The following is a 288,358-nucleotide window of genomic DNA, read 5'->3' as shown; positions in this document are numbered from 1 at the left end:
CGACTGCAAGAGCAGCCCTTGCTTCCACTGATGCTCTTCTTCAGACTAAGATTTCTAAACACTGGCCCGGCCTTGGTACGTAGACAGTGTTCCACTTGCATTGACAATAAAATTGTAAAAATATTGGTTTAATTCATTGTTGTCCCCATATGGCTTGGCAAATCGTCTGTTTGTTTTGATACTAAGGTAGTACAGATGCATGTCCTATGTGAATTTACATCTAGGGAAACATAACTTTGTTCCTTGAATGTAAGCATGATGACTAAGCAACGCGATGCATAATAATGTATTTTGGTTTTCTTGTGATATCTGCCTTAGGAAGTGTACAGTTTGGAGTATGTATCCCAAATCAAACACTTATGAAACCTTGTTATTCTGTGAATGGATCATTTCCTAATTTATTATACATCATCTAGCAAATAAGGCAGAGACTTTATAGAACATATACATTAACCTACTGAAAAAATGTGCATGCGAATGTTATTCCCATTTGTCTTCTAAAAGGCAATTAATGTCTTTGTTCCTCTTGTAGCAGGTAGCCTTCTGGGATGTAAAAATAATTAATATCTTAGAAGCATTATCTCATGGAATCTCATGTTTATTTTATTTAAGGTGAAGCATTTCTAAAAGAGGTTAAAAAAAATCAGGCTAAGATTTGTGTTCCCTGGAGATAATTCAGGTGCTTTAACAGTATCTGTATTTCTTCCTGAGGATGGGTTGGTACCGCTGCCATGTGCACTGACAGTGATTTTAGACAACAATATCAGTATGTCACAATTTGTTGCATTAGTGCAGGTTTTCCCCATTTCCTTCTAAATTCCTTAAAATGTTTCCTGGATAGTGTGCTCTCAAATAGCTAGGCTTTTCCAAGTGCTGAAGCTACATACTAGAGAACGCCATCAAGTAATCTTATTCTTCTTGTTGTCTTCAAAAAGAGGGGGCTTGTTCCACTTTTAATGCACAATAAATAGTAAATAGGTAACAATATTCCAACCCATATGTTCTTCTGTACAGGTCTCTGGTTGCACTTAACTCCCATCTGCTACTACCGTTTGTAATTCAGTTGAAAATACTGTACTGGAAAGAAAAAGTGTTATGTACCGCAGTTGTGTGGTATGGAGAGAAAAGTGAGTACGCTCTCCTCTTTTGTGTGTATAAAAAGGGCATAAGATTTTACTGACAAACTAGAAATGTAAAATTTTGCTTGAGAACAAAAATATTAATCTGTATCTATCTGAAAGGTCATTTTTAGAGCTCTCTTCCCTTGGATGTACCTTATGGATATACCACAGAGTTTCGGGCATAAGAGGGTAGAATCATAGAATCACAGAATCATTAAGGTTGGAAAAGACCCTTAAGGTCATCGAGTCCAACCGCCAACCTATCACTGCCAAGTCCACCACTAAACCATATCCTCAAGCACCACATCCACCCTTCTTTTAAATACCTCCAGGGATGGAGACTCCACCCACCTCCCTGGGCAGCCTGTTCCAATGTTTGACAACCCTTTCAGTGAAGAAGTTTTTCCTAATATCCTTTCACCATCTGACCTGTGAAATCGCAGCCAGTGCTTTTCTTGACATCATCCACTGTCAGTCCTTCCCATATTTCCACAAGGGTCAATCCCTTCTTGTGGAATATCCAACCTAAACTTCCCCTGGCACAGCTTGAGGCCATTTCCTCTCGTCCTATCACTTGTTACTAGGGAGAAGAGACCCACCCCCGCCTCGCTACAACCTCCTTTCAGGTAGTTGTAGAGTGCGATAAGGTCTCTCCTCAGCCTCCTCTTCTCCAGGCTAAACAACCCCAATTCCCTCAGCCGCTCCTCATAAGAATTGTTCTCCAGACCCTGCACCAACTTTGTTGCACTTCTCTGGACACGCTCCAGCACCTCGATGTCCTTCTTGTACTGAGGGGCCCAAAACTGAACACAGCACTCAAGGTATGGCCTCACCAGTGCCGAGTACAGGGGCACGATCCCCTCCCTGCTCCTGCTGGCCACACTATTCCTGACACAAGCCAGGATGCTGTTGGCGTTCTTGGCCACCTGGGCACACTGCCAGCTCATGTCCAGCTGGCTGTCAACCAACACCCCCAGGTCCTTTTCCTCCAGGCAGCTCTCCAGCCACTCCTCCCCAAGCCTGTAGTGTTGCATGGGGTTGTTGTGACCCAAGTGCAGGACCCAGCACTTGGCCTTGTTGAATCTCATACCATTGGCTCTGGCCCATCAATCCAGCCTGTCCAGGTCCCTCTGTAGGGCCTTCCTGCCCTTCAGCAGATTGATACTTCCAACCAGCTTGGTGTCATCTGCAAATTTACTGAGGGTGCACTCAGTCCCCTCATCTAGATCATCAATGAAGATATTGAACAGGACCAGCCCCAACACTGAGCCCTGGGGAGCACCACTCGTGACTGGCCGCCAACTGGATTTGACTCTATTCACCACAACCCTTTTGGCCTGGCCATCCAGCCAGTTTTTAACCCAGCGCAGAGTGCACTTGTCCAAGCCGTGAGCAGCCAGCTTCTCCAGGAGAATGCTGTGGGAGACAGTGTCAAAGGCCTTACTCAAGTCCAAGTAGACAATGTCCACAGCCTTCCCCTCATCCACTAAGCGGGTCACCTTATCATAAACCCATTCATAAACCCATGCTGGCTGAGCATAATCCCCTGGTTGTCCCACATGTGCCGTGTAATGGCATTCAAGATGATCTGCTCTGTTACCTTTCCTGGCACCGAGGTCAGGCTGACAGGCCTGTAGTTCCCCAGATCCTCCTTCTGACCCTTCTTGTAGAGGGGCATCACATTCGCTGTGATCTCCCTGATCTTGCTGAGATCATCTGGGACCTCCCCGGTTGACCAGGACTGCTGATAAATGATGGACGGTGGCTTGGTGAGCTCCTCTGCCAGCTCCCTCAGTATCCTAGGGTGGATCCCATCCGGCCCCATGGACTTGTGAACATCCAGGTGAAGGAGCAGGTCGGTGACTGCCACCTCTTCAACAACTGGGACTTCATTCTGCATACTATCTCCATCTCCCAGCACAGGGGCCTGACAACCCCAAGGATGACCAGTCTGACTATTAAAGACTGAGGCAAAGAAAGCATTAAGTACCTCAGCCTTCTCCTCACCTTTCCTGGCAAGGTTACCTTCCGCATCCAACAAAGGAGGGAGGTTCTCCCTGGCCCTCCTTTTGTCACTGATGTATTTATAAAAACATTTTTTGTTATCTTTAACGGTGGCAGCCAGTTGAAGTTCCAGCTGGGCCTTCCTAATCTTTTCCCTGCATAACCTCACAACATCCTTGTAGTCCTCCTGAGTCACCTGCCCCTTCTTCCAAAGGCAGTAAGCTCTCCTTTTTTTCTTGAGTTCCAGCCAAAGCTCCCCATTCAGCCAAGCCAGTCTTCTCCCCGACCTGCTCGACTTGTGGCACATGGGGACAGCCTGTTCCTGCGCCTTTGAGACTTCCTTCTTTAATAACATCCAGCCTTCCTGGACTCCTTTGCCCTGCAGGACTGCCTCCCAAGGGACTCTGTTAACCAGACTCCTAAACAATCCAAAGTCTGCCCTTTTGAAGTTCAGGGTAGGTATGTGTTGTGGTTGGAAAAGCACAGCCACTTAGCTGCTATGTACTTGCCCCGCTGAACAAATACTCTGCCTCCAGCAAAATGAGAGTAGCGTGCCCCAGGCAATGTAAAGCCAGCTATTAGATTTCAGTGTAGCTTAGAAGTTGTCTCAATACAATTCATACTTCTGTTTTAAACAAGAGAGGAATAAGAAAGGAACTACTTGGGGCAATTTAAGCCTGGCTGTAAAACTGCCAAATTAATTTTGTATCTGACATATTACTTGTAAAGTATCTGATTTATTCTGTCAACAGACTAAGTTCTATTCTAATGCAAATGAAAATCAAATTAAGTTAGCCAAACACCAGAATCCTTCTGTGTCTCTTCTTCTGCCTCTTTTATGCCACTTTCTAGGGATGACTGTTGCAGGCTTAGTAAAGGATTTGATTTTGGTGAACGTTACTGTTGTAAAATAAGAACCCTTATTCATCCACAGCTTGAAAAAAATCTCACAGGCTAAAAGCCATTAGTATAGATAATTCCAAATCACACCTGAGTATGTGAGGCGTTCTCTGTGATCTGCCGTCCTTCCCTGCAACCCCTTTTATGACCTTAATTGTAAACAATTAGATCAAAAAAATGAGGGAGAAGTCTTTCCTACAGAGCCATCTGCTGAAGTGGTGCTGAAGTTGCCCCATCTAGCACATACAAATGCCTGAGAGCATCTCTAGTGTGAAAGATGAATCTCGTGGGCTCTTTTTACTGGAGTTTGGTAACCTTTTGCTGGACCCAGGTGGTTTGGTGCAGGCACTGGTGCTCTTGCTCCCATTCTCTCAGAAAGCCCTCAACACCCCTTGTCACTCTTTCTCCACACCTCCTTTTTCTTGCTGGGCATATTTCTACTTATTCCTTCATTCAGATGCTCTGATTTTTCATTCTAGTGGGATCTCTTCTTTATCCCTTTTCCAGTGTTTGTTCATAGGTAGACATACACAATCTCTAGGCACTACCTCCTGTCCTATGAACTTTCACAAAAATAGGTGGCATGAATCCTGCAACCAGTACCATGGAACTCACAATTTATAGAAAGTTTATGCTTAGAGAGCAGGAATTGAAGGAATTAATCTGTTAACAACAAATACAAGCATTGAAAGTAATAGTCCTTGTACAGGTTCAGCAAAGATGTTTACTATTTTGCAAATGAACTCTTAGATAAACATTTCAAATGCTTATTTTAAGCTTAGTTTTGGGGACTATAAAGATAAGGTTTAAAGGTTTCTTAAAACAGAACATTGTGCAATAGTGCAACGCAGTTGAGATGGAGGCATGCAGATAAAATAATGCAAACTGTTCTGAAAGAAACATCCTCCTGAAGTGGTGTTCCAGGCATCTTGTCCTCAGCTGGTCTGCAGCCTGGCTGCCGGGGTCCCTCCTGTAGAAATGAGGGACGTGGGGAAAAGGCAAAGGAAATGGGGGAAGAAAGTGTGCCTAGTTTTCATTTGAACCGAATTCAGGGTCTGGTACCTTGGAAGCGCTTTTGGTTCCCACGTCCTAGATACATTAGACATAGCTTCAAAATGGCAAAGATAGGCAATTATAGCCTTCATGGTGCTGTTTTTACCTAAATGTAATATTCCTATTTACAGGGAAAACAGACTCCGTCATCTCAGAAATGAGATCTCCAAATGTCTTTTCAAACCATCATATTTAAATAGATGACCTTAATTTAAGGACTTTGCATGGTTTGTTTTTTTTTTTTAATTGTGAGGGCTGGGGGGCAAATGTACATAATTTTTCTGATCAGATGCAAGTGATGAAATATAAATAATGGTTGCGTGTTTTATGGCAGATGCCTGATCCAGGTCCCTTTCCAGATCTACTCCCAAAATTGTCTGTGTCCATCATGCATAAAAAATAGTATTTCAAAATGTCTACTATACCACTGTTGTTCACAAAAAAAAAGCCTGCTATTTCCAGTAATGTGCAGTTTTTCCTACATGTTTTCTCAGAGGTTCAAGTGAAATATAAGTATTCCCAGTATACTGCAAAGCAATGTATTCTCAGAACTGCTGCAGATTTGGGGGGACAGGGTAGGGGAAGAATTAAGAATATAGTATTGAATGGTGAAAAATGTAGAGAAATATATCGTAGCAAAATGTGAACTATTTCCAAAAAGAATAGAGGTAATGACTTAAGTCACAAGTGTTTTCATATCCACTTACTTGTTTCAACCGTATAAACCTCTGGCAGAAACTGATCTGTTCGGTGCTCCTACAGTGCCCAGTGTAAAAGTTACTCTGAGCTCCAAGGCCTAAACATAGCAAAAATTAAGATCAGAATTAATAATGTTTTTCTCTGAATCCACAGTGATGTCAGATGCCTGTTTTTTGTGTAAAAAAAATGTTTAGCAGCAGAACAAAACACTTTACAGTTTGGACTCCCAGAAAAAAATTATCTTAAGGATCCCTCAGAATATTTAAGAGATACAGTATTGGAATATATGCAAAAAGAAGTTACTGTTGACACCCATTTTGAGTGATGCTAATTATAGCTATGAAAATACTTATAGCATGATCTGTAAATGATATTAAAAAATCCACCCAAGAAGTGGACATGTGGAATCATACGTGAAACTATATCTGCAAATGTACAACTCTCAGTGCCAAAGATAAAACCTTTATATATATCTTACGCATGTAAGCTTAGGCTGGAGACTGTAATATGTAGGCTGCCAAATGATGTAAAGCACTGTCTGCTGTATACCTTGGGAACAAAGCAAAATGGATGTGCTGAAGTTGTAAGAATAGCAATAGCCATAAGGACAGAAAGTGATAAATACATGGGGCAAATATCTCCTGAAATGCATAGTTTCTGCTGAAAACGAGCTCATCCCAGAATGCACTGTGGTATCCTGAAACAGGTTTTGTTTTATTGTTTTTAAGCGATCCCTCCTTGTTTTCTATGACTGAATTAAGTGCACTGTTTATCTGAAGTATTTTGAATAGATTTAGACTGAAGAAAGTTTAGGACAACCTATTGGTGATTTTTTTTCCTTTGGCAGATCTGTGATAGAGAGCTTGAGTATATAAAGAAACAAGAGCCAATCTAGATTTGAAAGATAAACATCTAAAAAGCCAAAGATGTGCAAAAGAGAAAACAGAAACAAAATGATCATATGGTGATTTAACTATTCCCCTAACCTGTTTATTTTAGGTCCTTGAGAAGTTATTAGAATTACTTTGGAAGCTCTAGAGGAAAGAGGGTGTTGGTTCCTGCCTTCATGCCCATACAAATATATTCAGATATAGAAATTAAATTAAGTTCTAACAAAGCTATAGGTCCAAATGGTGTATATTCAGGATGTAATTATTTCTCAATGATGGATCCAGGTAAAAGGGAAATGACGTGCATGTTCAGCAGAAGAGGATTCTGAGAGTTTGATTTAGAGCGGGAAATGGGTGGAAGGGGCTGGATTCAGTCTGCTGAACTGTGAGGTGTTATAACTTGTTAGCTGTTGGGATGCTGGACAAAACACCTCATTAAGAAAGTTTTATTTTATCACATGTAAATGAGATTTGTGTGTGCTGGAAATCTTCGTTGTAGGTAGCCTTTATATGTTGCTCAAATAATAAACTACTCGTTGATAGGTTTGGTCCATTTTCAGTCTCTGAAACCACAAAATTGCCTGAAGTCTTAATCTCTAAATATTCTCAATAAGCTTTCCCAACTTTCTAACTGGCTAAGGCTCTTATTTAGGACTGTTTTTGATTAAGGACTAGCACGAGGTACAGAACAGCACTCTGAACACCCTCGTCTGTACCTGCTCTGAACTATTCTCTGAATTCCCTGTCTGTCTCTGAGCTGAGTGTGATACAGGATTTTGCCTGAGATGCTGGACACTGCTGTAGTATACTTCTGCCACAATGACGCTGACCTATTTTAATTGCTTGCTTTTCAGAGTATGACGTTGAAATCCACCATAATCAAACTGAATTTGTAAGACCTGCTGTAAGATTTCACAGCTAGAGGTTTTTTTGCCAGAAATGCTTTCTCTGAATTATGCTCAGGGAATGGATTTTCAGGTAGCTTTTTTTTTGTGGTATGTCTGCTTAAAAATTCAGCTTCACATATTCTGTATGTGGAAGGATCTGAGGCAATTGCAACAGCGCAGAGATGGATAGATATAGACCAAGAAAATCTATAACTATTAAGAGTGAAAGGATCAAAAAAGTATCTATATTTTTCGTATATAGTTCCTGTAAACTTCAATTCTACTTTACTCTGGAAGTAAAAAAAGCTGTGGAAAATAAAAGATTGGGATACATTTTGTAGAAGAGACAGGTGAATCTTGCTGGCTTCACCATCCTTGTAGTTGTCCCTATTTCCTGTTCCCACAATTACCCATTCTATACAGGACAACAGAAGCTCATCCAGTCAAGCTGCCAAAACAGTTCTGTGTTACTCCTGTGATCAGTCATGTACTCAAATTGCTGAGTACTTAAGTCCCAGTTGAAATAAGTAACTTGATTAAAAAAAAAATGTTCAGCTTAACCTAGATATTTGCATTAAATTTTAAGTACTTGCAAATATATTAGTTGAACACAAGACGACAGCAAATTTAAATACTTTGCTCAGCTTTACATGTCAAACAATGAGGACTGAGATGCACATTGTTTAAATGCTTTTTGCCAAGTCCTGATCAAAACTCTCCTGTGAAAATAAAGATTTTACTTATTGGACAGAAGGAGACCAGTTTCCTCTAAATATCCTATAACCACCTTAAGCTACTAACAGGCTCTAAAGTGATATGAAGGGTATTGCTCAGGGTTTCTATAAACTTAAAAGAAGGAGGGGGAAAAGAAGTCCCAAACCAAGCCACCCGGCCAAGTCTCTGTCTCCTTTTGGAATACCTTCTCATCTGAGCTCCAAAGTCTGTCTTGAACACTGAATGCTCTTAACTTAAGAGTAGCTGAAGCAGTTGGCAGGCAAACTGAGAGGAGTTAAGCAGTCCTCCATCTCTAATTACATATTTAATTTGGTAAATATATAAGCTGTGAGAATGTCCAAATATTGATTACAGTCTGTGGGAACTGGCTGTTTTCTTTAGACGAAATGAGACCCTTTGATATGCACCTCTATTAAACATTGGAGAGTGTTAGGCTGCTATATCCAAGCTTCATACACAGCTTAGTAACACATTTTCCTCCAAAAAATTGGAAATTACTTAATTATGGCATATAAAATAAGCAAAAAAACCCTGAGTTTTGAGCAAAGATTTTTTTCAAAATGCCAAAAGTTTTTTAGTACTAGGTGCTTCAAAGTGTTCATGGTTTGATTTTCTGTAGGGAAAAGTAGCTATTAAAATTTTGTGTCTACTGTTATAATAAATAACCCAGAGTTGAAATTTCAATTTTTAGAAGAGCAAAAGAATAGATTATATTAACTATAGGAAAATAAATCTTTACTTCCTGAGGAAAGAAACAGATTGTGTCTCCTAATGACTTTGCGTTTGTTCAAGTAATTTTCTGGTCATTTCAGAATGGATCTGAATTGTATCAACACTTATTATTACTAATATCTGGACTATACTAAACAAAACAGAACTACACAAATGCTCATGAACAGTTGATACTATGGAGGGATGGAGTATGTGCATACAACCATTCCCCCCACCCCCCCCCCCCCCCCCCCCAAAAAGAAAAAAAGTATTTAAGAATGTATCAAAACATTCGGACCAAAATGAGCCGGATCCTCCTTAATTTCCTGTTGTTTTCTTCTAGACAAGCCAAGCTGAAAAGAGACACTGATTTAATTTGGTAAGGAATAGGTTGTCTGTCTGATGCCTTGTTTTCTGCTTGCTCATGTCTTGCCAACAATTATCTTGTCAAAAGGTAACGTAGGCAACAGAGAAGCAGATAGAAAACTTCTGATAGAGGTAAACTTTTTTATTGCAATAAAACTTGATCTAAAAACAATAAAATTTTATTATTTAAAGAACTTATCTGCTTGTTTTCCTGTAAGACAGATACTGCCTTTACAATTGACATTTTCTGGACCTGAATCTCTTCACGTTAATGCAGATTATGGCAGAAAACAGATTTAGACCTGAAATTCAGACTAATTAGAGAAACATGGTATAGAGCTGGGTCTGTGCTGTTTTCCATTGCTGTTTGTTGAAAATGATGTAGCTGGAATACTCCTGCACTCAAAGTGTCCTCGTGGGACCTGGGACATTGGGACTTTGTAGCTGGGAGCAACCTGGGACATTACGCGCTGCTGGCTTCTGTGCCAATGCAGCAATATCTACAGGAAGGAGCAATCTCTTTTTACTCTTCCAATGATTAGTATAATCAACTTCAAACTCTGAGCAATTGTTCTCCACCTGTTTTAGCTTTAAAGGTTTCTGTTTCTTGCTGAGATCAAAGAAAGCTCTAGTGTCCAAAAGATGATCTATTTCTTTCTAAAAATAGCAGTTGAAAATATCACCTCTCTCTCCAATTCTTGACTTGTTTTTATCCTTAAATCACTGCTGGTACTTCTGGTGCATATGTGGCTATTTGCAGGCTCTGCCCAGTGAAAACCTGAACATTTTAAATGGACATGTCCTAAATCATGACATCTGGGTAATATATATACACACACATATATATCACATATAAAGGCTATAAATATACATTTGGATCAATGAGAAACCTAAAAATCCATTTAGACATTGGATTTCTTGCTACAATGACATATCTGACTTGGCACTTCTACCTATTGGACAAGCTTAGGGGAGAAAAGGGATCCTTTTGTTATAGTTGTGGCTTGAAATGTTATAGGATCATCAAAGTGGGAGTGAGGAAGGATGGGCAGTCTGGTGGTGCTGAGAATCTGGTCCTCCATTGGCTTTAGAGCTGCAGAATAACTTTTGATGGCAGTTTATGGCAAGCTTTAAGGACTTACAAAAAGATGTACGTCAGCTCTCAGCAGTGTGCTGGTTTGTTTGGGGTAGAATTTTGGCTTGAAGCTGTTTTCTGTACTTGGATGCAGTTAAAGGTAAAGATTCAGGTTAAAAGGCAGAATGAGATTGAATTTACTGCTTGGATTTTTTTGTCAGGAAGACTTGGAAACTGATTATGCATTTAATAATGCAGAAGCACATGATGGCTGAAACATAATTTTCTTTCTTTACTTTTGTAGTTCTTTTGTAAAGGTTACAATGTTATCTTTTGGAGCAAGTTCAGACACTTGGAGTTTTTTACATTTACTTTAACAGTAAATATTGAAAGTATGGTAATGTTATTTGCCTTAAATTTGGTGGGGGGAAGGCAGAACCCTGGTGTTTACTAATAGAAAGAAAAACTTTTACTAACAGATACAAACTTCTAATATTGTAATGTGTGCAGATTTAAAAAAAGTATTGTACCTTCTAAAGGAGACATTAACAGGGTCATAATCAAAATACTTTCTTCTCCTTTATGAAGCTCTGATTTTGCTGAGTTATCATGGCATCAAAACTCATTTGCTACTGTGTAATGTAGTTATGAGGCTGTTAAAGAAAATGTTTTTTAATTATTCTTATAAACCTACTGTATTGGCTTTTTGTAGTAATTCCAGAAAATTATTTTCCCTTTTGCAGAATTGGAGTTTTGGACTAAAATTACAGAGTAATTAAACCAGGTCTGTGCAGAAAATCTGTCCCAGTTTCTTCAGAGGGGGAACCGAATTGTGACCTCCAGTTCCAATTACACTGAATCACTTTTGAATGTGTGATGTTCTCCAATAACACTTTTGATTAATAACTTGATACATGCCAATTTACCAGGGCCATAACCATCTCTGTTCTCTATATTTTTGGCAATATCTAGTGTAATGTGACCCTGTCCCACAATTCTGAACTCCAAATTGTGGTTGTAATTAAAATACACTAATAATATAAACTATTTGTTAAAATTAATCTGAAATTAATTGTGACTAATGAAGGACCCTAAGGCAATCACAGTGCTATTCATAACAGCTCGTGAGTTGAAAGAGCAGCAAAACGTCGTTATAGAAATGTTTAAACTTTTCTGCCTAGGCTTTCCTCACTGTGAGGGTGGTGAGGCACTGGAACAGGCTCCCCAGAGAAGTTGTGGATGCCTCATCCCTGGAAGTGTTCAAGGCCAGGCTGGATGGGGCTTTGAGCAACCTGGTCCAGTGGAAGGTGTCCCTGCCCATGGCAGGGGGGTTGGAACTAGATGACCTTTAAGGTCCCTTCCAACCCAAACCAGCCTATGATTCCATCATAAATATTCACAAAAGTTTGGAAATGGTTTCTGTCACCTCATTGCCATGGTGATCAAATCTGTGCACAATGTAACATGAGTCAGTGCGAAGCAGAAACCCAACCATACTTTCAGCTGCTGTATTTGTTTACATTTATATACGCAGGACGATGTAAAGGCAGGTGGTGGAGGAGTAGGCACACGCTGGAGGAAGAAAATATTGAGATAAATATAACCTTTTGTTCTTATTCCAAATTATGGAAATGCAGGGTATGGGAATGCTTGGGGCTGTCTGCTGCCAGAATGAAGATGCTCAACACTTTATATTGGTTGGTATAGAAGTCTCTGTGGGAGTACTAACACCAAGGATGTTATTGCATTGTTTCAAGAAATCATGAGGCTCTGAACTTAAGGATCAAAAATTGATAATAAGGTTTTTATTCCATACATCTATTTTTAATTTTGATGGTGTTCTCTTTGTCTAAAATTTGGCTTCTGCTTGAATTTTTATCTGTGTGGTTTTTTTTCCCTGTGATTATTAGTTTTGAAAATTTGCATGAAAAGACTTTGAAATACTTAATAGAGGCTATGGTATTTATAGCGTAGGAGAGAAAGGTTAGTTTAACTGGGCAGTGTTCCTATCTAATCTGGGTTTATCTGTCTTTTCAGCCTCACACATTTCTGAGATATCAGGTTGTTAAATAAGGATCATATTCTCCAGATTAATTTTTTTTTCTCCTTTGCATGCTCCTCATTTTGTTGCAGAGAGTGGGAACTGTTGAATCAAATGAAGGAACAATGGAAAATACATTGCCTGTAAAACCTTAAGCTTAGGGGGAAGCCAGTGGGTCTACAAAAGGTTGGGTTCTCTAGTATCCGCTGTCAGATTGCTGCCTCCTCCCCTTCACACTATTTACTTGCCACAAGGCACAACAGTTCTCTGTTGGTTTTTTTTTTCTGTTGTCTTCTGTACTTTTAAAGATATTAAATCAGCTGAATTGCACAAAATTTAAGTTTTTAATATTTTTAGCACTTTCTCCAATGTGGGATTTCATAAAAAGTGTATGCCCTTTAGCATCAGGTGAAAAAACTTTGAGAATTAAATCAAAATAATGTGTCCCATCTTTTGTCTGTTGCATTAGAGGTGTTTGGACAAACGGCAATTGTAGCTGTTTTCTTCCTCTATCTCCTTTTAGCATTTATGAAAATGCAGGCTGCTTCGTGAGCTTATGTTACAGCTGCTTTTGGAGGGACCTTCCAGCTCTGTTTCTAGACTGCAGCTCCCAGGACATTTGAAATTTTGGATGCTTATGTGGATTATTTCTTTCTGTATTTCCCCACTGGCGATATATAGCGCTGTGTAAAACTGATGGTGATGCCCAAAACGTAATGCAAAGAAGAAATGAAGAGGAAAAAGCTGTGAAACTGATGTGAGCTGATGTAAGCTGCCAAGGAAATGACAAAGGGATAAAAAGGAGGAGTAATTTTTTCTGACAAAAAAGACAAATAAAAGGTAGAGGGCTGTGCAAGGACCTTTTGCACTCTCTCCTGGATCTGCTTTGTCCTTATGCTCGTAGTGAGATCTCCCCAGGCAGTGTTTGTGAAGGATATTTTTTGTGAAAAGCCAGTTTAAGAAATGAAGCAGTGGGGGAACGTGGAATTACCATGAATTATTTCTCTCGTGCCCTGATCAGCTTCTGTTTCCCTCTCTGGTAATCCTGCCAGTTGCAGAGCAAGGCAAACAATTCTAATTTGAAGATGTTGATATATTCCTCCCCCCCCCCCCCACCGTTGAGATTTACATTATATGTAATGATTTAGAGGGCTCTAGTCAGGCAAGTTTACCTTTACAGACAGTATGATAGTAACCATGTGCCATTGCCAGCCACCTCCAATTCTACCTTATTCTGTAAAACTCATTAGCAGCAGCATGTTTTGCAACATGCAGGGAATACCACAAATATAGTGACAATTAATGAGAAAAAATATGCTAGTTTTTAATTATCTATCCTGAGATATTAGTTGCATGCTTCTTCTTACTCCCACTTCTAGTCCTTTGTAACAAAGGCTTTGCTGGATAATGCAACTATAGCTAGGTAGGAAAGCTGATGTTTTCTGTGGATAAATGTGGTACTATTTAAAAATCAAGGATATAAATTAAATAATACTCAAATACTAATTAGGAATATTTGAAGCTGACTGAGCTCATGAACTTTACTGGAACCTACTGTTTTCTGACTGCTTTTTATAAAGCAAGGGTAAGCGTGACTAGAGGTGGTCTCCTATTTATAAAGAGTAGGCTCTTTGATTCTCCTGATTCTGCAGAGCACTGTATGACTGATCCAGCCGTGTTGGATTACTTTGACTCTACTGACATCCCCACCTAGCCTTCATGTTCAGTTCAAAGCTAAGGCACGTTACAGCCTCTAGCAGTCTAATCGGATTTAAGGTTTCAGTAGAACTTAAACATTTGGTAATTTTGGCCTTTCATAATTTACTGCATTTTTTAAAGTTGGTTTTCATTTTTGGTGGGTGGGGTTTTTTTTTGGTTGTTTTTTTTTTTCTTTTTCTCAAACATCACCTGTTTTGTGGCTTTTATTGTTTAATTCTAAAAAAAGTTAATTTAGCAATTGACTAATCAGCTAACTCTGTATTTTCTTTTCTGCTACTAAGTGTTTACCAGGATACCTTACACTGTCTTCACGTGTGATTTCTGAAACATTTCGGAGCGGTACCAGCATGCATATACAGCACTGGCATCAACCTACTTGCTAAATCATCTGACAACCAAGATGTGCAACTACCTAGGTGTATTTATACAGCTGTTGTAACAGTTCACTGGACATTTTTGCAGCGTGTAACGTGGCATGAGCCACTGAAGGACTTGCATGCTATTTGAAGCGATCCTTTACGAACCTTGTGTGCTGTATTTGTAATTTTTGCTATAAAATCATACTCTAGGTAGATCATCCACACAGTGTGATTGTGATTAGACTGAAAATAATTATTCAGGTAGTTATTGATCATCACTGAGGTATTGATTGCTCCTCCTCATAGAGCTATCATGATTCACTGCGAGGTCTTCAGCTTTCCGCCACTAATTATTTTGGTTTATAGATCCTTTCACGCAGTTGTATGTAAAAAGCTAAAAGCAGAAATACTACCTTATATTTATATTCAGAGTGATCTGTTGCTGACAGTCATTGTAATACAGTTCAGGAAAACAGTATCTCACAGAGCTAGAGGGTAATCGCCTGGAAAGCTGGATTTGAACTTCTTGTATGTGGAGTGCTGAGGTTTCAGCATGACAGCTCAGGATGCAGTAGAGAAATGCATAATATCACAAAAGAAGAAATAATTAAGATAATGTAAAATAGAAAAGAGGAAGCCAGGAAGAAGTGATAAGAGGTGGTAGGAACCAAAGCACTGCATTTATGGTAGGAATAAATTTAAGAGCGACTCAGAGACTATGAAGCTTAATTAAGGCTATTAGACCAGTGTTAAGGGAGCTGTAGCGGGATGGACAGCTGCCTGCTGATGGAAGAAGTCAGGAACTGAAAAAACTTCAGAAAATCAGAATGAAGAAACTACTTCCCATTGCTGAAGAACTAAGCTAAAAATGTCAACGGGTTGGAATTACAAGTAAATAGCAAATTAACTCTCTGCTCTTTTTTTTTTTTTCTGTAGGTTCTGAATAAGAGCCACTCTGTTCCTCCATTTTTTTAATAATTTCTTTGAACTGAAACAATTTCTGTGTGCAAGTGAGAACTAATTCTTCACATATGTTGGACAGAAAATTGGAAATACATAACAGGTGAACCAGAAAATGCCACATTTTTTTCAGCCTATTTCATTTCAACGTTTCAGTGATGTGCAGTCCTTAGAAAAATTTGATCTAAAAGTGTTACTATGCTTTTTTAGAAAAAAAAAAAAAAAATCGCTGAATTTATTAAAGCTATTTAAAAGTATGGGTATAATACACAAATCCTCATTTCTGATCACTAAAGGTCATTTTTTCTGTAGGCGTTTCTTTCTCATGTACTGCAAGTATGTTACACAGCTATATCAGCCAGAACTTAAAACCATAGGCATTTAAATAGTGTAAAGAGAAAAACATCATGAAAAGTAAGCTGCTTAATAATAGGAAGAATCTGGTAAAAATGAATCAGTCTAGTCTAAAGAGCTTAAATTTGCCACTTATTATTTGCGTGTGCATAATGTAATGGTGTTGCACTGGAAGTAAAATGGAGAAGTTGTGGAGTAGTCCAGCATATTCTAATGGCATTTAATTCCTATATATTTCACAACGTGGAATGCAAAACCCTCCTGGTAGATTGTGAGCTCTGATTGTACACGGATGATGTGCTATAGGAGAAAATTGTTATTGTCAATGAGACGTCTACAGAACATATGTAAAAAGTATTTAGCAAAATTGCAGATAGCAGAGAAAACAGTAAACAAATTGTCTTCCTGGTGTTGCTTTAGATTAATGCAGTGAAAGGGTGAAGAGGCTATGCAAATGTAGGATCAAAACTCGGTGCCAAGTTTTCATCCCTGAAGAACAGTAGCTTTTCTAATCAAGGAGGCTTCTCTAGCCATTGTTTTTTAACCTGTTTGGAATGGTCTGTGCTTTATCCTGAAAGATATCCTGCAGATGTCTAAACAGGAAGGGTCCCAGATTCTGGGAGAAAGCCCTGTTCTGCATTTTCTTCTTTAAGGCATTCCTGGCAGAATTCAGGCTCCTCGGCAGTTTGAAATTAGCTCATCCCCAACTGAATTACCATTGCTGCAATGGTATTTGTTGTAGGATAAGATGATAATCTTGCTATCTCTACATCATTGGTACAGATGAGGCCTATTTTTTCACAGGTCCATATAGACGCTTAGTTCCTATTAATGACAGTGATGGGTCCTGAAGTGTCACAAAGTTCCCCGTAATGTCTGTTTTGAGCTTAAGCTTGTAAAAATGCAGCTGGAATAGTGCTGGAGAGTAAACAACATGCAAGTCGTACATAATAATTTTTGATTTATATGCTGCACTGAGCCAAAACAAAGGCATTCAGAAAGTTTTCACCCACGGTTACTCCTACAATAATAACTGCAGGTTGACATCCCCCAAGCCAGTAATGAAGAGGTAATGACTGTATTGGGAAGTTTTTGTTGTTGCTTTAAATGAATGAGACGGGGGGCAAAAAAAAGGAAGAAAGTACGAACTGTTATAATTATAGGGCTAAATTCAACTCTAGGTTTATACTGGTGTATACTCATGCTAGATTCATTTTGCTACTGGGGGTGAGTTTGGAGTTGCAGTGGTGTAAGTGCTGACTTGTATTGTGTGTACTGTGTTAAAATGCTCCCACACATCCTAAAAAGCACTGTGGAGTCCATGAAAATTAGCATCCTTAGGGAACTTCCTCCCTGTTCTCATAATTTCACTGCTTCATTTATTCACTAAATTACTATTTTGCCATACAGCTGGGGTAGATACTTGAGGGGCAGCAGATCTGTATGCTTTGCTGTTCTCCCTGCAGCTGGACCGTCTGCTCTACCCACCCACTCCATCCTATACCAATAACTCTTCTGGCAATGATAGCCAGGAGTCACAAGCTTTCTTAAAAAAAAAGATACCTTTAAGGTTTATGTGGCGCTTTTTTTTTTTTTTTTTTTTTTAAATCTGGGCTTTTAATTCTACATCTGTTAGGTATTGCTAAAACCCATTATAATATAATAATATCTGAGGTAAAATAGAAAAAGGAACAGTAGGATTTCTTTTAAAGGATGCTTTTAATACTGCTTTTACTGCAGATGCTTTCTGTCTCACAGCTAGGTGCAAATGATGACTAGTCTGATGAGATTTATATAAAGGCAGTGACTTCTGTGATGAGGGCAGAAATTTTAATTATAGAGAAATGCATACTGCTTTACTCATGGCTTTGTTAGAAATTCCCATTCTTTTTCTTTTATAAATATAAATGCCTTTTATATATTGTGCAGTATTTGGAAATAAAACTTCTTCCATAATAGAAATGAATGTTATGAAAAAAAAAAAGTTACCAAGATCCTGAAAATTTTGTATGACCCATCTTGCTTCATTTAGTTCTCAGGGCTCCAGCCAAATAGGTCACCAAGCACTTCCTCTGGAAGATTGATTCGCTGACCGCAAAATTTCACTGTCAAGAATAATTCTTGCTGTTTAGCCTGCATTTTCACTGTCAGGAACATTTCTTGATGTTCAGTCTATATTTGACCTGAAGTTCCTTGTATATTCTTGAGGGACTTTTCTTACACAAGCTTAGCTAAATCCTACTCCTTGGTAGGTTGTCTTTAGTTCTTATTTTCTTTTACCATTGGTAGGTCCTGTTTCTAGTTAACTGACATGACTTTTTTTTATTAGTCTCTTAAAGAATTATTTGTTCTTGGAGGGAGGCTGTATGAAACATGGAGCATAACTAATTTGTGTATGTGTATATATATATAAATATTGCAAGTGAAAATATAAGTATATATTTTAAGTGAATCAGTAAGACATGGTAGGAGGCTTTTTGGGATGAGATTCTTCCAGGGTCAGTCCCAACACAGCAAGTGTATTAAAGTTTTATGAGTAGTTTGTATGTCCTGAAACTTTTGGGGTTTTTTTTCCCCCTCTTCTCACCAGCAATAAAGATGTAGCCCTGGCCACTGGTTTTGGTGCACTATCTCTTGGAAAATGTAACTAGGCATTGCTTTTTAAATGCTTCCTATCTGGACAAATAATGGCTTATAATTGTTCAGTAAATATGTTGGTTAATAACTATAACACTTCACTGAAATATTCCCTGCAGTCAGCTCGGTCCAGTTGAGGTGCTTATTGATCTATACCCTATTCTTCTGGTGTACCCTTTGTTGGGTTAAAAACTGGCTGGATGGCCAGGCCAAAAGGGTTGTGGTGAATGGAGTCAAATCCAGTTGGTGGCTGGTCATAAGTGGTGTTCCCCAGGGCTCAGTGTTGGGCTGTTTCTGTTTAATATCTTTATCAATGAGCTGGATGAGGGGATTGAGTGCACCCTCAGTAAGTTTGCAGATGACACCAAATTGGGGAGGAATGTTGATCTGCTAGAGGGTAGGAAGGCTCTACAGAGGGACCTGGACAGGCTGGATTGATGGGCCGAGGCCAACTGTATGGGGTTTAATAAGGCCAAGTGCCGGGTCCTTGTGACTTGGGTCACAACAACCCCGTGCAACGCTACAGGCTTGGGGAGGAGTGGCTGGAGAGCTGCCTGGAGGAAAAGGACCTGGGGGTGTTGGTTGACAGCCAGCTGGACATGAGCCGGCAGTGTGCTCAGGCGTCCAAGAAGGCCAACAGCATCCTGGCTTGTGTCAGGAATAGTGTGGCCAGCAGGAGCAGGGAGGGGATCGTGCCCCTGTACTCAGCACTGGTGAGGCCACACCTTGAGTGCTGTGTTCAGTTTTGGGCCCCTCAGTACAAGAAGGACATCGAGGTGCTGGAGCGTGTCCAGAGAAGTGCAACAAAGTTGGTGCAGGGTCTGGAGAACAATTCTTATGAGGAGCGGCTGAGGGAATTGGGGTTGTTTAGCCTGGAGAAGAGGAGGCTGAGGGGAGACCTTATCGCTCTCTACAACTACCTGAAAGGACGTTGTAGCGAGGCGGGGGTTGGTCTCTTCTCCCTAGTAACAAGTGACAGGACAAGAGGAAACGGCCTCAAGCTGTGCCAGAGGAGGCTATAGACTGGATATTAGGGAATATTACTTCACTGAAAGGGTTGTTGGGGATTACCAGGCTGCCCAGGGAAGTAGTTGAGTCACCATCCCTGGTAGTATTTAAAATCTATTTGGATGTGGTGTTTAGAGACATGGTTTAGTGGTGGACTGGCAGCGTTAGGTTTATATTTGGACTCAATGATTTTAAGAGTATCTCCAACTTATACCATTCTGTAATTCTTTCTCTTTCATCTTGCTGCAAGTCTTTTCTTCTGTCTCTTACTACTGGGATTCATCAGTTTTAGTTTACATCTGCATTTGCTGATGACTCTGAAATACAAGCTCCTTCTTGAAAGTTTTAAAGTTTCCACAGGCTTTGCTGGGTAGGATCAGAACTTGTACTCACAGGATCCTAAGGTTTCTGTCCCTCTTCCTGCAAAGCGTTTACTCGCATAATTAATTAAAACAGCCTAGCGTATGTTTCCATAAGCCACTACTCCAGCAATGTGGAAGGACCGAAATGTAACAAAGTATTTTGTTTTTATTTTTTATTGGTGGTGGAGTTTTTTGGTTGGTTTTGGTTTTTGGTTGGTTTGTTGTTGTTGTTGGGTTGTGTGGTTTGAGTGTTGTGTTTTTGTGGGTTTTGTTAGTTTTTTGGTTTTTTTTAAATTAAGACAAGTGACTTGCTGTCTTTGTGATTAAGACCATTGCAAATTATATGCAGCATTAGGATGAGACAATCTACCCTATGGTCTGTTTAAATTTTAGTGCCACTTTTTGGCTTATTTTTTTCACAGGTAGAAAAATAGCTACAAAGCAGCAAAAATAGCATTTAGTAAAAGTGGAAACTTAAACAGATAAGAGACAAAGCTGCAAGTTAACGTGTGTGGAGATGTTAGGAAGATGCCTAGAGTACGTCTGGGATGTTCAGCGCTTGTATCTGTACATGAGCAAGTGATTGTTGCTCCAGCTGTTTGTATTTGCCTAACCTTCAATTATCAAATAAAATCCAGAACAAAATACAATTTCTGTCTGAGACAAATATGACTAGGATCCCCAGAAAGACTCTAAAGGTCAGATCACCTGTTTTGAAATATTGCTCCCCAGTATCTACAAAGTCTTAGTGACATTAAACAGTACAATGTGTAGTTTGCTAGAAGGTTCTCTAGTGTTATATATTTGAAGCACAAGCTGTAACCTAGAAATAAATAAATATTCTGTGCTGAAAGACTTTCAACTCTGACCAGTATTTGTGGAATAAAACTAATGTGGAAACTGTTATTAGTTTGGCAGGAGGTGAAGTCCAAATGTCTGATGCTCCTGGCACTTCATCTGCTGGTCTGGTCAGATAGTGGCTCTCTCACCGAGTCCAGGCACTGTTGCTGAAACTGACTTCCACACCTATTTATTTTGAAAAGAAAAATGGTGATTGCTTTATGCATAAGTGGACAAACATTTGCATTTTATAATTGTTTACACAGAGATTATGAAAACTGAATTACACCAAGACGCTTTTCTTCCTTTGAAAGGGGGTAGAATTTTAATTAGCCTTATTTCTTATTTAGGAAATATGACACTATAGGAGGCTTGCTGTTGTTATATTTTTTCTTTTATAGTGAGTTTTACTAGGAGGCTTCTTAACCAATATTGAAATCTTATCTTGGGCATCTACTTAGATTGAATTAGAAGGCAATTTAATTTAAAAAGTAGACAAAAAGGCAAGTGGGTCTAAAAACATTAATTGGAAAACATCTTTTACTAGGGATCTGTATGTGAGAAAGAGAAAGATAGTAATTTTAATGTTTACCAAATTCGCACAGCTAACTTCACACACAGGGTTATAATGCATACGTCTACTAAAAAACCCCAAAACCAACAACAAAAATACCCAAAACAAGCAAACAAACAAAATGTGTAAAGATTGTACTGGGATATATATGATCACTAGGATGGAAAATGCAGGTTCAGCGAAACCATTGGTGGTGATAGGCAAAGCTTTTCAAATGTGCAAATGATAGTCAGTTAATTTCTGTGGGGGCAGGGGGAAGGTAGTTCTGGAAATCAGTGGAAATTGGGCATGTAACCTCCAGGGGTGCCTTTGTCATTTTCCTTCCTAGAGTTAATCAGTAAATGGGAAGATGTAAGGGAGAGATGGGGTGAATGTCTATGTAAGCAACTACAGGCGCACACAGATAAAACTCTCACATTCTGGTCAGCAAGAGCAACAAACAAACAGTGGAAGAGCGATTCCAGATAGCAAGCAAAGTTTTGTGCATAAAAGAAAACTCTGAGGGGAATTAAGGATGAAATGAGAGATGTTTCTGTGAGTGACTGCTTCCATATTACCACAATAAGATTATGTTTAGTTTCTCAGGAGATACATTTCTATGATTAAATTTCACTCCTGAACTACCCTGGATTCAGCCCATGATTGAGTCACCTTGAATCCAATGATCATTTAAATGAGAAAAATCATATTCAACATTAAAATAATAATTTTTATTCCATGTAACTCATTTATAACATGCCTCTCTGTTAACACACTGCTACCAGAAACAATTTCAAACTGTTCGAAAATATATAGGAGTTCAAGTGTAAATGAGATTTTACTACTTTCACTTAACTATGCAAAAAGTTGAGTACTTATAATCTAAACATATTTGTTTAGGAGGTTTTCTGTAATGCAGAGTGAATCTGAGAGCCAAAATGTTAATGTCAATGTACTGTGTTAAAGGGAACATTTAATTGCCTCTATTGGTTACACTTATATTGCTTTTTAGTGGCTTGATCATTCAATAATGCACAATTTTACCTCTGAGTGGTTTAGTATAGCCTGGGGGGAAGCCACGTTCCATATATTTACAGGATTTCTCATAGGTAGAAAACATAGAACAATCTCTTGTTGGGCGCTGAAGATCAGCAAGGTACAGAATCAGCCTTGTTGAGGTCAGATCCTGGCCCCTGTTACCTTCGAAGGAACCTCTGGTTTAAACTGAAAAACTTCCATTAAATTAAACTGGCAAAGCAGAACAGCCTCCTGCTGTTGATCTCATGCTTGCAGAATGACACATTGGGTTGTCACTGTAGCAGAGTTAGGATCACACTTCATAAGATTAAATTCCTTGTTTTTATTTTCTGGTTCGTTTATATCTCTCAGCCTAATTGAGTTATGGTCTAAGCTTAGACCTCTAGCTTAGCCATAAAAAAAACCCGCAAACAAACAAAAAAACAACCCAAGAAAACCCAACAAAACCAAACCAAACCAAACCAAAACCCAACAAGCCTTTGAAATCTTCAGTCTTATCAAACTCTTATCACTGGCGTGAGCAGCTTGAAACACAATTAACCTGTTACCAGTATCAGGTTTTATTTATCCTCGCGCTCAAACCATTGATGTTATTGATCTGGTTTAGGGCTAATCGCTCCACTGTGTAATCTAGGAAGTTGTTACATTATTTCTTTCCATGGCACTGATGTGTTTCAAATGGTAGATTAGGACCAGTAGAGTACAAACGCTAATAATTCCTGTGGTAAGATTGCGTACCAGGGAGATAAGGGCATTTCATTGCTGAATGTGAAGTAACAAGTCACTATGACTGTGTTCTGCCTCTTCCTGGCCACGTAGGAAATATTTGTGTTTCCACCCCTTATATTAAGTTAAAAAGGGATGGTAGAAAGGTTTGTCTTAATGGTATTTCAAAACCATTAAATATTTTACTTTACAGCTGTGAGGTTAAGCAGAAGTTAAATAGAGAGATTTGAGCCCTTCATACTTTGCAAGACTACAGGAAAGATATTTAATCTTTTTTTGCAGGCAAAGTACAATGTCCTGTGGCACCTTTTGAGAGACTGATTATCTTTGAGTATTCAGTAGGCAAAAGACCTAATGAAAAACTTTTGAATCTTGAAATCAGTAGGTCTGTGTTGATTTTTTTGCTGGATGGAAACCAGATCCCTGCAAAAGAAAGCCTGAGAAATAGCTATTTGTGCAGGGTGCTTCCTGAAAACATGTTGTATAGGCAAGGACTTTTTCTCCATCAAAATTAAGCATTCATCTTGTGTTGAAGATTGGCCTTTTGTAATTACACGTTTTTCATATCTGATGCTAATGATCAAATACTCTGTCTCACATCCTCTATCTAAGGGGTATGTCTAAGGTAATAGACACAGGAGAACATGGTCATATATGCAAACTGCAGCACTAACAGAGGTAAATTTAAGTATATAACTCGAGATATTCACTACAGTTTTATGTGGTAAAAACCAAGGTAGATTATTGAGTTGTCAGTGGGGAACTGTGAATGGAGGTGGTATGACCTGAAACAGGGTCGTAGCAAAGTCTGAGATTTCAGTATTTTTTATATAAATACACAGAGCGACAGGTCTGCTTCTGAGAGTAATGATGGTAATCTTATGGATCTGTCTTAGGCACTATAAAAGAGATGCATGATGATTATGAGGAGGCAATAGCTGGTATTCAACACAGGTTTTTTAGCATTTGACACTCCATTATTTTAAGAGATGGAAAAGTAGCCATTGAGGTGTATTCCTGCTTAATCAACAACAAAATTAGTTTTCATGCACAAGCCATGAGAAAAGGATTGCTGCATTGTTTACAGGTGATTCAGTGGCCAAATAAAAAAAGCGGGGTTTATTTTGCCTGCAATAGTATTAATCTTATTCATCACTATTGGTAAAACTGCAGTCTTAACACAAAAATAATTGCTACTGTTTTATTTGGAATAAATTATTTTAGTCAAGCATTATCTCCTTAACTTTTATTCGTGACTGTAGACTTGCTGGTGTTGAGACATGCTGGGCATATATACAGACTTAAGGTGATTGTGTGTTAGTCTTTTCCGTATAGTTCTGTACTGGGGAAAAACTCATAAGATTGATAGATTTTTGTCTTACTGGCTATATTTGGTGTTGTACAGTTTAATGGCAGCAAAGTTTCCAATGTTCTACTGAACCCTGCCACAATTCATTATGAAGTGTTTATCTTTGAACTTGAGCATTTAGAAAAAGATTCCATTGCGCTGTAGAAGAGAAACTTTGTCTATATTAAAATGTGTGGCCATTTAATTTAAGGAATGCTTTAAAATAAATTACTGTTGAACTAGTGCAAAATGACCATAATAAAGGTGAGCAAAAAACCAGAAGATACAGAATTTTAACTGCCAATTATGTTTCAGTTTTCCAATAGAAGGTTAATTATTTTTAATACAATTATTAAAACACAACAGGATGGGAACAGAATAAAGAACAGGTCAAAGAACTTTTACATCAGTTAATGCTGTCAGTTAAACAGGATCTCCTGAATTTTACTGTAGGGTATTTCAGAATTAACTAAAGCAATGGCTGTGCTTAAAATTGGGTAGCGTTTCAGAGAACTAGAGAAGGTCCAAAAGAAGTGTGATTTCTAAAGTCAGACGGAATGCAGTGTGTTTAAGGAAACAGTAACCAGGCAGTCCAATTACAAAATGTAAAGATGATGCTGTAAAATTAAATAATCCATATGTTCATATGTAGAAACTGAGAATAAGCTGCAGATATGGTGGACTGTGAAGAACAAATCATACCTCTTCATTGCTCATAACATGCTTAAATGAAAATGAAGTGAGGTTAGGGCAAAGTAGCAGATGTAGTAACATTTTGGTAAAGATTTGTACATAGCCCTCTATAGCATTTGCAAAAACAAGCGATAAGCACATAGTCTTAGTAAAATTGTTGTGAAATGTACCCATTCTATACAAGAGACAGACACCCCCTTCTCCACTCCCCCCATAAAAATAGATATCAGTATTTTCCTGTGATTTTTGGGAGGATTTTTTTCCTCTGAGTTCAGTACTGGAAGCAATTCTGTATCTTATAGAGTAGTGAATTTTGTAGTCAAGATGTCTGACTATACTTGTATTCTACTTTAAGGTTTTGTAGTATACAAAAACTGGTACTTCATTGATTGTGGGTAACTACATTTGCAGATCAGATGCATATGGTGGGACATCTGCAAATCCAAAAGCTGGTATGTCCTATAGTAGAAATGTTCTGCCTTAAAACTTCTTCCTCCTTTTGCTTTGCTTTTGTTGTATGAAGATTCCTCAAAACAAATTAGGATAGGCAAAGTAATGACGAAACTGGCATAATACACATCCCTTCAGGTTTTTTTTTTGTTTGTTTGTTTTTTGGTTTTTGTTTTGTTTTGTTTTTGAGAAGCTTCCATGCTCCTGGGGTTAGGAACTCTTTCGCTTGCAATCTGTAATTTTCCTGTTCTCTGCAGTGGTAGAGGATTAAAGACCAATTAGGTTTCAATCTGAACACCAATCCAAGTTTTGGACAGCTTTATATTTTTCAGATTTATATCTGAATAAAAGCACAGTTCGTTGTTCCAGCAAACTTTACATTTAATATATTTTATTGTGTCCCCACACAAGAGATGATTGCTGTGCTTCTTGTTTTTAAAATGAATGTTAAAGAGGTATTTATGAAACATGGACCTATAATATTGTCTCAAGCTGAACCTTTAGAATTGAAGGACTGTTTGTAAGGGATTTATGAGTAGCAAAGAAAATTCTTAAAAGTTAATTTTCAGCATATTGTATTTATACTGGTTTTCTGAAGACTGGGTTCTGATTGTGATATTGCATATAATTACGTCACTTTTTGACATTATATAATATAAACTTTTTTGGAGCAAAATGGTGATGAGTAAGACAAGATGCCACTTATTTTTAATTGCTTTAAATCAAAGCTTGTAGGCTGCCATGGAGTGGGTGGGGAGGTGCGCGCTGCATTTCTCAAGCAGGGAATGCTGTTTGAAGCAATTACCTAAACTGCTTAGAGACAGTCAAAGAAATCTTCCATATTTAAAGCACTTTCTATTAGACATGAGACATGAATATCTCTATGTGGACAAGAGATAAGCTGCTTTAAAATGGGTTTCAAGCATGTTTTGAAAAAGCATGAGGCCCCTGGAATTCACATCTTGAATTCCAACTTGGATGCAGCATTTGCAAAGTTCCTCAGCAGCAACGGTGAATTTCAGCAGGGATATGGCTGTTGTTTATAGTTCTGAATTCTATTTTTCCTCCTCATTGCCTCATTGTTTTAGTGATGTTTCTAGTTTAATATAGTTGTTTGTTTGTTTGGGGGTTTTATTTTTTTTTTTCTTTTTCTTTTTTTTTTCCTGAAGAGCTCAGTGACTTCATTGACCTGCAGGCATATCCCCTGGCTAGGGACCTCAAGAAAACTGATGGGAATGCTTGTTCTGATGGCAAAAAGAGTACTTTGCATCTTAGCTTTCTAATTTTAGATAATGGTTATTATTATAACACCCTGTAATTGTACTGATTTGATTCTGCTGTGCCTTGGAGTGTTATGCCTTTGGGAAGGCGGGAAATTGGGGAATGATGACTGAGACTCATTGCTTAAATAATTTTCTGCTTGCAGGAAGGAGCAGTTTGCCAGGGACAGCTTGTTGCCTTGAAAGGCATAGCCTGACCTATGAATTTTAACATTCGTATGCTGTAGTTCCAGGAGAAAATTCCCTTACCTGTGTCCTGGGCAGGCAGCTGGATGTATCTCCATATAGGCGGAAAGCATCTCTGAACGCAGTCTTAGCAGGAGGAGAACCTTAGTCTGCTCAAATTTGCCTGTAGGATTAGTCTACCAGGATAAGTGTCCTTCCCATGAGGTTATGTTTATAATGGGGGCACCACATCATATCTGTGCAACTGGAAATGTAAGTTAGAGACAACTGTGCTACTCAGCTAAACTCAGCAGATGCATTTTTTCTTTTAGACTAACTTTTTTTACCATGATTTTTTTTTCCTCCTTAGAAAAGATGAGCTTTATGTTCTCAGGAAGAACAGATTTCTGTAAATACAAAATAGCTTAATAAAGTTCCAGTATATAATAAGAATATATTTTTTAAAGGCTATACCAGGCCACTCACAAAGTTTCCTAGCTGTTTATCTCTTCCAGTCTTCAGTGATGTAGGATTCGAAGTGAGATAAAAATATTTACTTTTGAATGTTTCGGTGCTGTTTAATAAAGTGAAGTTTTGGTAATTAAGCTATGATGTCAGAAACTAGATATGCATCAGGAAATCCTATTAATCTCTAAAAATGCAAATTATCTTTTTAGTACCACTTTCAGTATACTGATATCAATTTAATAGTATTACATAGTAATTGCCAAGGTTGTTCTCTCCTGTGTAAGGAAAGCAGAAAATTGTATTGATTATAATTATTACTTCCATTGTACAGATGAGAAAGCTGAAACACAAAGAAAAAACTAAATTCCATGAATTTGCATGATACAATGTGTTCCGAGAAGCATTAAAATCAATAGCCGTTGCTCCTGAAATCAGCCCATCACAGCATACACAGTGCACAATCCATAAACTGGTATTTGCATAGATTTGCGTATGAATAAAGTAAGTTTTATATTCAACAGTTACTGACAAGGTGATATTAAATAGTCTTGCCCTTAAGATGTCTGACAACAGTAGAACTTCAGTTCTTTTAGTGATATTCATATAGTGTTGTAAAATTATATTAGAAAACATTAAAATTAAAGGCATGGTTTCCAAAGATGTTTTGGAACATAGCTTCGGTCATGCTTTGGTTTAGAGGTGGAGGTGGGAGAGGTTATTCTCAGCAGATAACTTTGAGAAAATTCTTGCGTATTGAATTAGAAGAGGGTAGCTAAAATTAAAAGTCATCAGAGTAGCTTCAACTATAACCTGATTCTGAACCCTTTCCTAGGAAGGAACTCATTGCTTTCTGTTGTCTTGAGAAGGGAACGTAGACTGGGAGAACTAAGCTGAAGTTCATGTTTCTGCGTACTCTTTTATTTGCGGAAGTTTCTTTGATGTCATTAAAGTATACACATTACAGTAATTTTAATACAACCTTCTAAATTCCTCCTGTCACACAGACATAGAAGGCCTGAATTCCTGATTTTCTCTGACTTCTTTATGCTGTTGGAGCAGCATAAAGTGACTGTAGCAGGCAAAACTGCTGATGGGGGAATCTAGCTCTTGGCATAAGGCTGGCAAAACATCTTTATATTTTGCCATGGCAGTCCTCATTATTCTGTCATTTTAGGAATAGGAAGGAAGAATCAGTCACTGGGATGGAGAAGCCAGGACAGAATATTGAAGCAGATATTGTCAGAGATAAGGAGATTGCAGATGTGAGACCTAAATTTGTATTGGTGGGAAGCCAGGGCACAACATGCTCCATCTGGTCCTGACTGCATGTGACCCAAGCAGCAGCAAACTCTATATTAAGTGGAATTTACCCTCTAGGGCAGGAAATCCCCAGCTCAGTAGAGGAGAATGATTAAAGGAACAAGGCTAGGAAAAAAAAAAGATGTTGCGAATAAAGCAATAATTGTCAGAGGTTGTTGATGAATCACTGACAGAACGTTGATGTGTCATTAATGAAATAAATGTAATTAGTGTAATTTTTTAAGCAAAGATGAATGTCTTTTTCACCCATTCCCTGGATGAGAAATGAAATACGCTGAAGGGACGTGAGTGTTACACTTGGGGTACACAATGAAAGTTTGGGTTATGATCCCTCACACTGCAGTAGGAAGCAGCAGAAAGCTGAAAGCAGTGGCAATCATGCTTGTAGGAAATGACCTTTCCTAGGCAGAAACAGGGTTCTCAAAAGTTTGTCAAGTCTTGTCAGATGTATACATATCTCTGTAGGAAGGTCTGCTGCTGCATGGGATAAGTTCTGGTTTCTGTCTGCTTCCAGCAAGAGCTTCCTTGTCTTATGTGTTTGGCAAAAAATTTCTAAAAGTAGATTGTCGTCTTGAATGCTGTTCAGCTTCCTTTCTTCCAGGCTGCTTTTGATAGAATTAAAACATGTTACATTTAAAACCTCTCCAGATTGCATTTTTCTTGTTTTTCCTGAAAGCCCAGACACCTACTGTCCATTGGTAGAGAGCGAGCCGAATTAAAGTCTGTTTGTGAGAAACAGAAATGTATGCCATATTTCACAAAATGTTGTGAATGTCCTAATATTTTGCACTGTAGGAGCTTGGCTGGCTGGCTGTAATACCTCACAGAAATGTGCATTTCCTCTCCTTGAAAAACAGACTGCCTCACTAGAATAAAAGGAAAGTTTATGATGAGAATGTAAAATGCTTCTGTTTATCCTAATATATAGCTCAATAAAGACTCAAAAAGCAGTAAAAGGAAGTTAACGGGAAAAACCTTGCTGTTGCTTTTAGTGGCAGAAAAATGTCAAGATCCTGCCAATTTCAAGATCATGTGATGCCTCTTAATTGATTTGGACAGCTATGCGCTACAGGAGGATGTCAATAGATCGTTTTAGATGTATGTAATCAATAGTTGCTTGAAATAAGAAGAGTTAGGTCTCAAGAATGGCTTTATGCTGCTCAGAGGAAGACTGGAAATGAAATATATTTTATCGCTGGAGTATTAGAGAGTTTACAGGGGTACAGGTTAAAAATAACAACAGCATTGAAGAAACATTCATGTGTTTAAAAAATAGAAGTGTCTGTAAAAAAACCAGCTGCTAGGTGATGAAGGAGACAAAAGTACTACTGTTTCAGAAAGAGGACTTGAAGACTGAATTAATGTGATTTCTGGTTATTGCCACAAACACAGCTCCTGACTAAATCTACAAGTTTCACCTCTGCCCTGTGATAAATGCAATGAATTCCTTTGAGTTATGCTGAATGATAAATCTTCTGGATCGCAATTAGCAGTAAGTCCTGAAATAAAGTCTAATCTAAGATGTTGCAATAGTTCACTGTAATTGATTACATTATTGATAGTGTAAACACAATTTCCTCTGCTTTATAACAGAAAACTTAATAACTGGAAAAATAGTCCAGTAGACCTGGCATGCTAATACCGTTCAGTCCACTGCTGTGAGCGTGGTAGTGGTGATCCAGTTGTATCTCAGCAATGACATAGATGTTCTTGTGATTGTACATTTCTCAGCTTCAATTCTGTGGTCTTTTGGCTCTTTCCATTCTTTTCAGCAGTGTGGCAACTTCTTGGAAAATTCTTGATTAAGGTGGAGAAGGGACATAAGATTCAGAAAATTTTTATCCTTTTTAATATGTCTTTGATCTCCTTGAGGTTTTCTTCTCATTTGGAGCATCGGTCATGAGAGAATCACAGAACGTTGACCTTTGCCTGGGTCCAACAGGAAACCTTGATGTCTGAAATGAGACTGGGTAGGATGTAACCATGTGAGTCTGAAGAATTTTATTTCATATCAGAGGAATGTTTCAGTTTGTTACTGTTCTTGTTGCATAGGCGCTTTACTATTTTACTGTAACACTCACAGGAGTCGGGAGTTATTCCTTCCTGTATCTTCACATTCTCTCTGAAAGCCCAAACACAGGTGGGATCGGGAAATTTAGGTGGCCTTTGATGAAAGAGCTCAATTTGGACAGCAATCTCGGAACATGCCACCTGCATGAGGGATCCCCATCTTGTCTAGTCATAGGTATTTCATGGTGGCCATGTACTTTTGGAGTGGGGGACCTGACTTCTGCTCCTATTTCAGTTCTAAGAATTATAACCTGCATCTCCCAAGAGATTTTTTTCTGAAGATCCAGAATTACTAAATACTAGATTACTAAATTACTTTGTAATGCAAGTATTTTTCTTCCCTTTTATTTAAACTTTTAAAATGTCGTTTCTAAAATTGAGCTTTCACTGGGTCACTGCTATTTTTCAGTAATTCTAGACTTCTAGGGATTAGCTAGTAATTGAAGCTGGAGACCCATACCAGGGGCTAAGCTCATCAGCCCAGTGCATATATATCTTATTCAACACAGTAATTGATACACATTTATCAGATTAGCCTAGTGGCCTAGGTGGGAGGGGGGAGTGGAACTTTTGATATTTTTTATACTTTCATATACACTAATTTCATACTTCTTATTTTAATTATAAAATATCTTGAGCCTTTTCTTAACTTTAGACTATCTTTAAATGCTACCTGACATTTTCTGTAAACCAAGATATATAAAGTTGAATAAAACAAGCATGAACATGACTGCATAATAGGTTATTAAATTTGCAAGAAGGCAATAGGTATTTAAATTAAGGAGACATAAAAAATCTGCATACAAAAATGTTTAGCGTAAAGACTACAACATCTAACAAGATGAGACAAGCAAGAACTCATCAACAGAGGGTGCCTCTAATTGAGGTGGCACAGTAAGGGAGACAAAGAAAACTGACTTTTCAACTTCAGTTGGTTTTTTTAGGGAATGAAATTTGTCAAGAAACCTAGGAGAAATCTTATTCCACTGTTTACTGCCATATCATCAAGGTAACAGAACAAAATGTGTTAAAAGAAAAAGGCATCAAAGAAATTCTGTAAAAAGAAATAGCAGTCTGGGATAGATGGAAATGCTCCCTCTGAGTCACATCAAGCCTTAGAGCAGAATAATACTCTCTTATGTGTTATCTTCATTAGCAACTATTCTGTATCCTATTTAACAAGTATTTCTGTGAGTGGCAGAACGCATGACGCTTGATTTTCTCCAGTGCCATCTGTCGTGTGGAAACTCTAATAATGGCTGAATCTGTTCCGTAAACACTTTTTCAGTGGGAGTATTAATCTGTCTCCTTGGTTGTTTCATGTCACTTCTGACAAACCTAGGAGATCAATATCTTTGGTACTTCTACCCTGGTGTCAAATAGCACCGACCTTGCCCTAAGCATGGATGAGAATGGTCAGTGTTTGGAGAATCGCAGGGCAGAGAATGGTGGATAAGGGCAATTTATAAGTTCTGTTTCCTTAGGAAGGAAGGAATGCTAAACTGGGATTAGAAAAGAAAACTTCTTTAATAGGTTTGCACTGTTTTCTAGGAATATTGTATTTGTGAACAATTAATAATGCTAAATGACTAAGCTGCATTCAGGATGCCCAGTTTGATCCTAACTAGCTGACCACAGTTCTGCATATTGCAGCACCTTGTCTGTCATTAGTAACAAGTGCTTACACTCACAGAAAATGTGGTTAGGCATCTGTATGTCGTCTTTTCACAGATTGACTTTCAGCCTTTACCCAGAAAGTGCCCCTGCTGAGTGCCTGATTTGGTTGTCACATATAGCAATGTAATTCCATTAACTCAGCTGCAATGGCGTTAATCCTCATTTACGTGAGCATCAGTGACAAGAGAAGGCAGCCCTCTGTACTCCATCTGAAAAAAATATAATTACTCTGTGCATATAGAGATTGATCAGATCCTCCTGGAGTTGAGGGAAAGCCTCCTACTGATTTCGGAAGTCTTTGGGCCCTTATTAGACACTTCTATTTCATTTTGAGGTACAAATAAGTAGTCTTAAGAGTGGTGATCAAGCAATACTGTTCCTGTGGAGAAGATGAATTAGCCAGTGAAGAGAAATGAAAGCTTATATGAGAGGTACCGTAATCTAAAGGATAAACCAGTGTTTTCTTAACAGCGGTAGTTACTTCAGTAGAATGCACTTTTATCACCAAATAACAAACCCTATTTAAATCTCTGCTCGAAGTTGGCTGTCACTAAAATACTGGTAATGCTTTGAGCAGGTAGAAAAACATTGTCATTAGGGTCAAGGATCAGAGCCTTCTCTTTGGTAGGGAAATCTCCATCATGTGAATATGTCTCCATTATGATAAAATAAGGAAGTAAACTACAAGGAGGTCATTGACTGTAAGAAGCAATTTTCCAGCTCTTATTGCTTCTGATACTCTACAGTGTAATTCACAAACAAAAGCATAAATCAACAGCAACCTTTTCCAGCAGGTTAGCAGAGAATGGGGAGAGATCAAGCCACATAACACAGGACATTAAATTGCCATGACCAATTTCCTGTAATCTTTCTTAAAAGAAAGCAGAACATTTCTTCTTTATAATTACAACGATATTTTGTCAAATCCTGTGTATTTTAGAAGTGTTTCAGAGCATCCAATGTAATAAGTCTTTCTGCTGTAAAAAATATGAACAAGCAAACAAACAAATGCAAGCATTCATATATATTCCCCTGCCATGCTAGTGAATTTTCCTATCACATGCATGACCGCTCCCTGTTCTGGCACTTACTTTATCACAACATTTATAAAGGCTTCTAGGCCATGAACAAGTAGTTTCAAGACAAGTATGTGGAGGCTGCCGTGTCTCATAAATACAATCCATTTTCTTTTGTTTCTTGATAGTATATACTCAGCTATAACAATTCTGCAAACTCAGCTATTGGGAGCATTTATAAATTGTATGGGTTTATGTTTCCCAGCATCTCTCATAGTGAAAATTGTCTCAATATTTCAATACTTCTTCACTGAGTAGTGCTTTTACAATCCTTAAAGGCACGTTGTTTACAATTAAGCTAAATATAATAGTAGAATCATGACCCTCTGAATTTACATTTTAACTTTGAAAAATTATTAGCTTAGTTTCAGGTTTTTTTAATGTGTTGGAACTATACCAGGATGTTGGTGGTCTGAGCTGCATGCACAGCTACCTTCCTTACTGCTATCCCCCTCACAGACGTCACAGTTTGTAGGTCATGCATACTTTTGTAATGATACCTGCAGTGGCTGAAGAACTGAAATTTAGAATGGGGGCAAATGTGGTGAGCATTAAAGATTTTTAATAGTTAATAATAAAAGAGAAAAAAAATTATGCCTAGGACATGAGCCAGAGATCAGGATTTTCAGTTGCTACTCAATACTGCCATTGACTGAAAGTGATTATTACTTTGGGTTTTGCTATTTGGTTAACTAGTTTGGTAAGGTTGTGCTTTCACTGTGAGGTGGAAATGTGAAGTATTGTGGTGCTACCATAGCAATTCAGTGGCTGAAGTTGAAGCTAGCTTGTTATTATAAACTTGATGTTTTGGGGATTTATGTTTTTAATAATTCCTTCTCCCTATCATTCCCATCCATGCTTAACTTCAGTAGAAATTGTCTGGTATCCCCTCCTATATGCAACCATCTTATAAAAGGTAGGTATTTTCAGAGAAGTCCATATTTCTAAATAGACTTGCTGTTTCCTTTTCAAATTATATGGTGTCTTCAGTTTCTTATATTTAGAAAGTGGCTCTTACCTACAAATTCAGTCCATAATTTGCTGCAGTTAGGAAATGCTGAGAAGAACCGACTATTGAAACAAAGGTTTTCTTTGATATCTCCTTAAAATACAGTAGATTGCTCTAAGTCTGTCAGTTGGCAACATCTTGCTGCTAATGTGAGTGATGAGATTTGTTCTGTTTTGGTGGAGCTTCCCAGATAATTAGGGAATATTAATTTTTTTTATGATGGTGTGTGTATGTGTACATGTAACTTTAAAATTAATAAATAAACCTTGCTGTAAAAATGTTAGAAATAGAAATTCCTATTTGAGAAACTATCCGTACAGGAAAAATTAAAATCACAGAATCACAGACTGGTAGGAGTTGGAAGGGACCTCTGGAGATCATCTCGTCCAACCTCCTGCTTGAGCAGGCACACCCAGAGCAGGGGGTACAGGAACGCATCCAGGTGGGTTTTGACTGTCTCCAGGGAAGGAGACTCCAAAACCTCCCTGGGCAGCCTGTGCCACTGCTCTGGCACCCTCACAGGAAAGAAGTTTTTTCTCATGTTGAAGTGGAGCTGCCTGTGTTCCTACTTGTGCCCATTGCCCCTTGTCCTGTCATTGGGCACTATTGAAAAGAACCTAGTCCCATCATCCTGACACCCACCTTTAGATATTTATAGGTATTGATGAAATCCCCCCTCAGTCTTCTCAAGGCTAAACAAACCTGTCTGTCAGCCTTTCCTCATATGGGAGATGCTCCAGTCCCCTGATCATCTTGGTAGCTCTCTGCTGGACTTGTTTAAGGAGGTCCACATCCTTAAACTGGGGGAATCCAGAACTGGACACAGTACTCCAAATGTGGCCTCACTAGGGCTGAGTAGAGGGGGAGGATAACCTCTCTCGACCTGCTGGCCACACTCCTTTTAATGCAGCCCAGGATACCATTGGCCTTCTTGGGCACAAGGGCACAGTGCTGGCTCAGGGTCAGCTTGCTGTCCACCAGCGCTCCCAGGTCCTTCTCAACAGAGCTGCTTTCCAGTAGTTCAGCCCCCAACCTGTACTGGTGCATGGGTCTGTTCCTCCCCAGGTGCAGGACCTTGCACTTGCTCTTGTTGAATTTCATGAGGTTCCCTTCAGCCCAGCTCTCCAGCCTGTCCAGGTCTTGTTGGATGGCAGCACAGCCTTCTGGTGTATCAGCCACTCCTCCCAGCTTGGTATCATCAGTGACCTTGCTGAGGTTACACTCTTTACCACCATCCAGGTCATTGATGAATATGTTGAACAGGACTGGACTCAGTACAGACCCCTGGGGAACACCACTAGTGACAGGCCTCCATCCGGACTCTGCTCCATTAATCATGACCCTCTGAGTTCTGCCATTCAGCCAGTTCCCAATCCACCTCACTGTCCTCTCATCTATCCCATGCTTCCTAAGCTTGTCTGTGGGGATGCTATGGGAGACAGTGTCGAATGCCTTACTGAAGTCAAGATAAACAACATCCACTGCTTTCCCTTCGTCGACCCAGCCAGTCACGCCATCATAGAAGGTTCTCAGGTTGGTCAAGCATGATCTCACTTTGGTGAATCCATGTTGACTACTTCTGATAACCTTCTTTTCTCCTACATGCCTGGAGATGACCTCGAGGATGAACTGTCCCATCACCTTTCCAGGGACAGAAGTGAGACTGACTGGCCTATAGTTCCCCAGGTCCTCCTTCGTGCCCTTTTTGAAGACTGGAGTGACATTTCCTCTCCTCTAGTCCTCGGGCACCTCTCCTGTCCCCCATGACCTTTCAAAGATGAGGGAGAGTGGCTTAGCAAGAACATCTGCCAGCACTCGTGAGTGCATCCCATCAGGGCCCATGGATCTGTGGGGATCCAGTTTGCCTAGGTGATCTCTGACCCAATCCTCCTCAACCAAGGGAAAGTCCTTTCTCCAGATTTTCTCTCTCTTCTCTGGGGGCTGGGACGCCTGAGGGCCAGCCTTAGCAGTGAAGACTGAGGCAAAGGCAGCATTCAGTAACTCTGCCTTCTCTGCATCCTGCGTCACCAGGGCCCCTTCCTTGTTCAGCAGTGGGCCCACTGTGCCCCCAGGCTTCCTTTTACTGCTGATGTATTTGAAGAAGCCCTTCTTGTTATCCTTGACAACCCTTGCTAGAGTTAGTTTAGAAATTAAATTGCAGGAAATAACTAATAGTAGCCAAATACTGTGAGCAATTTTGTTGTTTGACTAGAATATGAAAATTGCAGAAAAATCTCGCAGAAACCTGGTTCTTTGATCTTTGTGATATACTTCTGTAAGATAAAGGTTGCAAACCAGAAACTTTCAGAGAATAAATAATCATTTTTCTTTTTATCTAAAGAAAACTTATATTGTCATCTCTCTAATCTCTGGATAAAATCTTTGTAAATAATAGGTGATGAAACCAAAACCAGCAAAAATTAACATTCAGGCAAAACCCTATAAATGGAAGATGATGTCTAACAGCTTTTTTCCTGTAAATATGTTGATTTTAAATGTAATTATAGAAATAATCTTTATTTTACATATGTTTTATCTCACGTGTTATCTCTGTGCATTTTAAATATCTTTTGTTATGATATTCACACCTTCTTAAAACTGCATTTTACATGATACTTCATGATACTGTTCCACTGCTTTATAAAGGGGTGAAAAAAATGCATACTAGTGTCAAAATGCCTCTGGTTGTCTGCCAAACCTCTATGCCTAATCGCTGCTTTTGTTTTGGTCAGTGAGGTGCGCCTTACCGATTTAAAAGTTGTATTTCTTAAATAGTTTTGAAATTGTATTTCCTTGTGTATAAACAGAAGGACATTTCCAGCAGGACCCCTGTTTTCAGATAAGAATCCCTTCTTATAAATTATCCCAAGTCTGCATATTAATGAGGCCATTTATATGGAAATAGATGCACTACTATTCTTTTGCTGGTTCTCCAGCAATTCATGAACTGCATTTTGCATTACAAGAAGTGCTTCATGAATCAGATGAAAAGCAAAATTGAGACACTGATAATTTCCAACTTCCTTTGATAAATACTATTCCAAACATGAATGTGGTGAAAGAGCCAAGAGGGGAAAGACAGAGGAGGTGCCAGTGATAATAATGTCAGGGGAATCAAATGCTATTGCAGATAATGGTCTACTCTTCGTTGGGTGATAAATACAGAAGGACAGCAGAGACACTTACCAAAAGATAAACAAGGAGCCCAAAGGTGTTTATTTTCATAGAAGGAGATGCCTTTTATCTGTGGTTGATGATGATGTATTAGTGGCTTTTATCAATTAAAATCAATAGTGTCTCCAGTACATTAGCAGAGCAGGTACTTAACTAACTAAGAAGGCTACTTGTTCTAGGCTCCTTAGATAATGAAGATTTCTGAGAGTTGTGCAACATACTGATTCATAAAAATATAGTTGACTTAGAATTTCTTCTCAAGCAACTCCTAGCAACTTTCTAAGTAAATGCAAGTAACTTCAGGCAGAAGTAGCAAGTATTTCAGGTGTGTTATCTCCAGTGAATAGCAATAATTGCAACAAAGTAATGGTTGAATTTTATGGTAGAGTTTTAAGTTATATGAATTAATTTTGATCTTCACCAGGTAGTGAGTGAAGGCTAGAATTTGGGTATGGATGCTCTAGAGTGATAAATCTGTAAATTTGTAATTTGAAACTAATTTCTAATAAAGGAGCTACTGAACTCCTAGGAATTTGTGACGCTATACTCTCACATACTGAATATCATAACTGATTTTAGTAATTTTTTTTCCATCACAGACTGAAAATTATTAGTCATATGCAACATTTCATATAGCAAAAGAATGCTCTTTCATATATATATGCACCCCTTTCTGCATGTAAGTGACAGCATTTGTAATTTTATCTTGAATTTCAGAATATTGCTTTTGGTCCTTAAAACAACTATTCTTTTAGTCTTGTAAATTATTAAAAATTTCCTCATAATTGGAAGGAACATATATAGAAAGCAAGTCTGTGAGAATAAAAAGAAATAAGTATAAAGATAATTTTTAAACCTCAATGTTATAAAGGAGAATGGATTTTTTTTTTTTTCCTGGGGACTGAATTGCACCACATTATAGCTCAGTTTAGTATTATAAGATTTTTTTCCCAGATATTTTCTTATTTTTAGGTGAATAAGGATTGCGGGAGGGAAAAACAGGAAACTAAAGATAAGGGTGGATGAATATTTCTTGATTTTTATTAGCGATATTACTAATTTGTCTTATTTAAAAATTATTGGATTGGTTACCTTAGCTGCCTATGGTGGAACAATAAATTTACCATATCCTAGGAAACTTGCTGTTCTGCTCTCCTTTGTAATTAAGAACATTTAAAGATATAGAAAGGATCCAGTGTCACTTTCTTTCTAAGGTCAGAAGTTAGGTTTTGGAGCTGCTGGTGGGTAGGTGAATGAGGTTTTTTTATTTTCCTTTTTCCAGAAATGAAGACTATTGTTTAGGATATTATATATTTTTCTTGGCCAGTGAAGGAGCTGCTTGAACTCTCACATCAAATATTCTAGGAAAACAAAGTGAATCACAGATTGGATGGGCAAGAGAGAGGGGAAGAAAGAAGAGGGAAAGGTATTCTGGTCCTTCACCAGTAAAGCTAACACTGCATTTATCCTATGGAGCTGCCTAGCTCCAGGGAGGAGAAGGCATGCCATGTGTTTCTTCATGCTACTTGTTTGTGTACAGAGAGCTGTCAAAGGTATTCATCTTGAATTTCATCCACCTGGTTATTATGGCATCAGGATGAAATATTGGGCATTGGTTTTCCTTCTAAAAAAATAGGAGAAGGAAAAAGAAAAGGCAAGAAAAGAAATGAAATAAAAGTGAAGATTTTTCTTACTATGTCAACTCTGTCTTTTCTTCATGTCTCCCATTTCTTCCCAAGAAAATGCAATTTGGTATGGACTATATAGAAAAGATGCTTTAAAGAGCCTTCACAAATTGGCAGTGCATTTACTTATACACATTTCAGCCTGACTCATTACATATCATCATGAGGCTCCCCAGGCTATGCATAAAAAGAAGAGCAGGCATAAATCAAACTAGATGCAACTGTTCCCTTTCTTCACTGATTTTTTTCAGCCTTTTTTTAGTCATACACATAGGGAACATATATTTTTCCTTATTAATCACTGAGGGAATACCATTCCTTATCTTATCATCACACTTTCTATCCAGTAATAATGGCAATAATGATAATCCTCATTACATATATATTTTAAAGTAGGATATAATTCTGTGGAAATACAAGTACATTACTTTTGCTGTTGTTCATCTAATCTCTTGAGAATTTGTTTTCCATTTTAGTGAGTAGTTGATCTTAAACTTTTCTGCCAACTTCTAAGATGGAAAGTTTCTACTAAATAACTCTTACATGGTTTATCCCTCTGATTTTCATTCCATTTGAAAAAAAAATCCTGTCTTTAATGTGTGTGACCTAAATGTATCTTTTCTTTTCTTTGGGGACAGAAAATCCAGAATAAATTAATTTTTACTATTCTATTGAAATCAGAATTGAATTCAAAGTTTTCTGAGCAGTTTTTTGCAACATGTATCTTTAGTAATTTTTACAAATTCCCTGTGGGTGGTATTCTTTCTGGCTCATTTTAGGCTAGTTTTCTGAAACAATCTGCCTAGACTCTACATTCAGTGAAGTGAGAAAGGTTTCCCTGGAGGATGATGCATAGTACCTAAATGGGGGTTCTGCTACGAATTTCTCTTTGGAGAAACAGGACTATATCCCTTGTCAATACAAGAACATGACTCAGTTCCCTATTGGAAATAAATGACTGTCATTAGTGAGCGTGAATACTTTTTTTTCCTCCAGAATTTTCCTTTTAGTGCTTTTTTTTTTTTTGGGGGGGGGGGTGGGGGAGATTCTTGGGGGTGGTTTGGTTTTGTATTTTTTTAATTTTTTTTTTTCTTAAATGAAGATGCTGACCATCTGAGTATTCAAAATATATTGCAGAAGGTCTCTGCCAGTGCAAGCTAAGATCTTGGGACTCCCTCCCTCAAGCTCCGTATATTTCACCATATATCTGCCAGTATGCTTTCAAGGGGCCGAAAAAGCAAGGGTAGACTGTGCCTAGGAAAGATTTGAGAAGCAGAGTAGTTTTTGGAAAGTGACAAAGTAAATAGTGGGGATATGTGAAAGAAGTTTCTAGGAAGGGCGTAAAAGGGAACCCTGAGCTCTGGGCTTGATAGACCAGTGTGCTGGTTTTGGCTGGGATAGGGTTAATTCTCTTCACTGTAGCTGGTATAGCGCCGTGGCATATTGATGCTTTAGTCATTAAGTAGCGGGGTGCTAAGTAGCGCCTATAGTAGTTGGGGACCTTCCCAACTTCCCATGCTTTGCCACGTGGGCGAGGGGGCGGGGCCGCAGCCAAGGCAGCTGACTCAAACTGGCCAATGGGACATTCCGTACCATGTGACGCCATGACCAGCATATTATCTGGAGCAGCTGGCGTGCAGGGGGGCGGTTGCGGCTCAGGGGCTGGCGTCATCGGGTTGGTGAACTCAATGGATGATTTTATGGACATTTTACAGGGAAGGTCCATAGACTAAGGCAATGATGTCTGTGTATTTTGTCAAAGCATGGGAAGGGGGTGGTGGTGATTGGTGAGGTTGTGTTGGATAATATAGTACCTGGCATAGTGTAAATGGTATGGAATGAGGGGTAGAGAATGTGCTGGTTTTGGCTGGGATACAGTTAATTCCCTTCACTGTTTCTGGTATAGTGCTGATGGCACACTGATGCTTTAGTTGCTGTTAAGTAGCAGCTCTGTCACTAAATAGTGCCTGTAATAGTCAGGGACCTTTCCAGCTTCCCGTGCTCTGCCACGTGGGCAGGGGGCCAGGAGGGATGGGACCACAGCCAAGACAGCTGACCCTGGGATGCATCCCATACCATGTGATGCCATGACCAGTACATTAATGGGGACGGTTGGCACGCAGGGGTTGTTGCGGCTTGGGGACTGGTGGCGTTGGGCTGGTGGGCGGTGAGCGGCTGCGTCATGTGCAGTTTGTTTTGGGTGTTCTTCTGCAATGTTGATCAATCTCAGTGTGGAAGAAAGTAAAGATTTGGTGACATGGGAAAATGACAGGCAGGGCTGAGGGGAAGGTAAGGTCCTTCTTCAGATCTGCTGGTTTATGAGTTGAGCACAGGAGTAGAGGATTTTGTTAAAACATAATGCAGTTAGCATTCAGGTTTATAATTCAAAAAGAATTACACAAGAGAAGCGGGCAACAACAGTATATAACACCCCTTCCCCAAAATCATTGTAGTTGTCTTTTGATAAAAGAAAGATTATTATTTTCTGAATAGATTTCTCTCAGGACTTGTCTTTCTTAAGGCATGTTTGTTCAACAGCTTAAAGATTATGCCAGAATGTGGCCAGCATAAATTTTAGATGTCAAAGGAGGTGAGAATTGAATCTAACTGATGTTCAGGTTGGTAAAGATAATCCAAAATTGTAACTATTAATTTAAAATGTTCTTCACCCAATGCATCCTTAGCCTGTATAGATGAGCAGGATTGTTTTCTTGTTTCCAAAAAATGTTACACAAAGTGTTCTTTTTGACACTGTTTGTGGTGGCACTTAGTAAACTTTTCAAATCTAAATGGTCAGTTCTGTTCTTAAAACTGTTTTACAATTTTTCCATAATTTTTTTTAAAAGGTAAAAATAACTTAGCATCTATTTCCAAATGGAGTGCAGCATTTGTTTAAAATCTTTGGGTCAAAAATAGTTAGTTTTATATGTGTATATATATAAAAAAATCTGTACATTGCTACATCTAGCACTTTTAAGTAAAGCCAGAATATATAAATTACAACTCTAGCAATTAAAAACATTACAGCACAATATAAAATACTAGCAGATGATCAAAACCGATAATTGTTAGGATTTTCATCTTCCAACCAGTAAAAATCACCTGCTTAGGTAATGGTAAAAAGAGATTTTGTCTTCAGTTTTATACAATCACTTCATTTTTTTCCTCCTCTGATGGCATTATTTTTTTTAAAAAATATATTTTAAATGAAGCTGGAATAATGGATAACATCACCTATTTTGGTTGTCCTGCACTGTTAGATAACCTAAAAAATTTTGGACGGTGGTACAAAAATCAGGCTTTTGCTTTTGATCACAACTTTCCTAGCTATTAAGACAGATTGTTTCTTTTTGTAGTTCTGTAGTATACTGGGTATCTCTTTGGTGTCGCCTTTGAAAGAATAAATGCAGTCCAAAAGGAATTACTGCCAGGAGGGAGAGTGCTTCTCTCAACAGCTTCCTATGCAGTCAGCTGGAGGAAAGATGCTGATCCTGATACTACTTCAGCTCATAGAGGTTCAGTGAGCTACAACTGAGTTTCAAAGGCACATGAATTTTCAGAGAATAAAGGCCAAAGGAATAGATTTCTGCATCTCAGCATGGTGAGTTGAAGATTGTACAGTAAACCTTGCATGAGAATTATTTCCTTAACAATTCCAGTTTGACTTCCAGGCTACCTGTTGATTCAGGTCACCCTTCTTGGCAACGCATCTTCTAATTTTTCAGCACTATTCCCTTGGCTGAACAGGGTGGAGCCTGCATCTATAATAAATCTGTATAATTGATATAATATTCTTAGACTGTTCTATATTATAAGGGCATATTTTTATTCCTTTTTATGATTATATGTATAGATAAAAATATGACTTAAAAGGAAAAAATAATGTACTGTTCCTCAATTAAGAATTGGTCTGAAAATATTTTCTGTTATGCCTGATTCCTTGTTTCTGTGCCCAGTGTGTTACAAAGCATTTTCCTGCTATGTCACTCAGCATGCTTCAAGGAACGATAACTTACAGCTGGTTTTATTAATTACATAAACATAAACCTACCAGAGGTGAGCTTGGATTCTGGAACCCAAGTATCAGCATATTGATGCTTAACCACATTTCTGGTTTCCTAGTGGCATAATGAAAGCCACATCTTCTACACGTGGAAGGTAGCAATATCCAAACAAGAAGGTGTAGACCTAAATGGAGGAATTCTAGCTGAATCTCTTGCTATTGTATTTTGTATGCTGGGACCACAGTAGATAAGAAAATGAGCAGTAACAGAATTTTCCAGCACTACTGTTCCACTTCAAACCTAGGAATATTTACAGTTGTGTTGCATTTGCCTTAAACCCAGCAGATCACTTTAGAGACAGTGATTGCTTTTGAATACATTGCTACACCACTGTCTCTTTTTCTAGACGATGCAAAGCCTATAGGAAGGGAGTGAATCCAGCCAGGGAGTGTCTTGGGAAATAAGTGCGGCTTTCACTTACTGATTTTAAGGTGCTCAATCTTTTTATATCTAGGTCCTTCTAGTAAGGACCTGGTATATTTGCATCCTTTTGTTGTTAGAAGAAATACGAATAAACAGACATTATAAAGAATCAAACCTATCTAGGTGGGGGTTCAGACCAGTTTTGCTGGAGGAGGCTTTCTGGAAACCCATGACACTCACTGGAGAGGTCTGCCACAGCATCCAGTTCTTGCCTTATGTTAGGTTACATCCCACCAGTTTTAGTTATCTTCTCTATTGTTTACTGTATACCTCACTGCTGCTCTCACTGGAAAATCTGTGAGGTCTTAACCATAAAGGATATATTATATCCTTTATGTTCAGTTTAAAACAAAGCACAACACCCCACCCAAATACTTCGAAGTTTAATGTTTTCAATAATAATTTAACATACTTCTAATCATAAAAAAGCTGTTTCTGGAGATAAGCATTAATGTGAGAAATCATTAGATTATTCTTAAATGAAGTCAGATCCTATTAATCTATTGATCTTACATTTAATAAACTTCCAGCTACAAAGTACGTGTGAACTTATGCTACTTGTGTTGAAGCTGTAAACATGATAATGGTATTGCAATTACTAATTACTAAGAAATGATTTGCATTATATATGTTGCTCTCCACTAAATGACTAGCACGAAACTATTGCTATAATTCTACCCTTTTCTCAGCGTTAAGTAATGCCAAGTGCTTTTAACTTCAGGAGATCAATTCATCAGTTTCAGCAATTCAAACTGACCAGTATTTAAATCTTCACCTGTACCTGTAACTTGCTTTGTGCTAGGTACTGTACAGATTTAACCTTCTAGTGCTCTAAATTTTCTTTGAAAACCTGTAGCCTAGTCATCTAAGGAAGTTATTCAGCTGACATTAAATATATGATTTTTTTTCCCCCAAGACTAGGTACTAAATCTTTTTGTTGTCTTGCCAATATCTTTGAAGGAAACCGCTCCTTACAGATGCTTATGTCTCATCTTCCTGTAAATACTGGCATTAACAAAGTCATGTAATACTATTCCTTTCTACTCTTTAAAAGCCAATGAGGTAGTATATTTCCTCACTGTGTGGTCCGCTGTGGTGCAATGCAGAAGAAATAGTTGACACTTCACTAACCTTGCAATGCTAAACTGTGATCTCTATTGATCAGTATCCACTGCAGCTGTCAGTCCAAAGGAGAAGGTATTTCTTGATTTTTGTACCTGTACAAGGAAGGGGAGAATTCTCCGGGTCTTTTGTGTCTCTTTAGACCCATTTCTCATCGGTGAGAATGACTGTTGGCCACCAAATGTGCAACAAAGTGCCAGAGGAAACAATGCTGATTCTTTATAATGTTAAGAGATGGTAGATTTGGCAAGACTTTAAAGACAAGCATGAAGTGCATTACATGACTGACTGGCATAAGGAAAAGCTTACTCTTGTTATTTGGTCCTCAGTCTGCTTTGTGCAAATAAGTCTTCGTTCAGCAATATGGAGACCTATTTCATGCCATAATGTAAGCGCTCACAAGAAACTCTACTTGTTGCCCAGCACAGGAGTGTAGAACGTCCTATGTGTTCTAATCAAATGCCAGGGCAAGAAAAGAGAGTGGGTTAGGGTTTCAGTTTATTTATTTTCTTTCTTCAGTTCTTTTACTACTTCCTGGGATGGGTGAGATGTGTTTATTGTAAATATTTTTGGGAAATTGGCACCAAATTCAGTTTGCTAACATTACAGGTAAAGCAGAGTATTGTGCTTGAATATGTGAAGAAAATGGAGTTTTAATTACATTTGCTTTCATGGCTATTGAATTTAGCTTTTAGAAACAGCCTATTATTGCTCCACGTAATAGTGCCTGGAAGTAATTTACTGTTTTCTTTCCATCAGTAACTGCTGCACAGCTGACTGGAAGTGAAAAATTCAGGTTTTTATTAATGTGTGTTCAAATTCCAAAGAGCTGTATTGCAAGCATGTCCATCTTTTCCTTCATTAAAAAAATTCTCTTTGAAGATGACACTGGGAATGGTATCTATGTAAGGAAATCATGTCTGCAGACAAAGAATTACATCTGAGTTGCATCACCTGATAAGAAATCTATGATTTTCTCAAAATTTGTACTTCAGAGAATTTCTGAGAGTGAATCGTGTAGGTTGGGGATCTCTCAATCCAACATATCTTGATGTTGGACTAGGTGATTCAAGTCCAAAAGTATTCTTCAGCTGGGTTTAGTCTAAAAAGAGTGCAATTAAGATTAACTATTCTTTAACTTTTTTGTCTTCTGAAACTTTCTCATTCAGTCAAATAGCAAAAACAATGTTATATGAATAAAACCATTGTCAAGAAATTATAGACAAATAAGTGAATGGTTTAAATTAAATAAAGGTTGAAAAATAGTACTAATTCTAGTTATTTGCCAAAAATAAAAAATAACAAACGCCAGAATAGTCGAATTATCAGCTTAAAAACTTGCTGTGTTTGTCCATACTTATAATAAAGAAGTGGATACGAAATAAAATTAAACAAAAAAGCCCAGGCATGCATCAAGGGAAACTAGAGATACATGTTCCAGAAGCTTTTACTAGGACAGACCCCCACTGCAACAAGATGGTTTTTTTTCTTTAATTGAATTCCTCTTCCAATCTGGTTGGTGTTTTGAACTGCTATTTAAAAGACTCGTCTCCAGGGAAACAAGATCTATGTGGGACCAAAAGACTCTGACTGACAAATTAAAGTGTGGTTGTAGTCACAAAAAGTGACTCTGGAAAAAATGACATTGTGGCCTTCCATATTTTTCTTTCTCTGGGACTTCCAGATCAACTTGGCTTAGCTGACAAGTCAATCAATGACTTTCTAAGTGTCAGTGTTTCAGCTCAGTGTGGGAACTGAAAATCAAGCTGTGGTATTTCTTCCTCGTTTTGCGTTGCTAGTGATGCTGGCCATCATACCTGAGACGGTGTTAGTACTTATGATAAGCAAGGCAAAATCCTGTTCAGTTTCCTTATTTTTTAACAGAGAAATGATACCTGCTTGTTTGTAGGCTCTATATAGTTTAGGCCAGTCTTTGTCTACCTTCCCTAATTTATACTGATCCTTGATTAGTATTGTGCAGTTTTCCTCTTCCGGGACTATAATTTTATTAAAGGTTCAAACTTAGAACAGGTCAAGTATGTAACATCTTTCTTGACAGATAATTGAGCTACTTTGAACAGTTTTTTCACCATTTGCTGCTTTTTCACCCCTTTTTCCTTCTTCCCTGTTATTAAGGCAGTGGGTGACTAGAAATGGAACAGACAATAAGGTGGAGAGCAGGAATCTGCAGAGAAACCTGTGCAGGTGGTTATCTAGAAGATACAGAAATGTCATCTGAGAATAAGCACTGTCAAGGAGCTGTTTGAGTAAGCCAGAAAGAAAACTTGCTTAGAATGGGTTTGAGGCTGAAATTTGTTACAGATCCAGAGAAGGGACATCCCATAGGTTAGCAGAGCGGCTTGTGGCATAAGGTCAAAGACTGAAGTAGAATAATTAATGTGTTACGGTACAGGTTCTTCCTCATAAGCCCTAATGGTCTTACTGATGCAATACCTGACTGCTTTCCAGAACTACATTAAAGCTCCTGGTCCAGGTGGCAGCCAGGAGGCTGGATGTGCCCACAGGATGCTTCCCTCCAGCTTGAAACCCCATGCTTGGAGCAGGTAAGGGGCATGACTACCTAGGCAATACTTGTGTTTGGAAAGGACAAATGCTTCTGCAGCAAAAGCAAAGTTCTTGGAATAGAGCTTATCTGGAAAAAATGCACAGTGTTAGAGGAGTGTTTCTGCTATATGTGTGCATGTGTTTAGGAGCTCACGTATGAGATTGTCTCTTATTTTTTCAGGGAGACCTGTCAATAGTGTTTCAGAAAGGTTTAGGCCACATACCTCACATTTGGGTTGGAATGGTACAATGGCATGAGATTAGTGAAGGTCAAGTGGGAGCTTTTTCCTCCATCTTGAATCAGTTGAAAATTTATTGAAAATGCACTGTGTCCTGGAAAGGTGAACTTCACCTTTATGGTTAAAGAGGGGGCAGAACTGCTTCTGCATGACCTTTGCTGTAGAGCTCAACTGGATATTTTATCCATACTGACCTCAGCTCAGTAAGTGTCCTGGACCAGAGGATAAAGATACAGAGTTGATAGTAAACTAGTCTTGATTTTCAAAGAAAGAAATTTAAAAAGTGCTGGGAGGCTTACTCTCCATATTGCGAGCAGATGAAATGTAGTTTTGTGTGATAGCTGAGTTTTCTTCCCTCCTTGTGCATAGTGGGGATGGTTGATTCTCTTCACCGAATGCCTATGCAGTGACAGTTGCCATCTGGAAAATATGAGTTTAACACGAGCACTCTTTTTAATGCTTGAGTTGGATTAAACTTAGTTGTGCTTCACCATTTCAAGGCAGAAAGTGTATTTTTTGATAAAATTCAATAGGCTTTCTTTGTTCCAATGAAACCAGTAGTGTCCTACTAATCACAGAAATCTTGTTTCTCTTTTTAGTTGTTCTGCAATCTAGTAAAACAAAACCACTTTTAGTATTATTTTTCAATCAACCATTGTCAGACATTTTCTATTTTAAATTTCTTTATGTAAGTATATCATTATTCCAAAATGATCCTTCCTGCAGATGGGTGTCGCACTAAGTTTTCCTCTAATTATTACTTTTGACATCACTACTTTATTGAATTAGCTGTTTCCAATTTAATTATATTTGCTTCATTGTCTAGGTCACCTTCTAAACAAATTCATATCAGTATGAAATTGCTGGTATTAATGAATTGGATTGTGTTCTATTCTCATGAAAATAATTTCTTGGTTTTTGCTCACATTTGGGAAAACTGAATTAATATTGTTGGAAGTGTTCAGAAATTTGTTATTAGTTGTAGCAAAAATTTATATAAATAATCTTTGCTTGTTTGGCTTACAAAAATATATGGAGTACAGTATTCTAATTAAGTAATTCTTTGTTTAGTTACTGTTCATTCCAGAAAGTGAAAAGATGAAGTTTTTTGGTTTGTTTTGTTTTGGGGTGTTTTTTTTTTTTTTGGTTTTTTTTTTGTTTTTTTTTTTTTGTTGTTTTTTTTTTCTTTTTTAAATTTCTGAGAGATGCAATATATGTGAGGGCTTCATAGAAACAAACAAAAACATTGGTCTTTACTCTGAAGAGCATAAGGTATTAAGCACTTTTCCAGTATGTGCTTAAGTCCCCAAGCAATCCTATTGGACTTGGATGAAAGTAATTACAATCACAGTTGTTTTAGGATTAGGTTTTAAACTCAAATTTGGCACAGCAAATCATGGCCATAAATAAATGAACTCAAATGTAGAAGGATAGGTTCAATAATAGAACAGATATAACTGTAACAACAAAATAAATGATAACTGTATTTAGACCACGTTGCTACTTCAGGCTCCTTATAAACATCTTTACGGTCCCATTATCCTTTCTAGTTGATACTTGTTTTTAATAGGATTGTATGGAGGATATTAACAACTGTTGCATTAACAAAACCAATGCGAAGCTGTTCACCTACTATTACTCCTAGTAGTTCTTCTACTAAATGTTTTTTGTTTGTTTGTTTCCCATAGTAGATGCCACATCAGCAGGGCTTTGGTCCAGATGAAGTATAGGTTTGTATTAATATCAGTTTATTAGCCTATGTGAGTTTGCATAAACACCATTATTTATATCTGACTGTTTTTCTTTCAACAAATTTCATTGTAATATTCTTATAGTCTGTGTTAAAGTTTTAAAGGTTTGGGTTTTTAAATGGCATAAACATATATAAATGCACTTATATGTATGCATATATATATAAAATACCTGTTTTCACAGTTTAGAGGTCAAGAAAGCACTGGCTTTCAGCCTAGCTGCCTAATTTATCAGCCAGATAAAGTTGAAAAAAAATCTTTTATATAAGGCTGAGCCATGAAAGACAGCCAAGCCAATGAGGAAGAGATGTCACATTAGTGAGCTGCTTCTGCATGTTTTTCTCCAGTTCAGGAGGTTTCTTTAAACACCATTTCTGTATATTTATGAGGTATAAAATCTTCTCTATCGCATGTAATGTCCCTTAGCTCTATGCAGGTGCATGTTCAATACATCTGCAAAATGACAACCCATTAATAACCAAAATGAGTGGCAGAGTCTGACTGTCCTCCCCTGTGGCTGAATTTCAGAGTTTTGACTCCCCATCCTGTAGGCTTTCTTCCACTGCTTACTGTGTTTATTCATCTACTGGGAGAGTGTGAGCAAGGCCTAACTCTGCTTTAAGAGGCTCGGCCAAATCAATATCCTGACACCTGGAGCGTTCACTCCTGTACCAGCATTCCCACGGATGAGTGCTTTTGTGAAAGCAAACATAACGCTGGTTCTAGGTCACTGGACATGTAGCAAACAAATCTGATCCAGGCTGGGTTTTCTGGACATGTTGTTCATCCCCGTGAGATACGGAATAATCTGTTTGTATTATGCTGACCTTCAGTTGAAGGGGGTAAGTGCTTACTCTCATTTATCTCAAGTTATACTTAGCCTGGCAAGAAACGTTCATATGTACCAATGTTTAATTGCCAATTCTATTAAAAAAATACCTTGGGACTCATGCGCACATTATTGCCCATTTGATCTTTGGTATTTGTTGCATATCCAGTGAGCTAGGGAAACACTTCTTATGGAGCTGTAAATCTATCTAGTGAGCTAGGAAAGCACTTGTTTCTTATGGAGCCATTCTCCACGTCAAAGGTGTGAATCTGAGATGATAGAATTAGGAGATCAGCAATATTTCTTGTGCTCAGCTTGAAAAAAGAGGTGTTGGGAAAACCTCAATGTGTTTTGCAGGAAACTTTGACATTTCATAAACAATAACAACCATGTCTTTGAAAAATGTCTTTTCTGAATTCATGGGAAAGGGGTGGAAATGTCTTCTAAGAGGAAGAAAATGAAAATGTAAAAAAGAGCATTTAGTTTACATTGACACAATTCAACCATAATAATCTACAGTATGCTGTTAGGTTATGTTATGCCAAATCATATTTTAAGGAATAAAGCCTTTTAAGTAAAGATAGTTTTATTATCTCATTCTCTTAGTTATGCTTGTTTCTCTGTAGGTGAAGGTTATACTCAAACTGACGATAAAGTATTTTTGTTCCAGTCAGCAACTGCTGAGCTTCGAGGGAACAAATTCATTTTGGAAACTGTGTGTTAATGTGTTTCTAAAAGGAACATTGTACAGATCGTCTGTTTTGTGGGACATCTAAAAATATTGTGTTATGAATTAGAAGAGAACCAAATTTCCAAATGTCAAAATCTCATGTAGACCAGAAATTCCCCATGTCAAGCAGATCTGTTCAATATGTATCTTCTGACTTCTGCAGCCAAAGAGCCTTTATCACAATCCTGAGTCCTCACGCAAACTACTCAGCAGCAGCAGCAGCAGCAGGCAGGAGTTGACGAAGTAAGGGACAGGAGTGATCATGCACTCAAAAACCACAATAGTGACATCCGCAGACACTTCTGAATGTAAAAAAGCTGATGTAGTTTCTGCTTGATATACAGCCTCTGTTCTTCATGATAACTAGTGTAACCAGAAAGACAGAAAATCCACCTGAAACAGCATCTGACCTCACAAGCTGAGTGTGGAGGTTACTGTGGGAAGTAGTCTTGGGCCAGCCGCAGAGCTGGGAGTAAACTAAACATGCAGAGCCTGAGATAGTTTCTTTTCTTTCTCTATCTTTACTTTGAGAGCACCAAAATGTTTTAGTAAAAGGTAGAAAATAAAGGAAAAAAACACACAACAGATAATTTAACAGAAAGCCTGGTAAAATACTGGGTATGGAAAATTGAAAGAATATAATAAGGTGCTTTGGACAAGCATAGGAGGTCAGCACAACCAACCCCACTTAAGATTATCACCAGTAAATAAGCTGTTTTGTGTGGGATTCCCTTATATTTGTTTGGATAAATGCTTTAATTGCACTGGCAAAAATTTTTAATAAAAACACAACCTTGACTAGGTGCCTAATGTTTCCAGTCTTACAAAGAGATTTAATAAATGAAGCCCTGCAACTTTTATTTAGTGTCTTCAGGTGGTAAATTAACTACAAGAGGGATTCCCTATTGTTCCTGGAAAGCAGTAAAAGCAGAGGAAGGATTAAAAGCAAAACACTAATTTAAATCTGAGCGTAAGGGATAGAGAGTTCAAAGAAAGCCTGTCCTCGGTGCACAATAATATTCACAGGAAGGCAGAACATTATAGAAAATAAATTTAAATATAGAATATATATGAACAAATTAATTTATAAAGTATAGCTAAGTGCAATGTACTTTGAATGATGGAAATTAATCTAGTGATTTTCTGGTAGAAACTGTCATAGAGTCCCAAATAACATAGTTTCATTGCTTTACTTTTAAAACTTTCTTTGCAGCTGAAACTAAGAATAAAGTTTAGGTTTCTTATGGTTGCTGGTCTGACTACCAGATCATCAACTAACGCAAAGAGCTGCCTGCCCAGTGAAGTTAGTGCTGGCTGGTAGTTAAAGCAATAGAATAATTGTTTTGTTTTGTTTTCTATGATGCATGCTGGATGAGAGCAAAGAGAAAGAAATTCCCTTTGCTCTGCCTTACATTCATTTTTTCACCTGCCTTTTGTTCTTGACAGATGTGTGAAAAAGAGCTTGCAGGACAGGATCAACAGCTACACAAGGTCTGGCTGGGCAACGGTCAGGTAAAGAAGGAAGGATTGCCAGCAGCACACAATAGGGAAAACGTGGAGGGTAAAGGCTGTGTAAAAACATTTTCAAAGTGCGTGGGAGATTATCACAGGGACTGCTGAGGTCTGGTATCCTATGGTTTGTAGCTGAGTCCTCATCACAGTGGCAACAGCATGTGCACTCCTTCAGGGGCATTTCCATGCACCTCAAATGCCTGTGAATGGCCCTGGGGGTCCCTCTGAATGGACCCCTCTTGTGGGTTCTTGCAGGGGAGCTTATTGCAGAGCCTTTCCCTTAGTAGGAACCAGTCATGGTGCATCTCTGCTCTACTCGGACACATTGTCATGAAATTTAGAGGAGTTCTGTGTTTCTGTCAAATATGGCTGCGTTGCCCAGTGTATTTGGTTCAATGTAAGGAACATGGCAACACAAACATCAATTCCTGGGGAAGCCAAATTGAAAAATAACGTGACAGACAAATAACGTGACAGAGGAGGAGAGTACAGATGGGATTAAAGGGCTGGGGGAAGACAAAAATACCAAAGTTACAGAAAGAGAGACAATGCCAAGGCCTGGGAGAGTTGGACCATCTGGTTCTGTTGCAGTGTCTCTATGCAATTGTCTCCTCTCTTTGTCAGCGTGAGGCATAACATGAAGGCTTTGGTGTAAAACAGATTATGAAGTAGCCTGCATTAAGAAAAGCTTGTTTTATTCACTGATTTGCAAAAGTTCTCTCTTAGCAGTACAGGCTGTGACAACGATTTGCTTTATGCAGATTTTTCACTGCAGCAGTAGCTGTTTGCAACCCCTTCTGCCTGTTTATAAGGTGATATGTCATGTATAAACTGTGAATCTCCAGAGCAAAGCAGTGCCTGCTCTGCTTTTTACACATCTGAAGCTAACTGGCATTACAATAAATGACACAGCTGACCACTTCTCCCAAGATGTGTGATTCAGGAAAGCTGAGCCAAAGGTTGCTCCCAGGGACCAGGGTGGTTCAGAGAGTTCGTAACAGAATACAAAGCCTTTCACTCCTGGGTTGCCTGTCTTGGTCCAAAATGACAGAGAGAGTTATGTTTGAATAGCCTCTGTGCTAAAAATGAGTTGTTTTGCTCCAGTCTGCAGTACAGCTGATGCATCATAGCCGTAGCTGCAGGAAAACTAATGATCCTGTGTTCATGCCACATAAACCACCCCTAGCGACTTCTTTAGTTTCCACCAGGTCATGATGGACATGGCTTGGCACCTGTAGGTAGGAGTTTGCAATGCCATTACTTCTTCTGGAGCTTCTGGGGAATAAAGAGCAACCGTAAGTCTCGGTCAATCTGGCACCTTTCAAAGGGCACTAAATTGACTTGGAAGGGATGGTGAGAGTAGCATTCGGGAAGAATATAATAAACCCAAAATGATCTTGATGCTCTGGAACTGGAGTTTCAACATTTACAACAGAACGAATGTTTTACTTGAATACAAATTTCAAGCAAAACAACCATGGGGAGAATTTTACATTCAGCAAGCTGCTGCCGAGCTGATAGGAGAGGGGAGTGCATACACAGAGCTGGGTGCAAGTTTTGTATTTAATCAAATGGGAAGCCTGCATGAAGGTTATGCCGTCTCTGTAAGAAGCCCCGAATTTTTTAGCATTTGACATGTAACATTGTAAGTAGGAGAATGGTTAAATGACAGCCACAATAACATGTTATATTGTTCATAGCAGTCAGGTGTCAGCAAAATGGATTGATTTCTATTAGAGAGCACTAAAGGAGTATTGAATTCAATTGAGTGAAGTAAATTGCTGTGATATCTCTCTGAAGTTTCTTGCATTTTCCTGTAGTGGTACCTGAGAGAAGTAAAAACATATGTGTAAATACAGATATTAAAGAATTAGCAGAGTACAGATACTGAAAAATTCCAGTTTAGGAAGTCCTGTGGGAGCCATACGCTTGTTTGCTGTTTCCAGCCCTTCTGGACAGGATGCAGATTTCTACACCTATGATTAAAATAGTATTTTCAAAAATGCTCAAGGAAAGATGCAGCTGCCGCAGAGAATGCAATTCTGTGTTGGATTAACTTTAAACTTTAAAGTTGGATTAACTTTAACCGTGTCAAGGCATTAAAAACAAAGTGAATTCCTTTAGCCTAGGTTAGCAAGGTTAATGTAAATCTAATATATTTTTTAGTGCTACTAATGTGAATTTGCTTTAATAGAATAGGAAAAAATATCTTGGTCCTCTTACCCAAGACTTCTAAAATAGTAAGGCCTACATTATCTTGAGGATGGGAGCTGTGCAGAAAACATGAAGACAATTCCTTTCCCTGTAAGAATAGTTTGTTGCTATCATCAAATTCTGCTGCTGACCCAGACCCAGATGAGCTCTTCTTGCTTTGGTATTTAGTTCATACATGTTTAAAAAATCTGCCGAATTGGCAGTGAAGGTTTCTGTTCAGATTTTGAGATAATGAATTAGTACCCTTTCAGTTTAAATCTAAGCAGTCACCTAAAAAAGATCCCTCCAAGTCATGCAGGCAGCTTATTTTGTATGCAAAAGTTAAGTGATATCAGAAATTTTAAGTATCTTTCTAAACACATGCACTCAATCCTCAAACTTACATGTCTTATAGACAAAATAACAAAATCTCCAGTATGCACTCTGGCACTCCAGGAACCTGATTTGGCTTATTCTGGTGTAACTTACTCTTATCAAAAGTTGACTTTTTTCCATGCCGTCTCTATTGCTATACTAAGGTAATCATTAAGCATTAAAACAAATTGTCCTACAGCTACTTTCAGTGGGAACTACTACTGGTATAGTCTCAATTCACACTAGTAGGATGCTCACAAAAGGCTAGACTTGAATGCAAAGTTGCAATCTGTCAGAATTCAATGACTTGTTGGAAACACACCCCCAAGAATATTATGCAATCGATGGTGATAGTGCACAAGATCTGAACTTCACCTGCAATAGGTTTGATCTTGAAATCAACAGCAGAGAACTGTCTGCAGGCATCCACTGGTGGACACCAAGGATCAGAATACAAAATGTTAGCCTTGTATAATCTCCTTGATTATATTACAGGAGTGAGGGACTGCAGGATACTATAACTTCTGCCACAGCTGCACAAAAAAGCACACCAGAACCCTGCAGAGAAGTACAAATAATGAAAATTATTGGTTTTGCATCTCGGGGTGAGCAGTAAGTTTGCTTTGGCTGATGCGTAGTTGAGGTAATTACAGACCAAAATAACAGCAATGAGATATGTCAAAAGTTGAAATCAGTGCTTGCTATGGGAACTATTGGGTATGTTTTGACCCACAGACAGATACACAGACCTTCCAAGTTGGGCTAGGTACCCACAGCGTATTCAGTTTTACCTACTGGACACAGCTACTTACCTTGAGCTAGTGCTCGTATTGGGGTGGTTTTCAATCCTTTTCTTATTGGGAAGCAAAACATTAATTTCTGTTGATGGTCTAGGCATTGCTAGGTAAACAAGTACTTTTTATTTGTGCCCTTTTTCTGCTCCTGTTTCAGATGTGTGACAGCTGAGATATTTTTATTGCTGGTTCCTATTTCTGAATACTGCTGGTGTGGAAGATCAAAGATGAACTGTATCTTGAATTTGCTTCTCTTATTGGTTTCAGCCATTTGAATGTGCTGCAATTGGCCAAATTACCAATATTTGTTATACTGTGTTATCTGTGATCTTGTATGTTTCCTGAATAGAAGAAGTGGTCATTATATTTTGTGATTCTTATTATGCTTTTTCAGAAGAGTACCTTACTTAACTTGGGTTGAGATATTTCTGATTTACATTATGAAAAAAGGAGAGATTGAGAGAGAGAGAAAAAGCAGGCCATGCTGTTGTAAGGATGATATCTGTATCAGATGATAGTGGTCCACAAAGCAAACTGGATAGATAGAAGATATTAAATCAGAGGAACCAATATCTCAATTTTATTTCTTCTGAACTTTGAAGCTTTCTTTTGTCACAGTTATGAGGAAGAAACACTGTATACTTACAGAAGAGTGGTTTGTATATCATGAACACAAATGTAGTTTGAGATTTTTATTTTTTTCCTCAAAATAACAGTGAGGGGCCTTACAGATTCATCTTTAAAATCTCAGAAGTCAAGTTATATGCATCCTAAATAGAAGAAAATTACAGAAACAGTAGTGTCATGATTTTGTGGCCTGTTCCTGAATCAACTCCAAACTGAAACTGCAGATGCCAAAAGAAACCTGTTAGTGTGAATATTAACACTACAACTGAGACACTCAAATAAGTAACCAATAAATTGTCAAAGAAAGAGCTGAACATAACAACAGTGAAATTGAAACAGTCATTAATACTGAAAAGCTAAAGTGGGATAAAAGGGGCTATGAGCATTCTGGTGCAGCTACCCATACAGCCTACAACAGTTTTTTAATTAAGAAACCATTAGCGGTCTAAATGCTGGGTAGTGTTATTCTAACTCCCACATCATGCCAGTTAAAACATCATTATGTTTGATGCATTATGAGGTAAATCAGAGATAAACTGCTCAGGTCTAAGAAGATAAATTTATCTTTTTTGCTTTTATATAATTTCTGGGGTGGAGGGAAATTTTCACTACCAGTGTTTAATGGGAACACTGTGTTCTTGCCTGGCTTTCTAGTTCATGGGGGTTTGGACTGAAACTTGGGTTTGGTTCTGGGTTCTGCCATAGGCCTACTGAGTGGGCTTGTCAGTAGTTTTTTCTCCTCCAATCAATATAAGTATTTTATGTGTGGAAAAGAAAAAAATTGTGATTACTATATAAAGTACTTGGAGTATTAGAGGTTAAAAATGTTGTTATTCAGATAGATCTATATATATACACACACACGCACACACATATGTTATCATCAAAATCATCGAGCTTCACACTTCGACAAAGTGTCCATCTGTTTTCTACTTCTTTCAACAAGATACTCTTATTTATTAACATAAGAGGAAATGGAAGCAATTGCAGTGCTAGTTTTAGCTTAAAAAGTTAAACTGATTTCAAGTGTTCTATAGAATGCTATCAGTCGAAATATTGAGGGAGTTTAATATGTGTATATACCAACAGGATATCCACTGTGATTAGATATTACAGAAGAGTTGGAAAAAAACGCTAACAGAAATTAAGCGTGGATCTAGAAATCTGTAAGTCCCAAAGGTACAGATCAATAATAAATTAATATCAAAACCATGCATAAGAATAGTTCTCAAAATTGGCTAATGTACCAAAATGATCTTAAAGGGCAAACCAAGTGGTTCAAGTAGAAAGCAAGAGGAAAATGGGGCTTAGACTTCATAAATCATAGAATAGTTTGGGTTGGAAGGGACCTTTAAAGGTGTTTCCTTGTTGGCTGCTATTAGTTGACTAGTTGACTTTGACAACTGTATTTTGTAACGTACTGCACGCATTTTAATATAATAAATGAAACCATTGTTCATTGTGGTAAGCCTTTGGAGTGGCTTTGGATGGGAAAGGATGACAACATTTCAGTAGTCTTGAGCTTGAGATTTACTTCTTCATTTAACTTCTATATTAATTAGGTCATTTTACTAACTAGCCTTTTATGTGACAGATGATTCCTAAAGTAAATGCAACAACAGTCATGCACACTTGGAAATACTTTTTCAGAAGATCTGCGGATATTGCAGTTTGGGGTTTCAGGAATTATCAATTAGCTGATTAATATGTACATATTAATGTTCAAAATGGTAACAGCCTGTGGTATTGAGATGTCTAGAGTTCGCTCTGTTAACACTTGGTCTTTTGAGCTGGAGAATTGTCTAAAAGGAACCTATCTTAGCACATTGTCAATAAGTATGTATGAGATTTTATATATTACTTGAAATAATACATCTAACATGTAATAGTCAATAGTTAAGGGAAGCAGAAGAGACTATAATTGATTCTAAGGAAATACATATAACTGGGCCCAGAATTACTATAAAAGAAAAGCCAAAAATATGAATTTGTTATTGCTTTTTTCTGTATGCCAAAAAAGTGTTTAAAAAACTCTGTGGCTTCAGAGAGTGAAAACCTGGAGCCATTGAAGTCAATGGGAGCATTGTTAAATTCAATACAACCACGATTTTACCCCGTGTTCAGGCACTAGAAGTTTAGCATGCAGCAGGGAATGAAGGCATTTTGCTCTTGATTTATGAAATACACCTTGCTGTGTCAGATTACTGGATTATTGCTGGTTTATATTAAAAAAGACAGGGTCAGATCTTTCTGCTGAAAACCCCCTGACTGCTGCCATTTGATCTAAACTGAATCTCTATCCATTATTAGCAACATAGGATTTATGGAAGGGATCCGAGCAGTTACGATTCCATGTGAAGAGCATCAATATGAGAACAGACGTGACATTGCAGCAGTGATAAAGTTTAAGTCTGTAACTGCTGATACCCAGAAAAAAGGTGAGTGCATCAAGGAAGAAAGGAGATCCCATCCTTTTTTTCTTTTGTACTCTTTTCCTCAGCATCCACTGGCCACTGTTGGAGATACAGAAGTAGTTTAAGAAAAAATGCTTAGACACTGTGTGTCAGTTCTCATCAGTATAAGCTTTTGAGACCAATATTCCCACTTCTTCCTCTTTCGGTTAAAAATATGGAGCAAAAGCAAACCTGTACATCATGAACAATGCTGTCTTCCTGAACGAGGGGGATAGATAGCCCTGTTCTCAATACACATGATATGGGGAAGCTGTGGAAGTTTACAGGCTGGCAAGATAATGATGTCGCTAAAATGATCCATTTAAGACCAAGACAAGCTGGAGGAAGGACTGGTGATTGATCACTTATTTCTAATCTTGGAATAATTCTCTAAAACACAGGTCTATGTCGGCCAAGTAAGGGTCAATCAGCGCTCTTCTAGCACTTGTATATATATGTGCACATTTGACGTGATGTAATTTGAGGCACATCCTATATCTGTGATCCCTAGCATATATTTTATTTAAACCATTCGACTCCCAACCCAGTGTCCCTGCTTTTCTGACCTATTGCTTGAAAACCTGCAGTTCCTCTCCAAATTAAGTGGCAAGAGCAGCTAAATTTGAGGCAAGCCTGGGCTTGCTGAGTATGCCTCCTGCTCAAGGCTGCAGTGTTTTTTGTAGATTTTAGATATCAGCACAGACTGCTTCCCAGATATTTTCCACTTGCCATTATTCTCAACTTCAGGAGCACTTACCTGCCATTACAAGGCACCTGCTCTAGCCTTAAGACAAAATTGAAAGGGAGAAAGGAAGCAGTGAAAGGCTGTGTTGCTAATATATAAATATAATTTATTGCTTTGAGTAAAGTGTCCCACAAATAACAACAGGGGAAACAATGGACTCCTGTTTCAGTTATGGAATGAGAGATTTATTATTAACTAATGGAAAGTAACAATGCAAATAGGATTGTCTGTATTGTCAGGGTTCATCAGAGTCAACATGAAACCCAAGTGAATTTGGTGCTTGGAAGGGGAGCGCAGGTAGGCAGAGTAAGGCAGAGTATACTTTAAGTTATAGATACAGTGAGTTCAGTCCCTGCTCTGCTGTGTGGCCGGAGGCTACCCTTCATGTTTTCAAAGATTGCATTGGATATGGGGTGGAAGGACTATCTCTGTGTTTGTAAGAGAGGGGGAAAATGAAGTTTGGGATAAGCCTAATGCAGTTTGTTAGCTTGAAATTCTGTCTTCCATTATAAACTCTAAAGTTTGCATTTCTGTTATTTAACCTAAACTTTGATAGAAGAAATACCTTTTTTTTTTTTTCCCCTTTCAGTAGAATTATTAAGATTTTAAGAGCCTACTGACAGAAATGATATAAATATGGAAATATTCTTATGAACTAAACATATGTTATATCTAAAATTAGTAAAAAATTCATTGAGCTCCTTACTGCTTCCGTTGGAAGTATCAGCTTATTTTGGTCCAGACAAAAATTTAACTTAAGAAATTAAGTTAAATCAACATCTCTAAAGTACCAGGTGTCTTATTCACCTATTTTCTTTAAGATAAGCATTGAAATTGCAAATGGATCAGAAGCCAGTTATTATAGTAAATTCTGACTTAATAAACAGATGCTGAAGGGTTTAAATAAATTATGGGATATTCTCTGCTATGGAGCAAAACTGAAATTATGAAAATGCACAGCAGTCCCAGACATTTGTACACACTCCTGAAGTTGCAGTATTTCTGATTATTTTCAAAATAATAAATAACAGTGAAGATCTTTTCTAATGGGGAAGGAAAGTCATGAATTGCAGAGAATACTAAAAAGTTCCTTGTATGTTAATACTAGAATACTAGTATGTTGTTTATGACCCTTTATATTTTTAATAGATTCTTATGAGATTTATTATTCTACAATTTTTTATAAAGGTATTTTTAGTTTGTTTATACAAAAATTCAGATTCCTCAAGTTTGAAAGATTTCCTCCTCCCTCCCCCTTCTACAGATAGCATTGTCTCCTATACTCAGAAATACTGTCTAGGAGAAGTCTTGTGTTATTGTATTACAGATGTAGAACATGAGGTAGGAAATAAAAAAGATATGGAACAAAAATTTGAACGCCAATGTGTTAAATTTGCATCAATGTATTTGTGAACAATTCTGTACAGGATTTGCCCAGAACTAGTTGTCCTGGGTTGTTTCATCATTCTACAAAGTCTGATAAGACTCAATACTGATGTAACTTCTTGGAACAGTTCCTTACTCTAAGTTTACAGAACGTTTCATCCTCAGTGCCTATCTCAGTGTGACAGACTATATTTTGCATCACAATGGTTTTCTGAATGTAAAAAAGGGCTGACTAATTTATCTGACAAAGCCACTTTGCTTGATGTATGAATTCAAACCTATTCAACAGGCTCAGCTGAAGCTGGTATCTTGAGAAATGAAGAGACACAATCTATAATCTCACTGGTTTTGCACATATTAAAGGTCTGTATGTTGTAGATGATAAGTTTGTACCTAGAAATAGGTATGCAAGATGAAGGATACCCCAGATTTGTTGAAATAGATTCTGAAAGTGACTGAGAGGAAGGCTGTTCTTGAATTGCAAAGTTGCTCCAGACTCCAAGCAACACTGATTAAAAAAATAATAATGAAATAGAGTACTAATGGAAAACCATGAAGTTTGGGAGGCACACAAGATGACACATGCACAAACTTGTAAGCTTATGGAGTCCTTCATCTGTGGTTACTAATATGGTGCTGTGGACCGCTTTCTTGGCAGTATTTTTGTGGGATTTTTTCCCCGCTCGCTGTTCCCTCCTTACTCTCATTTTGAGGATCTTAACAACGTTCACAAATCCTTTTATTCAAGAGTTAAAAGAGAAAGACTATTAAATTCCATGAAAGTCACTGCAGAATCTCTTCCTAGACATAAGTCCTAAAAAAGTCTTTTGGCTTTTTAGTAACCTCACAACTGGACCCACTTAACTTAGTTCATTGGAAGCAAAAAAAAAAAAAAAGACACCAAAAAAACCCCAAAACAACATTACCTGGCCTGTTCTGGGACATGAGTTACTGAGTTTCATTCTGTTGTGATGCATTAAGAAGGGTTCACTGTCAAAATTATTGACAGAAACCCATCATTTAAAAAAAAAATCAATGGCTTTATCCACTGTAGCAAAAATCCCACGCAAGATGAGTCTTGATCTACCTTGCATCAAGCACTTATCAGTGTTGTAGTAGATATATAAACTCGTGATAGCTGATCTAATAGTGGAAGGGAATTAAATAGCTGTAACAACACAGATGAGGAGTCCTAGCCATGTGAAAAGAATTTCAAAGCAGATTGTCCTTGATCACTTGCTTGTACAACACTTAAAGAAAGATTACTCCATAATAACAATTTTCCTATAGATCTTATTTAAAATACAGGGGGGAAGTCCAAGCAAATCCCACATAATTTAGAAAACCAGCCGATGAGTGATTTGGTAATACAAACAAAATTGCAACTGGTAAAAGAATCTAATTAAACGGAGTAAGTGTAAAGATTTTTTGTATTTAAAAAAAGTGGCAGTATTTTTTTTCATTTTTGCCTCTGAGTTTCAAAAATAGGTGTCTTACTGTGGAACACATTACAGATAGATTTTGCGGTGTCACCTGTGGCTTGCTAAAGTGAACCAACATAATAAGTAAGCATCAAAAACATCACATGTAAAATCGGAACAAAAGATTTCTCTGTGACAATTCAAGTCCCAAAATAATAGGGGTTTTACCACAATAAAAGTATATATGGTTATTCCTTTTTAAGGTAAAGTTAATTTTCAATTAACTATTTTATAGAGATAAATGGAATACAGACACTGAAACCCCCTATGTTTCCTCTTAAAGGGAACTTTTCTGCTAAGCTTAAATGTGCTCAGATAATTGTGAGCAGATGAAAATATTCTACATGTATAGTCCCAATTTTGTGATGTTTACAAAGTCTACACAGTCATATGACATCATAATGCTATATATGTCCATACACAGTTGCCACTCGCTATGGAAGAGAGGAAGGAAAATGTTAACATTACTCTTTCTGGGCAGATTTTATCCATGAAAGTGGTGGAATGAAAATGCAAGACATTTCAAAAAGTACTATATATATAAAGGGTGGGACACTAAAAGCAAAGTATTTTTTCTCTGTCTTGGAAAGAAAAATTTAAGATACACAGTAACTGTTTATCCTCTCTGTTTGCATTTTCCCCTCATTCTTAGTAAAGGTAATAAAAATAATAAAAGCTTAAAAATGGGGGGCAACTCTTTAAAGTTATCCTTCCCTGGTGGCTCCTTACCTCTAATTTCTGTGTTCTGAACTTGCCTAATTAAATTCTGGGAAGGTTATATTATTACACATAGTCATCAAAGATTGTTAGCTAAATGATACTGTAATTTATATATCGTAGGCGGTTTAGGGACATGAATGGGAAATTAAAACAAAATATGACTATATAGCTTTTATTTGTATGCAAATTTCTGCTCTTCTGCATGCATATACTAGAATACCTAACCAAGTCTATAACAAAAAAATTGAAGTAATTAATGTCAAAAAGTTATAGAAAGGAACAAGAAGTGATCTTGCCTTTATGGAATTTTATGTAGAAGTTGACAGAATGTGGTCCTTTATAAATCACTACTTTTGCAAGTAAGAACATCTTTTACCAGGTTTGTGTATATATGTATGTACGTATTTTTTAATTGGGTGCTGTTATTCCCCCAATACACATAAAAATCAAAGACCATTTTTCATTCTTTCAAAATTGTTTTTCACATGCAACTTTTCCTATCCTGAACCAAAGTAAAAATGCAGATTAAATTGTGAATTTAGTACAAATTATGAATTTTGAATACAATTTTTCTATTCTAATACCACCCAGATAATGCGTCTTTGTACTTCTTAAAGAACAGCTATAGTTTGAGACTTAAATAGCCTGAAAAGACCATACCTGTCCTTTGGACCTAAAAGTCCAAAGAACTTTAAAGAAGATGTTATTTAAAATTCCAAATTAAAACTTGGATTTCTGTGCACTATCTTGTGAACAATTCCTTACAGTACTTAACACAAATACTTAGTGCATATCACAGAAATAACTAAAACTGACATATTGAGCACATATTAAATCAGTTTGTAACAATTCTAAAAAAATCTGTTACAGCCAAGTAGAAGCATGGAGCATTAGATTAATGTGGATAGGGTTATTAAATAAAGCTATGAGTTAATGTATATTTCTGACTATTAAGAACTTGGCTAGCTTATATAAAAAAAGATGCATTAGATAAGCTTGAAAGATGTCTTTAAAAATTCCTTTTTTAACATAGGGTTTTAAATTAATCCAACTTTAGCAAACATCTTTCTCTTTATTGACGTATCTTTAAAATAATAGTGGAGTGGTTTTGTCCCAAAGTTAGTTAAGGAAGAAAAGCTGCTGCTTCCAAAATCTTTGTTACTCAAATACAGTCAAGAGCTCTTAGAAGGTTATGCCTTTTAATGCAGAGAATCTGTAATGGGTTGCTAGCATTAGCCAGACTCCGATGATATAAAAAGATTCCTCTAAAACAATTTGTAATCCTACTTAGAAATAGGGTTTAGGGAAAAAAAAAAAAAGTCATTTAGGCTTGGATTGCAGCCACAGGAACTTTCTATATTCTCTTTAGAAAGCCCAGGAAAGCCGTGTGTTGTGTGGGCTTAGGGTGGGTGATCTGCTGAACTAATAAGATGGGTATTTTTTTCCAAGTGGTAGGGTGGTTGTGGTCTTGGAAACATTGGCACAATAAGTTAGCACTAACTAGATAAAATTACTCTTCTTAAAGAATTATGTATGTAAGTTGTATTTGAGTTTCCCTGAAAAGTGAATATTTGAAATGGCATGTATGATGTTTGCAGAATTGCCTGCTAAAAAATTTAGACTTCATAGGTAGAAAGCATAACTTTCATAAAAATGTGTCTCTTGATCCTGCCAGCAGTTCAAAATGGGTTATAGATTCTCATATATATGAAACACACTAGTGGAAGTGATTTAGCTTTTTTGTTTGATTTGTTACTAGTAATGGAAATTGTCCTCTTCCTCTTCTTCCTTACGAAGTTGGAGAAGACTTTTAATTTATTATAATTTCTGTCTTAATATTCATGGAAGTCCAGGGCAAAAACTGGTCATTTTTATGCTACTGGGTTAATTATGTGCCAAGTGCTGTGTAAGTACAAAAGGGATAACAGAATGGCATCTGAAGTAAAATGCCAGCAGAGGTACTGCTTTAATCATATAGGGTTTTAGTCAGTTATTCCAGGTGCACAATGCTATCTGTGCATATAAAACTTATTTCATTGGGAAATCTATGTGACACATAAGGTGTATGAAAATCCCTAAACTTAGTATAACAAAACACAGCACGTAATTCCTTTGCTATGTAGGTATGAAAATCTTCACAATCTTAATAAATATGTATATTTTATTGGCCTATGAATGTCTAAAAATCTTATTTTAAGCCTTCATCTACTTCTTTTAACATCAAGATAAAATACTGATTAAATTGCAATACCTAATTGCTGCCTTAGTTATTTGCAAAGTCCTTTTCAAATAGATTAAAATAAAATATGGTCCAGAAATTTATTTAATTTTAAGATTCCATGGCCCTTTTAGAAATAAGCAATATATGATTTAGTGCAATTATTGTATCTATTTGCCTGTAAGCATTTTATTCCAAATTAAACCTGATGGTTATTTCCCCTACTGCTTCAGAAAGCCAGAAAAATATGTACTACTCTATTTTATTGACTTTTTTGTTATCCCATCTGGCTTTCAAGCTCCCTGAAGCACTAATAAAGGTCAAGGTGTTTTAGAGTGAAATGTAATCCCTTCACCTGGAGTACAATACCTGCTAGTACAATAATAACAGAAAATATCAGTTTCTTTCTAGTGAATATTAGATTGCTTCATAACTGAAGATCAGAGCTGAAAAATAGAAATGCCTCGTTGAATGGATTCTGGTACTTGAGATTCTAGTGGCTGGTACCTGATGGCTAAAGCTTGTTGTTATTTTACTTGTTTAGAAATGCAGTGGTCATAGCAATAGTTAAATATTGACAGTAAAAGTAAAAATCGTTAAACATCTTTCTGATATGGTCCAACTCTAGCACAAGGGGCAAAAAACTACCTCTGGTATAATACACAACAGATATAGTATAAATGAAAGATGAGTATTTGTGAATCTCCTAACTTTAAGCTTGTATAAGCATTCAGTGAGTTGGCTCAAGTGTCAGAATAGGAATATTTTTACGTTAATGGCTGGCTGGAGCAAAGGAACGTTACCATCTCCTTTAATGGATTCATTCTCACAGTTCTTCCCAGCAAGCCAGGTTGCAACTCTGCAGTGCAGATTGCTGTTCTGCAGTTACCCGTGTTTAAGAAAACAGATTTCTGTAGAATACCTCTACCTACTCAGTTGTCTTTCAAATTTATAGTAATGAATATGACTTCAATTTCTTTTTTAAAAAAACTTGCAGTCACAGATGAGTTAAGGTTCTTTAAAGCAGATGTTTTTTTACTTGTTTTATATTTTCACTGGATTTTGCTGGTAATGAAGACACCCTAAAATTTAGAATGTTACTGCATCAGGGTTCACATTTTTCCTGTTTTAGTTCACTGCTTCCACTGGCTGCAGTTGAATCACAGCGCAATAATGCTCTCCCATCAGGAGAGGCATATATGTATAAGTAAAGGGGGAATAAAAGGAAAATAAATTTTGCTCAAATGGTACTTATTTAGGGGAAAAAAAAAGAATAAAATAGAAGAAATCTACCTCATGTTAGAACTCAAATTCTGTCATGGCTAGAGAATAAAATATCTTATTTTGATGCTTACCTACTCTGTGTTGTGCTTTCCTGTACAGTGTTCATCACTATTGGTCTTACCTACATTTTATAATTGTGGTGTTCCTTTTAGGTATGAAATGATATCTCCATCAGAGAGAGGGAATACTTTGCCCGTGTTAGGAAATGCATGTAGTAAAGAGAAAGAACTGATGAACTTCAGAATGAAATAAGATTCTGAGGCCTCGTCTCTCCAGATGCTGTACAGGAGGCTAAGCATACTTTGCTTGCTGGCTACAAGCTCATATCTTAGCAAAACCTTAGTCAAATCTTCAGACTTCTGAAGTTGTAGAATAGGCAGATGCTGTTATATTTCTTTAGGAAGAATTTTTCAGTCTTTATATGAAAGGCTGATACTGTAGATTCCTGAAGTTACACAGAATTACACAACAGTTATAACTATATTTATATTACACTGAGCTACTACTTTGTCACTTGTAAGAAAATATGAAAAAAAAACCAGGAAATAGGCTTTTTTTGAATGTTATGATTATGAGAAATGTCATTCTGTTCTTTCTCATGTGCTTCTTTTCTTTGTGGCATTTATTATGTACGTACTAGGAATGTGAGACGAGTTGTATCGTGTCAGACCAAAGATCCATTTAGCTCATTACCCTGTTTCTAGCACTCTCCAGTAATGGATGCTAGAGGAGAGATACAGGCTTGAGACAAGCAGTGGTGTTCCATCACAGGTACCTCTACACTCTGGCCTACAGCAAGTCATGGCTCAAAGATTTCCTGCGCTAATGGTGGTGTCTTTAAAATTTAATAGCCTTTAATAGGAAGTATATGCCTAACTATTTTGTGTATCCTGGTGCTCACGGTTGTTATGATAAGCGGCTTCCCAATAGTATAAGCTCCTGTATGATTATATGCTGTAGAAATTCAGACCCAGATTGACCTTGCTTCACTGGGGTTTAATTCAGGTCTTTCAGAGGATGAAAAGTAAACTGTATCGTGCTGAGAAGTTACAGCAAGTGGAATTTGCATCGTTTGCTGCCTTTTGTTGATTTTCAGCACCTTGCCATGTTCTGTTCCTGCCCTGCCCCCCACCTCCTTATTTACTTCATTTGCTTTCCTATTCTCCTGCCTGTTTTTTTGAAATCAGGACAGTATTTTAGGAAGCGCCTGCATCTTTGGATGTTTATCTTTGTATCTTCTTACTTTAAGTCATGAAATTATTCCCTGGCACCTCATCTTGATGATGTCTCTTGTTCCGGGGAAGGCTGTGAAAAATGAAGTCCTTATATCAACGCTGCATTCTTATGAAACTGGCGGGTAGGCTCTTAATAGCTTTTAAAATACTGACCATATTGTATGCAGCCTTTGCTTTTACCTTCAGAACTGGAGAACTGCTGGCAAGAAATATATTTCTGATTTACTGTTTTTAATAGAGGAAAAAGTTACGAAGAAGTTTTCAGAGGGTAAAGCAGTTGCAAAAAAGCTACTGCTTCAGAAGCGTGGGTGCTTATCTATACTAATTTGATAGAGAAATAGAGGTGTAAATCTGAAAGGATCGGCATTTGCTCCAGCTCTGTATTGCCCATTTCCATCCAACCCAGAAATTCCACTTATACGTCTTCCTGGGGCAAATTTTCTATCCTAAGCACACTCACATAATATAATGAACTCTACACTAAACTTATATGATACTTCTAATGAGATATAATTTTGATATCTTGTGTAAAATTAAATGCCACCTTTGTTTTATAGATGACTACATCTGTATGTTTGCGCCTATATTCTCAAAACTAAAAACATAGAAAATAATTTTATAAAAGATCTTTTCACAAACATGCTAATAAAAAAGCTAAAGCTAACTACCATCAAACTTATCTGAGCATAAACTTTGAGCTTTTAGTCAGATCAAATATATATTTTAACTCCTGAAGAAATTTAGATTTGGATTACTCTGACCATTCTTGCAGAAATACAATACTGATTTTCCATTACTTAATTGCCTGTGTTTTTGTCGACACAAATACTCCAGTTCTTAATGTTTTGATGGAATTGCATGAAATGTGCAAATCTTCTATACACCGTAGGACAAGACAATGCAGGGTTCATCGCTGAGCTTAGCGGAAGAAGAATCTCATTCATTATGTGCTTCTGTCTTGGTCTTGACAATTTTCAGAAGAATCTAGTTTAATTTTTTACTTTTCTTGATGCTGTTTCAGTAGTAATGGTCTAATTTCAGTATTCTGAAGGTTTAGGGTTTATTTTTCAAGCAAGCTGGAACTTGCAGCTCCTATTAGACACACGACACAATTCCCACGTTGAAATGCTTCACTCTGGGGCCAGGGGGGAGAAGGGGAGGAGGTATACCAGATTTTTCTGTGGAGGGCAGAAAGCTTTTCAAAAAGTTTCATCAAGGAACCCAAATAACTAGTTAGATATATTTATATTGACATGTTTGGGGGCTTAATAACTAAATATAATCATCTCTATTTTAGATGACAAAATGAATATCCTACTGCCCTTGCTCACCACATTACCTAATTAGGTTGAGTGTCTGATTTACGTGACATAGGTGAGCAGAACCTGCCTACTGAAGAAAGTTGCATTATAAATCTTGAGGCTCTATAAATAACAATAAAAAGGTGAAACAGAGTTTCACCACAAAATAAGTTTTATTTATTTTGTCTCAAAATGGGGGCGTGTGGTGTGGGGGGGTGTGTGTGCTTGTTTTTTAAGGAAAAGGTTTATGGTTAAGTGGAACCAAAATAGCAATAAGTTGTGATTTGTTAATATTTTTTTCAATATTGCTTTCCCAAAGGAAGATTTAAATGCCAGGTCCTACATGCTTCTTAAGCATATCTTCTAGAGTAAAAATTGCATGCCATGGAGGAATTTTAGCTTTTCAGAAGCTGTTGGAGTGGCCCCTGTAGTTGTCCAGAAAAATCCACCCACCTTCCTTTTCCCCAGAAGACAACCATATTTGACTCTGTGCATTATTGGGTAATATTATAGGAAATTTGTACGTTTTATAAAGAGACAGGAAAACCTGTGATGAAAAACATTTTTAAAAATCTCCTCCCTGAATTTTACACTATTACTTGAATATCTCCACACAGGCTGATCTATAAAATAAAGAAAGAATAAGAATAGGGATTTCGTAATGTTTTCAGAGGGCAGCTTTGGTATGCTGATACTACTGTGGCTTTGACTGTAGTTTCACTGAAAATGTCCATTCAGTCTGTCATTCGTCCTAAAGCAAATGGCAGTGCTAAAACGGGAGGGAGGAGAGCCACAGGAGTGTGGTGTTGGCATGGAATCAGCTGCCCCTGATAAAATACAGGAGATTTGTGTATTGCTCACAAGGATGAAAAACCCATCTTTTTTAGAGTGAAAATTCTGACTGTGAATATGATGCAGGTATATCTTTATTTATCCAGGATAGAGAAAATTCTTAAATAGTATCCTAAACAACACACAGCATTGTAGAAAACATCTCAATCCTAATAATAGCTTTAAAATGCCCCTATTAATCCCAAAATTGCAAATAGCTTCTATGAGATCTTATCATAAAGCTATCAAAAAAGCTGGTGAGACAGCCAAGCAGATATGCTTTAAAGTGTCAAAATCTTATTATGATGAGAAGCTCCTAAAACAAGCTCTGTGTGGCTGCTCACACCCTCTTACCCACCTCTCTTCATTGATTACACCTGTGTCTGGAGGTCACTGGCATCTGATGTAGATTGGAGCCACCTTGCAATAGTTCTCATGTACCCTGGCAACAGCACAGGCTGCTCCATGATTGACTACAAAAGTAGTATTTTAGTGCTGCTTGGGATCTAACAGGTCTTCACTGCTGCTTTGGATCTTAGCCATCATTTTCAGCTTGTACTTGTGATCTGGTTACACTGCCTGCTGTTGCATTGGTGGAGAGCTTCTGTAAGTATGCATGGAGCAGGTTCAGTAACTGGAATTAAATTATTGTTTTAATTTTTACTTATTTAAAGGGAATAAAAACAAAATAACCACCTTCTTTTTGCAGGGACAGGATTGTCTGGTGCCAGGGCTGTGGACTTCTTGTGTTATGTTTCACATAAGATATGGGGAACTTTACCAGTTCCTTGCTGCTAGTGCCCATCTTACCAACTGCTGGAGCTGCTTGTAATGTGCAAGGCTCTCTTGAATGATTCAGAACAGGTAGGCCATGTCTCTTCTTGCAAAGTCTCTTGTATAATCTCAGTTTCCTTGATTTACGTGTTGGCTGACTGTAACATGGGGTGGGTTGGTTGATTTACAGAGCAGATACAAGGAAAGATGGTTTTGCTCCAACTTTTCCTCCCTGGAAAGCAGAGCTGTAACTAGCTTGAGCCATTTGTCTCTGAATGCAGACCTGAATTCAGTGTAGCATCACTGACACAATGTTCTTATCTGCTGATTGAAAAGCTAATAAAAATACCTGAATAAAACCTGCATCCACTCAGCATTCGGAATCTCTCTGCCTAGTAATGGAGGTTACAGCTACCTTTTGTAGTTTGGCCTGATGGTAGAGTACTTGTGCAAAACATGGCTTACTCGGGTACTGGTTTCTTGGTAGCCTGAGTGTGTCTGACTCTACAGCTATTCCTTCTGGTGCTGTTTCTTTGGCCTATAGAGCAGTATCTGATGGAAGTGCCCTCCATCCATCTTGTTGAATATATGTACTCTAAGGAATTCAAGATCTGTGAGGCTAAAGAATGACCAAGCAAGAAAGTGTCTGTTTTGTGGTTTAACTGATAGAAAAAATACTCCTCAAAGAAAGGTAGAACTTTTGGGATATTTCTCTTGTTAATATGGTTTTATTCCACTGGGTGTGATACTGTAAGTTGGCAAATATAATAACCCTCTACAACTCAATTTGTAGTTTTAGAAAGCAGTCATTCTTTATTGCAGTGCCAGGTGCACAGGGGATCGCTCCACCTAGTGTGTGCCCCGAGTTGCTCTACTACAGGGGTTATATGCAGTCAAAATATGTATATTAATTATATTTCTAGGAAATTATTATCATATTCATACTATTCTTGGAACTCAATATATGCAAAAGTCCTTAACACATGCACATTCATGTTCATTGGTGGTCTTCCAGGGTCCTCTGGTGGTTGTCAATAGTCTTCCTCACCATGTCCGCTGGTTGAACTCAGTCTCTGGCCATGCTCAGTTCATTTTTGGCTTGGTAATACAATTTTTAGTGATACTAAACTAGCTTATTCTAGCACATCCTCTGTAATTATTCTACTCAAAGATACAGTGTCTCCAGGCTCCCTTCTATCTAATCATATATAGCAAGTTCTAAGACTATCTTATTCGTAAAGTATTCCAAGCATTTCAGAGCTTAGCTATGTTGCTCCAGTTATAGGGGGCCATATGTTATTTTGAAGCCAGCATCAGTTATCAGGTGGAATGGTTTAAAGGACATCAGGTTACACATCTTTTAGGGTTATTAAGATCTTTTTTCTCAAATAAAGTTAAAATATTGAACTTATGAATCATTATGATCTTCAGCCTTGTCTCCCAAAATATTGTTCAAGGAGTGAATTCCAATGGTAGTCTTGGATTTATTTGGGCGAATGACATACTCGGCACTGTAGCCACTATGAGAGCACAGGTTTAAGTACTAGGTGCTTCTCAGATGAGATACCTGTGATGATGTGAATATCTCTGTTGGATATGGCAGCATTTGCTTCCTAAATAAATGTGTCTTGGGCGATGTGGCATAAGCTTTAACCTCTTCTGCTTCAGTGTACAAGCAGTAAAATAGTAATAGCAGCTTTTAATAGCTTTTAGTAGCTTTCCAAGGAACAAATGAAATGCTTAACTCTGTGATTAGATTAGGACAGAGTGAGAGATATGCAATTTATTAATTACGTCATTATCTTGATATGTTTGATATTAAACCATCTTGTTTGAAAAAAATATTTTTATTAATGCATAGATTCAAACAACTTAGAAACAGAAACAATATTCTCCCTCTGAGAATATTATTCTCACTGTCATTTTTCTCTCATTGTAAGAATAACGGGAAATATTTTTAGACAAAGAAAGCAGAGAAAATATAGGTTTACATTCCAGAAAGCATTTTGAGAAAGACCGTAGTCTTTTCAGATCTAAGTATTCAATATTATTGTTGTGATTTCAATGCTATACCTTGAGTTTATCTGTTTCTAACTCATCCCAGAGGACTTTGTCTCATTCAGTGAACAGAACTGGTGTTTCTGAGGTTGACATAATTTTTGTTCTCACTAACTTTAGTTTGTATACATCTGCCTTCCCTAATTATGTATGGAAAGTGAGTTTTAATATTTAAATATTTTAATATACAAATGTCAACATCACTACTTCAAAAAAATTTAGGAAATAATGAATAAAGTAATAGCTGTAGCAGAACCTCCAAAAAGGCTAGAGGTGCCAACATTAAACTCTCAGGGTGTCTTTAATTCTTCCATGCGATTGTGCATAGGTATTTGAAATAGCCAGATCAAATTCTCTGTTATGGAATCAGGTAATGCAATTAATATTATCCACAAATTGCTCTTATATCTGGGAAACTATCTGTAAAAGCATTTTTGCTGCAGTGTATCATTTAATGTTTAAAATTTTATGAAATGAAAGTATAGGGCTTTCAGAGTATACCTATAAAAGGTACGTGTTGATGTCAGGACAGAACCTAACAGGTGGTTCTGTCTCAATGCAGAAATAGGAGTGCAGTTAAAAGGACTCAGAATTTCCTTACCTTTTATAATTTTAAATGAAGGAAACTATAATTATGCTTGCAGTTCATGCCTTTGTATTTCTTGATTCTTTGAGGGTCACATCAAGAGAAAAGAGGGAATACGAGTATCCTGTTGTCTTCATAAATATGCCAAAGGAAAGATTAACCTGAAATGATATTTTACAGTCGTAAGAATCTGAAATAACTGTAAATAAAGTCGTACCTCTCCCTGAAAATGTCAGTGAAAGATAATCTATCAGGTAGTGTTTTTTTAGGATAATAATTGGTGTTTGATAGCTTAATGAAGGAAAAGAAAATGGCATAGTTGAGCGACTGGCATCCTCCATCTTATTTTACTTGGTGGATAGAACTGGTGGCAAAAGAGCAATTTCCAAGTCGTCTGTGTGACACCTAATCGTGCCATCCTGTGGCTGGGGTGTTTTCTAGGAGAAAAGGCTGTGTTGCAGGCTGCAACGGTGGGCTGGGCTTTCCTTCTCTCTCTCAGTAAAGATCTGCTCCGCTCACCTAAAGGGACTGTGGCTGTTCAGCATAACGCTGCCCTGTGCCTTGCAGACTCGTTATCCTAATGGGGACTCCTAGGGCAATATCTGAGCACTGGAAATATTGCCCTGACTTATCACAAGAATAATGAGGAGTATAAGGTAGATTTGGGGTTCCTTTTAAGATACTGGATCATTTCAGGTTCAGTGGCTTTGAGAAATAACTCATCCAAAATATCTCTTCATCAGGTCTACAGCAAGGTGTCTGGATACTACTGTAATGATTGTGTAGATTGGGAGCTTCTTTTTATCACATGCTAGGAATGAACCAGCCCGTTGCAGTCATTTGCGCATATTAAGTAACTGGAGCCACGTACACCGCGGTATCGCTCTTCCTTTCAGCGGTCATGTTGTGCTGAAATTTAGAAAAGTGTTTAAATGAAGTATCTGCTTCCAAATACTCCTACTGCTGATTACGCCCTATTCCAGATAGGGCCAAGATGTAAACTGCAATTCAAAATTGTGTCTAAGCCTGTAGTGAACCAGAATAAATTCCCATAAGGCATGGGAATTGCGAGCTAGGTGTGTTAGCCTCCTCAGTCTTCTCTTACTGCAGAATCTTACTTGCTACAAATTGCTGTAGAGTTTTGATAATTGATGTTGAGTTATACCTGAGAGGACAGGGCAATTCTTTGCTAAAATATGCTAATTTTCTAAAAGCCTCTGTTTGAGTATAACTATTTCAATAATAAAGTATTTCTTGTCATAGAGAGAAGATGGTTAATGAATATTTTCCCTTTTTCAGCTGCTTGACTCTCGTCCCTTGATTTTCCTTGTAGTGATGCTCTTTAGCTTTCTGACCATATGGTAGCTGTATGTAGACTTTGGTTTTATTCTACTGGTTTTGGTTGGTTTTTTTCCTGCAGAGACAGTTGGGAAATATATGCTAATAGTGTTGGGCTGAGCCTTGGTGTTCACAGGCTGTTGTCCTTATGTTTGCAGTTAGACCCCTGGGATAAGGGAGCAATGGGGGAGTGAGCCACTGCCCAGGGCATATTCTCTGCAGATGGGTTTTACACCTAGTTTAAGTCTAGCTTAAAGGCAAGAGAGTAGTTGAGTAAGTAAGGAACAACCAGCTATTGCAGTAGTAAATTTTCAGACGAGGTGGCTTAGTAGATCTGTCCTGAGTCAAGGCAGTGCTGCCAGCTGAGTGCCAGTTGTGGAGGACCTCCGTGGTCTGAACAGAAATATGACTCTGAAGCCCAGATCTAATGAGTTCAGTGGAACCGGGAAGCGGTGGTTTAAGTAGGAGACATACTTGTGTCCTTGTTTGAACACCAAAGAGAACAGCAAAGCTGAAGCCACTAGAGACAATTGGGTGAAAAAGCACAGGAGACAGGGAAGTGCAATGTAGTCACACAAGGATGGTTGACCTATTTCAGGGCAAAGATAAAATAATCTGGCAATAAGAAGGAGGGATGTGTCTGAGTGGTGTATTCCTTCTGTGTGGAAAGCTGTGCAGGTAGCAAGGGTAGACCAGTGACACTGCTGTTCACAGATGACAGAGGAGCAAATTCAGGGGCATAGTAAATTATGAGAATAAGAGGTGGTGCGATCACCCCTGTGCGTTGTTAAGGGCTGAACTTTGGGAGAAGCACAACAGTTCTATGACTTTCCCATTCTACCAAAACAGGGTAATTTTTGTTGGTGTGGGCTTTTTTTTGTTTATTTTGTTGCAATGAATTTATGAAGTGCTCTGAGGGATTTGATCCAGTAAGGCATGGCACCAGGAACAAAATTTGTGCTGAGGAGTCAGCTGTGGTTTAGATCTAGCAAAAACACTCCTATCCTTTGCAGCTTTTGCTACTGAGCATCATTAAGACACCCCTGACAAAGTACCAAAACACCCTTAAAATATGTAGGTTTGTCACACGTTTTGGAAGAAGCCAAGATGGTGGCAAAACTTTTGAAGTACTTAACAGTTTTAAGTCTCCAAAAGTTCATAAGAAATGTTACAAGGATGGGACTTCCAATGAACCTCTCAGTGTCTTCTGCTTCAAGTTGTGCTATAAACACCTCAAGCTATCCTCTGGAATGTTTTGTCTCCCATAGCTCCAGTCCCCATCAGAGCTGAAATACAGAAGTGTTCATGTGGTAATGCATGACAACTCAATGTACATATTTGACAAACACCACAACCTTTTTGAAAGTCTTTTAAATTAAAAACTATAAAATCAATTTAAAAAATGAAGAATTATCTGTGTTATTTTCCACAGCTGAACCTTTAGTACAATTTTTTTTTAAATATATGAGCTAAAACCTGGCAAGTTTACTCTGTTATCTAAGTGAATTCAAATATTTGTCTGTTTAATGATGTGTGGCTTTTGTCCTTTAAAACATAACTTCTATTTATAATTACAATTTATAACTTTTTTTTTAAAGGAAAAAATGTAGAATTACTTCTGGACTGCTTTTCTTGCGTTGAGTGAAGAAAAATTACTTTTACACACAAAAATCTGCTAATACTTTGCATATTTTTTATCCAGTTAATTATTTACTGATCATGCATATTGCATAAAAATATTATAAGCAGAAATTGTAAAGGAAAATGTCATTGGGACAGAATGCAAGATGGTAGGTGGTGTAAAAATGAAATAATTAGAGGTTATCAAGTTCTATTTTTAATAAAATGACTTTACTTTGTAATTTCTGGAAGGTTTAATGGTTCAATGATCTTTCTACTTTTAATGCAGAAGCTCATAGTTGTATTATGGAGTATAAGAAGGTTTTTATAGAGGTCAGCTGATAAGAATAAAAGCAGCACATTAATTTTCTTAGGAAAATTTATTATTCATAATAAAATGATGGGGTATTTTCCTCCTCAATTTTTAAAGCCACAATACCTATGGTTTATGATATAAAACCAAATTTGGGGTTTTTTTTAGACAGGTATAAATTGAAATTAATTTTGTTTATTGCACTTTATTGTGGTATATTTTTATCAGATAACTCCTTAAAAGTCTGACTAGAATATTTATAGACCTGCTTTTTACAAGCTAAAAAGTATTTTTAAAAGTTTCATATACCATTATTTCCTGCAAAGCCAAATGAAGTCTGATAATCCTGACTTACCTGCACTAGAGTGATTTGCACAAGAACACCAGTTGATCTTTTATCTCTGCTTTTTCTCATAGGAACTCAAAAAAGAAGTCAATGCAAATACGACAGCAATGTTAAAACGCTGTAGAAATCTCTTGTGCTTGCTTAGTGAGATTTGAAGATTTAATATGTCTAGGTATATGACTTTTCCCCCTTGTTGAGATAACACAACATAAGCTGGCACAGGGTTTGATCGTGTGTTTGTATATACCTGTCACTTGAGGCAGTGTTTTTCAGTTTGTTTGGGTTGTTTTTGTGGTATTGCTTTAGTTAAAAGTCTCATGTAAATGAAATTGAACTATTAATAACGAATATCGGATTTTTTTTTCCCTAGGCAAAAAGATCCCATCCGGCTTATTCTGATTATTGCTTCTGTCATGAAGAGCAACTTAATTTTATTTTATTATGGCAAATATCTAAGACTATATTTGAGTTCACATTTGTTAACAACGCTGTGTATACATAATTTCGCAAGAAATGTTCTCTTACAGAACTATTTCTATTTTACTTCTTTAGTTCTATGAGCCATACATCTTACTTTTTAAAAAAACTTCTGTTTTGAGTCAAATTCCCTGTTAAGCAGATAGGGAACATTCCTTCTCAGGTGTTCACCCTCCACTGCTGCACCTGAAAGCCTCCAAGAAATGCTGTAAGTGAAGTGACCAATCTGCTTGGTCTCGTGCTTTCTCCTAACTTGTTCAGTGTGTCACTGTGTAGCATCAGTGCCCAAGAGAAATCGTAGTGACTTCCAGAGCATGCATGCTGCTTGAAGTGGGGCCTAGGGGATTTAGACCCATGCAGGGTCTAGTTCTTTCTGTTATTTCCTTTCCCTGAAGCGGGACCCATGCTGTAGATACAACTGCTGATAGGGCATTGTCACTTCCTTCCATGGCACTTATCTTTTTAGTTACAATGTTTCACTAGACCATAGCTGCCCTTAGAAACCAGAATTGTGGAAAGAGAAATCAACTATTGGGCACACAGAAGCCGTCCTCTAGTGAATACTGAATAGTAGATCAGACTTGGCTTTCATTGTTACATGGGCTGCTGAGTTACCTATGAAACTTTTTGGAATGTGTGACCTTATTCCTGGAAGCGAGGAATGACAGCAGCAATAATTACTGCAGGACCAAGGTGGGTAGGTTGCTTAGAGGAGGTGCATAAGCATAAAATAAGCAGTGAACAGGACAAAAATCTATAAAGTGAGTGATTTCATCAGTGTGAGGAGAGGTGCCCTTCAAAATACTACAGCCGATACATTTCTTGAAGTCTGTTTGTCTTCTAACTAACCCTGCTTTGCTTTACTTTCCCTTGAGTTTAGCCAGCTGTTCTTCTTTTTGGCACTAATTTTGGCTGGATGTTCTGATGCCTAGTAACTTTACCATTTCAAATATTCGTCCATGTACCACTTAATGTTTCATCTCATGCTGTGAAAAAAGCTTTCAGAATGGCTTCCTACAGGTGTTGAATAATTTAGATGAAAAATGAAACTTGCTGAATGCCACAATCAGTTTTAAGTATATAGAAGAGTTGCTGGTAAGAATGACCTTTTCAGAGAAGGACTTTTCAGGGAGTTTCTCTTCATCCATGGAGCTTGTTAGAGACTTCATTATCCCTTTAAAATTAAAAATAAAGATTAAGAATATCGTACTGATGCAGTAGCAATAAGCCTTTATAAAGATTGATAACGTTATTAATAAAAATAATGAGCACTTGATCATCAAAATTAAGAAATCTTTTAAAACAGTTACTTTGGACACCAACACAACTAAGTTTCTAAAGTTGTCCTGATGTCCATCATCTCAGAATCTGGTAACTCCAGTAAATAAAACTGTATATATGCTGTAGGAAAAACTATAGTATTGGTGTCAGCATTTCTCCTTAGACTGTGTGTTTCAGCAGGTTTATGATATATAATGGAATAAATTCACTGGGTTAGGTATGGTTTCTCTGTTCTGATTATTAAAATATGGGTTTCAATGGGATAAATGATCTGCTTAAACACAGTTTATAATGTATGATATGGCCATTTTATTGTTATGTTTTAAAATGTTTAACTGAATGAAACTTGAAAACAGCCTTCATTAAAAAAAATATTCAGGCACATGAATATAAGTCCAAAACCTGACATAATTGCTTCTGTTACTTTGGTTTGGAAAGGATGGATGTCACTCACCTGTTTAACTACATATATACATAATGTTCCTGATACATTGTAGTTGTTTTGGTGGGAGTTTGGTTTTTTTTAATCCCACCTATCTATATTTAGAAAGCAGATTTATAATTCCTTCAGAGCTGTGCAAGACAACAATCCTCATTTTAACAGTGTCTACTTTTAACTCACTTTTGTATAAAGCTTGCTGCTGTGTTCTCCACTTAGAGAATAAAACAGAAATGAATCTGAAAGAGAAGCTATTCATTGTGAACGTGTCAGCTTCCATAGTATCTTATGGATTTTAAAGAGGTATTTTAAGCTACATTATAAAACAAATAATACCCTTCTAAAAGAGAGCAAAGGGAAAAAATATTCTTTAAATAGTGCTGTGTTGTCATGAGATGTGCTTACTCTCAGACAAATCCACTTACTTTTAATAACACCCATGTTTTTATAATATGCTCCCTTCATGAAATTTCTCTGCAGTTGGTGAAGCTCTGCTGAGGTGAAAAGGTCTGTGCTGATGGATGGGATTGTGAAGTCAGAGCCACTTTTACCAAATTTGTCTGCTAGATCCCCACTGAATACATATGATGCGATGAAAGGGGCACCTGGAAAATCCCCTGCTCCTTTTTCTTTGTTGAAATGTAGGTAGAGCATCCATCTTATGGAGATCCAAGTCATGTTTCCAGCTCAGCCTTTAAACTGTTGAATGGGTCACTTTCCTGCTTGGATGACAGCTTTTCTGGTGGCTAGAATAGGGGAAAAATGTCACTGATGATGTCCCTTGTAAATGCTTTGAGGTCTAGGGATGAAAATCAGAAGGGATAGGTGTTGAGACATCCTTCTGTGTGTACAGGTACTGTAACAGCGTCCCATATGGGGGTGGAAATACAAGTTTTGGTGTTCGCCAGCATACATGGAAAGGGAATACCCTTAACTGGAAAGCTCTTTTTAATCTGAGGTAGCAGCCTACATGGAGACAGATGTGACAGGGAGTGTTTACACTACCACAGCCACATAGTGACTTCAGGGAACGAACAGCCTTACCTCTCCCAAAGCTGGAATACAGCCATATGGTTGTCTAGTGAAAGCATGAACCATCAGTGAGGGGAAATGAGCTTGCTTTAAAAGGCGTGTTAAATTAAAGGTGTTGTGAAATCAGTAAACTGACCCTTGAGTCTGGGAAAGGGAAAAGGAAAGCAGAAGTGTGTGTTGCCTTGGTAGCAAGAAGGAAGTTACTGTGACTGTAGGTGTAATTCTTAGTGTTTAAAGTTTTCCTCTCTGCTTTTTCTTTTTGTCTTGAAGGTTTCATTTTAATGCCTTTTGAGTTAGGACTAAATATGAGCAAATTGTCACACCTGGAGTCAAGTGCTTTTGGTGAAAGTCGATCTGAAGGGTGGGTAGGAGCAGCCTCAGCTGAGGACACTGTTGAAGCAGGTGGCTGTGTGCTAAATATTTGTTAGGCCATATTAATAACATCTTATCTTCATCTATCGGTATAAGGGATGTCTAAATTCCTTCTCTGGCTTAATTTTCCTGGGTGACCTTATTTTATAGATGACTTGTGACGAACAGTTAAGGTTTGTCTTGTAGCTGTGCTCCTGTCCTGGCAGATGGTCCACAGTGTTCAGGGATAGAAGTGCCAGCAATGCTGGGAAGGGTTCTTCACTTACACACCACAATGCATGCACAAATCTCATTTGCTGGAGTTGTTCTGGGTTATTAATTGGATAATTAATCTGGTTTTTTCCCCTCTGTCTTGCAACCAGAGCTTTTTACAATGAAGAATTGTGTTATCCTGTAGCTCAGGCCTGAGCAGGCTGTTTGTTACTGCTGAAGCAGATTAGTACCTTCAGCCAAAACAAAACCTAAATTTTCTCTCTGCTGAAGCTACACATGGTAGTAATATTTCCAAGAGCAATGTGGGAGTTACACTGCAGACCTGTAGGTGGTTAGGGCGAGGAAGGAAGATAAGCTGTTGAAAAGGAGCAAGAATGTAGTTTTTATTACAATTTTTTAAAATTTTAGATGTCTTCAGTATTGGCAATTGCATGATTAACATGGATGCAGTCCTACAATCCATTTGTGAACTATAGTGGTAACATTGGCCGGTGATAATCTGTAGAGGGTGGCTTAATCTGAATCAATGAGATTCTTTGAGACACCTTCCCCCCTCCACCCCCCTGCCTCCATGCTTCCTAGACATACAGACATTTGAACATTTTCCTTGTGAGTTTTAGGCAATGAATCCTCTCCTGCCAGGGACTGCTCTTGCTCAAAATCATAGAAGCCTGGTGGAAGCATTAATGGGGCTGTGGTACATTTGAGCTCCTGATGAGGTCCAGCTGGCTCACGGGGGTGAGCTGCCAAGTGTTGGTACGAGTTTGGCGCTTGGGTGTCGTTAAGTTAGACTGGGAAGAACAGCCGTCAAATCTGGAAAAAGTCCTTGGCACTCCCAGCTCAGAAGGTACATCTGCTGCTCCCTTTGACTGTAGTGCAGCATGTGGACATTCTCCTTGTGGATGCTCAGGTGTGGTGTTGGCCAGCAGTGCTTGTTTCCATTTGTATCTGGCTGGAAGGACAGACTCCTTTCCTTCCCGCATGGAGCCTGTTGTAGTTATGGGGTGCTCGTGTTGGCATTAAACCCTGCTATTGTGATATGGCATATGGGTCAGAGGGTTTGCACTGAAGGCATGTGGCTTGGGAATTAATTCCAACAGTGGATCCCTTTCTTGAAATCAAGATTTATCTATCCTAAGTAAGATCTGAAATCTGGATGGTGTCTGACCACCCTGCATGACCATTTGAGAAGTCAAAGGATTCCTGGTGTTTCTTGTTGCAGATACTTACCCTCCAGCAGTTTCTCTTCTTTCACCGCTCACTCACTGTGCTAAAGCCCAGTCCCTCTTCACCCTGACCTTCCTTGGGAGCATGGAGCTATGGCTCTGGAGACCTCCATGTGGCTGCATGATGGGAAGTTCTTTTTCCCCTCTTAAATGGCCAAACTCAATCTGGTATGAAAGAGGTGTTGTCAAATAAATTCAGACAAATATTGAAAGATGGTGGGTTTATCCGTGTGCCTGTTATTTTTATTGCTGCCTTTACTATAATAGATGAAGCAAGCAACTAAAGAATTTACCATTTGTATTCTAGCTGTAAGACTTCAGCTGTGAAAGATCTAATAGAAATGTTACAATGCAATTGAAAAAAGATTCAGTTCTCCTAAAATTCTTATTAGAGACAGTTGCATCTCTAAAGTGTCTGTCTGAACTGCTGCTTAATATCATACAAATCAAGTAACATTATGAGAATGACAGTAATATCGTGGGAGGGACTATAGGCCCAAGTTGTTAGCATACAGTATTAGAAAGACTAATCTGATTAGATTTTAATATAAAATAAATTGCAAATGCAATTTATTAAGATTCTGTTCCTGGGCTGATACTGTTCATCTCTAGCAACCTTCCTAACTGATCTTTATGCACAGCTTTATTTAATCAACAACATGGCCAACTGGAATAAAAGAAGCATTAATGGAAAAGTGTCTGTGACTGTAACTGTATATCCCTGAATAGTATTTTCATGGATTAATTTACTTATTTTTTCTGCTTAGATCTCATGCTCTTGAACTTGTGAATACAGTTTTCACAGCACGTCTGATCTTTGAGTCATCAATGCCAGTAACAAAGCATCACCTTGAGCTAGGAAAATGCAAATCAAGTAGAAAGGCATCAGCTGGTCCTGATCTGTCCATGCTGCGGCATACATTGTCCCACATTAATGGTTTTATAGAGGTGGTGCTTTTTAGAAACAGCTTTTCTGCCAAAACCACGGAAACTCCAGAAGTATGACAACAATAATCTCACTAAAAAGAACTTCCCAAGTGATTCTCATCTTGCTGTGATTTCCATGTTTAGAGTCTTGGGTTATTAGTATCCTGTGATCCTTTTGACTGAGATTCCTGCCATCTACACAAATTCTAAGCTTAATGGAAGCTTGGTGAAATATAAGTTTTAAGACAGGCGAAATCCAGAAACTGTCAACACAGTGCATGGGTAAAGCCCAAACACAGCTGACATGCCCACACTGGTATCCTGCTTCTTGCATTGACAAGTGTGGGTTCCTTCATAACTTGTAGGGCCACATAACCAGATTCTTTGGCAATTCCTGCTTACACTGATCAATGCAATGGAAAATGTTACCATGTTAACAACATTGACATAACTGGTAAAAATGAACTGAACAGAACTTCTTTTCTTAGCTGCATTTAGAAAGACTTTGACTTGGGAAGAAGCAGAGTTCAGACCTTATCTGTTAGGGGAATTTCCAAGCAATTCTGACTATTTGAATAATGTACAGAGGAAAATTGGTAGGAATGGCTGGATTCAGAGAGTACCAGTCATAGCTAAATCTAATTATAAATATTGAAATTCTGTTTCAACACCAGTAAATTAGTTTAGCCAGTAAAGCTAAAATCTATCAATACATGTTTTTTGAAAAACCACAGTATTTTTGAAGGTTTTTATTGGGTAATATCCTTTTTTTTATCATGATCTTAGTGTTTTTTCCAGATGCCCATTTTGTCAGCTCCATCACACCCTGTTTATTTTAACTTATCTTTCAGGTTAAATCTACCACATCAGCTGCAGAGATCAAAAATCTTGGTGCCTGAAGCCAGTTATGAATGCCACTGCAGCAAGTCTGTCACCACTGCTTATTCAGGCTGGGGGGAGGGAAAGCTTACTTGAGATGTGCATCCCAGACAGGCTAATTCGTTATTTTGGTTAAGTCATGGTAGTTCTTTTTTTATCTTTAAACTGTTTAATTTTTAATTATAAATATATACAGTAGGCAACATCTCATTTGAGTAGAAAAACCACATAAGTGTGTGTATTTTCATTTCACTAAAAAAAAAGTATTTATGAAGTACAGCAGTTGAATATCAATGTGCAGATCTGTCACATTTTTCATGAACTGTAGGTGACAACTTACATTCAAGACAAAACAAAAGCCCCTGGCTAGTTTTGTTATCCATCTGTATTGAAAGTTCAGATCTGCAGAATTCTTCAAGCCTGTTACAGAGCTTATATGAAATAATGTTAAATGTATAACAGCTACTGAAGTTACCTTCTTGATGTGACTGGGAGACACATTGGTTTTTTTTATCTACCACTGGATCATCTATATCTGATTCAAAAATAGTTTATGCCTGTAAAATTTCATGTGAATATACATTCCTTCTGTTATTCAAGTGCATTTCATCTGGGGTGGTGGAAGGCAGCAGAACTGGGACTGCCAGCAATCACATCTATTTTACTTTGCTCAAATTGGAAAATAAGAAAAGAAATCTCTGAGAAACTGAACAATTTTGAAGAAACCTCAATATTGTCTTTAAGCGCAGTTTTGGTTGATGACTTCATACCTTTCTGTTTTTCTTCTGCTTTTTTTGATGGAAATGACTTAGAATGAATGTTGACTGGCATAAAAATGTGTGCTGCTTTAATACCAGAAGCACCTGGTTTTGCCTGGTGCTTAACACCTTATTTTTAAATAAATAGATCTCCAAACAACAAAAAAATGTCCATGATATACCACGTTTACTTGCAGTTTACAGACCAGCTTGACTTGCTAACTTGATATCTGACTTTCTTCCTAAAACTAGCCATCCATATTTTGAGTACAGCTATAAATGTTTGCCAGTGCAGCACTTTTAAGATACTAATATCTATGTTTGTCAGTTTACCATTTATGTTCCAGTTTATTTGGCTTATGCAAGATAAGGAACTGACAATGTAAATTATTTTATTATATTAGCACCCAGTGACAGTCATAATACAAACACGCAGTAGCTGGTGCAGCATTTATCAGAGTTAAGTTCTGCTTGATAGGATGGAAACCTACATTCTTTTCTTTGAGAAATAAAAAGCTGCTCTGACATACTAAAGCAATCAGTTGAACAGCCATATATAAATGGTCTAGACCACTTTCCTATCCCTCTTCCCACCTAAATAGAAGTGCTTACATTGTTAGTCAACACATGAAACTACCCATGATTTTGATAATTTGTTTAAAAACTCACTACTGGATCTGTAATTTTATGGCTAGATTCTTGGATTTATCATGCTCTGCATTTTTTTCATCCTTCAGTTGTAATAATAACCATTTCTATTTGTCCTGTATTTCCATTATTTCACTTGCTTTTTTTTTTTCCTGAGATCATCATCTTGATCCTATTGAAATGTGAAGCAAATTACTTGTCTTGTTTTCATAACGTGATTTATCCTATGCCTAACAGGTAGAAAAAGTTTCTTCTTTCTTTGATGTCTGTCTCACAGAAATCTTCAGCTGAAGAGCCATTTTTTCCACCCCTTTTTTATTTCTTTACACCTTCCAGCTCAGTGTGACTCTGTGCATTTGTCTGTTATCCCTGCGAGGCATGACTTATGTGACTTGCATCTCAGTTCTGGTGACTAATGCTTTCTATTACTAGCTGTTTCTTATTTATCCCTTATTTCTTTCTTGACACAGTTGTTAATTCACTTCTGTCTGAAATGTCTTCCCATACTATAAACTAAGCTGTTTCCAGAAACTGAGGGATGGGAACTCCAGACAGGGCCTTCATGTTTACCTCTTCTACTACTTGAATTCCCAAGACTGTTTGCCTCTATAAACTAAGATAACTAGTTAAGGTGCTACTTTCCTTTTAATGTAACCTCTCAAGCCTTAGTTATGTTTGAAGTGTGTGTGGTACAACTGCCCCACAGGTAGGATGTGTCCCCCTGCACTGACAGAAGATGCTGCCTCCTACCCCGCTTCATGCTGCAACTCTGTCCGCCGCCAGCTGAAGTTTGGAAGCTGTATGTCTGGTTTCAGTTGCGATGCAGCAAATTGAATCAGTTTCAGTAGATCTAATTAGTTCACATGAGATACTGTATCATATGGTTATATTTTTCCTTGTTCCAGCCTGATAAGACCCCATGTGGATTTTATTGGCTTGGTGTTCAGGGCACTCTCTGCACCACTTCTTAATAAACAGAAATATTTAAAGATTAAGTACAGCTATTTAGATTCCTGTCAGTATTTCATTTTTACTGTGTGTCTAACTGAGACATGTATTACGTCTGTTAGTGGAAACAGGTGGTGAATTTGTCTGAGGGATCAGTGCAGATCCATCCAACGCAGCCTGTCACTATAGCAGAACAGCAGCATTGACAATGAGATGTGAACGCTTGAATAAGAATAGGTGGTCCGTGTGGAAGGATCAGTAAAATACTGATTTTAATTAGTCCTACTAATTTCTTAAACAAGTGTGCAACCTTTTCCATTAAAAAGTGTATAGCTTTTCAAACTACTCGTTATATAATCTGTATAAGACCAGACTGCATTGATCATTCTGAGCCTAAAATTTATCTGCAGGCTGCAGGTCATGTGAACTAATGGTTTAAAAGCAAACAAGGTGTTGAGAACTACAGAAAAAGAGAATTCTGAAGATAAGATCTGCAAAATTAAGAAAAGAAAACAATTTTTCCGAAGTCAATTAACTATAAATTATGAAGTGTGTTTTCAAGAAATGCTGTTACTGTATTTGGTGATGCTGAGGTTATTGAAAGCCATAGTAATGAAAACAAGCAGCCAGTGATGCACTGAAACCAATCAATCAAGCTAGGCTGCATTAAAATTCAGCATAAACAGCCCACATAGCTTTTAAGTATGGTGTATTCAAAAGGCTCTTCTCTGTGGATGACGATGATGATAAACAGATGTGGGTCATTACTGGAGAGCTGAAGAAGTAATGGTCCAGCTTTAAATTTACAGTTCAGCTCAGCTATTATAGAGAAACCAATAACAACCCTTCACCCCTGCTAAAGCCAGAAGTGTAATGTGAAATCCTGATAGGGATAAAAGTAGGAATGTATTGAAGTTGGCTGGCAGGTTTAGCTTTGTCCTGCCCTAGATGCACTAGTTTGGTAGTTTAGACTGTTCACATATTATTGTTGAACATAGTATTGGAAATTCATCAGCCTTCTTGCATTCAAAATTAATATATACTTTTCGAGGGTTGATTATACTATGGCCCAAAACAATTAATGTGGGAAGTAAATATGGAGAAGTTTATTAATAAGCTTGAATGAATCCTCCTCCCTTTCCCTCCCCTCCCCTTTTAAATTATTTTGGTCAATTCCTCAGCTATATTCATGTATTAATCAGAATACCTAAAGAATTCATTATTGTAAAAGACCATTTAGACTGTGTGAAAAACATAACACTCCATCAATTTTGCTGTTAAATTACACAGAGGTACCCCAGCTACTGTAAGGTTCTATTTTTTGCTAGTGTTCTTGATTCACTGATGTCTCTAAGTTATTTTGTGAATAGGAAAAGGGATATTGTAATCTGAGAAATTCCACTCACTATATTTGTTTACAGTCCACCACATTAGACAAAATGTTTTCCATCTAAAAATGACCCAAGATAATTAGGGACCGAGACAGCTTTATTTTTTCCAGGAAATAAAAGTTTAGTATTTTTTAGTATTATATCATGAAAACAATCTCTTCTATCTGCATAGCCGTATTCTTCTGTGTAGGTACAATTTATGTGTTATTTATTTTTCAAAGTTTGCAAATATCAAACAGTGTCCTTGAGGTATTTGGCTTCTTTTCTGACTTAGTGGAGATAAAAAGAGATATTTGTCGCTTGACATGACACATTCAAAAACCTTTGGAAGTATATTGACTGAGGTTGCTTTGCAAAATAGCTTGATAACTCTTCCTTTGAAAGCATAGCAAGAAGTAGATATTATCAAGTTGTTCAGTGGAATAACGCATAAATAAAATATGTTTAAAATGGAATCACAGAATCATGGAATAGTCTGGGTTGGAAGGGACCTTTAACGGTCATCCAGTCCAACCCCCCTGCAGTGAGCGGGGACACGGTCAATGAGATCAGGTTGCTCAGAGTCCCGTCCAACCTGACTTTTGAATGTTTCCAGGGATGGGGCATCTGTCTGGGCAACCTGCTCCAGTGTTTCACCACCCTCATTGTAACAAATTTCTTCCTTATATTTAGTCTGAATATATCATCTTCTAGTTTAAAACCATTACCCTTTCTTATCACAACAGACATTGCTAAGAAGTCCCTCTCTATCTTTCTTATAAGCCCCCTTTTAAGTACTGAAGGTCTGCAAAATGGTCTCCCTGGAGCCTTCTCCAACTCTCTCAGGCTGTCCTCATAGGAGAGGTGCTCCAGGCCCCCAGTCATTTTCATGGCCCTCCTCTGGATCTGCTCCAGAAGGTTCATATCTTTCCTGGGCAGAGGGCTCCAGGTGGGATCTCACCAGAGCGGAGTAGAGGGACAGAATCATCTCCCTTGACCTGTTGGCCATGCTGCTTTTGATGCAGCCCAGGATATGGTTAGGGGTGTGAGCACACATTGCCAGTGCATATCCAGCTTTTCATTCACCAGTACCCCCAATTCCTCTGCAGGGCTGCTGTCACTCCCTTCATCCCTCCACCTGTATTGATACTAGGGGTGACCCTGACCCAGGCGCAGGACCTTGCACTTGGCCACATTCAACCTCATGAGGTTCACATGGGCTCGCTTCTTAAGCTTGTCCAGGTCTTTCTGGATGGCACCCTGTCCCTCAGGTGTGTTAACTGCACTGTTCAGGTTGGTGTCATCTGCAAACTTGCTGAGGGCGCACTTGATCCCACTATGTCATTGGTGAATATACTAACAGAATAAGCCTGTAGGTGTCTTCATAAAGAAAGAACTGTAACTATTTGGGAAAGGTATGTGGTAACATTATTGTTGCTCAAAAGGAAAGACTGAAACTATTATTTCTGTTGAACCTCATTTCTGTTTTTGTTTTTCCCCTGCCAGGATGTTGATAATTCTAATTTATTTCTGTACTCTGGAGCATACTTCTTTAGCCCCCAAGACAGCAGGTGAAGCTGTTTCCTGCAGGATGAACTATTACTTTAAAACATTCTTTCCCTCTTGTCACTCACGTATTGCTTTCTGCAGAGGTATGTGAATGTACTAGGGAAGAATTAGGCAATCTTTCATCATTTACAAGCAACACAATGCTACTCTCTGCTGTAAGTGCTGGGCAGAGAACTGACAGCTTTGAATTGGAGTACTACCTGGGGAGACCCTGGGCCCTCCTCGTGGTTATTAAAACAGGGATATCAAATGCAATGCTCAGTTTTCTGACGATGTGGGGTTTGGGGATACTGGGTTTAGACCAGCAGTTGTGGGGCAGTAGCTGGTGATCTTCCAGGCTGATGAAGTGAAGTCCCAGAGTTATGGTGCTTAGAGCAGTCCTAATGTATAGACCTGAGCAGGTGGATGCAGCCTGAATATTTTATGCATTTACCAATATTGATGGGTATTGCTTGTCTTGGAGTGCAAAATCGGCACTTCTACAAGAAAAATTTGTAAGCAGGTGGTGTTCATGACTGAGCCATTTAGAAGGGATTGTTGTCTTAGTGGAAGGGCAGACTTTTTTTTCTTTTCTTTCATTTTCCCTGTCTATGGTGGGGTGGGTTTTTTTGGGTTGGTTCCCCCCCTTAATGCTCTTGGCCCCAAGGGAACTTGGGACATGAAGGCAGCTCCTATGTGTTGAGGAGGATTTATTTTTCCTATTCACCATTACCATAACTTCCTTCTGCCGAAGCCAATGACAAAGTCCCTGCAGTTATTTCCATGCTGAACATCATTCACTTGTGCCCCACTGCCACCTATGTCTTCCAAGCAAGAAAAAACCCAAAACAACCCATGTTTCTCCTCAGGATGTTTTACTGCCCATTTTTCTTCTGGTTTATTTCTTTTAATGTTCCTACTTTAAACCTTTACTGGCTGAGCGGTATGACCTCAGTTTTTCAGTGAATTTAAACAACGTGCTCCCATTAGATTTTGTGACAGTAATTTGAATTTTTATTTTATAGTGTAGATAATCTAAATGTTAAAGGTGGTTTTTTTAAAGTAGGAATGTAGAAGTCATCAAACTGAAGCTTTCTCCTTAATAAGAAGGTCTGCCTAAGTGCAAAACCAGATATATATATATGAATGCAAGAAGTCTGAAGTCTGATATAGAGGATGTCAAAGTGATTAAAGTAATCTTGCAAGTTATTAGCAAAATCATGGTTACAAATAAAACATTTTAATACTAATTTGACCTACTTAAGTCTTGCATTAAAAAAAAAAGCTACACAATTCAAAAATAGGCAAGATATTTCTGCTTATGCAACGTTTCTCTGCCTTCCCACTTTAAGCTTTTATTTTTCACCAAAACTCTATCATAAAGAAATAAGGCAATTCAGATGATCACTCACTGTTTTTTTTCTGATTTTTTGCAAAGCACAGAGGATAGACACCCTCTTCTGTTAGTATCAGAAACTGTTAGGTGTATTTGGTGTAGCAAAGCAAGCATTTAAATTCTAGTTGAATGCTGAAAAACATTACAAATTCTGTTCTCATGGATAATGTGAAAACTGCTGTCACTCTCTTAGCTTCATGTGGTCCATAATATTGGAATTGTTGCCTCCAAGAGTACTTTTCCCTGTTTCTGCTCACATTTTCATTTTAAATTCCTGATTATGAAAGGCCCTGGAGACATGCATGGAGTATACCACTGTGGATAAATGTCTCAAAACCATGGGAAACAACGACAAAAAAGGATTGACTAAAAAAACTAGCCAGTGATTTTTGCATGGATGTGTAGGAAAAAGAATGTGGGCATATGACTATGGGAAAGAAACACAAAATCTTGTACTACTGCAACCCTTCTGTTGTCTGTTCTCTGTTAAAAATTAACCCTGCTTGTTAGCAGAGACAGAGAAGTTCTAGAGAAAACCCTCTGACAGATATACTGCCCAAAACCCAATTGCTTCCCACGGTGGAAGTATAACATTGGATGATGTACACAACACTTCACTCTGCCAAATAGCTCCAGAAACAACTGGAGAAGTTGCAAAGTGTGCAGAAGCAGCTTTTCAGTAAGGAAAAGTGAGGAGTAATGTAGGGAGTGTGAAGAGGTGCTACCATAAACTGTGGGAATAGCTGGATTGTAAAGCAATAATCATCTGCCTATATCATATTTTAAAATACAAAATACTTAGTCTCAATAGAGTGCAATATCATATATAAATATGAAACTTTTCCTGGCTTAATGTTTAATTTCATAGGGTGCTGTGATACAATGAACTAGAGCTTTCACATATGGAAATGCAATGATATTTAACTCTGCGGGGGTGGGACAGGTGAACAAATAACGGGCACTTAATGTTTTGGGGATGGGGTTTAAATATCTTTGTAAATGGATAATAATTATTTTGGGTATTTTTAGTACCAAAATAATTTGGCGGGGGTTTCATTGAGTGTGAAATTTCATTAAGTTATTGAATGGAATATTTCACAATAAGGAATTACTTCCTTTCTTGACTGTGCAATGTGCTCTGACCAGTGCATTAATATAAAACCATCACAGGTAAGCTGCATGCTGTTGGAACTACTCCCATTATCCCCATAACAATGGCATGTAATAATACTGTCCCTTTATATCAGGATTCAAAACACTGAATAAGCTATGAGAAAATAACTCAAGTATAATTTCTTTTGGTCCAGAAAAAAAGGAGAAGGATACCCAGAAAACAAAGTGAGAAGAATGATACCTGTCATTACAGGTGCAACTGAATTTGTATCAGTGTAGGTTGATGCTAGATTTTTTCCCCCCTTGTAATCCAACAGAGGAAGAAACTGGGAAGTGCTAAGTACTGTACCACAGATGCCTGGCAAATCAACGAGAGCTAGCAGTCTTACTGGTTATAAAACTGCTTTAGCCACAGTAGCTTTAACTCTTAGTAGTCTGCCCTGAGCATTCAACCTACTTTCTGAAACAGAAGATAGGGAAATACTTCAGTAAAGTTGTCATGATCTCAGCACCACCACTACAGCTCCAGAGAACCCAATGCCTTTTTGGGGGAAAAACCCCATTCCCCCTGAAGGAACAGATGCTGAAAAAGGTGCAAGGTGCCCTCTACTCTCCAGGATGCTTCTCATAAGCAGCAGTGGGGGAGCGGGACCCTGTCTTGTAGGCTCAGATTTGGCTGCATTTTCAGACCTCTGTGTGCAAGGCTGCATTGTGCTGTGGGTCTTTTTATATCTGGACTTTGCCCTCTGTTTAATTTTATAGTGATAATATTGAGTAAACTACAGTGTCTCTCTTCTCTTCTGCTTCAGCTGCCACTTGAACAACTCGCCCCAAATTGCTTGGAAATTAGTATTGTGGTAGCGCAGCAAACAGGAATGGAGAGAGAGTTCTGGACAGCAGCAAGACTGGGGTGTTCTGGGGTCCAGTATCTCTGTGCCATCATTTGAGGGTCAAGTAATGACCCAGAAGTGTACTATGGAATAATCTTTATATTCCAAACTCTTGTGCAGCAACCTAGAACCAAAGATATTAATAGTGGAAACAAATATTATTCATCATGAATTAATATTATTCATCATAAAAATCTTATTTACATTATTGGGGGGAAAAAAAACCCATGCAACAATATTTAGCTTCAGGTAAGGGTCAGAAGAAAACCATTCTCCAAATCTTTTTTCCTTTGTACCTGTTATTACACCTATCTTACCTCTAAAGCAGTTCATCAGGCTTAGTGGCATTAAAGTGTTACATGAAAGAGCAAAGATTATTGGAAAAGCTCACTGACTAAAGTAAAAACCATCTTTTAATTCCTTTTCCTTCCCTTTCTCTCTGAAGCCAGCCAAAAAAATGTTTATACAAGTTCTATATATCCATTATATATATGTATGTGTATATATATATGCACATTATATATACACATACCAAAATCTATATATGTATGGTATGTTTTGGGCTTTTCTTAACACTTCTGTACAAATTTCATCACTACGACGTGTTGTTTTTTTTCAGAGGGAACAAACAGTAAGTGAAGAGTAAGGCCACTAAGGCGAATATTAACATTGTCTTCTGGTAGCTGTTGATGTAGGCAGCTGTCAAGAACATGCCAGGATGGCTAAAACCTTGGAAGGCTTGTGGGCTGTTTGCCTACCCTGGTTAATGCTCTAGGCTGCAGGCAGGGTTGAGTGTATGCCACTCACTTGCAGAGTAACTTTGCGAATGGCAAGGAGTGCCAACTCCTGAGCCGCTAAGCTCCTGGACTGTGCCCTGCCTTGGGCGTCGCTAGTGGTATACTGAAAACCCAATGCTCTGTTAGAAGCATATGGAGCTGCTGAGTGTGTTTGGGCAGCGGTGCTCTTGAAGCAGTCCCTCACCATTAATGAAACCACCTAGATCTTTGTATTGACTTGCTGAGGAATGGTACCCAGCAATGAAACAACCCAAATATGCCAGGAGTTGAAACCTGTTGAAAATAGCAGTGTTTGTTAGCCCTGCAGATCTTGACTAAAATCCTCAAATCTGGAAACTAAGGCTGAGAATGAACAAAAAATGACCTGTTGTATATAGAGACATAAGAAGATATTGAAAGACAAGGAACAAGTGCTGCAATTTATGATTTTTCCCACATATACGTTTGCCAAAGTACTAAAATTTTTGAAGTAGATACATGCATCCCAGACAATGAATTGGCTTAACGATTTTGTTGCTGAAATATCTCGAGTTTACAGCATGAGGTAATTATGTTTGGGTCTCTAGGGAAATGGATTTATAGTAATGTGGGAAAGAGAAAGTTAATTTGATTATTGGGCAGAAAATACAGAGACTTTTACTAACACAGAAGAAAGTCACTGGCTTCTTGGCAATGTCTTAGACTAGAAAACTGGAAGAAATGGAAATCTTAGACCGAAAGACAAATTCTGAAAATACCTATTAATAATATAATTTTAATGATTTGCTAGCATATCCTAAAATGTTCTTACAAGTTTTATACATCCATAAAACATACACATGAAGAAAGTTGAGTAATCCATAGAGTTACTTGTTATATTATTTTTCCTTTTTTAAAGTCTATAGGCACAGGCAGGTTTCTGTCAATGGGAATAACATGAGGGCAAGAGGTCCAAGTAATTTAGCATCCTAAAATTGGAGGACATGCATTGTCTAGCCCTTATGCTAGTGTCATGTGAGATTACCCCATTCCTAGACAATTCCAGATAGATGGCTATCTTCTCAATTTTAGAAATCTAATAGAAGTGATTATTCCATAACCTCAGAGTAACCTTTTCCAGGGTATGCCTACTCTACCAGATGCAGAGGTGTTCCTGTTATACAGCACACATTTTCTTCGCTGTAGGGATGCAGCTATTATTTTCTGGCATTCTGTGAATTAAAAAATTGCAAACATTTAGATATTCTCTTTCTTGCTCATATCTTACACATTTGGTGCGCCAGTGTCTCGTATTCATTGTTGGCCATAACAAAGTTGCCATGGGAATATAGATCTGAAAAATTTAGCACTTTTCTTTAGTGATAAGAGTATCTGGATGTTAACGTTTCTGTTCTTATCTTACTCTATGAAATGTAAATTCCTATGGTGTTTAGCTCAATTTAAAAATGGGATAGCTGTTATTTACAGCTATCATTGCTTGTCTCTGGCCAGGAAATGCTTCAAAGTTTTTAATTGATTAAATATTTTACAGTCTGATCACTTAACATGGGTTAAATATGGCATCAGTCAAGAAAATTTTAGGATGTGTGTTTTCGATAAAAGCATTAAGGTTTTGTTCTACATCATCTTAAGTCTAACTGCTGTTTTAACTTAGCTTGAGAGTTTACGTTTAAAACAGCTCTACTTTCATTGTAAATTGCTTTCCTAAAAACACTTCATGTCTTTTCATTTTTCCACATTGTACCAGTCCTTGTTTTTCTTCCTGGAGTTAATGACAAGGCTCATTTGTAGAAGATATTAATAAAAAGGCAGCATCTGTCTTCTCCCAGACTTCTGGAGCATTTGTGCTGGCAGCGTTCCAGTTGTCTTAGGGCAGTCAGTTGTTTAGGCTGCTGAAGACTGCCCAGACCATCATGACAATCTGCACTCTACTCTTCTTTTTCAGTGTAATATTAAAGATTTATAAAATAGGTATTATAAAAAGAGTAACTAATGACTTTGAAGATGAGGGAGCAAAAAATCTTGGATCTTAAGACAGAACAATAGTAAACTGTGACATTGTCTGTTACACAGAGAACTCTTGAGAAAGGGCAGAAAAAGGGGGAATATTTAATTCTTGAGCCTGTTTGAAATCAGAACTTTTCGAAAACATCTTTTTTGGTGAACAGGTGAAATACAGGGAAGTATTCAGGGAGCAAAGACATTTTGTTCCCTTGTACTATTTCTTAAACCTACACTGGCATCTGTGATAGAGAACTGGGTTGTGGGGGTTTTTTTCCCTATATGCAAATCTCACTTTAAAAAAATAATAATTAGTTTAAATAAAACTGTATTAAAAAAGTGAGGAGCATTTTTGCTACTGAGGGCTAAAGAAATCTTTCAGGAACCTTTGGCATGTCATTAACAAACTCTTCCGTGTCATGTGATAATGAGAGGAAAAAGCCCCTCAGCTGCAGGGAATATTGAGCAGGATAGAGAGGCGAGACACGGACAGCCAACAGTCCAACACTGCTGCCTGAAAGCAAAACTGCCAACACCATTAGCTTCCACAGGGCAGCCCGAAAAGATGGCTGTACTTGTTAATGTTCTCTGGATTTCACTATAATCTGGAGCAAGGTGGCATGGACAAACCTTTGGGAGTAGTTTCCCACTTCAGTCCACAAATACAATTTCTTTCTGCTTACATGGCTTGCTCTGAAGGCTTGAGCTTCAGGATCTCAAGAATAAAACCTCAGTGGTGCAGGCTGTCATTTGGCTGTGACCAGTACTGAAGCTAAATTGCTTTAATTAAAGGCTACTCCAGACTAAGCTGCCAGTAGTATTCATTATTGTAAGATTAAAGTTTGTTTATTAGGTTGTTATTGATGGAATTAAGCTGACTGACTGGGACCAATTCAGAACTGAAAGAATTTAAATAACTGTCATACAAAGAATGAAACTATTTACTGGTAATATCAAAAACCGTATGGATTGAGGCAGTAAGATCATGCCAATTTAACTAAAAGCGGACAGCAAAGATCTATTGCAACAGTCAAACTTTTAATCTGGTCTAACAGCCCCCCTGGATGGATAGCTGTTGTCTCTAAGGTCAACTGTGGCCACAGAAGGCTCCAAAATCTTAACAGCTCTACTAGTGCATTGGGGATCATTTTGGGATCAGCTGTGGCATGCACCCCTCGAGCCAGTTCCCTTGCACCGGAGTCTTTTTGTTGGTCATGGTGGAGGATGTTTTGGAATCCAGCAAGGTGCTGAAGCCAATGCCAAACTTTAAGACTGTGTGCGCCAGCTTGAGGCCCAAACGGGCTCGGTGGGGATGCAGGAGATGCTTGGGTGCCTCAGATGGAGGGTGCCATAGGACACAAGGGAGATGCCAGGAGCATGAGATCTGGGCTCAGCACGAGGGCCACGCCAACCAGAACAACTTCAATTGGCCTGTCGTGCGGCCTGCTCTCTGTTCCTGTTCCTCACCCTGCCATCTGAGGAGACAGAAAATTAGAAACCAGGCTGTTGTTTTTGTATTGTTCTTCTCTACTCTTCAGACGAGACTCTCGCTGTCTACCTGCAGATGATCTAAAATTAAAATGTCATATTCCACACATTTTTGAAGCCACCTGGCTGTGTGACAGGGAGGGTGGAAGGCGGGACTGGGGCGCAGATGAGGGGATGAGTTGTGTGAAGGGCTGTTTTCTGACTGAGCCTCAGTTGGAATATTTACCTCTCCGGGCGTGGGGATGCCTTATGCTTACAAAGATTTCCAAAAAGCCTTTGCTTGTTCTGAGTTGCACCAACTTTGGTTAGCAGGCCTTCTGATATCCTTTAGAAAGATAAAATGAAAGAAATCTCCCTAAGAAGTATATTTTCTTTTTGCTGTTCATGGCAATTAATGTGAGTGGCTTGTCACAATGCATTTCTAATTAATTTTAGCAAAGGGAGCTCTGATAGCCTTGTATATTTACTAAACTTCATATTAAGATATTATTTAAGGGATTGCAGGCTAAGGTTTGAACACAGAGCTTGAGCTCCAACCTAGGCATTTTGTGAGTCACCAAAAGCCACAGTTCTTCCTCAGCATGAGTCATCCTAATGATAGATTTGGAGCCAGTGGAGCTTAGTGCCTTAATCCCCCCTGCCACCAAACCTGCTTCTCCTCTCTAGACCTCGCTAAAGGTCTACCTGGCCTCTGGTTGCTCTGAGGGCTACTGAGAGCCTCAGCCATGCCTGGAAGAAAACAAGGAGAGGTCACAGTGTGTAACATATTTCCAGCTCCCAGGTGATGTGGCTGGAGGGGGGAAAAAAATGGGTATTTTAGTGCTTTCCATTTCAGAATGGGGACTGGGTGAACAGTAGTCATGCTGAAACCCACACCGATCCACTAAAATTACCTTTTGTCTTTTTAAGAGAGGGAGAAGAAACATTTTGCTCCCCCTTTCTTCAAGCTCTTTGTATACTTATGGTACTACTTTATATTGCCCTTAGTAAAGAAAATAAACCTGTTACTGCTTATGAGAAGGGTGTTATTTGAATGCTGTCCTTGCTGTCACAGATCTGTTATTATTTTTCCTCTTCCCTGAACTGTAACGTCTTCTACAAATTCAAATGATGTTGAAAAGCAAGAAAACATCTTAAAATTGTGTTTTGATAATTATATCATAGGAAACCCCATGTATGCCAAGTTTTAAAAAAATAGGAGTTAACAGGTAAGCCTTTCTAAGCTTAACTGAGAGACAGAAAAAGGAGGAATGCATTAATTAGCACTGTCTCCTGTAGTTTTAGTATGCTAATGGTCAAGATATACTATAACTCTAAAAGAGCTGATTCATTCTTCCACTTTCATTCTCAGGATGCACTAACAGCTGCAGAATATGATGCAAGTGTTGGCTGCTGCCTGTCCTGGGTTCAGACTGCCTGTAGGGAGCTGTTAGGATGGTGCTGACTTTAATCCAGTAAGCAGCGACAGAAAAGGAAGAGCAAAAAATTTTGGTTTCTGAGGGTGTGCATGGGCATACAGACAAAATCCTTGGGATGGAGAGAATTTGGTCTAAGAAGGAATTTCAGGTGGTTGATTTTTTTTTTTTTCTTTAACCTAAGCGTAGCTTGATTTGTGATGTTTTAAATCACTTAGCCTCTTCTCCTTAGCTCCTTACCACTAGTAAGTGGTGATGGATACTTCTTTCCTCCTATGTTATCCATATAACATTTGAGGTTCTTTTCTGCTGACAGGCGACAATAGGATAAAAAAAGTGGGAAAACATTATTAGATGTATACAAGTTATGTTTGTCTGAGGAAAAATGAACGCTGTGTTTTTTGTTCTGAAGCAGCTAATACCACTTTGTTTTCAAGATTTGTGAGAGACAGGAGGAGAACAGGTTGTACGTTCATGGCACACAGATACAGCTCAATTGGAGAGAAAGCACACTTACATCTGCTGGCTGTAAAAGTTTACAGCTGATTTGTTATGATCCATTCACTAAGCAGAAGAAAAAACTGTTACGTTCAACATGAAATATAGTATATGTGCTTTTGATGCAAATAAAAAGCAGAAGCTATTGATCATTACTAAAAACCCCCATATTTTCCATTTGGGTTGAATCTTGAAGTGCTTTGCAGAAGAGCAGTGCTCCCAGATGATATCAGAGCACTGCACTGTGTAAACGTGAAATTCGGGTATTGTAGATGCACACAGTATCTGTTGTTTAAGTCTACTCTGGGCAAGCAGAGAGTGGAAAAAATAAAGGGTACCTCCTGTATAACATAGGCTATCTGTGATAGCAAGAGAAATTTGATCTTGTAGAGGTTGGGTAATAGCAAGTCTTACATGGTGGAGCGGTCACCAGCAAGACGGAAACTCTCTCTGGAGAATTTCTCTCTTGCCGAATAATCCTGCGGGAGAACGTCTCTTTGTGAAAGATGCAAATTCAAACTTCTATAGTGAAAAGAAAGGGAATGGCAAGAGGAAATTGTTATAACTTCAGATGTTAGAGATTGTGCAGTCGAAGTAATTGCATTATAAAACCTCACTTTGTATGTTATTACTAAATATTATTCTATTGAAAGTCTAAAGAGAGGCTGCCTCTCTTAGCAAAGACAGCCCTGGTCAGATGGAGAAAATAAAGATACAGACAAAGGGCAACTTTACCAAAATATATAATCCCTCAAGGAGAAAACTGTGATTCACAGAAATCACCTGTCCATCAGTCAGCTAATAGCTTAGTTTCTCTGCGGGCCTGGGGCATTATGAATGGACAAGTTTAGGCTGAGCCTGTCAATCCTCACTCTGTCTTGTTAGGAGAAAGAAAAAAATACATATACTAGTCCACATTCAGTGATTGATCCCAAGAACTGTACAACAGGGCTTCCTCCGTATGGAACAATAGAGCAGCTTTCTGTACATCAGACCCCTCACACGGTATATCAGGGACGTTCAGATTTCTCTGCTTGAGAGAAGGGCTGGTAATCTGTCAGCAAAAGACCTCTGTTTTCCCTAGTTTCTCTTACGTTGAAAGGAGGAGAAAGATGACTTGCAGGTTTTCAAGTCACTAACTGGAGACTTGATTGCTTGGAGTACTTCTGTGGCTCCTTGATGTGGCACTAATTCTTGCAAAAAAAAAAGTGTCTTGTCTGACTCCATACCCATTTGTAACTTTTGATTATTCATTCTGGATGCACATGAATTTTTCTGTGAAATTACTGGAAAAGAATGAAGACAGATTTGAGAACGAATTGCCTGGAAAATTTGTATAGTATGGGTTTGGCTTTTATAGCTGCCTTTTAAAAAATGTGTTCACCTGGATATGCAACAAACAAAACCCATTTAATCCCCTACCTTTTTTCTCATATTTTTCAAGAGGTTTTCAGTAGTTTTTCTTCTGGGTAGTAACTTCATTTGTTGTGTATGAAAATGGGACAAACATTGCACATTTGCCCCTTCAGCTGTCTCCATTCTCCCCTTAAATACTAATGTATTGTATTCATTATGATGCAAACATAGTGTGTACAGGTTCTAATCTCTTTTGCAATGTGTGGGCCAGTAAAAGCTGAAATACAGATACTGTGTGATAGGGAAAGAGGTTTGTATGTTAGAAGGAACAGAGAAAGGAATTATATTAACAGAACATAATGGAAAAAGCGGGGCAGGGGAAGTTGTATATCTTTCTGCATTAGCATTGTATGACAACTTAAGTACATGGCAAGATGCTTTTAAAATTTTAGCTCTTTTTATATGTTGCCCCAATAGCACTGTTTATTGCAAATGTGACCTGTTGGAATATGTTTGCTTATAAACCCATTTATAACCCTATAATTGCAATGACACTTATTGTAGTAACACTGAGAACTGGGAATGAAGTGTGGTGGTTAGATGTCCACTGGGATATTGTTCATCCATTCTCCATTAAGTCTACTGACTATTAGCAAACTTCCTGTACTTAAACATCAGGAGATGATCTTGTAAGGATTTTGCTTGTTTAAGTACCCTGCGGGAGAGCAGTGCAAGCTGTCACTGTTAGTTAAAACAAAGAGCAGACCACAGAAGAAGTCAGAATGATACCTTGGTCTTCACACATAGAGTCATTCTGCTACTTCTAGGTATTGACTAGCCAGTCGGTTTAATTTTGTGTGGAAAATAGCCTTGTGATAACTAAGAAGGTTCTTCATTAAAATAGCAAAGAACAGTGAAGTTGCAGCTAGAAAAGCCTTATTCAGAGGGTGTAAAAGACCAAGGCCATTTATGGGAGGCAAAAGCTAACCCTGAGCAAGATATGAACAATGAACTAGCAACAAGTGGTGAAAGGAGAAGGAATAATGAATTTCACCCATTAAATTTCCATTTCAGATGTGTTTGTAACCTCTGCCTTTCCTTTTCCTTTTCTTTTAATTTTATTTCAATAGTGTACAAAGATGACTTTTCTGTCACCCAGAGCTGCTGTTCTAGAATGTTGTAGGGTTTAAGCTGATACAGCATTAACTTGCATCATTAACGTTGCACCAGTGCACCCGACCTGGCACTATTTGCTGTTAAAAACACATTTTGCCCACAGTAACTGCTTTTCTGTAAGAGTGTGGTTTTTGAGTAGATTCTCCTGCTCTTCGGGAAGGCGACCTCAGCTGTATCATGGTTCTGATGATATTGCTGTTTGACTCATTTTGTCAATTGAATTCAAAGATTTATTTTTAGGCAATGTCACAGCTTGCATGATTCTGTCTTACTCCTACTTGTGAAAATCAATCATGGGGAACATGGCAGGGGAAATTACCAGCATGAGCAGGGAGTTCCTTGAGCAGCAGCTTATCCCCATGCCAATCAAAAGGGCTTTGCTCTTTCCCTGCCTATGTTTGCAGGGGTCCATGTGTTATTTTGGATCTGTTGTGTGGTATAAAATGAGAGCTCTTCCATAAGAGTGGAAGACTATACTTTTTATATGCCTCAGATTCTCTTGTCTATAACTTTTTAGTATGATAATCACAATATGATACTTCATAAAAATATGCATTACAATCCAGTGATACATTATAAAAGTATTAATATTTTTTGCATTCCCTGGGAGTGAAAGTTCTGCAATAGGTATCTATAGATATCTATCATGTGTTTATACAAAAGATATGTACACATATATATATATGTTTATCTCAGCTGAATAATGGAGGCTCCCTTCCTGTAGAAACATTTCTGTAGTCCTGGTTTAACTCCAGGAGCAAGAGGAGGCAACAAACATGTGGCAGTGTGCATAAGCAAGAGGCTTTTTACGGCTTATAGGATCCCAGCACAGATCATAAGAGATAATGCGGTGTTGTCTGTGGCCTGCAAGAGTATCTGAACTGGAAGGAGATTGAATAGCAGTGGTGGTGCTTTCAAGCATTTCAGCTGCTTGAATGGAGCTTTTCACATCTAAGCTCTCTCATTAGAGAGAAGTGAGGATGCTGGACATCCTGTTACAGAGCCAACAACCAGTCCTTTGTCATAAGGTTAGAGCTTAGTAAGGCTTATGTCTAGCCCTCTGTGCTAAGACGGAGGAATATCATAGTAATTAAGATCAACTCTTTAACAAAGTTTGAAACTACTGTGATATTGTTGCCAGATATCTCATTCTGAAAATACAGTGGATGGATTTGTTTTTGTTGTTGTGGGCAGCAGGCACGGCAGAATCCCTAAATAACTGATACCCATGCTTAGCTGTCTTCCCACTACAGTGTATTTCTCATCTTTGCTGGGTTATTTTTCTTGCACAACAGTGACACTGCTTGCTTTCTGTTTTAATACTGTTACTGGTCAATGGCTGGTACTGACTGCAGTTTAAACAAAAATGAACTCTAAGGCCTTCAATTTAATTGCTTTTCTGATGTACCATATTCTATCAGTGAAGCAGGTATCCTTGTTCTTAGACAACCTCTGATTTATTCTTGTTTTTAAAGCAGTCAACAAAGCCATTCAACTCTCCAGTTTCTGATTCTGTTTATTACCAACAGATTTGCATTTTTGTATCTCAGTTTCAGCAAACTCCTTTTCAAGGTTTTAAGACTTAACTTACCTTGATTGGTGTAGATTGGTGGTCTTGTTGACTTCATTACGGCCACTCAGTGGTGTACATCTAAGGGTGTCAGAGCCCTTTTCAGAAGCATGGCCTCAGCATCTTTATGGATCAGTAAATTGCAATGTAGTGAAGGCAAAACCAGCAACTGCAAAACTATTCCTAGTGTAATACTCAAAATGTTGTAGAGCTTTAAAAGAAAGGTGAAAAATTTGGTTCCTATATTAGACCTTATGGGATGAAAAAAAAAAAAAAAAAAAGCCCAGACCAACAAAATCACCCACAACTGAGAACTACATCAAAATAACGGTGAAATTAAATTGGTAAAGGGAAGGTAAAGGCTGTAGCCAAAGCACTGTATGTTTACCCAGTTCCAATGGAAAGATTTCTTCTGTTGCTGAGTTGTACCTTATGCTTTTTGTGGTAATATAGGATACAGGTGGATATCAATAAATGCTGCATATTGCTTATTTTATCCTAGTTTTAAAATCTATTATTTAAAGAACTTCAGAGAATACATGGTTATTGAATGGAAGATGACTGCTCAAAGATAGGATTTGAAAATGGATTTAAAATCCACAACAAAAAAAATTTATATATGCTCTATATACTTTGCTCTCTACACTGGTTGTGAGGACATGTTCCTCCAAAGCTGTGCAAGGACCTTACTGTATATGTTAGGGGTTAAATGACTTTTTTATTATTTTTAATTTAGCTTCCATCTGAACTTAAGCACTTTCACCTGCTCAGTGCTAGGAGGAATGAAATATATTTACCATAATTCAGCTGTAGCTTAATTTCCTTAGGTACATAGTAAACCAATGATCTGTCGAGAATGTGCTTCTGTTGTAAGAGGATTACGAACAGAGGAAAGCACTAAATAACTACACAACTTCCAACTCTTTATGACTGCAGTGAGATCACCTGACATTTGGGGCTTTTTTTTTTTTTAATCTGAGATTGAAATAATCCAGGGTCTTTGGGTTTTAGTGTTTAAAGTGTCCTATGGTTTTTTAAAAATATCTATTATCTCTTATCACCTTTTAGCAAAAAGACTTATATAGAGCTCTACCAAATAAAAGTTATTAGTAAAGTACCCTAAATGACATTGATCATGCAATGATTATGTTTTTAGAAATATGTAAATTGGGGTATGAATTTGCTTTCTGCTAGTGTTTGTAGTAACATTCAGGTAGACTGAACAACTGTTTTCTAAGGGACTCCTTTCAAGGTATGAGATGTCATGTGCCTGCTGTCAGGCTCTGGCAGTCACAGAAGAGCCCACTGGGACCTGAGGGCAACCCAGGCATCTGTGCGGTTGTTTTTCACCTGGACCTTTGGGAGCAGGACAGACTACCTTGGTTGCATGATGGAGATGCTTGTGCTGCTTTGGGCAGTGCTGCTCACTGGCTGAAGCCCGCAGCACTGTCCTGGCACAACTTCTCCCAGGGACATTGCTTTTACCACCACCCAGCATGGTCTGGAAACACAAATGTCTCTTGTGCCTGTCCCAGTTTGTTTGCCTTATCTCAGGCAACTCTTCACCTGTGAAAGGGGGAAAAAGTGGTTATATATACTGCATATGTAATAATCTGCCTTCTTATGACATCATCCCTGTGACATTGCACCTTGGTGTGATGCCATAGAGTGCCTACATACTTGTCTCATCGGAGCATCCTTATGAGCTCGCAGTCTGGCAGAGGTTTTATCAGTGCATTGCAGACAAGCAAGCAGACAGATACAGGCACTGAGGACAGGAGCCGGAATAACTGGAGCGGAGGGTTTTTGAGCTTAGCCAGATGTATTTGTGAAGCGGAGCTTTTCAGCCTTGTGCTTTGTGACATGAAGGTGATGGGAGTCACATCGTCCTACTGAAGGTTTGTGCAGAACACATTCACTCTGAATACTGCTGGAGGGATTGCGAAAAACACGGTTGCCACCTTGTATGTATCAACACATCCTGTGGAGACATGCAGGGTCGAGACAGCGCCGTCCTATTCAACAACCCAGAATTTCCCCTGCTGTGTAGGGCTGTGCTCCAGGGACCTCTTCTTGATGCATCAGATTCATGGTCGTGTCATGTAAACAGGACCCAGACAGTAAAAACCAAGCTTGCTGCTCATTAAGCATCTTTATTATCATATGTCTGAATAATGATAAAATAATGATAAAATCCAAATGCTGTATACAGGACTATATGTCAAAATAAGGACTACATAAATAAAGAAAACGCATACAGGATGTGTTTTAATTCCAGTCAAATAATTAAGGCAAAGATGATGAATGCTTTTACCATCCTCAGAAAAAGGAAGGAAGGGAAAACTTAACATATATAATGTGCCAAAAAGAAAGGAAGACCAGATATGAGGCTGTTTAGGAATAATTTTCACAAAACCTTTCCTCTCATCTTACAGTCTTCCTCATTATCCCTCAGGAAAAAAACAAATCACAGCTGTTTACATAGCCTAGATTTTATTTAGTTCCCCCCTTTTCCAGCATGACTATAGTCCTGGCTGCTCTTAGGGAAGTTAGGAAATAAGTTAGCTTCAATATTAATGTATGAGTTACATTTGCAAAGGCAATCAAGAGCTTTACACGGTGTTCTGAAATACCGGAATTCAATTCACAGGCTTTGCCAAAGCTCTATTTTTATTTTGTCTTAATCTGATGTTATCAAGGTTGTTCATGTTCCAAAAATGGATGAGTTTTAGCAGTAGTTAGCAGTTGGTAATAGGAGTCAAGAAGACCGAGGCTTTTAACACATTTAGAATGTTTAATTTCCCCTCCATCTGATGATAATAATTTAAAAAAATAACACAAAATTATGTGGATTTAAAAAAGCCTCCCACGCACCTTATGGAATTAAAATACTGTGTGGGCTTGGAACCACGAGTATGTTCACTAAGTATCATCTCCAGAAGCATGTTATATTTGAGAAAAAAAATTAAAATTAATCGTAGCTGTTTTAGCCAAACACTCCGCTTTCCTAACATTTTGCTTATGCCCATTAGGTAATCATGCCATTTATGTTTAACTAAAAATTTTTCTTAGGGTGATATCTATAAAATTTAAATATTTGCTTATTCATTTGGGGAGTTTCTATTACTGGAACATAACATTACAGTAAGTCTTGAAGTATGTCCAAGGAAAGGTCAGACTTTGCTGAACTTTCTTAGCTGAAGCTTTTTCACACCAAAATGTACTTAACAGTATAGTCTGCTGTGTATTTTCGTAAGGCCAGATGACTTTGGTTGTGGCATGAAGAGCTGGTTGAAAGTCTGGCTTCCCAAGCAGACTTGGCACACAACCAAGATATATATACTGTGCTTTGCAGAGTCACATAAGAGGCTGACGCAGAAGACATACTGGAGATAAATGTGGGAAATCCAATCTGCTTCATCATCCAGTAGATGCGGAGAGGAATAGAAAAAAAAAAAAACCAACCAACACCAAACCACCAAAAAAACCCAACCCTTCTCTGAGATGTTTTTAGGATGTGATCTGAGTGATCTGATGAATATATACTGTAAATGCTTTTTGTGAATTTTTTTTTTGGAAGCATGGCAGGTGGGACTCAGAAATTGTTAAAATAAGACAGGATGCACACAGTCTTAGTGCGTTCAGGAATACATATGTTACTGCATTTTATTAATAATTAGCCCTTTTAAATTTACATAACAAAAATACAGATAACTCTAGAAAACTATTCCTTTTAATGGTGCTAGTAGTGCTGCAAAATGAGAATAGCACATGCTACAGTATAGTACAGTAGTAAATAATCCCATTCTGACTGTTGTAACAATTATTTTAGACTTTAATCTCAGAATTAGGTTAGAAACACTAGGAAGTGAAACTGCAAAATCTGCAGAACAGAAAAATATGAAGCTGAGGGAGAGAGCACTCATTTCCTACAGCCACTCATCTTAAAATGCTGCCCATTACACAGCAGAGGAAGTACTCACAAATTCAGAGTGCTGCTTGTCTCCACTCTTCCCAGAGGCCATACACAGATGCTGAACATGCCTGCGTCGTTTGTAAACACTGTTTATATCGTCCTTGCAGTAAATATATTGCAATGTGAAAAGTATAGAATTTGTGGTAAAATTTACTCATTTTCTTGATTAAAAGGACAACATTGCTCAGAGTGAACCATTTTAAAGTCTGAGCTGATCTGGAAATAACCTTGTAATAAAATGTGGGGGGATTTTTTAATATAACTGAGCATCCAAAAGTCAGTGAGAAGATGCAGAATGACACAGAAAGGATGCATGTACAAAATAGAAATACATACAAAAGAGATATTTCATATAGTGGTGGTGGCTTGTAGTGTAGACCCTTTATGATACAGTTAGACTACAGTTAAGAATTAAATTACAAAGAAATTTATCAATGATGTTTTTGTACTATGCACTCTTTGACAGGTTTCATTCATAAATCTCATATACTAGGAGTATTTTACAAGATATCATTACAGAAGCACTAAGATACAGTAACTGTGAGCAGATTTTGCCAAAAAACATTTCCTGAAGAAGACAGTCATGCACAGCAAACCAGAAATATGCTATTTTTAAGTGGATTTGTATATAGAAAGCATCTTCAGGAAGAAGAAATGGAATTTTATCTTCCTTAGGTATACGCCCGCTGTTAAGATATTTTTATCGGGTACTGCAATCTAATGTTAGATCACATAAGAGGGGGTTTGCACATTCCTTCCTTATTTCTGTTAGGAAATTAAATCCTGATAAGGTTCTTTATGATGTCTCTTATCACCCTGTAGAGCAGCATTTTAAAGACCAGAAACACATATGTTTTTTTCACCATTATGTTCCAATTTTGACCGCTGGAGTTGGTTTCCTGCTGCTGTTTTCATGAGGTCAGAAAATGCTTGGCCCAAAACCCACTTACTTTGCTGCTAGCCTTCAGTTCAAGGAATGTTCTGTTACATCCAAAATACACGGTTGCAATATGAAGCAAAAATTGGCTTCCTGCTAATAAATTAATACAAATAGTATTTGGTTTTCTCTCAGCTTTCTCATTAGTTCCTCATACGAAGGGTGAGAAAACTGTAGGTGAGAAATTATAAGAAAACATATTTTGTAAAAAAAAGCATCAGTCACAGTCAAAGAATTGACTGCACTGAAAATTAAGCAATGAGGAAAACAAATTGTAGGTGTGAGGAGTTTGCGATGCCAGTATGAAAGATAGTATGGTCTTGCCAGCCCAGACAGGAGAGCGCAACGGCAGCTGGAGTATTGGTGTTAGAACTTACTGGAGAACCTCTACAAGTATAAAGCAAAGATGATGGAGACTATCAAGGAGCAGTGATGTAGAGGTAGACATGTGCCCTGCATGTTATGTTCAATCTCATTTTGTAGTGGCATTCCCTGAATGTTATTTTTATTCTTGAAGTCTCTCAAGGAGACAATTTTGTTACAGGTTCTGCTTTTCAACATTTATGGTGTTATTTTGAAGCTAATCCACATCTTGCTTCTGAAAATAATGTGGCGGAGATAATGGAAATGAATATCCAGCCAAAGAACTTAAATTACTGTCTTTAAGAGATGATCTTTAAATATAATCTGTCTCCAAGTAGATTACACTTCTGGTCATTTGTATATAAATACACTTTTATACAAGAATTTTCTGCTCTGGAAAGTGAGTGGAGAGAATTTAGAGAGGATGTACAAAAATGACTGGGAAGCTCAAGGAATCAATTTATGTTTGAGAAGGTAATGACCATAAAGCTTTACCAGCAGAAGCTACAAGGATACAGGCGCTTTGGTGTCTTACAGTAATGCATGAGTATTTGTAAAGAGGAAGAGAAAAGCTTGAAGATTATTTTATTTCAGTGTTAGGTCTCATAATTGGTGGGGATTTCAAGCTGACAAAAGTGTAGCAGTGAAGACATTTAAAAGTGGCAAGTTTAGACAATGTAAGGGGGTGAGGGACCATCCTGGCAGTGGCTGAGCCAGGCTCAGTCTTAATAAAGACAAGGTACGACTCTCAAGATCTGCTTCAAAACAAATAGGGTTGGGGTTTCTTTGCTGGGTTGTTTTTCTTGTTTTCAAACTAACTCCAGATCAGCAGGTTTACATATTTCTTCTATTTCTTCTAGAGTTGCGAGAATTTGAGTGCAGATGGTTTGGATTTTTTTTTCTTCTGCATGTTTTGTTTTAATATTTTTGTTTTACAGTAAATACATTTCCCTGTAAAAAGTATATAGCACACCAGTTCCTAGGGAACAGCTGAGTGTTTCATTTGGTGTTTCATTTTGGTTTGATTTTTTTTTTAAACTTTTAAAATATTTTTTACTTTCTTCTCCTCTTGCTTCTTGCATTTCAAATGCATTCGGGTCATTGGTTCTAATGGGAGTGCTGTTGTTAGGGTTAGTTCAAGGGTAATTTAATATATTTAGAAAGTATCAGTGTTGAAATTCTGTAGAAGCAAATATGTATTCTTTTGAGTGTTTGGAGATATAGATAACAGGTATTCTGTGTTAAATTCAGGTTTGTGTGGAGAAAGTGTAATATCCAGTTATGGAAGTATGTCAAGTAACATTGGAGTGTACATAGCAGTAATGAAAGTGGAAAATTAGGCTATTCACTCTAGCTGTATGCATACACTGTGTCACAATTGTGCAAAGAAGGAAGTGGAAGGTGTTTTTTTAAAACTGGAAAAGGTTTATTTTTGGTGGCCCTATCCATGTACTCTAAAGGGCATGTGAACATAGCTGTAGTGCAGAAAAATCTTGAAACTATCTCAATTTTTTCCACTCAAATAATAAATAAATGAGGTCAGAAGACTTATGTTAATTAAAGTGTAGTCATTAAAAGTAACAATACTTCATCCTCCTATCTTGGAGACAAGAAGGACTGTTAATTCAGGGTTCAGCAATATAAGCGCAATGCAACTCCAAGGCAGCTCAAAAACTGGATGAAAAAACAACTGCTCGTATCGCTGCTTGGGCACAGATTTTCAGCTTACCCCTGGCAGTTGTCTTGGTATTGCTATTAATAGTATTCTGCCTTGTCTTCTGATTACACAAGTTTTACAGATACCCAACAAAATGTACATTTAGATAAAACTTTGCATGATTTATATAGCTTGAGCTACTGACAAAGTTTTTACTTAATTAAATGAATTATGTAGACGTTTTTTAATTGTCAAAATGCCAAAACCGATATGCTGGGCTTTGGAAGTCCTCTCTATTTTTAGAACAATACTGACTTGATTCCTTTTAATGGAATATTTTTAGGCTAGTAATCTATAATATGCTCAAGGCTATTTTGATATGGCTATCTCTAAGCACATAGGTTATTAATATTTTGAAAGTTGGATTAAATTATTTGACAGTATTTTTCACATACCTATTTGTAATTATATTCTTTCGTTACAACAGACAGATTGGTAAGTCATTAGTTATTAAGGAAAAAACATATAATTGTTCTAATGAGTAAACAGGGTCTTTCACACAATAAGTTGATGGTGTTAAGCACCACTCAGGACGACCATAATGAGTACTTCAAGACTATTACTGTTCTGCGTGTATCTACCTGTATTTAAATCTTAAGTCATAAAAATTGTGGAGTTTTAAAATTACTATTATGATGCATCATGCAGCTCGTATATATCCCTGCAAGGAGTTCTACAGACATTTTAAACAGTACGGTAAAAAAGGCAAATTACCCATGGAAGTCTATTCAGATAAAATCAGGAGATGAAACTTTGGTGCAGAACAGTAAACCGATGTAGACATAAGGCTTTGAAAGCCTCTGGATCTTGGTTCGTTTTCCCAAGCAAGCCTTGCAGTGCTATTGACAATGCGTGTTGTGTGCTCTAATGCCCAGGATCCACGGGGTAAAGCTAGGGCTGCCTTAATTATCATCACCAACCTCACTGCTGGTGAAGGTTTAAAACAAACTCTTCAATTATATATGTATATAACTATTACCTGCTCCTTATATGAGCTGTGATGTAAAGGGGTACAACCTAAATTGTATGTGGCGATACGTCATATTACACAGTATTAGAAACCTCTTTACCCACCACGTACTTAATATTCTGCTGTGTTCTGGTGTTGTTAGAAAAAGAACCCTGTGAAAGTGCACCAATTAATGCCTGATGTGATTTATGGTGTCTTAAATTGGGAGGTTGTAACCATAAATATTGCAAAGGGGTTTGATCTTTCAGATGATGCCAAACATTCCCATTCTAAAAATTGGATCTCACTGAAATGTGTAGTATTAGGAAAGTAAACGCATAATTTTTAATTTAATTTCTATTCTTTTCTGTGGCTATTACAGATCACATGAAAAAGGAAGCCATAATAGCATGTCATATGCTGTACTCAATGAAATGTATTGAAATATTAATCACTGGAGTTTTTTTCCCCAGTGGGTCTCTAATTTATATTGGCTCATTCAGGAATAATATAGTGCTACTTTCTGACCTGCCATCGGTGCCGTCCCATCTGCCTTCAGCTTTTACACTGAGGAACAACTGTTGCTGAACTGAATGCTGAAGAAGCAAACGATGAGTTAGTATATTAGTCCTTCCCAAAATGTTTTAAAATTTTTCTTTCATCCTTTGAAAGATTTTAGAAACTATTTTATTCATCCTTTCATTACTGTGGCATTAAGACTAATTAATATATGCCTTTCCAGTGTTGCGTGTGTACACATAGGTAGGTATACATGTTCACACATACAAAAATATGTACATATACATAGAGACAGAATGAATGAATACTGGTTGTGTTCTGAGTTCTATTAGCAGTTTTCCTGAACTTCTTGATCTCATTATCACCACCCAGTGGAAAAGCTGGAAGCTAATGCCAAGTCCTGAGGTGAACTTCAGGGCTTCTTCCTAAATAAATACCTACTACTTCAGTAAATGAGCCCAAGCTCACTGTAGATGACGTTTCCTATTGACTGTGGAAGACTTTTTATCAGTTCTTTAGACTCCAGATCTTTTAACTCTGGAAAAAGTTGTGTGGATGTTGGCAAGGAAAATAATCTGCTTTTGATAAATGGCCACAACCCATCTGCTATCCTAGATCTCAAAATGAACAGTTTTCCTATTTATTTACTAATTTGCTTTTGTTTTCCAGGTTTTCTCTTGACGCCTTGTTTATTTTGGTTAAAAGCCTTTCATTTCTTAAGTATCTTTGAAGTGTTGTATTCTTTAACCAGTTAAAACTTGCTTTGTTAAAGGTAAGTGAAAAATTTTAATTGGTAAAAATTAAAACTTGGTGCTTATTATGTAGTCAACTGCCTTTCCAGAGAAGTACAAGGCCCTGAAGGGCTGCTTGAAATCTCTTTGGATATTGCTTATGGAGTTAATGTCTCATTGGCCTTAATATTGTGCCAGATATGTAACCTGCCTGGTGGATTTTAGGGAGTTTTGGCTGGTGACTCTGTGGGATTGCAACTACTGTGTGGTCTTACTTGCTTTTTGCATTATTTATTTTTTTAATATATGGATGGGTATATTTTTTTACTGAGTTTTTCTGTGCTGTCCTGAAAGATGTTCCTTGCACTGTTGCACTAGATTGTTATAGAAGTGAAGCTGAAGAGGATTTTATATAGCATTCAGTTGTGAAAAGTGGAGGTATTGCCCTTGGTGAGATCATATGACTCAATCTTTGTCATATGATTTTTCATAATTTGATTTCATTCGTTCTGTTTGGTCTTGACTTGGATGTTTGGGTTGAGTGGATGTTGGGAAACTCTAATTCCATTGTATCTCTCAGGATTCATTTAGTAGTTGCTGGGTCCATTTGTTTGTCATGTAGAGCCACTCTTCAAGCATGCATAATGGATTTGCTTGTAAGTTGGTGCTTAACATAGCAGAGTGAATTGTATTTTCAACATTTGAAATGAGCAACAGGTGCTTTTGCAGAGGGTTCTTTTACCTTGGTTGGACCATCAGGTGTTTTCTGGCCCTTGTAAAAGTCTCCTGTTATTTAATGCTTTTGTGGTACATCAGTTACTTGTTGATGTCACCTCATACCCAGAGTGTCATTTGCATTTTAAAAATTTTCCTTTCTTTCTTTTTAGTTTTTTTCATTAGGGAGGGATTAGGGAAGAAAAAAAGGAGTGTGCATCAGCTGTTGGGGAAATTTTGCAGCGTGAACATTAAGAAGGGAAGATACAGAGGAACAGGGTATTTGATTCAATAACAACAGAAAGGTTTTTTTCCCAATTGTATCCTAAAGCAGACAGTGGTAGTATTGGTAGTTTGGAAAAGAAGGGGTGGAAAAGCGTTTGCATCTCTCATCCGTATAAATTTGTTCAGGGATAGATAGAGATGCCATGTGGATATGTGAAAAGAGGGTGTGTGTGTAATTTTTGCCAGACAGCTTCTTCCTGGAGCTGTTCAAGAGCTGTGGTATAAAATTACATGCTTTGGAGGGCTGAAGGAGCAAAGAAAAAAATACAGTGTGTTTTAATAAATCTTTGTTGCTACTTTTGGGATCAACCAGAAATATTAGTTTAAGCCTTTGCAGTCCTCTCCCTGTGACTTTTGAGGGCTGCAGGGTACAGCCCATGATGTACTGCATGATGCGGGGCTTGAAGTCACTACTGCCTTTCCTTAGCTTTTGTGATACCAGCGCTCCACTTAGCTCATGTGTTGAAATAGGGAACCCGCTCTGATACTCTTCACATACGGTGAAGGCTACCCAAGTGTCCCAGTTCCCTTTTTCCTAGCTTCACCACTCCCATAGCAGATGAATGAATGCATTTCTAATAGCATATAACATGTATTACACCATAATGGCGTTTAAAATATACACAGGATACTCCTATTCTTCCTTCTGCTTAATGCAAGGATGGCAGACATCTGAAATGGGGAAAAACGTGCAAGGCTATCTGAAAAGGGGGGGAAAAAAAGCAATAAAAAAAGGAGACTGAAAGTGCAGGAGTTGGTAAAAAGGTGTGTCTCAGACAGCAGATTACTTACAACGAGATATTCTTAGGATAAACTGAATTTTATTGAATTCAATAAGAATTGCTGTGGGAGTTGAATTGAGTTTCTTGTGACTTACAGCACAGATATTTCTTTCTATCCCTGATGGATATGTTTCAGCAGTGAGTGTATGATTTCTCAGGATATATTCACGGGGTAACACACACTGTATGCCACGCTTTAAAGGCTGTTAATCAGAAGGGGATTGTTTACACTGTCGAATATTTTTTCTCTATTATGCCAGGAGTATTTATTGAATGATGAATATTATTAAATACTATAATGCAGAATACTGAGTATTGTCATGGGCAGAAAACCAGTACAGTATATGTGAATTATTGTAATTTTTTCACTGGCTTCTGGTTCACATGTTTTCAAGAAAGTCTCTCAAATCCATGGGCTGTTTCTTGAGTTGATATTTGCAGTTTTATAAAGGAACAACTCCCTGAAGATTTTTCCAAATAGGAAGCATCAGGGAGAATAAGAGAATGAATAAATCAGCAGAGCTGATTATTATTATTATTGTTGTTGTTATTATTATTATTATTATTAGGCAGAGAGTTGAATAAATAGCAGTATACACGGCTCAAAACCCAGATGCTTACCCAGGCGAATAGGAAAGAGACAGAAATAGGTAAGACTGGTGGTATGTAGAAGCCAGGGGTTAGTGCCTGATGAAATCAGCAATTTATTAAGATTTAAAAAAACCCAAAGATTTGGGAAGGAAGAAGCATCTTGAGCCTTTGTGATCACAATAGTGAAACAGAATGAAGGAGGAAAAGTATAGTGAAGGATTAAAGGAAGACACAGAAGGAAAACTGGAGATAGCAAAGTATCAGAGAAGCAGCCAAAAAAAAAAAAAGGAAAAAAGAAAAAAATGAAGCCAACCAGAATAAGTAGGAGTAGAAAATGCACATTTTGCTTATTAGGTGCTATTTAGTACAACTTGTCATTTCTTTATAGAGTGCTTTGGAGGAAGCAAGTGGTCTTACGAGGAGGACAACAATCTTCATTAGCAGAAGCTATAGGAGCTTTTAAAGCTGTTTCAAGCACTGTCATTTGGTACAAGTACATTGACCCTTTCAAACCTGAGCTACAGGAGTAGATTATTTCTCTGTTGCTACAATACGTTTCCCATGTCCTCGTACGCTAACAGGAGCATGCAAGCAGTGCCTGTATGCCTCTGAAAGGCCAAAGAGTGGCCATGCAGCCCTGAAAGTGCCTGTGTACAATTGTAGTAAGTGTAATTAAATGGGTCAGTGACGTATAATGAAATGGTCAGTGCACATATTTCAGAGAAAAATGTTCTCGTTCTTTGAAATGGTGGATGCGTGGAGTAGACCGTCTGCGAGGAGTCGCACTCCCAGGCAGACGGTCCTGGCGTTGAACGGGTGGAAAAAGTTGTTGTTCTAGTCCAAGCTGGAATATGTTTATTCCCAGAAAGGAACTATGTAATTTTTTCTTTAACTTTTTTTTTCATATTTTTGTTATTCTTTCTCTGTCTTTTCATGACCCTATCCTACCTAAACTTAGAACATTTTTGAAAGAGAATCACACCCGTGATCCTGTCTAAAACTGGAACCGGGCCTTAAATGTGCTGTGTTGTAAAAATCTATCAAATATTTGTGATATGGACTTCATTTTTACACTGTAATAAACTCGCTGGTTATTTCTGGTTGTACGTGTACATACTCATAAGCAGAAAAATAGCGTTATTATGTGTGTGTACATATTTTCACCCTCTCTTTTGGCTGTAATAAGAAGTGACAAAATCTCTCACCTATGTCTCAGCTGTCAAAACTTTCCACTTTTGCCACTTCCATGATTCCTTCCCAAGTACTGAAAATGCTGAAGCATGAGTGACAGCTGTCAAAATTTACCCTTCACTGTGTATGAAGGGAAGTGACAATAGAAAACACTTACAGGAGGAGGGCACCTCTCATAAATTGGGGCTATCTTCATCAGGGATACAAACCGCAAAGATGGGAATTTCTGCCAGGAAAGTGTTTGCCCCCCCCCGCCAAATTTCCTGGAAGCAGTTGTTTTATTTTGGAGGACAATATGATAGGATGGTAGTATAATGTTGCCAGCAGTAAATGCTGACTCAGAGACATTTTCAGATGTTACATCATGGTTCTGGGCTTATTTTCCTAAGGTGTTCCCTCTTTTAGCACTGGAATTTCAGCCCATAAATCTTGATTATTGCAATCCAGAATGAAGGTAAAGCAGGCTGGAAGATGAGCCAGCTAAAAGTGTTTCAAGTCTTATGTGACAAAGCTGCAAATCACAGACCTCTTGGTGAGATCTATGGGGGGGGGGGGGGGGGGGGTTGACTTGAGAATCTTTATTAGACATGTTTTACACTGTGACAAATTCTGGTTCTGGCAGCGAGTTCCCGTTTGTGTGCTACAAAAAGACAGAAACGCTGATGATGGTGAAGGAGTGTGATGTATATTATAGTTACCTCATGCTGATGTACCTAATGTTTTTTAATCCATAGTTTGCTCGGGGCTTTATAAAACGGAGTGAGGACATCACCCGTGCGTTAAGGCTGAGGGCGCGGATCGCAGAGGCAGCACCGGAGCCTGCCACCAGCCGTGGTTACTCCCGTTTTCCCCGAGGCCCTGCGAGGCCGGGCGGGCAGAGCCGCCTCCGCGGGCTCCCCCGGGCCGGGCCGGGCAGCAGCCGCGCCGGGAGAGCCGTGAGTAGCGGCGGGCGGGGCGGCGAGGACCCCGGGGGGGATGCGGCCGTGGCCCTTCCCCGCCGCTCCTCCCACTCGCACCAAAAACACGCCGTGACCCAGAAGTTTTGCCGGTACGCTCCCGATTTCTCCCCCCCCCCCGTGGTTGCCGGCCAGCCCCCGTGGCGGGATGAAAGGGTGCTGCACCGGCTGCAGCCCGGTGAAGGGGCGGGATGGAGCCTGCCCTAGGCGGGGGTGGGAGAAATGACCGATTTCATTCCGTTACGCCGTCACGGGCCAGCAGAGCCGGGAGCGGCGGGCGGGGGCGGCGAGCGATCCCCCTAACGGGACCGGCCCAGCGAGCGGGGGCTGCTCCGCCCTGGAAAGGTTAAGGTGCCTGCCGCGTTATGCTTTAAATATATATATAGACATATATGTAATAAAAAAGGGTGTGGTGGCGGGGCGCGGAAGCTGCTTGGAGGAGGGGCAGGCGGTTTGGGCTTGGGGCGGCGCAACCCCGGTCATCCCTCCCCCCCCACCGGAGGAGCCCCACTCGTGCGCCCGAGGCGGTGCGGCCCCCCCCCCCCCCCCCGGAAAAAAAAAAAAGGAAAGGGGGGCCCCTCCGGGGGGACACACCCCACCTGCGGGGCTCCGGCGCTCGCTGCGGTTGGGGTGACGGGTCTGCCCCCCCCTTTCTCCCTGCGTTACCTACCGCCGCCCCGGCAGGGGGTGTCGGCCCGTCCGCGGCGGGGGCAGCGGGGCGTGGGGGCTGTGGGTGGCGGTGAAGGCGGCGTGTGACAGATGTCCTCCTCTGACAGCTCTCGGTATCAGCCCAGTGGCTCCCTGCCATTGGCTCAGTGCAGCCGACCGGCAAGGCAGCTCGCTATAATAACACTATGCCTGCCAGAGGCGGCAGCTCAGACGGCTCCGCCGCGGCCGCGCCGCCGCTCCTCCCCCGGCAGCCGGCGCCGCGCCGAGTCTGAGGGGCTGCGCCCCCGTTCCCGCCCCGTCCCTCAGCCGGCCGCCGGCACCGCACGCCCCGCGGGCCCCCCGGCCCGGCCCGGCGCTCCCCGCCGAGCCGCGGCCGGCCTGAGCGCCCCGCCGCCGGCGGGGAGGCGGCCCCGGCCCCATGGAGTGCTACTACATTGTCATCAGCTCCGCGCACCTCAGCAACGGGCACTTTCGCAACATCAAGGGAGTTTTCCGAGGCCCCCTCAGCAAGAACGGGAACAAAACTCTGGTAATGGCTTCTTCTCTTGCCTTCCCCCCGCCCCCCCTCTTCCCTCCGCTTCAGAGCCGCGTCTCCGGCTAACTGGAAACGGCTGCGTGAGCCCCGCCGGCGATGCAGGCGGCCGGGGTGCCGGCCGGCTTTTTGCGCGGTCGCTGGTGCCTTTACGGCCGCGGGGATGCGGTGCCCCCAGCTCCCGCCTGCCGGGCTCCCCTCCTTGCCGGGGGGCTCTCCCTGGGGCAGCCTGCGCAGCGGCGGGGTAGGTGCTTGCGTGTCCTTTCTGAGCCGCCGATGCGGGGGCTGGCGGTGGAGAGGCTGTGGATGGAAAGCCCAGAGACCCGCCTCGGCGGGGAGCCGCAGGGCTGGGGCTGGACGGGCACCCTTCGGCGAGGAGGGCTGCGCCTGGGTCACCGGGTGGCTCCCGTCACCCCTGGTGCCAGGAGCAGCTGGAGGTGCTGCCTTATCAAGTGAAGAAAGGAGCAGAAACTTGGTCGCTTGAGGTCTGAGCTCCTGGGGTAGAGAGATTCATGTGTTCGAGAATAGCTTCAGAAATTATACAAATTTTTATTTGTCAGCTGCGAAGTTTGAAGCAAAGCTCTGGGTTTGGAAGGAACTGATGGGTTTAGGTAATTTGGCCAGATACTCTGAAAGTCTGTACGGGCTACTAAAGCTGCTTCTATATGCACGTGCCATGCTTTGATATCTTAACATCGATTGGGTTTCCTGTGGTTTTTGCTGACTTGTTGTGACTCGTTTCACCGTTACTACTGAACTTTAATGGAAGAGTAATGATGCGATAGTATTGGCAATACATGTGCTGTCCTGCCCGTTCAGTTAGAAGGGATGGAGGATAACAGCAGGCGGGGTGAGCTGCATCACGTAGCATCTCAGTCACGGCACAATAAAGTGCGGACAGATGTCTGGAGAGTAGGATGGAGCTGGAAGAGGGGCTTAGCCATGTTGTTTATCGCCCTCTCCCATCATCATTTTACTCCGAAATCCCCTTTGGATGAGATGGAGCAGAACTTACTCACCGCATTCTTGTTCCCTCGAATACACGACCTATATTGATGGGGAATTTACTAAAGTACTTAACGTTTGCTAGAGTTGGCAAGCTTGCAATTTCTTCCTAAATAAAGAGATGAAAGCAAGCCTGAGCCAAGTCATAAAAATAGTAACTACTACGAGAGAATCTGAGGCAGATTTTTGGACTGTTTCAAATGTAAAGTTCCTGCTTTCAGGTTGTAAATCTCACTGCAATTTTATTTGCTGTGGATTCCTGCATATTTTTTCTGTTAGGGATTACATTATTGGAATTTTAAACAACTATTTGTAGTATCCATGAGATGGCAATATGTATGTAATAATTCACTGTTGCAGCTGTGAAACCAAGACCTACTGTAGAAATATTTGGTACACTTTAAATAATTGCACGATGCATCGCCTTCTTTCTACAGAACAATTTCAGTAAAGATGCATTTGGCAAGGATGAAAATACTCTGATGTAACTTTTGGACTGGGTATTATCTTGCAATTCATAATTGATTCTGCTTCAATAGCATTTTATTCTTGCTTCTTAATTTTTTTTTCTCTTGGCAAAAAACCAGCTCTGTATTCTCAACGTTCCTGATTGATTTATTTACTGATAAAGCCATTGGTGACCAAAATGTGTTTGAGAAGACTGGTGTTAACTTAAAATTCAAATAAACATATTGTGTAGGCTTTGAAACACTCTGGAAAGAAATTTAACTCAACCCTGCTCTTCAGGGAGCTAGAACAGACGTGAGGGGAGAAAAGGCTGTATTGGTTGTGGATTTGCCACGAGAAACCTTACCTTTGAAAGCTTTTGTTGTGAGCAGTGTAACTGCGAAAGTTTTCGCTGGGATAAAAAGGGAGAGTTCTTGATGTTGGCTCTGTGGACAGCAAAATAAAGTCCTTCACTATGAAATAAATGGTATATGTAGACATATATAGAGACTTGTAATTATGTTCGAGTGATATTTAAATTAAAGGAGATGAAAATACCATTGGGTTGTGATGCAGGGTGATTGGATAGTTCAGACTAATAGTTCTGAGGCGCTGAAGTACCTTTCAGCCAGCTTCTATGGGAAAATGAAATGTTACATTGTTTCAGAGCATCAGTCACTTTCACTGTAAACAGGCTTTCAAACTTCAAAAGATGAAAATCTTTATTAACACAAAGTAGAAGATGCCTTTAGAAGTTCTGGGAAGAGTGCAGCCTTTTAATATGCTCTTGGTGTCTTCCATCCTAGAATAAGACTAAGGAGAAACAGCAATTTGTAAATCTGAAAACCAGAAATACTTGGGAGCTGGTCTGACTCGAATGTAAAGCAAATCATCTGTGCTCCAAGCTTTCTAAAATCACTGCTTCCTTGTAAACTGAGGAGAACCTGAAAACAGCCTCTGTTTCTACAGCGTAGAATTGCTTCTCTGGAAAACTTAAGATATTTGTTAAGCTTTGCTTCTGTTGAAAATTTCTGCCACCATACTGTAGATACATGAAAGATACATGCTACAGTAGAATTTCATAGCAAGTAGGAAAGTGCTGGTCCTAGCCCAGTGATGAAGTTGTGGTTTCAAGATGATTTCACGTTAGCCTATTTGCAAACCTGGAGCTGGTTAGGTGTCGGGAGGAAGGTCTTTAGAGCTTTTGGCTGCTGTTCCACTCGGAAGTGACTGATATTCACCTGCAACTCATCTTTTTTTTTTTTTTTCCTACTCTCCAAGAGAGGTCACTGAGAAACACTTTCCTGACTGTCCTTGCAGGTGATCCTTACATGTTCATCCTCTGCCTGCATCCCACTTCATGCAGAATTAAAGTTGTTTAAAGCTGTACAAAGTTTTGGTTCAAAGCTCCCAGAAGGTAACAGGAAGAAAGAGCTACAAATCTCTGCTTGCCTAAGTAGAGAACATGAAGTGCAAAGCTTCATCTTTCCTACTTTGAGTGTTTTTTTTTTTAAAAAAAGTCTTTCTAGGTGGGGAGAATCAGAGAGTTACTTTTTGGTAAAAAGGTAGAACAACAGTGTTTCTGTAACCTAGTTCCCAGGCATGGCCTTTCCCGAAGTGTTATCTATCTGCAGTGCCACTGATTGTAGGGCTTGGAGGTGGGGTTATTTAGGAGGTGGAAGGAAGTGGATGAGGGATGAAAATAGGGAGTAGGAAGAGGGAGGGACGGCTGCAGTTCTGTTGCTCAAAGGAAGGTGTATGGGGAAAATCTGAGCTTGAGGAGAAGTGAAAGGCACAAGAGGGAGCAAAGCGAAGGGTGGAATTAGGCAAACTGGGAGAAGAGGCTACTGTAAAAAAACACTTTTAAAAATTAAATAAAATAAGAAAGAAATGCTTGTGAATGAACCTTTAGTGAGATGGTGGGGGAAAATGAATGTGCGCATATCTACGTATGGGTCTGGGTATCTGATGGTATAGATTTGCATGCATGTGCTCCCCCAGGCCACGGGGTAACTGTGCAGTGTGGGTAGGGTCCGCTTACCCAATTGTAATCTGCTGCTCCTTATCAGGAATATAATTCTGAATTATGAATTGATGGGAAAGGGGCTCAGCACATCTGGAAGAATAGCATCCAAACTCTTCACATTCCTTCAGAAAATGCAGCAGTTTGGTTAAGAGAAATTGGTGGTATCTGGGCCTTTGGATGAGGCTTTATCCTCTCCCACTGCAGCTTCTACTGTCTGAAATAGTCTTCAAATACGGACAATGTCATGATGATAGTTTATCTACTACTGGAGTGCTCCGTGGCAGCTCTTTGTAAGGGGTGTGTGGCTGTTTTTTTTTGGTGGAGCACTGTCTGAGTGAACTGACTACTGTCTGGTCTTCGTGTGGCAAATGTTTTCTGAAGAAGAAACTCAAAATTTACTATGTGGGTCGGTAATAGGCAATGAGGTTGCAAATTTCTGATGCTCTTTCTGTGTTTTTATGTAATATTGCTTATGCCTTGCTGTTTTAATGAATATAGGCCTGATTGCTTGGCCATTTATTGGCAGGGTTCATACTTTGTGACTCTGAAGTTTTTCCCAAGGCTGTTCTTTTTAGCAGTAGCAGTCTATAGAAATTAATTTGCTACAAACTCTTCCTTTTGTCCATGGCCTCCTGAAGTTTTCATGCACTTACTGAGTCCTTTTTTTTTTTTTTTTTTTTTTAATGCCTTAAGGTATTGATGTCAAATTTTGCTAGTAGTCTTTCTTTGTAATTCATCTTCCTTGCTGTGGCTGATGTCTTGTAGCTTATAATCTCAAAAAGTATTGGAACTTGTAAGAAAGAATAGCTCTCTGGAGGAAGAAATCAGTTGTTTGGAGTCACAACCACAGGTGATTTGCTAAATCCTTACGATGTCTTTCAGAATATAAATCGAACCATTTTAAGGCATTATCCTAGTTATATGTATGATTTCTGGTTGGTCAGCAGGAGAACTGACTCTTTGCTTGGTCTTCCAAGTAGCTGGTACATGGGTAGTGACTGAATATCTGCTATTTTACCCTTAGGTACTCCACTAGTGTAAATGCCTCCGTATCAGTTTCATCAAGACTTACAGTGTTGGAGAACTGGCCGTGTAGGGCTCGTTCACTTCTTTTAGTGTGACAAATGAATTTTCTCTGTTGGTGATCAGAATAGGTAAGGCCCTATTACTTGCCCAGGGAGGTCAGTGAAAAGTTTAGACCTTTAGATGGTATAAATTGCTACTTTAATTCTAATTTTAAGTGTCCTGTTGATACTGATAGAAAGTAGGTAAGATCAAAAGTTTCCTGGTAAGTAATTGGTTAAAGGCCTGTCGTTTCCAGTGTACTGAACACATATCATTATTGTTATGCACAATAATAGATTTCTATGTATGCATATATGTATATAGGTTTATTCTGTGGTTATAAATACATACACAGGGGACTTCAGCGATAGAACTGAAATAGTGGTCCCCAGCTCCAAGGGAGGAAGGCACACATTATCTCAAACTGGAATCAAACTCTGGACTCAATGTGGTAAGCCTTGTGGGGAGGAAGATCACATGAACGTCAGGTGGCTACCATGTAGTACAGCTTTATGCCTCTCAGTCAGCTTGGACATGGGTGCAGGGAATGCACCTTTAAAATACAGTGTAGGTACAGGCCTGTCTATAAAGCTCTTGAATGTCTATTTAGACCATCCGATTGTTTGTACCATCAGCTGTCTTGCTTCTTAGGTTTATTGAACAAAACTGCCTTGAATTTTTATTTTTATACCTCTGTGTGTGTGTGTGTATATATTAAAAAAATACTTAGAACTTTTTAAAGAAGTCCTATGGCTTAGTTCTGCTCTGTGGAGTTCAGATATTGATGTGCTAGTGTCTTCTGAAAATGCCATCTGTTGTTCAGGCTGTCTTTTGTCTTTAGTTCTTTTATGTTTTGTAGAATATTTCTGTATTTTCATACCAGCTAGAGTAAATATGTTGTGGTGGACATGAAAATCTATTTTATGAGAATTTCTCTTAGAAATGTCCATACCCTGCTACAGTAAGAAAGCAATAAACTACCTGTAAAACAGCTTTTCTGATGGAGAATACTGAAGCTGTTGTACTTCGGCGTCATCAGGTGGAAACATCTGCTGATTTCAAACTATCTTAATACATATGTAAAATAAACAATACTTACCATGCGTTTATTTTAAATACTGGTAAAAACAGGTCTTGCAGTCCTGTTTGCCATATATTGTATATTACCAGTAGCTGAAGGTAATTTTTAAATTATATCTTATGCATGCGGGATTTAATAAAGCTGTTGCAAAGTATTGGTTTTTGTCTTCAGTGTTGCAGAGTTTGTAGGGTTGAGTTGTTAGGCTGGAGTTATATTTGTTAAGGGAGAAAAATCATCTGTTACTTTCATCAGTGGTTTGTCCCCTGTGGATCTGCTAATGTCTTTGGCATTTCAGTGTGCTCATGACCTGAGTTTGGAACTTGAAAATGTTCACATTTTTCCTATGAGAGAAGCTGAACAGCCCTAACTCATTAAAATATTAAAATGACAAACAAATTCTACCTAATTTAATTTGAATAGTTAATCAATGTCACTTAAATCATGATTGAAAACCAACCACTCAGAAGACAACAATAATATGGTAAAATGGAAGCAACAATAAAATTGTATCTGTATTCTACTTCTAGAGTTCATTTGTGTGAATGCAAGTGACTCTTTTTTTTTATAATTAACCTATTGGTAGTAGTACTGATCCAAAGCATCATCAAGAGGGTCATGTTCAGTGAGTTGAGCGAACAGGAGGCTATCATAACTTAAGTGTATTTCCAGAGCAACTGTGAGAGGTCGCAAGTCTCGTGCAGTGAGACACGGCGCTTTCATGTCCATCAGACGCTGTATGAGTGCATTGTCTGGTCCAAAAAATATTAGGAGCTGGAGTCCAACATGCAGCAGATTTGAACTGGGACAGCTTCTATTTCAGAGCTACTACTGAGGCAGACTTCGGTCCTGTAAAAGCTTATTAAATGCATGGTAAGCCTCAAACACATCGGTATTCTGTTGAATGAAAGTAGGCTATTACTACACTTGTTTAGTTTTTTCAGATCAAGGCCTTGAAGAGTAAGTCTGAGGAGAGCCTTTGCCTTGAATATTTTCTGATGCAAATATCCACAGTAATCTCTTAGCTCAGAGATACATAACATTAATTTTAATACATTGCTCAAATATGCTAACTGGCCGACAGCGGGTTGGCTTCCGTATTTTCAAAACCACACATTTTTTTGATTCATTAGACGTAGTGAACCTTCTCAAGGTACAGGCTGCAATTCTACAAGTCTCGCCTTTCCTGTAGGCTGTGGGAACATACGGGTATTCTGACCTTCCTATCAGCAGGGATTCGCCATTGAAAAAACTGGTTAACTGTGAGGAGCACATCTAGAGGACACTGAGTAGTAGCCTTTTAATTTAGCACATTGGGTTTTTGAGTAGGACTTGACTAAGTAGCTGCAAGATCTTGGACGCACCGAACTGGTGACAATTACAATATTTACTTTTATGAATGGCACTTAGGCGTGCCAAAAGGAACAACTAATCTCTGCAAAAGTCAAAGCTATTGAATAGATGTGTCTTGAGATATAGGGAGGGACTAAGATAATCCCACAAAATCAATCCAGGGCATTTTCTATTATTTAATATCTTAGTACAGTTAATAATGATGGTGACATTATTTATAGCATAGATTCTTTAACACTGCTTGGTGGTGGTGGCAAGTGAGTTGATTTTTTTGTGATTCAAATGTAAACACAGGAGAGGGAGTGAGCCTTCCTAATTTAGCTGTGTCTGGCCAATCCTTTATAAACAAATCCTAGTCAGACTCTTATTTTTCCACACATTTTCGGAGCAAGAACAAACCCTTTTCCTCCAGCATTCTTGAGAGACTGTTACATGATGAGCTGTGGCTTAGTGTTGTTTAAAAAACCCCAAAGTAAACAAAACAACATTTACTCACAAGGAGGCACAATATTTGTCATGTTTAATCTTGTTTTTTCAACAGGGATAAGAAAACTGCTTGAAGGCGTCAGGAAACTGGAATTTTAAACTCATAGTGTAATTAATTTATTTTGTTAAAATATGTTTACAATTCCCTTCCTCCGAGGACTAGCCATGGCAGGGGTACAGATTGGGCAGAGAGTTTCATTTTTCCCTTGGCAGAGGATGTTTGTACTGAACCATCTGAGTTGTGTGTGAACATGAATTTCTGTGGAACCCTATTTTTTTAATGAGTTCAGATAGTAAACTTCCAAATATGTTCAATATGGAATTTTAAATGGTGGTAGTTACACAGATAGTGTTGCAAGAAAGGAAATGCAAATTCTTTCCCCCCAGCTCTAAGGGCAAGTCCTCAAATAAGGCCTGGAGAGTAATCTCTAAATCTCCCACCTCGCATTGCTTTCCTCATTGCCTACAACAAAGAACAGGTGTTTGACTTAAAATTCTTGAAATGTCTTGGAAAATGTTTAGATTTGGTTTGAGGAACTGAGACAGGTTTGTGGGTTTTTTAAATTGTTTATTTTTTTCAAGTCCCTCATAAATATTTTTGTTTCGTACAAATGACTTAGGACTTGTCAGGTTTTTTGTCTGACTGTGCTGATTTGCCTTTCTTTAAAATGATTTTTTTTGTGTGAAAAATGATGTTTTTGAGAGAAACGCTCCTTTCCCCAAACAGCGAGTGATCAGGCTACCTCCTCTGGGACCCAGCTCAGCTCAAATATTCACATAGCTAGATTTCTCACAGGTAGCATATAGCTGTATTACTTACATTGGCCAAGTGTTGGTCAGGTTGTTTCCTTTAAAACTTCATAGTGCAAAATGTCTGGTACAATTTGCCTCTTCACCTTATAGAAGTAAGTTTCTGGAGTAGGAAAACTGCTTCCTTTCCAGGTTGCTGATAACATACTTCCACAGCAAATACAAATCAATGTATCTGAGACCTGTGAGACTGTAATGAAAAAAAAAGCAAACCCCAAAGTCTTTTCTGTGTGTAGGTGTCCATAAAGTTTGTGGATTTTTTTTTTTTCAGTTAATACACTTACAACTTGATTTACATGGCAGAATGTAAGTGTTCTTTTAGGGTATCTGTTTAAATAGCTGTGGATTTTAAATATTTAATTTCTGCTGAAAGTGTTTTTAGCAGGAGACCACAATACTCATTACAAAATAGCATATCAGCTACTACTTAATAAAATGGATTTTGATAAAATGTCTGGAGTTAAAACTTGGGGACACTCTTGGTCTGTTTAGGATTGTGTTGCATATGGGGGTCTAGCAGAGCAGTCCATGCTGCAACCTGAGCCTAAATCTGTAAAGCAAAATATTTGATTTTTTTAAAAAAAAATTTTTTTTTTAAACTAGTCCTTACTGAAACTTATAAATATTTAGGGAAGTTTGCTTAAAGGTGTTTCATCGTATAAGATGTTTGGTCTTGCCCTGTTGGAAACAGTTGGCTTTATCGTGACAGAGAATAGTGTGGACAAAGACGTTCATGGTCAGCCTTACCGGTCTCTAAACCTGCCCTGTCCCAGGCTCGGCACTTAGGTCTTAGGCCGTTCCCAATTTGCAGGTTTACTTTCTGCCCTTTTCAGTGATGCTGTTTTTCTGTGGTAAGAAAAAAGGCATGTAGTCTTCCAGTATCATGTCCCGTTCACTTCTCCTTAACTTCTCGGTTAATTGCTGGCGGTGCTGGGAAGGAGCAGAGTGGTGGCAATAAGGAGTGCCTGGGAGGTGTGGACAGGGAGGATGGCAAAGTGACCTGAGCAGCACATGGGTACCAGCTGCAGGGCAGCGCTCTGGCCTTCTGCTCCCGGTGGGCAAGGAGTGAGCATGTCATTGACTGTTACGGCCTTTGGAAAAGGCAGGGGTTTTAAAAGTGTATTTGTGGCTATAGTAATAAGCTTCTCTGGACCAACAGACTTGAATTAACCAGCAAAGGTAACTTTTACATTGAGGCTTTTGTTTATTTATTGTGTTAGCATTTTTCATATGTGTTTGGATAACTTGTTTTTATACCCCTAAATGTTAATACCGAGGAAAATGAAGCTCATAGGAGATGTCAAGAATGACTTACCTATTCCATTGACACAAAACATCATCCCCATTTTTAATAGCACATGAAGATGTTTATCTAGGTGTTAAACACTCATTTGGTTTGGTTTCTGAATTTAAAAAGTGACAAAGTAGAGAACTAATATAAATAACATTATACCAGAGATCTCGGGCTTCTTATGTACTTGCAGCATAGCACACTAGGCTATATTTCCCAGTATTTTCTTTTAAAGTATTATATTTTTACAAAATACTCTTTATTGTCAAAAAAAGTGATACAAAGTTTAGGTTTGCTTGAAAGTGAGACTCTGGAAACTTCTTTATGTAATTACATGAACATTGTGGTTTTTTACATGAGCAGTAAAGTATAGCTAGTTAATGCTTTAGAATACTGAGTTTAGCAGTGGGATATACTGGTGAATAGACTGGGGTTTTGTTGGTTCTTTGCACTGGTATTTCTAATAATAATGTTGATTTTTCTGATAGTTTTAAGGAAAATATTCTTTCACAAGGGAGAAGAATCAAGATAATGCCTGCTTGTCCGTAGTGCAAATGAGCCACTAAGTCATCTGACACCTGTTCATTTGGCAGATAAGCAAATGTGTGTAAACTAGCAGGTAGAATTAAGAATTAGATTAAATCAGTTTTAAAAGAGCACTTCCAAAGGTTTATGGAATTGTTATACTAATGGCCTGTTGAGCAGAGAGAAGAACTTGCTACCAACAGGAAGTCAGAAGTTCTTGAGAGTTTCTTTATGAAACACCTTTGAGTGCTCATGGGTATGGAAGTGTCAAGGCAATGTAATGAGAAAAAAGTCTAGTGAAACCTGGTAGCTGTAGCATTATGCTGGGCAGCTGCAGGTGGTGATGGAGTGTGCCCAGAGTGGACCTGCTTTATAAATAACAGAAATAAAGAAGAAAAGTAGAGTTTTCCAGTGCATAGCTAGGTGTGCAAAGGAAACAAAAATACCCAAGCTATTTCATGCAGAGAAAAGAAAGAGTTACTAAATGATAGCAAGCAATTACAGTGAGTAATGATAAGATGGAACTGGAAAAAGATCATGACAAATGTTTGCCTATTGCTGTCGGCATATTTGTGGTGACAGTGGCAGTATCTGTGTTCGTTCAGGTTCTTGCATTGAGAAACTAGATAGACTTGGAGAATTTTTGTGCAGTTAGACTCCTCTTGGAGGTGCATGATGCACAGCAGCAAGCTCGAGTTAAGAGATGGGAAATTCTGATCAGGTACAAGGAAAAAGAAAAATTTTGAGGGTGGTCCAACACTGGAAGAGGTTGCCAGAGAGACTGTGGGAACTCTGTCTTTGGAGATGCTCAAAAGTTGACCAAGCAGCCTTAATCTACTTGGATGTGCTTTAGGCGAGGCGTAGGATTAAATGTCCCTTCCATTCTGAATCAGTGTTATGATTCGATGTTTGATCTGTAGGAGAGCGGCTTTTAATTTAATCTTTTGTAATGAGGCTCCTTGGGTGTAGGGGAATAGACAGGGATCGGCGACCGGAAGATCATGGGATATGACGGAAAGATAGACTCCTCCCCATAGGAGTGGCAGGAACAGGAAGCGCAAGAGCTATATAAGCGTGTGACGCAGCTAAATAAACGGACATTTTGTATCCATCATATTGATGTCTGTGCATCACTGTCCCCAGGGTGGGTAGAGCCCTGTGTCCCGGAGATATGCGGCCCAAGATAAGTTCTCCCATAGAAGCATACAGCAACACTTGGGGAGCGAGGCACATCACTGTCACATCCTGCTCGCAGCCTTTCAGGGCCATTGGGTGTTCATGGCTCACCTTGTCCCAGATGATGGATAGTTGGCAGGAGTGGTGTCTCCACTGACTTTTTCTGGAGATCTCATCTGTCAGACGTCCGAAATAAAGTGCTTGTTTCAGCTCTAAGTAACAAATAAATCAAATGCAACCATTGAATCTACTTCTGATTTCTTTTTAGGGATTCCCGAGCTGAGTCATGCAATTCATAGACAGTGACCCAATTTGTAATTAAGAAAGATGATGGACTTGGAACTTGTCCAAAACTAATTCATATTTAGCTCTCACCCCCACAAATCATATGTGTTATCAGCAGTGTCTTATTGATTACACTTTTTCATATTAAAAATTGCTGGAGTATATAATCTTAATTTTGGAAGGACTTTTAAAAGGTACTCAGGAGCGCTACTGATAGAGGAATTGATTTGTTGTCAATAGAACAGCATTATGCAGAGGCAATAAAAACTCAAGGTTAGCATTTTCTAAAGGCATTGTATGCTGCACTCCTGGGTTACCAGAAAAATAAGGAGCAGCCATAAAGCTTATCTTCTTTAGCCCACAGAACTCTTGCACAGTGGGATGGGCAGTGTATGCTTCCACAGTTTGAGTATTTCCAGGAAATTGGTCAGGTCTTTTGCATCTTTTCATACAGTGGGTATGGTTTGCTTGTGTTGATTTTGTTTGGGCTTTATATATTTATATACTTAGTTTATATAATATATTTTAATATAATATTTAATATAATATAGATTATACAAAATATTGTTATCTATTATATTTTTATATATATTTTGTATATTCAGATCTATTGTCTGAACATAGTGGTGTGGCATCATAGTAATTTCTTATAGTTCATGATTTACGTAGAGGAAATGTGACTTTGAGGGAAGGCAGTGGTAAAGCTCCTTATGAGTGGCTGAATCACTCTTTTCTGTAAGAGGGGGCTTTTTTATACAAACAGACAGTTTTGAATTATTTGAATGGGAATGAGCAGAAGACCAACTTGGAGAAGTCCCCATAGAGCAAATGTCTATGTGAAGCCTGTGTATGTTCTCCCCCGTCCCGATCACACCAGAAATTTCGAGCTTGCTTTGAAGTGCTCTGGGTGCTGCAGGACAGGTAGTGGCTAATGCTGGCCATGCAGTAGTCAAGAGATGAATGTTGGATTTATTTTCAGATTGGTTAGTAGAGTAACCGGAGCCATCTATAATCACCTTCTTAAAAAAAAAAATCTGTCAGAAGTTTGATGCATAGTAAATGTGAAGGCTACAATATGGAATAAATTATCAAATGGCTCAAGTTCAGTGTCTCTTAGACTACGGGGTGGGGGTGGGGGTAGAGGAGATTACACTTGTATTTTACACCTGCCAAATTGAATTACAGCAACAAATCTGTATAATTACAATTCAGAGACCATGATTTATTCTCAGAGTTAGGTAATTAGAAGCAGGACTACACATGAAAGTTCAAATTAGATTCTTAGAAAGAGTCCCTTGCATGAATATGACCATACAGAAATCAGTGTTCTCATCTCTTCTATTTTAAGAATTTTGAATCATAATGTAAAGTGACTCATCCATTATTTCCTCATGTCTTCATCAGTAAGACGTGCAAGAAATTGTTCCTTTGATTGTTTCCCTGCAAATGTGAAATCCTTACAGTTTATTCTCTTTTCAACAGGCATTCATAAATCCAATTAACATTAACGAGTCTCCCATGTGTGCATCAAGAGAGAAAAAATGGACTTTTTGTCTCTTAAAGTATGTGTTTAACTGCAGAAAGAATGAAGAATAAACTATTGGTGAATTACAGGTTACAAAGTCAGTAGCTTCTATCTCATTTTTGCAGTAGCTAATACATTCCCCTGGCTCTCTCTCCCTTGTCAAGGGTCCTTGTATGAGCTATAAATGCAGGATAAGCAGTGCTAATGGTGAAGTGGAAAGTGTTTTTATTACCTCCAGTTCTAAGATTAATTACTAATAGGCTACATTTTCAACCCAATGGCAGGATTACAATAGTGGTACTGTAACTGTACTTCTGCTGTCTCATGATATAACTCTATGGGAACCGGGTGAAAGAAAGTAAAAAAATATTAATATCTCAGTGACCTATAAAGAAGAAATACTTACTCGGTGACTTTGTCTATTACTTGGTAATATTTCTTGTTTACTTGTGGTGGACTCTTAGAGCAGCTACGGCTTTCCCAATGACATGGGAGAAGTCTTGATCGAGCTCAACGCTGTTAGCAAGTGAATGGTATTTTAGTAAATTAAATACTGACCTCAAGAATAGCATCTGCTCCTGTTGCTGGCAAAACAGTCTCAACACAGGTCATTTTGCTTAATTTAATTCACTGGTAATTAACACCAACTTTTGATTACTGATTCGGGTATTGGGATTGGGAAGGAAGACTTAAATTGATGAAATACTTCCTGAAATTTGGAAGTTGTGAAGCTTGAATGGGGGCAGGTGACTCACAGCAGTGTTGGGACTGACCACGATGTGTGCGGGGTCCACCACAAGTGCCCCCACAGGTCCCCCCACAGTCTCCTGCCACCCAAACGTGCCGTGTGCCCCCAGTACACCTCTTCAGTCACAGCTGACATACAAAAAGGCTCCTAGGAGCTCATTGCAGTATAAATACACTGAAACCATATGGTCTATTAGAATCATAATATCACTTCAGAGGTTTAGAAATAGGATGTTTATTAGCTGTAATCGCTCCGAAATTTTCATTTAAATGAATAGCCGTAAATACTCAATATAGTTATATTTCCATACAAACCTGTTGTGCAGTTTGGTTCAGAAAAGAAGGCATCATCATTCACATGAGAAAAAGAATGATAAAAGGCTCTTTGGTTGACCCTCGTGCTAGCAGCCGTCTAGTAGGATCATGACTAGGCTCGCATGGAGGTATAGGTTATGACTGCACTCCATGTAAAATGATCTAATGTGTACATCTATATAGGATGCTCTGTGCCTTAAAATAACTGTCGTTGCACTTCTCTGTCATGAAGCATATCCTGATACTATTATTATTTTGAACCGTGTTTCATCTGCGTTATTATTTGAAGTTAAGTATATTTTGTACTGACTAATTACTGTCCCTCCTCGATGGTTACATCCTTCAGATATTTGTAAGCTGTAGGAATCCTCATTACTTGCATCTTTTCCAAGCTTGGCACGTGTAGCGATTTTCCTCTTTCTTCATATATCAATTCCTCTAGTCTTGATTATGCTGTGGCTTTTTTTTTTAGCTTGCTCCAGCTTTTCAGTAAGAATCTATCAAAATGGTTCCCAGTAGTCCATATAAAAGGTGAAATTAGAAGAATTCCATGGATGCTGCTAGCAGTTCCTTGATGTTACAGATATTTGGGGGTAGATTGTGCAGTCTGTATTTATAGTGACATGTGCTTATTCTATACATAGTTTATACACTAACATCATTGGGACTGCTCACTTCATCCTGTTCTTGTCGCTTCCCCAATTCCCTCCTCAGATACCTTGCCACAAATGCAGCGTTTGGCTATGGGTAGAGTTTTTAGTTTTCAGGGTCTGTAGTTGTATTATTGCTTCTCTGTTGCCTTCGATGTATTAGATATAATTTTCAGCCTCTTCAGAAGGTGCTTCGATAAATCTACACTTGTAAGATAGACTTGTTTGTAGGAGTAATGCGATCCTTACCAGGACCCGACAGATTTATTTCCTTCTCCACTATTAATTGCTCAAACTTGTATATGTGTGCATATGTATTTGTTCTTTCCCCTGTGAAAGAACAAAAATAAATATCAAGTATTTCTACACAGGCATAAGTTTTATTTCTGACCTCTTCAGATTTTAATCTTTGCCTTTATATTTCCCCCCCTGTAGGGTTCCCCCACCCTCCCACCCCCATCTGTGGAAAATCTCCCTAGCTTGGTTAGCACTAACTCATTTTGCTGTTGTCCTGCTCTGTGCAAAGCTCACCTCAGTGGGTACATCCATTCTCTGTCATGGCTCTTGGACCTTCCAGTCCGCTATAACTGAGTCTCTTTATCTGCTTTTTCTGGTTTGTGGGATGATCTGAATCCACTGAGGGGTTTGGGTTTTTTTGGTTGGTGCTTTTTTTTGTTTTGTTTTCGTTTTTTTTACTTTTTTTTTTTAAGGAAAAAAGCTATCCAATTTGCTCCTTTCCCTGCAAATATTTGGAAATACCTATGCTGTGTTGAACTTAGATCTCACTGTTGATTCTTATACAGCTGTACAATTTAATTTTCTCAGTTTTACCATTGAGAGTAGATTGGCATTCTCATCACTCACCATCTACCACGACTTCAGGTTCTTCCATCATTTTTTTATAGACTGAATTTTTAAAACAGTAGACATAAATTGAATGAAGTTGAGCTTCACAGCAGACAAGTGCTAGTCACCAATACCCTTAAGTTAATTTTTACTTGTAATGAAACATGAGAGCTGTCAAGATGTGTGTTTATTTAATCTGAAGAAGCATACTGCCTTTGCAACATCCATTTCCTAGTGATGCCGTAGACGGCCAGGCTGCAGAAATACTGAGATTGTCAACTTTTTCGTAACAGGATTAGCTCGTACATCTGTCTAATTGCTCTCTTTCACCTTTCATCGTGGCAGAGAAGTACAGAACAACAACTTGCTGAGATTTCATGTGATTTTGCTTTGGGGCAACTGTGCTGTTTTCTTTTGTCCCCTCCTTCTCTGTGCTGGGGAGCAGGGTGCCTGGAACATGGCGCTAACCTGCCAGCTGGGGTGCAATGGCTACCTTGCTTTCACTCTGGTTAGAGTACCAAGCTTGGCAATGAAAGGAAGGAAAGAAAACATCATAAAACTTTTAAATACAATGCTGACAAGTTAATATGCCTGCTTAAACGTTTGAAAAAATGAAATAAAATCTTGGGATGCCAGGATTGTCTGGTGAGCAATCATTTTCACGACAGAGCTCTGGATTTGAGAAATATTTGAAGAAAATAAACAGATTCAGTGATTATTTTCCTTGACATTGCTCAACATGTTTGTGTTTTTTAAACCATATGGTGAACTTCACTATTTTATGTTTCTTGCTGCCTTTTCCCATTGTCCTGTTCTGTTTCATTTATATCCATAATTTGGAGGGGTACAGATGCCTATGACTACATTACTTGTAATTGAAAATATGATATGCTAAAGGCAATTCTCTCTTATAGTCTCTGTCCTTTTTAATGTCTGTCTGTCCTGTGCTCCTGCTTTTCTTTTTCTCACATGCTCTTTTTTGCATATTTTTCCTCTCTGCCTGTGCCTCCCTAATGCTGCTTTCTTCCTTTTTTGTAGTTTTTTTTGAGCTTTGTTCCATGTCATATTCCAAAACTCTGCAAGTTATTTCTCAAAACCAAATGCTGTTTTAGAAATAGATTAACTGCCTTTGGTCAATCAGAAAATGAGGATTCAAGCTCTGAGCTTTTGTTCTGACTTTTTTTTGGTTTTGTTAGAAGTAAAGAAACATTTTTTTATTATATTGTAAGAATAAGGTCTTTAATACAGTCTTAATTGCTTTGCTTGTTAATTCGTTAGGTCTGGTACAGATTTAATGATATCGCTGCAGCTGGCATTCAGCTGATTGGAAAGACACGACAATTTTTGTATTTAGATATTGCAAATGAGAGGATGGCAAAACCAGTTTATGCTGCCCTATTTCGCTGCTAGTAATACTCCACATTTGTTCTTTTGAGCAGTTCCAAGTGAGAAAAATCCTCATAAAGCATGACTAGATGGAACTCAGAAGTTTGTATTTCTAAATGAGTGCATGGTTATTACTATTATTTCTTTTGCTAAAAACCAAGTGGGGCACCAGGATGAGTCTGTGTATGCTCACACATAAGTATACATACATAAAATGTATTTTAAGGGCCATCATTCCTTTTGTAATATGAACAGCGTAGTGAGGGCTGTATTTAGTTATACTTGAGTAAACAGGGTGAAAGCACATGAAAATGAAGTGATGTCTTGTAAAATTTTCTTGCAATTATGTTTTTGGATTTTTTTTCTTGGACAAGGAGAGAACGGTAAAACTGAAATCTGTTATTTTAAATTGTCCGTCATGATGTGAATTCTCCTTCAGGTCTGTAAGATAAAGACCTGAGCTGCTGTCTATGACAAAAAGATATAAAAAAATAATGAAAAAGTGATTTTGAAGAAATGGGTGGTGGGAGAAGAAGCGAAGGAAGATTCAGCTGGTAACAAAGTGCATGGATTGCTTCAATAGCATTGATAGAAATGCTGAGGCGGGTTCGACTGCTGGTAGCTGGAAGAGGGCAGTGTTCATACTGGCAGAAAAATGGACTTTCAGGGGAAGTCTGTGACTCTCTGGCCACTTCTTGAGCAGATCTCAAGAACCTGTGGCAGCGTGTAGCTTTGTTCTGTTGTAGTTGTGAGCTACATGAAGTCAAAAGTCAAGAAGATATTAAAAAAACCATATACTGAAAATTTCATATTGCTTAAACTTTGTGTTTTCTTATAGGCATAGAGGAATGTTAAAAACAGGATTGTGAAAGTTTTGATGACTCCTAACTGTCAAACCTCACTGAAGCTTTCTTGAACAGTTCTGCTTTCTCCAGCTCATCTCCCACAAGAACAGTCTCTCTAGATGACAGGAATAATCAAATGCTCTAATGAAAATATGTATGGTAATTCAGTGCTACCTAAGCATGCACACACATGCACTTGCTGGTCTGTGTATGCACATGGAAGAAGGTCAGCTGTAAGGAGTTAGGCACCCCTTCACACTTGTTCATCACGCTGATGTTTGGAGTGTGTTGAAAAGCTAAATGGCTGGAAAGCAGCTATCTCGTTCAAAAAAGCCACTTAACGAGTTATTCAGTGAGGAAGTAACATCTTTAAAAATATTTAGTGCCACTTGAAGCCTGAAAAGGCAACGTTCTGAAATATTTAAAGACCAGCATCTTTCAGGGGAAAGCTGAGCAGTTCTTATTTTTTAATGTTACAATGGCTCAAATGATAGGAAAAAACATCTCTTGATTATTTTATACTTAGATCCACTTACTACCTGGAAATACAGCATGTACTGCAATATATTAATTGTTCAAAGGTGTCAGATATCAGAAGATAACTGGCTTCATTACACTGTATTAAGCATGTTGGAATGATAGTTTAATATGTTCAAATAGCTAGGCGGGCAGGGATTATGAGCCTTTCTAGCATTTTAACCTAGCATTCCTGTCTCTCTTCGTGTGAACAAGAAGTGGCGTTTTCAGAAAGATTCCTGCTTATTTAGTGTATGTTTTGCTTGTTTAAGCTATATTAAATGTTAGTTTTCAATGTTATATTTAATTTCCTAATGTATGCAATAGAGTTTCTGTTTCCTTTAATGTTGCCTGCATTTCAGAGGTAAATGAAGTGGTATGAGTGGTAAATTCATACATGTACTCAGTCCTCTTTAACTGTCAAGCTTTTGTTGTTAGTCTTAGAAATATTTGTTTATCATCAGACTTGCTAAGTCTTATGTGTTGGGACCAAGACTTGTAACAGTGGTTCGAATCTCATTCTTCCTGAAGCAAAGTGTCTGTCTCACTCATTTTCAGTGTTTGTAGCAACGTATTACAAGTTGTCAGTAAGTGACAGCTTTTAAAATAGGGTCATGTCTTGCTTTTACACTAATAAAATACACTGTAAATGAGATATCTTGTATGTTCTGCTTTAACTGGGCAGTGGTGACTGAATCACATGTTTATTCTGATGTTAGTGTTTAACATATACATGCCTTTGGATACTTTATGTATGTCTGACCTATTGAATAGTCTGAAGATTCCTCAAATTTCTATCCATCTCCACATGGGTACCCTGATCCATGCTAATGAGTGGGAATCAGAAGAGAGTTACTTATGTCTAATATAGCAATAGTTGGACAATGTTTAAGTCAATCATGGGGATGTAGGAATGATCGCATTACCTTGGCTTGAAATGTTACCCTGTGTTATCTGAGCATGCTTTTAGCCTGAGAAACGATGAATAAATCGATTCAGCTTAGCTTTCTTTCCTCCTAAGCTAAGCTAATTTGAATTGCCTTATATTGCTTATGGTTAAGGGCAGGAATGAGGACAGCTGACATACACAGCCTTGTGAGAAGTTGGGATTGCCCGTTTGAGCCATAGGAGCTGCACTGAGGTGGCTTAAATTCTGTAAAATTATTTTTGCCGGTGTCCGCATTATAAATAATTTTAGAGAGTCATTTTGAAGTGAATTGCCTTTCTCCCTTTACCACACATTGGTGCAACTTGCACGGCAGTGCAAGGACAGGTGAACGAGATATATTTTTGTAAACTCTGAGTCTCATTTTCTCCAAAAGCAATGTTAAGCCATCAGTAAGGGTCCAAATCAATGACTGGCCTTCAGAGAGCTTGTAAACATACCTGTTGAGTCTACGGAATCGGAATAAATCTAGTTCAAAGTCAAGTCCCTCATCTGCTTGTGGTAAACGTTTGTTTACACTTACCGCATCAATCTAGAGATCCATCCCCTTGTGCAATTTGTTTTTAACGCAGACATGGCCATATGTCTACATATGATGTAGGCTGAGCTATTTCCAGAATCATAATTTTATTCTATAATGTGAAAGTGTGATTAGATACTGTAATAATTATAATGTTTCCTTTGCAGTGTAACAGGTGATAAAGCAAGACCAGAATAAAATATTTCGAATTTTTGTATTATGTGCTTTGTGCAAACATTCCCGCTTGCACAGATGCATACAAAATTTGTTCCCCATGTGGTTGGTAATGTCCATTTTACCAAGTAAGGAGGTACAAGGGAAGCAGGTCTGTAGAGTAAGAGCATCAAAACCCCACTGTGTGCAATGGATGGACCTGAGGGCTTTTCCTTCCTGCTAGCTCTGAACTGCTCCAGTGGACTGAAAGGCCATTAGCAGGTGGAGTATGTTAGGAGAGTCCTGGAGTACATCTTCCAGTTCCACTTGTGTGCTCCAGGACTTCTCCATGGTGTGCATCAAAACACAGTAAATGAGAGCATTTGGGATGTCCAGAGGTGCACACTTTGGGAACTAAGGTACTAATGCAGACACATCTGCTCATGTAGGTGTAGTTCTGCCAAACAACGTTTACTACAGGCAGGCTTGTTTTTTTTCAGGTGAGATATGAAAGTATGGGAGAGGTTGATGCTATGTTTATGAAAGCCCATAATGTCTTTATTGAGTTAATTTATATTTGCTGTTGGGTTTTCTTTTTTTCCAGCTGAATATTCATGTGTCCTTTGAAGTTAATTGGTTTGCTTATCATTAAAATCAGTGGAGATATATAGGTAAACACCCAAGAACTAAGCTTGCAAGAAAAGTTCAAGCTTTTCCTGAGTGTTTGAGGGCAGAACCAGTGCCATGCCCATCCATCCGTGTTCCCCTTAGATTGTGTCTTTTTGGCTTCATTAGAAGTAATATTATCAGTAGGAGGAACTCTGCCTTCACTATCTCCCCAGGCATTATCTGTCTTTTTTTCTCAATGATTGCATCTTTAAGTAGTTTATCCTTTCTATTTCACTTTATTGAACTAAGTTCACAAAACAAAACTTGTGATTCTCACACTGCATAATTTTAATTTCTAATCTCTTTCAATTTTGGATTGTATGAACCAGACCAGAAAAACAAGGCATGATATTTGGAAAAGATATTTAAAGATGGCAAAACCTTACATACTTTTTCATCTGATACTAGGCAGAATTTGTTGGTGCAGTAATCAAGTCAAATCAGGTGCTGTGCTTCACATACAGAAGAGTAGCTTGGCACCAGTGCAGCAGAGCTGCCCTCTTGCATTTCTTTAGCAGTTGGTCCAACAGCACTGCATCAAAATAACTTAGTGCTTCTGTTCAGCCTTTTCTAGTCACCTTTCTTAAATCGACATCTGAAAGAGCATGGGGAAAAACTGGGGAAAAATGCTGTGCTGGGTCCAGCCCTGTTTAATATATTCATCAGTGACCTGGATGATGGGATAGAGTGTAACCTCAGCAAGTTTGCTGATGATACCAAGCTGGGAGGAGTGGCTGATACACCAGAAGGCTGTGCTGCCATCCAACAAGACCTGGACAGGCTGGAGAGCTGGGCTGAGGGGAACCTCATGAAATTCAGCAAGAGCAAGTGCAAGGTCCTGCACCTGGGGAGGAACAGACCCATGCACCAGTACAGGCTGGGAGCTGAACTACTGGAAAGCAGCTCTGTTGAGAAGGACCTGGGAGTGCTGGTGGACAACAAGCTGACCCTGAGCCAGCACCGTGCCCTTGTGCCCAAGAAGGCCAACGGTATCCTGGGATGCATTAAAAGGAGTGTGGCCAGCAGGTCGAGAGAGGTTATCCTCCCTCTCTACTGTGCCCTAGTGAGACCACATTTGGAGTACTGTGTCCAGTTTTGGGCCCCCCAGTTTAGGAAGGATGTGGAAGTGCTTGAGCAAGTCCAGCAGAGAGCTACCAAGATGATCAGGGGACTGGAGCATCTCCCTTATGAGGAAAGGCTGAGAGACTTGGGTTTGTTCAGCCTTGAGAAGAGAAGACTGAGGGGGGATTTCATCAATACCTATAAATATCTAAAGGGTGGGTGTCAGGATGATGGGACTAGGCTCTTTTGAATAGTGCCCAATGACAGGACAGGGGCAATGGGCATAAGCTGGAACACAGGCAGTTCCACCTCAATATGACAAAAAACTTCTTTCCTGTGAGGGTGCCAGAGCAGTGGCACAGGCTGCCCAGGGAGGCTGTGGAGTCTCCTTCCCTGGAGACATTCACAACCTGCCTGGATGTGTTCCTGTGCCCCCTGTTCTAGGTTTCCCTGCTCAAGCAGGAGGTTGACAAGATGATCTCCAGAGGTCCCTTCCAACCCCTACCATTCTGTGTTTGAAAGAAACAAAATTAATTGGAGACAGTTTTGCTCTGTCTCTCTGGGACAGGGATTCTGGTAGACAGCTTGGGATATCTGAAAGGTTTGTTTGCTCTTGCTCTGTCTTGTGCCAGCTATACAGCACTCGTCTGCAGTGGGACATGGTCAAGACTTCTCTTGTCTGCAGAGCTCCTTTTGTGGCTGAAGGAGTCAGTGTTACCTCTCTGATGTACACTCTTGTTTCTGAGAGTCTCCTTCTCGCTTTGGTAACCTGCACAGCAAAGGTTTCTCATGGAAGTTGGTGGCAAAATGCCTGTTGAGTTTAATATTGGAGCTCCTTTATCAGTGGTGACTGTGTTTTGAGTTTTGTGGTTTTGGTTTTTTTTTTGTGTTATTTTTTTTTTTACCTGGTTATGTAAAATATGTGCAAATGTTTGCAGTAGATGATCAAATGCGTATGACACGAACTTTTGGGACATCCTTGCTCGCTATCACAGCAGCACAATGCTGACAAGTGTGTAAAAGGCTACAATAATTGTTAGAAAGGAAAACAGTAAGTGGCCAAGCATTTTTTTGTATTTTGCACAGAGTTTAAATGATACCATTTTCGTATAGAATGAGATACAGGCAGGTCAATTCTATTTTCGCTCGTATATATTTTAAATTACAAGGTAGCTAGGTTGGTAGTGATGCATTTTCCTTTTGCTACTGATGTGTAACCTGAGCTGACATCTCCCCTTAACAACTGGACATAATAGCCCTAAATGGGGTGACTGCTACCCACCTGCGCTGGGTCCTTCTGTTCAGCTGGCATTTTGCCCACTGAGAAATTGCTCAATAAAAATTGAGTAAAATACATGGGCATATAGTGATCTTTTTAAAATCCCTACCAACTACCTTCTTTATTTTACCTCCAGCATTTACTGTTGTTCATTGGCTCAATAATTTCATCTGTGTAGTTAAAGTAAGGGGAAAAAACCAACAGACTTGTCTCTGTTTTAGCATGAGCAAGCTGATTTTCAAATAGATAGGTAAGATAAAAGAATAATATGCCAATTTTTATCTGAATTTGAAGATTAATTGTGGCATAGCTAGAAACAGTCATTTATGATCTAGTAATGTAGATAGAGGGGGGAAATGCTGAGTTTTGAGAATGTCACGAGCTGTAATTGCAGGTCTTGCTCATTCTTTAAAAAAACCAAACAATTCTTAATTCCTTTTGGCTTCAGTAATTATTGTGTGGGGTATAAATGAATGTTGCCAGTGCAAAGCCATGGGTAATACTGTATATTTCAGGATATTTTGGTAAAAGCATGACCACTCGTCACATTTTCTCCCACTTCGTATAGGTGTTCTGAAAACCTGGGGTTTGGGTTTTTTCCCTTTTCTGTTTCTGGTTTATAGATTTTGATGGAAAAAGACTCATGACTGGACTCTCTTTTGCCAGGTACGTCCGAGCAAGATTAGTTGGCTCTTACTCAAAGAGAGCATAAGGACAAGAGCAGTTCAGCACAGCTGGGTACAGGAGCAGGAAGCCAAAGCCTGGAAATAGCCATTAGCCATGTCCTGGCAGGCATGAGTGTGAATCAGATGACTCCCAGGCAGGATGGGAGGGTACTGCAGCATCTTTGTTGCATGACATTGGAGAAACCTTGAGCCGATCTGATTTTCTTTGCCAGAAAGTGGTTTAATAAAAGTATTTTTTGTACTTTTGTATCTCAGTTTCTTGTGATTCAGCTAGAAAAGTCTTGTAATTGAAATGAAGTAACTTTAGTCTGTATCCTGAATACATCTGTTTGATATTCAGGTTGAAAAAGAAGGGAAGGGGGAGTGGTAGAGCAGATAATTAGAGGAAAACTAATTAAGTTTGTTGCCTTGTATTTTTTTATGATCTTACTTTGCAAAAAATAGATAATAAATAATCTTCCCTGTTGCCCTCTTCTCTCCTGCTCTCCTCTATTTAATTTCAAAGAAGCAAGTATTTTATGAAAGGAGAGGATTTTTTTCCCCTTTTTTTGTTTTTATTAAGACTTTGAGATAATTCTGAATGTTCATCTTTTCTATGAATTGACTGGACTCTAATCTTGAATACAAGTTTCCTTAGGGCATACAGATATATTAAAGACAGAATATGTTTAAGAAGCAGACCTCAACTTAATTTTCTTCGTGTCTCTTCTTACAAATTTCAAGTATCTTTTCAAATACCAGGAATTTATTTGAGAGAATGGGAATTCCCAGTACCTAATCAGCAGATCTGGGAACATAACTCTGCAGCGTGATGCCTGGGGTTTGGGCAGCAATTGCATGGCAAAGGAGAGATTCCTGGTGCCCTTTGAGGTGCTGCTAAATACTTGTCTTTTTGGTCTCATGGAAGAGGAACAGAGTAGAGAAGCAGAGAATTAAGTATGAAAACCAAATGGGAAGGAGAAATTTGCCACTTTCCATAATGTTTTAAAAGCTGAAAAATAAAATCATTAATATTGTGCTTTGCATCTGAGTTTCAGTCTTTGTTAGAATTGAAAAGGAAAATGTTCTTGTATCAGAGTTTGGGACCAAAGTCACAGGAAACATCTCCAGCCCAGGTGCTCACATCTGTAGTCTCTGTGTTTTTTAGGAGTAGGAGAATAACAGAGCAGTGCAATAAAAAAAAAAAAATTAAAAAATGCACAGCTCACCTCCCCCAAACACCGAAACCAAAGATGATGATCCATGACATGGTAGATGATGTTCACACAGGAATGAAGTGAGAAGCATGAGAGCTCATCAGCTCCTTTCTTCTCATCTGGTCAGGCTGGAGAAGTGGAGAATATTCCTCCTTCCCTTTGAGTGCAGGGAGGTGTGTCTGGGTGTGTGCCCCACTCTCCCCTTCTGCCCAGGACTTTAGGACTTTGTCATGGTTTGGCCAGTTCTGCTTTTCACAGGTTGCTCCCATGGCGTTGGTTGGTTGGTTGGCTTTGGCTTTCCTGCTGCTTTAAGTGGTGTATGCTTTTAATTCCAAACTTACTTGTGGAGTTTAGGGCATGTACCTTTTATATAAGTAAGTTTACAATTACAGCACTTTTTTTCCTCTCCCCCCAGATCCCTCAGTAATTATAACAAGGATGGATTATTTTATCTAGAGCTTTCCCGGGCACAGTAATTTAGCCAAGAAAGTCATTACTCTGTTCCTATTCAAAAAATCTGTTTTTGCAACTTTTAACATCATATATTCCCTTGGGAATTAGACTAATAAGAGAAATACAGATAAAATCACAATGATTTCGTGGAGGTCTACTAAGGATGGAAGAGTTTAATAGTTAATTGTTGTTAAGATGATAGTTGAATATTTTACATGTATAATACCTTATTGACAATTTACAAATATATCAGCCTGGAAGTAAGGTAATCTTAGAAGTCTACTTAACAAGTTTAAAGCAAGTATTCCAGGAAACCTGCTACGTGAGCATAGTTCTACTCATCCGCAACGCAGAGCTTTAAAATAGATGCTTGTGTTTACATTCCTGTCTTTTATTACTAAATAATTAACTTGTAGACATGGTGCACCTCATATGAAGATTTTGATAGCCTGTAGAGAATCCCTAACTATTCTGGTTGGACTACATATGTAGACTTTTTATTTGAGTGTTGATTCAAATGCAATTTCCTTGGAGCACAGTGGGGATCAATACCGGACTGGATGATAGATATTTGCAATCCAGGAGAAGATTGGTATTAGCCAACACTGGGCAAATAAAGAGAAAACAGAATTTCACTGCTGGGTGGAGTGTGGCACAGCTCACTCTTTCTAGTTTATATACCCTTCGTTTGAGTTTGCTGCAAAACTTACAAAAAAGTTTGGATGTAACACAGAACTCGCTCTTTATTTGAATGCGAAAGGGTAGCTTTGGCCAGTAGACTTTACACTGAATCACACATAGACTGTCTGTGTTAGCAATAAACTAGAGCAGTTGCCAACAGCATGAGTCCAGCATAAAATCCATTTCATGTATGTGTTTGTGTCTTACCTAACCCAGGCTTGAGCTCCAGCAGCCATCTGGTAGCAAGTTCAGCATCCATAAACACGTGTGAATGTAACCTTGGGTGTCCGCTTTGGATGGGATCTGTGGTGCCATCCTTGGTTTACAGAGGGAAGATGCAAGACAATAGAGGGTTGACTTCCGAGAATCAGAGGAAGGTTGGAAATACTAGCTTTGTTGTCATGAACTGTAGTTCATCTGTACTGTGACCAACTATCCAATGTGATTAAATCATAAGAGGCGTGGATTTTTCTGGGAGGTGGGAAGGATTCTTGTGTTAGTCCCATAATTACTCTGATTTTATGTCCATATCTCATAAGCTTTCAATTTTAATTATTTTTGCAGTCTTCATCAATGAGTTCTAATGAAGGCTTTGAGTACAGTGAAACTGTTGGATTAGAAGCACGTGTAGTGCAAAATAATAACTACTATTAGTATTAGCTAGTGAGATAAGATGGGGTAGGTGAAAATGGATTGGGGCAGTTGGCTCTGGTAACTGTCATGAGCAAGTTGGTGACTTAAAAGAAAGCCTACAACCATTTGTATATTTTTTTCAGTCATTGTTATTGTTCCATCAGAATAGGAAAGGGACACAGTATTCTTTAGGGCTGTTGCAAAAGGGGAATAAAAAGACTGAGTCTGCCACATAAGTTAGTTTTACAGAGCTGGCTGTGACCTGGCTAAGGATTAAGTATAGTTACAGCACCTTAAGGGAGAAGGGAGGTAAGGGTCTGGTCATAGTTTTAGCCAGAAGGATGCTTTTCCAGGAGAGAGAACCACACCTGCGAACAGCCCCAACCGATTAGCTGGCTGATATTGATGCTAAGTAGTAATGGGCTCACACTTTAATTCCTGAGGAATTTAAATTCCGCTGTACTTTAATTTTTTGTTGTTATTGACACCATAATTTGGAGCGGTCTAGACTGATTATTTTATAGTATAGTTTAGTATATTTGACTTAGTTTATTATTTAAAGTTCAGTATATTTGATTTAGTCTTTTATTTAAAGTAGAAACTGACATGTAAATACAATGCAGTTCAACAGGAGGCTCTTAGTTCCTAGTTTGTCATGGCCTCAGGTATCTGTTCTTTTACAGGCATTAGATATTGCTTCATCTCTGACTGAAGAAGGCATTTTGGACTTTGCCTTAGACCCATGTTCTCTCTTCCTCTCCAGTGTTTATTTGTTCCCCTCAACTTTCTACTTCTAACCATTTTTCTTCTATTGTGTAAGTCAGCTTTTCCAAATCCTTGATCTGAGAGGATGGGTGGGGATGTAAAGCTGGCTGTGTATGTGGCTTGACAAGCCTAAGGTAAAATTAATGAACAGTTGAATTGGGAAATAAAAGAAATATGTGTTCGGGTGATTCTTTTTTCCAGTACAGGGGAACTCTGACATGTAAAAATCTTCAGTAAGCACACTATTCCCTGTTACTTATGTAGAGATTTAAAGGAAAACCCAAAAGGATGAAGGAGTATGAGAAAAGTATGTAGCAGGATCATTTTTCTTTGTAATCCAGATACTTACGTTTGTTAAAACATACACCACACTGGGGCAGCAGTTAGCAAGCATAGGTTGTCTGAGCTCCACTCTGATGTCACGAACGTTATGTATTTGAATTCTTGAGGAGACCAGCAATTGATTTTGATTGCCTTTGTGCGGTTTCCTTTGAGGCGAATTCAGTTGTGTGCATCTTCTGTTTTGAATTAAGTAGCAGTTGTGAACTGCTTGGGTTGGTGTGTATGAAGAGGAAAAAAGGTTAAAGTAGAAATGTGTTACCAACTGATGCTCCTGTCAGCATCTCTGTCTCTAGTGTTCTCATACGCATTTTGAAAATCATTTTGTGAGCATGCAGTAAATTAGCCATGTCTGCTTATCTACTGATGACACTTCTATGTTTTAAGGTCTCCCTTTTCCCTCCTCATGGATTTCTGACATAAAAAAGATAATTTTCTCACTATAACCTGTGGTTAGAAGAGGGTTACGGGCATTACAGGCTAGATTTATTTAAACCCCTCCAAAGTTCATGTTGCTTTCATGAATGCCAAATTCTTCTCTTGGTGACAGCTGTGGGCTTCTGTGCCATTGAATGTTTAGAGCAAATGTGGTAGGAACCTGGTACATGGTTAATGCACTGCAGGTTTCAAAGCTATCCCAAACCTCACTGAGAAAGGGACAGGCTATTATAGCAAGTGTGTTGCATGTATTATTTTTAAACAGTGTTAATATTCTGGTAGCCTAACTGATTAACTGTTTGTTTCTTTGAGATTAATAAATTATTTTGATCTTTTTGGAACTATCTATCTTTTTAAAACTAGATCTATATTAATGGAGTGTAGATGATGTTGGTTCTGTTTTGGGAAATAGCAGATTACAATTCTTCACGGTGTAGTAGATGCCTTAATATAGGAAAGACTTATATAATATTATTTAAATTACTTAAATAATTGCATGAGAAAAGTAAAAGGCTTGGGTGTGAAGTGTTTTGCAACATGTGCTTTCTGGCATAACCATGCTAACCCAGGCTCTTGAGCACCCTGCCTGCATTTCACATGTGAATTGAGAGAATTCATTATGTACCTAATGGCTGATCCAGGTTTGGGTCCTTATATTTTGAAGTAATTTTTATCCTCTGTAGATCTAGTGAGTTAATTTAAACTATTGTGTGACAAATCCCATTAAGGTGACGATTTTGTTATAATCTGCGATAATTCCTTTGAGAAACTTCATTATTATCCCTGAGGTTTTCTCAGCTGACAGATTCGATTATGCAGTGGAAGTAAATAAGGCTGATAAAGGAGTGAAAATTAATAAGAATCTGAGTGTGTTTTGTAAAGTGTAAAAGTATAAAGTTAAGTATGCTTGGAGTGTCTGAAGAAGGAAGACTGGTGTCTTTTGACGGATAAAACTCTAGCCTACTGGTAACCAGAGGGGAAGTAACTTATTCCTCTTTTTCCTGTTTTGGAAAGACAACACTACACTTGCTGTCTGTGGTCCTGGTTTTCGTACCCATGCACATTCTTCTGATGTGCATGGTGGTGTGTATTACTGTCCTGAAATGGTGACTTCTGGTCCAGGCCCATTATGCTGAGAAAAGAGACAGTTTCATATTTCTGTATGTAAAGTTCTGATTTTTGTACATACACATTGTGTATTTGGTAAGGAGCCAGTAAAAAGTCTGACCTAGTAGAACTGGCTTTAGTAGAACATCTGGGTCTAACCTTATTGAGAAAAATGTAGTGGAAGCATGCAAAAAATGTAGTAATATAGATGAGCTAATTAATCTCTGCGTGTCTTGGTAAGAAGCCCAACCTATTTGTCATAAATCTTAATGTTTTTTTTGTTTTTCCAAGATGGAAGTTCTTTTGAACTGTCAGCTTGTATGTGTGTCTGACAAAACCTGTATATTAGATTGGTACATTGAATAGGCTTTGGCCTCAAAGTATTGAGAATGCGTAGTGTTTTACCAGTCTTTGTGCTGAAGTTGGAATAATGGTTATATTGAAGTCAACAAAAATATATATACACACACATTAGCACAGTTAGTATTTTATCTAAAAGTATGTAACAGTTGGATGCTAGGAGGTGGAGCAGCTAGTTTTGTCTATTAAAGTTTAAACATTACATTATCCTTTAAGGGACTGATGAAAATCTTACAGTAAGTAGGGATGAGTTATCCACTCCTGTTTTGTTTTTTCTTCCTGAAGTAAGTATGGAGAGAATTTAAGCATGTTTTTTCAGTCCTGTGACTACATACATTGGCCATTGATTATCATTCATCTGTGTGTACTCTATCTGTGCGCACCTGCGGGTACATAAAATATATATAGGTGCATATGTATGTGTATGTCTGTTTTTTAAATATGTACAGGTTTCCTGCTCAACTTTTAACATTCAGCCCCATAGTTTAGGTACACGGTCCTGAACTATTTGCACAAATATGTGTATTTTTATAGGCCTACCTCCATATCAACCTGCTTTCTTTTGTATGTGTCACGCCCTTAAAAAATAAGTTACGGTAATGATGAGAGGAAATCTTCCTCACTGCTTTAAAACCAGGACTGTCAGTAAACTGCAGTTAGATTAAATGGCCAAGGTGTTTATTCTTCCTGCTAAATGAGAAGAAATCAGACAGAAAGATGTCTCTGTGTGTACAAAGATCGTACAACATTTTAATCTTTAATTTTCTCCTGCCTTAAGTCTTTCGCAGTGACCTACAGACTGATGAACTATGAACAGGGCATAGAAATAGTATGTGTACTGCATAATTTTTTTCCTTTGAGTTTTATGTATTGGAAGTGGGGTTGTGTGTGAAGGTTCTGGGGTTAATGTGTATTTTCAGGATGTGGTGATTTAAAGGAGGGAGTGGTAGAGATTAGTGAGGAAAGGATGAAGAGGTGCATGGATCGTTTAATGTTATTTTTTAAACTACTGACTCGTGAAGGGAAAGTCTTTTGTTTCCGTAATCTGCCAATTAATTGTTTTCATTGTCTGTGTGGAGATTTACCAGCAGTAGGTGGGAAGTGCCAAATAATGAACACATCCTCATCAAAATGAGTTTACAGACAGTTATTACTGAGCACGGCTCTGGCTGAAGCCTTCTACCCAGCTCCCGCTGCACACCCTCAGCGAGTGCTCTGGAACTGGAAGATCCTGTAGAAGCTTAAGATGCGCAGAAAGATATTTCCAAGTCCAGCAGTTCCTAAGACCAAAGCTAAGGCTACTATTTAAACCAGTAAAAGAATATTCTTACTGAAAGTCCTCCGGTTCATTGCATTACTCTTAAGTGTCTTAGAAATAATTCCAAAGCTCCAGAGAGTACCTCTGTGAAGTTCCTTTATTTTTTTGAGGGTTTTGTCAGAGGATCTCCACTGTCTGTTTTTGAAATTCAATGTCTATTACCACTGATGTTTTTATTTTATTTTTATTTTTTCCTTTTAACAAGGTTATCAGTTCCATGTCTGGGGCTCTACAGGTGTGTTCATAGTTCTCTTTCTGCAGCATAGCTCAGCAGGTACTAGCACCTTTATGATAGTCAGTTGTTTTTTTTCCCTTCCTCTACTAGATTAGGTTTGTCTGTGTTAGGTTTAGCTATTTTGCCAAACAAACCCTCCAGGGTTCTGTGCATATTGAAGTGATACTACATGTTGATAATTCAGGAAAAGATGTCAGTCTGCTGTATTTTTATACTGAAGCTGCTTAAGGAAAAAAAATAGTTTTGTAACCATGTTCACAATATTTATCCAAGCGTTTTTCCTCCTAATTTTAGGAGGCAATATCTTTCATACGCCCTTTCTCTCTCTTTCTCTCTCTCTCTCACGCTTTTGCATTCACTCTCACACACCATTTAATTTCTGTGTACTTCCTGATGTTAACATATGGTGCTCCAGGCTCTTTAGCTGGTAGAAGCTCAACAGAAAATTTTGTGGTAGACTTGTTTGTGTTTGTATTTGAGAAATGTTGGATGATGAGACCTAGATTTTAGCCCTTTACCTGCATGAACTAGTATTTTACTCTGAGTACGTCCATTGCAATTAGTGGGCCATCTTTTAGAAAAATAACTGGCCAAGATTACCAGAATAGTAGGTAGCATCTTCCCAAGACTTTGAACTCTTTTTTCCCTGATTTGCTCTATTGCAGCAGTTTCTGAAGTCTTCTGACCGAAATCTCCCCTTTCTTTGAGAGAGGGAGGCAAGTTATCAGGAGAAAAGACTAATCTGCTCTTGAAGATGCCTGTTTGCTCAGGGGAAAGTCTTTAAAACATGTAGCTTCACTGTTACTCCTCAGTTCCGCTTCATAGGTTTGGTACTGTTGCTGCTAATAAACAGGAGGAGGAGAAAAATTTTATCAGAATTTTTTCTCAAAACACATCTAAGATTTTTCTGATATTTATTTTCTGGAATTTCCTGTCTGCCAATGACATTAGGTAATCAAAAGTGTGGTTTTGTTATACTGTTTATAATGGATATTTAAAATAAGTTTTGGAGCTTTCAGCTCTGGAATTTTATAGCTGGTATTTGGAAGCATGAAATGACTGTGGTTTTGAGCGATTACCTTTAAGATTGTTGTGTCGTCCCCCCGCCCAGGGAACAGTAAATATTACCTTTTGAGGGAATTGAGCAGGTCTTTAAGGGCTGATTATGTCATTACTGCTCATGTTTCAATGTTTGATGAGTATCTGGGGTGCTTTGTGCACAGGGAGGAGTCTGATGAAACAGGATGGTGTGTTCCCATCTCCATTTTAGTTCTGCTTTTGTCCTTCATGCTAGTTTTTCCTATTCAGCCAGCAGTGAAACGGAAGGTATACTTGCTTCACCCATGCCAAAGGTATCTTAAATACTCACCATACAGTCTGGAGGAAGGAGGAGGAGGAAGAACAGACACTCTAAAACTTCCCAGGGGCAGGATTTCAGGTTATCAACGGGAAACTCAGATTGACCTCTGAGCAATTCAAAACTAATCTCAAAATACTTATCCACTGTTTCCAAGCATCTTCCAGTCTGCCCAAGGAGGAACTGGTGGTTCAACACCATTGCTCTCTAGGAACAGCTCAGTCCTGTTTTGTGTCTCTGCTAATTAATGCCAATGCTGGCACCCTATTGAAATGTGTTTACAAGGTTGAGGATGCTTCTCACAGCAGTGAGTTGATCTGAGCACATCTTGAACAGGGAGGTTATCTTACTTAATGCTATTATGTTTCATTAAAAGACTTCACATATTCTGAAATGCAGAAATATGCTCCGTGAGGTAAATGGTGAGCTTGTGACCTTCATCTTGCTTGATTCTGTAGTCTTATTTATTCCAGCCACGTTAGTAGGCTTGCAGGGCTGTACATCTCTGAATTTTAACTGTGTTCAAAATTTTTCATGTTAGTAAATTGGGCTCATGAATAAGTGAGGATGAATTTTAGGACTTGGGAGTTGGGAAGTATTTACTTATTTCAAGGTTAGATTTAGTAGTGTTACTACTATGAGTTTTGCTCACGGCAAAATTATTACTGTTCTATACAACTTCCAAAATGTTGGGATGTATAAATGTAAGTATATGGATCGTCCCTTGTTCATTTTTAAGAAAGTGTTTCCTATTTTACTGGCTGTCTTTAAAACACATTGCATGATGCAAACTTCAGGTAGTTTGAATATGTACCTAGTTTTAAGTTAAATAATAAATATTATGGTATATTTACTTGCATAAATACCTATCTGGCAACTAAACAGATGTTTGTAGCAATAAGAATGAGACACAGCACTCCAGAGATGTCTTGTGCCATCCATGGTTCTCAAGCTCATGTTATAGAGGAGCCTCCTTGGTCTTTGTTGATGAAGAAGCTGCCCTGTTCTGGTCTTCTGTGAGTCAACGAAAGGGTGCTGCTATACATGGATCCGATTCAGCCATGGAAAATAAATAATGCTTCCGAGCGCAGGGAGTTTTCGGAGGCCTATGAGATGTGACAGTATTCTGCTTAGCTGATAAATTGCAGTGTAGCAGGAAGGATGCTACAATGAGTATTGATTTCTTTTGTGCATAGAACTCATTTTGCTACAGCTTGTGAATTGCCTTCATGAGCTGACAATCCATTAAGGATCACTTTGTGTGTCTCTTCCTTCATTATTGCTTCTTTTACTGCTTTCTGCTTTACTGCCTTTAAAATACATTGTCAAGGCAAAAATGAAATAGGTAAAGGAGAAACTCTAATAGGAGCAAAGCAATTTGGCTCTTGGTAAATTACTTTATTGCAAAAAATATTTTACTAGGAGACTAACTACAAAGACAATTTCAAGGAGCTAAACATATTACATTAAAATTATTTTATAGTAGGGTAACTCACCTAATGATTGTAATTTTGTGTCATGAAATAGACCTCTTATTGTAAGATTATATTTTTTTTGGGGGGGTGGGGAGGTGAAGTCTGAAGACCTAAAATTCCAGTTTTACAAGGACATAATTTAACCTTGTCTGTTCTCCATGGCAGTCAGTGCCTCATATTCTGAATATGTGCCAATAATACATGCACAGCTGCAACGCTTGGCTCTGCTCATGTCCAGGAGGGTTGTTTCTTCTTATTTTGAGTGACCAGGGAATGGCTATATTTCTCTATATTAATTAATTTGCTTTTTCAAGGAAGTAGACAAGGTCTGTGACACAAGTAATAAAAATGTAGGTTTTTTGCAAGAAAAATTTGTATTTTCCATAATTGCATAATTGCATTGATTAGGTTTGGACATTTCCATGGTAGGAAGGGTTGGAATTAAAAATTTCTGGATAAGGCTATCAATTATAAGACTAGCAAATTAAGACCATTGTGCTCCATTATGGAAGAAAGGGTATTATCTTTGTCACCAAGAAAATTTTTAAACTTTTAATAACTTCCTATGTATCTTTGTTTTGTATCCTTTTCATGTCATTTTGTTTGGTATTAGGCAAGTCTTATACTTCCACAAGTCTCCTTCTATTACCAATCTCTTAATCTCAGGGATGGATATTGACTGTTTGCATAGTGTTTTGTGATCTAGTGGTGGAGAGGTCTGCTGAAGAGCTGGACTGCATTTTTAGGAAACAGATGTTGCTCTTCAAAGCTGCTTTAAAAACACAACTAAAATGTCCTGTGATACTGGCTATTAAAATTTAGTTTAATGTAATTAGTGTCACAAGCAGGGTGGCTTTCACATTATGGGGTTTGTCTTTTTTTTTTCTCCCCCACCCCCCAGTTGGACATTTGTGTGAAGTTCTGATTCATCTGACTTCTGCAGCTTCTGGTAGGTCCTAAGTTCTCCTGCCAGGAACCTCAGCCTCGGTTCCTACCAGGAGTTCTCTGGTAGACGATGACCTCATTAGTTGCATTTCCTGGCTCTCTTGGTGCAGCAATGCTTAGCTATTTCTACCTGAGAGTGACTCTAAATATATTAAGCAAAGTTGTTTTGTACAAGTAGTTGGCCAGACTCTTGATACTTGCTTTTTCCACCCCACACCTCTTCCTTACACTTATGATTTTAGCATTGGCTGACCTACATCTTCCCATGCTTGTTTTCGTTGCCTCTGACCAGTGACCTGAGGAGTAATGTTCTTTTTGCTATCTATTTTAAAAAAATAGTAGTAATTGAGGTCATTAAACACCTTTGGGAAACTTGACTGTTTCTTGGTTTCCTTGGAAGACCATGGCAAGGGTACAGAAGTAAAATGAATGTCTTTTTTTCTTTAAAACGCATGGTGCCATGGTGTGCGCTACATGCCTTCAGCCCCATCTCCAGAGTGGAGAAAGGATGAATCAGATAAGGCTGATCAGTTCCAAAGGTGAGATTTTCTGGAACAGACTTAAATCTGCCTTTCCAGTATGTCATAATGATGAACTTGGGATTATTAGTAGACGTAGAAGTAAATAAAATTGGTAACCCGTTCCTGAACCACACATGCCAAATGAAGAAAACACTAGTTTGGTGAATTAGTTTTATTGCAGTTGATTTCCCAACTTCTTTACTAAACTCTTTTTTGTTGCAAACCATGCTATCCTCCTGATGGGATGAAACATTGTAACTGCTGGACTATGGAAGTGGCTATAACTATATCCATGTGGATCCTTGGAAAATACGTTTTTTAAAAATACATAAAGACAATCTCAGAGCTTGGCTACTCAGTGGCATTTTTAAAATATATTTACATATTTACATTGACCTGACTTCATTGTCTGGATGTCAGGTTTTTTCCTTAATAGCATTTTTTTTTTATGGGGAGGGCTTTTTCTTTGTTTTAGGGTTTGTTTGTTTTGAGGGGGGTGGGTTTGGCTTTTATCAGTGTGTACTACAGCATTCACTTTTTTTTATTTGTTTAGGGTCAAATCCTTGGCCATGTCCATGGAGCATCAAGAGACACAGAAGTAAGAGGTTTGTGCCATTTCTGCATACCATTGAGTGTCAGGCGGGCTGGAGGCACCTGCTCCATGCTCAGGTCCTATGGCAGCAGATACCTTCTAAATTTATTCTTATCCTTTACGGTGGTTACTCAAGCAGTCAGGCTGAGCTGGGATAAACATGGTCTACATTTCGCTTGCAATCCTCTTGAGACTTCTGCGAGGAATGGTTATGAAGCAGCTGCTCATTTTCTCTCTTTCCGTGTCTTCATATTCCCTCAGCCCTAAACCCTGTGGTGTTTCACCCTGACGTATTGGAAGGTGGGGACCAAACTGTGGTCAGTTTTGTAGCATTGTCCTTATGAGCATGTAGCTTTTGAAGTCAGTTTTCACTTTTGCTTTTCTGTTGGTATGTGTTAAATATAACAGTTTGTACTGTATTAGGATACAAATATCTTCTGCAACACCTCGCAGTGAATCATTTGGTGTGGCTTTGGGGAACTGGATAATCCCAATACTCGTATTGGAGGCTTCGCTCTGTGAGCCAAATGAAGTGTTCTGCTAAAGGCGTTAATCTGCCATGGGTAGTTTGAAGGACTGGTTTTCTGTTTAAAATATGGGACGAGATAGTTTGAATTTTATGCACATAGTACACAACTGGTTTAAATACTTAAAAAAAAGAAAACCAACCCAAACTGTAAGCTCAATTTATGAGTACAAAACCGCTACAACAAGTGTAATAAAAAAAATAATCTCTGGAGGAATGTACTTTGCAAAATGCTCAGGAAAACAGCAGTCCAGCTTAGTTTTACCAAGATACTTGGTAATAAGAAAAGCAGTGGTCTTGTACTTCTTCGCGATGAATAAAAGCTTTCTCAATATAAAGGCAAGCTGAACCTTGTGGGCTCTTACAAGCTGTACTCCAAAATTGGTGGAGCCAGTGGCAGGAGGAATGAGAAAAATGTCTTTTATTTTAAATTAAAAATTACTGTATTTTCTGTACCTGTGTTTTTTCATAGTGTATCACTTGTCACACATACCAGATCTTCCCACCCTTTTTATATTTGTACTCCTCTGCTGGGTATTAATATTTCTTTCTCTGCTTCTGGCAGAAATAATGTTAGTATTTAAAACATTAGTATTCTATCAATTTAGTTCAACAGTACTTTTGGGTTTCTTCTAACGCCAACATTGTTGATTTTTAGACCAGCATGTCAGTAATATTGCCTTACTTTCATAAATTCCGTGATGGTTTATGATTTAGGTGATTCAAGCTGGGAACTCCGGGAACTCTGACTTGTGTGTCCACAATGCATTAGTTTATTAGTTTCTCTTTAAGATAATAAAAAAAATTCTCTTTAGAAGTGTTTCTTCCACAAAGTGGTTCTTATCCCAATATCTACTGTTGCCAGCTATAAGTTTTCAAGGATTATCAGAAAGAACAAATTAATAATGAAGTATCTGGTGATATATTCTTTTTTTTCTTACAGGCATTAAACCTCCTCTAAGTTTTGGAATGACCACTTTTGTTGTTAATGTCCCTTTGGCTAAAGAAAAACCACTGCTGAAAGATAAAAGAAAAATAGTTTTAGTACTGTGGTTGGAGGAAGTAGGTCTGCTTTTGCTCGGTATTTATTGGAAATCGTTCTGAATGTTAACTAGTCCTTACAGCTCCGAACAAGCTCTTTCTGAGTTGGGAAGGACTTTGATAGTTGAGCGTGCCAATGAGTTGAACATGCAAAACTATTCTGTGTGGTATTTTGTGGCAACCGTGAAAAGAGTTAGGAGGGGATCTCCACATCACAGTTTGTCCTGTACAGGGCTACACTCAATACCAAGCAGTGACTTTCCCCAGGCTGAGCTTTATATGCAAAGTAGATAAGAAGCAATATGGGCTTGAATCCCACAGAATTTTCATTGCAAAAGAAAAAAGGGAGGCATCTTACAAGGAAGAAAAGTAGAGGAACGGTCCACAGAAAGGAAGCGGAGAAATCGTACAAAACAACCTTTGCAGTGGGGAAAGTATTCATTTCCCTCTAATATTAATGAAAAGAATATGACAGTAAGATGTTTGCGAGGTGAGCTGGTTTATGTGTGTCATTGTGAGGACTTGGTTGTTGGCCAAGACAGAAGGATGCGCGGGGTTAGAGGAAGCAGGCAAATACCTGAAGCTTGTGTATGGTGGGTCCAGCCAGGACAATCTTCTTGGTCTCAGTGCTTAGAGTGTACCGTGTGATGCAGTCTGCTGGCAGATGGTTGAGGCAAGGTGCTCTCTGGCACAGCACAGCTCTGGCCTGACTGTTTTAGGGTATATTGACACATTTTAGTAAAAATTCTTTAAATCTTGCTTGTGAAATTTTGGTCTGTTAAATTTATTTTTGTAAGCTACAGTGTTAACAAGTTGTACAGTGTTTGAGATGTATCTAGCCAGTATGAATAAATAAGATCATTAACATGAAATACACCATTTAAAAACCCATTAGTTTGACCTGAATGTAATTTAATTGAGTTTGCCTTGAATTCGGGTTTCTTTTTATAGTAATAAGCTGATTGTCTTAATTCATTTTTATACACAAGTAATTTAAAATACTTTGAAGTATCAGTTGTTGTTTTAGTGTCAGAATACTTGAGAAAGAATGTGAATCATGCATAACTAAGAAAAAACTTGAAATAATGTCAAAATAATGAGAAGGGAAGAGGAATTTTGGGGTAAAAATTATTACTTAAGTAACATCCAGCAACAACATACTTAAAATAGTTAACTCCTCTAACCACAGTAGTTTGGACAGATTTAACTGTTAAGCAGAGGAGTTCATTGAAGTTAATCTTACATTTTTACAGTATTTATAGTGAAATACTTTTCCTTCATTCTGAAAATCTTCTGAGTGTTTAGGGCTACATAGATAACTAAATCCCTTTTACCCATATGTCAGCTTGGTCTATGAGGTGATGGTTGAGAGCTGGGGATTAAGAAAAATACTTTTTTCCATGTTGCTTGCTTGTAAGTTATGATTGCCTTATAAACATCAAAAGCACCTATAATAGTTGTAATGCTGATTTCATTATATGATGTTACTGAACTTCTTATCAGGTCTTTTATGCTTTATGCTGTCTTTGAATTAAAATGCTGTACTTGGTCATTAAGGCATATGGTCAAGTTTTATTCTGATATCATTCTTCCGACACCAGTTTTTAACACAAAAGATACATAAGGGGACTGTGTTGTAACAGCCCAGAATGAAAAAACATGCTAATATTTTAACAGCCCCCTAGGGCTTTTGGCCATGTAAGACTACTTTTGTGTGGATGTTGTCTTTGATTTCTGTGGCTTAGTGACTTAACCTGGATGCAGGAGATCTGGATGCAGTTCATGAATTTATCCTTGACTTTGAGCAGGGAAGTTAAAAAAAATTTAGATGTGAAAACAGTTAATGGCTATCAAAAATCCTGGATTGTGCCTGGCTTCAGTTATCTGTGGAAAAAAAGATGGAGAAACACTTTTATGTATTTATTTTACATATTTTTTTGTCTTCCATGTTCGGGAAAGTAACTGTTTGTGGCACGTAGATGTAAAGATTAGAGGAACAGGACCACAATTTTTGTCTGTTGACTTAAGGAGCTAGTCCAGTAAGTCCTATCTGCTGTATATACTAAAGATCATACTGCAATGATAATATTTTTCATGGTTAAGTTATGCATTTTTTTAAAAAAAATTTAATATACTGTAAAATAATTGAAGAAGAAATTAGAAAGTTCTATAGCTATTTTTGATCAACCAGAAGACTTAGCTGTAATCTGAAGGATGACTTCTGTTAGTGTTCATATTTGAACCATATATCATAAAAAAATCTGTGATTGCTCTTAAATATATGCTGATAAGCATGAAGCATTTTTTCCCCATAATAATTTTTATTTCAAAACTTTAAAAAATTATTTACAAAGTGAGAATAAGAATAAAAATAAATATGCTAAATTTGTCGTAAAAAACCAAGACTTTAATTGTAAGCATCTGAAAAAGATGGTTTTTGAGGGGAAATGAGTTGAGATATAGACAGCTGTCATTGGTTTTGCGTTAAATTATTTAAATTATTCTGGAGAGAATACTGTCACAGAGGAATCTTTCCTGTGGAGCCTGAGTAGAGTGCTCAATTTCTACAATCTGTTTCTTATTCCTTATCCCTTCCTCCTCCTGGCCCCAGCTTCCTGCAGTGGCCAGGTTGCTTGCTGTCATTCACCCTACTCTTTGCAAATTTGTCCTCTTGTGCCCATTGCCTGCTCTTCTCTGGCAGGCTCTCCCTCACTTCAGAGCTACTGGGCAGCAGGCGTTTCTTTGCCCATCCTGGTGTTCGGAGATGTCCCCTCACCTTCTCGCAGAGGTAGGACCAAGGGGTGGATTGGCCCTGGGAGTCCAGGGGGCCATTGAAAAACAGCTAGCACTCCTAGGGATAAGGTTCACAAGTCATGGCACATTTATTGGATTTCTGTGAAGTTGTAGAGCAGAGGAGAATTCATAAATTATGTTGGACAAATGCATGGGTATCAGCATTACTTTTTTCTCCCAGACAATGGAGAATTTTGAAATGTCACTTTTTTCCCCTTTCTCTGACTTTTTTTTAAAATGTGCTTTGATGAGCCTGTTTGGGGTGGGAGTTTTGATGTTTTCAAAATATAATTGTTTTACTTGGAGTTGCAAAACAACTGCTAAAATCCATCTGAGTAAACTAGTTTTGCAGTAATGTATCCAGACCTGCAGCTCCTCTGCATGTAATCCATCTGATGTGTCATATGACTAAGAGAGATGCGGGAGTTCTCTAATGGCAGCACCAACTCTTCAGAGACACCCACCCACAGAAGAGGAGAGGGCTGGGAGGCGCTGGGAGACAGGAATGAACTTTTCAATGTTTTGCAAAGTTATTTAAAAAACAAATGCTTTAATTCATTTTGTAGGTGTTCCAGATCAGTGCAAAGGAGATAAAATAATATGGTTTGGATTATCTGATAGATATTACAGAGAGTTCATTTTCTACCAGAAGACCCGATCCAGTGGAGCAGTGACTAACAGCTCTGTTACCTCTCCTAAGGGAGAACCTGGATTTGACTCAGCTATCCCATAGGTACTTTTGCTTAGGGAGCTTTACTTTATATTTTGCCAAACCTTCCAGTCTTTCTTCTCAGGCTGTGGCTTTTTTATGTGGTTGTTTCTATAAGAGAATACAAAATTTACTTATATGTCTGTTGTATAAAAATAACTATATAACAGCAAAGACATAGAAACAAGAGATTGTTGTAGACCCTTGTTCAAGTAGTCCGGATAATTTAATGAAGAACAGAATCCTTGATAGAGTATTTCACAGGGATTTACAGCATCCTACAAATAGTGAACAGCCTCCCCAACATGTAATGAAGTTCTAATGAAACAAACTAAAAAGTATTAATTACTAAATTATAAAGCTGTGTTTTCACAGTTTTAATCTGTGTGATTTTGTTTTGAGATAAAGGCTGCATGCTGGTTTGGGGTTGTTCTGTTCTGCTTGAGATAACTATCAAATAATATCTAATTTAATACAATGATCAATTCAGTCAGAGATTAGTGTAGCATTCAGCAGTAAAAATAAATATCCCCAAACTGTACATACCCAAAGCAGTGTTTAATACAAATTACGCTGAGTGTTTTACAAATTTGCATGACTAGTTTGCAGTCTCGTAGTCAAACCAAGATAATGAGATCAAAACACCAGGATTTAAGCCTAGGCACAGATAATGTGGTATCTCTAAATACTTTAGACTGCCTTACTTTAACATATGCAGCTCTTTGAAATTTTGTGACTTAAATCCCTGATAAATAGGGTTTTTAAAGTATGAAAAGAGCTTATCATAAAAAGAACAACACTTAGTTTGTTGTACTGGGTAAAGTCTTTTGGAGGTGATTACTCTTTCAGTAAAACACTGTGTTCAGTACTCTTGTGGCACAGGCATCTGTCACTCAAACAGATGTCACTCCATAAGATCAAAAATATAACTTTTTTTTCCCCCCATTCACTGTGGATAAGTGAAGTCTTCAGGTTGATATGGTCAGTGACATTTATTTAAGTGACAGATGTTCACGTCTAGTAGCCCTCAATGGGGAGGTGACCTTGTTGTCTTAGTGGGAGTTCCATGTCAAGTGCTATAATTATATGTATTGCAGAGAATATATGCCTTTATGAAGGATTATATTCATAAGGATGCTTTTACACTTCGGATTGCTATGTGTGTAATGGAGATGCTTGGAAAAAGATAGCAAGGTTTCGGGGTTTGATTCTAACCTGCCCTAAATAGAACAAGATTAACTCAATGAACCCTGTACATGTAGAAAACCCCAAACTGTGGAGGATTAATCTATAACAACAGGCCCAAGGCTCAAATTTTTGAGGTTGTTACTTCCTCCTGGATGGTCTATATCCTGTAATCAGTCCAGCCTGGAGGATTAATCTGCTGAGGAACATGAGCCGCTGCATGTACAGAAAGTGCAGGGAAAAGGCTTTTGGTCTGAAGAACCAAAATCTCCAAACATTTCTGTCTGGGTCAGCCTTACTTGTGCTGTCCTCACCAGGCAGACGTTTAAGTGTTGTTTACACATAGAAAAGATGATGGAATTTTTCTCAGTAAGCTGGATTCTGCTTGGATTAGCGTTAGGATGAGTATATTTACTTGAGGGAAATTGATAGTTCAGATGGATCAGTCTTCACTACTGTTGTCTTTGGTAGTTGTATTGGTTTGCATGCATACATGCTGAATTTAGTGTGTGTTATTTGTTGTGAAGATACTCTGAGTCCCCAGAATGTTCTCTTTGGATAGGTAATCTCTACATAACGCTTCTTTTCAGAGCAAGACTTATCTTCATTCAGTAGTGCCGACTGATATATTTTTCTGCCTTTCTAACCCCTTTATTTTGTAGTTGTTTTTAAACCTATGTCACTTAGAGTACCCAAAAAGTTCTCTGACAAACAGTCCTGCAAAGTATTTGCATATGGTCTCAAAACAACTGCCTCAGGCTTCTGGTTTTATTACATGCTCAGTAATTTTTCATACTGGAAGAAACTACCAGCAGTTTCCTTCTCACTTTCTTGATGTCATTTTATAATATGCAAAATCATAAAGAAAATCCCTGCAGATACTTAGGATTACTGAGTTTGATATTAATTAAAATTCAGAGACAGTATCTGAACATCTCGATCTTTATATGTGAACTTCTTGCAGATGGTATTCCCAAGAGTCTTTCTGAAGTAGTACAAAATACCAAACCTTTCGGTGTAAGTTCTATTTAGCAATGACTTTTTGTTTGTTCGTTTGTTTTAATGGTGAATTCTTAGTTTCAGCAAGGAGTTTTGCAAATGAACTGGAAGCGTAGTACTGGGGACCATAGTACAGCGTGGACCGTTGGCTCTTCATTTCAGTAATTACATCATGTTAGAGAGAATCCTGGGTTTGGTGACACAGTGAGTGAATGACTGCAGCAGGAATTCAGTGACGGCAGCGACGGTGCTTATACATAAAAGCGAACAAATTTTAATTAAAAAAGAAGGGCATCAAACATTTCTGTAGGAATATACTTGTATTTACTACATAAATACATACAAAATATGGTGGTTGTGACTGCCATAAGATTACACTTCCAAGGGGTAAAAAATGAAAATCAATGTTTAAGCATCTGTGTTTGGGTTCTCAAATAAACAGTGGCCTTTTTTTTTGGTTGTGTGGTTGGGTTTGTTTTTTAACTTGTGGGGTTTTGTCTGTGTGTTTTGTTTTGTTTTTACACTATTGGTGTTAATCTTTCTGTACTTTAATTTCTTGTCAGCAACGAGGATTAAAAGAACACCTTTGAGGAATGATGTGAGGGCTAATGTATTAGCATTAAACATTATAGAAAAGCCATTGAGAAAAGTCATAACACTGCTAAATTTTCAATTTACATTGTGTGCAATTCCAATTTTATTTCACTTCTCTTTTCTTGCCACATCTCACTTAAAGTCTGGGTAACAAATCTCAGTCCATTTACATATGAAGATTTTGCCTGCATATGCAGTTTTGTCGACTTAACAAGTCAGTTTTCATAAGTAAAATGTCATAAATTTTTTTGATAAACATTTTAGAGGCCCCAACATAGTTTGTGGAGTTGTGTTAATCACATGGCATTTGACTGCAGAGTCCAGCTTAGCTCTTGTCTGTGTATTTCATCATGCTGATTCTCCTACTAATTAGCTTAAAAAAAAATCAATTTAGTATATTAAGTTCTCATAATTTTTTATTTCAGTACATGCCTGTTTGTAGATAATATTAAGAAGCTTCTTAAACAAATAGAGAAATAAAAACCCCTAAATCCTTTTTTGGTAACAAGACTGTATCAGAACTGTTCGTTTCCTGGAGGATGCAAGGTTTCTTTTGGTAGTCGTGAGGGATTTGCCTTGCTTTGCAAGGATAAACATTTAAGAACAATTATAGAAAATAACAATAAAGCCAAATATCTCAATATTTATTAAGAGTGCCTATGAAGTTTTGCCATGTAGGTTTTCTACAGTTTTCTAAAATTTAATTTAAAATGAGTGCATTTATTTTACGAAAACCAAAATTATTAACTAGTCTGAAAACAAGTTGCTGACACAGCAGATTTTGAAGGTGCAGATTTTTTCGTTGCTCTGCTACAATGGAAAGTGCACTGTACTTTTCCTAAGGTACATTTTCAGTGCAATGAAAACATGACAAAAATGAAGCATCTGGTATAAAATACACTCAATGCTATTTTTACAGACCTTTTAGTCCAGACTTGTTTTGATGGATGCTCATCCTTTTCCTGTGCATTTGGCAAGCACAATATCTTGGTGAATTTTAATTCATCACAGAAAAATTACTCAAGTTAATGATACGCAGGTTTTTTACTAGCAGGGACTGTGGCAAATTCTGCACATTCTCATATGTTTTAACTTATTGCAGGGACCTGATTATGCAGCGGTCTGTGTATGAGTTTCAAACCAAACTGTAACTGTTTTCACAGTGTGGTGTGTGGTTTGTGTGTGTTTTTTTTTTTTTTAATTTTTCAACCTGGTATATTCACATTGCATGAGGCATCAGCCAGATGCTAGTTTTTTACTATTGTAAACATACCCTCTTCTTTCCTGTGAGCATAGTAACTATCTTGATGGCCAAAAATTTGGTTTATAGTGACAGAGAGAAAGCCAGTCCCTGTCCTTCTGCGCAACTTGACAAGAAAACAAACAAAAAACCAAAACAAATGAAAAACGCAAACAAAAAAAATACCCACCAAACTAATTGAGGAGTCCTTATCCCTGAAAAATCTCTGGCATAATATTGCTACTCCTGTTTCTCTACTCTTCCAGATAGAGTGACTTTCTTATTTTCTGTCTGTTGCTTCTTTTCCTTTTTATGATGGAGGTACAATATCTGCATTTCCTGACCATTTTTAACCTAATTTCCTATCTGCATGTTCACTATTCCCTGTTTTACTATCATAGTGCTGCCTCTAACATCCCGTTACGTTAAAAAGCTCTCTTTAGCAGCTAAGGGAAGACCAGCGTTATGAAGCATCAAAAAGCCTTTATATAAATAGCATATTTTGACTTGATCCTGTCCTGTATTTGGTTCTCTTTGTTGTGTTTCTGTCCTTCTATATTTCACACATTTAAGTATGGGCATCCTTCTGCATACTAATTATGTCAGGTATTTGCAAGCTGGTTTTCATGGCAGGTGACTGTGCAGAGCCCAAAGAATTTTAGCTTCTGTAAACGTTAGATGCCAAGATGTAAATGCTGGTAGGAATGATAGTAAGACAACTCAAAGAAAGAAAATATTCATACAGCATGTCTTTTAGAGGTTTGATTCTGGCAGGGTTTTTAATTACATACTTGGGATTTTTTAGTTTCTTGGACTTCACATATGGGATTCTAGTTTAGCGATGGGCCTTTATATATGTAGGTATAAAAGTAGAAAATACAGTGTAGAGAATCTATCAAAAAGGTCATGTCTAAGTTCTTTCCAAATATTTTCTATAGGACATAAAAATAGGAAAGTGAAGTTTTTGTTCCTGTAATCTAACTCATTTGCCGAGTTCTCACTTCGCTAGTTCACTAAGACACGTGGATCTTGCTTGCATTACAGCTGTAAAAGCAAAGTCATTGGGTTGTGTGTCAGCCCCTGTTCAGAGCTATGCCTTGGGAAAGGGAAGGACATTATTGCTGATATTTAAGTACCAAACTTCAAAATAATTGGAAATAATCAGCCTCATGGATTTATTCTCTGAAAATGGATCTCTTTCCTATCAAATATTTGTATTCAGATTATTTTCAAATTTGGGAAGATGCCGTTTGTTCACTCATGTAATTTTTCCTTTCTTCCTATTTTCATGCCATGACTTTTCTAATTTGACTCCCCTCCCCCAGCTATGACCAGCTGTGAATAACCATTTTTCCGCAGTCCTGCGTGGCTTTTGGCAGACCTTTTCTAGTCAGTGTGTATGGGTTCCTGAGGGGATTGCGGCTACAGCTGTCATGGGATTGTGCTGCTTATGGCATACACGAGTACTTATTTTTCAGGGTATTTTTATTTTTTCCTTTCAAATACCAATACAGGTCTTTGTTACAATTTTCTTAAGATGTGTTTGAGTCTTCAACAGCATCACAACCTATGCCAAGGTGACTGTTTTACCACTCAACCCGACAAAACAGAGTGCAAGCATTTCCCAAGTTACTGGTTCAAACTACTGCCAGTACAACAGCTCTGGTGGTTACTGTGCCGCAGCAGTGCTGTTTCTGTTGAAAGATTACAAATATCGTAATATAATGTAGTATAATGTAATACAATACAATACGGGAATTAAGGCTATAAAGAACATACCCTTAATAGCACGCTATAGGATGCTGCCTTCAGGATGGAGAATGATGCATGGTCCCAAAAGGGGATATACCCTATACATCCACTTTTCCTACAGACATTCTGTTGTCCTGCTCGTCGTGCATTGGTCATGAGGGAGCTCCCGAAGCTTGTCCCCAAAAATAGTTATTGCTTTTTTTGCTGTAAGTGAATATCATCCCTTTTCCTGAATGCTTTTGAAACAGCTGAAGTTTTACAACCTTTTCTAGGTAACCTGCTAGTGTCTGGCTCGCACTGGATATCGTGGATTAGATATAACATTTAAAAACCATCCTCTAGTGTTTTGCCAAATGGCCTCAGGGTCTAGCACATCTCTGCCATGCAGATGGGTGCCAGCAGATCTCTTAATGGGGTGATGAAGACTGCATATGGAAAGGGACTTGGAGCTTTAACAAGACAGCCCTGACTGAGTGGGTACAGTGAAAATATCTTTACCGTCATCCCCTGCGCACAGGCTCAAATTATCCTGCTTTGCTGCTAAATCCCATTCTGTTAAAAACCTCAGTGCAGGAATGGTGAAAGTAGATTAGGATAATTATTAATCATGAGTCCTCTGTCCACCTCGCTTCCTCATCTGGAAGAAATTATCCCCTGCTTAAGGTCAAGTGTGTTAACTGCTCCACAACATAACAAGCCTTTAATCTTCAGGCTTCTAAAAGTGTCCTCTTATGCTTTCAGTTTTTCATCATCTTTAGGCTGCTTTGTCTGCTTTGCATTGCTTAAAAAAACCCAAATGACCCAAACCCAAACCCCCCCCCCAAAAAAAAACCCCAACCAAACAAAAAGAAACAACCCACTTGCCAATCTTCAATGTTAAAGCTCCAGAAAAAAATTCTAGGCCTTTTTTAGGTGATTTATAAAGTAAATATTTACTGACAGTTGATCCATTTTAGCACACTGTGAGTATTAATTTGAAATTTAGTGTCTGGATATGGGAATATTGCAGTTCTTTCTGCAGATAACTTTACTGACAAATCAACATTTCCTCTCTAAAATACTTTTTCTGACCTGTCCAGCTCTTGTTTGTTTGCAGCCTGTGTATTGGGACAAAACCATAGATTTCTGTATTATTTAATATTTACATAGGTAGTCTTCTAAATATCAAGTTACCTACTGAAGGCTATTATGTCAGATAGCACTTAGAGTATTAGGGAAGAAAAGTATTATGCTCCCTTAATCATTGGGTTGTATTTTTAATCTGCTGGATTAGGAGAACAGATTGTGATCACAGACTGTATACAGCCATCAGGCCAAACCATCCAAGGCAGCCAGAAAGTACAGGGGATGGGTCTGCTATGAGACACTGTAGTGTAAAATCATGTATTACTAGTGCCTTCCTCCTCATCCTGCGCTGTACGTTACCCAATATGCTTTCCTGGGACACAATCAGAAATTCAGTTTATTCAGCATATTAACTTGCCGTTTGGTGCTGAAGCTGGAATTTAGTACCAGTTTACTTCAGCAACATGGTATAAAATTATCTGTGTATTTGCTGCTTGTTCTGTCAAGTGAATTAATGTCCTTAGAATTAAAAAAATATTGCAATGTGCCCTTTTTTCAGTAGTAAGTAAGTACATAAATTACATTTAAAGTTAATATTTCTGTAAACAGTGCAGGAAATACATGGTCAATTAAATGTTTCAAGTCTATTGCTTTTCAGTGTGTCGTGCCCAGTTTCTCTTGGTGCACTGAATTCAAGGTCTCTAGTAACATTTATGCCAGGGAAGAGTTCAGCCTGTTGGGCAGCGCTCAGCCAGAATACAGAAGAGTTTCCAGGTAGGGTTGTAAACACTGCAATGTGCTTTACTGCTGCCTGCCAGGGTGTAAGGGGCACGTGAGGGCAAGGCAGGCTTTCAGTCTGCAACAATTACATCCGTGGGTCTCAGTGTACTGGAACCTTTCTTACCCAACATTTTAATGATTCAGTAGTTAAATAACAAAATAGATCATTTGTGATAGGAAGGGATTAAAGGAGTTAATGGCTATATTTGCTTTCAGAGGCATGTGTGCCTTCCATCAAAATAAATTAGTCTCTCAGGCTTCTGAGGAGAGTATTAGACCTAACATCTTAATATATTCTAAAGCTGTGTGTCTGAGAGAAGTGAATTAAAGGATTTTAAATTTCTAATTACTTCAGATTTAATTAATTTCCTCCTTTTTTAGAAATAAAGTTGGATGGGAAAATGTGGCTAAAAAAACCAGAGAGAATGTGAACGTGAATAACTGCTATCCTGCAAGAACTGCTGCAAAGCATTGAACTAATGATTTTATTTTGTACATGGCAATTAGTTGGAGCAGGAGTTTGCAGATACCGAGTCAGTGCTTCATTTTTGTTTGAGAAACATCGTGTCCTTTATTGTGGTGAGACTTGTAGCATCCGTAGGACTAGCACCATGTGTTGGAATGTGCTGCAGCCTTGTAGAGGATACCTGGAGAACTTCATCCCAGGTGCGAGCCAACTGCTGCCTGCCCTCAAGGGTCTGCTCAGCCCTGCTGTGTCTGCAGGGAGGTGAAACTCTGCAGTAGAAATAACTCATGACAGTGCAACTAACCCCAGAAAGAATTATTCTGAGTTGCCCTCTCTGTAAGTTTATAGCTTGTGACATCTGGCTGGGTTTTGTGGCAGCCCTTGAGATTTATCAGCAGTACCTGATCTCCCCTTTGTATCTTGCAGTAAATTAAGAGAATTCACAGCTTCTGACTTCTCTCTGCGGTGTCGGCACCAAATGTCAATTTTCCTGAATTTCCCAAAGATGTGTTTAACTGCTCACAGATTGTTTGGTGGATTCATCACCAATCACCCCTGCTTTGACCAATTAAGAGCATGGTAAAGCCAATGAATATAAATTTTGTAAGAAGTGATGCTGTGTTGCCTTTAGATATTCCCAGAGCACTGTCAATATTATCTCTGTATTGAACAGTAGCTCAGTGCTGAGTAAGGGCTAGAAAATGTTAGATGCTCCACTCTGCTTCTCCAGTAGTAATTGAAGATCTGCCTGCTAGAATGCCTTCTGCATCTCAGTGCTTCGTTTTTGGAAAAAGGAAGGCGGAAGAAACTTGATTATGGGGACCAGGCACACCACTGAGAATAACTTGACATAAAAAAAGTCTACTTCTAAAGTTTTTTTTACCTTGGCACGTTACAAGAATGTGCTCAAATTAAGCCATGGGCTATAAGGGCGAATTTCTTACTCTCCCATTTTTGTGCCAAGAGAATTAACTGTACTCAATTAGCCCGAAAGTGGAGGTTAGCAGAATCAGATTTGCAGCACAGCCTTTCCTATCATCCAGAAGTACAAAAGCCTCTACTCGCAGCTCTGGATGCACAGGAAAATCCACGCTGCCGTGCCTGATTACAGAAGAAATACTTTTACAAACCTAGGTCCTTTTTATCAGCATCTTCTTATGCAGTTAGCCCCATCTGTTGAGTGAGATCATGTCTTTCAAGTATAAGACACATAAACCTGAAGTACTGACAGTCCCTTCCAGGCTAGATGTACCTGAGGTAACCTCAGACTGCGTGTCAGGCTCAGATGCCTTGTTTAAGCCTGTGAGCCTTCTGCTGGAGAGGAGAATGCTCATGAAGGAAACACTTCTTTCCATCTCCTGCTTAGGCACAGCAGAGGGGCAGGATTTCAAGCAGTCATTCTTCAATTATTTCTTTGGCAGTATGTTGCTTTGTTGTGGGAATTACAATCTAAGATGTTAATCAAATTCTTCCTTATCATTTTTTATTTCAAATAACAATATCTTCCCTTGATCCTACCATCTATATGTATGCATTGTAAAAGGGATCTTCAGAGAATTAGTTGCTGATACTGATGAGCATGTGAGAAACATACATTAAATGTGCTTTTTTTTGGTGTGTATTTTGGTTTGTTTTCTCTATGGCTTCCAATGCCTTTAAATTTCATTGGATTGCAAAAAGTGTATCTTAACACCAGGGTAAATTCCTTTTAAAGTTTCAGTTGTGGTCCTAAACTGTAAAGTGACTTCAGTTTCCCATTGGAGGAAATAATTATTTTGATATGGTCAAAATAACTTATTTCCTGTTACCTTTGTTTGCAGAATTAGTTCTACACAGCTCTCAAAACCATTTCTGCTGCAGCTTTCCATAAGATTTCCTCTGCCCTAAGTAATAGCAGGAAAATTGTGTGTGTGAAAATAATTGAAAGTGTTGGGGAAACTAAAAAATAGTTTGCAACCAGCTTTTTTCCTATTCGCTGTTTTGCTGGTTTTCAGTTGGCTGACTGGTTTGCTTACCTGGTATTCAGGTAGATTCACATATACAGAGCCTAAATATTAGGAGTGACAGGGTATTTCCTGCTCAAGACTCATTCTTTGGGAAATAATTTTTTCTCAAAGAAAGCGTTCTGCTATAAGGAAATGGAGATTTCTAACTGGAGCTCTGTACTGTGATTTGTTTTCTTGTTTTGGGGGTTTTGTTGTTGTTTCCCTTCCCGGTGTGTTCAGTTCTCATTTCCTGCTAAAGACTTTTCTCCTTTCAAATGACGTTGTTCTTATTCGTGTTTATGCTGCTGTCCATGGCTACTGGAAGCAAGTTATTTGGAGACTGAAAGTCACTGGAATAAAGTGAGGTTAATCTCCAGTGTTTTTCTATAGCTCAGTGTAAGTGACAGTGTTTATAACCTGCTTCCAGAAAAACAGAGCTAAAGCTTTAAAGGAGTGAGGATGAGAGTATAAAATACAAAAGTAAATTACAACTAATAAATGTTGCATAAGGCTTTTTCCCTCTTTGCAATGCTACATCTGCAGTCTCAGCTCACTACAGCAAAATGGCAAAAAAGGAAAATGTCCATTTAATAACCTTCCTGCCACCACAAATCTGTATTTGAAAGCATTTCCTTATGCACTATGAAGTGGTGAAATAATTGTCAGAACTGTTTAAGTCAATATGTCCTCAGCTGGGATGAATAATGATTCTTCCTGAGAGGAATTGTGCTGGCAGGCTGCAAACCCGGCCAGGAGGTCCTGGTACTTCTGCTCATGTAAAGCAGTAACTTATCTTGGAATAAGGAATCACTTTGTTTGCATAAAGGAACTGGAGTCTCGTATGTTCTTATGTAGCATAGCACTGCAATGCTGTGCTCTGAAAAACATCGTGTGATTGGGAGGTATGGAAGTAATTTGCCTCTTACAGAAGAGAATGGAGGCATGAAGATTAAATCCCAGGGAAAGGTGGTCAGCATCACAAACAGCATTGCAGACACGAATTTTCTCTGCCTTCTCATCTGTTTGCCTGTAGCCTGAGGTGGTCCTGGAGCCTCTGATTTCATAAATAGGTGGAGTGAGGTTCAGCAGAGCAGGATCCCGACAAGCCAGAGGAGTGCCCGAGTGATTCCTCATGAAGCATTGAGACCAGGGGGTTTAGGTTCAGGTCCCTTCCAGGAGGAAGAATAAAGATGATCCAAAGATTTTCACATTCTAGTGCATTGCGTGAGCAGAGACAGCAGCAGTTTGTGATACCTTGGACACGACCGTGTACCAAAATACCTGCTGGCAGGAGTCTTGGTGGTGAGACAGGCAGAGGCGCGTGGAGTTTGTTAATTCTTGAATAGTTTTGGCATAATAGAGAAAAGAAGTTGTGCAGTGCTGTCAGGACTGAATAGTGATTGAATAGTTGTGCCCAGGGATGGAACCTGAGGCACCAGGAAAGCATTACTGAAGGAAGCTGTGGTCTTTAACACCTGCTGGTGGTCATTTGTGTTTCCCATTTGATCTTGTTTTTTGTGCAGAGTCAGCATTAGTTTCTCAGAACAGCAATATAAACTAAAGCTAAATGACACATCTTATTAAAACCCCTAGTTACTGCCAAATTGGTACTTGTAAGCCAAATAATCAACATATTTTTAACCTTGGTCAGAGCAAAAGCCCAAACGTAACCATTGGTACCTGACACTGTGTTTCACTGTCATGCAGAGGTCAGCTGGCCTTCCTTGTGTATGTCGATATATGTATTAAATGTCTCCCAACCTGTGTATAGTTTTTGGTAGCTCGCTATAGCGTAAGTTTAACAAAGAAACCCCACTAAATAGTTACGTTCTTAAATTCTTGGTGTATGATGAACTAATTAAGATGACATAGAAAAAACAGGAACATCACTTGAGTAAAAGAAGGTAAAATCGCTTTGTCCTTTGTGATTCAGAAATAGAAATGGATTCAAATAAAGTTGCTGCAACCCCAGTTCAGGGCTGTGATATGATTTGCCATGATATTTGACTGGTTGGAGGGTCAGGCGTTACAATCACGTAAGTGAAATGAAGGTGAACTGTGTAACGTGGCTGAAAAGGGCAGAGTGTACAAAGACTGGAGAGACAACCGTGGCAGGGTGGTTCTGTGAATCTAGGAAGCAGATGAATTCTGTAAGGGACTCAAGAAATATAAGAAAAACCGCAGGAGCAATGCAGAGAAGCTGTAAGCAGTCAAGAGTATGATTTCTCGGGGAACTATTCCAAGTAATCCACTGCGGCCAAAAAGAAACTGCTAACGGTGTACTTTACCTTACAAACCTGAAAGTGAGCCAATTGCTAAGTGCCTGAAATAACCAGAAGGAAAGGAGGCTTGCTGGAGTATAGCTCCTCCAAGAGCCAGCATACGTCATATCCTGATGTTTTAGATATGACTTTGAATTGAAGGTGTTATTCCATGCTGATGCCAAACTTTCAGGCAACTTCATCACACTGAGCAATGAGCCTGCATGAATGAGGTGTAACGGGCTAGTTTGAAATACGGGGAGCCAGAGGAGGGACGCTTTTATATTTAAAAACTTGGTGAATCCTGGTACACTTCAAGTAAAGACTCAGATATCAGAATCTGCCCATCAGAGGATTTTGCATAGTCAGACACTCCTTAAAATCAGTTTCTGAACAGTATGATGTTCATATTATGTTGTAGAAGGAGTTAGAGTATTGCTAATGCCCACTGCAAAAACATCCAAGGCCAGGTTGGACGGGGCTCTGAGCAACCTGATCTAGTTGAAGATTTCCTTGCTCACTGCAGGGGGGTTGGACTATATGAACTCTAAAGGTCCCTTCCAACCCAAACCATTCAATGATTCTATGATTCTCTGAAAAAATAGTCCTGTGTTCTGAATATTTTTGGTAGTTTTAGTTTATTTTAGAAAGACACTGGCTATGGCTGAATATATGAGACTACTTAATTGCACTGGCATTCTTCTGATTATGAGTGTGAAGTGGAAAGTTTACCACTGGCATCATTTATGTAATATTGTATTATATTGGTAACATTATTAACAATCTGAGAATTGCTCAAAGACCTATATGCAAAGTTTTTATCCTCTTTAGAAAAAGGGCAATTAATTTCTTTGTGCTCAATGAAGTAAGGACATCTGCAAATTATAGTTCTGGTATATAATTACATGTTTTGAGTAGCGCAGTGAATGCTAGTAGAAATATAAACTATGTGTAGTGATAAATATATCATCCAAGTCCTGCAAAATAAGCAGACTTTTGTTATTACTATTTTAATTGTATGTAATTGAACTATTTCTTCTGTTTAAGTTTTTCAGATCTCTTTATAGCTTGAAATGAAATTTGAGAGCAGAAGAAAACCCAACATGGGGGTGACTGAGGAGATCATTCAGACTTCTTATATCTGGTTCACTTAAGTGCAACAAAGATTATCAAATTTATTTATAATATTTAAAAATTAGTGTGCAGAACTTGGGTAATTTCCCTCCTTTCTCATTTTAAAGGCTAAACACTTCATGATAGGCAACTTCCACCAATAAGGCTAGAGTAAGTCTTGTTGAGAGCTTCCTGTCTGCAAGGATGAGTTCACCTGGACAGGACTTCTGGGCTCAGCTGTCTATGGCTATGAGTTGGGACTGCATCCCATGGACCAAATCTCTCTCTCTCTAGTGAGGTCAGTTGCCACAAACGCAATACTGACAGTGAAACAGGATGTGTCTTGCGCTTGGGTGTCATGCAAAGATTAAAATAATATTTTTTGTATATATTAAAATATATATGTACTGGTTAATAATTAAAATATTATGTGAAATCTGCAAATAAAGCATTAGTTAAGAGATAAATTTATTATGTGTTTTGTTTATTGTTATTCAAGAGAATGTACTACAAGGGTCTATGAGAATAAAGAATTATTTTTCTCTTTTCCATGTTAAGTTCTCGTACAACATTCAGCCTTAGTCTTTCTGCATAAAAATGCCAGACATGGTTTTTAGTTTGGATGACCGCACTCCTATTGCCCTGAAACAATTATTACCAAAATGTTTCTTGCTCATCTACATCCTTCAAAAACAAAATTACAGGTGGTATTGCAGCACCTGTGGTATTTTTTAGGGGTTATAGTGTTTTGTAAGCTTGGGTGTTTTCTGTTGCAATTTCTGTTGTGGAACAAATTTCAATAGAAATTTAAAATAAATTATGATACTGATAGATTTGTATCACTTCATAACATGAAAATACCTGTGGAAAATTTTAAGGGGAAGTATAATTAATTGTAAAATAGTTCAAAGCTGAAAGTACAATTTTAAATCTTCAGATTTTATTGAATTGGACACATTTCAAAGTGATTCTGTAATATTTTCTGCATATACATAGCACGCCAAAGGATGCTACATGTTTTTGCCAGCACAACTGTGAGACTACGGGGGGCAGGGCTGTGCATTTGTGTTTAAGCACTCGGCAGTATTAAAAAGCAAGCTTATTTTTGAAATCAGCTATTTTGAACTCAAAACACAAGGGTTTTGAAACTTGGCTTTCTTTGAATTATTTATAATATGGAAATGGTAGACAGTGTGCTTTAAAAGTAAGTGATAAGTCAGAACAAAAATGAATGTGGTATTGCCTTGTCTGCACATCTGCATTTCTAAAGATTAGGCAGAATTTGACAACAGACTAAAGATTGTTTTGTTCTTTGAGAATTCCTTCTCTTCATCTGCATTGCATTTTTGGAGCTGGTATCCATGGCAATTCACAAGGATGATTTAGGAGCAAGGCTTGAAAATGTTTGTGAGAGTTCTTATTCTAACATACTTAACATTACTTGGTGAGTCCATTTATAGAGGTAAATTGTAAGCAGGGTATTTACAATTCTTTTCACCCCCTAATGCACACAGAATGTCTATACTCCATGGACTTGGTTCTATTTCTGTAACAAGTCTGAAATCCAGATGCTTCTGGATACAGCTGAATGTTTTTACAGCTTATAATACATGGGGTTTAGGTGAGTTGTAATGGCTAAGGGTGGTGATTTAAACTTGTAGCAATCTTTTAGTTATTGGAGGATCAGTTGATAAAATTTGATAAATGTAAAATTTACTAATAACAATATTTAAAGCTCTGGACATCTTCAAAGCCATGTCTACTAAATATTACTGAGCAGTGGAAAAATATCACACAAGACACATACTTCCTAATGGTATTTGAATTTTAGATACCTTTGGAGCTAAGAGCCATCAGTATGATCCAAATCTGAGGACTGTGATTTAGTAAGCCATTATTTCCCAAGACCATCTTCTCTTAAAAAGTGTTTTATTTGTCTTTTGCTTGAAAGTTTTATGAACCTCTGTGCCATTCTAGCACATTTCTGAGACAGTCCTTTAGCCAGCTCAACAATATTTTGGTTTGATCAATAGGTCTGTGTTGCTATGAAGTTATATTTATGCTCTATTTGAGGTTTTATTAGATATAGGAAATCTAAGTTGTTTCTCTCTTTCCATTATTATTCTCTCAGCCATGGGTTTATTCTTTCATCTCCCCTTTCTTCAATTTCAGCTCCCTTATGAGCTGGTCTTAAGATTTAGCAGCCCAAGGGAAATAAATAAACAAATGCCTTGGCTGAGTTTGTTAACTTTGTTACTTGATCTAAAACCAACTTTAAAGAAAATTTGTGATTTCTACCTTGATTATTACACTTGGTACTTTTAATATACATAAAATATTTTAAAGATAGAGTTATTTTAAGCTTTCAGCAGAGTTGTGTTACAGTCTAAACCTGATCAACAAACTTAATACTGAAATTCTTAGACACAATAGGAGGAAGAGTATTTCAAGAATGCAGTAGGTCATAGTACTTTGAAATTGTTTTGGTGCACCTGGAATTTGCTCCAGGTGGGTTGTATACGTTAGGGTATTTCTGTATATTGTAAAATAAATTTTCTTGAGCAACTTGGAGTTGCAAGCCCAATAACCTCCTTCAGTTTTAATCTTCCATCAAACCTAGGAAGACAAGGATTTATCTTCTAGACTAAGAATTCAATGCTCTATCATTTTTTCTCTCACCTTTTCTGTATAAACATTTTTGTTTTCTCTGTTTTCATAATCTGTCACCTGAAGTTGCTGAGGTGAAGCTGTCTGTTGTAGTCGCTTAACATCCACACATTGTAGACTGTAAATCAGAACTGAATTCTTCCCTTACAGAAGCTGATGGATGGGATTTTGATTTAAATTACTTAACCGTTAGTTAAAAATAGATGAATTAATTTTGGAGTTTACAGCTATGGGACTGAGTTTAAAAAGATGGTTCTTTGAAAGCTGATCAGTCCTGGAAGTGAATCACAGGGTGGCTGAGGTTGGCAGAGACCTTGTGTGATCCTCCCTCAGCCCACTGGCAATGCTCTGCCAAATGCAGCCCAGGATGCTGCTGACCTTCTTTGCCGTGAGGACATGTTGCTGGCTGCCGGGCAGCTTGATAATCACCAGGGTCCCAAGGTCTTCCCTTGTGGCAAGTCATAAGGATTTTCCCATTGACTTTGCTAAGACCATATGTTAGAGCATACCCGGTGCTCTGTCCGCTGTAGTCAACAGAAAGCAAGAGCAGCCCAATATACTGGAACAGTGCAGAATAAAGGTAGAGTCAAGTTTTAGGAAATGAGATTTCATTTATGAAAGCATATTTTACTGGATGACTGGGGAATAACACAGCTTGCAGAGATCTTGGAGTTCTCCTGTGGAGCCAGCTGACATAAGTATTTGAGGATTCCTTGTGCAGCTCATATGCATGAATGTGTTAGGAATTACACCATTTGGTGAAGCTAAGAGAACAAAGAAATATGCAAAGAGGATTGGTTTTGTGGAGATGATTCGTGTGGTGGTTAGATGATGTGATGAGTTAGTAATCTAAATGCATACTGTATGGTGTCTGGCATGGTGTCCTGGTTTCAGCTGGGATAGAGTTAAATTTCTTTGTAGTAGCTAGTATGAGACTGTTCTGGATTTTTGCTGGACACGGTGATGATAATGTGGAGATGTTTTAGTTGTTGCTAAGTAGTGCTTACACTGGTCAAGGACTTTTTCAGCTCCCCGTGCTCTGCCAGGGGCACAAGAAGCTGGGAGGGGACACAGCCAGGACAGCTGACCCCAACTGACCAATGGGATATTCCATAACATATGACGTCATGCTCAGTGTATAAAGCTGGGGAAGAAGAAGGAAGGGGGGGATGTTTGGAGTGATGGCGTTTGTCTTCCCGAGTAACTGTTACATGTGATGGAGCCCTGCTTCCCTGGGGATGGCTGAACACCTGCCTGCCCATGGGAAGTAGTGAATGAATTCCTTGTTTTCCTTTGCTTCCGCACACAGCTTTTGCTTTACCTATTAAACTGTCTTTATCTCAAACCATGAGTTGCTCACTTTTACTCTTCCAATTCTCTCCTGTGTCCCACCAGGGGGGAGTGAGCGAGCAGCTGCGTGGTGCTTGGTTGCTGACTGGGGCTAAACCACGACACATGGCTTTAACATTTTCATTTTTTTAATAAATTACTGAAACAGGATTGCTTGTGCAGGTTAGCAAATGCCATAAACCTGCCCAGTTGTTAGAAAGAAGTTGGTTTTTGTTAATGTTTATTGAACTGCAAAATATTATGTAGATGCAATCGATTAATCTAAAGATTTAGTTTCCTCTATTTTGGTGTGTGTTTTGTTAGTTAAGCTTCACATTTATTCTTTAAGTACTGTGCTATAAAAGAAGTCTTGGTGAAGAAATATTTCATTGATTTTGAAGTCATGCATATTTTCTTGGCTTCTGAAAATAAAGTGGTTTTCTTTATTGGGTTTTCATTGATTCTTTTAATTTTTTTAATAGTTATTTTTTATAATACATTGCATAGTACAAAGGACTTGAAACTTTAAAAGTAACCTTGTCTTCCCTGGAGGTACTTCTTTACATAAATCCAAACTAAATTTTGAGTCATAAAAAGAATTTTAACTAGCACCCTGCCTGAAAAATAATGAAAACTTTATGAAAAGCTACAAGGAAAATGTCAAAATGCTTTTCATGACTATTTAAAAAATTATTTTGATATGCTGTTGTGTTTCAAGAGCATCCTTGTCAGTTGCAGCATCTCCAGTTGCTTTCAGGAAAGGTTTGCTGTGTTCCTGTGCCAGTAAGTCTGCACAAGGGCTCCCAGATGGTGTGGCTGAGACCCTTCGCTTTGGGAGCATGGTAAGGCCCCACCAGTCCTGCAGAACTCCCCGAGCATCTTTCTTTTCCATGTTCTTGAGTAACAGTTCAGTCAGTTCTGCAGTACCCCTGAATATCGCTGTAGCTTTACGCTGCAGTCACCTGCTGCCCCATCAGTAAAATCCTCTATTTATCCAACAGCCTCTTCTCCATAGGTCTTGTTGTCTTACTAGTAGGGCTCCTGGAGGGGTCTTCTGGAGCTGATGGGACTCTTGAACTTACCTGGTGCTGCAGGGTTACGACTTCATGGATTATTTTCTTGGGATCAGTAAAAGTCTGAGTAGAAAGTTTAGGAATCTTTCTATTCTGTAGCACAAATTTTCCTTATTTACCACTAGCTAGGGATTACATATCTCTTCGTGCATTCGGTTCAGCTCTAAGTTCAGGTGGATGGTTCATTCCTATTAATCTGTAATTTGTTAAAAATAATTCCTAATGCTATAGAAATGCACAGTTTTATTTTGGACTAATTAAAACACTAATTAAAAGCTGGTAGCTATGCTGAGAAAATGTGTATTTGTCATTTGTGGACTCAACAGAATTGTAAGTCCCTGTTTTTACCACTTAGTATTAATATTACTCTACAGATAACTTAGACATCTGTGCATTGTGAAGCCATTCAAAACTGCTCTGCTGACTGACTTACTAAAAACATGTTATCTAATTCCACAGCTCATTGCTCTAAGCAAACCAGCTGGTGTAGCACAGAGCTAGAGAAAAAAACCCAATGAAAGATCAATTTATAGAGCGGAGTCAGTTGTTTTATTAGAAGAGATCTTTGGCAGGAAGGAAAGTATAGCTTTTACTTTCTGTTAATTAGAATATTAATAATTTTGTTGCAGTTGCTTATCTTCTGCTTCAGTGAGTAGATGTGGAAGGTCTCTTAACTGCAAGAATTGGAAAGCTTACAAGGGTCTTGGAAAATTGATGTTGATCTGGGCTTTAATATGTTCCGCCCATGCCTTCTCCAGCTGTTGTAGCTGTGTTGGAAGATGGAGAATGGCCACGACCCTATTCTTAGGAACTGTTACAACTGTGCTGGAATTTCCCAACCTGGTGTTAATGTGAGAAACAGGGATTTGCCTGTGACTGGAGTTGCACATAGCCAGTACATAGGGATAGAAAGCATAATCCTTGCAGAATTCATAGGAGCTTAACAGGACTGTGTCCATTAAACAAGGAGATTGTGCCGGCACTGAAGTCTATAAAGGAGTGTCTAATTGCTGGAAAAGATGGAGTAGTTATTTGGATTACCTTGGCTGCTCTGAGGTTATTGGCGTCTGCACTAAGAATGAATTTGTGGGCATCTGCACATCATATAAGCAACACAAGTAACTTTGACATTTAGAGGTCATAGTGCTTTAATCTGTTGGAGGTCAGGCAGGTTCTGTTAATAGAAAGATTCAGATACTGAAGCTACAGTACTTTCCAAAAGTACTTCCCATGACCCAAGTAAAAAAATCTCTGTGGACTAACAGACTATGAAGGAGTAGGATTAATCTTGTCTATGGAAAATAATAGTGGTTGCGGTATAATCTACAACTTTTATTTTAGCTTTGTTTTGTAAATCAGTGCAAGTACTTGTGAACAATTGAGGGATTTTAAGAGAAATCTGTCCACATAACTCAGACACTTGCACATCATGCCAGTGTAATAGTAGTAGGTTATTAATCCTGAGCAATGACAGAATCATATGTGCATTCACAATGGATATTTTTAGTAAACCAAATCCATTTATCCACTGAGCCTTCCAGAAAGAGCCTCTGTGACCTGTGGACTGTGCTCTTCAAGTTCGTGGTGGATTTTTTTCCCACCCAGAAATAAGTAATTTGTCCTACTTCTGCCACATTTGGAAATATGTCTTGAATCTTTTGATTCTCTCTGTCTCTAAAAATACTATCACGTACCATATTTTCTTGCAGAAATGAAATTTTCTTTAATGTGCAGCCTAATGAAAAATTGGATTAAATGTTTTAGGATGGATTTGTCTTTCAAATGATTTGCCATCATCTTCCATTATAATGACCAGTAACATCAGGCGGAGACATTACCTTCATCATTTGTCTCTCTTTTTCCCCTCCTTTCTGCCTGTGTTCCTGTCATGGTATGATAAAGACACCCATGCTCATTATCAGAGCTTTGAAATGAGCAAGTGAGCACGAATTTCAAGTCAAGCTCTTCCAGAGAGAGGCAGATGAGCTTTACTCACTGGGGTCTTCACTTTGGCTAAGATTTTGTATTGATTACCTTAGAGTCCTAAAGGAAGAGGGCCACACTGTTTCCTGGATATCTCATAGGAATATAGTAGTTACAGCATCATAATTATAGTGCAAAGGAATGTATTTTGTATTTTCTATAAGAACTGCATTGAAAGAATCCAGACTGTACTCATCGTGTCCTGTTAATGCCTGTGTTTCACTCATACTTTCTCAAAAAAAAAAAAAAAAAAAAATCACAAAGCTGGCTTGATAAGTGCTGCTGACCACCTTAGATGCATCCAATTTGAAGAAAAAATGTCTGTATTATGAATAAAATTAACCAAGGCATAACTTTTTCTTGGGCAAATATGGTTCAAAGTTGGCATCAGAAAGTGCCCCAGGGCTTCAAGACTCTGCAGCGTTAAAATTCCCTTTAAAATCCAGTCTGCTGGTTACTGCCCTTCTGCCTCTGGGGTACCCATATGGAACTCCACTCCTGACATTTTCCCAGGGCTAGTTTGGCACCTTAAAGATGCAGTGCTGAGCCAATAATAAAGGTATACTACAGCTTTCACTGAAAGCTAATTGCTGTGCTTCTGATCCCAGTGGGGTTTTGTCTGAATATTTGGGAATATAAGCTGTTTTATATTTCCTTGCAGCCTTGCACCTTTGGCTATGCTGTTGTTTACAGATGTTACCTTAAAAGCATCAAGTGAAGAACCTGCAAAGCTCAAGATTTGGTGCTGATAATTCAGAAATCAGTAGGGTGGTAAGGATAACTGTGTTATTGCAGCTGCCAGTTATTGTTGTTGATAAAGTGCAGGCACTGACTTTCCCTAGCGACTTGCTATCTTTGCAAAACCTTCCTCATGGACTAGATTTGTCGTCTGGACTGGAGGAGTCCAGGATGGTAACAAATCTCATTTTGTATTTAACCAATACTTTTGCTTGGGCTGATTAGAGTTGATGGTTAATTTTTTTTGGAGTGGTTACTTTAAACAAGTATTACTAGTACGTAAGGGAGACTGTAACTCTCTCTCCTGCCCTTCCTTTCCACCTTCCAGAGTAACCTTGTCATCCTTCTGAAGCTTTGAGGATTGCATCAGGCAAACTTAATGGATGTAATTTGTTTTGAATACCTGGTAGTACGTTTTTGTGAACCTGTCTCTCTACAGATGTATACTCACACACAGTGATGTTGATGTATAGTCTTTATAAATATGTATGTGTTTATTCATAGTGTGACAGTGTGGACATGAAGATGTGGTGTCTGCATATGTACAAACATATATCCCTATTTATGAAATGAAATATACAGTCAGAATTCATTTTACAAAATGTCCTTCCAAAAATGAGGTTCCATTGAATGATTTATAATTTGCCAAAAGATATGGAAGCTCAGATACTAATTGCTATAAGAAGTTGATGAGTGATTGAAGATCAGCATTTATGGACCTCCCTATTTTTGGACCCTTTGAAATTATTGCAGCAGAGAGGAAATGAATGGTATTTCTGGAAGCTTATGTGTGTAAAAAGCATTCTATGAAGTTTCATTAAGTAAATTATTATGCTTTTTTATTTCATCCCTTAACTTCAAGACGCCTTTCTTCAGACTCAGCAGTTGGTAACATTTAATTTTGTGTCATTTTATGTCTTTAGAGATGTGTTGACATTTCTGCTTTTCATAATAGCATTTTTACTTTCTGTCATCAGCCTGTGTGTTATAAAATGCCATATTAACCTTTCTAACACATTTAGGTGTTACACAGAAGACATTTTTTATGGAATAATATACTGTTCATTAAATAAGTAGTATATATTGTGTGAACACCAACACTCAAGGCAAACGTGGGCATATGTATTAATAGTCTCTGGGCAGAGCACGTAATTATTTAAATAAACTTGGAATTTCCTTCAGGAAAAAAGCAGTCACGTTTCCAAACATCAAACTGAACTGGCAGTGTCTGTTCTTCTTGACTTTTCATGGTTTTGTAAAAGTTTTGGTGTTGAGTTGAAAGAGCCAGCCAACACTTAGGTGGTGGGAAGAGAAGAAAAATGTTCACATGCAAGACTTCTCACCAAACAATCAGTACAGTGCGAGTGAAGGGTGTTCTGCTTTGGCATCAGCAAGGTAATGGATGTAATTGAGGGCAATATTTGTCCTAAAATGTCAGTAGTTGCGTGTTGAATCTGATAACCACAAAATATTAATTTGTCATATTACTTCACGTACTTTCATAGCTATTTAAAAGTTAGTACTGGAAATGGTCAAAGTATGTTCAACCTTTGCATGATCCAAACATAATACATGGTATAAATACAGATTTAATACCAGGAATAGCTCCAACTTCATGGGAACATGTGCCAAACTGATGAATGACATCAGGACTTGGTGTATCCACACAGGGTTTTAGACGCTGAAGTGTTTAAATGTTGAAATTCTAGGTCAGGTCCCCAAAGCAGCGCAGTTGCATCCATCAGTATGGTGCTGCCTTTCAGCTGCAAATCCTCTAAGCAGAGGTTATGAGTTCAGGCATGGAGTCACCTGGAGCAGGCTCCACTGCTCTGGGTTTTGGAGCAGGCTTGGGTAGCTGCAGGTCAGATGGAAATTGCTGATGGAAATTGAGAGGAGGCTTACACTGATGTTGTCTTTCATTCTTTATATAAGGTTTCTTAAATTTTCTGCATTTTTAGTTTGTTGCAGCCAGATTAGAATGCTAATGATACTATCTGGCGGTGATGGGTGACTTTTTCACGTGCTTCTAATCATAACCATACAGTGATTCATAAAATCCAACCACTGCACGGGCATTTAGTTCACCAGGCAGCTAATGTTCTAATACATCTGGAGAATAAAAATCCAGCAATCAACCTTTATTCCTATAATTGCACGACAAAAATAAATTTAGAGACAAGGGGGAAAGAAAGCAGTAGAGGCACAGTGTTTGTTATGCTTTAAAAAAAAAAAAAAAAGTAAATCAGCAGGATTTATTCTAAACTGAATGGGTAGCTGAAAAGTATTTGGGAAACAGTATGTAGACAAATAAGGGGTAAACATGATTTTTAAAATGGATCTTCACAAATTTTGCCAAGTTAGTGTTTCTGAACCCCATGGTTCTTTCTTCATGTCCCATTAAGAATAAGGTGAACGTATGATCTAATTCTTACATTGAAACTACTAGCCTACATTTTAATTTTTGTGTAAGTAAGCAGAACTATAACTTTCTCTCTGAATTCCAGTGGTTATGGTCAGGAAGAAGCCTGGCAAAATGTGCAGAACTTACACGTGTTGAAATTAAATCCTGTTATTTGTGTCACCTTGGAGTCAAAAGGGTCCTATTAAACAAGTTGGTTTTAATCCAAGAAAGTAATCTAAGTCATTGTCTCCTAACTCTTTCTGTTGCTAATCAGTGAAAGCAGCAGATCCCTGTTCCTACCTTTATCCTGTTTCTTGATGTTGTTATGTAGCTCTGAGGCATTTGCCTGCTCCTGTTTTCTGTGGGATATAATTGTATCTTATCTGAAGATATATCTACAATGATCTACTGCAGTTTAGAAAAGATTTTACTAGGATGTTGAATACACTGAACAGCAAGCAGGAGAAAACATATTACTGAGAGCCTGAATATAAACGCTCTGCTATGACATATAGAAATGGGCTCTGGATTTTGTAATAATAGGTCTGACTGCAGGCTAGATACTGAACTTTATTTCCAGCTCCCAGGTGGTTCTGAAAGCAAATGTCAGAGCCTTATTAAATGAGTTAACATTATTGTTAGTCAGAAAAAGTCGAGTGCAGTTTTTTGTTTGTTACGGTTTTTTTTAAGAGTTTTCTTTTCCCCATGTGATTTTGCTTCCTAGTCTGAACAGGTTGGCTTCCTTGTGGAAATTTTATCCTTATTCAGTCTTAATCTTCATCCTGGTTACAAGGAGGAGATGCAGTAATAGGTGTCATGGTTTTGGTGTCGTGCAGTTTAAGAGAACCTGGCTTGGAGAGATTGCTCCACAGAGTGCATTAAATAATCCAACTGATTTCTGCACATACTTCATGATACAATGTTTGAATCAAAACTTTAAATTTGGGGAGCATCTATTTTCTTCTGAGAATAGTTTATTTTTAGAACATAAATAAATAAAGTATTCACAACTTTCCATTTAGAGTGGAAAAAATCAAACCTGGTACATGGTTTTCAATGACAAATAGTCACCATTTCTTATGTTGTTTGTCACAGTTTTCCTTTTATCATGACATACGGCAATTAAATTTAATCCCAACTGAGGGATATTAATGCCGACAGAGGACAGCAAGGGTGAACAAGAGGGGTGTCAATTTAGAGTAAATGCAGTACTACTGCTTCTGCTCAAGAAGGATAAGCAGCAGCAGATGAAGGAGGGAATTCCTTGGACACTAAAATATGCTCAGAGCAATTGCAAGATAATTATAAATGCTCTCTGAACGTTAGTGACTTTGGAGTGGTTCACATTTACTATAGTAAATGCTTCCCCACGTCACATCTTGGCTAGCGTATTGAAGGGGCTTTGCTTAGCTGGATGCAAACCCCTGAACTGTGTTGAATCCTCTTTCTGCTGATGGGCACAATGTGTGTGGCTGGCAGCAGGAAAATAGAAAAGGCTTTTTGTTTGATTTTTAAGAAACGAGGATTGAGAATGAGACCTTCATAAATTTGTTAAGATGTTTTCTAAGAAAAATTAGTATTTTGAGGAAAATATGAATATTAGTGGCTGTGAATAACAATACTGGTTGAGAATAGCAAGTGTATGAAGGCATCGTAATAAGAAATACAGTCTGGAAAAAGTAATTTCACAGTAAAATACTATTATTTCTTCTACTTTATCTGGTAGTTGCTTAAAAGGATTGTGGAAAAGATTATCCTCTTTATTTTTCTCTCTCCCTTTCAGAGTTGTTTCCTGGCTCCCTTAGCAGTTCAGTGTTTTCTTGATTTCTTTTTTGAGTGTTGCAGACTAACTGAAATCCAGCTTACTGGAAGGCAAACCCAAGGTTCCTAATTATCAAATTGCTTCAGTTCACAATCAGATGCAAATTTGACCCAGCTTACTGTAAAAACTTTGAGTCTTATGCAGCTCTTATGAGGAACACTTCATGTTTTCAGTTTATGAATGCTGTAAACCACAAGGAAGCAAATCTCGTAAAAGAAGATGCAAGTATTTTACCAGTGTTTTGTTTGATTTTAGCCCATGACACAGAGGAGCTTAAAATGTTCCTGGAGTCATGTGTCTCCTGGAGGTGTTGGTGGATATTGGGGCGTGCCAAGCAGGACCTTGAGGCTGAGGAGGAATTTAAGTGTCCAGAGTTTAGAATTGAGGAAGGATGGGATGTGTCTATCAGAAAGTTAAAATTATTTTGCATTTGTCTTTGACAAGCACTGCTTTTCTATATTTAATTTGGTAAGTTAATGACTTAGACCTCCTGGTACTTATGGTATAGAGATAATAGTTTATAATTAATTTCTTAACCCCTCCCTAGTGTCAAACAATTAATCTTCAAAGACAGCATGTTTATCAAATTTGGTGATAGAAACTTGGAAAGCAAACCCCAAAATTTGAGCCCAGTAAATAATTATTTTTTTTTTAATCTGGGAAGAGTTTTTTTTCAGGGAGAAAGCATAAAGAATGCCCTGTCATTGGGACAAGGAAATCTAGTGAAGTGGCCAAAGGGGACCTTATGTCCTAAGGATGTAAGGACAAACATTAATACACTGATTTAGGCCCCAGGAGAGAGCTGCCCTGCCTTCCTTCCAGCACTGGCAAGGCTATATTGGAGCAGTCTGTACCTGAGTGAAATCATTAGGCAACCCCTGTAAGTTTTTTATCTGAATGTTGAGTAGCAAACACAGGAAAATAAATCCTCTGCTGTACAGATATGTTGAATAACAGGTTATGTTTTATAATGTGCCAAATGGGCGTAAATAGATACCGAATTAGACTGAGTTGATGGGCAAAGGTGGTCTCCGGTGTCCAGGTAAATCCACAACTTGCACTTCAGCATCTTCCATCTTCAGCTTCCATTTCAGAATAGGAAGAAGACTGTGTAAACAATAGCCCAGGGCAAATCAACAACTACATAGGCTGTTTACTCTATAAAACTGTTTGTCTACATTAAAACAAAGATTATAATACTTTGCTTTGTACCTGCACTGCTCATTGCAGTGAGTATCTGTCAGGGGAAGGGTGACTTTTGGAGACAACTGCCTGCCTGAGAGGCCACGAGTGACAAACCTAACAGTGGTTTTGTGTGTGGTTTTGTTTGTTTGTGTTTTTTTTGTTGTTGTTGTTTTTTAATTATGTGTATGGTGTCATTTACCTGCCTAGGATCAGGCAGCTATAACTAACAAATGCGTTTACCTGGTCTGAACATCCTCTGTATCAGGTAGAAATCACGTGAGAAATTTGTACTTTTTAAAATTTTCAGTTCACTAAGAAATCTGTATGTGCCCTGAATTCTCTATCCAGGATCAGTTAAATAAAATGATGCTAAGATATGTCCCTGTCATTTTTCATGTTCAGAAACAGAATCTCTATTACACTTTTATATGCCTGAGTCCTTTGATGTAAGAAGTATAAGGTAGTCATGAAAATATGTTGAAAGACTGAAAAAAGTATTTTAATCAAAGACACTGAAATTTTCATTTATATGTTTTGTCAGGATCAGAAACCTTTGGTAAAAGTATTAGTTTGATCCTTCTCTTGCATTTATCTCAGCATCAGGCTAGAAGTTGGTGTTGCATCCTGTCTTCTCTTCAAGTGGCTTAGTATTACATAATAAATGTTATTTTGTAGTTCACTTGTGTATGAATGAAGTTTAGCATGTCGATTTTGTCATTTTGCTCTGCAAGGTCTGGCACTGCTATTCTGAGAGACTTCACTGGAGAGAGTATCCCTGTCTTTCCAATGTGCTGTCTTGTCAGCTTGATAACTTGTTCTGAATTTTTTTTTTAATAGCTTCTTGATCATTGACGCTAAACATAATCTACATCCCCCTGAAGTAACTTGGAATGTTACACTATGTTTTGTTTGGAGTTGAAATTGACTTAAAAAAATAAGTCGCGCATTTGACCTAAAAAGCCTGGCTTTGGTGTTTGGAAAAATGTTGGGAAATATGTTTTTCTTTGTATTAAACTGGGTAGACCTTCAGGATGATTTTTCTGTTGCTCACCTCGCAGCAACAACAACAAATGTATCCTCAGCGTTTTCTGGTCCCTTGAGGTACCCACTCACACCCTCCCTGCAGCACTGAAGTGGAAGGATTGCAGTTCTCTGAGCTCAACTGTCAAATAGATTCATACATCTTAAACTACAAAAATAGAAGTTGAAATAAACAATTAGGTTGTCTCGGGCAAGAGCGTAATCAGTAGTGAGAAACTGGGACCGTAACTTTTCTTAACATAGCTATTGTGATTTATCTTGGAAGGAGCTAGATTTAAGAGAACATGATGAAATGCAGTATTGGTGTTTTAGCAGCAGTTGTGGGCTGTTTCCAGCTCTACTGTTTCCAGCTCCTCTGTGAGTTGGTGTATCTGACCACCACGTCTGTTTCTCCCTCCCAGACATTACTGTTAACCTTTTTGTGACCATCTCGACATGAGAATGCCTTAGACGTACTAGAAGTATTGTAATAAATTTAACAATGCTTTAAAAGTCTTTTTATAAAAGATTTTTTCAGACTGTATATAGTTCCTTTATTGAGAAATCCTGCAATTTAATACGTCATGTAGAAGCTTGTTCTTAACATGCTCAGATTCTTCAATATCAAAACTAGATTTAAGGGGAGAAGGCATTGAGGGAGATAGGGCAACCCGTCAGCAGCCTTTGGCATAATATGTCTGGTGGGAATTTCTAATTTACCATCAAAGTGACAGCGACTCACTTGGTATGAAGTGCCAAGGAGACAGATGGTAATGTTGAAATATTCTCTGTTGTGCTTACCATCAGGTCTAGTGAAAAGGGAGCTCAGGAGCAACAACATGTTGTAGTAGAGTAAATAATAACATGCTACCACTTTTTACAGGGACAGAGTTTGTTTGAAGGTGCTGATGTAAAGCTGAGCTGGATTCTTTAATGGCGAGTTAGAAAGACAGGTTTATATTAAAGTCTTACTACCTAGGACCAGATAAATTAGATTTTCATTCTATTAGAAAAGAAAGAACTTTAATGTTCAGGTTCAGTGGAAGTAAGGACGGAAGCATGGAAGTCCCAGACTGCTGGTGGGGATAACCCTGCATTGGGCTTGAGTTTCTGCCTCTGTCTTTGCTTTTTGTCCCGGTTTCACATCTGGATGATATTGCTGCTTCTTGTGCCAGACTGATGTTGATTCGAGGCAGTTCCTCGTGATGAGTTGCAGCATATGGGATTCTCTGTTATAATTTATATATGAGCAAATTAAATTCTGTTTGTATTGGACTTCGAAGGCAGAACACTATGGTTTGTTTTAGGAGTCTCTACAAGGTAATATGGGCACATATGTAAAGTGTTAATAGCTATACTACCTTTATCTCAGTGGGAAGAGGAGGTATTGCAAGGAAATAGTTGCCGAAGTTCTTCCTGTGGAACAGGGACTTAAGAATCGGGACTTGAGTGCTGTGCTGTCCTGCTGTCTTGGCCTTTCTTAGTAAGTGGAACCTCTTTCTTAGTAAGTGGAAAAGTGATGTAATGATACCAAGAATAACAGTATCAACTGTAATAATTTTTTGTTTACTCCAATGCACTTGAGTATTTGTAGGTGGCATCAAGTTCCTAAAAGCTGCTAAGTATTTGGAGAATGTGGACACTCTTTTACTTACTCTACATCATCTTCTAACTGCTCTGTAGCAGCTTTATGCTCTGAATCCTAAACGTCAGTTTCTAACGCAGAAGGAAGCAGAAACGCAACAATTCACTTGTAGTTTTCTGGAAGTGTTGGTTATTTCTTTCTAATCTTGAAAACTCTGTTAAGAGTTTTACACTTCATAGAAATAGCTTCTTTGTGGAAAGTTAAGCAAAACAAGAATACAAGGTACTTACAATGATATAATGAGTTTTAAATTTATATAAATTTAAAATATAGCAATCATATATATTAATGGTGGTGCTTCTGGTGATAAAGTGATTTGGTCTTTGCATTTCTTTCACTGGATTCCAGTCAGAGCAGTAATTTCAGTTGGATTTTTGAAACCTGAAGGAAATGGCCATATTATACAAGTAGCTTGTCTTCTTTCCTGTGTTAATTTCCTCCTGGACAAAGATATGGGGAGCTACCACTATGTAATTTTGAATAAAGTATCATTATTTGGCAAGCATTATCTAGGTCTTAACAAAAAATAAATTCTTTTTTTTATGACAGATTTTCCCTTCTCACAAAAGTTGTTTTGTCTAGAGTCTTGGTGTGTTACACACACTACAATAAAAGCTTAATTTTGTCTTATGTTTGTTTTTGCAAGGGAACAGAAGATAGTCCGTGAATGAATGTTGAACCCTTAGGAAGGATCTTTTTGGCTCATTCGCTTTGGTTACATTACCATCTTCAGCAGACATTAGGGATTTTATATATAAGGAAGGTATAAGGGAGGTTGAGAATCTGACCCGTGATATCCTGTGCAAATGAATTATAATTCTTTTTTTATGGTTTCTTTTAGAGCTACTTAAGATCCATAGGTTTCCTTGTAGGTAATGGTAGGTGAAAAGCCCACCTTCTTTGTAAGCATGCTCACTGAAAATGAAATAAGATGGTTTAGGTTGGATGAAATTCAAGATTGGAAGCAAAACAAAATGTAAACAAGAGCAACTGACAGACTTAAATGTTGCTTAAATAGCAAGGATTTATGTTTTTTCCTTTATATAAAAAAGGGTAGATATATTAGTAATTCGTATTACAAGGACATATATTCTTTGTTAATGATACAAGGTACCAACAGTGCAGCTAAATGCGTTCCCAATTTAGTTTAGTATGTTTTCTAGAACCAGGCAAGTAAGACAGAGACGTTCTGCATTATAACAAGCACATCATTAAAATGGCAGATGACCATAAAATTAAATCTTACTGTCCCATGGGATCTTTCTGAATGTTAAGTGAAAGCATCTGCAACTGATTATTTTGTCCTTATTAAGCTCAAACAGTCCAGTACCTAGAGTTTTTAAATGCAAGTTCATCTCTTATGCTGTGTATTTGTGATGAACTAATTTAAAAAAAGATGCAATATATTTTTAATGACAGACTTATCCCACTGATTGTGATTTGAGTCTGGGTTGAGGTCTTCCTGTGCATGTATTGTTTTGACCTAGAAATCTGTCTGGCAGCCTCATGTCAGGGGTACTGCTACAGCAACTTTAACACTTCTTATTGAGTTCAGTTTGGGTGGAAGTTGTCACCTAGTTTTTAATTTATAAGCCTGGCTAAGAGCAGCAGGTACAAAGGTAAGTGAGAATGTTTTTTGTCATTTCAGTTGTGATAGAAACAAATATTCGTAGGTAAAGAGGAAGAGACTGGTCTAACATTAAGCCCTTATGAATTTTCTTATACACTTGCAAATCTTATATTTGCAATATACTTCTCAATTGTATGAACTTAGCCACTCCCAAGAATGTATACTGTCTATATTGCATAAACCACTGTGTGTATTAATAGAAATTTAAAATTAAGTCTTTCTTTCAGGCTAATATGCTTCTCAAACTAGTTTACAAACTTGAATCTGTCTTGAAAGTCACTTTTTATAAAAAAGAGTAGCTGCATTGCTACAGCATCATCTCTCACAATATTTGTGGCATACAGCAGGTACCCATGTTTCCCTATTTTTCTGATGCAAGACACAGGGGCAGGTTTCATTTCTAGATCCGTCACTGGTGACTTCCATGTTTCTGTATTCCTTGGTTTTGACTAGTGCTTACTAATTCTAATTTGAATGTACAAGTGCCTGAAAAACAGTACTAAACTCAAAATTTATGCAAAAGTCATGGGGATTTTATGACTGCATTATCATCTCTGCATACATGGAAACTTGAGTTTTCACCAACGCTAAAATTTGTGACTGTTATACACTTGCATTTAGAAAATATTGGCCAATTTTCATGCATCATATATAACAATGTATATTTAATAACTACATGGTAACATAAGTTAATAGTAGAGTCTTTGACCATTTAATTTCTTTACTCTTCTAAATGATATTTATTTAATGTAAAAACAAACCTGAAGGTGGGTTTCAGGAAACCATTTTCCACGGAGAGGCTGTATTTTCTATGAAAAATTGTGATACAGGTTTTTAGTATACACTGCTATTAAATTTTAGTAATATCTTGTCCTCTGTATGCTAGTCTGTGTGTATAACAAAATATATGTGTTTAGGAAACAGAAGGCAAAAGTGAGGGACTCAATGAAAACTGGAAAAAGTGTTGGTGCAGGGATGTGTTCCCTGCCGTAGTATTAGTAAGATATTTAACTATTTCAGTTGACTGGGTAGAGCTATATAGTGAAAATAGTCTAGGTGAATCTCACTTTTTTTCCCCCTGAGTTAAATTACAAACAAGTGTTCTTCAGAAGTGACTACAGAGACGAAAAAAACCCCAACCAAAGAAAAGAAAAACAAACAAGAAACAAACAACAAAGCAACCACAAACAACCAAAAAAATAACCCCCAACCATACAAAAACCATGACAGAAAAAAACCCCAAACAACGAAGCCCCTAGAGTGATAGTATAAAATAGGTAATGCATTCTGACCTGATGACCATTTGCTGCTTTATTTAATGTGACATATTTGTTATGAAGGGAAAAAAATCTAAAACATACCAGCAAGTAGTCTTGACATTAGTGTTTTGTTGCAAACTCAGATAATCTGTGCATCTGAAGGCTACAATTTTCCTATTTTACAGCCTCCTTAAAGAGATTTTACCTGCAAAAACAGCAGCTATATGCAATCAATTGATTGCTAAAAGTTATTATCCCCCTAGGATGCTTTCCTTTTCATATGCGCTAGAACATTGAATTTAAAAATTAGGCCTGCTGTGAAACTAACAACAGTCTTCAACTGAAAAATGTCAATCCACTTCAAACAATTTCAAGAAGACGCCTTGTTTTGCCCTTCACGTTAAAAAAAAAAAAAAAAAAAATCTGAAGGGGCTACGTAGCACATCCTCACTTGAGGCCAAATCCTGCCTTACTGTGGATAATGAAGACCTTGACTGTGGCCTTGTGTCTGTGCTGTCTTGCCGCTGTGTCTGAGGGGAGGTTGGAACGTGGCAGTTGGATGTTCACTAGCTCCTCCTGGGAAGATGATAGGAGCTCTGAAGGACTTTGTGAAGAGCACTTCCCGCTGAGCATCTTCCTTTCTTCACACTGATTGACGATTTACATCCCAGACTTTGGCGAGACTGAGCTGTTGGGGTTTTTTTTTCAGACCTTCTGCCAGGAAAAATAGCATTTACTGAGAGAAAACTGTTAATAACACTTCATGATTAAGGAATGTAAGGAAATGTTAGCACCTGTGAGGCCAATGCTTTGAAAACTCAGTGTCTCAAAGAAGCTGGAAACATTCAGGCTACTTAAAAGGATCTCACTGTCAGAGAGGATGAAGAAAGCAAAGAGAAAATCTGACCAGGAGTGTCACTGAGCTGAAGGAGTTGTGTTGGAGAGTTATGAAGGAAAAAGGGAGTTTAGTTACTAGTTAATGATAGATATCTGTATGGGTCAATGAAGGGTCAAAGAAGTAAGATGGTTTGGTTTGAAGTGCAGGTAACGTAAGACTGAGCATTAAAGTACTTAAAAGATGTTGCATCAAATTTTGTTTCACCTCCTCCAAAGTTGGCAGAGGTGCAGTAGATAATAATGGAAAGCTAACGCTAAAAGCTTTTAAAGTTTGGATTTATGAAAACTAATTTTATATGGTATTTTCTTCTCCTTGCAATGTTATGACAGTTCTGGTTTTGTCCCCTTTTATATTTCACTTAGTTTCCGCTGGAGGTGCCATTTTAGTGTCCAGCTAAGAGTTTCCGAATTGCCATATTGGCTATCAAAGTACTGGGCTATCATTAGTCCGACTGAAAAAGGAGCTGGAGTGCTACTCACCACATCATTTAGGAAAAGATTTTTCTGCTATCTGAATAAATCCAAAATAAATAATTTTAATTCAGAAGTGGAGCTGAGATTTTTTTTTATTATTTAGAAATCTTTGAATCAGATTTTCTTTTACATTTAGAAGTGTAGCTTAGTTCTGTTTGCTTCTCATAATAAATAAAATTAACCAAAATTAATTCTAAAACATGTCTGAAGGACAAAAATGTAGCGGTACGAATGCATGGCCATGCAGACAGCGGGTAAGATTCATCTCAGTTAACTTCACCCATCTGAAAGCTGAAGATGATTTCAGCTCTGTTTTCACGTGCTTTCAGTGGACACTGCAGCCCTCCCATTTTAGCCATCTGCATTGAAAAGGCATAAACTCAGACCACTGGCACCGTCCTGTTTTCTCATTAACTGCAGAGGAAGTCTTAGAAACAGGAAGGATAAGAAACTGGTTCGGTTTTGGATGAAAACCGTTGTGTAGAAACTTTTTCTCATCAGACAGCATTAACCTGGAGAAGTGTGAAAGTTTTCTGTAACTGTGAAAGTAAAATGTGATTGTAAAAGAAGCTTTGCCAAATATTAAAACGGCATAGAAAGTAATGCACATGATGCGAAGAAACAACTCAATATTTGCAGGCTGTCAAGCTTGTAACAGCAAAGAGGGAAGCTAGATTTGTTGGAAATGGGTTTCTTATGACGTTTGTTATCTTCCCTGGTGACTGTCACTCTTCATTTCCACGCTGAACTGTACTCAGTCAGACAATGTAAAAAGTACACGGAGGTGAATTAGCTAAATCCTGTTAGTGTTTTTGCATGTGAGCAATGAAGGAGATGAGGTTCAAATAGCAGCACTCTATAAAGGTAATATATGAGGCAAAGCTTACTACTGATACGGAAGAAACAACATGATTAAAAATAAATCATTAGAAAAATGAAGTATATTTAAAAAGAAGAATAATTTTCTTAGTGTGAGCAGGTAAAATTTTGCCTATTATTTGTATTTGAAAGTGAATTTTTTTTGCCTTTTTTATTGAAAGCAAAGCATATAATATATGGTGTATGTTATAGTGCAATTCTGTCAATGTTCAAGTGTACATTGACTCATTTTCATACTGGTTTCTGGCTTTGAATGATCACTCAGCTTGGCATTTAGCTGAAATTAAGATTTTATTAATTTATAAATAATAATAGTTGGTTCTAGAAGTCCAAATAAATGAGAAATTCTTGGGGTTTTCTGACCAGCGTTGCAATTTTTGTGCATGTTTGTTCTGTTTGTGAAAGTTTATGAAGGCTCATGTCTCTCTGGATTGAAGTGAGAAGAATTTTATGTGCCTTAGGAGGTCAGTTACTGTCATATATTTCTAAGTCCCAGGTGATGTGCGCTCTGTTGGTATCAGAAAAGAGAGAGTGCTCTTCAGGTTTGTTACAGCTCATCTTTTTGAGTAAGACAGTTTTTTCTGATGATGTGTCAAAGACATTTGTGATGTGCTGTTATTCATTGCTTATGGGTAATAATAATAGTACTTTGTATACATGAAATGGTTTTGATTTAAACTTTCTCAAGTGCCTTATAAAATGGATAAACACCAAAAAACCTGTGAAGACTGGTCTGGGTCATACCACAGCATGATATTCTGTCTCCAGCAGAACAAAGGGCAATTTCTGAAGTCCAACCTCCAATCCTTTGCAGCTCAGTAGCTTCCCAAGCCAGGCATGGTTCACAACAATTTTTAAACCTTAGCAGATTTATCTTATACTAATTTTTCTAATCTGCCCTATGTAATTTTTGGCATCCACAGCATCCTGTAGCAGTAAGTTCATGGTTTACACCTTGTCTGGTGAACTACCTCCCTTTTTTGGGGTTCTTAAACTGGTCTAATGCTAATTTAACTAACCAATGACTAGTTCCTGTGTTAGAATGAGTAACTGCTCCCTTTCATCCTTTCCACGTCATTCATGTTTTTTAAACTATTAGTCCCTGATTGTAGTTGGAATGACTACAGCACAGATACACCGGATTTATGTACCTTAAGGCCTTGTTCCATATCCTCTAATATATATAGTCATACACATTTTTATCCAGGAAAACTGTTAAGGTTGGATTTTCTTTATTTCAACTGAGTAGTTCTGATTCAACCTCTGCTGAATAAGGTAGTGTTTCCATGGGTAAAAGTGGCAGGTTTAAAGTGGAAGTGAACAAGGCGTGCATGTGGCTTTTATGTTTGTGCAGACCTTCTCAATAGCAGAGAATAAAGACTTATAAATATCTTACAGTTCAACAGGCAAAAATAAGAACATTCACGATAAATAATTTTTTAGGTGACATACCTTTTATGTAAAAATAGCACAATTTAAGGTATAAACAAAATGTATTGAGTCCAGAACAGAAAGAAATGTTTTAAATACAAGTGTATAGCCCAGAGGCCAAATAGACTGTTTCTGCAGCTAAATAATGATTGGATTTCACAACCTGTTTATTTGCAGGGGATAAACAAGTGCATTTATGCAATGCCTGTAATGAAAATCTTGCCTGTATATGCATTAGTGTTTTTTTTTCTCCTAGTATATGTAGGATCTGCCATGCAGAATTAAGGTGATTTTTTTGTTGTTGTTGTTTTAAAGATCAACTTCTCAAATAAACTATAAAGTAAGCCTTGTATTCTGCAAAGAAAATGACTATTGAAAAGCAAAGTGCACCCTTAGCGAGCATCCAGAAAAGCAACCTAAGAAGAAAAAGAATTTTTGCAACACCTTGAAGGCTAATTCTCTCTCTGTGTTAATAATAAACTCACCAATTTCCCTGCACTACTATTTTTATAATAAAGTTTTCCCGCCTTAGGTTTTATCTAAATAAATTATGCTGGCTATATTCTAAATTTAAAATTGTTTGGTGACATCGTGGTTGGATGTGTGATAATTTACAGTGTGTCATAGCTTTTCTCTGAAGCATGAGAATTGGTTTATCTTTGGTTATCTGTGGTCTAATGAGATAGCATCCTATTTTTCCAAGCATGTGCCTTTGTTATTTTCATACAACGTGAACTTTTGTGGCATCAAAATGCTTACCCAGCACTTTAGAATACCGGGAGAAAGCTTGAAGTGGCTTCATTGAGAACAAGAGAGTAGTGTCCATATGCTAATGTCCAATTCACATTTTTTCAACCAGACATTAGAACTCACTACTATCAAAATAGATTAATTCACATGCAGGCGTTATTCTGTTTCCAGGAAATATGAAACTCGTGGCATAAAGCCACCTGGGACACTGTAGCACAAAGACTTTCTCAAGCCACCAAGAGTATATTTAAATTCACTTAATGCAGGCTGCATTTGGGGCTGGTTTTGTAATCTTTCTCCCGGTTTTCTTATCAATGGGATTCGTTCTTTAATACAATTGTGCCTGTGGCTGAAGCTTCCCGCACTGCTGTAATATACGGTGTGTGTTAGCTGTTTTCTACAGATCTCCTAAGTGGTTTGTATGAAAAAGCAGAATAGTAGCTTTTGCTTTCATGGGATTTTGATAACTTTCTCTACAACACTATGATTTAGCATGATTGAAGAAATACTAAAATCATAGGTGGGTCTCTATCACAGGTCTTGATGGAGCTGTGGAAAATTATGAAAAAGATCAAAGTAAATCTTGTAACAAGGAAAACGAGTGAAGGAGGTGGAAAGGGTATTCACTTTTTAAAAATGTCATGAAATAGAATCTATCTGGCAATATCAGAAATACTGAAGGTGTGGATATGTTGATCTCTGCACACATCGCAAACTTTATTGTGCAAAGGTATTTCAAAAAATAGTTTTCTAGTCTTAAACAAGCAGTCTTTGAAATAGATAGGATGGATGCCTTTAAATATTTCTCTTTTGATGGGGGAGGTAGTCTAGGGAAGCATTTAAAGTATTCATTGCAAGCACTGTGTATTAGGAGCTGTTGTGGATTTATCCATCTTAATTTGTGTTGTACAACTGATGCATTTTCTGGCACTGTAACTTTTTCATGGCATTTGTATCCTGCTTACAAATGGCAATCACTCACTTGACTGCACTGTCAAAACAGAAGACACAAGAGTGGACTGAAAATGTCAGCATCGCTTTGAATGCAAATTATTATTTTCAAAGGTTTTGTACAATTAAAATCTATGAAGTACAAATTGATTTAAGCTAACGTTGTTGTCATTGTGTTAAACGCTTTTGACCACAACAGGTTTGGAATATTTTGGCAACATGCCACATGGAGTATCAAGCTTTTGTCTTGATCAGCATGATGAAGTGTTAGCATGGATCAGGGAAGCAGTTTTGAAGTCTGTCTCTGGGTCATCTACACTTGCCACGCATTCCTTCACATTAGAGAGCAGTTTTCAAGTGATGTCCCACTGGCTGAACCCTAGTCTGCTCTGGTGGACCATGCAGCCTTTAGTCATCAGAGAAGACTACTTATGGCCCAAAGGAAGGCCTCATGAAACCTGCTCCTGTTGCACCACAGGATTTACTAATGCAGGCATGGGCAAAGCTTAATTAATATTCCTTCTGAACTTATTTCATCTTTTTGCTTGCCCAAACTGTTACTTAGTCCCCCTTCACCGCCCTCCACTCTTACTCATGTACCTAGCCGTTCACTAGCTTGTCATAAAAAAAATTACAATCCACTATCCCATCATCTTAATAAAAAAAAATAAAAAAGGATAATAAATCTCTTTTCCATCAATTTCCCCTTCTTTTTTCTATTGATGAACCGCCTCACATAGAACTAACTGATCTTTAATTTTTTTCACCTGTACCTTCTTGCACCTTTTACATCAGCTGGTCTTTCTCTACACTGTGTTATCAAAATTTTTAGTGATCTGCTTTTAGTAACCTGTTTATCTGTTTTGTCCTCATCTGTCTTGCTTGCTTAGTCACATTCAAAAGTGTTAATCGATCTTTTCCTAAGTGTCTGTCTTCCCTGGGCTTTTAGGGTACCAGGATTGTTCTCTCTTTACCTTACCACATTGGTGATTACTCACTTAAGCAAATCCATGATTGGAAACTGGAAAAAGGGCAAACAAAAGTAGCACCCAACTGACCTTTTGTCCTATGGGTAACGACAGATTCTTGACATGAACTGTAAACTGGGACAGGATTTCAAGATATGGGATTTTGGTGTGTTGTAGGGTTGGTGTGTGTTGGAATGAGGTTTACTGCATGTTGCTATGAGAGCAGCTGGTCTTCTAGAAGGGAGAAGGTGGCCAAGGGCACAGTGAAAAGAGCGGATGCAAAGGGAGAAAAACCATTAATTTAGCACCGAATCAAGCTACTGGAAAATAACATTAATCAATACATCAAAGGAGATGAAAAGAAGGAAAGCTTTGCCTTTGTGCAAATGTTAAGAGCCTGCAATAAATAAAAAGTAATGAAATCCCTCATTTATAATAAATTTGAACAGGTTGCTAATAATGTAGCCTAATGGGAAAATTCAAATGATTGAAAGGCTGAAAACATATTTAAATGGCACTGAGAGGGAAGACGAGGAGAAGTGGTGGCTCAAATACATGGAATTTTTCTGTGTGCATAATAATTTATGAAGTAATTCTCTTGACAAACTCACAGCTCCACTTTCTATTGTATAATTTGCAAAATGGGGATCTAATTCACCATGTGCAGTAGACCACCAGCAAAGAGCAACATGGCCAGCTCCTTAAAAGCCTCCTGTAATGTGCAGGAAGAAAAATCACTATTGTGGGAGACTTCAATTTGTGTGATGTTACTGGAGTCACACTGCCTTCTAAAGTACTGCTTGAATTTCTTTAAAAATATATATATCTAATGTACATAAACGTAGATGATTAATTTCCTTCTACAAAATCTGATTTTGAGAGAATTCTATGTTAGGCCTCATCTTCACAGATGAAGACAAAATTAGTGATGGCTTAACTACCAGAGGGAGTAATTAACCAAAGTACAAAAGAACATGAGTTAGCTAAATTCTGAGCTGCAAGGATGACTTTAGAAAGTCTCTGTGTGTGTAAATATTTTTTTAATATATATATATGTATGTGTGCTCAGTGCACTGAAGAGGTGAGCTTTTGAGAATAATTGTGACACATCTGACTGAAAAGAGAACTTGCTGAGGGCAAGGGAGAGTGGCTAAAATAAGCCAACCAAAAAAAGTGAAGGGGCAGTTGATGTTAATGATTGTGAATCAGAATCTAGAAATTGTAGAAAGCGACTGAGGAATGTGTGTGTACACACACATATATGTCAATATAATACACATATATATGTATTATATATTACACATATTGTATACATATATAAATATATCCCTAAATAAATCAATAGTGAGGTAGAATCAACATTGCAAAATACTCTTTTTTTCAATTGTACTAGAATATTATATAGAAAGGTAATATATAAAAATAAGTAAATGGAACTTTAAAGTATGATTGCTTCATCAGTAATGAAAATGGAACAATTTTAGATAATGCCATAGAAATGAAAAACAGAGAAGTTTGAAATGATAATGCAGAAGTGTCAGAAATATTGGGCAAGTATTGATCTGTATTTGGCAAAGAAAGCAGAAGAGCATGACAAAATTTCATTAGAATAGTAACTATGGGTGCCTAATATGGATAGTAACGTTGGGCATTCTGAAATCAACAGATTCGAATTACAAGTCTCTGAGAGTTTTAAAGAATCTGCTTGAGTCATTATCTGAGTCATTACTGTTGATTTTTACTAAGTCATAGAATATTGGGGAAGTTCCAGACGACGGGAAGAAATCTAATGTTGTGCCAGTAAAAGGCTAAATGGGACGACCCAGATAATTATACGTCTGTCAGCCTGACATTGATCTCAGGCAAAATAATGGAATGGTTTCTAAAGGACTCAATTAATAAAGAATTAAACAAGAGTAATATAATTATTGCTAATCAGGATGGGTTTATGGAAAACAGACCTTGTCAAATTAGTTTGGTATCATTTTTATGATACTACAAATTTGGCTGATGTAATGAAGTTCTGTAGGGCACTGACTTGGTACAAAGTATAGATGAAAATCTGGAAAAGCCTAGGTGGTTATTTTTCAATATAGAAGAAAAATCAGTAAATTCAGAGCTTTATGGTTAACAGCATAATAATTATTTTTTTACTGCTTACAATGGAGAATGATGTAACTTGAAAACAGGCACTGGTTTATTTTCCAGAGACTGTACTTAGTTACTGCAAAACATTGTCTCCCTAGAGCATGATGTATCCCAGCATTCTTCTAAAAAGGATGAAGATGATCAGTTACTGCTAAAAACCATTCTGGTTCAGATGGTGAACTGTGAGCAGTGTGTTTGAATGGTGTCTGATATCAAGATTATAGGTAGAAAGAAGAGTGTAAGTAGCTAAGGTTAAGGAGCATGATAGGTGACAACAAAATCACATTTTTATTCTTTCCTCATCCTGTTTCTCTTTGTTTTATTGACCTGCTGTGTCCTTTTGTCGATTTCTTTGGATATGCCAGTTAATGTACATGTACAGCACCTAGCATGATCGAGTGGTACATCATACTTCTCAGAAATAGGAACTTTGTAGTTATTATTTTTTTAAGTGTGATGAAGTAATTTTCTTCTTGCAGCCTCTACTGTCAGAAAAAAAGTTGTACAAAGGCTAAAGGATAACAATTTGTAGTTAGCACTTATGGAGATAAAATTTAACAACCCTTTTTACTGAGTTCTGCTAATATCTTCTCAATCTTTTCTTACGTAAATTGTCAGTTTTGGTTTCTAAGGATCGATTAATTAAAAGTAAATCAGAGTTTTTTCTTTTATACTGCTTGTTTGTTAGAGCTGCCTGGAAACATTAATTTCTGTTCACATGAGAATTCAGATCTTGATTACAGAACAGAGAATAGAAACAAAACTTAAAAACTTCCATCAGCCATGATTGATGAAGAGCTTGCTGAACAATGTTGCAAGAAATTTTCATAGATTTGTCCTGCCTGCAATTTTGTATGGGAAGTCCAACTGCATTCCACTGGAAAACTTTTGTATGAGTGAGGTGACCTTCTCCATTAGTGAAATCACCTAAAACCACTTTGGACAGTTCATTTCTCATTGTGATCTTGACCAGGTTTTATTAATGCTATATGCAAAAATGGAAAACACAAGAAGAATTATTGAAATTGGTTCAGGTCTTAATAAGCTGTAAGTAGGGCTTATCTAAACACATTGTAGTTGCTTGAATAATTAATTTTGAATAATCAATTTTACTTCATGTGTCTTTTGGTTTTGTTTTTTTTTTTTTCCTCCCTTTATACTAATCTATTGACGTGCAGATTTTTAGGTCTAAGTAAATAAAAATTACATGGTAAAATCCATCCAGGGCAAGTCAGTTATCCTGAAGTCAGTATCTTATCCTCAGACAATATGGTGTGTATACATACATGCATATACAGGCCATGGGTGGAAAAGATCTAGTTGTCTTTGTGGAGGTTTTTGAGGTTGCAAATACTTTTTATAACTTCATGACTTTCTTTCTGAGAACAAATAAGCAAAGGAAATGCAAAAAGGTGATACACATTTATTGAAATTCTCTGGTTAAGATGAACAGAAGTACACTAGATTTTAAAATTCTGCAAATTTTAAAATTTATGGTACTGCAGGAACCAACTGTAAGAAATCCATTACCGACATTGTTAACTGTGTACTGTTTAATACCATTACTTATTTATGTAGATATATTAATTATAATTTTAGTCCTGTTTTCTCTAAAAGGCTTTCACCAACAGTTTTTTTGAGTCCATTAAAAAATGTGTCTGAGGTGAGACAATTCTGGAAGTAATTTTAGATGGGAAGATGTGAAAAGGCTGTGGGTTTTATTAGAGGCAGAGGGGACAGAAGAGGCTGTTCTCATCCCCATAAATAATGAGGGCTTCCACTTTTCCCCCAAAGTTTCAGCAGTTAGGGCTGTTTTAAAAAAATGAACCAGCAGTCATTGGAACTGAGGGACACGACATCTACAACCGAGAGAGGAGCTTGAAGTCATGTATAATTCAGTATGACAGAATACCACTGAGGCCAAGAACACGATTAAAGAAAAATCAGAGCATCTTTCTTTAGATCTGCAATTACAGGAGGTGAAATGTAAAAATAGAAGAGAGTAAAAATCTCTCATTCTTTTTTGCAAAAAAAAAAAAAAAGGTGGTAGGAGCAGAACGAAATTTTCTTACGAAATGGTTATTTTACTAGCATCTTTCATGAAGTGCTTTTAACAACCTTGAAAAGATCTGTTAGTATTGGTAATGAGATATTAAATTAGAGGTATCTTTGGTCCATCTTGATGTGGTTATTCTTCTCTCCATTAATTAATTTATTTGGGAGGTAAGTAGAGGATTTTCATAAAAGTGTACAAAACCCACAGAATTTGCAATTACAACCACAAAAATAATGGATACTGCCATTTAACTTTGCAATTTGCAGGAAGTACTTCTCAATGCCAGTATAGATTATTGACATGTGAACTAGATATAATACGCGTGCAGCTCTTAGAGTGCCTGCTAAAACCTTGAAACAGAGTCTGTGAATGCATCTCCAAATAAACAGCAATACACTTTAAAAACTCTATGCTGTATATAATTGTAGGACTGTGTTAATGTGATCAAACTCAAATATTTCTAAGGTGCAATCCTAAATGTAATACAGTGATATTTTTCTGGGTTTCACTTACAGAAAATTTGGCAGGGAGATATTGTAAAAGACAGTATGGATGAAAATAGTCTACAGTTTTTCTGAAAGTGTTTTCATACAGTTTCAAAAATAAATACATCTGAGGTGTTTGGATGTTCATGCAAAGAAAGGCACCTGCTTTTGTCAAAATGATATAATGTTCTAAGTTGATTTAGCAACGGTTATAATCAGCAGTAAATTATAATCATGCTAAATGATGAGATTTAGCATGTATAAGTGCAACATATAACAAAGGATATTGCAGGTGTTTGTAAAGTGAATAAAGTACTCTGGTATATTAAAAATGCAGTTCTCAAAGTTTGGAGATGTAGCCCTTTTTCTCTCTTTCATTTTAATATGTTTTTAATAGCTGACTGGATTTTTTTTAAAAAAGGCAAACACCGCATTATAATTTTGGGATCTGTTTCAGCAAAGTATAGTCATTGTGTATGTGTGTCTGGAAACTGTGGGAATACAGGAGCGTACTGTTTTAGAAATCAAAATACAGAATTATGCTCTTAATGTTAGAGACTTGGGAGAGAAGTTAGAAGTGTTGCTGAAGGCAATTATCTAGAGACTTGCTAAACTCACTGAACTGTTCATATTAAATATACTAATTCTGCAGGCATTAACTCAGCTCAGGAAAGTTTCCTAGGTTTCTCTATATTAATATTGTTAGGAAGAAAAGCTGGGAAGCCAGGTCAATTTGTGAGACTAATCAGAACAGAAGTTAATAGAAAGGATGCCTTTGTTTTCTGTTTGTAGAGGACTGAAGACCTCTGTTCTTCCAACCTCTGTATCAGAGAAGAAAGAAGAAAACTTTCAAAATTACAATTTAGGAACCCCAATGCGGAATACAGGATGCTGTATTGTGGGGACTATCGGTATGCATTGAATGGTGAGCGGTCCTTGTGTTGAGAATCCCTTTGCTATTTTGATGCTGAGCAGAAAGACTGCCGTGCTGCCTCCTCTTCCTTTTGGACAACGGCATCCTCTGTTTTGCTGTGCTCCTGCTGTTAGTTATTCCACCTCTTATCTGTTTCTGTAATTCCTTTTTGTCTGCTGCTTCCTATTTGCCTCATATATCTTCTATTTCATTTATTTCATTTCATTTTGAGACCAAACTGGTATTTGCCATCTTAGTAACTCTCATTTTATTGCTGTATGGATTATTTTGGTTTTCACATAGCACAGGACTAAATTCTCTGTCCCATCTGGCCTGGTTTTCCACTTTACTCTGGCACAGCTGGAGGAAAGGAAGGACTTCCCAGAGTGTTTCTGGGGGTGTTGCTGTTACTTTCCTACCCTATAAAGGGAAGAAATAGTGTCATACTGAGTGTTTGGGGTTTTTTTTTTTCTGTTCCCCAACTATTGTCTGTAGAGCATCTCCAGTCCCTAACCTGAATTCATACACATTGAGGAAAAACACTGCCATAGTGTTGTTTTACTGGAGAACCTTTTGTCTTGGAAGATAATTGCAATTTCATTATGTTATGAAATGCGAGGCTGCATGTGTTCTGTGAATAGTCTTCCTCCTACAGAGTGCCTCAACATTTAAAACATAGCTGTTGGCTTAGCTTCGTCTCGTCTGCAAATGCCTCGTGTAAAGTAGTTTACATATGACTATATATATAAGTATATACTTTATAAATGAGCCTATTAAAAACTTCTCAGGAAAGGACATGTTCAAAGGACATGTGACAAATTATGTATTTTCTTTCTATCATTTCCTGGCCTTCAGATTTTATTTGGCTGATGCTATGCTTGCCACTGTATGTATTGTCCTAGTGCTTAGGAGCTGAACAGGTTTGATTTGTACCTGCACACGGTGACTAAGCATAGGTGAAGTGGTCCATTGTAGCCAGTAAGAGGAAGGAACACCATCTTTTAACTCTTCATCTGAGGAAAAAATTTCTTCCACTTTTTTTTTTTCCTAAAATATCGTCTACTTGTGCTACCTCACAGGAAGTTTTTCTGAAGGTAGATGATGTCATTGTCAAACTGACTTTAGAACTTAAATCCGTTTTTAAATATTGATCCTGAATCACATTCTGGTTTTGTTAGTTTCAGTTTGCATACTTTTTTGTGTCTGTAAGTAACACTAGGACCAGCAATAAATCTGGGTGTGTTTCAGTGAAATAAAATGTTGGACAAGAGTTGGACATTGACCAAGTCCTTCATGTTTGTTATGGGGATATTGATGTTTTGTTAAAAGAAAGAATCTAATGAAAATGTGTTACAGGCTAGAAGGCAGAAGTTGTTACAACAGCAGCAAGTTATTTCTGCAAAGCTTACACACAGTGTTATCTAGGCTAAATAAAATCCTTGGAATTTTCCTTCAAAATTTAGTTAAGCCCTTGATGTAACTTTCACCTTAGAAGAGTCATAATTTGAAATTGTCATCTAGATACGGTATTGTTATTTTAAAAAGGCTGATATGATTAGTTGCTTGGCATATATTATAATTTAATAAACTGTGTAAGTACTTTTCTTTTTATCTGTATGATTTCTCTGTGAGGTCGAGTTTTAAGGCCTGAATTCTTAACAAATTAATCAGCTTTCTGCAGCAAAGCAAACACAGTTTCCTCCTTTGCGTAATTTAAGTAATACAGGCTTGGGGAGAAGGGCCCAGTCTTTGGTGATGATGACTTTTTTTTTTAATTTCTGCATAATTCTAAATCCTTGAAGTTAAATGTGTAACAGCAGAACAAGAAATGTTGCAATGCACAGTGTTTTCTTACCTCGTTACTACTCTGAGCTAAGGCAGTACAAACAAAAGGCTTTCCATTGTGCTGCTCTGGAGTTGTACATTGTGGTGTAGTTTGGAGACTTACCAGCATGCAGGTGAAAATAAATGCATGTGAAAAGTGTGCAATCTTTACTTCTCATTGATTTTTTTTATATATATATATAACTTTTTAGCTTTGTAGTCTCCAAGCAGCTGAAGCTCAAACTTCTGTGACTCTCAGCCATTTTCCTGTGCTACGCTCAGATAAGCAAGGTTTTATTGATGTAAGCAAATTAAGTGGTGGACCTTCTACTTGTAATGGTTTCTTTCCTTTCTATGGTAATTTCTTATATGGAGACATTTTTTCTGCTGATGTGATGGACGGCGGCAAACAGATATGCTGAATGTGTTTGTCCATAACTGTAAGAAGATGAACTGCATGCTACCTCCTATGCAATGCAGAATATATTTCTTTCTGTAACCTTTTGAGATATAATTAGACCTGCAGTCTAGAGACACAGACTATTCTTACAGCCTCTATGGATCTGATCTTGCAAACAGGTGAATAGGGTTACCCCCCATGAATAATCTCACTAAGATTGGTGCCCAGCAGTTTGCAGGAATCAGACCCAGGGATCTTGCAATCATTAGCAGTCTGATGCTGATGTATACCTCTGCCATTGCCACTGCCTCTTGCTATTAAATAGAAAGATGTGAGTCTGAATAAGTTGCAATTAATTCCAAGTGCTGCAGCTAGATTACCTAGATGAAATTCAGCCCTCGTATGATTTCTGAACTCTAATTTATGCTCTGGATGCCTGTAACGTTTTACATCGATTGCAAGGCTTTGCATCTTCTTTGCACTGCCAAATACTGCTTTTATCTGTGTGTTTTGAGTGTTCCACTATATATATCTTCTGCTTTCATTCCATCTTAATGTTTTTTGAGTATTAGAGGAGTGAATGGCTACTTCACCCTTCATCTATAGCAGACTTACGATGAGGCTGTAATGCACTTGTAGGTGTTCTCTGAGTATCAGTAGATACACAAGTGTGTTGCTGGTTGAGGACAGAAATGAAGGTCTTTGGTTTTCATGTTGGAGAAACATACCTTTAAATACCTTTACATCTACTTCTCGTACGTTTCAAATTGAAAGGTTTTATATATTGCTCTTTTTTAAAGACAACCTGTACAATCTCAGTGATTTCTGAGATTACAAGAGATACATAGTTCTTTCCTATTTAGTCTGCACTGCTTAAAGAAGTGCAGAAATGCTACTCTCTTGATTCAACTACCATTCACACTTGTCCTTCATGCTCCAATTTTTTCTGATACATGCAAGATTTTTTTATATAAACTTGTACTTTAATAGTGGACCTGCAGTATTCATTTCGGGGAAGAGGCGATGACAGCATTTTAAAGAACAGGGAGATCAGTTAGATTTTTGCTAAATATGTGGATAATAGAGTGGTTATCATTTAAGTGCATGGATATAAATTGAACTTAGCATTTAAATGCAGTGCAGTTCTTCCCTGTGGCACTTGTACAGTATGTGAGGAATCAATGTTAAGTGTTTAGCTTCATTATTTATGCTAAGAGAAAATTTTATTTGATCTGATAATTTTAGCCTGGAACCGGACAAATAGGAAGCAGTTGAAAATTGCCATTGAGACAAAGTGGGGATTTGAAATGTAGATGTTACCTGATCCTCATGTCTTGGAGTGCAGGAGGATAGGTGGAAACGGTATTCTTCCATGCTCCTGGGATGAGCTCCTGCCTTCCACTTGAGCAACAGGGAATTGGTGTGAGAGAAGTTTGTGTCAGTCATTCAAGTCTTTGCAGAGCAAAATCATTGAGCAATTTAAGTGTTACATAATTCTTGTTTTAAACTCAAAGTAGTATGGATTTTTAAGCACACACTAGTGCAAAAACTCTAAATGCATCTAAGTGCCAAGCTTTGCACTTCTAAGATAAAAAATGTAGTGTGAGTTTATACTTGAGACATCACCTGTTAAAAATATGGTTGGAGGTGATTATTATTGCATTTGGAAGCCAAGATAAATATTATACAAAATAAAAGACAGAAAATCTCTGGAAGATTCACCTGCAAATATTTGCTGTATTAATATCATTGTAAAAGGTAAGTGGATAGTGTGTTCAAGTAAAATTTTAAAATAAGGTATTGAGCCTTTTCTCATGGCAAGTCCTGGCATTTTCTAGTCAGAGGACTTACTAGAGTCTCAGGAAAAATTCGTCTATGCTCAGCAGGCTGTTAAAAGAGAATAACCCTAGTTGCAAGGGTTTTCAGGACATTGTGCTACAATTGGTATTTTGAGACAGATGTTGTCTTCTAAATTTTTTAGTCTTAGTAGGTCAAGAGCTTTGCGTGTTCCCAAAAATATTTTTAGCTGACTTCCAAAGTGAAAATTAGAAATGTGGGTTCATTTACCTGTCTATAAGTAGAAAATCTAATGTATTCAGTGCTCTAAAGTATTTTGTCTGGCCATCAGCTAGTCCTCCAGAAATGTGCAGGTATATTGTAGGTCCTGTCATGTCATAGACACTCTTGAGAATCAAAATACCTGCTCATCTCTAGGCTTAGGCAACTGAATCACACCATGTGTTTAAAAAAAAAAAATGGTTTTTCTCAAAACAGAGAACCATTTAAGTATTTTTCCATAGCTGTTCATTACAACACAGTTAAACAGTCATGCCTGCTTGATTATTTTCCTTACAGCAATGAAATACCATTAAGAATATTTGAAAATGTAAAAAATATATGGGAAAGAGGATGATTTAAACTAGAGGGCTGTTTCTTCATGTGCAACTAGCAGATGCTACTTTTTGGAGACTGCGATTTGCCCAATGTGATTTGAATGAATATGGGGTTTACTAATTTCTCAGATTACATACTACATATAAAAGAGCCATGGTTAATCATCATTAGACCATGCAAATGGCATAAAAGTACTAAGTACTTTTTATCACTTTTCTGTATCTTCCAGAAAACTGGCATTACTGGAGACATAATCTTTTCAAGATTAGATACAGAAAAACACGGATACATACTCTGTAGTTCAAGATCTTAAAATATTTCCATAAGCTGCTACTTATACATCATTGAGGATTGCTCAGCTACATTTTTAAGTTCATTAAGGATGATGAAAATCAGGGTGATGGAAAGATGCTTTCAATGAATATCATTTGTATTCCTTCAAGAATTTGCTACATTTTTAATGATACAATCTTGAATCTTGTATGTGAGGAAGTTTGACATTGTAAATTCAATGGGAATTTATCTATCCTGAAAAATAGAAGAATAGATGAGTATTTTTAGTCATAAATGTATTATATAGTATCATAGCAAACGAGGCATTTTATTAAATGGTCATCAGTCACTCCACAGTACTCAACTTCCTTTGACTTGACTTGAGCAAACCAAATTATTTGTGTGTCTGACTTAGCCAATGTAAAGAGCGGGCTTTCAGAACTTCTAAGATACTATTCACAGGCCTGAACACATCAGGTGGATGTGTAAAGTTTGCATTGGGAATATTGTTTAGTGATTCCCTGGTTTTTATGTGCACTCTTAAAATATGAAATTTATTATGTCCATTCATTCTCATCTAAAATGCAGCACTGAAACACACTTTGTAAACTTCTCTGCAGATCACAGAAATGTGCTAAATACAGAGTCTCGGAAGACAGCACTTCCAATTAGAGTTATTTACAGAATTTTGAGAGCTGGTTTCAAAATACCCAGCTGTGTCAAAATGGACAAAAATGGGAAAAAGTACCACATATAATACCAAAATTGAGAATAACATATAAAATACGTATTTTAGGGCTGTAGCAATACATAGCCCTAAATGACGAGATTGGTATTTCTCTGAAGTATTCCATACAACTAAGCACCATTTCACATCTTTCCTATGATGGGATTTTTCATTCTGACCAAAACCTTGCTTTGAGTTCTTCTGAAGGCAAAGGGGCATGGTAATTCCGTTCCTTCCAAGGTCTTGGCTGTTGTGAATGGAGGCAGACTCTGGTGTTCATGCTTCTACGAGCGCTTTTTGAGATCCTTATTCATATTATAACGTTGAAATATTATAATACCATTATTCTGAGCCTGTATTACTGGTCATATTTTCACAGAAGGTATGACTACCTGGTGATTTGTATGCCTCTAGTAATGTTAGTTCATTCCTTTTGATAAAGCAAGTAGCAAGAGTCTTTGTAGAAGAGTCAACTTTTGATACCTGCCAGAGAGCTGGTACTTAGTAGATTTGCAATGTTTATAATGGGGAAAAAAAAAGAAAGGAAAAAAAAGTTAAATGTAAGAAGCACTATCAAGATATTATTCCTAATCATATTACTATTCCTGAGGCTTAACAAAAGAATTCTGGGAAAATAGAATTGCAGGATGCAAACCTTGGCTGTCAGCTTGTCACTATGTTACATTTAAAGTAGTTATTAAAATCATTATGCTATCAGCTTGTGATGTTTAGATACACCAAGTATAGCAACCTGCTTAATTGCTCACTATTTTACAGTGAGTGAAAGAAAGGCAGAAGGGGAGGTGGGAGTGGAGAGAATGGTATGTTTTCAAGGTACCCATAAAGGCCTCTTTTCCTGTGGAGTAAATTAAGCATATGTTGTTCAATAAGACCTTAGTCTTTGAATATAGAATATGTTATTAGAAATGCAGCTGCCTACTGGTCTACGTAGTTTAGAAATGGTTTTATTGAGATCTTCCAATAATACAGCACAATGCATATTGGCATGACTTTGTAGCTCTAATCATGTTATTGACGTTGTTTTTCTCGTGGGGAATCAGATTGAAATGAGCTGGTGTAGCCAAAATCAGTGTTTAGTATACTTTGAGTCAGGTGTCAAAATGTAATTTCCCCTTGGAGTAAACCTGGAGAAACTCATCTGAAGTTACTTCAGGTTTGTATTTGTAGAAGGAACAACTTGACTCTTGAGACAAGACTCTTGACAACTTGACTATAGAGACTTGTTAGTGAAAAGGCTGAAATGTGATTCTAGGTTAAAACAGTAACTTAGAGCATAGCTACAGTAACTACATAACATAGCCAGTGAAAGGACAATTTCCAAAATATAAATTATTGTGAAAAAAACCAAAACCAAGTCCTCAGCCATTTAGTTTTGAAGGGTAAATTTACTCCAAATTATGTGTTGTCCCCATAAAAAGGTGAAAAATGAGGGGAAAAAAGTAATTTCTCCCAGTATCGAAGTTGTAATTATGTTATGTCTTTGCATTATTTTTCTTTGTTTCTTCAAAATTGGAATATTTTTCTTGTGTCTGCCCAGGGAGTAACATAAGACTGTTGATGCAGAACCTACCAATGGCACCCTTCTTTATCTGGGATGTAGTGATTTTAGTGTTTCTCCACAGCATTGAAGGCTGTTAAATGAACTCGCACAATCACTAATCTCAGGGTGGTTGCCTTATAAAGCAAATAACCTATTTCAGGTAATCTCAAATTTTTCATGTTCTTAGCCATATCATTATTCAAAACTAGAATTTAAAAAGTAAGGGATTTCAGTTATTAAAGCCTATGTATCAAAAGAGCATCTCTTTTGTAGTAGGATACTAGGAGCAAATTTGTGCATGGTATGGTTAGGAATTTGGTTAACCCCCTCAGTCTGCTGGCATCTGGTGGCTCCATGAAATGCATCTTCTCATGGCCTAGGAGCTAGATTAGGATAAAGTTAAGAGATGCTGTATTCACATATAAGGGGACCATGGTGTGTGTTGCTTGGCAGTATTATGGTAGTGTAATGTGTGAACAAACCATAAGAACATGTTCATGGTCCCTCTGGGCAGATTGGAGGGTAGAATGCCTGGGAATGAGCACATGTTTAGGTCTGTGGGATGCCTTAGTGGATCAGCATAGTAAAAAATACTTGGACAACTAAAAATATATGGGCTGAGAATGCAAATTCTGTCAAGATTTTTGAAGGAATCTTTGAAAATGCTATGTACCAGATATTGTAATACTCATTCTTACTGCTGGTAAATCACAGTGAGCAGAATATATGGAGACCAATTTCTCAGAAAGAAGGAAAAAAACAAAAAGGCAAGTAATCTGTCTTCTGGTAATCAAACTCTGTTAGTTTTCCAGGTGTATTATACAAAATAACCTGATTTCTGTTATTGTTAAATACTTAGCCAAAACTGAATCTGAATGGTAAGAACTGGAGGACAGGCAATCTTTCTTGCTTGCCTGTTATGTTTCCTGATAACAAAAATGCAGAAAAATAAGCTGTAAATACAGAAAACATCTGTTGAGTGTATTTCTGTAGTCTGTAGAGGTCATTGCAAATTTTGCTGTGTATCTAAAATTTGAAAAAAGTATAAACTTGATCTCTTCCTTATCAGATCTATTGTTACGGAGATCAGAGCACCAGAGAAATGTGACTGGAGGTTGGCATTGACTAGGGTTTTTTTCCTTCCGACTGGCAATTCTTGCCATTTCACAATATGATTCATTGAGATACATGTGTACTCTTTGGTAAAAGATCTGAGTCAACGAGTAAGTGCATCATATCCTTTTCTGAGGATAATTTATTGAAGAGAATGTAGTTTTCATCTGTTGAAATTATCTGTACTAGGTGTCCCTTCCTTCTATATGACCATAAAAGTCTCTGGCACTGCATGCTGTGGATATACCCATAGAGTTGTTAAGCATTTGTTTGGAAGAATAGAATCTGGTACTGAGTTCATTAACACTGCTATAATGGGATGATATTAGAGTTATGAGAGTGCTGGGAAATTCAGATAGACTGTTCTGTCCAGCAGGGAAGTATTTAGCTACTGTATCATCATGGTTATTTATTTCATGTCTCCTCACTTGCCAGGCAGTAGGTTGGTCTGGGAGGAGATTAAAAATTAGGGTTCCTATAGAGTAAGAAACACCTACTTCCTTCTCTCTGTACCTCATGTATTTTTTTTTCTTTTTTTGAGCTACTATTCTTTTGACCAAAAGTAGATTTTTTTTCCCATACGCATTTTTAGTAGGGCTGTTGTAATTATTAATTGTGCTTCTCCCACAAGGAAATTTGTTGTACCAACACTCATCCCTTCTTGCATAGAAGAATTTCAACTTTCTATGAATCTATGATTTAATTATGGATGTCTCTATTTAAAACCAGTTAACACATATGGATAGAAATTATTAATATACCCACTCATCCAAATTATTCTGGATACTCTCCCTACTGTGATATGCTACCATAATTAGTTCAAGGAAATGATTATATTCAGAAAAGTCATGTTCTTAGTCAAAATAAGTAATATATTTGGGGGGGGAGGAGACCAGCCTATATCCCCCCCCCAACCCTCAAGCACTAATACCAGGCTTATACATTTTCTCACTGAATAAAATTGGTTTTTACTTTCCCCTAATTCTTCTTAACAAAGCTACCGCATTCAAGCCTTAAGTTTATAGTCGGTTCAGCGACAGATGTGTCCTTGTCTATTCATACATACCTATTTTTTGGTTTGGTTTGGGGTTTTTTTTTTCCCCACATATCCTGTATTCTACTTGTACCTCATATACTGTTGTCTGCACTCCTACAAATGCTTAGGGAAGCATAGGCGCATCTCTGCATTTGAAATGCCCAGGGATCATTGTCCAGGTTCCTCTGAACTGAACATTGCAGGGAAAAAGGATGACATTACTACTTTTTTCTGTGTATGCCATATGTGCAGGGCCTGGTTGATCTCGTATGGCTAGATGAGAAAGCTTATCTCAAAGACTCTAATGGGAATTGCTTTTGTGTGTTTCAGAAGCAGTATTAAGTGGAAACGAGCAGAGTGGACATTGTGATGAGTATTAGCTTTATCATAGCTATTAGCTATATAATTTAGGTTCTACACACTTCCAGAGTAAAAGACTTTTTCACTTATATTTATTAAGATAATTTTAAAATATCTTCATGAAGATACTTTGCATATGATGTCAGAATCCAAAGCACTAAAGGGAAGGCATACTTGAATCCCATAACACGTATCCTGTGGCAGAGGGGTGGGAGCCTTCAGTCCTGATTTCTTAAGCCCTTTTTTAACTGCTTTTTGGAAAACTGAATGTGGCCCCTCCCACCCAGATGTATTGAGGGACTCCTCGGTGGGTTGGGTGGTTTCGGTTTTTTGCTTTGCCGATGTGTGTGACAAACGTGTGTGCAATTTTCAGTTTATATTAAGGAGCTGTCAAACTCAATCTGTGTTGACCAAAATCTTGTATTGCGATGACAAAACTATAATATAATAATTACCTTTTATGTCTGTGAATAGATAATTTAAATTGGACAGAGAGAGGGCTTCCAGGCTCCTCTGTTTTCTACAAAGGCTGATTTTCTGCAGAGACAAAGGCAGAATCTGTGGGTTTGGTAGTTTGGGTTGTTCTATGTGGTGGTGGTGGTAGTAGTGGTATTTTTTCTGAGGATGAAACAACTTTGGCTCAAGTTCCAGATCTGTGACCTTTGAGAACACCCCACAGGACAAAGTCTAGTTTGCTTGTGTATTTTGGCTCTAGGAAGTGTTCGTGGACCATGATAAACGAATATAAAACGCTAATCAGCCCCGAACCGATGTTTACTCTTGTTAGATGCAGACTACTATTATTTTTTTTCAATATTCACATTTAAAAAAAAAGAAATAAATCCCCCCAAAAACCCAACAAATCCACAAACTATTTTAAAAATATTTGATTAAAGGCAGGAGGCAACGATGACTGCGGGCCACAGTACCAGCATTTCTGATATAAAGTACTTCCCTTTTACTCTCTGATGTAAGAATGGTGATGCAAGGAGAGCTGTACAGTGTTCTGAACAATGAGGTAAGAACAGTTGTAACAATGCCTTAGTTGGGGGCCACCTCCAGATGCTTCAGAAGTTCTCTGATTTGTTGATAAACACTAATAATGTGGCACAGCAGACCTCTTCTAGTGTTAGTTCTTTATCTAGGCTTTTTAAATGTGATTAGAAATTGCATATCAGTTGATTGTATATCTTATTTCTTGAGAAACTATTATGATTGGTTACTTTACTTACGTCACCATGTACCTGAAGATTCATGTCATTTTTTCACCAGAAATTCCACGGTTTGTTTAGATCTCTCTCTTGAAGGCAAACTATCCTTTTCTCTGTACAGTCCTGATACCAGTGGATCGACCTTACTGGCCTTGTGTTGTTACATCAATATACATGTGAATTATTGTCATTCTTAAAGTGGCGGACGCAGCAGATTTTTCTTATAAAATTGCAGACAGAGGCCACAATGAGTTTTAACATTTGCCATATGACATCCAGTTAAGGAAGCTGATTCGCAGCTTCTGTGAGTAGCTGTCAGAGATACAATTTTTCCTTCATCTCTCAGCTGATATGAAACTTCATTCTAATACAAAAATTGTATGAAGATTATAATTATACAGAAGCAAATATCTGAAAAATTTTGCCCATCCTTTTTCTCTGGAAATAAAGAGAAAGTCAAGGTTTTGAAGATGTGCTATGTTTTTTCCATTAGATTCAAACTACATTTATATTAGTTGTTCAGAAATGACATGAAAATGTGCTGATTGACTGACATTAATGGGGAATAAATGAAATATATTTTAATATTGTAACTAGGAGCATAATGTTGATTCATGACCACAGCGCAGATTCCACCCTCATCCGATATGTTATACATTCAATGTGCAATTTCTGATGTTAAGTTCATGTCAACAGGTACATTTAGTAGACATTTATGAGCTGATACCTAAGAAATTGCATGAACTATTAAAGTCAGCAGTTACCTTTTTGCTTCTGTGAAATAAAGTTAGAAGGGTGTGGCTAAATCTGGGGGTTGGAAGTTGTTCAGGAAACAATAGCCAGTGCAGTGGTGCCAATAAAAGATGTAGCTTTGATAGGATGGCATGTTTGGTTACATGAATTTAGAGGTTATTGAGAAAAAGTTTAAACTCACTTTCTAGTCGATAGTTCAGACAAGAATGAGATAGGTGCATTGGTGGGTGGGCACATGAGGGATATCTGCCTCTGGGTTCCTCAGTGCCTTTCTAAGTCTTGTTTGTAGGAATTTAATTACATTTTGAAAGGCCTGTTGACTTTCAGTGCCGTTCTGGTTCTCAGCAAGGATGATGTGTTGGGTGTGGGATCTCTTGCACTTTTCTTTGTCCTTACACTTTGTGATGGTGCTTCTTAGAAATGGTAGGGAAGGGGGATAGAAAAGGGATAACAGGGTTTCCGTGTCCTTTTGCCAGTTAATTTTACATTCTCAAGTTTGACTGTGAGTTAGCTGTAATGCGTTAGTCATGAAGCATCTCAAAACATGTTTGCTTTGGAGCAAAAAGTGTTTTTATAGTAAAAGATCTCCATATAGAAATATGACTATGGAATATATTACCAGAGGTGAACAGTAGTTTCTGAAGCATTCATGTAGCTGTCTGAGGCAAACAGCCCCAAGTTGATTATGTGTATCAGCCTCCTCCACACCACTTGACCCTGACACATTTCAGAGCAGGCAGGTCCTCCGTATTTCATCATTGCCGTTGTTAAAGACAGTGGCCTGTTGGCTTGTTTCTTACCAAGGTCAAATGCATCAAATGGAGTGGGACATCAGCATGATCAGATCTAAATTGCTTGCTGCACTGATTCCTAGCTGTATTGTGGTCTAATATCAAATCTCCTGGTTTCCCTGCTGCTAAGGCATAAAAGGCACACATGGTGTAGGGGGAAAAGAGGGAAAAAAAATGGAGAAAAGTTAAGTTTTTAGCCAGATGATTATTAATCTGAACTTCCAGACCAGGGAGAGCTGCAGAGGCATGAATTGCAAAGCTCTGCCATTTATTGACTGAATTTACTGGTTTAGAATAGAGTTAATTTAACAAACTTAATGGAAGAAATATTGGTGATGTAGTAATACAGGCATTTAGTACATTTATGGAAACACAGAATGCCCTTTCAGAAATATTTCACAAAAATATCAGCATTTCAACACAATCATCTTTTAAAATACACTATTGGGAGGGTTCTGTGGTCCTGTGGGAGCTTATACAGAAATCTGCTGAAACAAAATCAGTTCTGACTTTTGACTAAGTATAGCCTGATTCTATACATGAAATCTCAAAGTTCCCAAAACTGCAGCTATTTTCCCAAATATGTGGTATCACATCTTAAGAAACAAAAGGGGCTGCGTATTGGGTCTTAAGGTTGCCTTCAGAAATTCATGGAAGAGTCTTAGCCTGCTTACTGTTTTTGTGAGCATCATGTTGCAGTGGAGTATTATTGGCCAAAATGCTGGGCAGTCTTTTAGAAATTGAATGTTTTTCTCCAGATATTTCCTTCATATGTAGACTAAGAAATGTGTGACAAACCGTGCTTGAAAATGGGAATAATGCCTGTATTTACCTTCAAAGAACAAACTTTACCTGAGAGATCTGATTCTTTATGTTAGACAACGCCATTTAGAAAGAATTTCCTTCCCAACATAAATTATATATAAACTCCTAAATAGAATTTGATCCATTTGGAGCTGAGAAGAAAATGGAAACTTTATAAAAGTTTGGTAATCCAACAGATCCTGCTCATACAGAGGTTAGAGGGGGTTTTGGGTTTGGTTTAGGTTTTTTTCAAATGTTAAGGATTTTATCAACCTTGAGCAAATCTGTTCTAATATGCTAAAAAGTGTGTTGACAGTATCTGTAGTTCATCAGCACTTTTATTCCCCTGACTCAAACAGCCTGTTCTCTTCTGTTGAGGAACTTTTCTCTGATATTCAAAATGGGCAAAAAACTAGTGCTGTGCCAAACAACTGAAACAGGAAGTGGCTGAGAGAATTGCCCTCCGTTCCCATCTCTTACCTGGATATAAATGGCAAGGAAGAAGCAGCTTCAGCGGTCTTTAGAAACGTATGTGAAATGAGGGAAGAAAGATTGTCAGGAGACCTCCTTCATTCAGTTGGTTTGCGCTGCAAAAATGCTACCTGAGAGCCCACCAATGTACAAGCCCTAGGAAGACAGGTAGTTTTTGTGCTTTAATTAGTTGCAGGTGGGTTTTGGCAGCTAATCAACCTTTCATTCATACGTTGTTTTCTCTTGTCAGCTTTTAAGACAGCTGCAGCATGCTTTGAGCTCTTTTAAAGCCTTGACAGAAAAAGTGACAGATGTCTTGAGCATGACAATCCTCAGACTCTCCTCCCCTGTCTTTGGAAAAGACTTTTCACTGCCTGTAACATAAATAGCTAAATCAGATTAAAAGGATCTACTGAGAACCATTGCTGCAGCATGAATAGAGGAGGCTTGATAAATGATATTTTAAGTGCCCTTATATATGCTCAGGTTCAAACCATTTTTCTAGGTGCTATTAGAGACTATGTGTATTTCTACATTTTAAATAAAGAAATCTTCTCATCCCAAAGATATCACTTATAATCAATATTATTAATATAATTAATTCAATCTTATAAACCTGGAGTAAGCCCAGTCTGAAACTGTCTTTAAAATTGTGCTAAGCTACATCGGTTGAAATGACATCTATAAAACTGCTTTTCCATGATAAATGCAAGCGCGGATGATTTCTTTTTTAAATAAGGATAAAATCAAAGATGTTATTTGTATTCACTCTGTTTTTGTACTAATACCCATAAAAATACCACACAGTAGTCAATTGCTGGTGTTGTCTATTATGTAAGTGTAGCTTTTGCAGAACATTATTAGTTTGATTCAGGTCAGGCAGGCTGAAATAAAACCATCTGAAGCAAGTCTCATTTTGTGTGGCATTTAACAAGTGCAAGATGATAATTGCTGTCACTGAAGCATGACTGCTTTTGTAATGAATACTTTCCGCTTGCGTTCTGAGTATGTAGCTCTGTGTGTGTAATACAGCATGCTTTAATCTTAAAATAATAAGCAAACTTGAAATTTAATTTATTGTTCAATAAAGTCGTATTTGACAGAGGTTCTGGCTTCAACAGTCAAATGATCAATGTTTGCTTTTAATTATGTAGTGCTGGAGAGATCCTATACACCTCTTTTTGTTATGATGTGTGTTTCCAAACTGTTATGTTGATAATCAAATCTGAAAAGCACAGTTTAAAATTGGTTAATGAAATTGTTAGCCCAACACATCAGATCTTCTCCCCTGTGCTGTTCGATCAAATCACTGTTATCTGATTTTATTGTGGCTTTAATGTGGTCCTCTTGTATTTAGGTGAGATTGTTTGACTTCTTTGCCTTTCCATTAATCTTGCCCACTGATGTCACCTTTCTGTTCACTTAAGTCAATATATTCAGCAGTAGATTAAGTGCTACCCCTTTCTTGCTGGAAAAAATATGTACAATGGTACAGCTTTGCCTTCTTGTCCTCCAGTGCAATGGTAGAGCTAGTATGCTATATGTTAATATATGCCAGAGCTGCAGGAAAGTTGTAGGATCTCTTTTGGCATTAATAAATGCTGCAAATATGCTGTGATCCTCTGTGCAAAAATTCTTCACCAAAACTCAACCTGTTTGACTGAGAGTGGGAAAACTGAGAACCACTGAAACAAAAAACCAGAGGTACAAATCTGTATAAAGATACAAAATCCTGTAGAAGTGTATCCTATTTGGAGAAGAAACAAGACTTGAAAGTCTAAGATTTCATTGTTGTAACCGTATTGGGTTACATAATCAGAGATTTTTGGAAACACTAATGTTCGAGATATAGAAAACAAAAACTAAACAACAATGTAAAATATCCAGAACAGAAACTTTTCAGCTTCTAAGAAAGTTTTTGAACTGAGGAATGAAATGCTATGTTTTGTTAGATAGCAAACGTTATTTAAGTCTTCCTTCAAAAGCATTGCTTTGTGGATCCGGCTGCCTAAAATGGGAGAATGTGTTGGGGATGTATGCTTGAACTTGTGTTTCATGATTTCAGAATATATGGAGAAAAAAAGATGACAGAAAAAAGTCTTTTATTAAAGTCAATATTTGCTTGCTGTAGGCACCAGCTGTGGACCTGTGGGAATGAGCTGGGTCCAGTCTTTCTGCTGGGAACTTCTCCCAGGATGGCTTATTTGGCTCCCTGCCACCGGTAGAAACTTCTGTTAATCCCGTGACTAGTGACAACGTCATGTCATAAGTGGCAACGGTGGGCCTAAATGTTTGCAAGTATTAGATATTACTTCATTAATGGCTAGGCCCTCAAGTATGGATAGGCTCTTTGGGGTTGGTTACGTGGGTGCGGGATGACGTCTGTTGGGAGTCAGCTTGTCTCTGCTCATCCTCTTTCTGAAGTGCTCAGCTGCCCATAATAAAGATTGAAACAAGCAATGCTAGAGCCAGGGAGCTCTGAGACTATGCAAACAGCCATTTAAATATACATTAAAAATCTACATTTTAACTTACACACTGTTGAACTATTTTGCCTACGACTTCTCTTTGTGACTCTATTGCTTTTAAGTGCAATTTAAAAATACTTCATTACATAATTTTTGTGTGGCATAAAGTTACATCATAAAGAAGAATATTATGACTAGAATCAAGTAGGCAGGGGAAAAAGTATTTGTTAATGGAAAAAGTAAAAGCTTCATGCTAGTAAATATTTTACCAATTTATGAGAGAAAATGGTGTAGGAAAGCTTTTTAAAAGGTCAATGGATTTCTATTAAATTGTTCTAGTCTCATTGCCTTTAAAATTAAGCATGCAAGGTCAACATTAAAAGCCTTATGTTCAGTGGCTGAATTGTCATTTAAAGAAGAAGTTGAACACTTGGGCTCAAGAAAGAGAAAAGAGTGAAAACTTTTACTTCTTCTGACCATTTTCCAGGAGCTGTTATTCACAGCAATAATTTTATATCCACCTGTTTTGGTAAGATATTTCCAAAATGGACATAGTCTGTATGTAGATAATCACAGAATCACAGGTTGGAAGGGACCTCAGGGATCATCTAGTCCAACCGGACTGGGAAGAGCACAGTCTAGACAAGATGGCCAAGCACCCTGTCCAGACGACTCTTGAAGGTGTCCAGCGTGGCCGAGTCAACCACTTCCCTGGGGAGATTATTCCAATGGGTGACTGTCCTCGCTGTGAAAAATTTCCCTCTTGTGTCCAATCGGAATCTCCCCAAGAGCAACTTGTGTCCATTCCCCCTTGTCCTCTCCATGTGACTCCGTGTAAAAAGGGAGTCTCCATCATCTTTGTAGCTACCCCTTAAATACTGGTACATGGTGATGAGATCCCCTCTGAGCCTCCTTTTCTCAAGGCTGAACAAACCCAGTTCTCCCAGCCTATCCTCATATGGCAGGCTTCCCAGTCCTCTGATCATCTTGGTGGCCCTTCTCTGGACCCCTTCCAGCCTGTCCACATCCTTTTTGTATAATACGTATCATCAAAGCTAACAAGTGCCAGATTCAGTCAGTCTCTTATAGGTTATTCTCCTAATGAGTCTTGTGACAGTTTGGATATTTGGTAACTCCTAAAGGAAGTCAGCAAGGGAAAATACATAACCTATCACTGTTGTGCGGTGGTGCAGGGCTTTGTGTGCTTTGTTTTAGTTAGGAGCCTCACCTTCCATTCCTGTTGGAAAGGTGTTTGGTCAACAGGTGGTTTGGGGGTGATCTGGAGGCCAGGAGCTGCAGCTGGTTGGTTGGCTGGAGCTAGTAACAGGGAGCATCATTAGTCCTGGGCATAAGGAGGGGATCCTTTATAGGTGATGAGACGTTGGTATTGTAGGTTTGGTCTTAATTTCTGCTAATTGGAGCTGCTGAAGGCTACGTTTCCATGCAGATAGGTGCTGTATCAATTGAGTTGGCCAAAGAAAGGTTTTCTTTTAATAAAGACAAAATTCAATATTTCAGTAGCTTGTTTAAAAACATTTCACAGAATTATTTTACAAATCCAAAGTGATGGCCGCCATCACAACTTCTCTACTTTCATCTCTTGCTTGCTTGTGATTACAGAGCTATAAAACCCAATTTTAATATGACAGGAGCACAATCCGGAAAAAATGTTTAAAAAAACCTCACAAATGCAAGATGCAGAAAAAAATAATATAGTCAACATTTCTCACATTCTCAAGGAAAGACTCATAAAAACCCCTCGGGATACTGCTGAGCACTGATTCTTTTCTATGTATGTTCACCTTTCTTTTCAGAGAATTGTCATTCTCTGCTAAATTCTGTATTTTTCTCCTATTATTGTTATTAAGGCATTCTTTTAATAAGATTGTGAAGAGCTGCAGCACTTGTTAAATTCTCATATCCAAGTTAAAGGATGTTTAATTTATTTTATTTTTAATTTGGTTTAGATTAGAATGACTTTTTCTTTGCTTCATATTAAAATCCCTTTCTTGAAAAATTAATGTTTTCCCCCATGTTGCGTGTATTGATTATTCGTGCTGGTATTTATTCATCATTAAAAATACAGTAGGCAAGAAAACCATTTTTAAAGCTTTAGCTAAAGCCTTCTGGTATTTTTGTTTCACTCCATTTTGATATTAACCCTTGTAAGCATGTAAATAGAGGAACTGTACTTTTTAAAGAGCTTTAAGAAATTCAAATGGGCCAAACTGGTATTAATCTGTCTTTCAAATTTTGGGCTAACTCACCTCAAAACTTTTCTAGCTGGTACCGGAGTGCAGTCAGTTGTTTTGTTATGGCTTTGGACAGTCTTTCTATGAAAATGCAACTTTGATCTCAACAGTGTCTGCCCAAGCCCCACCCAAGAACTGGCTTTGTTCTGATTTGTAGTGCTAAAAATAGCAAGTTTCTTTTCAGGAAAGTGATTCTTCTGCTTCCCCCCCCCAGTATTGTTACATCAGCAAGGCTCAAGCAGCCAAATATTAGAAAGATTAGAAAGAAGCAATTTAGCTTAGAAGGAGCTATATAGATTGTCAGAAGCTGTCAGTATTGATTTTCTGCCACTTTCCTGTCTGACCTTTTGGATTCCGGCAGGCACTCTTAAGAGGATTTAGCTTGTAACAAATTAAAGATATCACAGAACAATTGCTGAGTCATATTAGGAGAGCTGACCGAGCTCCTTTGCTATCAGTGCAGTCTTATTGTATGCGGGGACATAGTCATTACTTGACTTAATGTGCTTCGGTAGATAAAACTGTTTGAAAAGCTGTTTATGAAAACAAGGTTAATGATGATAAATGCACTTGCCTTCTACTTTATTTTTATACACATATATGTGTATATTTAAACATAACACTTAACTTCAGCTTGTAAGATTTATGACATGCAAAGGGATAAAAATGTACCAAAAACTTTAATAAAACAGTGCATAAAATTAAGTAAGCTATTAGAAATATTCATATATAAAAGCTTCATCGGCATTGTTGTGGATGAAACTAAGTGCTTTGTCTTCATTTAACACCCCCTGGCAGCATCTCAACGCAAAACTTCAGCATGTGCATCTTCTGCTGAGTACCCTTCCACCCTGTTTGGAAAAAATATCTTGCTTGTCTGGAGTGGTTAAAAGACTTTAGTCTAACTTAATCATCTTGAAACATTTTACCTTATGATGGAGTTCAGTTTGGAGAAATAATTATTTTTTTCACTGGATGCCCAGAATACATATAATAAATAGGAAAATTCCTTGTAACTGTTAGCACAATTTTAAGAATCAAGACATTAGTATGACATTTTTTCCAGTGTGATAAGCCTGTGCTATATTAATGTATTTTAAAATCCCACAGCAATATTGATCTAAAAGAGCTGTCTGTGCCTTCACTGTGAGAGGCAGCAAAGGGCTGAATATCGGTGGGGGAGCAGAACACTAGGTGTGCTGGTACCAGCGTTACCTCCTCCAGCTCTTACCAATTTTGTGCTCCCCCCCCCAGCATTTGGCAGAAAAGCCAAAAGCAGGAAAGAGTGTCCTGACAGTTCTTTCTGGCAAGGTCAGGATTAAAACCACCTTGAGCTTAGACTTCAGCCTGAGGCACTCTGTTGCGCTGACTTTTTATTTTTTCCTAACACTGATTTTACCTAACTTCACTGGGTTTTATGGGTTATATCCTTGGGATATTTCTTTGTAAAACTGAGCCTGGCCTGATACTTTCCCATATCCATTTGTGTTACTACAGAAAATTCAGCAAGGCAGTAGATCATCTTAGCTATTAGGTAGCATGCCTTAAGTCTGGTTTCCAAAATTAGGTTTATGCTGCCACACTCTGTATGGGTACGTGTTAATGTACATGTGTGCGTACATGAACCGGGAAACACATTTCAGTCTAACTTAACAGAGAAGCAAAGATATCAGTTTTATGTGTTTTACAATGATGAAGGATCTAGTGGAAAAGACCACAGCATGAGGATATTATTCATAAATGCTGGAGGATCCACACTTGAAACTCAGGTCCAGAGGAAATCAGACCGCTGCTGCAGTTGCTGGCTGAGCTCTATTTTGCTGAAGAACAAAGTCCAAGATGCAAAAGACCTTTAAGGTTTGGGAATATATATATATCTTTTTGTCTGCTCACTGATACTTAAGAATCAGTTTTTTAAGAAGGCCTTGCTAAATTCTGCATCCAGAATGTCAGTTTTAGTTTTTTGTATAAGTAGTCATATGACTGCAGTATTAAATTGTGTTGGTTTACTATTAACTGTAGAGAAGCTGGAACCCTGTTCATCTGACTCCTGTATCAGCAATATTGCAGATATTGTTGCTTATTAACAAAAATGATCAGTGGGCTTGGAAGTGGTAATTTTGCAAACATTTAATCGATTCCTCCTAGAAAATCCTGTTGTGCATCCAGCAGTTTCCGTGGTGTGGGGCATTTGTCTGCTGTTTGTTTCTTCAAGGCAGCTGGAGTTCCTTTCAACTGAAAATGGAAAACTTGTGGCTGGGCAGGGGTTGCTCAAGGCTAAGAAAAAGTTGAATAATCCAAGAATATGAAGCCTTTAAAAAAAAAATCAGCACTTGTATGCAAGAAATCATTGTGTTTTACTGAATGCCTCGAGCTCACCACTAATGCTGTCATCTCCTCAGTATATATTTCCATCTAGTGTGCTGTGCCATTATTTCTCCCTTCCAATCTTTTTTTTCTGGTTGTATCAGAGGAACCTTGGGCCTGAGGGTGATGGTGCTTCTGTAACTGGTGAGCACTTCACAACCTTATAGCAACTTCACAAAGAAGTCTAAATAAAGATCTTAGGTTTCCATAAAACTGTAGATCCAAAAAGTGCAAATTTATCAGACAAAGCACGCAATGTTTGGACGGCTTTTTTTTTAGTTTTGGTTATTGCACTAATTTCTTTTGAACCTTATGCCTTTGCTATTAGCTTTGATTCCCCCTGTAGTAGAGTTGGTGGGTCTTGGCCAGCTCTCTGACTGTTCTGCATCATATATGCAACCACGCTTATTTGTACTGGCATTGTGATGATGGAGCTGAACGCTGCTAAACTGGACATGTGAAATGATTCGGGTTTTTATTAAACATTTTTTTCCGTGAAGAAGTATTTTTAACCTAAATTGCAGGTCTAAATAAATGCACTCTCCTGCAAACAAGTGTGCTTATACCAAGTTACCAAGAAGGAGTAACTGGGAATAGAGGAGAAGCCTTGCTGTTGAGGAGGAGGAGGTACCTACAAGGTATCACTTCAACTTCCAGGGACTCTGTCTTTTATATCCTATTTAAAGTCTCTAAAGCAATGGAAACTATAGGCGTTGCTCTAATAGAAGTGGTCAGTAAGAAAGGTATGTGGAATACTCTTATGCCGGACTTTCAAACTGGACCTGACTCTGCCCCCCACCCCCCATGTACCTGTTACTAGGAAAAGTCGAGACAAGTGTTTTAGCACTGCTCACATTGGGTTTGTGGTTTAGCATCTGATGGTCTGAGCGCTGCAGTGTGACAGACTGGCAGAAACAGTGCCTCAAACTTCAGCCAGATCTCGGTCTCTAGTCTTCCCTGAGCTTTTGTGAGTCTGTATTGAAACCATATTTAAAACCCTGCTTCTTTACCTGACAGCATGCCACATGTTGTTCTCTGCATTTTTTACTCAACTTTAGGGATTTTTGACAATTTGCTATGCACAAAACAGGACAGAAAATGGAGAAGTGTGACTAAGGACCATTGTAAATGTATCATTTCAGCTAATGTGGGTTTAAGTATTATATTTTTGGGGAAGCTTTTACTATTTTGTAGACGTGGGTCATTTTCTCTGCATCTCTTTAAACACAGTTAATGATTATGGGCAACGCCAAGTACATGCTTCTTCTTTCTGCATTCATCTTGCGGCAAAAGGTGCCACTCATACAGCACTGCCGGCAGCAAAGAGGTACAGAGCACGGCTGCAGTCCTGATGCTGTTTTAAGAGTCTCCTTGGAAATGTCATTGGTGGTAATGGCCAGGCATTTTTAGGTATTTTCCATCAGCTCATGTACAGATGCTGAACGTAAGACATTTGAGTTCGGCTATCTTCGTTGCAGGGCTGGCTGTTATTTAACACTTGCCTGGCTAGGAAGACAGCAAAGAGATCAATAAAAATGCTTTCTCATGCCTTTTCTATATCTGACACTCAAAACTTCAGAAGCATTTGCCCAACAGTGTATCTTGACACATGGCTGTACCTTGTACAGTCCTTGGTTTTCTCCTCATTTTCCAACACACGGGTGAAAAGTATCATATCAACCGACATCTTTTAGTCTCCCCTTTGGCCAGAAGGTGGAGTTAGAATTGGGCTTTTATGCACTATGAGCCTTAAGTGGTGTTTTTATTATGTTTCCACTGTTTTTCCCTTTTACTGAAATTGCTGAGTATCAGCTCTCCAGCTTTATGGCCTAAAGTCTTCAGAACTTAAGTATTATCATTCACATAAAGTGGCTATTCTCATGAGTTCCATCTATTCAAATAACTTTTTGTATAAGTGAGAGTCATAGCAATGATAAATGCCCCATCTGCCATTTGTTTCTTACACAAATAAAAGTCAGAAAACCTCATTAAATGTCATTGGAAGGAAGATATTTGCCATGGGTTGTTGCTTACTGTATTTAGTACATAGACTGCTGCTTCAGCAGCAGCTACACTTAACCAAGCTCCTTCTTTTTTTTTTTTAAACCCAGGGTCATTCAGAAGTTTGCAACATTTTTTATTATCTTTTCAGGGAGAATGAAGACCAGGCCGATCTCATCTCAAATATGCTGGGTTTAAGATGGTTTCAGACTGCAGTAAGGTCATTCATAATTTAGCAGGCATAGATCCACCAAGGTATATCAGAGCTCCTGCAGGGCTTTTCTCATACTTTGGCAGTTTACAGAACAATCTCAGAAATGAAAGAACAAGACCTTCAAAACCAGCCTGCGCGTTTGCAAAGCACTGTTCTTACAGACTCATTTCTCTTTGTCTAGGTAATGTTACTGTCTTTCACTTAGACTGAGCATCTTGACCACACTCAGTTACTGCTTGTGAAGAGCATTTTGAATCAACCCAAAATTAGAAGGAATTTTTAGAAGGATTTTTATCAAGGATTTTTCTCTGTGGCAAATTTAAACTTAATTCCATTTCGCATTAGCACAAACATCTTCTGTGGGCTTGTGAGTAGAAAGATTTGTTTGCATTATTTAAAGATACCAAAAGAAATTATGTTGGTTTAGGGTTTTTTTAACTTTTTTTTGTGTGTTCAGATGAAGTCTTTTTCTGACTGTGGCAGAACTGTGGAATAATTTTAGGAAAATATATATATTTACTGTGTCATATTGCATCATAATGCATTCCTAGTGGGTTTGGCGGTTTGTTGTGGTGGTGGTTGTTTTTTTAACTAAAATTAAAAGTACATTAGTCCAGCCCTACAGGATGTTTTCCATTTAATAACCAAATGTCTGCACAGGAGATACTTCTTTCCAGTGGGATAAGCTGATACAGACTATAAGCTATATATCATAACAGACCATCCTTCTGGTTTGCATCTCTAACTGTTTCCTATCTGCATCCAGGACTCATTGGGCAGGCACACAAACCTGCCTAGGAGTATTTCAGGCCTGGCCCAGTTCTAAGGTAACCTTTTTGCAATGGCTGGATATTTAAGTGCTCATGGCACATACCTTCAAAGCACATAATGTAAGGCTAGTCATGATGGGTTCCTGAAGCTATAAAAAGATAGTAAATTTGCATTAAAAGGTTTAATGGTCTGGAAAGCAGTAGTAAAATGGAATCAATAAAAGGGTCTGTAAAGAAAAATCACTGAGCCTGTTGGGGGATTTCCAGGAGCACTTACTTCCATAGGCACCATGTGCAGTTCAGCAGCACTCTGCTCCTAACACACACATTGGTTGTGAAAACATAGTGGGCCTACTGAATTTAAAATACGGTTTGAAATTTCCTCAGTAGGACAAATATAATGCTCATGATTTTGAGACACTGATTTATATTTAAATATCAAAGTTTTAGATTTGTTTGAAAGTAGGGTTGATTACAATTTTAACCAGTCATGAAGAAGTTGGGTTCTTGGGAAGCACAAAATGGGACAGAAACATCTTCATTTCAAATAAAAGATTTCTGTATTGCCTTTTGATTTCCTTAAAAAAAAATTTTATAAATACAAGCAGAAGCAGGAAAGAGAAAATATGGGAAAAAATAGTGTTTTGAAAACTTAGCCCCCCCCCCCAAATCACTGTAGAGGATCAGGATAAAAATCTTGCAGAAAAAAAATTTATTACAGTCAAGCACAGTAGCCAAAGCTAGGAAAACTAAACTCAGTAATCACCAAGAACTCTCATCCTGAAAATATTGGTATGCAAATTTTCATGTGTAAGTTGTCCCATAGATCAATCACATGCTCAAAATTAAATATGTTTAATAAGATGGGGTCTACTTTTCTGTTTCCCCAATGCCCCAGGCAACTTCACTGACAATTTTTACTAGACCACAAACTAACTTCATCAACAAATTAAAGCTTGAAGAGCTCTAGGGCAACTTTTAAAATACAAATTAATAGCAGCCTGTCAATTGGCAGTCAGTTAACTTGAGGTGAAATAAATAAACAACTGCCCTTGCCCTGTTCTTTGCCCTTCCTTGGGTCTTGAAACTCCTGATGCAAGACATGGTCATACCCCCTGCAGATTGAGGGCTGCTGGGCATGAACACTGACATTTGTTGCAGTGCTTGGTTTCCGTGCTCAAAAGGGGTTTTTCAGTCCATCTCCGGAGCTGCAAGTTCTGCAGGGTTAACAGGCACTTCATTTAGTTTAGTGTGTCACTGGAAGGATCAAATAGAAAAACTTGATTTTCCCCAGGAGTCTAATTACATTAGACACTTACCTGTCAATGAAATTACATTAAGTAGCTATGAAAATCTTTAGATATCTACATGTCTGCTATAGGGAAATTAAACACCAAAGATCAATGCCAGGATGTTTTTAAATCAAAATCCTGCTCTAATTAAAGTGTGTGACTGGACTATTTAATGTGGAGGAGTAAAGGAGATTAATACCAGGTTCCCTTCTTCCCTTGCTAATCATTAAACAGTGATGAACATTCAGTGAAGAAGATATTATCTACAGTTAAACCTTCTTTCTTTTCTAGCAAAGCCTTCTTGAGTTCCACCTTATATGGACTTCAAAAGATTAGTGGTAGAGATGGCAGAGATAAATTTTCTTCCATTATAACTAGACCCGTGCTTTCTCATAAGCACTGGTGAAAAGTTCTTTCTTAATACAAGTATCCAAGCAAAGATCTGTGGCCAGCACTCTCACCTTGTAAGTGCATGCTCTGCCTGGAAGTAGGTTTAAAGCACTAGAATAAATAAATAGTTCTACAGATCTATGCACAACAGATAGTTTTAATGGCAAAAAAACCCAATCAAATGATTTTTATGAGTCCCAGTTAAAAGTAATTATACAGTGTAAGTGCTTTAAGTAAGTTAATGAGACAGACAAATCTGATAACAAATTGCTGTCTCATCATAAGCATCCTTTCAAGTTAATTCAATCCTAACATTGCAGGACACTGTTCTGCATTGCTTTGCTCTCCACTGAGTCCAGCTCTGTCCCTGTTCACATCCATCTCACTCTATTTAGTGCAGGGGGTGTGGAATTCAGCTGTTTGCATTAGTAGGTATATGGTTAACAAATCTGGTGTTTCAAAAAATATGAAGATGGCATTAGGAAACAAACTACTAATTAGAATAAATTTTACTATTTCCTTCTAATTTCACTGTTTTATTTATCTTAATGCTAGGATGTTTATCTAAATGTGAAATACTGTCCGTGTGTTTATTAGGAAGTTGAGAAACAAGTTTTATAATTATTTACATCTTCAACAGCATTTTAAAGAACACATAGCATAATACTGCATAGCTCTCTTGCACGTATTATTTTGGTTGGAACTGGTTGTCTGCAGGTAATCTTGAAGAGAAGGTAAAGGTAGGGTGGGGTTTTTTTGAGCCTCTGAGGTTCCATTAACATAGGAGTCTTCAGGACACCGTTTTTAACTTGGCCCATCCTCATCCAGTGCAGTGAAACAGTGGGATCATTGCTGGTGGAAACTCCTTTGCCTGAAAGGAGAATGTCAGGAGGGAGCAAGAAACCAAGGAAGTAGCGTTGGATGTTCTTGGCCTTGTGAGTTTTAGGCCTCTTTCCCATCTCACAGCTAATGGGAAAGTTTCAGGTAAGGTAATGAAAAAAGATCTGACAATATTCTTGGTATTTATTTTCCCAGCCAGACTCCTTGTGAACTTGGTATGAAACTGAAACTCGCTATCACTGCTTGGAAATTTATTTGTTAGGATCAATGAATAATTTGATCAATGCATCTAATTGCCTTTTGCTTTGGTCTCACCGCCTTGATAAGGACAGGAACCTTATAAATAATTAGATTGGGACTAGACTGCATTAATATTATTGATGTATTCTATTTTTTATTTATTCCTTCAAGTGCATCAGTAGATGATGTACAGACTGCTTATATGAGAAAAAAGTAATACGCGAAGATACTATAAAAAATTATGTGTACCAAGATTGATAGCTGAGGAGAGGTTAGTAAATTGTACATTTTATTCAGCAAAACCTGCTTCTTCGTAGTGTCTTTATAATACCTAGTAAATATACCAGAAATTAAGGAAACAATTGTTAATTGTGTGCACGGGTCTTGCAGTTAATGGACTATAGAGAAGTGTGCTCTTAAGCTATGGCTGATTTTTCTGTTGGGTTTGGGGTTTTATTTGTTGGGTTTTTTTGGGAAAAGGATATTTTTAGGCAGATTCTTTCATATAAATACAGATAATATATATAATAGTTTTGCCAAATCAAGAGTATTAGCTCATTTTTGACAACGTTTAAAATACAATTTTGCTTTTTTTTTTTTAGTTATTGGGACAGAAAAAAATGCTTTAAATATTTTTTATGAAACAAGGTTATACTGGAAGAGCTGTCAGGTCTAATGTAGTATAATCCTCTCTGGGATGATTATACCAGTAAATTATCCTGAAGAAGGGGTTTATTTCTATAATACATTTTACTTTGCAGTGACTGCAGGCTTGACCCTTTTAAGTCTACAGTAAATGCAGAATAGCTTACTGCAATAAAAGGAGCTCACATTTATTGTAAAGTAAGAATATTCACACTGGCAATCACCATGGAGTAGATGACGTATTATAATTTCACACTTTTTTTTTTTTCTAGCTGACCTTTCAGCAGGCAGAAGTATGAGCCTGAAGTGCACTCTATAAAAATATCCACTAAATTGAGGCATCCATTCACCTCTCCAAAGTTATCTATGTAAAGGGTTTAGTGTTTCTGTAGCTTTCCTTCTTTTTCTCTCATATAATGGAAGCAGAAAGTCCAGTCTAGGTAGTTACAGGTAGCCCCTCTGTGGATGAAGCCTGCTCTTAATCCCATTTATCAGACAGTTGCAGTAGCATTTGCCAAGGCTGAAGGCTTTGGAGGATGGAGAAGATGGATTTAGAGAAATAAAGCCAGCTGATAGATGTGATCACTTATTAGAGATCTTTCATACAAATTATGAAAAATAGCTACAGTGAATTATAGCTGTAGGCTTTCAGATAATAAGCCTTTCAGGAAAAAAAAAAAAAGAAACTAAGTGACACTCATTTCTGAGTTTCATTACCAAGCTGAATCATAATTCAAAGTTCTTTTAAAACTTCCAGGATGGTTTGCAAATCTTGATGAAATTGAGACTAAGCTTGATCATATTTAACCATTTTAAGTTAGGTTTTTGGCTGCTGCTTTTCTCCATGAATATTCCTCTCCATTGAGTTTCCAGGGAATTTCTGTCTGCAATCCATTGCCCAGTTCTGTCAAGGTCCATGGACTGTAGTTTTTTACTGTCAGTTTTTGGGCAGTTATCCCTCATCAAATTGATAGAGCTAGCGTAAAGCCTTCTCTTCCAAGGTAGTACTCCATGTAAAATCAATAGAAATAGCCTATCAGGCAGAGAACTACCAGCCTGTATTCTCCTGTTTCCATTCCCTGTTCATCCTTGAAATCAGATTTTCCTCAGCTCCTGATGCCAACCAGCAACAGGAACTTATCCTCAATCCTGACACAGCCTGGGGGATCCCACAGCCTCAGGAAATCCCCTGAACACCTCTCCATTAAGGGGGGTTTTGTGCATACATGTGCAATACGATAAGCTAAAGTCTCGGAGAGGACTAACAAAGATGTTTGGAGAGGTGATTCAATATCTTTTCCCACCAGATTACAGTAAAAATGATAAGTCTCATCTGGTAGTTTTAGGGGCTAGCATGAAGAAGCTACCTTCCTTTGTGTTTCATGATTGTTTGACATGCAACACAACACAAAATTTTGTAAAAATAAATGCTTCTGCTACTATTGCTTTACAAATTTTTGCTGTGAATATATTCCTGTTGGAGATAGATGCTTCACTGGCCAAAATTAATAGTTAATGCTATTGCCAATGCTTAGATCCCAAAGCCAGTACCTCAGCTATGAGGTTTGTTAATGGCCGTTGCTGCCACTGAAGAAACGTGATGTTTCTGAAGTCAGGTGAAGTTCAGTAGTGCACAATTGTGATTTTAAAAAATTCATATGTTAAGACTTACTATGAAAAAGAATAGGGTAGAAAATAGAGAACTTTAATATAGTACTCCAGGGCACCATGGTATATCGTGTTATGTTTTGGAGGCTGTGAAAAGAACAAGCAGAGGCGATGAGTGGCCTTGATATAAGGAACGCCTGAATAAACTAGAATACATCATTCAGAGAGTATATACGTGAGAGACAGTGTGGTAGTGGGTGTATATAATTATGAATGACCCAGTCAAAGGGAATAAAAAATGGGTGTTTATGACCTTTTCCAGTATGCAACAACTGAAACTAGCAGAATGCATCTGCAAAGCAAGGGGAATGACCCTTAGTTGAGAGTCACTTTCCTTAGTTGCACAGAATAAAATCTTACACAAGTTCAAAAGATTGACTTGATCCAATACAGCCATTCATACGTTCCTAAGGTCAAATACTTCTGGTTCTTGTAGTTTGAAAGTCCTGGTTTTCCCCTCCCCCAGGCATGATCGAACTCCATTATCATATTCCATCTCTTATTTTCATCTAATTTAGATGATGTGATGGCATTCTTTACTTGCCTCTGAAACTGTGGTGTAATATTGTAATGTAACATTAACCCTACCCCAAAATAACCCTTGCTGAAGGAGTTTGGTAGTAGAAACCCCAAGATCATTATGAGATTTTATTACTTGGCAGTAAAGTTAATTATATATTGTTATATGGGGTTATAATAATATTGTAAGTATATATATAACCCCACACAATAATATTATGTACTTCCAATTTATGGGGTCATAACCCTGTAAATTCGTGGGGTTCCAGTGTCTCTGCTCCATTAGGATGCATTGGCATGTCAAATATAATTGCATTCAGGTTAGATTCTTCTATTTAATAAGTATATTGTTTCAAAAAATGTGCTTTATGTCAGAAGGAGCACCAATTAAGTTACATAATTTTATTCAAGGTATTATGCTACTTGAGTAAGTCTTGCAAATTTTTGCTTGAGAGTTGATCATTAACAAGGTGTGAGATCTTTATATCATGAAAAATCATTATTCAGTTCACAGTTCTTGTCTTTGAATCCATCACATTCACTCTTGTCCTTCACAGATGTCATATATAATATTTCAGACTTCTGATAATTCCCCTAAATCCAGAATTCTTTCTTGAGTTTTAAAAAAGCAAAATTAGATAGCATCACTTTGTAGATGAGGAGAATTACTGTGAGAAGCGTTTCAAGGGGGTCTATCTCCTTAGGGAGATGCTGTGTCCACTGCTTTCCTAAATGTAGGCATTGTGGTAATAATTGAAGTGGTCCAAAACCTGTAGGATCTTACTAGTTCATACCAAGAACTATGTGCAGAGATTCCAGACTAGGTTTCCATAGAGCATAAATATATTCCAAAGTATAAAATACTGCTGTTTCTTGAATTAAAATGCTAACTCACGTTGGTTTTAAATGAAACAGATTTTATGAAACATAATTTTAGAAATGTGTTACAAATGTGTGAATTCCTCACATGTCAGCCAGTATTCAAAACACCACTCTGAAGTGACTTTTGCAATTCTTTTAATGGACAAAATTTTGATGAGAGAGTACTTCAGTTTGGATATGAATGAACCGTGTTTGCTAGCAGTCCAATCATGTGGAATTATGTTTAAAGTACTATTTTAAATAAGTATTTTGTGGTTATAATTCTAATTGTGTGACTATTATACCTCTCTTTTTTAAATGAATGTCATTGTTATGAACATATTATAATCTGATAAACATAAATTTTCCATTTTAAACTCCCCAAAATATATTGCAAGTATATGATCCCTAAGCTGTGAAAACTGCTAGCAAATAGGGAATTTTTTCCACCAAATTAAGTCAGTTTTGGTGTTCTGATTACAAGATCATCTTTTATCTTCATCTAACTGAACAAGGAAAAAGATAGGAACAAGGGGAATTTAGGGTCAGTTCCAAAGAGCTCACAGCGATGAAATTTTATGAAACAAATCAAAAGGGTGTATTTTCTTAAGCAATATTTGCTGCATTTGGGATTTCAGGGTGTGATTCTATCCCAGACTGACTTGTCAAAAGCAGGAGTCGTTGCACTGAAGTTACACATGTCCAATGTTTAACTGGTATTAAACTAATTTGAGATGACAGACCATTTCCATGCTCTTTCAGAACAGGCCATGTTATCATCAATGTATTTAGGAAAGTAGTAAATATTACTTCTTTATAATTTGCTCATAAATGATAGGCAAGGTTGTTTGTAATGCTTTTGCTAATGTATGGTAAACGGAGATGTGTGTCTGTCCTTCTAATATTGTATGACAAATAACAAAGCTATGGAAGATACTCATTACATCTCAGCTAAGAAAGTGTTCCCCATATTTTCACGTGTGCACGCATTCAGGAAGAACCCAGTAGGGTTTCTTTGTTTTCTTTAAAGTAAGCGTACTTTCTTATAAAAGCCTGATAACTAAATTATTGCATTTTGTATCTTCATGCTTATTCTGTTTGGGTGTATTACATAGCAGATCTTTGGAGCAGTGAGTCTTGGATCGAAATTAACTTGGAATTAATCTTCAGCATGATAAATATTTGTATTTAGACACAACCTGGGGAAATCCTTCTGGCCTCTGACAGAGCCTCTAAGGGGAGCTGGCAACAGTATAGCAAATTGAAGTGTGCAAATCATCAGCCTCACAGCAGATACAATAAATATGTGCAGTGTAACACAGCAAATATGTGAAAGCTTTTGGTCATGGAGGTGTGTAAATGTTTACAAATATGATTAACTGCAGAGCACAAAATCCATTTGCAGCATCAAAGGCAAAACTAAAATTACTTTTTCCCACCCCCCTCCAGGATTATGCTGAAAAGAAAAACACGATAGCAAAAGCTCTGGAAGATCTTAAAGCCAACTTCTACTGTGAACTCTGTGACAAGCAGTACTATAAACACCAGGAGTTTGACAATCACATTAACTCTTACGATCATGCTCACAAACAGGTAAGAGGAATCTGCTCGCTACTTCAACTTAGTTTCAGGTAGAATAATGGAATAAGATGTCCTTCAGGTGGGCTTGGAAATCACACTTGTCAGTTGTGCCCAAATTTTGGGAGGCAAAATACACTGTTTTCTTAGAAACAAATCTTTACATGAGATTTTACAGTCAAAAATTCTGATATGGAAAGACAGGAAAATGTGAACAGTTTAGGTTGTAAAGAGGAACAGGGAATCATGAAAAATGAAAATGTACAATTTCCTTGTTATCAGCTTAACTTTTCACAAAAATAAATGCTGTGGCGTACCAGAGAGATTACTGGGAAGTATTTGTTACAACATATGTGGATAGGAAACTTGACGTACTCTTTGTTAAACTTTCTTTTTACACAGCTATGGTTCTGAAATGGGCTATAATTTTACTTAAGTGCACTCAACATAAGAAAAGAGCCATGGTAATGAAAATTTACTGGCTCAGTTTACAATAAGCTATGTGTAAGCTGTAAAACATTGGTATTTTAGTTTTTACCATTACATTTTATCACCGCACCTCCAAGTTGTGCATCCTACTTTGGTAACATAAGAGCAGTGCTTCCACATAACAAGCAAGGCAACACATCCCAGGGCAACGGCCTGGTCTCTGGAGGGGCCAGGGCTATGTAATTCAGAGGAAAATGCAATGCATCTCACAGAATCACAGGTTGGAAGGGACCTCAGGGATCATCTAATCCAACCTTACCGGGAAGAGCACAGTCTAGACAAGATGGCCCAGCACCCTGTCCAGACGACTCTTGAAGGTGTCCAACGTGGCCGAGTCAACCACTTCCCTGGGGAGATTATTCCAATGGGTGACTGTCCTCACTGTGAAAAATTTCCCTCTGGTGTCTAATCGGAATCTCTCCAAGAGCAACTTGTGTCCATTCCCCCTTGTCCTCTCCATGTGACTCCGTGTAAAAAGGGAGTCTCCATCTTCGACTCCACTGAAGAGATATGTAATGGTAATGTAAATATATACAGTAACCATGCAGGAAGTTTCTGCTTAGTTCACTTAGCTCGTAATTACTCTGTATCTCTTTTTTTTTTTTTTTTGATCTGGTGAAATCATATGGTTGTGGATCTGGATTGCTTGCTTTTCATTCTAATTGAATCTCCCCTTGTCCTGTAGTTCTGCTCAGGGTGAATGTAGATTAATTGCTATATGTGTTTTATACCTGTATTATGTATGCCAATGATTTGTTTTTGTTTCCTTCAGTGCTTCTCCCTGAAACAATTCCCTCTCTTTCTCACTGGTATTTTTATTGAGTGCATAATTTATGCTGTCAGCTTTACATTTTGTGAATGTAAGATTTAGTTTTGAGAACTACAGAGATGTGTAACTCAGCAGCAATAGAAAGCTATGAGAAACTGGAGGGAAAGATATATTAGATAAGAAATTAGCAGGCAGCTTCATTGCATCCTACAGATATTTATTATGAGTTGTGAATGTTTTTAGTTAAAATACAGCTGGAACTGTTTCTTCAGGTGTTACGTCACACAGCAGCATCTCATTGATGGAAGGCAGGAAAAAAGAAGTGATGGACAGTCTTCCCCACTTGAACTCTTAGGATTATTTTTTTTCAAGTACTCTGAAGCACCTTTACATAGTGAGACATGAAGGCTGTGGTGTTCCTTCCTCTATTAGATACTGGTGAAAAATTTATTTTAAACCTGAGGTCAGGTGTGAGACTGAACCAGGGACTTGTTCCCAGTGGTTGACGTATACCTATTCTTGTTTTCTCATGGATTTAGGCAGGAAATCTAGGCACTGCACCAGCATCTAATGGAGCGCAGTAGATCCTACCTCTTCATCTTTTGTGTAGGGGGCCTGTGTGTTGGTGTTTGCATGTGGCTTTGTGTATATTCAGTGAAACATGGAAAGCTATCCTCTTCCTCTGTGAGAGGTCCACAACTCTAATCTCCCTGGTGGGAAATGAGACAAAAATTTATAGTTTTCCAGTGGAAAAAATTGTATGGCTGCTTGTTTGGATAAAGTGATAATTTTCTGTAATATTGCTGGCAAATAAGACTATTGATTGCTGGGATCAAAATGTTAAGTCAAGTTTAACTCTTCTGGAGTGTTTTTTGTGGTGGCTTCTATTAGTCTTATCAAGATAAGCCATTCCTCTTCCCATATTTTGGGTGAAAAAGGGAGCAGGCAGCAAAGGCTGCAGTGCAGGCTCACTCAGATTCGCTGAATTTTCTAGGAACTTCATAGCACGTGCTTTTTTTTGAGTAAGCTACTTTTGCTAAGTGTGCTAGAGCCATTTGCAGGTGCTACTGTTGAATGCTCTGATTTTGTTTTGAAACTTCCTACCTCATTGGCAAAAGTTTCCCAGTAGTTCAGTAGGGGTGAGAGGAACAGATATTCTGTATTTGGATTTTGTTTCATATGTTTCACCGACTTTCTCCCTTTGATCACACCTTTCTGCTAATAAGGGACAGGTAAGGGGAAGCACTTACTAGAAAAAGTTTCCCATGATCCGAGAATAGCTGTAAGCAAATGCACCCAGTTAAGTTTCACTGATCCTGGCACCTGACAGTGGTTTCTAGATGATCAAGTGGTTGAAAGCTCTGCCTAAACCTGAGTTCATCCCAGCGGTTCTGAAAAGCCATATTTAATCCTGATTGAACCCTCTGTTACCACACTATCTAAGCCATGGGATGGTTTATCAGAGAAAATGTTCATAACAGCTCCTGTACCTCAATTTTATTGTAGGAGATTTTCTGTACATAGATTCGAAGCTTGCTAGCACAGAAAATTTACAGGACTTAAAAGAGAAGATTTTATAATTATGTGGTTTTCCTCCATTGGATGGGGGACCCTGTAGTGTCAGGGGTTGGTTGTGTTTTGATTTATTGTGTCTTATAGCTTCTGAATGTACCTCTTTGAGATAGCATGAGGTCCTTCTCACTGGTCAAGAAAGAAAGGATAGGAATAGGGGGCAAAACTAATTTTATTTCCTAGGACCTGAAGGAGTTCAGACCAGTATCTCAAGATCTCCACTGCCTCTGTTAGTGTTTTCTTGTTCTTAGCTTTGACAATATGGTTTGGAGAGCAATATCTGTAGCATTTATGAAATACTCCTGGAAAAGCAACTTGCAAGCAGTCAGTGGTAATGGAGAAATATGAACTCTCTTGTTTGCTTTGAAAGCCTAGACAAAAAACAAAAAGTAAAAAAGCCCAAAATGTAATGCAGGTGTCTTTAAAAACAAAAATCTTCTGGGCTTAATACAAACAGAAATGTAACTAAGGCAGAACTGCTATTATTTAATATAGTAATGAGAGAATTGCTATTTGATGACGGTGGTCTAAAATCACAGAGTGCAGCTTTTGAGACCCATTCCAGGAGTTTAAGCACCTCTGTATGATTTTATGCAGCATTTCTTAAGGATGTGGAAGTGCATGAGAAGCTGTCTGAAGTGCTGTATTCACACAGGGTGAAAAAAATCCTGCCTGTGTTCCTTGAAATGCTGCGGTTTTGATAAATGTGGCTGAGCATTAAGTGTAAGCCTCTGAACGACCTTCATCTTGTAGCCGTTCAGCGTTGGTGAGTTGTTTTGTCTTGTCAGTAAAGAAGGCTGGATCACACAGCTAGGTCCCCTACATCAGTCATTCCTCAAGAGACTTCTGTTGCTACAAGAATGAAGTGGGTTTATTCCTGTATTTTAAAGTCTTCCTCTCCGTCCCAAAACTTCTGATTAATCACCTAATATCACAGCAGTGCACCCGATCTTGGTGCACTCTCCCGGGAGTGCTCTTCCAAATAGCAAACGACAACAACAACAACAAAAGCTGTGATGAAAAATAAATTTAGTAGCCCTAACGTATATGCATCTAGATATGCAAATACAATCAATTAAGTAAATTATAAGTAGGATTTTTTCCCCACAGAATCAGAGGTCATTTCTCAAATTGTGTCTCCCTGGATCAAAATGATCTCCCTGCTCTAAAAATTTATTTTATATTGTATGGAAGTACTAAAACTCAAATTATGCACGAAGACTAAATTAGTAGGTGTCTTTTTTTCCCTCTTACAGGCAGATTTCTCCTGTCTACATTTTTCCTCTCTACATGCTTTTCTTCTTTGCAGATTTGTTAGGAGATCAGTGCCAAATAGGTTAGAGATTATCAATCTGTAGCCAATCAGAAGTCCAAACGTTGAACATCTTTATGTGTTTGAATAAATTCTTAATGGCATATGGGTGAAGAAAACAATTCAGAAGTGGAAGGGTGTGGTTAGGCATAACAATAATGACAAACCCATAATTTTACTAAAGGAATACCTCCTATGAGGTATGAAGCATATAAGGTATAAAAGCAGTATAGCACATTTGGGGATGCCAGTATTCTCAGCAAAGATAATTGGATGTTATCAGTTGTTTGACTCTGCAATTTAAAAACAAAGCGACAAATCCTTACAGTCATCATTACAGCTCTTTTAAAAAAAAATCTCGTTATAGAGTTATTCCCTCTTAAAAAAGATCCCACCTCTTCTACTTCGTTGGTGCCTGCAGAGGGTGCACTGGGGTGCATCTGCTGGTCACAAGTAAGTCAGCTTGGAGTGCTGTGGTGCATCTGCTCGCAGGCCATCTGCAGCTTCTGGCATAGCCAAAGAGTTTATATCTTTTTGAAGGGAAATGTGGCACATGCTCAGAGAACTGCAAAGTGAAAGAAATGAACTATTTACTAGGAGCAAACAGTATTTTTTGTTGGTTTTTTCAGACTTGATTTTTGCAGTTTGGGTCCCACTGGAGCTATTCGAATCAGACTAAGACAGGCAACATGTTGTATACCATCCTGGAAATATAGAAATAAAGATTCTCTAAAAAACCTGTCATCTTCTAGAGCAGTATGTCAATAAAGAGCTTTACGGTAGTACAGAATAAAGCCTTAAAAGTTTCAAAAATGTTCTGAAGATTTGCTTCAAAAGCAACATGAATGTGATAAGTAGTGGGTCAGAGTTTTGGGAATGTTCACCACTAAGGGATTTCATAAAATAAGAATATTAAAACTTCTGATTCTCAAGTTTTAAGTGTAGCCCTTCCTGTGGATAAGCTGGAATTGGTTACTTGATAAAGTAACGGTGAAGGGGATCACAAGGAGCAAGGCAGAGCAAGACAGCATTGATTTCATGACATGTGTTAGCTTTGCCACGCTCTGCTTGATGAGGTGTGCCTGAGAGGGGAGCCCGGAGGCAGAGCCCAAGGCCAGCTGCTCTCACCGGGGTCCTGTCCTCTCCCACCTGTCAGCAGCCCTGCTATAGCTCCATGCTGCCTGACATCACATTGCATTTTGCTGGACCGTGCTGTGCACTGAGCCCAGCCAGGAGGGATGTTTAAGATGACAAAATAGACAAGAAGGCCATGGTGAGAATTTATGGCTGTGAAAATCCCTGAGAGAGATAAAATAAATCACTTCTTCAAGAACCACCTAGGCTGGCCTTGGATCAGAGAAATGCCCATATGGATGTCTCGGTGCCAAGCCCACGATTTCTTGTGTGACAAGGGTATCTTTGTGCAGGGAGAGTGGGGATGGGCAGCAGGAAGGCAGTTGCAGTGCCAGCCGCTTCATGCCCTGCTGGGGAAAGCGTGACCCTGGTGCGTGCTGTTGGGTGGACCTTGTGGGAAACTGGGGTGGGAAGCACTTGCAACTTCGTTTTTTTCCATTCCGTGCTAGTGAAAATAATTCTTTCAATACATTTCAGTGCGCTTTCTCTTCTTTGTAGCTAAGTGACTTATTACTTTTGAGATCAGATAGGATTCTGGCAGCTGACTTTTCTGGAATGGAGAAATTTTATATTGCTTCCAGTCAGCTTGTTTCTCATCTTAGAAGAGAGCAACATCTTGGTGTGTCCTTACGGGCAGGTAGGCTAAAGTTTCCGAATGTTAAGCAAGCATAGATGAGGATTTAAGCATTTTCGTTTGAATCAATCTTGTGTAGCTCTTTCTTACTGTTATTGCTTTCCCAGAATGTAACTTGGCATCTCTACCTATATTTTTTTCCTCAGGAAAAGAGAGTAATCTTTGTAGCCTTTTTAAATATTAAGGGGATGCAAACAAATGTTCAGCTGTGTGTTCATATACATATGCATACTTGTAATGCACAGACAACCACAAAATTACCTCCTCCTTTTCTAAACACAGGCTGCTCTAATTTTTTTCCATTTTTTCCATGAATATTGCATTATTTAATGGTCTTTTGTGATTGGATTGGGGTTTGTTTGTATTTTAGTAAAAAGCTTCCTTTTAAGTTTTAAGCCTTTATACTGACAGTAATACTAATAAGAGTCATCACCAGACCTATTAATTAGAGCTCAGCACTGCTGGTAACATAGGAACAGAGTATTGCAATAGACACTGTGCTTTCTTTCTCAGCTCCTTTAAAAGAAAAGCAAAAAACCCCAAGAAACCCCACCAACAAACCTGCTCCTGTTACTCTGAAGAGAAGGGCAAAACTGCCGACATAACAGGACCTCACTGGGCAACAAAGGAGGAGGGAAACAGAAAGGAGGGTCCCTGCTCCTTTGCAGTGTAAGGATGTGCCCAGAGCAAATGCTGGAGAGAAATGTCAAATGAGGAGCCTGTTTCTGGATGGTAGGCTGCCAAGAGTGCTGCTTCTGGGGTCGCCCCTGGGTAGGTGGTTTGGGGTAGGCTTTGGTGTAGACAGAATGAAGTGCAGGGAGATAATTAGCAGGAACTGGAAGGCTTCAGGAAAAGGGGAAATATAGTCCCATTGCATTAGGGCATAAAAACACTTGGAAAGTGTTTTGCTGGTCTGTTAGTAATGTGTCTGCATTGGAAGGCTGCAAATAATAGTCCGTACTCGGCTTTACAGAATGCATTTTGAAATTAAATAGTTATGTTATTTATGAATATTTCAGTATATTAGGGAGAAACTTCACACACTGTTTCCGGAATGAAAGAAAAAAAAAATCTATTTTCCTTCCAGCTTTTGTTTCACCTATAAAATTTACTCCCAGAAATTGGTTTCTTGATTAGTATCAGTGTAACGGAGTATTTAGGCACATTTTAGCTCAAAACTTTTACTGACAGGTTAGATGAGGATATTCTTGAGTAAAATATTAATACTGCAAAATCCAATTTTGTTGCCAGCTAACATTCTGTTTCCTCATTACCTCACTACGTTCCTGCTTTTGTAATTATAACAGAAAAGATACTGCATAACATTTTCTGTTTTTCATGTTTGGGAAATTATGTTCTGTAATAATGTTTGATTAACTAATTGACTTATTTGTTCTGAAGAGGTATTTTTAGAACAAACGTAATTACGGTAGAGAAGTACCCTGTCTGTCCCACTAACATCCTGCGAACAGAATATTAACCCCATACGCTGACACTTCTGATTTCATGAGGAGCCTGTTCTTTACTACAGGAGTCGCCTTACCCAGCTGCAACCCTTCCTGAGTTTAGAAACTTGGTATTTATCCTCAGTTCTTTATTTTTTTTTCTGTTTTGAATTATTGCAGCCTTGTCCTTTCTGTCCTTTTCAATATCCAGATCAGGCTGATAACCTGATAAATCAGTAATGTTATATTTTAAAAAAAAAAATTACGAATTTAATTCAACCACCCGTTGCTCATTTATTATTATCTTCCAGCTCTAGGCTGAACAAGTTACTTCAGTGGGGGAAAAAAAATACAGACCCAGCACAAAAATGGAGGGAAGAACAAGGGACAAGAAGAACCATGGCTTACTCCATACAGCTCCCTGGCATGCATTTCTGTGTTGTGTGATTCACTCTTTTATTTAAAACTGTATTCATAATTTTCTGTTCAGCTTTGTCTTTTAAACTCAATTCATGAAACTTTCTACATGTAACTTAGCTGAACTTCAGGCTAATTTTAAACTTTGGTTTAATGTATTGGCATTTGTCAGGTTTCTGCTATTTGGCCAACACTGTTGCAAAGTAAAATACTTTTTCCATTTAGCTCTAAGATAAGAATGGACATAATAATTAGGATTTGAAGATAGGAAATAATATAGTGTTCCAGTACATGATTCCTGAGGGGTCATGTGTATTGTAATGCATCTTTTGGCATATAGTGTTTTAATGGGGAGAAAGTATTAAAAACTTGCATTATACAAACCTGGAGATCAGATGATAGTTTACCTATCCCTCTCTTTATTGTGTTAGGCTATAGATCAGCTAAGCCATTATCTGGAAGAAAAATATTCTTTTTTATTTTCATTCATTCCTTAAGAGAACCAATCTCCCAAAGTTAATTTAAGCATTTATGGCTGCAAAGTTCAAACCAATTAACAGAATACCTTTTCTGCAATTTTCAGAAAGTCCAAATGCAGTTCCATGGCTGTCCTGAAAGTAATCAAGTAGAATATAGATTAACTGTAAGCAATGAATTATACAAAAAGCATTTTGTTACTCCATGGTTTTGAGCTGTCAGTAATAATGGAGAAAAAATGGTATTTACAATGAAGTTTTAAATTTTCTTAAATGAAGGAGAAACTGATATGTTGCTAGTAATATATTAAATTCTGGCCTTTCAAGGCGAATAATTTTTTTGTGACATTAACATGATCTAATTTGCTAAAACAAGTGGTGCATGTGAACGGTTAGTACTCCATGCCTGATGCTGCAAAAGCCACCTTACAGTTTTCTATTTGCTACCAAAACAAAAAGTTTCAGGATTTTTTTTTTTTCCTTGGGAGCTCTGCTAGAATTATATTTTATGCCCTACAGCTTGTGCATGCTGTAAGAGTAACATGTAAGAGTTCATTGGGAAGAACTGTGCCACCTTTTCAGTACAATCCACAGTAAATCTTTGGGTAATTATCAGAGTCTCTGCTGATCCTTGCAAAATCAATCCTTCATTCATTTCAGAAAGAGCTTGTTCTTTTTTCAGCGGTGGTTCTGACCTGCTGACGAAACATAGCATTGCAGTCAGCGCTGCCTTCTGTGAAGAGATGTGAGGAGGCAAACGAAGTATATGGAAGTGATAGTTGGTTTCCCTCAAGTGATGATTCCTGCGCTGTGTGCAGTAGGACATCAGGACCTCGACAGAGCCAGGGGTTAACTTACAGTACATCTAAGGAAAGGCTGTATGACTTGAGCAGACGACTAGCGCTGTAGTCTCTTTAGGCAGACTAGTGCTACTCTAGAAATTATAATCAGTGTTGTTCCACATATTTTAATTGCAGTTCAGTAGCAGCTTATACAGAAATGTCTTCAAATTCCTAAACGGCTCTAGGAGCATTCAGCAAAGTCTAAAATATGAACTTGTGTTTTTCTTCCTTTTTCCACATGCAGTTGACACAGTCTTGGAACAGTTTAGCTGCAGAGCCTTTTCTGCGTCTGTGGTCAGCTTTTCGGGTTTTAGCTACAGCGGTTAGCTGGTTGGCTTTTGTTAAGGTTTGTTTTTTAATTAGTGCTACAAATACAGCTGTCCAGTAAAGGTCTGAGTGACCCCCTAATTTAAATTTTCCCTGCCCTCACACTGCAACTAAATGAAATAAGAAAGACTTAAATAAGGACTCTATGAGGATTTGTAGGGACAGATTAGGTAAGCAGGAATGCAATCTGTTTTGGACGGTGTTGACAGACGGGTAGTAGCCCTCATTTAAGAAGATTTCAAGAGTCAGTGGAAAGGAGAGCTGTAAGGGTGCCCCTGCCTTCAGTCCTGTTTGTATTTTGGATTCAGCTGAGCCTTTTCCTTCACCTCAAGGATACCATACACTGTTATTCCAGTAATACCTTGAGTTTCTCACTGTGCTTTCACCTGTGCTTGTTCGTGACATACATCCTTGTGACAAACCTGATTTATTCTGTAAAGACCTTTCAGTTTCTTCCAAAGTCTCCATGTGTGGCAGAAGAGTAGTGGTTCAACATCAAATGATTGAAAGTGTTGATGTCTTTTTGCTGAATGATTTTTTTTTTAAGACATTCAATCTGCAGAAGATAATATAAATACAGTCTACGTGACTATGCCTCCCTCCTGCAGGCATCCCGTTTCCTTGAACTGTCTGTTCCAACGGCATGTGGCATCTTTTCTTAAATTAAAGCCGACAAGAGACCTATGGTATGCTGTAATATAAATAATAAATAATAGTAATCCAAGTTCATTCATGATTAATGCTACTACTTCTAAATGTCCGGCTTCTCTGATATGACTTACTGCTGTTGTCTCAATATGCAGCCTTGATATACCTAATGATACCAAGAGAGAACACAAAAATTTATCTCTGTACCTGTAACCCACCTTCCCTTTTTTAGCACTGAAATTCAAGAAAATTTTAAAAAAGATCTATTAAATGAAAACGTCAACCTTATTTAATGCTGGTTTTTATTTATTTATTTTTAACCAACTTTTTTGTATATTTTTGTATAGCTTTCAAGTGTTTGCACTGGCATCTCTATGTTCACATCTGGTACAGGATCTAACTGTGTTACATGATTTATAACTACACAGAGACATATCTGCTTACAAGATGCTTGTAATGAGAGCTAGAAACAAAGCAAGAGACTCACAGTGGTAGCGTGGAAGAGAAGGGTTGCAACAGTACCAGAGGTTAGGGATCATTATTGCAGACTCCCTTAAAGATCAGGTCTTCTCCTCACCACTGTGCATCTTCCTCCCCTGCTATTATTGTTGTCCTTTTCCTGGCTGCAAGTAAAGCAGCTGTACCCCTGGCCAAGGGGCCTGCGGTGGAGGCACACTGGTTACAGTGAGCATTGCAAGAGCAGGGCACCTGTTTATGGATACTTAAGGTTAGTCTTTGTCTCATGAACAAAAGGCGTGCTGTGAGACAAGGCTTATCACTAGTATGGTAAGAAATGGAAGGCTATATTGGTTTGAAAATGAACTCACAAATGGGACAAATTAGAAAAAAGTAAAATAAGTGAGTGGAGCATTTAAATGATGCTTATCAAACTGATCCCTACTTGTTTTCACTCTTCTTTGCTAAGCAAGCATTAAGCAAACATGAACGGTTCTCTTTTTCTTCTGTTTTGTGAGACAGAGGATGCTGCCACCCCTCCTTCTATCTTGTCGCTCTTTGCAATCTCACTTCTCTGCCCCAGCAGGAGACTATTCTTCTATGAGATCTCAAGACTCATTTCTTGCTTAATGCATCTTTCTTTTTTCCTTTGTTTAGATGTAAGTACAACACATGCTACTGATGTGGGTTACTTGATTTTCTTTCCTCATTTCTGCCCATAGTTACATGATTTGCATTTCTAAGGAATATCTCAATTAGATTTTCTTGGCATCAGCCTGCTATGTAAGGTTGGTTAAAAGTTATGTATTGTGTAATGAGAAATATACTAAAATACCATCTAAGATAAATTACCGTAGTCTACCTGTGAACATTATATGCTCACTGGGTAAGAACATGTTTGAATCCTAACCTGTCTCACATCTGCTTTGCCTACAAAGGCTGAAACCTCTTCATTGAGCGCTTGGTGTTTGCTTTACACCGTGGAAGCTCAAGTCTGAGTTACTGCTTAGTGACCAACACTGCCAACATCTTCAAATGGCCAGACCCAATATAACTGAGTTAAATTTGGATCTCAATGAGCAAAGAAGGTTTCTGAGGGGCAGGTGAAACAACTGGGGGATTAACAGCTGAAAAAAAATACCCTACAGGGAATAATGGCAAGGAGATTTTTGTGTTCAGATGCTTAGAAATAGGTCAGGCCGGAAGCAGATGTCTATCCACCCTGTGCCAAAATTCCTGCAAGGCATATGCTATACCCAAGCCTATTTTAGGATCCTTTTTCTTTTTTTCTAAACTCAAAAAAAAAAAAAATCAGAGTGAGGAGGAGTGGCTGTCCAAGCAAAGCATTCATAACAGCTGAGCCATAGGATTTGCATTGGTGAGAGCTGGGCACCACTAAAATGGTAGGTGTGGAATAACCTCACTTAGGATGATGAGGTGGAGGGTTACTTTACTTAAATAATGGTAGGTAATGTCTTAAATGATAGCTACTCTTTTCCAAATGACTCTGCGGGTAGCAGATTTTCTTTTGAAGCACTGTTCGGGTATCTTGCTTTGGCTCTGCACACCTGGCTGGCTATGAACAAAAGGAAGCTAGAATAGCTAATGACTCATCTCTCTGCTGTGGTTAATAGGAAGATCAACAAGGCAAAAATAATGTAATATCATTTTCCTTAAGCAATAGTGAGGATAAAAGATTGTGTATTAGAAAGTGCTGGGTTTGGAAGCTTAAAGGGGATTTAAGATAAAATTTAAGGTTTATGTCCTCATTTGAGTACAGCTTCTGTACCTGCTCATTGTACAATAGAGATTCACCACTACAAAGGGGCTTCTGTGCCTTCCTTTGGGGGTATGCACAGGGACATCTGACTTCTTTGCAAGTCCCTTGAGTTACCACCTGAATTGGAGGTATTTGATCTGTAATTTATTGTTAAGTAGGCAACTGAGAATAACAGGGTTCAGGCAGTGTGCGTATCTTTTCTTGGTCCACTGCAGAGGGTGAGTGATTCTGTAGGTGAAGCCAACCCAGTTCTTCATTGTTCTGATATTTTTTGAAGTGAAAGGGGGGAAGAAAAAAAAAAAGCAGAAGCGTGTTTCTGAGCTTGGTTAATCCTTGGAGTGAGCCTCACACAAACAAGTTAATGGCTCTGTGTGCTGTTCAAGCTCTGAATTAAATGTGGAGTCAGAGTGAGGGACACGAGGGCAGCCAGTGAGGTCAGGGAGGGAGTGATACCCTGCCTGCCCTGCACTTATTGAGGAGGGGGCTCATCTTCCCGTAGGAAGCAGCTGCAGGTGTGCAGGAGCCTGCTCGGCTCTCTGCAGTGGCAGGCACCTTAAATAGGTGCCATTCACTCCCCAGGCAGGGACTGTGTGTAGCTGGAGGATGTAAAGTGGTATGGTGTGCCCTCCTGAGCACTTCAAGCGCTCGTTCATATGTGTGCACTTTGGAAAATAAAAAATAAGTAAAATAAATACACAATGTTCATAATAAAAATCTAAAATACTCGTCACTTCTGGGAGCACAGATGACTTCTGCAAAGTAAACTGCCTGGTATGCTGCGAAGGAAAAATATTTTTTTGTATATTTGTAACTGCTGTCATTGACAATAAAATTGCTTGAAATATAAAATAATGGTAGCGTGTTGCCTACCATGACAGAAACTGTAAAAGGTTTTGGCCTTTAGTACGCTTTAATGGGTGCTCTACAGAGGAACTGACACTTCCATTTATTAACTTGTAATTGTCCAAAATAAATCCTGCTTTTTTCCCTCCCAGTAGATTGAAGCCTAGTATATGTTAATTGTGCTGGCTCTTCTCCTGGCCTGACACCTTGACAGCTCTTGTCAGCTTTTAAAAGTTATTCCCTCATGAAAACTGTACCTCTACTGGTTATTCTTCCATTCTCCCATAATGGCCTTGCCACTCATCTCTTCTGTGTTTTTTAATTCTGACATCAAAGTTTATGCTTAGTATTGCCCCCTGACAGGAGAGCATTCTCTAATGACTAGCAGTAGGTCAGTGCTCCCTGTTTCAAAGAGAGCGCAAAAAAAATTAAATCCAGCATTTTGGTTTGCAAGTGTATGCCTCGGGCTCTTGCTTTACCAATGCTCAGGTATTTGCTCTTCATTAAAGAAATGAGGTTGTACAGTAAACTGATTTATTAGCTATACCACCCAGTGCTCTCATCTCATCAAATCTCATGCTGCGCAGGACTACAGCATCTCATAATTTCTAAAAAAAGACCGCTAATTAACATTTATGTGCTACAGAACATGATGGTATATCAACGGGTGGCACTCTTTCCTTTGAGTCAGTATTGGAGCAATATAATTGTGTTGCTGGAGTCGCCGCCTTCAAGATATAAAACCAAGACCTTGACTACCACGATAATTGAAGTTCCCAGACTGCTTTCTTAGGAGTGAGGGTGGTAACTTCAGTCGTGCACTGGCCAAAATCCAGGCAGGTAATTAGATTCTTTTACATTAATCTCCCCTGCAGCTTCAGCTGATGATAGTGGCTTCTCCTCTTCTTATCCTTACTGTTCAGTGTAATTGGCGTGCACCATCGGGCAGCTGCCGCCGTCTAAGTCAAGAGCGGTTGTGTTTCATTGATGAACAATATGGTACAGGTATACTCCTCAACCCCAGTACCTGGAAAAGAATAAAAAGCAATTGTTACACTGTAGAATTCCTTGCTAGAAAGATAGGTTTGGGGAAAGGGAAAATACTACTCTCTGTATTTCAGTACTTGAGTCACTAGAAATCACTGGTTTCTGCATTTGCGTTATATGTCAGCAGATGAACGGCACAGGTATACCCCAGCACTAATCAGATCACATTGAAGAGAATGCAAGTTAAAGGCAGTGCTTGTGGTTCAGCTTGCTGAAAGTGCAGTAGCAGAATATTCTTTGGGAGAGTTTGATGTGCTTTGGTGTGGTTTTTTTTTTTCTGATGACTACTCTGAGATGCTCTGGAATCTTAAGGTTTTTTCCCGCTGACCTGGAAGAAGGTGAAGTTACAGTAATGTGGTGAACACAGAGTAACTGGGAGAACAGTAAACTGTTCCTCTTCAGGTTGTTGACTCTGAAGTATAACAGCCTCTGTTAAGATGGTGTAATTAACAGTTTCACTGCACTCAGGATCTTCAAGAGTGAAAGGCAAAACTATCAAAACCTGTAGTAATTAGTTTCATTTTCATGGTCTGGTTGGGCTGAGCCTGGAAAACCAAGCTGCCAACTCTGTCTCCCCAAATAGCAGGGACTAGAAAGACCAGTTCTTAGAAAATACGATTGTCACCCCAGGTTCTCCCATTATCTTTAGGATTAAGAATGAGAAAATGGAAGACACTTCCATCATAAACCCAATTCAGAAAGCCATTACGAAAGGCCAGAAATAGCTGAGGAGCTGTTCAAGAGGAAGGATCAAATAACTTAAATGTGAATGGACATTAAATATAACATGACTTAGTCTTTCCTAAATTTTGCATCCCATTGGCCATTTGTTTGCTGCTGGTGGATAGAGTTAAGCTCTTCTGTAACATGTTAGTGGCTGGAGAATTCCTGCAGAGTGGAAGTGGGAGAGGCAATGCTTTCCCTGTCACTAAGCAGAAATCTGGACACAGATTGCAGATGTGCTGCATACAGGGTGCCAGCTGGTGTCTTGAGGGTCAGTAGAAATTTCAGAGTTATTTATTGTTAGTGATACTGCCCCAGGCAGAAGTGAGAGTTTGCAGCATCAAAGTGACGTGTACTCTTTGTAGGCACATGAGATTTGTTCCACAACATCTGTTAAAAGAGGAGCGCAAGTCAAAGCTGTACTAATGTGTCTGCTGGTAAGGGTGTGAGACTGCTACCTGTAATCGTATTAGAAGTCTTCATTGCCTTTTGGAAAACGCTAGAACTGGTTTCAGTAGTGAGAAGTACCAGAGACTTGCATTGCTTAAATGTGTGCGCGTTTGATGAAAAGACCCTCCTTGTACTTTTGTTAGGTGCAGCTGTGTGTACACAGCATCTCAGGGAAGGCTTTGGATTTCTGATGAGAAATCAAATATCCAAATTTAGGTTTTCAGTGATTTTTTTTCTTACACGTTACCATCTTTTACCCATGGAATGAAAGCCTAAAGTTTTAGCACTGCAAAACATTGATATTTTAATACAAGTGGTACTTAAAATTATGCAAAATTACTTAAGCGGTCTTTTTATTTTGCTTTTAGTGTCCATTTTTCAATGCAGTCATTAGTATGCATTTTGGAAAGCCATTTGCAATTTTTCACCCAGTATCGGATTACCTTTCTTAAACTTGAGAGAAAAAAAAGTGCTAAAACCCTAGCATAAGATGTTGGTTCAAAGCATAACTTCATTCAGTTTATCTCTGTGCAGTGAAGTGTTATACATTAATAAGATTTGATGAGAATAGAACACACTATATAACTTATAACCAACTTATTAAAACTTTAGCTCTGTTTTCAGTCCTCTTTTAGTGAGTTATTTCTTTTAATACAAATTGCTCTAATTTGGGCAGTGGGATCAAGAGCGAGCTTTAACTTTCTGCTAGCAGCTTACCCAGGGACCTGATTCCTCAGAATTTGGGAAGGTCCTACTGAGTCCAGGTGCAGGTTTTGGGTGCACAAGCTGAGTTCTGGTGCTGCCTTTGCAGGATGGTGAAATGGCAAATGGTCCTGAAATAAGGCAGATGTTTGTCTGCTGCTCCATCTGAAGAAGTGTTTTGAATGAGGAAACAGTGAACCATTCTCCTGCCTTACGTTCACAAGATCTGTGACTTTGCTGATGTATAGCTGATCCTCACTTTTAAGCATCTTTGGGCCTCTGTAACAAGACAAAACAACACGAAATGAGTGATGCAGATTGCAGCTCCTTCTAAATATTCTCAGATAAGAAATCAGATCAAGTATCAGTACTGTGCAATGTTTTTCATGGCAGCTGCTTCACACTAACTTGATTTTACAGGCACAGTTTGAAGGACAGGCTATTTTGTTTCATGACTGGGGCCATACAATGAATCTGAGTCAGAGCCAGAAATGGTGTATGGGTCTCCTGATTGTATTTGAAGCCTATTTGGCCATGCTTTCCTTTAACTGCAAATGTGCTCACCACCCGGTGTGCCATGTATTCATGTGTTGATGTAGCCTAGTTTTGTGGCACAATGGTAAGGACACTTATTCTTTCAGCATATGGACTGCATAATAGCAATAATGCTATTCTCTGAATTGCATATTTTTACTGGAACTAGAACACATTTTAACGTGCGTATGTTTGTGTTGGAGGTAAAACTGTAAGTTTGTTTTCAGAAACTTTTAAAGCTTTGGAACTTTGAGGAATTTTCTAAGCCTTTCTGAGTCTTTCTGTGCCTATATATCGAACGTATCGAAGTCAACTGTGGTGATTGCGACTGCTCTATCGAAAGCCTCTGGGTTAAAGTCAAAGGGGTCATCTCCAAGCAGGACCTCACAGTGGGCGTCTGCTATCAACCTCCTAACCACAATGACGAAGCTGACAAAGTGATATTTGGGGCACTAAAGCAAACTTCAGGCCAACAGAACCTGGTCCTGATGGGTGACTTCAACTACCCAGACATCTGCTGGAAGAACAATACGGCAGCTCACGTGTCATCCACCGAGTTCCTGGGATGTATAGAGGACTGTTTCCTGGTACAAATGTTAGATGTGCCAACCAGCAATGAGGCACTGCTGGACTTGCTAGTCACAAACCGAGAAAGCCTGCTTTGTAATATCTCGGTTAGTGATAGCCTTGGCTGCAGTGACCACAATATTGTGGAGTTTGGGATCCTGCTGAGTGTGCTGAAGGTCAGCTCTAAGACAAGGGTTCTGGATTTTAGAAGAGCAAACTTCAGTGCACTCAGGGCTCAGTTGGGAGGGATAAGATGCGAAGCTTCCATGGAAGACAAAGGAGCTAGTGAGTGCTGGGAACTCTTGAAGAACTCTCAATTGGAAGCACAAAGCCAGTTTATCTCCTACAAAGGAAAGGGAAGTAAGCGGAGCAAGAGGTCCCCTTGGCTCAACCATGACCTCCTGGGTCTACTCAAATCCGAAAGGGAAGCATACCAGAGATGGAGAAGCGGAGGATTATCTGCCGAGAACTACAAGGGCACAGCCAGAGTGTGCAGAGATGCAGTTAGAAAAGCAAAAGCCCAATTTGAATTGAAACTGGCTGTAAACATAAAAAATAACAAGAAAGGTTTCTTCAGACATGTCAACCATAAGCAGAAAAAGACAGAAAACATAGGCCCACTGTTAAACGGAAAAGGAGAATCAATCACCAATGATGCAGAAAAGGCAGAGGTCCTCAACACCTTCTTCACCTCTGTCTTTACCAGCACTGTTGGGTCCCAGGCTTTGGGAACAAAATTGCCGATTGAACCAAACACTGACCCACCATCAGTGAAGGAAGAGTTCGTACATGAATTACTACAGGAGCTTGACCCCTACACATCAATGGGCCCTGACGCCATCCACCCAAGGGTGTTGAGAGAGCTGGCTGACATCCTTGCAAGGCCACTCTCCATAATCTTCGAGAAGTCATGGAGAACGGGGGGTGTCCCAGAGGACTGGAGGAAGGCAAATGTTACCCCTATCTACAAGAAGGGCTCGAGGGAGTATCAGGGTAGCTATAGGACCATCAGCCTTACCTCAATCCCTGGGAAAGTTATGGAATGAATCCTCCTGGGGGCCATCACAAGTCAAATGAAGCACGTGATTGGGAAAAGCCAACATGGCTTCACTAAGGGCAGATGGGGCTTGACAAACCCGGTGGCCTTTTATGACACAGTGACTTGCCTGGTTGACATGGGGCGGGCGGTGGACATTGGCTACCTGGACTTCTCCAAGGCCTTTGGTACGGTTCCCCACAGTCTTCTCCTGGAGAAATTAATGCGTTATAGCCTAGACAAGTGGTCTGTGCAGTGGGTGGGGAACAGGCTGACAGGCTGCACCCAAAGGGTGGTGATAAATAGCTCTTTTTCCAAGTGGCAACCTGTCACAAGTGGAGTCCCCCAGGGATTGATATTGGGCCCAATGTTATTCAATATATTTATAAGTGATCTGGATAACAGGATCAAGGGTAGCCTGATGAAGTTTGTGGATGACACCAAGTTGAGTGGGGAAGTAGACACTCCAGAAGGGAGAGCTGCTCTGCAGGGAGATCTGGATAAGCTGGAAGAGTGGGCCAGCAAGAACCTTATGAAGTTCAACAAGGAGAAGTATAGAGTCATGCACCTGGGAAAACATAATCTGGGAGTACAGCACAGACTGGGATCCACCTGGGTGGAGAGCAGCTCTGTGGAAAGGGACCTGGGGGTCCCGGTGGACAGGAAGCTCAACATGAGCGAACAGTGTGCTGCTGCAGCCAAGAAGGCCAACAGGATGCTGGGTTGCATCAAAAAGGGCATCGCCAGCAGAGAGAAAGAAGTCATCATCCCACTCTACTCAGCGCTTGTCAGGCCACACCTGGAGTACTGTGACCAGTTCCGCTCCCCGCTATGCAAAAGGGATGTGGACAGGCTGGAAGGGGTCCAGAGAAGGGCCACCAAGATGATCAGAGGACTGGGAAGCTGCCATATGAGGCTAGGCTGGGAGAGCTGGGTTTGTTCAGCCTTGAGAAAAGGAGGCTCAGAGGGGATCTCATCACCATGCACCAGTACTTAAGGGGTAGCTACCAAGAAGATGGAGACTCCCTTTTTACACGGAGTCACATGGAGAGGACAAGGGGGAATGGACACAAGTTGCTCTTGGGGAGATTCCGATTGGACACAAGAGGGAAATTTTTCACAGTGAGGACAGTCACCCATTGGAATAATCTCCCCAGGGAAGTGGTTGACTCGGCCACGTTGGACACCTTCAGGAGTCGGCTGGACAGAGTGCTGGGCCATCTTGTCTAGACTGTGCTCTTCCCAGTAAGGTTGGACCAGATGATCCCTGGGGTCCCTTCCAACCTGTGATTCTGTAAAATCTTTTCAGAAAAAGGTCACCTCTACACTTCTTTGGAGAGGGAATATTGAATTTCCTTTCAGAATGACGTTTTAGTGGGAGATAGGGCCACAAAATGAATGTCTTCATCAACACACAAGTGCTAGATGGCTCAGCTGTCAAAGCTGTCTTTTACTTATTTTGGAGGCTGTTTTGCTCTTTTCTGCATGAATAACATTCTTGGTAGCTCTGAGATCTTTGAGACTTCATCCCACAACTCTTCACTCCAGTGTGCTCTAACACCTACTGGTGTCTATTGTGACCCACCAGCTTTTCACCTTGGTCAAAATGGTTCACTGGGTCTCTAGCACTGAAGTTCTCTCTCAGATCATGCTGCTATTCTGATTATCAGTCGTTCTTTACTGAAGGAGGACACAATACACTTTCTACAAGCACATTAAAAATTGCAAGCAGAAATTTTAAGTCTATGTTTTCAGCCTCTTTGGTCACTGACATTTTAGGAAAAACAACCCCATGCACCAGTACAGGCTGGGGCTGAACTACTGGAAAGCAGCTCTGTTGAGAAGGACCTGGGAGTGCTGGTGGACAACAAGGTCACCTGGAGACAACAATGTGCCCTTGTGCCCAAGAAGGCCAACGGTATCCTGGGATGCATTAAAAGGAGTGTGGCCGGCAGACTGAGAGAGGTTGTCCTCCCTCTCTACTGTGCCCTAGTGAGACCACATTTGGAGTACTGTGTCCAGTTTTGGGCCCCCCAGTTTAAGAAGGATGTGGAACTCATTAAGCAAGTCCAGCAGAGAGCTACCAAGATGATCAGGGGACTGGAGCATCTCCCTTATGAGGAAAGGCTGAGAGACTTGGGTCTGTTCAGCCTTGAGAAGAGAAGACTGAGGGGGGATTTCATCAATACCTATAAATATCTAAATGGTGGGTGTCAGGATGATGGGACTAGGCTCTTTTCAGTGGTGCCCAACAACAGGACAAGGGGCAGTGGGCTCAAGTTGGAACACAGGCAGTTCCACCTCAATATGACAAAAACTTCTTTCCTGTGAGGGTGCCAGAGCAGCGGCACAGGCTGCCCAGGGAGGCTGTGGAGTCTCCTTCCCTGGAGACATTCACAACCTGCCTGGATGCGTTCCTGTGCCCCCTGCTCTAGGTGTGCCTGCTCAAGGAGGGGGGTTGGGCAAGATGATCTCCAGAGGTCCCTTCCAACTCCTACTGTTCTGTGATTCTGTGAGAGACTGCCACGGAGACTGAAATGACCTATCAAATCTTAAATCTTTCCATTCTCTACAATGTGCACAATGACTGAAATGAGGAATTAATATTTACAGTCAGGATATCTAAAGCATATTTTCCATAATTCTTGAAGGGTACTCTAACAACTCTGGTGGTGCTGAAGGAGATACATGAATCCCCTCAAAGTGAGCTCTTTATTTTAATTCTTTATGTCAGAGCTAAATCACAATCACTTTCTCATATCAATTTTATACTGGATCACTGAGCTGTTCAAAGCCTCTGTTCACAAATTGCTTCTCGTCAGCAGGATCTGGCCCTTGCCAGAGATTATCCCAGGACCATGACAAGCTTCTTCAAAGAATATATACAATTGGACCAATGAAAACTGAGACAAGAATGGGCTTTTGCAATTTTTGACATACATCTCACAGCTACGGCTAATTGACACAGATAAAATCTGGTATCTTTAACCCAACTTTTAATATTATTCACACAGACTCCTCTGAGAAAAAAAAAACAAGATTAAAGAAAAAATTATTAAATATGAAGACTGCATCTTGCAAGGCAAAATGAATTAATACTGTAATTTGACTTATACTTTTATTTTCAACTATGCAAATGAAATGTGTTGTAAGGTAACTTTGATAACATACCACTGACATTACTGTGAGTAGCAGATGTTGGTAGCAAGCAGTTATGAGAGCACGTGTCTCTGTTTATGTGTCTTCTACTGCATCATTACTTGTGCAGACTGAAATATTAGTAACTGTATAGCAAGGAAGTGCCACCACACTGTGTTAATAAAGTATTAAGGTATCAGTAAACCACAGCTTGGAGGCTGATGAGGGAAGCCAGGACCATAATACAGACCCCCAAAAGGACAAGCACAAGGTCATAGCAGAGGCCTTGGAAGTGGAAGGAACAGGATGGCACCAGGGTCCCAGGGCTATAAACAACTCACTAATGTTCAAATACTGTTTGCAAAAGGAATGCAACTTTAAAACATGCATAAAAGTGGGTCTAGGGATAAAAAGAAAATTAAAAAGCATCCAAATTACATAAAGCATACTTTATATAGCAAATTTCACTACAGTATGCAATTGGAAACCACTGGAGCATGTACTTGTGTTAGTAAATACATTAAAATGACCCCAAACGGACCTCAGAGTGAGGAGAAATAAACCATCGAACTTCATCCCCTTCCTGGCACAAAGGAGGAAGAAACTACCGCACCACACTCCCCCACAAATACTCGTTGTGCTGACAACTTGTAATGACATCTCCCTTTTCTTCTTGGGAGAACTGTAACATCAAAAAAGGATCTGACGCTAGAAAGCTTACATATATCTGTATCATTATCTGGAATGAGCTCTTATAATTGGATAATTTGGGCTATAAGCGCCAGTATCATTGTAACTGGCCTAATAATAATTCTCCCAGTAGTCTGTTACGACTTTAGCTAAACCAGCAACAAATTTTTGGCTTTGCACATCAGGCGTGTTTCTTTCACCCACGTCAGGTGAAAGAAACCCAGTCAGGTATCCCAGCCTCGAGAACTGCTGAACACACAATGAAATAATGATCGGTACGGCAGGTCCAGCTTTCTGTTTTAATGTAACCCAGAAGCAATTCACAGCAATATTCCCCTGCCTCAATCAGATATGAACCTTTTAGAAGATAATTTACCCTTGATTAAGAATCACTAGGAAATTAATAAAAACAACAATTAACTAATAACATAAAGCTCATTACCAAATGGAAATGTACCCAAATCTCAGTCCACATTCTTAAAGACAGAAAACAGTTCCTAAGGAAAATTTCACAATATCTTTTTTCACCTTTTCTTTCCAATAACAACAGCCAGGATAGAAATACATCCACACTCAGGATACAAGTTCTGATTAACAGGTGAGCATCGCACGTAGAAGACAGCACAAAGCACTACCTACAGCGCTGAACTCTGAAATCTGAACTGCTATATGCTGAAGCTTTGAGGAAAAGAAGAAAAAGAAGCCCAGAAAAAGCCATCTATCTGCCACATAAATAACAGAGGCAATTAACTAGGTGGACCTTCTGTATATCTCAGTAGAAGATAGATTTAAAATGTCTATACTGAAGGTATTCCTGGGTAAAACACTGGCACAGAAAATGGAATATAAGAGCAGAAGCTTTATCATCTCAAGGCCAATGTAACTGTATGTTTAGGGAAGTTAAAAAAAAAAGTGCCTTACTCTCTCTACCTACAGCAAACTCAAAGAAACAAACAAAAGTACTCTGCAACTAAGAACTACCAGTGAGACCTATGAAACCTTTGCCCAGTCTTCTTACAAAGACCAGAAAAAAAAAGATCTTATTTTGAGAACTCCCAGCCCTGCAAACAAACCTCTTACCGTCCTCAAGCACTCCACAAACCTTGCTACAGCACTCCACAATTAATAAGTATTTACAGAACAGATTCTCTACTTTTGCACAAGATCTACACTATTCAGTTGAAACAGGTACCTTTGTCGATCTTTAATTTGGCAGGAGAACCCTCTGGGTGATCACCATGTTTTTCTGGTTCTGATTCCCCAAAGTTGTTGGTTTTTTAATTTTTTCAACTATACAAATCACTTACTTTCTAGAAAAATCTTATAGTTTTCTTTAATGAAGAACAGAGGAAAACCTTTCCACATATTTGGGTTCAAATTTATTTATATACTTCTTTTCCTATGGATAGCTACAAAAAAATACATAAAGCAAATCATGACATTTCCTTCTATTCTACAAAAAATTTGGCTGTTTTCCCCACAAGTTACACCCGATGGAAACCTAGATATTTCAGATACCTGCTCTCAGTCTTCACAACATCCCTTAAAGTAGGCTGGTTAAAATGTTACTTCTGCCTTAAGGTTCCCACATTACCGCTCCAAGATTTCTCAGATGTATGCTGTAGTGCCCTCTGGCTGGGATAGGAAAAAAAATCTGTAAGACACTTGTCTTTCCCTGCCACATCCTCTCTTTTTTTTTCAAAAGTCCTACACAAGATGCTTAGGGAAGGTTAGAAGAACACAACTTTACACAAGCGACACTTTTTTCCCTCTGCAGATCCTGGATATACTATTCAAATTCTTTATCTTAATGGCATTAAAATGACTCAACCTTTATTAAAGTCTTGAATCCATTCATCAAATTGTCATCACCAAAGACTGTTGCCTGCTTCTGTAGGATGCACAGAATCACAGGTTGGAAGGGACCCCAGGGATCATCTGGTCCAACCTTACTGGGAAGAGCACAGTCTAGACAAGATGGCCCAGCACCCTGTCCAGCCGACTCCTGAAGGTGTCCAATGTGGCCCAGTCAACCACTTCCCTGGGGAGATTATTCCAATGGGTGACTGTCCTCACTGTGAAAAATTTCCCTCTTGTGTCCAATTGGAATCTCCCCAAGAGCAACTTGTGTCCATTCCCCCTTGTCCTCTCCATGTGACTCCGTGTAAAAAGGGAGTCTCCATCTTCTTGGTAGCTACCCCTTAAGTACTGGTGCATGGTGATGAGATCCCCTCTGAGCCTCCTTTTCTCAAGGCTGAACAAACCCAGCTCTCCCAGCCTAGCCTCATATGGCAGGCTTCCCAGTCCTCTGATCATCTTGGTGGCCCTTCTCTGGACCCCTTCCAGCCTGTCCACATCCCTTTTGCATAGCGGGGAGCGGAACTGGTCACAGTACTCCAGGTGTGGCCTGACAAGCGCTGAGTAGAGTGGGATGATGACTTCTTTCTCTCTGCTGGCGATGCCCTTTTTGATGCAACCCAGCATCCTGTTGGCCTTCGTGGCCGCAGCAGCACACTGTTCGCTCATGTTGAGCTTCCTGTCCACCGGGACCCCCAGGTCCCTTTCCACAGAGCTGCTCTCCACCCAGGTGGATCCCAGTCTGTGCTGTACTCCCAGATTATGTTTTCCCAGGTGCATGACTCTATACTTCTCCTTGTTGAACTTCATAAGGCTCTTGCTGGCCCACTTGGTGAGGAAGTCGTTGCTTCTGTGAAATGATTTATAGAAGCTGAATGCTGCTCAAATTGTTTTTTTTGCAATAGGTTAAAGCTTTCCAGAAAGAGTTTAGATGGGATGTTGCAGAGCTGTCGTTATTTTTGCATGGAAAATTGTAACTGGCCAGAGAATAAAGTGGTCATCAACATTTCGCACTCAGTGACTGAAAATATCAGGCAGCAATGCCTCAACTGAATGAATATTTTGGTTGCAACAGAACTGTCAAACTTGAAAGTATCATACGTGCCATGTTCAGACCAAGTATTCTGGATGCTTACACTTCACTGCGGGAGTGAAGGGAAGGTGGAGGATAATGCTGTGGGACCAGGCAATGGCACATGATGTCTGAAATGATCAGTGCTGGGTTGTCCCTCTGTATCAGCAAAGAGGAGCTGTGGCCACTGAGGGCAGCCTCATGCTTAAGGCTGCCTGTGTCTTCCCAGAAGTGTGGTGTCAAGCCCTTTTCTCTAGCAGTGCTAAGAATAACCATTTCTTGACAGGATTTAAAATTTTGCATATTTTTTTTGAAGTAGAATCCTAAATGGTGAAGGAGTGGGTGTAAAGGTAAAATGATCCTTAAAAAAGTGACGTGTGATGTGTACCAATCTTTTTGCTAATCTTTGTGACTGAAGAAGCTTCCTTAAGTGTTGCTGAAAATTTCCATGGTGAATTTAAAACCTCTGCTCTCCCTGAGCTCAGCAGGAGTTTCTCCATTGACTTCAGGAGAAGTAGAATTAGGCCTAGAGTTATTAAAGTAAATACCTTTAGATTAGAGGCTAGCATATGTAACTGCTTTCCAGATATGTAAGTGTGTGTTAGCTTTATGTTTTTTCATTATGGGGTAAGATTAATTTGATAGGCAAGATGCTAGTTCTGTACTTCTATGCTGTTTTCTTTGGTCTTCGCCTTAATATTTATGAGGTATTCAGCTGATTTTTGCTGAAGCTAACAAAAAATATCCTACAGTTTGCAATAAGATCAGGCTGTTATTCACGTGGTTAGTAGCTATCACAGTGAAATATTCAGTAACCAACCTCAGCAATTCTGCAGGCTTAAAACAACGGTTTTGCACAAAGGCAATGCTGCGGCCATTTAGTCAACTTTAGAAAACATAGTTATCTTAAAACAAAAGCAACAAAAGTCTTAATTTATGCTCCATAACATGTTATTTGTCAAAGTCCTGGAGCCTTGTTCAACTGTAAGCCATAATGCTATCTGAATCCTGCAGCGGGGATACTGGAAAGAAGCAGAGGATGCACAGGCACCAGAATGATGTCAGATGAAACATGAGGCTTACTATGCTGGGAAGGACATTAATCATCACATAATGAAGTATGTGTTTGTTTCTGGCAGATGATTTCTGAAGGAAAAGCATTGAAAAGAATAAAAAGCAAAGTAAGATTTACTTTTCCTTCTATTACTCCAGCGAATATCTTTTGTAGTCACCTAATCAAGAGTAATTAGTAAGATCTTCATCAAAGATAACTATCTTTCGTTTCTATTACAGGTGCAAGTGAGCAAAATATTTAATGTGATGATTATCTTCATGACTTTGAAAACAATTATGTTTTCATTTGGTTTCAGTTTTTATTTTAAGCTCAAGTTTCATTTATTTTTTCCCTATGAACTTACATAGGAAAATCTAACTGAACTCAAGACATTTTACAAGAAAGATGCTTCATATACGAGTACGAAGTAGTCTCAAAAACTAATTATATTTCATGATAACACAATTTCAGTTTTTAGATCACAAAGGTGGAAAAGACCAACGTGAATTTTCTGTTGTACACATAACACACGTATTTAATATATATTTTTAGGATCTGAATGTAAAAGCTGGTTCACCGGTGCTTTTTTGCAGACTACACAACAAACCGAACTACTGCATATTGCTCAATTGTGCTCATGAGCAAGTTACAGTTGTTTGTGAACATTTGCATTGTATCGATTCATTTAAAGGTAATAAAAATCTCCCAAATCATAAAGAATCTCATCTTCTCACCTGCCTCCCTTCGGGCTCATGATGGGCAGGTAAAACAATCCCAGCCTCCCCTACCTTTTAATTAATCCCCACTTTCTCCCCAGTCTAGGATGATGCTAGTGACAGTGCTAGAAAAAGCACAGTTTCACTTCAACTCATTCTAACTATTCAGCAGTATTGTGGACTCCAAGGACTAACTATTTTTAAATCCTGCATAGATCTGTATCTCTGAGTGTTAGATTGCTTCTAATATTAAAAGACCATCAGGAGGGTATGGCTGCAATTAGTGGTAGAAATAGGAGAAGAAAAGGATTATTCACAACCTAGGTGTTCCTTGTCATCTGGAGGGCTTAATATCTGACCACATAAAATGTGGTTCTGTTGCAGATTTGTGGAGCGCTTAGTTTTTAAGAAAAGGTTTAAATTTTGCAGCTTAAAGTGAGATACATACAGCCATAGGCAGAGGCAGTTAGAAGTAGCTTATATCTTGCAACAAAATGAAAGTTATTCATAAACCAGCAATAGATTAATGTTATTTATTAAAGGCCTCTTAAAAACAAAGTGAGTGGCCAATGCAGTCCATACACTGATAAAGTGAGGAGATGGGATAACTCACTACGTCGTAGAAATGGTGGTTGGAAGGAGCTGCTGGCTTCCTGCTCACCAATACGAAATCACTGAGTAAGATGGGGCTTTTTTCAGCAACGTCCTGAATTTCTGCAGGGTTGGAAAAGCCCTGGTCCCTGTAGGTAATGCATTCTGGTGCTGAACCCCCATAGCAGGGAAGCTTTCCCTGCCGCTAGCAAGAAGTGACTCCATCTGCCGCATAACTCCCCATCATGCAGTTGTAGGCGTCTGTTAAAATTCCCCCCTGTTCCTCTTCTGTTGCAGGAACACATTATAGCAATAATTCCATACTGGCAGCATGAAAAAAAAATTTCTTTATTAATTTCTTCCTTAGCACACTTACTTGAGTGATTGAATTACTAATTTCATTGAGAAGTCTTGACATTTCTCCTTTCTGTTTAACTTCTGCTAGGGAAAGCCTGTAGCACTAACAGGGTAGGTTCTTCTTGTAGTATAGTATTGTTTTCTTGGAGCTTTAATTTTTTCTATAGTCTTTACAAAGGGAGAATTTTTTTTAATAATATGAAAGATATGGTCATGAAAAGTATGTAGAATTGCAGACCAGAGCGCAAGTGAAGAGATGCTGCCCTGTTGTGCTGTGTGAAGTGGAGAAGTCTCCAGTTGCAGAACATTAAAATACATATGCCCACACGAACTACCAAAGACAGAAGGAAAATATGTGTACTTTACATCTTAGTAAGCAATGTATTCTTCTTTAAATAGCACATTTCATTCCCCATTTAAGTGTTTACAGGTGTTACAGGAGCTCCGATCTATTCAGTTATTATTTATAATTGATTAAGCTCAGTCCTCTTTGCGAAAGGATACTAATCTGGTTTGGTGTGACAAGTGTTTATCTAATGAGTACCTCGTTGCTGTGTTTCATACCATAATTTACATAAAGAAGCAATAAACCATCTCAGTAAACAGGGAGTCATGTAGTATTCAGAGGAAGGGGAATATGCTCAGCTTCTAGAATAATCACCGGCAGCTAAGAAATACTCATATTTAATCCCTGTATTAAGCAGTAATCAGATTTTTTTAAAAGAACAAACTGAATATAAGCCAAAACCTCCCTTTATTAACAATTAAAAATGTTTTATATCATATACAGATTTAGAGGGAAGAAATATTAATTTTAAATAAGTCCCATTGCCACTTTTGTGCCACCTCTACGACAGTGATGAACTACCAACACTGCATGCATTCTCCGTGTTTAGGTAATTAGCAAATTTTTGAAGGGCAGGAGGCAGCTACAGTGAACTAAGAGGTTCTTTCAGGGTGCAAATGGAGTTACAGGCATCATAGGAACTGGGGAAGCTCGTGCTGGATTTAGGACACATGTAGAACTGACTATCGTGTATCTTCGTGGTCTCAGCCTAATGCTGCTGTCGCTGGCTGGGAGAGTGGAGTAGGAGCAGACTTGTGCCTTGCTCTCTCGGTGTGGCAGGTTGTTCACCAAAACCGGCGCTGATGCCCATGGCTGCAGCATTGCAGTCTCCTCATTCTCCCTCTTCTGACATGGGCAATTTAGCAGTTTAATTCTTCATCAATTACTGCATTTAGCTTCACCTGCCATTACAGTCCTTGTGCCAGTTAAGCCAGACACAAGTCCTTGTACCGGTTAAGCAGCAGCTGCATTTTCTGGTGTGTGGCATAGACATGACAGTATGTCAGTTCTCTTAATGTAATGTAAAGCTATAGGAATGAATTAGGCGCTGGACTCTTTCCCTGATCACTTGTCTGCTTTCTCAAAGGTTCCCATGTTAGCTGTGGCTCTGCTATATCTGATCTTTCAGAAGCAACTAACTTGAAAAAGAGCTACGACAGAAATTTCAAGATGTAACACAAACACTTGGTATTTTAGTGCTCAATATATAAAGGGCTTTAGCAACCTACCTATTCTATTTGGGCTGCAGCTTTGAGTATTTCATAGTTAGGGAGCAAGAAAAAGAAGTTTTATTTTGATGAGTCATTTTTAAAAGCTAACAATCACATAAATTCTTGATTGAGTGACTACTGGAATTACGGTCATTTTTCCTGATAAAATAAAAAGACAATAAAGCAGCAAAATTTGATGTCATGGCTGTTAAGTTCTATAATTTTACACTTCCATTGATCAGAAAATGAATTTATGGTCTGCGTATTTTCAGCATCATAAAAGTCCACATAATTTAATTGTCAATCTAAGGTCAAAAGCAAATTAGCATAATGATATCTGAATTGCACTGCCCTGAAGTCCCCTGATAGGCATCTTTCTGACTTTTGCTATTATAAAAACTGTTCCCATTGGTTCATGACCCTGTTAAAGTTGTTCCGAGACTAGGGAGATAAGCTTTGCACGGGTAGTTTATGAGAGCCTCTCTGAATAAGCAGTCCTTAGGTGATGCCTTTGTGCTGGGAGGGATGGCTGGATTTTATGTGAGATATTAACACTGCGGAGAGAACCTGATGCTTGTTATGATTTCCCCTTCAGTTTAATAAACTTTGTTAAAAGTGTCACTGCTTTTCTTCAGAGTCAGTTCTGATAACATTAAAGTATATGTTTCAAGGTATAAAGTTATTTGAAACTGAGGTTTTTTTGTTGTTGTTTTTGGGTTTGTGTCCTGTCCCCCCACACACCCACGATTTTATCATCTGCTATCATAGTATTCAGGTACATTGTGTTTCACTATTCAGCCTTTACATGCTTTTGTTGTCCCAGGCATATATTATTAATTAATGTCTTCTCAATATTTTGAAGACCTATTAGTTTGAAGTGCTATTGTTACAAGTGCTTAAATCCTGAGTTTTTTTTTAAAAAAAAAACACAACACAAACAAGCCAACAACCACTTTGCAAGGTGGCAGAAGGCTTGTAATAGTGATGTAAGAAGTGCACTTAACACCATAATGTGTCTTTGCTTTCAGAAAGCTTTGATCCACGGAGTTCTTCAGGCACCTGACTCCGACTCTAGGTTTGTGGTTCCTATATTCTAAAATGCAGGAGAGAATTAGGAAACTTAGCATGAGCTTTTTGAAAAGCGGCATGCTAAAATTAACTGTCTAATGTGGTAAATGGGGAAATAAAGACAACATTGAAGTAACCAGAAATGAGGTCCTGTTGGAAGTCCACTTAGGATTTCTTTGATATTTTTTAGTGGGCATCTTCCATGGCAAGCCTCATGACACCTGAGCTGCATGACTCTGAGTTAAATGCAACCACATCTGAGTTAGGACCTCATGTGGTCTTCTCATGTATAGTTTCATCCATGCATAGGTACATAGTAAAGTCTTCCTTTTCATCTGGACTTGCATACTTCAGCTCAGCATGATGTAGTGGGTCTGCAGTAAGATTCCCAGCTGAGTTTGTTAGAAATAATGGAATATTTCTGCTTCAGGCCCAGTGTTAACAGTCAGATTTTTTTTTAAATAATCCAGCTTCTGCCAGAGTAAAAGCAACCCAGTGCAGGATCCCATTGCAAGGCTGGAGAATTGGGGTCAGGCTTCCCATTGCTTCAGGGTGGGGGAAGTGATTTGCAAACCAACAGTGGTCCATGCTCTGCAGGTTCAAAGTGGCAATACAGTGCATCAGGATAATGATGAAGGCATTTAGTTCTCTTGGAGAAATGTCATTTATTTATTCATTGTGAACAGTTTGTTGAACTCTGCTTGCTAGGACTTACACATTTTGAGCTGGTTCACAAGCAGAGCAAAATACAGGAGGGAATCATATATAAATACTGTATGACTGCCTGCTAATTATTTGCTTGCTGATCCATGGAAACAAAACAAGCATAACAGGCGTTAAACTAACTATTGAAGTTAGCATCAGTGACTAGCTCTGCCACTTGGAAAGGCATAAAAACATTAAGAAAAAGATGCTTTTTAGGAATAAGGCACACTTTTTTTATTGCTGCCGTTTACTTTGAACACTGTTGGGGGGGGCCTCATGATGCTCAGAGTGCATGGACTGATGGCGTTTTACATATAATTGGGTAATATCTTGCTTTCATTTGCATAATGCAGGCAAACCCAACAAAATACAAATATAGGGCAGCATAAATGCAGTGATAGCAATCACTAGCATGACTAAGTGCAGTAAGGGAATGCAGGTGGTGATAGTTCATCAGATGGCTAAACAAAGACAAATGGAAAATAACTACAATATCAAAAAATGGGGACACACATTTTCTCACTGAGATGACCTTTCATGTATAGGAAACAGTATTTTTTGGACCCACCCAATCAGGCCTCAAATCAAGTTGCACCAGGTACATGTTTTGTGGCTTACAACTAAGAAAAGTTCCACTTACACATATGCATTTGCTAAATAAAGTCCTTGGGAGTTACCAAGGTATAATCCTTATAGATCGTTAAAGCTCTCCATGGAAAAGACTGAGACAGCAGTTGTAAGGAAGAAAACCCACATTGTATAACTAGTTCATAATCTGCTAAGACCAGTTTTCTGTACAGGAAAGGGGCGGTGTATTTGACAGGAGGTCTGACAGAAGGGGAGCTCTGGGACGGGTAGTTCTCCAGAAAAGAAGAACAGACAGTCCGACACAAAGGCTGTGCACACAAAAACTCCGCCAGGCTCCTCTGTCTTACACGTTGACACCTACTTGTAGCAACCAAGGGAAACAATTTAATTACTTTAAAATTGTGAATGGTTATTCTGTACCAGAGGTGGTCTGTGCTATAATGATAATGAGTAATCGGGCTGATGAGATGCTCAGATCAGTAGAGTGATGTTTGCTTGGCAATGATAGGCACCTCTTCTATGCCTCCAAGATCTTGTAAAACTACCTTTAACAGCATTGTCCCTACTCACTGCGAGTGAGTCCCTACTCACACCCTGAAACATGGAGTCATGTTAACTTTGGCACTCCTGATGGCATGAAGTCCTGCTAACTTTCAGTAGTAAGGGAAAAAGGGTCAAAATCTGGACAGAATCAACTCACTAATTACAATCATTCCAGAAATTACAGTAAAGTGCTGCTTCTGGGGGGTGATTATGGATTTGTATACACTTCAGCTTCTCCATTTTAACCTTGTGAAAAAGCACCCTTTTACCTCTCTTTTCTTCCCTTGTTTTGTCACACACTTCTTTCCTTATGCATTGGAGGGGAAAAAAACCTGAAGAATTGTTGAGCTCTACAAAACAGAATGAAATCCTGTCTTTAAATGCCCAAGGGCTGGAGGTGGGGAGGGGAAGAAGCAAACTTCATCCCTTCTCTGGTATTCTGAGTACTCAGAAGTCACCTATGAAATTAAATACTTCAGATTTCATAAGTGGCTGGTGGGAAGCAGGGTCAGTATCATACCATCTTTAGGAAAACAAGAATGCACAGGGGTAAGAAATGTTCTACAAAGATGCTACAGGTTTCAAACTCTTTTTTGTGGAAAAAAGTTACCGTACATCCCGTTCTGGGTGAATTTATAACCTTTCACTGCATTAGCACAGTGGTAGAAATGTTGATAACTCTAAAAAATATAAATGGTAGAAATGATTACCTTTCAAGTGATTTCTCTATATCTATCAAGGATGTCTTCGAAGGAATATCCAGTTGTTTGAAAAATAACACAAAAATTGAAAATAGAGAGTAGTACTCATTTTTCTGCAAGTGTGTGTGCTTTCTCAGCATGTTTCTATGTATATGTTTCTTGGCATTAAATGGACTGTCAAGGTAATATTAACAGCACCCAAAATGGCAAAGACAAACCCAGTGTGTAAATGAATGCTGTTATATGAGGGATATTTTTCTGTGAACAGGAAAAAAAAATCACAAAAGGGGCAAATTAAAAAAATTGAGGAGCAGGAGAACAGTGCTTATAGAGTTCTGCAAACTCCATTACATGTGTATCCAACATGTGCCATCGGTGGTAAGAAAAGTTCTCAATACCCCTTGAGCAATTTGAAGCTAGAAGTATTGCTTTTACAAATCCACGTGGCTCCTCTTTGTGGCCAGCTGTCAGCCCTTGGATAGTAAAATGGTGGCAAGTTATAGAATCATAGAATCATTTAGGTTGGAAAAGACCTTTAAGATCATTAAGTCCAACAGTTAATTTAACACTGCCACATCCACCACTAAACCATGTCCCTAAGCATCACATCTGCACGTCTTTTAAATATCTCCGGGATGGTGACTCAGTTACTGGGATCTTCCCAGAATCTTAAGATTATGATGTTTCAAGATGATGTCATCTAGACTGTGAGCCATGTTGGGGACACACTGAGTAACAGCGATGGGGTTTGAGACTTATGGGAATACTTTTTGCTGACATGAAGGTTTAGGAAAATGTCTGCATATCATCCTTCTGCGATATAAAGAAAATTATATCCCCTTTCTGTGTGGAGAATCAAAGCTATGCATTTTAATTTCCCCCCAAAGAAACAGGCTGGAGATTAAATCAAATGAGATACTGGATCGAACTTCACTTTCTGCTTGACTGCTGCATCAGACACCAGTGAGAGCAGGAAACAAGCTCCTTCAAAGGGAAGATCTTCCCATTTCAAAATGCAAGATTTCTCTGGCCTTTACATCCCTTGGGAATCCCTGCTCGACAGGACCCTTCAACGTCTTTAGTAACGGCCTGGGAGGCAGGACAGTGCACTCTCAGGAGCTTTGCAGATGATGGCACGCTCATAATGTGGCAGGGCAGGTCCAGAGGGACCTTGGTAGGCTGGAGAAAAGGGCTGACAGAGACCTCCCGCGGTTCAGCGGTGACAAATGGTATGCCCAACGTCTCATGCAGAAAAACCTGAGATTTAATAATGGCTGGGGGGGTCAACAGGCTACAGAGTGGCTTTGTGGAAAAATATCTGGTGTGGTCTCGTTATTTTTTATTACTATCTCAAAGAGCAATCAGGCTGTGGGAAGTTTTTGGGAAGAGAGTCATGAGTCATGAGCAAAATTCTGGATGAAGATTGCCTCATCCTAGTGAGGCTGGTCTACATTAATCGCAGAAGCTACAGTAAAATTTTCTGGGTTATCTCTAACCTATCTAACCTGTCTCGAGCATCTCTATGTATTTTGATTATTCACTTGAAATGCATACATTTATTGAATGGGTCACTTTGGTTAGGTTCAAAAATAATTCGTGCCATGAGTGCTTACCAGAAAGTAACTGTCATTATACACATTTTATCACCCCTGTTTTTTTTGTGTGTATTATATGACTATTTCTTGCAGAGACTGAAGGAACTGAAACAGAGGGAGTTTGCTCGTAATGTAGCATCTAAGTCACGGAAAGATGAAAGGAAACAGGAAAAAGCTCTTCAACGTTTGCACAAGCTAGCTGAACTAAGAAAAGAGACAACGTGGTGAGTGCGTAGCTGCTGAAACATAAAAAATACTTTAAAATAATCCCTCCACTGTAGCTGGTGCTGTGGGATGCAGGGCTGTTGGAGTCCCTCAGCTGGAGCCCCACACACGCATTTATTGGCATTTTTGAAGCAGTATGTGTACAGTAATTTGATTCACACTATGTGCAGAAATGAACGTTCAACATTGCTTTTTTCATTGGAGCTAAAATGGTATGTATTTTTAGTTTAAAAGAAGATATATATTTCATAAAACCAGGCACATTAGTTGAAAGCTGAGTGAACTAGGTCATGCATTTGCAGGCTGACACTACTTCATTGATGAGGTGAGGAATACAGTCTGTCTTTCTAGGATGTAACAGATCTCTGCGATTTAGTTTTCAAACTGCTTGCCTGGGAAAGCATCCAGAAATCTAGTTTTAAATTTCAATAACTAGGTTTTTTATATTAAAAGGTGCTTCTTTTCCCCATCTCAACAGTGTGTTTACCTCCCTCTGCAAAAGTGACTTCTTGCTAGTCATACATTTTAGTATTGCATCTAGGCATACTGTTGAAATTAATATTAAGCTTGCTAGTTATGACTGTATTCTCGCTTAAATATGACACTGACAAGCCGCTGAAAATATACATCCAGTTTTTCACAGTGGAATCTGTAGAAAAGTAAAAAACTAGATGGTCAAACACAAATGTTTGGGGGTTTTTTTACCCAGCCTTTGTCTCACCAGATGAACTAACGAAGTCCAACGAAGTTGTAGCTTTTGTTCAGTAATAGTCTTTTTCCCCACAGTTTGGGTGGTGGGCAGCATGCTGAAACAAAGTCTGTCTAAGCAGGTGGATGGGACATGAATGTTGTGAGGTCTGTTTGACATGTGCAAGATGACACCTAATTATAATTTTTTAATCTTTTTATGAAAAAAATACATGAAGAGACTCTTTCTCCTCCATCAGTGTTTTAATTGTCCAAATATACTTGAGGATATTAGACATTATTCCCCCTAAACATACTCCGAAATCTGAATTTAACATGTTTCAGGAGAAAGAGGAACTTATTGTTTCCCCTTTTCCATGCTAGTGAAGCATAGATTTTGTGAGGGTTTGTTGTTTCTGGTTTTTTGTTTGCTCGTTTTTTTAAATACCCTTCTTCTACTTCCTGAAGGAGAATTTATCTCTGAGCTTTATTTCTCTGTTTAAGAATTGCTGTTTGCTACCACTTTGCATCCTTTGAGATGTGATATAAGAAGATGCACAGGATTTTTTAAACTGGTGTTTTCTCGGTTGGTTTTGTAGAAGTCACCATTTTATTCTGTTAAAGAAGGTGTTTGTGTGGAGTTTTTAATATATATATTAAATTTATGAAGAACTGGACAAAGCGGAATTCTCATGAGGAGTTCCTGTCTCACAAAACCTCTACCTTAATTTCTAGACCAAATAGATTAAGTTCATCATTCTTTATTTCAGCACTTCTTGGGGTCCTAAACAACAGTTGCAAGTTTTCCCAGTGACCCATCACCTAGTACTCTGCACTGTAACATAGAATAATTTGGTTAAAACAAACAGAAAAAGGTGTTTTAACATTACTCCTAGTGTTGAGCGGTTCCTGTGGATCCTGGAAAACTGGCAGCTTAAACAGTTTTTGCTCTTCTCTTTGCTTCCTATTAAGTCAAATAGAACAGATGGGAAGAGGACATGAAATGAAGAACAGAAGTAGACAGTGATAAATTTTTTCTCAAGAGGGATGAATCACTTACTGCACTCCTGTCAGCTGAAACACTCTCCCCAATATTATTTTTCCACAAAAGAAATTGCTGAGATTGCGATGGTTTGGTCTGTGGACACAAATAGGATGGGGGCTGCTGGATGCTTGCCCGTGGGCAGAGCAGCAGTCACTAGGGTGATGAGTAAGAGGGAAGTGGTCTATGAGGTGCTCTCTTTTTTAACTTATTTTGTAGCACAAAGGAATGTAAAACCTCTACTATTTGTAGTAATAGTGTTGTAACCATGATGGCCTACTGGGAGGAAAAGCAAGATTTCTAGGGAGATATACAGTCTCTTATTAGGCCAGCCAGTACGGCTAGGAAAAGCGAACTACCTTGTAGGAATATTAGCCCTTCAGCTGATAACTTCACATGAAGGAACTGGGGACACAATTTTATTTTTTTACACTAGTCAACTGATCTTATTATAAAATATGATTTTTTTTTTCATATTCTAAACCTACGGATCCACAGATTCTTCCTCTTTCCTTAAGAAAACTCTTAAATGCCAATGTAACACAATGTTTCTGCCTGCAGTTCTCTGAAAGGGACTGACTCGGAGTTTTGTTTTCCTTCCTAGTGCTCCTGGAAGTGGCCCTATGTTCAAATCCACTACAGTGACTGTGCGAGATCACGGCAATGATATCCCACAAAGTGCTGCCCTAGATTCTGCCAACAAACAGGATTTCAGCTGTACATCAATGCACGGCGCACAGAATTGTAAAGATGTTGCTTCTATTATTTCCTCCACTCCTGGAAATGGCTGTAGTAATAAATCTGACATTAACAAATGTGGAGATCAGGTTCAAGGAGCTCAAGGACATAGAGTTGGGTTCTCTTTTGCTTTTCCTAAGAAAGCAGCCGTCAAACTGGAGTCTTCAGCTGCTGTTTTCTATGAATATAATGATGAAACATCTATGGAGCACGGATTTAGCAGAAGAAGTAGGTTTGTTCCAGGAGTAGGTAACCTTCAGTCTCCCTCAGCATCAGAAATAGTCCTGTGCCCTGAGGAGAAACATAACTGTTTTCACCCACTGGTGGAAAAATGCATAGACACAGCAGAAACTCCTGAAGCTCAGGAGTCAAAAGAGCTGGCCAGTGAAGAAAGCAGGGCACTAGAGAGTCCTGTATTAACTCCTACTGTGTCCCATTCAAAGCAGCTGGTGTCCTCAGACATGGATGGCTACGGTATCGGTGTAAGTGCAGCAGATTTACCAGACCAAACGCTGCCTGTGATTGCAGACAGTGCTCAGGTCCTGCCGCTGGACTGCAGCGGGTACGAGCTGCGGGTGGACAGGGCTCTTGTGCGGGCAGTTGCAGAAGATTGTTTATCTCTGCAGGATGTTGTGGAGGAAAATGATAAAGACAGGAACAGTGATTCATCCACAAATGAAACTGAAATAAAAAAGCTGGGGGCAGGTGCATTAGTTCCATCACTGTCTGAAGAAGATAGTAGTAGAGCCCCACAAAGAAAACTGGACATGCACAAGAGACCTTGTGAACCCTTTGTTCCTGTTCTTAGCAAATATGGATCAAATATCCTTCAGTGGCCATCGGAAATGTTAATTTACACAAGTACAGACCCATCGATTTCTTATAGCTGTAATCCTTTATATTTTGATTTCAAGTCATCAAGAGCAATTAACAGCCAAGAAAAGTCTAAGCATCAGCCAGACATACCTCATTTGTACCATAAAACTGAATCCAACCATAGCTTAGTCTCAGATTTTACAAATAAACCTACTTCAGAGTGTGGTGATTATGAAACAGAAATTAATGAAAATGTGTGCAACTATACAGTACCCCTTATAAGTGATGTTTCCCTCATCAGAAATTGTGATCTTACAAAAAATCAAAATAAAGTGTCCTTGGATGAGTCATTCAGGATTAGAAAAATAGAAAAGTATCCCATTTCTAAAAATCACTTACGACAAAACACTGTGACAGATGAGAAATATAACAAAGTCTGGGTCAAAGAAAGCCACGAAAAATGGCTTCACAAAAGTAGAAAACGGAAAAGGAGAAGAAAATCATGTCATTGTCGTCATCATCACTGTGGGGACACAACATCAACAGAAATGGAGATGTCCTCAGTGACCGAAAAAGAAATTAGTTACAGAGATGAAAACAAATATCAGCACCTCCAAAATAATCCAGAGAAGTGCAGACATGATGTGGAAAACCTCTGGCTAGCTACAGGTGAGATACAGCAGTCACATCAAAAACTTGGCATTGAGAATGGTAATAAGAGAGTCATGTCTGCGTCAGATCATGTACACGGGGACAGAGGCTGCTGTGACGTCTGGAGTGCAAAAAGTAGCGGCCAACACCATGGTTGTAAACGACTGCACAGAAAGAGCAAAGCAAGCTCTCAGAGACAGGCAAAGCATCTGGCTCTGAGTTCCAGGAGGCACAGCTTAAGGTACTCTAAAACATGTTGTAGCTGGAAAGTCAGGAAGTCGAGCTGCAGCCCAGAGCATAAATGTTTAGGACACTGCAGTGAGGAGAAGAGTCTGAGTCAAAACCAGTCCATAAAGAGAGGTTACAATGTTCTGACAGAGGAACCTGAAAAATCCCACCGCAAGCGGAGACAGCATACCTATTCCTCTTCTTCAGATGAAAGCTCATACGGACAGACAATATCAGCAGAAGAATATCTAAGGCAAGCGCATATTTTAGGTACACATCACAAGGCAAAAGGGAAAGGCAGGAGGAGGAAAATAAGAATCCGTCATGTATTCCTTCACAGGAACACAAGAAGTGAGACCCCCAGACCTTCCAAAGAAAATTCTGCAAAGTCTACATTAAGTATTTTGGGGGACTTCTTGACTCAAGACAGCCTAGAAGAAACTAATGTGGATCCCAAAGCTGATCATGCAAAAGAAACGGCTGAAACAATGCAGCTGGAGGACAGCAAGTCATCTCTAGAAACTCATAGTTTGCAAGTGCCGGAAAACGACAAACTGACAGCATGCACAGGGATGGAGAGTGCCCCAAGTATATTTTCTGATGTTGTTGCAGATTCTGCTGCTTCTGTTCCTGAGCACAGTGCTCCAGCAGCTGCTGGGACACAGGAAGTTCTGCAAGATGAAAAGAAAAAAGAAAATATCAACAGTCATGAAAATCAAGCTCATTACAAATTTCCTCTCCCCAGCAGACATTTGGAGCAAGCTCCTCCTAAATCCTATCTTTGCCATTATGAATTGTCTGAGTCTCTACCACATGAGAAAATAAATGAGGTGACCAGCGAATGGGTACAGTGTAATCCTGGCATATTTAGCAGCCCACCACCCTTGCCATTCAAAGAAGCACATATAAACAGTCATACCTTTTTAACTACTGAGCAGTTAATAGCCCCGCTCACCCTGCCAGATCAGACATTGATATTCCCTCCAGATAACCACGAAAAATTCAAAGACCTCCCATCCGAGGCATATCAGCAGATCATGCCACAAAACATGCTGGCCAGCAAAGTGAAGTTCACCTTCCCTTCCCCAGTGATCCAGCCCCCGAATTCCCCGCTGCAGCCCTTACCCTTGCAGCCACCGCTGTGTTCTACCTCCGTTACCACCATCCACCACACCGTCCTACAGCAGCACGCTGCCGCCGCCGCCAGTACGTTGAAGGTTCTCCAGCCCCACCAGCAGTTCCTCTCCCAGATCCCGACTCTTTCTAGAGCACCTTTACCTCATCTACCAGTGGGACCGAGGCTTTGCCCGGGGGGCCATGCAGCTTTCGTTGCCGCGCCACATTTGCCGCTGCTGCCACCCTCGGTCCTGCACCCGACCCAGCTGGCGTTTCCCCCACTGCCGCACACCGTGTTCCCATCCCTCCTGTCCCCACACCCGGCTGTCATTCCCCTGCAGCCCCTCTTTTAGGACAGGTTCTCTGGGATGGGGGAAGGAACCTTCAGCTAAATGGTCCTGCTGTTTCTACAGTCCCCTCAGCTTTGCAAAACAGTTCTGTGAAATAAACTGGTTATAAAATCCCTCGTTCCTCGGGAAGCATTTACTGTAAGTATAATGATGCAAACATTCATGTAAAGTTCAGACCTATACTATAACTAAAGCACTGAATAGTCTCATACTAATATGAACTCTATATATAAGTGAAAATCATGTCTTAGAATATGTATAATGTATATAAAATATATTTATAGTTCTATAACTTATGTTGTAAAGTATTCACTTTTTGTTTTTTATCTTTGTGTATTTGCACCTATTTAATGTTTAGACAAAGCTGATGCACTATGTTTTGTACTATGTTCTCTGAAACTGTAAATCTAGTGACAAACTATCTCTTGCAATAAATTTTTGTTAACTACTTAAGTATATCAAAAATCTTTCATTATAAGCCTCATGGATGTTGTTCTTCCATGTTCTTCTGCAGCTGAATAGCATCCTCCACCCCTGCTATGTTGGGATAATCAGGTTTCCTATACGTCAGTGATTTATCAGGGAGGCTGAGAGGCTAATACCTTGAGGGCAGCTGTCTTACCAAGCAAGAGAGAAAGGGTAATAGATCTGTTTGTGTTAGTGGTTTGATGTCACCATGACAAATTTTGCCTACTTGTAGTGTGTGCACAAACTGCTGGCTGTTGCAGCTAATCCCTTTCATACTAAACTACAAAAAGACAATGTAACAAAAATAACATCAATGATAGAGGAGGAAAAAGGAGGAAAATATCAATGGCAGTTTGCCTTCAAAGGAATATTGCTTATAGCAAAGAGGTAGAGCATAGGGAATGTCTTGGTTCCACCAGGCACACTCCCTCTGATTGCACAAATCCCTCGTTGCGGGACAGATCGGTCGGAGTGAAGGCCCTCACTGCCTGTCCAATACATGAAGACAGCAAGAGCACATGAGTGTGAAGGGGAGGTCAGGAACAGCTTCACATGGGAAACCCACCTGGGTTTGATTCGGATTCTTACCTCACTTCCCTCTTTCCCGCAGCATTTTGGTAAAGAAATAGAATAGCATAGAAGTTAATAATAATACTAATATACTGCCATTTTTCTAACTGTATTTCAGAGAATTCTCCCTACCTCTGCAGCCTTTTTATTGCGGTTTAACCTCACCTGGCTTTAGCCAGGGAAATCTTCCCATTTGCTGTAGTATGAGATATATCAGGCCCACACCTGCGATGGCTGAGAATAAAACCAGAAGTGGTTCTGAGATAGAACCATCTCTTTGAATTAAAATGAAGTGTTATCATGTGAGAAAAGCTAAGGATTTGCAGTATGACCATTAGTGCTAGAAGTAGGCCCTCCATAATTAAAGGTAGGTGCTAGCTCTCCGATTAATTACTTTTCACCTTTTTATATAGTATAATAAAAGTATATACAGTTGAAAGAATAGTAATTTTGGAACATTATTAATATACATTGCATATTAATAGTTAAATTCATTATCCATTTGAAAAGTAATACTATATCCTAAAACAAATATATCTGGGTATTCTTTTCTGCATCTATAGCGGTAGAACTTACCTATATCAATATTGCAAGTTTTACTATAATATTACATTAAAACTACAGCAAACAGCATCTTGCCACTGTGATTACAGTGCCAGTTACTCAAGGCATGCGAGTTTTCTGTGTCGTGCAGTTACAAAGGGCTAAACTACGTTAATAAGCAAAAAGTTGGTAAGAAGGAGCAGATGAGCGGTCAGGTTCTGGAGAGCGGCTCAGATCCCCTGCCTGAGGCTGTGGCATGGAGCGGGGTGTTGCTGAGCATCTATCCCTGTAATGCCATAAAGAAAGTATATTTTCTCTAGTTGTAATTTCAGGTGAATGCCCATTTCTATTTATCTGCTACCTGAAAAATATAGCATATAAGTGACTTTTTACTCCTTCTTTATTTTAAGAGTATGCCTACATAATCTGTGTGTCTCCACTACCTCCTGTAAAATGCAGATGCCAAGCAGGCTCTAAGCATGGGAATCTCTGTTTGAAGGCGGAAAGTGCATGCTAGCTGCTTTGTCTCTTGCTGACTTGCACTGACTTTTGTATTTCTGCCCTCCTCTGCGGTAGTCAGCTCAGATGGTCCCCTGGGTTCTGGTGTCTTATTAAAGACAAAATCCGTCTAATTATCTAATAGTACACTTGAAAAAAGAAACCATGTAGAACAATTATGATTGCGCGTGATCATATCCATACATTTTTATCTGGCGGGAGATTAAAAGTACCAATCTCAGATTTCCAGTTGCAACATTAATTGAAAAATCCCATCTATTAACTTAAACTCTACATTTTTTCAACAAAATGTCCAATGAACTTTGAACATTACTTTTCTTTTTTTACAATTTAAATTAATTTTTTTCAATTTTAAGTTGTTATTTTAGACATTGCACAATTATTTATTATCTACTGTAACTGCTTTTCGATAGTGTATAAACTACTTACAATAAAAGACTAATAACCATCAAATGTAATAATTTCCTAATATGGTATTGCCTTTAGTGCTAGAACTGTTTGTATATATGACTTCATATGTAAAAGCAAAACCAATATAAAAATAAATCACGAGTTAGTTTAAAATTGAACATGCTAAATTAAATGACCTAATAAAATGCTCTTTTGAGTTTCTGTTTTATTATTAAATATATAACTTCGAGTAAGTTATATAAGGCTAGTTCTTAGCTTTCATGTTTTATCTGGTATTTTAGATTAAATGTGTATTTTTATTCCATAACTTAGTAGTTGAGTTTATAAATAAAATTATTGCAAATGCTAAATCATTGAAATTTTATAATTCTAAATAAATTCCACCAAATTTGTTAAATGTCATTAATTTACTTCTGAATTTACAAATTTACACAGATCTAGTGTGTCTATGTTCTTGGCCAGTTTGCCAGTTTTTAGAATTATTGGGCTGTCTTCCTAGCGTAAACAGAAGAAGTGATACACCTGAATTGCACAAATTAAATCTTCAGACCTAAACAAGGTTATAGATTTTAAGTGATTTCCCAGAACAGGTCTGCAGAGAAATGCTTAAAAAGTTAACATGTTCCACTGGGATGAGAAGAGTATCTTTTTTTGGTCCTTGGAAAGCTGCAATCTGTCCAGACTGTGACCTTCCTGGGGTTGTACCATTTTTTAGGTAACATGAGCCAGAGTAATGGTGTAGAGGAACTTTTGGGCATTAAGGAACATAATTGTCTTGTGCTGTTATGGGCAGTTTGGAGTAATCGGGCCCTTTTGTCTTGTCTGTAAGTACAAAGAATTTTTGTAATGCTACCAATACATGCCAAGAATCAAATTGTTTATTTGGTTTCTTCCACAAACCAGAGGCTATGCAACTTTTAATTGCTGAGGAGAAATCACCAGGTTTCTGATTCTGCAGAAGTGAGCGATGGGTAGTCATGGGTGTAGAAACTGCTGATCATAGACATTGGTAACAGAAACACCTTTTATGGAGCATTATTGAGTAAGAATATTTTCATCATTTGGTGTAATCGAACAACAGACTCATTACGAAGCAGTCATCTTTACTTGCAGTGTTAACGTTTTATTAGTAAGCTTTTAGACTCAAACTCATTTGGATATGGTATTCACAGTAAGCTTTAAAAGACCATTGGGACATCCATTTTGCTTTAATATATTACTGTACGTGATAATATGTTTCTTATACAATATACAACGTGGCTGTAATTTTTCCGTCTAGTTCATTTTCTATAATTGTGAATTTTTCTCAAATGCATGTTTTGCATTATGATAATATTTACTTGATACGCTGTATTTAAAACACAGCTTTAAGTATATTTGGCCAGACTCTTCATTGGTGTAAATCAATGTACAACTTCTGACTTCGGTGGAATTTCATTTGTAGCACCCGAAAATCGCTCATGTTGCAATGTTAAGGATTTTGTTAACTTTCCCAGATTAAGGCAATATGTTATGACCACGTGAATGTATTTGGAAGACAGTTATTTGTTGTAACTAAAGTAGTAAATTTTAATCTACTGGGTATCTTACTGTGGTGCTCATAGTCTACACTTTCTAAACTCCATTCATGCATTTTCTGATATCGATTACTGTACATTGCCTAAAGACTTCCAGATATGTAGCAGTGCACATATTTATGCAATATGCCTACCTGTTGTAAAATTTTAAAGCTATATTAACTCTCTTTATTGAAAGTAAGGATATTTTTACTGTATAAAGATCATTTGATATTTTTAAATTAATATCGCTTACTATCTAAACGTGTATGTTATTTTATAGATCACTTAGATTTAATGTTTGCAGCAGGCATGGTTTTGTATATTATTTTATGTCCTACCTTCTCCCCTTTACTTCAGGAACACTATAAAGTTTTCTCTTTTTCTGTTTGTCTGTGAGTAAGATTATCAGAGTTTATTGGAATTTATATATTTATTAATACAAACCAGTCTTTTTTATTACTTCTAACTGCAAAAATTAGTGTACCAAATTTAAGATTTATAAATCATCTTATTTTCGCTTCAAGCTTCTGTTTTATTTTATGGATTTTGTAGCAGGTTGGGAGAATTGCTACCCTGAATCTGAATTTTGACCTGTTGGGGAAATTTTGAAACCAGTGAAGTTTAAAGAAGCTTTGCCATTAATATTACTGAGGATTTATTTTGACCTGGGGCATTAGGGCTCTTTATTTATTAAAACTCCCTAATACTTGCTGCTTTCAGTTGAATAATAATTTCATAAGGTATGATGAGAAGCACCATCCAGTAAAGAAACACTAATTCTTTTTAAAGCAGTGTTTTACCTCCATTGTTTTGTGTAATTAATGACCATAAAGGTACATCTTTAAAATTTCTGTTATATATCATCAGTGTTTTGAAACACATACATGCACCTTCCATTCTGATACCAAAGTAAAAATCAGTTAATGAAAACATTGGGGTTTCTACTTGTGCAGGCTCATTTAGGAGTTTTAGTATGTAGGACTACAATCATACAATATTTAGGTAAATTAATGTATCAGTGGTCTTTATTTTTCCAGAGATAAGATGAAAATGTGCAAATACATGTAGATAAAAATATAGTAATTAAGTAAACTTCAAATGTGAATCCACGATGGATGGATATAGTATTATTTATATGAATTAAAGAAGGTTACTCTTAAATCAGCAGTGGTGTTTGTTTGCTATGCATGAGATCTTTAAAGAGAAATTGTTTTCTTTTTTTTCCCCTCAAAACAAGAAGCAAACAGGAAAGTACTTTTGAAAAAAAAAATTTTTAAAGGTAGGTAATACCTGTGTACCTTTCTCAAGGATGAGAAACAGCAAGTAAGTATTGCACATTTAGAATCATAAGTGTTATAGAGAAACATCTTGCATTTCTAGGGCAATCATGTATTTGATTAGGCTGGTGAAATCTGGAGGGAGAACTAGCCTAAAAAATAGAAAGTTCTACTCCAGAAGGGCAGAATCCTCTTTTTATATTGTAATAAATCAAAGAAAGATCCATTTAAATCGGCATGTTTGCACTACTGTGAATAGTGAAATACTGTGAAAGTGAGGCCCGATTCTGGTCCAAATTTTTTCTTGCAATGTAGCTTGGATTTAACAGCCTGGGTAATTTGACCCAAAGCTTTCTTGTGTGTAACAGACTCTTTTATATATGGCTTTTAAGTCACCGTAGTGCTGGCAAAAGTGACAGTAAAATCCAATCTCTTCTCTCGTGTTAATATGCCTGTTGAAATAAAGAGGAGGCGTCACTGTAAGACACACTGAAGGGAGGAAACTTGAATCTGCCGGTGCCTAAATAATACTTTTTGCTTGTGGAATTGTAACTGGAAATAGAATTTTATTTGCATTTTAGTGTTCATACATATTCATACGTATGCAGGTGTGCATGTGTACGTTGGCATGCACATACCAGGTTACCGGTTCAGGATGCTTTCTTTCAAGATGTAATTTTGCACCTGTAGTTAAGTAGTGGTAAGGATAGCCTGTTTGAAATGTCCGTAGTAAAAGGGAAGAAGCCATTGAAGGGAGGGGTATTGACGCCAAATAAGAAGGGAAAAAAGTTACTGCATAATAAACCCATCTTTTTCTCTCTAGGGTGGCGGGCAATTGCTTCAGGTTACTTCACCTGCTTTTTATTGCCTGGCTGTATTTTGTATCTTTTCACCACTTAAATTATCAGTGCCGTTTTCCTTCGTATGCCTTTTGCTAGCTGGTCTGTCAATCCATCGTAAAAAAAAAAGACAGGATAGCGAGGTATTTGCATACAATTTGCTCTTAATAAAGTCCCTTTTCTCTGGAGGAATTATTCACTAGAATGAACATTGAGCATGCAAAATAAGCACGCTGCTCTCCCTGCCACTGCCTGCAGCTGCACTGTGTTCTTCTTGCCTTCTGTTAACTTGTCATTCTCCAGAAGCAGAAGAAATTAAAAAGAAAGTCTTTTTTTCCAGCACCACCAATTTACCCAATGCTGGGTGTAGAGGAACATGGAGGAGGATTAATAACATCCTTTCCAGCAGAGGTGTTATTTTAAGTGGAAGGAGTGTCACAATCACTGGACATGTATTTTTCAGTCCTTATCTTCTTCAGAATGAATTACAGCCAGTTTAAATAAAGCACATGAGTAGAAACATTAAGGCAAAGTGGTTTAAGCAAATAAGGCATTTAAAAAACTGAGGTACTTTACTGTCTCATTAGATGCCCATCAGCTCTGACATGCCGAGTTCTCTGCGTTGCAGACTTTAGGCAGTGAGAACTCTCATAAGAAATTGGCCATTGATTGGGTGGGCAAGGAAGCGAATTATGCTTCACTCCTAAAGATTATTGTTTTATGTTGATTTGGCTAGATACTTTGGTAGAACAGGGTGGAGGACCTTCCTTTTGTTCTGCTGCTGCTAGTCCAGTTTCTGCATGGGGAGGTACAAGGTCATTGGGCAGCAGCAGTAGTATATGGGAGCACATACGACCCGTAGGGTACAGTTGCGTTGCTTCTGTGCGCGCCCACCAGCTGTCTGCCAGGTTTATGTTTAGTTAGTGGAAGGACTCAGATCTCACACTGGGTTTCCTTGGGTTCCTCGGACAAAGGTGCAGTTGCCTGCTTGTAGCAGAGGTCAGTCAGGACTCTGTTCTTGTGGTGGGACTAGGTCTGGCTTGGAGCCACAAAAGGAAATCTAGTCTAGGTTGTAGGGTATTTTGTGGTTTATTTTCCACAAAATGGTATGGGCAATAAATGTGTTATTGCTTCATAAAAAAAGGCAAAACACTATTCAGGTTGTAAAACGCAGAGTAAATAGAAGCTAAATGTTGGGATGAGATAAAGAATGTCACTCACAAAGCTATCATGAGGGAATTCTCAAAGGTAAGAAAGTTATAATGAAGAATAAAAGCAATAATAATGCTACTTTACATGCAATATAAAATATCCTTAGATATACAATATCTGTGTAAACCAGTCCTCAGTCACCAGTCCAGCACTGGGAGTGTGGCTGTCCTCTGGGCAGCAGGTTATTGAGGGAGGCAGTGCTGCGTGGGACACAGAACGGTGTGCAGAGGGGTAGTAGTAATTGCTATTCTAAAGAATGTCTTTGAAGGGCAATAGAAAGTGGTTTTAGGGGAAAACATGCAGGAGGAAAAAAAAAAAGTGGGGGGATCAAACCTGGCAATATTTATCAAGCTGGATGGCAATGCAGAGAGATACACAGGAGGCCAGGTGGAAGGGGGCACTGCTGCAAGGGTTTTGAAAGAGAGCTTTAATAAACTCTATCCAAGCCTGCAGAGTGTAGTGATAATTAATCTCTAGAAACCCTCCTGCCTCCTTTTATTCAGTTCTCCTTGGGGGTACTTTTACTTTTTAACCCCTGGATACCAAGCGATAGGATTTCCTGACACAGCATTGTGTGGCATTAGCATGAGCAGTGGGATGCACGAATCCTGCGGTAGCACAGGGACTAATTACCTGGAAAGGTTTACAGAGCAAACACCTATTAGAGTATTTTTCACAGAGAGCAAAGTTGTACAGAAACATGAATGGAGACCACTGCAGCTGTATGTCTAAGAGGCTTTATTTGACATTTAAATGTTTTAGGCTCTGTTGCTGTGTCGCAGTGTGATGTAGGTATCAATGCTGCTTCTATCCATCGTTTTTCATTATCATGCAGGGTTATGAAGCTTAACATAGCTGATAGATGCGATTTGACACATCACAAGCAGATGCGTCAGCAGGAACATCTAAAAATGACACAATTTTCTCAAATGCTGCAGTTACAAAAATATCCTTGTAAGATATTTTAAAATAAAACTATATGCATTTTGATGACAGTGCTGAGACCCCTTTCCATGGAGCATGGATATTTGGGGAGCTATCAGCTGGTTTACAACGTTACCTTACAATGGGAAGAAGTAGTGGAGGGTTAAGCAGATACTGCCAACCAGAGATTTTTTTCCTGAAACATTTTATATAATTTTAGCAACAGGAAAGCAAAATCCTCGTGGTCTTCAGGGGTTCCTTGCCTGTGACCACTCAGCAGACAGCTCTCTGAAATTCAGTGGCCTTGTAGATGGAGAAAGCTCAATAGAATAACTTGCAATCTTTCTTTTCATCTTTTAAATCCATAATGCGTGTATATACATATTGTTAATAATTCATATTAATGGAGAGCTCTTGCCCAAGAGCATATTCCCCTATCACAGAAAATAAATTGTTCAATGAAGTCTAGGATAGAAATCAGAGTCTGGCTTTAAATCCAGCTATTATAGAACAGTACTAGACATGCGGTGCACACTTCAGTAAACAACTTTATTACAGTTTAGTAACAGTGGAAATAAAAAATGTAAGGCAATTTAAATAATGTGCAAAATAAATCCATATTTTTTCCTAAAGCCATAATGCCAAGTACTCACATCATCAGGAGTTCTTGATAGCCTTCAAGGTTGGGCCTAGTGCAGGTAAGCGGTAAGGTTGTAGTTTAATGTTATCATCCTGTCCTGAAGTTATAAGGAGGCAAAATTCAGTTTTGTGGTGGCAGTTGTCTGAGTCTGGTCGTTAGATGGAAGAATTTGGGATTGCTCAGTTAGGTGCTGGGTCACTCAGTAGGTTTAGGTGATAGGATGGGGTGGAGAGTGACTTTTGAGACTTGAGAGCAGAGGGAAGGATCCGCAGACTGTCAGCCCCACTGTGGAAAAGCTGGCTAAGGAGATGGCAGTGGTGTGCTGCAGAAGTGGGCAAAATGGTGAGAAATGGAAAAGGGACCTTCAGTAGTCTTGCAGAGAAATGGTGCAAATCATCTGTACCCTCTGTTAGCTCATTTAAGCAACTAATTTTCATGTTTTTCAATAAAAAATAAGATGGGATTTCTTTCCTGCTTAGAAATGGGTGATAAAGGAAGGCTCAATAGTGACTGGAATTTTGTTTTTCAAACCCCAGCAATTGAAGTCTTCCTCACAACAGTGAGAGCTCACTCAGCTGGGTAGTGCCATGTCCTACTGGTGTTCTCCCAGCAAGCACTTGTCTGCAGCAGATTGCTTCTGGTCATTAGAAATGAACATATCAAGGTACCATGTGGCCTGAGATGCTTATGGTTTACATATGTTCCATTTTTCTTATAGTTTCATGTACCTACAATACACACAGACCATTTCGCGTTAACATTGCATCAGACTAACTATTTTTCATCATGATATTTGAGTTCGCTGTGTGATAATGGAGCTTAAAATAATTTTTGCCTGTTCTATTAAATTATTACTCCTTTTCCTTTCACAGAATTGTCATATGCATCTTACCCCCTAGAAATGAATTAATTATTCCAGTAAGTGATTTGTGACTCTTATTATATGATAACAACTACACAATACGAGCATAAGGGCCTTTTGCTTTTCAATATTCTGTTAAAGTAGTATTAAGTAGGTATTGGTTTGACTTGAAATCATGAATCTGCCTATGCTCACCTACAACGTATGTAGCTGGTTGAGCTGCTCTGAATATATATTTGTAGAATGAACTAGTCTGTGTCAATTATTTTTTGGTTCTATTGAAGATTTAGCTTAGAAATCTCAAGCCAAGGTCTGGATTTTGAATTTGGGATATTCGCAGGAAACTTTTGAACTGGGCCTACATTCGACAGCTTTGTGGGTCTGGTGCGCAATTGTGAAGCCATTAAATGGTTCTGGGTGCCCTTTTTGAGTCTGTATAAGAACTGTTTTGAATTTTCTTTTTCCACAAAGAGAAAATCACACTGATCATGAGCCTCATGGATGCAGCCACTTGGAGTTTCAGCATACCAAGCATACTGTATTTGTGTACTAACAACCACAGATGGGACCTCATCCAGTTATTTTCCTGGAAAATCTCACCATACCAAATTTTGTTTAAAGTAACTGAATTTAGTAATTTTAAAAACACTGACCATATTGGTTTTATTTTAAAGTCTATGCAGTAATTTTCACATTCATTCTTCTTCTTTCGCAAGCAGGGAAAATTTTGAGAGCTGTCCTTCTCTTACTGGTTGTCACAAGAAACTCGTTTTATATTCAATAATATTTTTTTTTCTTTCAAGTCATCCAGAAATTGTAATATGCTTGCTCTGTTATCCAATAAAAGAATGACTATATATCCCGAGAGATTTTTTTTTCAGGCAAAAAATAAGAACCTTTGCTTCTTTGAGGGTTTAAACACAATTCTTGTTTCCTCTCAGCTCTGTCTTTTGATGTTCCTTGTCAGATTAATATGTTTTAAAGCTGTTGCTACCTGAGCTGTCAAAAAGGAAGATTAAAAACACACCTTTCTTTCCAGGGATTCATTTTGTGTTCCAAAATGCAGAGGAAAAGAAAGCAAGCCTTTCCTGCTTACTGCTGGCGTACGTCTGAGGCTTGCTCTATGTGGCATTCTGGTTGCAGTTGGGGGTTAGGAAGGAATTTCCATTACTGTCAGACAGTCCTGGATATTCACACTAGAACATATGCAGGGTCCTGAAATGGTTATGGTATTGTAAGGAGCAGAATGTACTTGAAGATAGAAATGAGGAGCCATAGATTTTATTTTTATTTCAGTCAAAAACAGGGTGTGTGACTTAGGACAGAAATAATTTCTTTCTGCTTCCTTTAGGAGACTGGAACAATTGCAGTTAACTTCTAATATAGTGGGTACACTTATCTTCTGGTTGATCAGTAGATGAAAAACATTAACTTTTAAGTTTCATGAAGTTTTCAGCCAGGAAAAGCGTAAGGTACAATATTTTTAATACTAACAAATTGACTTTATTTCCAAAATTATTTCAGAAAAATTTATGATATAAATCTTTAGTGTATTTTTTACACAAATCGAAATAATTTCTGAAAGAAATACAGAGAATAACCCTTGTAATTGAAGCAACAGGGAAGCATTCTGCAGCAGCTCCGTTTGGTCCCCGACTCTGATGAGACCATAAATGCAGGCCAAGGTCCACAAACGTTGCAGAGGTATGGAGTGACAATGTTCACCAGTGCCACTAATCCAACTTTAAATCCATTTTTTAGACCCTGGGTCTTAGTCTCTGCTCAGTCAAGAGACTGAGTTTCTTAGTCTCTGCTTTGAGTAATAAAATGCATAGAAGGGAAGCGTTCCACATGAGAAAGTGCTTCTCATTTCCTGGGACCTGAAGAATGATCCAGGACCATATATTTCTCTAGTATTTCAGTTAGTGTTTAAATGATTCAGCCATCATTTTGGCGATGTCCTTATTATGGAAAGTGCTTGATTTTGATATAATATGTATTCTGAAGGGATGCAAGACCATTTTTTATGGTTTCTTAAAGTAAGAGCTTGTTCCACTGTCACTAACTGTAAATAACTCTTTTCTGTATATGGATATCTTACTGTATCTTACAGTCAGGTCAGTTTTTTCTAAATGGAGCAAGAAAAACTTATGTGGGAAACAACCTGGAAAAAACTAGTAAAATCAATCAACAGATTTCAAGAGATCCCAACACACGTATCATAGGTATGTATATTTTCATGAGACAACATACAAAATCCAGTTATTAAATTATGTCTGGAGTTGCTCAGTAGAAATTGCAAAATATAATGAGTTGTCCATTCAACCCAAGTTCTACTTAGCAGGACAGTAAGAAAAAAGAGAGACTGCCTCACAGTTAATAGACTGGCAGAATTCATAAGCAGAGTGTTCTCTTTCACTAGGGTATAATGAAATAAATGGGCTTGCAAACGTTTCTGCATGCTGAAACCAGCTGGCCCTGTGGCAAGGCTCTTGTACTGCCCCAGGAAAGGTGCGTGCGAGCACACAGCGGAGGAATGGTCCTCAGATTGTTCAAAATGCAAAACTGTGCCTGGTAATTGCTTGGAAAAGTGCTAATTGGTGTAAGCTGGGTCTGTGCAAGGCAGTGTATTGACACCTGTAATCAGCCACAATCCAGTGCTCTGCGACTACCCAAGTCATGCCTACATTTATCAGTGAGATGCAGCCAAAATGCCAAAAACGTTATAATCTTCAGAAACAGTAATTCAGTTACGTGAATCCCTTTTTTTTTTTTTTTTTGGGGGGGGAGGGGGAAATACAACACAAAAACCCAAACACCAAAACTAAACACGAAAACCCCCAAAAAAACCCAAACCACAAAAAAAACCACCAAAACCAAAAAAACCCCAAAAACTACACACAGCAAAAAAACTCAGGGAAAAAACCCCAAACAAACACAAATGCTGCAGTAAAACCATTATTGTGATAAACCAGTAGTTCTAAAAACACAATCATCAGGGTTTTTTTTTTAATGAAGCTTGATTTAT

The 288,358-nt window shown here is 38.4% G+C and overlaps 1 protein-coding gene across 1 annotated transcript; it reads left to right on the top strand.

Moving 5' to 3' along the window:
* Nucleotides 1-117,738: 117,738 nt before the first annotated feature.
* Nucleotides 117,739-275,954, top strand: ZNF804A (zinc finger protein 804A). Its single transcript, XM_075093991.1, has 4 exons — nt 117,739-118,072; nt 235,090-235,233; nt 269,747-269,877; nt 272,212-275,954. Exons 1-4 carry the CDS (start codon nt 117,962-117,964, stop codon nt 275,507-275,509), a joined length of 3,684 nt encoding a protein of 1,227 aa, XP_074950092.1. The 5' UTR covers nt 117,739-117,961; the 3' UTR covers nt 275,510-275,954.
* The last annotated feature ends 12,404 nt before the right edge of the window (nt 275,955-288,358 follow it).

Source organism: Phalacrocorax aristotelis, chromosome 5 (assembly GCF_949628215.1).
Source record: "Phalacrocorax aristotelis chromosome 5, bGulAri2.1, whole genome shotgun sequence".
NCBI lineage: Eukaryota > Metazoa > Chordata > Aves > Suliformes > Phalacrocoracidae > Phalacrocorax > Phalacrocorax aristotelis.
This window is presented reverse-complemented; position numbering and strand designations above follow the sequence as displayed.

Bases quoted from the DNA above. Each gene is read 5' to 3' on its own strand.
- ZNF804A (XM_075093991.1), top strand. From the start codon at position 117,962: ATGGAGTGCTACTACATTGTCATCAGCTCCGCGCACCTCAGCAACGGG. The intron at 235,234-269,746 runs GTAAGAGGAATC...TATTTCTTGCAG, and splicing joins ACGATCATGCTCACAAACAG to AGACTGAAGGAACTGAAACA. The intron at 269,878-272,211 runs GTGAGTGCGTAG...TTTCCTTCCTAG, and splicing joins CTAAGAAAAGAGACAACGTG to TGCTCCTGGAAGTGGCCCTA.